Source organism: Rattus norvegicus, chromosome 4 (genome assembly GCF_036323735.1).
Source record: "Rattus norvegicus strain BN/NHsdMcwi chromosome 4, GRCr8, whole genome shotgun sequence".
NCBI classification, from domain to species: domain Eukaryota; kingdom Metazoa; phylum Chordata; class Mammalia; order Rodentia; family Muridae; genus Rattus; species Rattus norvegicus.
Window position 1 is genome coordinate 165252539 of NC_086022.1, and position 261138 is coordinate 165513676.

At 37.6% G+C, this 261138-nt stretch overlaps 3 protein-coding genes, 1 long non-coding RNA gene and 1 pseudogene across 17 annotated transcripts; all 5 read right to left on the reverse strand.

The window, feature by feature from the left end:
- Positions 1-20435: 20435 nt before the first annotated feature.
- On the reverse strand, positions 20436-34036 carry Ly49si1 (immunoreceptor Ly49si1). Of its 4 annotated transcripts, XM_039108030.2 has the most exons (9): positions 33525-34028; positions 32542-32609; positions 31688-31854; positions 29502-29591; positions 28659-28880; positions 27430-27572; positions 23726-23829; positions 20773-20928; positions 20436-20693 (listed from the first exon to the last, which is right to left on the reverse strand). In XM_039108030.2, the coding sequence occupies exons 3-8, from the start codon at positions 31797-31799 to the stop codon at positions 20793-20795; spliced, it is 807 nt and encodes a 268-aa protein (XP_038963958.1). In that variant the 5' UTR covers positions 31800-31854; positions 32542-32609; positions 33525-34028; the 3' UTR covers positions 20436-20693; positions 20773-20792. The 4 variants fall into 4 exon arrangements, with proteins under 4 accessions (XP_038963958.1, XP_063142513.1, XP_063142512.1 ...); NM_001009497.2 differs by lacking the exon at positions 32542-32609 and having other exon boundaries at positions 20481-20693; positions 33525-33638; XM_063286443.1 differs by lacking the exons at positions 20773-20928; positions 32542-32609 and having other exon boundaries at positions 33525-34036.
- Positions 34037-52795: 18759 nt separating this feature from the next.
- On the reverse strand, positions 52796-76592 carry Ly49si3l1 (immunoreceptor Ly49si3 like 1). 5 transcript variants are annotated; one of them, XM_039108860.2, is made up of 8 exons: positions 76470-76592; positions 74631-74797; positions 72467-72556; positions 71635-71853; positions 70409-70551; positions 66477-66580; positions 53131-53286; positions 52796-53053 (listed from the first exon to the last, which is right to left on the reverse strand). In XM_039108860.2, exons 2-7 carry the CDS (start codon positions 74740-74742, stop codon positions 53151-53153), a joined length of 804 nt encoding a protein of 267 aa, XP_038964788.1. In that variant the 5' UTR covers positions 74743-74797; positions 76470-76592; the 3' UTR covers positions 52796-53053; positions 53131-53150. The 5 variants fall into 5 exon arrangements, 4 of the variants coding, with proteins under 4 accessions (XP_038964788.1, XP_063143057.1, XP_063143058.1 ...); XM_063286987.1 differs by lacking the exons at positions 52796-53053; positions 53131-53286 and adding an exon at positions 59675-61384; XM_063286988.1 differs by lacking the exons at positions 52796-53053; positions 53131-53286 and adding an exon at positions 59675-61453.
- Positions 76593-105553: 28961 nt separating this feature from the next.
- Ly49si2 (immunoreceptor Ly49si2) lies at positions 105554-158053 on the reverse strand. 7 transcript variants are annotated; one of them, XR_010065685.1, is made up of 9 exons: positions 146463-146678; positions 144620-144786; positions 142454-142543; positions 141618-141836; positions 140271-140413; positions 136593-136696; positions 123154-123309; positions 110635-110755; positions 105554-105784 (listed from the first exon to the last, which is right to left on the reverse strand). XR_010065685.1 is itself a non-coding variant. In XM_063286444.1 (8 exons), exons 2-7 carry the CDS (start codon positions 144729-144731, stop codon positions 123174-123176), a joined length of 804 nt encoding a protein of 267 aa, XP_063142514.1. In that variant the 5' UTR covers positions 144732-144786; positions 146463-146678; the 3' UTR covers positions 108220-110755; positions 123154-123173. The 7 variants fall into 7 exon arrangements, 6 of the variants coding, with proteins under 6 accessions (XP_063142514.1, XP_017448247.1, XP_017448248.1 ...); XM_063286444.1 differs by lacking the exon at positions 105554-105784 and having other exon boundaries at positions 108220-110755; XM_017592758.3 differs by lacking the exons at positions 105554-105784; positions 110635-110755; positions 146463-146678 and adding exons at positions 122730-123074; positions 157915-158053.
- Ly49si4-ps1 (immunoreceptor Ly49si4, pseudogene 1) lies at positions 157206-217598 on the reverse strand (annotated as a pseudogene).
- Positions 217599-237647: 20049 nt separating this feature from the next.
- On the reverse strand, positions 237648-249863 carry Ly49si1l1 (immunoreceptor Ly49si1 like 1). Its single transcript, XR_010066280.1, has 3 exons — positions 249756-249863; positions 238994-239149; positions 237648-238914 (listed from the first exon to the last, which is right to left on the reverse strand). It is a non-coding gene; the product is annotated as an immunoreceptor Ly49si1 like 1 (long non-coding RNA).
- Positions 249864-261138: the final 11275 nt, after the last annotated feature.

The window sequence follows — 261138 nt, forward strand, 5'->3', positions numbered from 1 at the left end:
CTGGGGAATTCATTCTTGTCAGAACCAAGGGCTCTTCCTCCTATTTGTGCCCAACACGGCCAGCCTCTGCTACATATGCAATTGGATCCATGGGTATGTTCATGTGAATTTTGGATGATGGTTTAGTCTCTGGGAGCTCTGGTTGATTGGTATTGTTGTTCTTATGAGGTTGCAAACCCCTCCAGCTCCTTCAATACTTTTTCTAACTCTTCCCGTGAGGACCCCATTCTCAGTTCAATGGTTGGCTAAAAGCATTCAGCTTTGTATTCTTCTTGCTCTGGAGAGCCTCTCAGGAGACATCTATACCAGGCTCTTGTCAACATGCAATTCTCCTGCACAACCACCATGATCCAAAAGCAAGTTGAGAAGGAAAGTGTTTATTTAGCTTACACTTCTAAGTTGCTGTTCATCACCAAAGAAAGTTATGACTGGAACTGAAGCAAGTCAGGAACAGAAGCTGATGCAGAGGCCATTGAGGGATGTTAGTTACTGACTTGCTTTCTCTGGATCTCTCAGCTTGTTTTCTTATATTACCCATGCCCACTAGCCCAGGGATGGCACCACCCACAATGGGCTGGGCCCAACCCCTTTGATCATGAGTTGAGATCATGCTTTTCAGCTGGATCTCAAGGAGGCATTTCTTCAACTGAGGCTCCTTTCTCTGTGATAATTCCAGCTTGAGTCAAGTTGACACACAAAACCAGTCAGTACACTATGTTGAATACAAATGGCACTCACAGGTTTATTTAGGTATCCCCAGTATAGTGAGTCATATCTAAGGTCACACCCATTGATTCTTGGGTGCTTCTACCTTATTCCCACTCTCTGTCTCATCCTGGGCACTAAACCAGAGAAATGTTGAATTGAATGGTTTATTTCATTGCACATGTTACTAATAGATGTTAAAGGAATATGGGACAAGCATATACTTGAAGGCTCAAAGCAGAAATTAGACACTCTTTTTCAGGCTTGCTCCACTGCTCAATTTTAGCTCTTTTTCTTTCTTATCTTTCTTTACTGTTCTTTTTTTCTTTATGATTTTTTAAAATTTTATTTAATTGTTTTTTTTTCACTCCAGATTTTATACCCATCCCAGTCTACCCTCTGACTGTTCCCATCCCATACCTCTTCTACACCTCCTGTCTCCAAGATGATTTCCCAACCTTCCAAGCCCCTACCCCAGCAAAACTTGAAATCCCCTGGGGCTTCCAGTCTCTTGAAGGTTAGGTGCATCTTCTATGACTGAATCCAGACTCAGCAGTCCTCTGCTGTATATACGTTGGGGGCCTCATATCAGCTGGTCTATGCTGCCTGTTTGGTGGTCCAGTGTCTAAATGATATTCGGGATCCAGTTTATTGAAACTGCTGGTCCTCCTACAAGGTCACCCTGCTCCGCAGCTTCTCCCAGCTTTTACTTAAATCAACCTCAGGGGTCAGCAGCTTCAGCAAATTAGTTGGGTGCAAATATCTGCACCTGACTCTTTCAGCTGCTTGATGGGTTTCTCAGAGTGCATTCATGATTGGTCCATTTTGTGAGTGCTCCATAACCTCAATAATAATGTCAAGCCTTGGGGCCTCCCCTTGAGCTGGATCCTATTTATGGCTTATTTCTGGACCTTGCTTTCCTTAGGCTCCCCTCCATTTCCATCGCTGCATTTCTTTCAAATAGGAAAAATTATTGCACTGTGTTTTGACTGTGGGATGGCAACCCCATCTTTCACTTGCAGCCCTTACTTTGTGCTGGAGGTGAGCTCTACAAGTTCTCTTTTCCCACTGTAGGGCATTTCATCTAAGTTCCCTCCTTTGATTCTTAAGAGTTTCTCACCTCTCAGGTCTCTAGTAAATTCTGTAGGATCTCTCCAACCTAAAGTTGCCTGTTTCCATTTTGTCAGCTGGCCTTCTGGCCTCAGACCTTTCTCCTACCAAATACCACATCATGTTTCCCTCTCCCTCTCCCCATTTCCTTTCCTTCACAGACACGTCCCTCCCCACTTGTGATGGCTTTCTTTGTTTAATAAATTATTTATTTACCCCTCTCTCCACTCCTCATACTCCCACAGTCACATGCCCCTCCCCCATTAAGCCTTCCCATTTCCCTCAAAGAGGGGGGGGGGAGCCTCCATGGGTAATAACCTGCCCCGACACCTGCAATTACAGCAGGTGCATCCTCTGCCTCTAAGGCTAGACAAGGCATTCGTTATTGGGAAAGGTGAGCCAAATGTTATCGACAGAATAGCAGGAGCCTCCATTCCAATTCTTAGGGAATCCATATGTAAACTAAACCATACATCTGTTAAAAATGTGCATGGGTCCTAAGTTCACCCCCTATATGATTCTTGGTTGGTGGTTCAGTATCTGTGAGATCCCATGGTACAGGTTAGTTGATTATGTAGATATCCTTGTAGAATCCTTGACCCTCTGACTCCCTCTATCCTATTCCCCACTCTTTCACAATACTTCCTGAGCCTTGCCTAATATTTCACTGTGGAGATACAACACCGAGTTCTATCAACTGATGGATGAAGACTCTTAGGAGACAGTTATGCAAGGCCCCATTCTAAAAGCATCAGATAATATCATTAATCATGAAAGTGTTTGGCTCTTTCCCAAGGGATGGATCTCAAGTGGGTAGAGTTATTGGTTGGCCATTCCCACAATCTCTGCTCCATCTTTATTCAAGGGTATCTCATAGGCTGAACAAATCTTCAGTCAAGATGTTGTGTGTAGTTTGGTGTCCATTTCCCTCCACTGGATGTGTGAACTATCTGCTAGATGTTGACACTTCAATCTCCATATCCCCAGCTGGTAGGTGTCTCAAATAAGATCATCCCCATAAGGACCCAGATGCCCCACCCCAGGCCTCTGGCTATTCCCAGAAATACCACCCAATGAAATCCTCTTTTCTCTCTAAGTCCTTTTATACACTCCTTCACCGCTCCAGATCCCCAACCGAATTATCTCCTCACTTACTCTTGCACCTAGTTTCCTCCATTCATCTACTTCTTATGTATGTTTTATTTCCCCTTCTGAGTGAAATACAAGCATCTTTACTTGAGTCCTCCTTGTGACTTAGTTTCTTTGACTCTGTGGTTTATAGCAAATATTTCCTGTACTTTATGGCTAATGTCCACTTATCATTGAGTACATACCATGTCTGTTTTTCTAGATCTGAGTTATCCCATTTGGGATGATAATGTATAGTTCCATTAATTTACTGCAAATTTATAGTGTCTTTATCTTTTTAGTAGCTGGATAGCATTCCATTGGTCCCATCTATTAATTGTTGATCTTAGTGCCTGAGCTACGGATATTCTCTTCAGCCTGTTGTCTATTGTACTAATGAAATCAAGTCTATTCCCAACTTCCTCTTCTTTTAAAATTGTATATCTGGTTTTATGATGAACCACTTATACATGAGTATTGTTCAGGGTTATAAACATGGATCTAATTGCTTTCTTCTGAATGCAGACATCCAGTTACACCAGCACAATTTGTTGAAGATGCTCTCCATTTTCATTGTATTATTTTGCCTGCTCTGTTAAAAATCGAGTGTCTGTAGATTTATGGGTTTACTTCGGTGATTTTGATTCAATTACATTGATCAGACTATCAGTTTCTATACAAATCCTTTGCAGGTTTTTTTTCTATTGCTCTATAGTGCTGCTTGAATTCAGGCAAGTGATACTTTCAGATGTTCTTTTATTGTACATGATGATTTTAGCTATGATGTACTTTATGGATTTTTTTTTGTTATCCACATCAAGTTGAGAATTGCTCTTTAGATTTTAGTAATTCACAGTTCTTGATTGTGGCGGTTATTTGATAAAAAAAAGTATGGTACATACCTTATTAATTGAATAATGAAAATACATGAATTAGACAAAAAAATTTGTAAGTAAACAGCAAAAGCAGTTATGTCAGTCATTGTTTTGTAGTAGTGTCTGGCTCCCAAAACTCACCCATGAGCTTCTGGATCCAAAAGACCCATGAATTCATAATTCTCTGCATAGCTAATACTAAGCCAACCATTGCTACACAGTGAGTCCACGTCTTCAAAACCACAACAAACAAACAGTTTTAAACAAGTATATTTAAGCTAAATGAGCAGTCCAGAAAAAGCTGTACCATTAGGAATACAAACATAAGTATAGCTCAAGAGTTTTCTCCAAACCCTGACGTTACACATTATTGGAGTATACACTATAAAAGATTTGTTTAATGGTCATCATTCCTATAAGTGTTCTTGGAAATTCTTATTCTCTGTGCTCAAGGAAAGTGAGTGTGAAACATGTCATGAGAGTCTTCTATGGTTGAGCACAGGTTCTCTGGTTCAGGTAATTGCAAAGGTCAAGTTCAAATCAGAACTAAATGCTAGACATCTGACTTCTGACTGGAGCATGGATGTATACTTGCAACCTTGGCACTCAGAAAGTCAAATCCCTCCTCTTCTCTAGTGTGAGTTTGAAACTAGGTTGGCCTGTGGAATCCTGATCTCATGAAAGCAAAAACAAACAAACAAAATAAAAAACCCAAAACATAAGGTACACATAGTAAGCAAATAAACATGCTTTACATTCATTGTTTTATTTTTCACTGTTTTCACTTTTCACAAAGTGTATGCTCCTCATTAGAATACCCATAAGAAACTAAGATTCATTTAAAAAATAGCAGAATCTACCAATTTAAGAAAAGTCACAAATTTATTAAAGGAAAAATTTAGCCAAATTAACAGATAGAAATACCCAAATTACACTAAGTGAATAAAACTTTCCCAAAAGCCATCTTGCCTGGGAGGCTGGTATTCTAGTCCTCATGGTTCATTGCTACTTAAGAATGTTGGTAGATTTCTCCATCATTACCTTATATGTCATCTTCTGTTACTCCGTACATGAGTCAGCAGAAAGAAAGATTCTGTGTGTTCCAAATTGATTTCTTTGTGTGCAGTCACCAAGGTGTTCAGCAATAACTCTTATAATATTGATGTTGTGAGAGATGAAAGCCAAAGCAATATCCCATGATACTTTTGAGACTTGTGGGATGTTTTTGAACAATGTGTGGCTGTGGTAAATTTTTTATGCCTTGTTGCTACTGCATCAGTCATTACCAACCATCAAATGGTACCTCTTTTCACCTATAACTGAGTGTTTGAGACTGCACATATTTCATTCTGTCAACACTTAGTCTTGTGTAGGGAAACATTTCATTGGACATTAGCCCCTGCTTGGAAACTACTTGCTATTGATAAATGAAGGTCATCTTTGTTTTTTGTGTTTTTTTTGTTTTTTTTTTTTGTTTTTTGTTTTGTTTTGGTTTGGTTTTTTTTTTGTTTTTTGTTTTTTGTTTTTTTTTTTTTTTGTCTTTGCCAGTAACCACAGCTGACTCAATTGATAGTAGTTTTCTACCTATGCTCTTCATGGATGTAGGGATAGACCTAACTGGAGCAGTGAGCAAATGAAGAAAGATGTATGGATGGATGCAGAAAAGCTACTATGATCAGGTGTCCTGTTATCTTTGAAGCAGGAGCCATTTGGGAGTTTTTTGTTTTATTATTATTATTCCTCAATCTTGTTTTTAGAGTCCAGTTTTCATAATACTCCTTATATGCTCTCTGGATGTTCCTCATCCCATATCTCCTCCACCCTCAGTATCCAAGCAGATGGCCCCCTGCCTATCCCAACTCACAAAACTTCCCCACTCCCTGGGCCTCAAGTCTCTTGAGGTTTAGATGCATCTTCTCTCACTGAGGCAAGATAAGTCAGTCTTTGCCATATCTGTGTCTGGAGACACATACCAATTCCTGTACACTGCCTGATTGTGGCTCATTGTCTGAGAGATCTTGGGAGTCCAGAAGAGTTCAGAATGCTGGGTCTTCCTATGTGAGTGATGAATAAATACTTGAAAAATGGTCTGTGTCATTAGTTCTTAGAGAAATGAAAATTTGTGGTCAGTCATAATCTTAAAATTTAAAACATTGATAATATCAAGTATTGGCAAACAATGAGAATCAATGGGAATTTTCCCATACTACAGAGATTTTAAGATGATTTGAAATATTCAAAACTTGCTAGAAGTTAGTTGTGAAATGAAACTGCATTTTACATAGGGATTCTGATATGAGAGTTCTAGATGAAGAAAAAGGAAGCATTAAATATATGTTCATACATTGATTGACAGACAAATTTGCTTGATAATTTCATTCGTGATTGTCAAAACTGATAGACACATCATGTTTTCACATGTGAATGACCAAAGTATTATGAAATAGTTGTGTAATCAAAAAGTACTTTGTAACAACAACAACAAAAAACAACTTATCTATGAAAAAAGATTGAGTTAGTTAAAAAACCAATAACAATAATAATAACAATAGTGAAAGTTGCAGAGATTTGTGGAGCCAACCACAACTTAAAGGGATTGTTTTAAGAAAACTTCCATATAACAGACTCAATGAAGGGAGTCAGGACAGGAACTCAAACCCAGTAGAAATCAGGAGACAGAAGCTAATTTACAAATATTGGAGAAAATATTTATGGACAGCTTATTATTTCTATTAACATCACTATTATTCTTGTGCTTTATGAGACAGAGTATATAGCTCATTCTGTAGCCTCTAGCAGCTTCAAACTTACTGTGTAACTTAGGCTGCACAGAAACTCATATACGTGTAAGGTTTAAAGTTTGAGCAATGGCAACAAGCTGGTCTCAGCAAATATTACTGTATCTATGTAGTTTCAAATTATCAACAAATGAGGGGGGATAAGATATATGATATATGATGGTTGTATGAATTTCTTGAATTGGCCGAGCACCTAGTCACCAAATATGAAACTATATTTTAAATAAATTTAACTTCCTTTTAAAAACAAATTCCTCTACATGAGATAAAAATGAACACTAAGCAACCAACTAACGAATAGACAGAATGCTATCACAGCATCCTAGATTTAATTAGTGATGTCAAAGCGATAGGATATCAAAATGGCATATCCTAGTGTGCCACCTCAGGATGATAAAGTATGTTTGCTATTACCCACGTTCTGACTTTCACTGGAGAACAAAACTGTGATGTCTTGGGGCCTGGAACAATGGGTGTCCATTCTCCTGTCACAACCTGCCATGTTTAGGAGGAAGAAAGATGGCTTCTGCTGTTAAATCAGATTTCAGCACATTTTTCACTTTCTACCTCATCACTCTGTACACCTGATTAATTCATGTGGTTAGGTAGTCACAGCCATCACAAGAATCCAACAAAAAAGTTCTATTTATATTTTTAGTTTGCATTATACACTGATTCAGGAAATCAGTCCATTCTTTTGATGCAGACATATTACAGGGTTCTACTGCCATCAGCAAAATGTAAAACTCTAATTTTGAGAGCAGCACAACCCCAACTTGTCTATGATGACTTTATTGCTGCAAAATCACTATAAACCAAAACATATAATGAGTGGTAATTCAAAATTGAAGCTTCTATTGATGTGAGCCATGATGTTAAAAACAACTTTATGGACTAAACAGTACCTAGTATACAATTAATCTTAAGTTTATCACTAAGTTCTTGTCAGTGTCTTTCAATTCAAAATTAAATGTCATGGTCCAGAAACATTGTTCACTGGATAGAAGACACTGTCAACAAAACTAACAATATGAATTTGGAACTCTTATACAATACCATAGCAGGAGAGAAGTGAATCCATCAGCTGTCCACTAACTACAGATGTGCTTTGGATAAAAACCCATGTGCAAACACTTACACAAAGATGAATGAATGTAATAAATATAAAGAATGTTGTATAGATCAAATTCACAACTCCTTATTTGTTCCACAGTCATTTTTCATCAAGGAAAATTTATCTTCAGTATCATAAAGGTGATTTACCATGATGCTTTCTAGATTGAATTCATTAAAAAAAGAAAAATGAATGTATACAGCAAACAAATTAAGGTCTCCTGTTCCGGGGAAAAGTTGCAAGTAAGCAGGCATGGTAAGGAACTGTGTCAAAAAGATGAAACAGGAAATGAAATCCACCAAACTCCAGTGGCAGAGATATGACAGGGATAAACCTTCTACCAAAGATCATATCTGAACCCAGGATTTAAGCCAGGTAGAAATAGAGTATTTGAATTTACTATAGTAACACTAAAGGAAGAGAAATGAAATAAGTGGTCTCTGGATCATAGATAGAACACATAAGGTACAATAGGACTGAGTGTACATATTAGCCAGATATGAGGTATTAATATGGGTACAACCAACAAAGTTTGTATGTGGAACATGGACAAAGAGGAAGAGGATCAGATGACACTAAATATACACATGACGTACATAGACTGCATCATGAGCTCTCTACTCTACCTCCAAAATGATGCTCACCTAGATCTCTAAACAAGAAGGAGGCTTTAGACTCAATGTTGCTCAAATGTTTTGTTACAACCTGACATTGTGAAAAGGGGGACAGTTTCTATATTTTCTCACTGGAGAAAATTGTTGCGGTGACACCAAGAACTTCCTGATCACCGGAATCCCTACTGTAACCTCTTGTCTTGTCATAAGAAGCACACCAACATCAGGGAACACTTCTTTTGTATAGTCATGGCCCAAAAAGATCTCTTAATCTGAATGGAGGCATTCTCTCCCCTGCTAGCACATTAATAGAAATGGTAGTCCCATCTCTGCCTCTGTTTGATGCTGTAGGCTATAAGCAAATTCATTAACTCATTGGACTGTCAAGGTGGAAAACAGCAGACAGCTTATTGCTTAGAAGACAGAGGCAAGGGGGACAAAGCATGCCTATGTGAAATTACACTTCTTTTACAAAACACAGTTGGTAACAATAATTCTAATTTTTATGATTTTAACATGTGAATACATCTTGTAAGCATGTCTGTTCCCTGGCCAGTTCCGCAAGAACTTGCTTGAAAGTGTGGAAGGAGATTAGAGAGTTATTTGTTTTTCTGCAAATTTGTACCCTAGCTATCCTCACTGGCAGGGGCACATTGAAACAGAATTGAGTGAGACGTCCCATGTTCCCAGGCACTGAAAGATTCCTGAGAAAGCTACTACTTTACCATGCCTTAGATACCTTCTGCTGCCTCTCAGAGGGAACTCAGTGATTAACCCTAAGAAAGTGACATCAGGGGATTAAAGCCAGCAGAAGCATGACCTCTGAAGCAGAAATCTTTACAGAGTAGGATGATTATCTAAAGCATATAAAATAGAATGGTTGATATCTTCATGGAAAAAAAAAAAAAACGAACGGGACAGAATCAAATCTTCCTGGGTTCCCGGCACCTAAGAGATGGAGACATAAGGATCAGGACATTGACACAAACTTGAGTAAATAAATCTTTATCTAAAAGAACAAAATGCAATTAATATTAAAGTGATTTTAAGTGATATAAAAGGCGATTTAAAATATATGTTACTACCAATGCTATTTTAGGAGAACCACATAAATCTAAAGAAGAAATTTCAAACTTTAATGTATTTAAATGCATCATTAAGCAGGAGCAAAATATATAATGGGATATAAAAATAGAGGAGGGAATTAAGAGGACAAATACAATTGTGCATAGGCCTTTACTATGGGGGACCAGAGTCCTTATAGGATCAAGAGTGAATTAAACAAATGAAAGAATGCATAAAATGCTGCATACACTCACTACTTAGTTAGCTAATAGGTGAGAAAGACAATACAGACATGGTGATACTTTAGTGGATTAGGGTTTTGTGCAAATTTCACATTTTAAAGTATATTTCCCTATGACTTAATTTATAGCTGTTGTTTATTTGATTTTCTCTTTCTTGGGAGAGATATAGAACGATGAGGAAGTTAGGTGGATAGGAAGATGTGAAGGTTCTGGGAGGTGTTAGGGGTAGGAAATCTGATCAAAATATATTCTTCAAAAGATACATTAGCTGAAAATATAAAAATATAACATTGAAAAAGAGATAAAATCATAAAAACATGAGCAATTAAATAAAAACAATGTTCAAGGTAGGGTTATCACTAGAGGAATTACTGGTCAGGAAGATCACAGAGGTTTACAACACAGCAAAGGTTATTGCTATTGCCCTGAGTTTCCCACCATTACTACATAGTTGCTATTGCTAGAAACACTACAGACTTTAACATTACCACATAGAGAAAACAGTTGCAAACCAGTCAGAAACATTTTTCATAGTTTGGTTTAAAAAAGATTCCAAGATGCCTTGCAGTCCACTTGGAGAGAAAAGATATCAATTCTCCTAGAGGGCACAGAACCCTAAATACTAAAATGCTGACCTGCTAGGCATGATATGGCAGTGGTACCATTATTTTAGCTAGCTGCTCTCCTTTTAGAGATGAGACGTTATAACATGGGAAAAAGTGTTAATTGTGCTGGTGAGATGACTCAGAGTTTAAGAGCAGTGACTGCCCTTCCAGTGGTCCTCAGTTCAATTCCCTGAATCCAAATAATTCCTGAAAACCGTCTGTAACAAGATCTGATGCCGTTTTCTTGTATGTCTGAATAAAGTGACAATGTATTCATATAAATAAATAAATCTTTTTAAAAAGCAAAAAAAATAAAATTATGTTTAGTATTGTAATCTCAATCAAACACCCAGGATTCGGGAGTCCATAAGCCCTAAAATGAACCTTCTATAGTAACAATGCTAAGTGATTAGGCTGCCAAATTTAGTGTTGACATTCATATTTATGCTGTCAACCTTGGCCAGGGATGATTCTCTTTGCAATAGTAAGTGTACAGTATGAAGTTGCAGAACTGTCAATGTCTTAGAGTGAAGAGAAAATATGTTTGAGTCTATAGGGACATACTGATTAATTCCCTCCCATCCTACAACCCACAGAACTCAGAGAAAAAGAGCAGAAGCAGCAGAAAAAAAGTATGAGCTCTTTGTATTCTAGAATACAAGTTTTGACCTGTGTTCATTACTGGTAGTTAGTTACCTTCTGAACCATTTCTCTTCCTTGGCTATCTTATGCTCGTCTTTCTTACCACTGACCTCTACAGATAACATGCACCAAAGTTAAATTGAGGTAAGTTTAACTATCTGAACAGTCCATAAACTAATAAAAAAAGAAAAGCAGAGTTTAATATACTCCCAATCGAAAAATAAAAATAAAATAAAAGGAAAGCTCAGGGACAGAAGGTGATAATGCAGATTTCTACTAGACATCCAAAGAAGAGCTAATATCAATACTCCTCAAATTATTCCATAAAATATAAACAAAAAGAACACTTCTCATTCATTCTATGAAACTACATTTATATTGATAGTCAAATGACACAAAGACCCAATAAAGAAAGAGAACTTTTTAAATATCTATGCAAAATATTAATAAAATTCTCACAATCTGAATCCAAGAACACATGAACATGATCATTCACAAAGGCCAAATAGGCTTCATTTCCAGGGATGCAGAGATGGTTCAATTTATGTCAATCTAATCTCTAAACAAAGTTAAAGAAAAAATCAAATTATCATTTCACTAGACAAAGAACAAGACTTTGACAAAATTCAAAATCTCTTCATGGTAAAAGCCTTGGAGAGATCAAGAATTCATTGCACATACCTATACACAACAAAAACAATGTATAGCAAACTGACAGCCAACATCAAATAAAGTGGGGAGAAACTTGAAGCAATCCAACTAAAATCAGGGACAAGGCTGCCCCCTCCCTATTAAATACAATATTGGAAGTTCTAGCTACAGCAATTTGACAGTAAAAGATCAAATAGATACAAAATTTCAAGGAAATAGTCAAAGTATCACTATTTGTAGATGATATGATAGTATAAAAATGGACCGCAAAAATTATACCAAAGTTTTTTAGAGGTGAGAAACAACTTCAGCAAATGGCTCAATAAAAAATTAACTCAAAAATTAGTAGCCTTCCATTATTCAAATAATAAAGGAGCTGAGGGAAAAATTAGGGAAACAACACACTTCCCACTATACACAAATAATATAAAATATTTTTCTGTAACTTTAACCAAACAAATGAAAGATCTGTATGACAAGAAATAAAAGTCTCTGAAGGAACAAGACCTCAGAAGATGAAAAGATCTTCCATTGAGTAGAGGAAAGTTGCTGATTTTCTGAGTTAATTTTATATCCAGCTCCTTTGCTGGGTTATCAGGTTCAGGAGTTCTGTGGTGGAATATTTGGGGTCAATTAAGTATACTATCTTATCATCTGCAAGTAGTGATATTTTGACTTTTTCAATTTGTATCTCTTTGGCTTCCTTTGTTTTCTAATTGCTCTGGCAAAACTGCACGTATTATTATGAATCGATATGACTGGGCAGTCTTGTCTAGTCCCTGAATTTAGGGGGATTGCTTAGTTTTTCACCACTTAGTTTGATGCTTTTTACCAATTTGTCAATATTGCTTTTACTATATTTAGATATGGGACTTGCATTCCTGATCTTTCTAAGAATTTTATCATTAAATGGTGTTGAATTCTGTCAAATGCTTACTTAGCAAGGAATGAGATGATTATATATGAGTTTTTTGTTTGAATTTGTCTATACAGTGTATTATGTTGATGGCTTTACTTATATTCTACCATCCCTGCAACCTTGGGATTAAGTCTATTTGTTTGCAACCACATAGGAAGAACAAAAATATCAACCAACCAGACACCCAGAGCTCTCAGTGGCTAAACTTCAAAGTGTACACATGGAATGACCCATGGCTCCACCAGCATATATAAAAGACGATGGTCTTGTCAGGAATCAATGGGAGGAAAGGTTCTTGGTTCTGTGAAAGCTTGATGCCCTAATCTAGGGGAATGCCAGTGTTGGAAGCCTGGAGGGAGTGGGTGGTTGGGTGGGGGAGCATACTCACAGAGGCAAGGGTGGGGATATTGGATAAGGAGTTTCCAAAGAGGAAACTAGGAAGGAGGTTAACATTTGAAATGTAGATAAAGAAAATATCAAGAATATAGAAGGAAAAAAGATAAACTAATTGTTATAAGAAGGGGAAAAACATAGATGCATATTATGCTAGATTAAAAAAAATGCTGTGATTTTGAAAAAGACCCTTAACGTGTGAAGAATGATCATAAGAGACATGTGAAAGGACACTCACAGACAATTGGAGAAATTAGTAAATTTAATCCAAAATAGGCACATACAATATTAAATTCCTAGAAGTGAACACTTAAGGGTGGATAAAAAGGGGTTGGGCAGGGAGGAGGTACAAGATTTGGAACAGTTTGGTGGGTGTAACTGGATGGGAATAAAATCGGGAGTGTAAAAATAAATAATTACAAAAGAAGAATACTATACTCAAAATACTACATGTAAATTTTGAATAAAAATAAATCAATATGTAATAAGTTGAATAAAATGTAAATAATTTTCTAAGGGCAAAAAAAGTTTTCCATGATCATGGATAAATGGATCTAAATGGATCAGTAGGAAAACATAGTGAAGATAGCTATCTTACCAAATCAAATCTTCCAATTCAATACAATTCCCATTAAATTACAACACAATTCTTCACATACATAGATACTTCATATGGAAAAACAAACAAAAACACAATAGAGGAAACAATAATCAATAGTAAAAGAACTTCTGGAGGAATAACTATCCCTGGACTCAAGCTGTATTAAAGAACAATAGAGGAAGAAATTGTAGGGTATTGGTATAGAGACAGAGATGTAGATCAATGAAATAGAATTGAAGACACAGAAGTAAACCCACACACATATGGAAACTTGACGAAGAAGCCTAAACCATATAGTAGACAAAAGATAGCATCTTCAACAAATGATGATAGTTTAACTGGCACTTTGTCTGTAAAAGAATGAATAATGATCATATTTATCAGCTTCTACAAAGCTCTAGTTCATGTGAATCAAGGATCACATCATAAAACTTGATACACTGAATCCAATAGAAGATAAAATGGGAAAGAACCTCAAACACCTCAAAACAGGAAATTTTCCTAAAGTGAACACCAATGGCATAGGCTCTAGGATTAACAACTGACAAATCGTACCTCAGGAAACCAAACACTTCTATAAGGGAAAGGACACTGTCAGTAAGACAAAATGGCAACCTAGAGATTGGGAAAAGATCTTTACCAAACCTACATCTGATAGCGGACTAATATCCAAGATTTACAAAGAACACAAGAAGGTAGACTCCAGAAAACCAAGAACTTAATTAGAAATTGGGGTACAGAGCTAAACAAAGAAATCACAACAGAAGAATTTTGAATAGCCAAGAAGTGCTTAAAGAAATATTTAATGTAGAGGTCATAGCACTGTCACTCTGGAATGTGGTGTCACTTAGGGTGAAGGGGAAGGCCAAGTGCCCAGCTTTTGTGCGGGTCTGTCGGTCTGGCTCCAGGGTATGAAATTAAGCCTCAAAATAAAGGGAAAATCTGAAGCAATTACCTTAGCCTATCACCCAGCCATCCCTCCCCCTAAATTATTGAAATCATTAACCAAATAGCTTCACAATAAATTAAACTACCCACTTCAACTTTTTGTTATAGACTAAATAGTACAACAGGTAAAAATAAAAGTCTCGAGTCTTCTGCAAAAAAAAAAAAAAAAAAAAGAAATATTTAATGCACTTTTTATGAGAAAAATGCAAAATTTAAACAAACTCATTATTCAACTTTATTCTGACTTGAATGTCTACAATCAAAAACTTAAGTGACATACTGGCCCATACTGGCTAGGATGTGGAGAAGTAGGAAAACTACTTCATTGGTAGTGGTATGACAAACTGGTACAACCACTCTAAGAAACAATGTGACAGTTTCTCAGAATTGGAAATAGTTTTACCTGAAGGAACAGCTATAGCCCTCCTGGGCATATGTAAAATATTCTCCAACCTACCATAAAGACACATGCTCAAATATGTTCTTAGCTACTTTTTTTTTGGTAATTGCCAGAAGCTGGAAATACCTATGAAGCCACTCATCTGATAAATAGATACAGAATATGTGATTCATTTATACAATAGAAACTATTCAGATATTAAAAAGAGGACATCTTGAATTTTGCAGGCAAATGGATGGAACCAGAAATATGATCTGAGTAAGGTAACTAAGACAAAATATGACATGCATGGTATGTACTCACTGATAAGTGGAAATTAGCCAAAAATATAAAAGTCCCCTGATATAACTCACACACTTTAGGAGGTTAAACAAGAAGGAAGAGCCAAATAAGGATGCTTGAATTCTATTTAGAAGGGAGAGCAAGGAGTCATAGGAGGCAGAGGGAGTGAGCAGGGAGCTAGTGGGGAGGGAAGAGTTGGGGATAAGGAAGGCAAGATCACATAGTTTGGAGATAGAAGAGAAAGCCAGAGGCCAGGAGAGTGAATGGAAATAGAAAGCTCCCTGGGCATGTGTTGAGTTAGAGCCCTGGGATGTGAGAAGCTCTCAGGTCTCAATGTGGATGACCTTAGCTGAAATGCCCAGTCATATGGAGAGGGAACTTGAAGAGACCATTTCCAGTCAATAGACAGGGCCTCCAGTCCAGAAATGGGCCACAAAACCATCTTTAAAATTTATGACTCAGAATTTTTTCTGTCTAAAAGAAATGCATGGACAAAAATGAAGTAGAGGATGAAGGAAAGGCCATCCAGTGACCAGCCAACTTTGGATCTATTCTATATGCAGGAACTAGACCCAGACACTATTATTGACAATATGTTATGCTTGCACAGAAGCTTTGCCTAGCTGTCTTCAGATAGGGTAAACCAATAGCTGACTGAGATAGATGCCGATACTTATGCCCAAGCATTATGCTGAGATCAGGAATACCTATGAAAGGGTTAGGGAAGGATAGAAGGATCTGAAAGGGATGGCATCCCCATAGGAAGAAGAACCGTATCAACTAATGTGGACTTCTTAAGAGTTTTCAGAGATTGAGTACCAACCAAGGAGCATTCATGGGCTGGTTCAAAGCCCCCCAGGGAACATATGTATCAGAGGACTGCCTTGTGGTAGTATATGTGTCTAATTATGTAGAGAATTGATGCACCAGGGAAGAGGAATGTTGGGGGGTGTGAGGTGGGCATGAGCGGCTTCGTGAATGGAAGCATGCTTTCAGAGGCAAGTAGTAGTGGTATGGTGAAAAACTCTAAGTGGGATACCGGGAACAGAGGCAACATTTGGAGTAAACATTAAATAATTTAATAAGAAAACAAAAATAAAAAAATGAGGAAAGTCATGTAAAATGAGAAAATAGCCTTTGTCCACAATCCTCTCAGCCCCTAGACCAGTCTGAAAGGTTGAGAAAACTCACAGTTAGAATGGGCCATAAACAATGCATTGCCATTTTCCTTTGATAATATAGGATAATGCAATCAAATAACTATTTGTAGAAATTGGGACTGAAATAACTTCTGTAAAGGAAATGAAGCATCTCCTGATAAAATTGCTGTCTTTTTGTGAGAAAGGAAGAACCATAACAGGTCTCATTTATTCCTGTATCTGTTTTCTGCTACCCTGTCCTCCAGCCCTTTACTTCTTCCAAGTTCATGTTTAAGTGATTTACCAGTATTAACTCATTTATGTCAAATCCAATGTCAGTTACATATGTTATTTTATTGAAAACTTCAGGGAGTTAGAGTCCCTGGATTCATGAAATGATTTGTGAATGTGTTTCTTAGACGAGTCTTACTATAGAGCCAAAGAGAGTCTTGAACTCACATTTTCCCAGTTCCAGACTCCTAAATTTACATTGCATTAAATAAATCTAATACTTCATGAAATTATTCAGATGCAAAATTCAGATGACCACAAAAGCTTATGGGTAAGCTTTCCATTCATCCTCAGTGTCCTCTTTTCTGTAGTCCTAAATTGGAAGTGCCAACATATGAATAGGAGAGAGAAGATATTTGGAAATGTTTAATGTGTCTTACATATGAGTGGAATTAGATCAACTAAAATTACTGAATATATTTTAAAATATGATTTAAAATTTGTTTATTGTAGAAAATGGAAAATTATACCATTATGTGACATTAAAATTTATTTTATGCCATAGTATTTCGAACATGTATTAAATTCGCATATAAACTGTGCATCATGTTCTAAATGGAAAAGGATTCAAGCTGATTCTGCAACCATTTCTCTAGGAAAAACACAACCGACATATTTGTAGAGATTTCTTCAGCAATAAATGGAAACCGACATTGTCAGAATGTTGGTCACTTATATTATTTTGAATACTCATTTCTAAATATAAATATATTTTACATAACCTAAGAGTATTATAAAGTATATATTATGGACAAAACCAGTGAAGATCACCATGGGTTAGCTCTTACAAACCATTCACTTCCATGGTTTTCATGTATCTTCCATTTTGCACATGGGCACAGAGGTCAATTTCTTTCCCTATTGCCATCTAATTACTTACTTCTCGGTTATGAAGAGCAATCCCAATACTATGGCCTCTGAGAATGTAGGTGACATGCTAAGAAGATAACTGACTGTTTCAGGATATGCTGTGCCAAGGGTGAATCTTATGGAGGGAAAAAGTATTTCTGTAATGGACTGTATTGCAGATTCCTGAGAAAGTGAGGAGATCACTAAAACATAAGTGTCACTTTAGTGAAAAGTCTCCTATAACAGACCCTGTGTCCTGCCACTAAACCAGAAGAAGGAGGGGTCACTCATGAACAATCTTACTGAACATGTTTGCTCAAATTATAGGAAAACATATACAGCCCTTACTTGTCTGGTTTTATACCGCATTATTTAAATGTTAGAGGTGGAGTCTAAGGATAAAAGAGCAAGTAAGAGCCTATAGTATTATAATAATTAATTAATAATGAATGATAAGCATAGCAATTAAAGTTAAACAGTCATGATGGATGGTAAGAAACGTTCATTGTAATAATTCACATTTTTATCATTTGAGCCTTGTTCACTGCATCACTGACATACTTACACAACTGTGAACACAATATTGAAACTCCCATCTCTGTTCAAGGGAGGATTGTTTTGTAACAAGCAGGCTTCTTCTCTGACACCCAGGCAGAAGGAGACCACACACACACACACACACACACACACACACACACACACACACGCACACACACACACATGCACGCATACATACACATCACGTATGATGGCTGGAAAGATATTCCAAGCAACAAAATAAGAAACAAGCATACCTAGCTACTTTACTATCTGGTCAAATAAAATTCAAATGAAAACTACTAAGACTCACCAGTAAATGTCATTTCCTACTCATTAAAGAAAAATCTCATTAGGATAATATCCAATCTAAACATTCTATGACTTCAAAAAAGAATTTGGAAATGTTTCTCCCTATATGTTCCAATGTTATTGGCAGCTGATGGTTACCTGAGTGAATGTAGATTTTTAATATAAGCCTTTATGATTCCCTGAGTTCCCTCTTGTGCCTGTTATAATGTCTGTCTTTTCATCACTGATTTTGTTAACTTGTATCCTCTCAGTTTACCTTGGTTAATAGAGCCAAAAGTTTGTTAATCTTGTTAATATTTTCAATGAACCATCTCCAGGACATGTCCCACATCCCACAGTAGCTTACAACACAACTTGAATTGATGGGTTTCAAAAAAAAGCAAGAGAAAAGTAAAGAGAGAAGAGAGAGTTGAGTGGGTAGGGAGATAGGAGCAAGGATGTAGTCAGATGAAAGGAAATGAATATGATTGAAATACATGGTATGACATTATTATATAACTATTAAAATATTGTTTTAAAAAGAAGTTGTAGGTTAATGTTAAAATCTGACATAGCAAAAAGAAGGCAAATACTATGCTGTAATAGAAATAAAACTAATTTACAGTGTAAGAGCACTGAGATGGGTAAGAAAGGATTTTGAGAGGAGAAGGAAATTCTCTGTTTGCATTTGATAGAGGATTAGAAGTTTACTTATTGATCAAGAACCATGATTTTCAGCTGGGTATGGTGCATACATGTTTTCAATCCCAGCATATGGGAGGCAAAGGCACATCTCCATGAATTTGAGAACAGCCTTTTCTATATAGCAAGACACAAGGTGTGTGTGTGTGTGTGTGTGTGTGTGTGTGTGTGTGTGTGTGTGTGTGTGTATGTGTGTGTGTGTGGTGTGTGTGTTTGTGTGTGTGTGTGTGTTTTATATATTTCTCATGACCTATAGTTGGTGTATTATTTTACATACCAAGTCTACCCCCAGAATAAAATTTTCAAAATATAAAGGTAAAAAGTTAAAAACCTTATGCACACATTTATCTCAGACTTCATGAGGCAGAGTCAAAGGAATCTCTGAATTCTAAGTCTTCCTGTTGAGAGAGAGAGAGAGAGAGAGAGAGAGAGAGAGAGAGAGAGAGAGAGAGAGAGAGACTCAGGGTAGCCCACAGAGGAACTCTCTCCGAACAAACAAAAGAAAAACCCAAACAAACAAACAAACAATAATCACCACCAAATATTAAACATCTGAAAACATAAAAAATATTAAGGACAGTGGAACACTAAAATGATACCATCACTCAATGAACAGGATCATGAACATTGATAAAATGCCTAGAGTGATATTATCCAGTCTGCGGATAGGTACACACATCCTAGATTAGAACAAGTTACTCTTACTAATCCTGAGATTAGTCATTTGTGTGTACTTACATAATACAAAGTGTTGCCCTGGAAAATATTGAGGGACATGCATGTCTTGATTTTATTTGGTTTGTTTGGTTCTATGGTATAAGCTCTCACTTTATTTTTCAGCAATTACTTCATAGCTTCTTAATTGCCAAAGTCACAGTGTAAGCCACTACATCTCACCGAATTCAATTATTACCATCATTTCTTCAAGGCCACAACTCGTGATATATGGATTAAAGTAGGTGGGTGGAAAACGGATGCCTTAGAAAAAAATATTCAGCAGTTCCTTGAACTATGCTTTTAAATGTTCACCAAACTTAAAATTATATTTTATCTCCAAAACAAATGATTATAACTACTAGAAAAACTTCTAGATGAAAAAAATTCAAATCCAAACAAAATAGTATCAACTAACATATAAAAAACCAAAACCTACAACCACATTCTATGTCATAATTATACTGTATTTTTAAATTTACTTATTTACTTTATAGATCCCAATATCAGCATGTCCTCTATGCCCAGAAACTCCTCACAAAGAACCTTCCCCCATTCCATTCTCTACTTTGCTTCTCAGATCCCCTCCTTACCCTTTGCACAAAAGTCAAAGGTGGGTTTCTTAAATGAACATTGACAATTATACCAAGAAGAATTTCAGTTTTTTGTTGGTTTGTTTGTTTGAGGGAGTGGGGTCAGGAAATTTTTTTGTTTTTCTTTTTCTGTTTTGTTTTCAAACAGGGTCTCATGTAATCTGAACTGTCCTCAAATTCAGGGTGTAGCTATAGATGACCCTTAACTCTTGATCCACCAGGCCCAATTTCAATTAACAGGATTTATTCTAATCATAATGAAATACTCAGGTTGGTTATTGGGATTTGATTTTATTCTATAAGAGTTTAAGAAATCAGAAAGAGCAGAGTCCTGGAGACTTTGAAGCAAACCATGTCCGTGCACCAGAGAAAATGTGTCCTGTCTTCACCAGGATGGAAGAAGCCTCTGCTCTGCCACATCAGATTCCAGAGAACATTCCCACACTCTTCCAGCTCATCTCGCTGTTTGCACAGCAGACTAAATCCTGTGAACAAAACACCTGTGTGAAAGCGGTCACACCATATTAGAGGAAACAAATGAGGATCAGCACATTCCATGTTTACCTTTAACTCTTGTTGGAGAGTCAATGAGGGAATTTATCCAGTCTCTTCTGACAAATACATGGGAAGGGGTTCATGCACTTAGCATTTTCTAGTCTCATTTTAGATAAGAACATACATTCTCCATCCTTTACATTGTATTTCTTTAGGTTCAAGGAACTAAAGAATAAAAACAATTGGCAACTGTTTAATTTTGAAAATTCCCTGAAATAAGTCATGGTTTTAAAATTCTATTTGCAAAAGTATATGGAATAAAGAACTATTAATCAAAAATTCACCACATAAATGTCTTTTCTCTAAGCTCATAAAAGCAAATGGTCTCCTAATCACGCAAAATGTTTCCATCTTATTTCAGACTCCCAGTTTTTTGGTAAGCAGGTAAAATTTATTTATTACCAAAGAATTATTTTATGCTAAACTTCCTTTCACATTAATATTTTAATCAATAAAAATTCTAGAAGAATAGTAAAACAGATGTGCTTGTCACATAGAACAAGAACTTATATATTTATGTTTTAAAGTGAAAGGGGAGATTTGACATACAATCACATATGATGGCTTGTATCTTTTGTATGAAACTGTTTCCCTTTCTTCCTGCTGACCTCATAATTAATGAAGCTGAGACTTCATGGAAACATGGTAATCTAATGAACTGCCTGTATGCAACAGAACTCTGATTTCTGCAGGATGGTATATCAGAGACCACAACTACCCTTCTGTTTAAAAAATGCAGCTAAATAAAATAATATTTTAGAAGACAGAGATAGCTACCACTAAAACAGGACTATGAGTTCTGGAACAGCTTGGGCTATGTAGCAAAACAAGAAATAAAATTCAATTATTTAATAATTAGTTATTAGTATTCTCTAGTATAAACTAATGGAAATGAGATTTATACTCCACCTGATTTGTTAGCAGGAAAACTTAGATGGTCAGGGCAGCACTGAAGCTAGAGTTTCCCCTAAGAAACCTAGAGGTAACTAAGTAAAGAATGCACTCAAAACTGAGATTCTTAACATTTAAGTCCAGCCAGGTCTACTGGGAAACAATTGTAATTTCAGTATATGAAAGATGAAAGTGGAGGATTTAAGATTCAAAGAAAGCCTTTCATAGGGAGTTGAGCTTAGTAAGGGTTATAGAGTCTCGGTCATAGAAGGAGAGACAGAACATGAAACCCACTGATATTATGAAAAAAACCTTCATATGAATCTAACCAGGTAAGTGAAACATTTGTATGACAAGTACTTCAAGTATCTGAAGAAAATAATTGAAGAATTCCTCAGACGATAGAACAGTCTCCCATGCTGTTGCATCAGCAGGGTTAACATAATAAAAATGGCCACCTTCCAAAAGATATCTAAAACCAAAACATTCAGTGCAATCCTCATCAAAATTCCAATACAATTCTTCACAGAGGTATAATGAGAAATTCTCAAATTCATTTGGAATTTTTAAAAAAGGTAGCAAAAATTATTCCCAATAATTAAAGAAGTTCTGGGGGAATCACCATTTCAGACCTCAAGCTGTTCTACAGAGCAATAGTGAATAAAAAAAAAACCTAAATGGCATGGTATTTGTGCAGAGAAATGCACATAGATCAATGGAATAGAATTAAAGACCCAGAAATAAACCACAGCCTATGTTCACTTCAACGTTGACATAGAAGTTAAAACAATTCAATGGAAAAAGGTAGCATTTTCAACGAATAGTGCTGGGTTAACTGGAGGGTCACCATGTAGAAGAATTCATATTGATTCATTCTATTCTCCTTTTCCAAAGATCAAGTCCAAGTTGATCAAGGTCTTCTACATAAAAAACAAAAAAACAAAAAAAAAAAAAAACGCTAAATCTAGTATAAGAGAAAGTATACAAGAGCCTGAAATACTTGGGCAGTGAACAAATTTTCCTGAAAAGAACAACAATGACTCATGTTATAAGAAGAACAATCAACAAATGGGAACTTATAAAGTTGAAATGCTTCTCTAAGGCAGAGAACCTTCTTTACATAGCAGGCTATAGTCCATGCAGAGTGGCAGAGTTTATCACAGTGCATAGGAGAAGTGTATATGTGCTGAGCCCTTAAGGAGACACCTGCATCAACTTCTTTGCCTCCACACAACCAGCAAATTTCAGAGGAGAGTAGAGAAGAGGACATAGAAAAACATATAAGAGCAAGACAAGGGGAAAAGCTCTGTGAAATTCAAGCTTCTGAACAAGAAGAAATTTCTGCAAAGTTATTTCTTCCCAAGAATGCACTATTCTTAGGTGACAGCTGCAGGCAAAGAAAGAGATAATTCTTTATTGAGTGGTTGGCAACCGGTATGTTTCCTTGTTCCAGTGGAGTGCATACAACTATGCACTTATAGATAGTTATGAAGACATAAGTTGGTATGATGCATGTTTGAGCTTTTAGAGGGGGTAGGGTTTGATATGTTCATATATTTTTGGTTGTAAATATGATATTCAATAAAAATGCATATTACTAACAAAGAAAATCATGGAAGAATTTTCTAGCAAAGTATAAATAATCAAACTACTCAGGATTTTTGAAGCACCTTATGTGAATGACATATATATATATATATATATATATATATATATATATATGCTGAAAACAAAAAGAAATGTCACATGAATGTCTGAATGACTCAGGTACAATGTATCTGTCATGATCATTTGGTCACTCCACACTATCTTAAGTTATTGACTTTCTAGAGCCTTTCTTATATTACAAGAGACAGTTTTGAGATGTATGCAGTTTTAAGCCACTTTTGGTCAGTTCCATGAACATACAACTTGCCTCTGTAACACTTTCTCAGAGACTGCCTTATGCTACATGTCCTTAACTATAAGCTCATAGAAAATGAGGAAAGGCATGTGAAATGAGAAAAAAGCCTTTGCACACAAACCTCCCAGTACCCACACTAGTGTTAGTTTTAAGAGTTTAGAAACTCACAATTCAGATTGGCCATTATCAATCCATGACCATTTCTTTTCTCTTTTATTATATGACAATCCAATCCAGTACTGGTCTGAAAGAACCTGGAACCGAAGGAACTTCTGTAAAAGAAAGAACACGCCCTATGATGAGTTTTCTGTAGGTTTGATGAAAGAAAGAGGAAGAAAATTTCCCACCATTCCAGTATCATTCTGTGCTGTCCTGTTCTCTCATTCATCAGTCCCACCATGTTCATTTTGGAAAGGGCTTCCTACAATAGCACATTTAAATCAAAACTAAGTCAGTTCTATAAGCTATTTAAAATAAAACCTTCAAGTGTCCTGAGATATTAAGATCATGACATGCTGTGTGAGTATGTTTCTTAGACCACATCTCACCAAGTAACCATGACTGGACTAAAAGTCACAATCTTCCTATTTAAGGCTAATTTAATGCTATTTTTTTGATTTAGCATATTTGGACTGATGTCTGAATTTCTTCCAGTGCTTTATCTATGCCTGAGCTAAATAGAAAATTCTTAATGTAGGAATCTTGAATGGTCATGAAGCACATAAATGTATATTCAATGTCTTCAGCAACCAGAGAAATGCAAATCAGAACAACTCTGAAATCTCACTTTATACCTGGAGGCATGGTTAATATTAAAAACTCAAGTGATAGCACATGCTAAGAAGGTTATGGAGTAAGGAGAGCACTCCTCCAGTGTTGGCGGGAGTGGAAACTTGCACAATGTCTTTAGAAATAAATTTGGAGGTTTACCAGAAATGTCGTAATAGTTCTAATTCAAGAACAAGCTATACCACTCCTAGACATGTACCCAAAAGGTTCTCAATCATTCCACAAAGACACTTGCTCAATTATGTTCATAGCAGTTTTATCCATAATATCCAGAAACTGAAAAATTCTTAGATGTCCCTCAATTGAAGAATTAATAAATTCTTTGTAACATCTGCACAATGGAATAGTAGTCATCTATGAATTACAAAGACAGCCATTTTACAGACTAATGGATGGAACTTGAGAATATCATCCTGAGGTTGCCAAGTCCCACAAAGACTGTTTTGTTATGTTTTAACTTATGAGTGGACATTAGTCATAAAAAAGAGAATGTCTATGCTACATACTACAGACCCAAGTGGTCTGGACAGAAAGAGGGGCACAGGCAAGAATTCTTGAGTCTCACTTGGAAGGGGGAATGGAATGGTTATGGAAGGCAAATGGAGACAGGGAACTGAGCAGGAGAGGGGTTCATGAGGGGAGTGGAGTTGCAGCTTCATGTGTGGGGAAACATGGGGTTATGGCCTGATTGTCATGAGAAACAATGGAATTCTGCAATTGCTGAGGAGGTCAGTAGGGACCATCCTTTGGAACGTGGCGATCAGTGATAGGAGAGGCACACAGTAATCAGTAGGGGTGTCCTTAGCTGAGACACTTATGTAGACTGGTGAGACAGCCTCCTGTGGCCAGGAAAGAATCCCTTGGGAGCAATAGCAATATCAATAAACTGACAAAACTTTTGAAAGAAACTCAACCTGTCTTATGAAATGCAGGATCTGGAAATGGAGTAAGACTGAGGGAGCAGGAAACAAATAACTGGCTCAAATTGATACCCATCCTGTGGAAAAGCATCAATCCATGATCCCATTAATGATACTCAGTTATGCTTGCAGACAGGAGTCTAGCATGCTGACCTCTGTGAGCCTCTACCAAGCAGCTTAGTCATACATGCACAGTAACCCAAAGCCAAACCTTGATTGAAGTTTGGTGACCCTTATGGAAGAATAGCAGGATTGATTGTGATCCCTTAAGGGGATAGGAGCTCCACATGAAGACCAAGAGTAACACTAACTTGGACCCTTGGCGATCTCAGAGACAGACCACTAAACAAAGAACATATGTAGGGCTGGACCTTTGCTTCCCAGCATATATGCAGATTTGTCTTCTTTTGGTATCTGAACAATTGCAGCAGACCAAAGTTCTTGCCTGTATATGAGTTATATTCTAACTGAGCTCCCTTGTCTGGCCTCAGTGGAAGAGGATGTAGCTAGCCTCATGTAGTTGAGGGGCTACTGGTGCCTGGGGTCCTCACAGAGATCTATTGCCTGGCTATGTTCATGGGTTTGGACCAAGAAGGGAGAGAACTCAGGTTTGGGGAGGGAACAGCTTTCGCCACCCCGTCTGCCAGTCGTTCTCCTTTGTGATGCTCAGGTCAGGGTGATCCAGTAGGGGATTGACTAGCTCGAGAAGGATGCAGGAGGGCTCTGGTGGCAATTTTGGGAGAGCAAATCTCTTCCCCAAGAGGCATTGTTACAGCTCTTATGACAGAAGCTCTCAAACTATAGAATAATTCCTGCACACTTTTAATCCTTAACATGATTCTTAAATACAGTTTTTGTATGTGTCAGTGTGTGACAGCAGGTACTTCCTATTGGTTTCTCCTGAGAGTTTTGGAAGACCTCGACTACATATTCAGGGACATGTTACTATTTCTATGACTGATCTGTCTTGAACGTATGCGACCTGTGGTCATGTCCTTACCTATGGAGTAGGGGCTTGGAGCATTGCCCTATGTGAGTGGTCGATCTCAAATCTCTCTATAGGGGTCAGTGGGGGACTGCAGCTAGTGAGGCCTTGATCTGGGAGACTGGGAATTTGCCTGCTGTTCCATTTAGACTTTCCAAGGATTTGATCTATCTCAAACAGAAATCAGGGTACCTTTCATAGCCCGCTGCCCAACATGCTGTCTCGATGTGACAGGGTTTGAAAAAACAAGGGGGGCAAAATATTTTTGCTCCTTCTCCTGTTCCTCTCCTGCTGCTGCTGCTGCTGCTGCTGCTACTGTTGCTGCTACTGTAGCTACACTACTACTATTACTACTACTACTACTACTACTATTACCTACTACTACTACTAGTACTAGTATTACTACTACTAGTAGCAGTACTATTCCTACTGAAAAATAATAAAAATTTTAAATAAATGTTTACAGTTAAGTGTATCAAATGGATTTAAACATACTTTTATGTTATTATTTGAATATGTATTAAATTGATATATAAATATAATATTGTGTCATAAATAACAATGATTTCAAGGTGAGTCTGCCAGTATTTCTCTAGAACAATATAGTCTTCAATGAGATTTCATTAGTAATGATTAAAACAGGGAATATCAGATATGGGAATTATAAAACATAAGAATACTGTTCAGTAATGGAAGGGACAGTCTCAGTGAAAATCACCATGGACCTAAGTGGTCAACTACTTAATTACACATTTTTCATATCATCTCATATTATAGACTGGCAGAGAGGTTAGTTATTTTCCCTGTTGTAATCTGATTTCTCATCTCAGGAAGTCTCACTTCCATTTCCAAAGAGCAAACATTAGACAGAGGGAGTTTATTTAGAACTCTATGAAGAAAAATAACTCTCAGCCAGAGGATGTGCTGTACCAAAGGTTTAAACTTAATCATGAAAAGGCATGCTTTCTGAGGGACTCTCTTATAGGCTTCTGAGAAAGGGAGTAGACTGAAAGACACAAGTGTATCTGTAGTAATGAGTCTCCCCTAACAGACACTTGTTTCAAAGTTTTGTTTATATTACAGAAAAAGCATATACATATAAAATATGGATTTAATATCTAATTATTCAGGGCTAGAGACAAAATCAAACAGAATAAAGGGGCAAGTGTCTACCGTACCAGTTCGTCCTCATCATCTATCTTCAGAAGGGATAAACTGGAATCCTGGCAGGTCTGTTTACATCCATTCCATGCCTTTGTGTCCAGGATGAAATAATAACATTTTATACCATAACAGAACCAGTATATTTCAACATTTTTGCCTGTGAAAGTGAAGTTAAATGGCTAAATTTATTATTTTCTTGTGTTGTGTTATCAGAACACAATATAAATTAATGTTGTGTTGAAAGAAAGAAAGATAGAGGGGGTGGGGTAAAATCTCCTAGGTCTCAGAAAATGAGATTCTATAATGCCCAGAGACCCCTGGACATTCATGAGTAATGCAACATTGTTAATAACACTAGAGATATAGAAACATTTCCTGTGTCAATCATGTATGAGTCAGTAGAGAAAAGAATACTATTAATTCTTTGAAGGGAAATGCATTGGCTGGTCATGATAACATGCCTATAACCTGAGTACTCCAAAGAGATAGGTACAGGAAGATAACTATTAGTTTGGGGTCATCCTAGGTTAAGTAATGACTTCCAGGCCAACATTGGATACACTTTGAGTTCCAAGTCAACCTTGACTACACAATGATGTCATGTCTCACATGAAAGCTAAGAGAGAGATGCTGGCCTATGTGACAAACATGGTTGAATTTGAAGATGGTGAATAAGGAGAAACACAGTATGTTCTAGGACCATAATTACGATTCTAACCAGATTAGGTTTTTAAATCAGCCCAGTTCTATGAAACAGAGACTTATAAGTTAACAGGAGCTGGAGGGCAGGAAATGAGCACTTGCTGTTCAGAGCCAGTTAAACTGATGAAAGAATTCTAGATCTGCTATAATGTATTGTGTCCACACTGGTCCACTCAGTACTGTGAACTTAGCATTGTGCCATGTCATTGTTAAATTCTCTTACCTTGAGAGAAATGAAAGACATACAAGGGAGGTTTTGATGTTGATAGTCTGTTCTCATGATTATGTTGATAATTGGTAATTCCATGCCCAGGGGGCAATAGAAGTTTCAATGATACTCTGACTTGGAGAAACTCTAAGACTATGCTAACTCAAACAAAGATTTCTGAGTTGCTGGTGCCTACATGAAATAAGAAACCCTCAAATGATTAACCAAGGCATCACCAGCATCTTAAGCTGGAGGTTAGACATCAAAGCTTCCGTGAAAGAAACAATAGATGATAATACACTTCTGTATTCATGGTCCTCCCTTGCTACATACCTGTGTGCTGAGAGGAAGGTAAAACAGTCTTAGTTTCACGGTACCATCTTGTCTGTACTCTGTTTAGAGATTGCAGGAAATCATTGCCTTGACTACAGTTTATAGACATATTTCTTAGCATTTCTTCCTTTAAATCGATGTCACTTTGCATGGTGCTGCAGTTATTGATAAGGCTTGGAGTTTCCTCTGGCAGTTCATATTTTTCATGAGTATACTGAAAAACTAGATTAGTCACAAATAAATGTCTAAGTAAAGTATTCTACTATTTCTTAACCCACCATGAAAATTTGAATTAAAAAAAAAACTATTAGGATGTGGGACAACTGTTATAAGATCATATGGAATCCAAAATATCATCATATAACCTTATGTTTTAGCACAGGATGGAAGTTATTTTTTCTGTAAATGTGAAGGATTGCAATAAATTTTAAACTTGCTGTCTCTGTACAGATGAAGTCTTTTTACTTACCCATGACATCAATATGCATTAAAGAAAAAAGGAAAAGAATGCCATAAGTTCTTTGCAAAGCTGTATCTTATTATACTTTTATGTAACATTAACAATCCCCTGAGCTCAGAATGTACACTACCACCAAGTCCTCAAAAGGAGCATGACCATGAGTGAGAAAGAGCAGGTCAACTCCTAAGAGCCCCAGAGCTAACAGATTAGTATGAATAAGGACAGAACACTGCAGAGTGTCAGGAAAGGTTATTAAAGTCCATAGATTCTGATTTATCTCCTGATTATAGGCGACAAAATGGACAGAGTATTTAACTGCATCATCCCTTTCTAAAACTATGTTTTAGGTAGAAGTTCAAATAATATGTATCTCAATTACTCACTGTTTGTCACGAAAATTGCAACAGCTACCAGCCGAAGGGAACAGAGGATTACAAGAGCTACCACAATGAGCTGCCAAGGGACTGACCTCTCTTAAATCAACAAAACAAAACAAGAAAAACAACACCATGAAAACAGCACATCTCAATACTAATAAAATTTTGTATAGCATAGAAACATGGGGAAATTATGTACAAGTTGATGATACAGAGTGAAAGTGCCCTGAAAATTGTAGAATGCTACCTAAAATACTCCCAATGAAGAAATCTTTCATGTGTGAAGTTCAAAAAATTCTGAACTCATTTCTGCTTTAGCCTTGTATTGTGAATAGTCTGTTCTCAGACTAGAAGTAGTTGGATGACAGGCATGTGTCCTCACACAATTCTGTAGGACCAAAAGTGCATTCAAGAGACGGCATTGGTGGCATAGGTACATTGCAAGTACAAGATAACAAACTAGAGCATAGGGTCCACCAAGAAAGATAACTGAAGATGGAGAGGAATGAAAGATGGATGGATGTTCTTGGGAACTGTTACGGAACCACAGCCGGTCTGGAACTGATCTGTATAAATCCTGGAAAGGGCCTATACTTAAACTATTTCTTTTTCCCTGTAAGTTTGATTTTGCTCTATATTATACTAAATATTCTTCAATATCTAAGGTATTTGGAATCTGAATCTTATGCTTCTGATTATTACTACATCAAAGAAGAACCCAATCTTGGCTTGGAACACAGCCATGACAGTATGTATAGAACAACTAAAAAAGAAATAGAGAAGAAAATAAAAGGTGATACTTCTTCATTTTCATTAATAAATGATTCTTTGACATTTTCAGGAACTCATAATAGGGTGTAGTTATTTCCACACCCCCTAATCCTCTCATCCCCTCTTCCTTCATCTGCAATTTTATTTCCATTTGGAGACTTCATCTGATGGACAACTTTTGGTGCCTGTTACATTAGATGTTTTAGATATTTATAACAATTAAAACACTTTCCTAGAGAATGAAAATGTTATTTATAATGCATAAGCTTCATTTCTGTAGGATTCTGTTTCTCTACAGAATAGTCTTTTATCAGACTCTGGCTTGTGAGTTTAAAAGTTTTCAGTATTTTTCTTGACCTGACCAAATAAAAAACCAAAAATGTCCTTATGGTTTATTACATCTTTTTTAATTTTAATTTTTATTGGCGATTTTATGTATTTTCATTTCAGATGTTATCCTCTTTCCAGGTTCCCTCTCTCTCATTCCCCCTTCCCCTTCTATGTGGATGCTTTTCCTCCCAACCACCCATTCCAACCTCATCACCCTGGCATTGCACTACTCTGGAGAAATGTGCCTTCACAGTACCAAGGGCTTCTCCCCCTCTTGATGCCAGACAATGTCAGCCTCTGCTACATATACAGCTAAAGCAATGGGTCCCTCCCTGTGTACTCTTGGGACTTTAGTCCCTGGAAGATCTGAGGTGGTTGATATTGTTGTTTTTCCTATTGGGTTACAAACCCATTCAACTCCTTCAGTCCTTTTTCTACTTCCTCCATTGGGGTTCCCATGCTCAGTTTGATGATTAGCTGCAAGCATCCTGGTCTCTATCATTAAGGCTCTGGCAGGCCCTGTAGGAAACATCCACATCAGGCTCCTCTCAACAAGCACTTCATGGCATCAGCAATATTGACTGGGTTTGGTAGTTGCATATGGGACTTTTCCCATGTAGTGCAATCTCTCAATGTCCTTTCCTTTGGGCTCTGCCTCACTCTTTTTCGTTGTATTTCCTCCTGTGTGTATTTTGTTCTGCCTTTTAAGAAGGACTGAAACATGTAAATTTCAGTCTTTCTTCTCACTTCTTGATTCTCAAGATTTCTTTCCCTACATTTTCCCATTGTGCTATTCTCCCCATCTGATTTATTCAGTAACCGAATAAAAGCTAAATAGTAGAAGTAGTTTATCATTCTTCCTTTTTTAGTTTTAAAACTTGATTGCTTTATTTTTTAAATTTTGTTTTAAACAATTTTGTACTTAATTATCCTCCAACTAATACTCCCAGTTCCCTTCTAGTCTTGTGTAAAACCAACCCCAGATAAAATGGAACATGGTAGTTTTCAAGAGAATACAGTAAGGTATTTTTAAACTGTTGAAAGTTTAAAATGCATAAAAGCAGTTGATTTTAAACACTAAAATATCTTACCTCTGTGGCCAGCTGCTCTGGCCCTTTGAGTCTCCTCAGGTCTCACTTGGTTCTGCAAACCTGAACATTTTTTAAATCTCACATTTGAGTAAGACACCTCCTGCTCACTCATTTTTGGAGTGATTTATGAAGTTTGTTTTCAGTTAAAGTTGGGCCTTCAATGATTTCTAGAAAAAATGTTGAAATACACATTTTAGGAAAGTACCTAGATCTGATAATACAGAGGACTAAGAAAGGTTAGGGTCTGATTGATTTACTTAATGATCCAAACACCCTGACATGGAATGACCCTTATTTCCATTACAGGTATTAACCCTTTGCAGATTTCTGTTAAATTAGTTTATTTCTAGTGGCCCCAGCAAATTTTGTTAAGAAATATATAAAGAATTAAAAATTTACTAACTCATTATACTATTGGCACAGCAATGGTTCTAAATATTCAGCCTATAAACATGTTAGGTAAAATAGGCTTAACTGAAAATCATTAAAAATTAAAAAACAAAGTGTCAAAGTAGACAGGACTCAAATCATTAGGATTAAATGAAAATGTTGCTTTAAAATTATTTACACGTTTCTATAAACACATGAATAGTAAATGTTCTTTCAGTATTTTTATTGATACATGGATCTCAGAGTTTCTCAGGCACTACCTTCAAAATAATATTTGAAAGTTAATACTGCACATAATACAAGATATATAGATATTTCTTGGATTGAATCCTCAGTCAACTGAGATGTACATCTTCCCCATCTAGCCACAATCTGCATATTCTTCTCTATGCTTGAACCTGGTTAATCAATTCAACCAGAAAGGTTTCTACTGAGAGTAATAATCCAGATCCAGAAAGACAAACCTAAATATTGTGTCTCCTCTGAGGCTCCTAGCTCAAAGTCTTCCGAAATCCTATGTTACCTTTAGTAACTGCAGCAACAAGAAAAGTAAAAAGGAGACATCACTGAATGGGATGTGGGAGCAAAAGAGAGAGGTAAAAGGGAAACAATTTGAAGTTTTAATTTCAAATCATTCCACGTGCACACCCATCTCACATGTAATATACTCACACATGGTATGATATTGTAAGAGGAAGCTATATGAAAATAAATTTTGTTACTATGTAGCATACATGAAATAATACCCATGAAGAAAACAATCTAATAATAGACATCAATGTACTAGTAAATAGTAAGTATTGGTAACTGATCTTACCTTACATTAATAACTGAGATGTGAGCCAGCAGATAATAAGACCACATGCTGCACATAATACAACATTCTTAAATTGTTTATAATTTGGGAAGTTTTCCCAGGCTATCTACCTTTATTCCTTATTTATGGTAAAAAAATAATCCTTTCATTAAACAATTCAAAATTGTTGTTTATTATTGTGGAGCTGGTTGAACCAAGGTTCATCTGTCCAGAAGACAACTTTACAAAATTAGTTCTCTCACTCCAACTGCATGTGAGTTCCAAGGATCAAACGCAGGTATTAGATCAGGGTTATATTGCAAGTACCTTTAAAAACTGATCTATCTTACCTGGTTCCTCTTGTGATGTTTGCCAGATTGATAATATATAAACATTTGATGCATCTGAAGAGTGAAGTCCTCCATAGATCCCTCTACCTTAATTTCTTAGCACACAACAAAATTCACTGCATTCAGTGAAAGAAAATAACCAGTGCAGAATAACAGTTTTCACATGCTGCCAGAATTAACCTGTTCTAACACAACCAACAGGGCTTCCCCATCAATCCCCATTTCATGTCAAGTCATGTGAAATTCTCAATTAAACATTTGATAATATGATAGAAAAACATTAAAAGCAGGCATTTTTTACCTCTGTATCTACACTGAAATGATTCTGTTACAGGGAATTGATCTCCCAGTTGGAGGAAGAGTTGACCTTTCTTCGTCTCTATCCCCAAGAGGCTCCAAGAAGAAAGGCAAAACTAACTTTCCTCAAGTGATACTCAACCTCATGACTTTATGCCACTCCTCTTGACCAAAGCGAAAAGAGGAAATTGCTTAATGAAAGCTGACTCTGAGAGCAAAGGAAAGAAGCAACTTACTGTGCTAGATGCTGCAAAATAAATGTCTTTAATTTACATTCGAAGACTGAGAAGATGTAAACTGCAGAGAAATAAAAACCAGTGTCCTTAGCAAAACAATTAGGAAAAAAGGAACTGAAGCTGTTCTGTGCCTAGATTTCAAATGGGCCGTTGTGAGTTTTGTCTTACATTACTACTTTTAAAGTTACTTCTTCCTTTTGAATTATGCTAATATCAGCTTAAAGTATAGATTAGGAGTGCCATTAAAGCTCTCATGTTTCCACTGGTAATGACTTTCTATACACTCTTCTAGCTTTTTGCACATTGATATTTACTGTGAACATTGTCATTACACATGTTATGATTTAACTGCTGATATCTTCATGGTGATGGGAAATCTAAGATAATGAGCATGCTCATTATATACTCTTTACCTGAGATACAATTTGTTCTTGTAGGCTTTTTTTTTGTTGGATATTTTGTTGTTATTTTGATATACTTGCCATATCTTACTATGTACACAGGCTGATCTCATATTCATAGACCTCTGTTCTCACTCTTTATTCTCTTAGAATTATAGCAGTGTACCACTACACCAATTTATGCCATGTTTGTGTTAGATATTTCCTAATAAATAATAAGCAGTTCCGCATTTTATAAATATTGATCTCAAGTACCCAATCAATTATATACAGTATAAATTAAAAAGATAATCCTCAGATGCTGAGCATCCTAATCGTTTTATAGTGTTTTTTGCTGTTTAATTTAATAATTTCATGGGGTATACTTTAGAATATAATAAAAAAGCCATTTTATGCATGAAGTCATAGAATTTTAGATAATACACCTTTATGAAACTCTAATATCTATCATCCAGTTAATTTATAGTCTATGACTTCGCATGAACAAATTCACAATTGATTTTTTTAGATATGAGATTAGGTAACTTTTCCTTGTATGAGTTTTGGTCATGAATTGTGATGAGAATTCTTGGAAACAAGCTGTTTCAGTAAAGACTCATTTAAACAATAGAGATGTAGCAACTGGGTAATGGTGTATGTCTAGCCTTTAGACTTCAGAAGCTTATCTAAGACACAAAAGCAGTTAAATTTTCTACCTTGTCATACCCCAAAGTGCAGGTGTTTAAAGGTCAGGACAAGGAAGGTATATGAGCAAAAGTGAGAAGCTGTCACATCTACATCCCTGAGCAGTTCCTGTTTTAGAAAACCCACATCACCCCCGTCAATTCTAAAAGGTTTATGGCCTAGTGACCAAAGAAGTCATAATGGCACCAAGACCTTCTTGCTCTCTTATCTCTGCTGAGGGGGTGCTGTTCTTAACATGAGGCTAAATACATGCAGAGGGCAAACTAATTTTGTTCTCTCTACATTGCGTACCTCATCTAAATTCATGCAAAATACCATGGGAAAGAACCGAAGAACTGTTTGTTCATTACTGTGACCAAAGTATAAACAGGAAATGGGCTACCTACCAGTGCACTCGATGAAGGAAGAAGGTTGTTAACAGAAACTGAACACAGGGTGGGAAGATTTTGCTTTTTGTTTGTTTGTTTGTATGTCAGAGACAGGAGGATGCCCATAACTGTAAAGGCAAAGAACAGCAGCTTCCTCTAAGCTCTCTATAGTTGAGCTCTCAATTTATAGAAGAATGTAAAGTGTTAAGGGGCACAATTAGCATTGAAGATATAGGGAATGCAGAAGGAATGGAACTGCCTGACACTCCCGTATTGTTTCTTTAATCAAGGTTCACCATGAAGTAGGAAGTACATAACTTCACGTGACCAGAGAAGGGAAAAACTTGAAGAAATCTTTGTTTTATTGAGTTTTATCTTCTAAATTATATTTGTGGAAAAAACAACAACAGTACCAGCAGTACACACACACACACACACACACACACACACACACACACACACCTCTTTCTAAGTGTTTTTTACTTTGTGTGTGTGTCTGTGTGTGTGTGTGTATGTGTGTGTGTGTGTGTGTGTGTGTGTCTGGTTGTGTGTGTGAATTCATGGATGATTTGCTGTAAAAGCCTTTAGTTGTGAAACCACAACTGTCCACACCTTTATGTTGAGACAGACGCAATCCTAGCCCCACATTCAATCCTTCCAGTCAGAAACTTAGACCTCAGTGTCATCATTGCACAGCTGTAAGCTGCTTATACTGTCCCATGCTAAGGTGAGAGACACTTGGAATAGTCACCAGCCTGAGGAAAGGATGGACTGATCACTTGCAACATTGGGAGGACTAGCTTCTCCTGGCCAGTGTCTCTCCACTTAGTGCTGTCTTTCAAGGTGGAACTTTTACCACATGAAATATAGTAAACTTCACAGACCTTTTTTGTTTTTTTTTATTAACTTGAGTATTTCTTATAAACATTTCGAGTGTTATTCCTTTCCCGGTTTCCGGGCAAACATCCCCCTCCCCTCTCCCCTTCTTTATGGGTGTTCCCCTCCCCATCCTCCCCCCATTGCCGCCCTCCCCCCAACAGTCTAGTTCACTGGGGGTTCAGTCTTAGCAGGACCAAGGGCTTCCCCTTCCACTGGTGCTCTTACTAGGATATTCATTGCTACCTATGAGGTCAGAGTCCAGGGTCAGTCCGTGTATAGTCTTTAGGTAGTGGCTTAGTCCCTGGAAGCTCTGGTTCCTTGGCATTGTTGTTCATATGGGGTCTTGAGCCCCTTCAAGCTCTTCCAGTTCTTTCTCTGTTTCCTTCAACGGGGGTCCTATTCTCAGTTCAGTGGTTTGCTGCTGGCATTCGCCTCTGTATTTGCGGTATTCTGGCTGTGTCTCTCAGGAGCGATCTACATCCGTCTCCTGTCTGCCTGCACTTCTTTGCTTCATCCATCTTGTCTAATTGGATGGCTGTATATGTATGGGCCACATGTGGGGCAGGCTCTGAATGGGTGTTCCTTCTGTGTCTGTTTTAATCTTTGCCTCTCTATTCCCTGCCATGGATATTCTTGTTCCTCTTTTAAAGAAGGAGTGAAGCATTCACATTTTGACCATCCGTCTTGAGTTTCATTTGTTCTAGGCATCTAGGGTAATTCAAGCATTTGGGCTAAAAGCCACTTATCAATGAGTGCATACCATGTGTGTTTTTCTGTGATTGGGTTACCTCACTCAGGATGATATTTTCCAGTTCCAACCATTTGCCTACGAGTTTCATAAAGTCATTGTTTTTGATAGCTGAGTAATATTCCATTGTGTAGATGTACCACATTTTCTGTATCCATTCCTCTGTTGAAGGGCATCTGGGTTCTTTCCAGCTTCTGGCTATTATAAATATGGCTGCTAGGAGCATAGTGGGGCACGTGTCTTTTTTATATGTTGGGGCATCTTTTGGTTATATGCCCAAGAGAGGTATAGCTGGATCCTCAGGCAGTTCAATGTCCAATTTTATGAGGAACCTCCAGACTGATTTCCAGAATGGTTTTACCAGTCTGCAATCCCACCAACAATGGAGGAGTGTTCCTCTTTCTCCGTATCCTCGCCAGCATTTGCTGTCACCTGAGTTTTTGATCTTAGCCATTCTCATTGGTGTGAGGTGAAATCTCAGGGTTGTTTTGATTTGCATTTCCCATATGACTAAAGATGTTGAACATTTCTTTAGGTGTTTCTCAGCCATTTGGCATTCCTCAGTTGTGAATTCTTTGTTTAGCTCTGAACCCCATTTTTTAATAGGGTTATTTGTCTCCCTGCGGTCTAACTTCTTGAGTTCTTTGTATGTTTTGGATATAAGGCCTCTATCTGTTGTAGGATTGGTAAAGATCTTTTCCCAATCTGTTGGTTGCTGTTTTGTCCTAACCACAGTTTCGTTTGCCTTACAGAAGCTTTGCAGTTTTATGAGATCCCATTTATTGATTCTTGATCTTAGAGCATAAGCCATTGGTGTTTTGTTCAGGAAATTTTTTCCAGTGCCCGTGTGTTCGAGATGCTGCCCTAGTTTTTTTTCTAGTAGTTTCCGTGTATCTGGTTTGATGTGGAGGTCCTTGATCCACTTGGACTTAAGCTTTGTACAGGGTGATAAGCATGGATCGATCTGCATTCTTCTACATGTTGACCTCCAGTTGAAACCAGCACCATTTGCTGAAAATGCTATCTTTTGTCCATTGGATGGTTTTGGCTCCTTTGCCAAAAATCAAGTGTCCATAGGTGTGTGCGTTCATTTCTGGGTCTTCAATTCTGTCCCATTGGTCTATCTGTCTGTCTCTGTACCAATACCATGCAGTTTTTATTACTATTGCTCTGTAATACGGCTTGAGTTCAGGGATAGTGATTCCCCCTGAAGTCCTTTTATTGTTGAGAATGTGAACAACTCCCTTAGAGAAACACAGGAAAACATTAATAAACAAGTAGAAGCCTACAGACAGGAATAGCAAAAATCCCTGAAAGAATTCCAGGAAAACACAATCAAACAGTTGAAGGAATTAAAAATGGAAATAGAAGCAATCATCATGTCTTTCTTTAAGTCCTCCAGCATCATGATCAAATATGATTTTGAAACTAGATCTTGCTTTTCTGGTGTGTTTGGATATTCCGTGTTTGCTTTGGTGGGAGAATTGGGCTCCGATGATGCCAAGTAGTATTGGTTTCTCTTGCTTGGATTCCTGCGTTTGCCATCTTGACATCAGATTATCTCTAGTGTTACTTTATTCTTCTGTTTCTGACAGTGGCTTGACTGTCCTATAAACCTGTGTGTCAGGGGTGCTGTAGACTTGTTTTCCTGTTTTCTTTCAGCCAGTAATGGGAACAGAGTGTTCTGCTTTTGGGCGTGTAGTTTTTCCTATCTACAGGTTTTCAGCTGTTCCTGTGGGCCTGTCTCCTGAGTTCACTAGGCAGCTCGCTTGGAGTAGGAAGGTTTGTCTTACCTGTGGTCCAGAGGCTCAAGTTTGCTCGTGGGTTGTTGCTTATGAGCTCTCTGTGGGGGCAGCAACCAGGAAGATCTGTGCCGCCCTTTCCGGGAGCTTCCGTGTACCAGGGTTCCAGATGGCATTTGGTGTTTTCCTCTGGAATCAGTAATGTGGGCAGAGTGCAGTCTCTTCTGGTTTCCCAGGCCTGTCTGCCGCTCTGAAGGTTTAACTATCACTCCCACGGGATTTGGGTGCAGAGAACTGTTTAGCTGGTCGGTCCCTTCAGGTTCAGGGGGTGTCTCAGATGCAGGGGACCTGCTGCTGTTGTGCCCTTACCCAAGGGAACCCCCTTTCTTCTTTTCTTCCTTCCTTTCTTACTTTTTGTCTAAGGACATTTTTAATACTCTATTTCACTTCAAGTCACTGTACATTGGAATAAGCTGATGTTAGAGCAAGCATTTCAACCTGCTTCCATCATAGGTAAAGAAATAGCTGCTCTCCAGAATACTAAAGGTTTTTCTACCTAGGGATCCAGCTTTGTGGACTCAAAAAAAAAAAAAAAAAAAAAAAAAAAAAAAAAAAAAACACTGGATCAACAGGAGCCTAACTATGAGGCCAATATTGTGAAGGACACTCAGCGACAATTGGAGAAACTAGTAAATTTAATCCAAATTAAGTACACACGATATTAAAATCCTAGAAGTGAACACTTAACGGTGGATACAAAGGGGTTGGGCAGGGGGGAGATACAAGTATGGAACAGTTAGAGGGTGTACCAGGACAGGAATACAGTCAGGAGTGTAAAAATAAATAATTACAAAAGAATACTATAATCAAAATGCTGCATGCAAATTTTGAATAAAAATAAATCAATTTAAATAAGTAGAATAAAATGCAAATAATTTTCTAAGGGCAAAAAGTTTTCCATGATCATTTATAAATGGATCTAAATGGATCAGTAGGATTAACATAATGAAGATGTCTATCTTACCTAATCAAATCTACAAATTCTGTAAAATCCCCATTAAATTCCAACACAGATATTGACATTTCATGTCAAAAAGCAAAAATAAACAAGATAGTGAGAACAATAATCAATAATAAAACAAATTCTGGAGGAATAACCATCCCTGGACTCAAGCTGTTCTACAGAACAATAGAGAAAGAAATTGCATGGTATTGGTAGAGAGACAAAGAGGTAGACCATTGAAATAGAATTGAAGACACAGAAATAAACCCACACACATATGGAAACTTGACCTTAGACAAAGAAGCCTAAACCATATAGTAGACAAAAGAGAGCATCTTCAACAAATGATGATAGTTTACCTGGCACTTTGTATTTAAAAGTATGAAAATTGATCCATATTTATCAGCTTCTACAAAGCTCTAGTCCATGTGAATCAAGGATCACCTCATAAAACTAGATACACTGAATCCAATAGAAGATAAAATGGGAAAGAACCTCAAACCCCTCGAAACATGAAAATTTCCTGAAGAGAACACAAATGGCAAAGGGTCTATGATTAACAACTGAAAATCGTACCTCATGAAACGAAACACTTCTTTTTTTTATTTTTTTATTTTTTTATTAACTTCAGTATTTCTTATATAAATTTCGAGTGTTATTCCCTTTCCCGGTTTCCGGGCAAACATCCCCCTCCCCCCTCCCCTTCCTTATGGGTATTCCCCTCCCAACCCTCCCCCCATTGCCGCCCTCCCCCCAACAGTCTAGTTCACTGGGGGTTCAGTCTTAGCAGGACCCAGGGCTTCCCCTTCCACTGGTGCTCTTACTAGGATATTCATTGCTACCTATGAGGTCAGAGTCCAGGGTCAGTCCATGTATAGTCTTTAGGAAGTGGCTTAGTCCCTAGAAGCTCTGGTTGCTTGGCATTGTTGTTCATATGGGGTCTCGAGCCCCTTGAAGCTCTTCCAGTTCTTTCTCTGATTCCTTCAACGGGGGTCCTTTCTCAGTTAAGTGGTTTGCTGCTGGCATTCGCCTCTGTATTTGATGTATTCTGGCTGTGTCTCTCAGGAGCGATCTACATCCGGCTCCTGTCGGCCTGCACTCCTTTGCTTCATCCATCTTGTCTAATTGGATGGCTGTTTATGTATGGGCCACATGTGGGGCAGGCTCTGAATGGGTGTTACTTCAGTCTCTGTTTTAATCTTTGCCTCTCTCTTCCCTGCCAAGGGTATTCTTGTTCCCCTTTTAAAGAAGGCGTGAAACATTCACATTTTGATCATCCGTCTTGAGTTTCATTTGTTCTAGGCATCTAGGGTAATTCAAGCATTTGGGCTAATAGCCACTTATCAATGAGTGCATACCATGTATGTCTTTCTGTGATTGGGTTAGCTCACTCAGAATGATATTTTCCAGTTCCAACCATTTGCCTACGAATTTCATAAAGTCGTTGTTTTTGATAGCTGAGTAATATTGCATTGTGTAGATGTACCACATTTTCTGTATCCATTCCTCTGTTGAAGGGCATCTGGGTTCTTTGCAGTTTCTGGCTATTATAAATAAGGTTGTGATGAACATAGTGGAGCACGTGTCTTTTTTATATGTTGGGGCATCTTGAGGGTATATGCCCAAGAGAGGTATAGCTGGATCCTCAGACAGTTCAATGTCCAATTTTCTGAGGAACCTCCAGACTGATTTCCAGAATGGTTGTACCATTCTGCAATCCCACCAACAGTGGAGGAGTGTTCCTCTTCCTCCACATCCTTGCCAGCATCTGCTGTCACCTGAGTTTTTGATCTTAGCCATTCTCACTGGTGTGAGGTGAAATCTCAGGGTTGTTTTAATTTGCATTCCCCTTATGACTAAAGATGTTGAAAATTTCTTTAGGTGTTTCTCAGCCATTTGGCATTCCTCAGCTGTGAATTGTTTGTTTAGCTCTGATCCCCATTTTTTAATAGGGTTATTTGTCTCCCTGCGGTCTAACTTCTTGAGTTCTTTGTATATTTTGGATATAAGGCCTCTATCTGTTGTAGGATTGGTAAAGATCTTTTCCCAATCTGTTGGTTGCCGTTTTGTCCTAACCACAGTGTCCTTTGCCTTACAGAAGCTTTGCAGTTTTATGAGATCCCATTTGTCGATTCTTGATCTTAGAGCATAAGCCATGGGTGTTTTGTTCAGGAAATTTTTTCCAGTGCCCATGTGTTCCAGACGCTTCCCTAGTTTTTCTTCTATTAGTTTGAGTGTGTCTGGTTTGATGTGGAGGTCCTTGAACCACTTGGACTTAAGCTTTGTACAGGTTGATAAGCATGGATCGATCTGCATTCTTCTACTTGTTGACCTCCAGTTGAACCAGCACCATTTGCTGAAAATGCTATCTTTTTTCAATTGGATGGTTTTGGCTCCTTTGTCAAAAATCAAGTGACCATAGGTGTGTGGGTTCATTTCTGGGTCTTCAATTCTATTCCATTGTTCTATCTGTCTCTCTCTGTACGAATACAATGCAGTTTTTATCACTATTGCTCTGTAATACTGCTTGAGTTCAGGGATAGTGATTCCCCCTGAAGTTCTTTTATTGTTGAGGATAGTTTTAGCTATCCTGGGTTTTTTGTTATTCCAGATGAATTTGCAAATTGTTCTGTCTAACTCTTTGAAGAATTGGATTGGTATTTTGATGGGGATTGCATTGAATCTGTAGATCGCTTTTGGTAAAATGGCCATTTTTACTATATTAATCCTGCCAATCCATGAGCATGGGAGATCTTTCCATCTTCTGAGGTCTTCTTCAATTTCTTTCTTCAGTGTCTTGAAGTTCTCATTGTACAGATCTTTTACTTGCTTGATTAAAGTCACACCAAGGTACTTTATATTATTTGGGTCTATTATGAAGGGTGTCCTTTCCCTAATTTCTTTCTCGGCTTGTTTCTCTTTTGTGTACAGGAAGGCTACTGATTTATTTGAGTTAATTTTATACCCAACCACTTTGCCGAATTTGTTCATAAGCTTTAGTAGTTCTCTGGTGGAACTTTTGGGATCACTTAAATAAACTATCATATCATCTGCAAATAGTGATATTTTGACTTCTTCTTTTCCGATCTGTATCCCCTTGACCTCCTTTTGTTGTCTGATTGCTCTGGCTAGAACTTCAAGAACTATATTGAATAAGTAGGGAGAGAGTGGGCAGCCTCGTCTAGTCCCTGATTTTAGTGGGATTGCTTCAAGTTTCTCTCCATTTAGTTTAATGTTAGCAACTGGTTTGCTGTATATGGCTTTTACTATGTTTAGGTATGGGCCTTGAATTCCTATTCTTTCCAGGAATTTTATCATGAAGGGGTGTTGAATTTTGTCAAATGCTTTCTCAGCATCTAATGAAATGATCATGTGGTTTTGTTCTTTCAGTTTGTTTACATAATGGATCATGTTGATGGTTTTCCGTATATTAAACCATCCCTGCATGCCTGGGATGACGCCTCCTTGATCATGGTGGATGATTGTTTTGATGTGCTCTTGGATTCGGTTTGCCAGAATTTTATTGAGTATTTTTTGCGTCGATATTCATAAGGGAATTTGGTCTGAAGTTCTCTTTCTTTGTTGGCTCTTTATGTGGTTTAGGTATAAGAGTAATTGTGGCTTCATAGAAGGAATTCAGTAGTGCTCCATCTGTTTCAATTTTGTGGAATAGTTTGGATAATATTGGTATGAGGTCTTCTATGAAGGTCTGATAGAATTCTGCACTAAACCTGTCTGGACCTGGGCTCTTTTGGGTTGGGAGACCTTTAATGACTGCTTCTATTTCCTTAGGAGTTATGGGGTTGTTTAACTGGTTTACCTGTTCCTGATTTAACTTCGGTACCTGGTATCTGTCTAGGAAATTGTCCATTTCCTGCAGATTTTCAAGTTTTGTTGAATATAGGCTTTTATAGTAAGATCTGATGATTTTTTGAATTTCGTCTGAATCTGTATTTATGTCTCCCTTTTCATTTCTGATTTTGTTAATTTGGACACACTCTCTGTATCCTCTCGTTAGACTGGCTAATGTTTTATCTATCTTGTTGATTTTCTCAAAGAACCAACTTTTGGTTCTGCTGATTCTTTCTATGGTCCTTTTTGTTTTTACTTGGTTAATTTCAGCTCTGAGTTTGATTATTTCCTGCCTTCTACTCCTCCTGGGTGTATTTGCTTCTTTTTGTTTTAGAGCTTTTAGGTGTGCTGTCAAGCTGCTGACATATGCTCTTTCCTGTTTCTTTCTGCAGGCACTCAGCGCTATGAATTTTCCTCTTAGCACAGCTTTCATTGTGTCCCATAAGTTTGGGTATGTTGTATCTTCATTTTCATTAAATTCTAAAAAGTCTTTAATTTCTTTCTTTATTTCTTCCTTGACCAGTTTATCATTGAGTAGAGCATTGTTCAATTTCCACGTATATGTGGGCATTCTTTCCTTATTTTTATTGAAGACCAGTTTTAGTCCATGGTGGTCCGATTGCACGCATGGGATTATTTCTATCTTTCTGTACCTGTTGAGGCCCGTTTTTTGACCAACTATATGGTCAGTTTTGGAGAAAGTACCATGAGGAGCTGAGAAGAAGGTATATCCTTTTGCTTTAGGATAGAATGTTCTATAATTATCCGTTAAGTCCATTTGGCTCATGACTTCTCTTAGTCTGTCTACGTCTCTGTTTAATTTCTGTTTCCATGATCTGTCCATTGATGAGAGTGGGGTGTTGAAATCTCCTACTATTATTGTGTGAGGTGCAATGTGTTTTGAGCTTTAGTAAGATTTCTTTTACGTATGTAGGTGCCCTTGTATTTGGGGCATAGATATTTAGGATTGAGAGTTCATCTTGGTGGATTTTTCTTTTGATGAATATGAAGTGTCCTTCCTTATCTTTTTTGATGACTTTTAGTTGAAAATTGATTTTATCTGATATTAGAATGGCTACTCCAGCTTGCTTCTTCTGACCATTTGCTTGGAAAGTTGTTTTCCAGCCTTTTACTCTGAGGTAGTGAATGTCTTTGTCTCTGAGTTGTATTTCCTGTAGGCAGCAGAATGCAGGGTCCTCGTTGCGTATCCAGTTTGTTAATCTATGTCTTTTTATTGGGGAGTTGAGGTCATTGATGTTGAGAGATATTAAGGAATAGTGATTATTGCTTCCTGTTATATTCATATTTGGATGTGAGGTTATGTTTGTGTGCTTTTCTTCTCTTTCTTTTGTTGCCAAGACGATTAGTTTCTTGCTTCTTCTAGGGTATAGCTTGCCTCCTTATGTTGGACTTTACCATTTATTATCCTTTGTAGTGCTGGATTTGTAGAAAGATATTGTGTAAATTTGGTTTTGTCATGGAATATCTTGGTTTCTCCATCTATGTTAATTGAGAGTTTTGCAGGATACAGTAACCTGGGCTGGCATTTGTGTTCTCTTAGGGTCTGTATGACATCAGTCCAGGATCTTCTGGCCTTCATAGTTTCTGGTGAAAAGTCTGGTGTGATTCTGATAGGTCTGCCTTTATATGTTACTTGACCTTTTTCCCTTACTGCTTTTAATATTCTTTCTTTATGTTGTGCGTTTGGTGTTTTGACTATTATGTGACGGGAGGTGTTTCTTTTCTGGTCCAATCTATTTGGAGTTCTGTAGGCTTCTTGTATGCCTATGGGTATCTCTTTTTTTAGGTTAGGGAAGTTTTCTTCTATGATTTTGTTGAAGACATTTACTGGTCCTTTGAGCTGGGAGTCTTCACTCTCTTCTATACCTATTATCCTTAGGTTTGATCTTCTCATTGAGTCCTGGATTTCCTGTATGTTTTGGACCAGTAGCTTTTTCCGCTTTACATTATCTTTGACAGTTGAGTCAATGATTTCTATGGAATCTTCTGCTCCTGAGATTCTCTCTTCCATCTCCTGTATTCTGTTGGTGAAGCTCGTATCTACAGCTCCTTGTCTCTTCTTTTGGTTTTCTATATCCAGGGTTGTTTCCATGTGTTCTTTCTTGATTGCTTCTATTTCCATTTTTAATTCCTTCAACTGTTTGATTGTGTTTTCCTGGATTTCTTTTAGGGATTTTCGTGATTCCTCTCTATGGGCTTCTACTTGTTTATTTATGATTTCCTGGAATTCTTTCAGGGATTTTTGTGACTCCTCTCTATGGGCTTCTACTTGTTTAATTATGTTTTCCTGGAATTCTTTCAGGCATTTTTGTGATTCCTCTCTGTAGGCTTCTACTTGTTCTCTAAGGGAGTTCTTCACGTCTTTCTTGAAGTCCTCCAGCATCATGATCAAATATGATTTTGAAACTAGATCTTGCTTTCCTGGTGTGTTTGGATATTCCATGTTTGTTTTGGTGGGAGAATTGGGCTCCGATGGTGCCATGTAGTCTTGGTTTCTGTTGCTTGGGTTCCTGCGCTTGCCTCTCGCCATCAGATTATCTCTAGTGTTACTTTGTTCTGCTATTTCTGACAGTGGCTAGACTGCCCTATAAGCCTGTGTGTCAGGAGTTCTGTAGACCTGTTTTCCTGTTTTCTTTCAGCCTGTTATGGTGACAGAGTGTTCTGCTTTCGGGCGTGTAGTTTTCCCTCTCTACAGGTCTTCAGCTGTTCCTGTGGGCCTGTGTCTTGAGTTCACCAGACAGGTCACTTGCAGCAGAAAATTTGGCCTTACCTGTGGTCCCGAGGCTCAAGTTCGCTCGTGGGGTGCTGCCATCGAGCTCTCTGCGGCTGCAGCAACCAGGAAGATCTGCGCTGCTGTTTCCGGGAGCTTCAGTGCACCAGGGTTCCAGATGGCGTCTGGTGTTTTCCTCTGGCGTCTGAGATGTGTGTGCAGAGTGCAATCTCTTCTGGTTTCCCAGGCGTGTCTGCCTCTCTGAGGGTTTATCTCTCCCTCCCACGGGATTTGGGTGCAGAGAACTGTTTATCTGGTCTGTTTCCTTCAGGTTCCGGCGGTGTCTCAGACGCAGCGGTCCTGCCGCTTCTGGGCCCACCCCACGGGAACCCAGAGGCCTTATACAGTTTCCTCTTGGGCCTGGGATGTGGGCAGGGGTGGGCAGTGTTGGTGGTCTCTTCCGCTCTGCAGCCTCAGGAGTGCCCACCTGACCAGGCTGTGGGGTCTCTCCCACGGTGTCTGGGAGCAGAGTGCTGCTGCAGGCTGGGATCCGCAGGTGTGGGACTCCCGGTAAACACAGGAGGTGCCCGGTCCTAGAGGAATTCTGCCTCTGTGTGTCCCGAGATCACCAGGCAGGTCTCTTTCAGCAGAAAAGTTGGTCTTACCTGTGGTCCCGAGGCTCAAGTGTGCTCGCGGGGTGCTGCCCAAGAGCTCTCTGCGGTGGCAGCTACCAGGACGGAAAACAAACACTTCTATAAGGCAAAAGCCACTGTCAATAGGACAAAAGGGCAACCTAGAGATTGGGAAAATATCTTTACCAAACCTACATCTGATAGAGTGCTAATATCCAAAATTTACAAAGAACACAAGAAGGTAGAATCCAGATAATCAAAAACTCAGTTAGAAATTGTGGTGCAGAGCTGAACAAAGCATTCACAACAGAAGAATTTTGAATGGCCAAAAAGTGATTAAAAATATTTAAAGCCTTTTTCATCAGAGAAATGCAAATTTAAACAACCCTGAGATTCAACCTTATTCCAATTAGAATGGCTAAGATCAAAAACTTCAGTGACATACTGCCATATACCGGCTAGGGTGTGGAACACTCCATCATTGCTAGTGGTATGACAAACTGGTACAACCACTCTGAAAAACAGTGTGACAGTTTCTCAGAATTGGAAATAGTTTTACCTGAAGAAACAGCTATAGCCCTCCTGAACATATGCAAAATATTCTCCAACATACCATCGACATATGCTCAAATATGTCCATAGCAGCTTTATTGGTAATAGCCAGAACCTGGGAACAACCCAGAAGTCACTCAACTGACAAATAGATACAAAATATGTGGTTCATTTACACAATAGAAATTATTCAGATATTAAAAAGAGGATATCCTGAAATTTGCAGGCAAATGTATGGAACTAGAAATATCATCTGAGTAAAGTAACTAAGACAAAAAATGATGCATGGTATGTACTCACTGATAAGTGGATATTAGCCAAAAATACAAAAGTCCCCTGATATAACTCACAGACCATAGCAGGATAAACAAGAAGGAAGACCCAAGAAAGGATGCTTGAATTCTATTTAGAAGGGAGAGCAAGGTGTCATGGGACACAGAGGAAGTGAGGAGGGAGCTGGTGGGGAGGGAAGTGTTTGGGATAACAAAGACAAGATCACAAAGTTTGGAAACAGAAGAGAAAGCCAGAGGCCAGGCAATAGAATGGAAATATGAACCTCCCTGGGCGTGTTTTGAGTTACAGCCCTGGAATGTGAGAGGCTCTCAGGACTCAATGTGGATGACCTTAGCTGAAATGCCCAACCATATGGAGAGGGAACTTGAAGAGACCATTTCCAGTCAATAGACAGGGCCTCCAGTCCAGAAATGGGCCACAAAACTATCTTTAAAATTTCTTACTCAGAATTTTTTCTGTCTACAAGAAATGCATGGACAAAAAATAAGTAGAGACTGAAGGAAAGGACATCCAGTGACCACACAACATTTGATCTATTCTATATGCAGGAAACAAACCCAGACACTATTACTGACAATATGTTATACTTGCACAGAAGACTAGCCTAACTGCCTCAGAGAGGCTCAACCAATAGCTGACTGAGATAGATGCAGATACTTATACCCAAGCATTGGACTGAGATCAGAGACCCCAAAGGAAGAGGTAGGGAAGGATAGAAGGATCTGAAAGGGATGGCATCCAAAATGAGGAACAACAGCATCAACTTACTTGGACTTCTTAGAGTTTCCAGAGATTGAGTCACCAACAAAGGAGCATACATGGGCTGGTTCATATCCTCTAGGGAACATATGTATCAGAGGACTACCTTGTTTAGCATCTGTGGGAGTATATGTGTCCAATTATGTAGACCCTTGATGCACCAGGGCCTCTGGTAGGGGCTGTGAGATGGGCATGTGGGTTTTCGTGAAGGGGAGCATGGTCTCAGAGGCAAGTAGCAGTGGTATGGTGAAAAACTCTGAGTGGGAGACTCAGCACAGAGGCAACATTTGGAATATAAATAAAATAAAATAAAAACTGAGGAAAGCCATGTAAAATGAGAAAATAGACTATGTCCACAAGTGTCACAACCCCTGCACCAGTGGGAAAGGTTGAGGAAACCCACAGTTAGAATGGGTCATAGCCAATGCATTACCATTCCCCTTTGACAATATAGGATAATGCAATCAAATAAGTGTTTGTAGAAACCGGGGCTGAAGAAACTTCTGTAAAAGAAATAAAGCCTCGCATGATAAAAATTGTTGTCTTTTTGTAGGAAAGGAAGAACCAAAACAGTTTTCATTTATTCCTGCGTCTGTTTTTTGCTGCCCTGTCCTCCAGCCCTTCATTTCTTCCACGTTCATGTTTAAGTGATTTCCCAGTAGTAGCCCATTTATGTCAAATCCAATGCTAGTTTCATAAGTTATTTTAATGAAAACTTTAGGGATCTAGAGTCTCTGGATTCACGAAATGATTTGTGAATGTATTTCTTAGATAAGCCTTAATATAGAGCCAAAGATGGTACCTAAGTGACCTCTTTTCTGTAGTTCTAAACTGGAAGTGCCAGAACTTGCATATAAGAGAGAGGATATTTGGAAATGTTTAATGTGTCTTACATATGATGTCACAGTGGAATGAGCTCTACTAAAATTACTGCATGTATTTTAAAATACAGGTTTAAACTTTGTTTATTGTAGAAACTGGAGAATTATACCATTATGTGACATTAAAATTTATTTTATGCTATAGTATTTCAAACATGTATTAAATTGGCATATAAACTGTGCGTCATGTTCTAAATGGAAAAGGTTTCAATCTGATTCTGCAACCATTTCTCTAAGAAATACACAAACTACATATGAGGACAGATTTCATTAGCAACAAATGGAATTTGGACATTTTCAGAATTTTGGCCACTTATATTCTTTTGAATACTCATTTCTAAATATAAATATCTTTATAGAACATAATAATATTATGAAGTATATTTTATGGACAAAACAGGTGAAGATCACCATGGGTTAACTCTTACAAACCATTCATTTCCATGGTTTAAATGTATCTTTCATTTTGCACACAGAAGTCAATTACTTTCCCTATTGCTATCCAATTACTCATCTCAGGCAGCCTCACTTCTTGGTTAAAGAGCAAGCCCAATACTATGGCTTCTGAGAATGTAAGTGACATTCTAAGAAGATAATTGTCAGTTACAGGATGTGCTGTTCCAAAATGTGAATCTTTTCATGGAAAATGAGTTTCTGTAATGGACTGTCTTTCACATTCCTGAGAAAGTGATAAGATTACTAAGACATAAGTGTCCCTTCAGTGACATGCCTCCTATAATATTCTCTGTGTCATGCCATTAAACCAGAAGCAGGAGGGACACCCCAGGACACTCTTACTGTACACTTTTGCTCAAAATATAGGAAAACATATACAGCCCTTACCTGCCTGCATTTATACCACATTATCTAAATATTAGAGATGGAGTCTAAGGATAAAGGAGCAAGTTAGAGCCTATGATATTATAATATATAATTAATACTGAGTGATAAGCATATCAACTTAAGTTAAACAGTCCAGATGTATGGTAAGACAGGTTATTTGAAATAATTCATTTTTTTATCATTAGAGTCTTCTTCACTGCAAAACTGATATATTTACACAGTTGTGAACACCATATTGAAGCTTCCATCACTGCTCAAGGGCAGATTCTTATATAATCAGTGGGCCTCTTCTCTGACACCCAGGCAGGAGGAGACCACACACACACACAAACACACACACGCACACACACACACACACACACACACACACACACACACACACACACATCACATCACATATGATGAAAGGACAGAAAGAGATTCCAAGCAAAAAAACTAAGAAACAAGCATACCTAGCTACTTTACTATCTGGTCAAATAAAATTTAAACCAAACCTACTGAAAATCACCAGTAAATGTAATTTTCCTATTCATTAAATAAAAATTTCATTAGGAGAATATCCAATCTAAACAGTCTCTGATTCAAAAAAGAATTTGGAAGTGATTCTCCCTATGTTTTCCGATGTTCATTGCAGCTGATGGTCACTTGAGTGAATGTAGATTTTTAATATGCCTTTATGATTTCCTGAGTTCCCTCTTGTGCCTATTATAATGTCTGTCTTTTCATCACTGATTTTGGTAACTTGTATCCTCTCAGTTTACTTTGGTTAATATAGCCAAAAATTTGTTAATCTTGTTAATGTTTTAAATGAACCATCTCTAGGACATGCCCCACATCCCACAGTATCTTACAACACGACTTGAATTGATGAGTTTAAAAAAAAAGCAAGAGAAAAGTAAATAGAGAAGAGAGACTTGAGTTGGTAGGGATATAGGAGCAAGTACGTAGTCAGATGAAAGGAAATGAATATGACTGAAATACATGGTATCAGATTATCAAATAACTATTAAAATATTGTTTTAAAAAGGAGTTGTAGGTTGATGTTAAAGTATGATTTAGCCAAAAGAAGGCTGATACTATGCTGTAATAGAAATAGAACTAATTAACAGTATAAGAGCACAGAGAGGGGTAAGAAAGGATTTTGAGAGGAGAAGGAAATTCTCTGTTTGGATTTGATAGAGGATAAGAAGTTTACTTATTGATCAAGGACCATGTTTTTCAGCTGGGTATGGTGCCACATGTTTTCAGTCCCAGCATATGAGAGGCAAAGGCACATCTCCGTGAGTTTGAGAACAGCCTTGTCTATATAGCAAGATCCAAGGGGTGTGTGTGTGTGTGTGTGTGTGTGTGTGTGTGTGTGTGTGTTTGTGTGTGTGTGCGTGTGTGGTGTGTGTCCTACACATTTCTCATGACCTATAGTTGGTGTATTATTTTACATACACAGTCTGCTTCCAAACATAATTTTCAAAATATAAAGGTAAAAAGTTCAAAACCATATGCATGCATTTATCTCAGCCTTCATGAGGCAGAGGCAAAGGAATCTCTGAGATCTAAGTCTTCCTGGAGAGAGAGAGAGAGAGAGAGAGAGAGAGAGAGAGAGAGAGAGACTCAGCGTCGCCCACTGAGAAGCTCTCTCTGAACAAACAAAAGAAAAACCCAAACAAACAATAATCACCACCAAAAATTAAACACCTGAAAACATAAAAAATATTAAGGACAGTGGAACACTAAAATGATACCATCACTCAATGAACAGGATCATGAATATGGATAAAATACCTAGAGTGACATTATCCAGTCTGTGGATAGGTACACACATCCTAGATTAGAACAAATTTCTCTTACTAATCCTGAGATTAGTCATTTGTGTGTACTTACATAATACAAAGTGTTGCCCTGGAAAATATTGAGGAACATGCAAGTCTTGATTTTATTTGATTTGTTTGGTTCTATGGTGTAAGCTCTCCCTTTATTTATTTTTCAGCAATTACTTCATAGTTTCTTAATTGCCAAAGTCACAGTGTAAGCCACTACATCTCACCAACTTCAATTATTACCATCATTTCTACAAGGCCACAACTCATGATAGATGGATTAAAGTAGGTGGATGGAATAACTGATGCCTTAGATAAAATATATTCAGCAGATAGCAGATGATTACAGATGTTCACCAAATGTAAAATTATATTTTATCTCCAAAAGCAATGTTCATAACAACTAGAAAAAATTCTAGATGAAAAAATTCAAACAAAATAGTACCATCTAACATATAAAAAACCAAAACCTACAACTATATTCAACTCATAATTATACTGTATTTTTAAATTTATTACTTTATTCACTTTACAAATCCCAATGTCAGCACCTCCTCTATGCCCAGAAACTCCTCACAAAGATCCTTCCCGCATTCCATTCTCTCCTTCACTTCTCAGATCTCCTCCTCACCCTTTACACAAAAGTCAAAAGTGGGATTCTTAAATGAAAATTGACAATTATACCAAGAAGATTTTCAGTTTCTTGTTGGTTTGCTTGTTTGGGGGAGTGGGGTCAGGCAATTTTTTGTTTTAATTTTTATGTTTTGTTTTCAAACAGGGTCTCATGTAATCTGAACTGTACTCAAATTCAGGGTGTAGCTATAAATGACCCTTAACTCTTGATCCACCAGGCCAATTTCAAGTAACAGGATTTATTCTAATCATAATGAAATATACAGGTTGGTTATTGGGATTTGATTTAATTGTATAAGAGTTTAAGAAATCAGAAAGAGCAGAGTCCTGGAGACTTTGAAGCAAACCATGTCCATGAACCAGAGAAAATGTGTCCTGTCTTCACCAGGATGGAAGAAGCCTCTGCTCTGCCACATCAGATTCCAGAGAACATTCCCACACTCTTCCAGCTCATCTCGCTGTTTGCACAGCAGACTAAATCCTGTGAACAAAACACCTGTTTGAAAGCAGTCACACATTATTAGAGGAAACAAAAGGATCAGCACATTCCATTTTTACCTTTAACTCTTGTTGGAGAGTCAATGAGGGAACTTATCCAGTCTCTTCTGACAAATACATGGGTAGGGGTTGGAGCACATAGCATTTTCTAGTCTTGTTTTAGATAAGAACATACAGTCTCCATCCTTTACATTGTATTTCTTTAGGTTCAAGGATCTAAAGAACAAAATCAATTGGCAACTGTTTAATTTTGAAAATTCCCTGAAATAAGTCATGTTTTTTAAAATTCTATTTGCAAAAGTATATGGAATATAGAACTACTAATCATAAGTTCACCACATAAATGTCTTTTCTCTAAGCTCATAAAAGGAAATGGTCTCCTAATCACGCAAAATGTTTCCATCTAATTTCAGACTCCCAATTTTTTGGTAAGCAGGTAAAATTTATTTATTACCAAAGAATTATTTTATGCTAAACTTTCATTCACATTAATATTTTAATCAATAAAAATTCTAGAATAATAGTAAAACAGATGTGGTTGTCACGTAGAATAAGAACTTATATATTTATGTTTAAAAGTGAAAGGGGAGATTTGACATACCATCACATATGATGACTTGTATGTTTTGTGTGAAATTGTTTCCCTTTCTTCCTGCTGACCTCATAATTAATGAAGCTGAGACTTCATGGAAACATGGTAATCTAATGAACTGCCTGTATGCAACACAACTCTGATTTCTGCAGGATGGTATATCAGAGACCACAACTACCCTTCTTTTTAAAAAATGCAGGTACATAAAATAATATTTTAGAAAACAGAGATAACTACCCCTAAAACAGAAGGACTATGAGTTCTGGAACAGCTTGGGCTATGTGAGAAAACAAGAATTACTTAATAATTAATTATTCGTATTCTCTATTATAAACTAATGGAAATCAGATTTAACCCACCTGAGTTGTTAGCAGGACAACTTAGATGGTCAGGGCAGCACTGAAGCCAGTGTTTCTCCTAAGAAACCTACAAGTTACTAAGTAAAGAATGCACTCAAAACTGAGATTCATAACACTTAAGTCCAGCCAGGTCTACTAAGAAACAATTGTAGTTTCAGTATTTGGAAGATGAAAGTGGAGGATTTAAGATTCAAAGAAAGCCTTTCATACATAGGGAGTTGAGCTTAGTAAGGGTTATAGTGTCTTGGTCATAGAAGGGGAGACAGAACATGAAACCCACTGAAACTACATGGGCTGAGATTTCATTTTTATTTCCTTTTTAATTTTTTCCTTTTATTCTTTCTTTTATTGGATATTTTCTATATTTACATTACAAATACTAATCCCCCTTTCTGGTTTCCCCTCTGGAAACTCCCTATCCAGTCCTTCCAAACCCTCCCTCCATAAGGGTGCCTCTTCACCCACACAACCACTCTCTCCTGCAGACCAGCACTGATATTCACTTGTACTGGAGCATCAAGAGTTCATAGGATCAAGGGCGTCTCCTCCCATTGGTGCTCAAAATATGCAGCTGGAGATATAGGTTGCTCCATGTGTACCCTTTGGTTGGTAGTATGTGCCTGGGAGCTCTGGAATGTTATGCTACATGATATTGTTGTTCTTCCTATTTGGTTGCAACCTGCTTTGTCTTCCTCATTCTTTTCTTTAACTCCTCCATTGGGAAAGCTGTTCTCAGTCCAATAGTTGGCTGTGAGCATCTGCCTCTGTATATATCCAGCTCTGGCAGAGTCTCTCAAGAGAAAACTATATCAGACTCTTATTAGCATCCACCACTTGGCATCCCCAATAGTGACTGGTTTTGGTGACTGTCATCAGGGAAATGTGAATCAAAAAAATCCTGAGGAACCACCAAAAGAAAATCAATCAAAAAACGGGATCTAGAACTAAACTGATAATTCATAGCACAGAAATCTTAAATTGCTGAAAGGACCTAAAGAAATGCTCAAATTCCTTAGTTATCACTGAAATGCAAATCAACATGACCGTGACGTTCCATCTTATAGTAGTCAGAATGGATAAGATCAAAACATCAGGGGACAATACATGTTGGCTAGGATGTCGAGAAATAGAAACTCTCCTCCATTCCTAGTAGGATTACAAACTGGTACACCGACTCTGGAAGTCAATTTAGAGATTCCTCAGAAAACTAGAAATAGACCTACAGAAAGAGCAAGAAATAACACTCTTGGGGATCTACCCAAAAGATTTCCCACTATGCCACATGGCACACGTTCCACTATGTTCATAGCAGCCCTATTTGTATTAGCAAGAATCTGGAAACAACCCAGATGTCCCAGGGCAGAAGAATGGATACAGAAAATATGCTACATTTACACAATGGAATACTACTGAGATATTTAGAATAAGGACATCCTGAGAACTGTAGGCAAATGGAACTAGAAAATATCATCCTGAGTGAAGTAACTCAGACCCAAAGAACATGCATGGTATGTTCTCACTGATAACAGTATATTAGCCAAAAATACACAAACACAGTTAATAAAACTCAAAAATGTTAACAAAATGAAGGGCCCAAGTGAGGAAAACTCAGTCACACTTCAGAGAGGACTACAAGAGGAGAAGAGAGGGAGGGACAGGGGATGTATAAGGACATGGGGTTGGGGGAAAGAAGAACATGATGTGGTATTGCGTGGGAGAAAAGGACTGAAGCCCTGAGGGCCAGCAGAACGAATGATAACTGGAAAACTCAGGTGGAGGGAGGTTGGGAGAAACTTGTAGAATATTCCAGAGAGCTGGAAAGTGAGAGACTATCAGGACTCAAGGGTTACCATTGATAAAAGGCTCCACAGTGTGGAAGGGGGCTTACAGCACTAACCTGCAACAGAGAGACAAAGTATCAAGTGAGACATAGGGTTGCCAGCCCAGAATCAAAGCTCTGACCCTGTCTGTAAGAAATTCAGGCATGGAAATGGAGCAGAGCTTGAGGAAATGAAGGTCCAAATTAACCAAATCAGAAATGAAAAGGGAGAAATAACAACAGAGCCAGAGGAAATTCAAAAAATCATCAGATCTTACTATAAAAACCTATATTCAACAAAACTTGAAAATCTTCAGGAAATGGACAATTTCCTAGACAGATACCAGGTACCCAAGTTAAATCAGGAACAAGTAAACCAGTTAAACAACCCCATAACTCCTAAAAAAATAGAAGCACCCATTAAAAGTTTCCTAATAAAAAAGAGCCCAGTTCTAGATGGGTTCAGTGCAGAATTCTATCAGACCTTCATAGAAGAACTCCTACCAATACTATCCTAACTATTCCATGAAATTGAAACAGATCGAGTGCTACCGAATTCCTTCTATGAAGCCACTATTACTCTTATACCTAAACCACACAAAGACCCAACAAAGAAAGAGAACTTCAGAATAATTTCTCTTATGAATATAGATGCAAAGATACTCAATAAAATTCTTGCAAACCGAATCCAAGAGCACATCAAAACAATCATCCAACATGATTAAGTAGGCTTCATTCCAGGGATGGAGGGATGGTTTAATATACGGAAAAGCATCAACGTAATCCACTATATAACCAAACTGAAAGGTAAAAAAACACATGCTCATTTTATTAGATGCTGAGAAAGCATTTGAAAAAATTCAACAACCCTTCATGATAAAAGTCCTGGAACAGGGATTCAAGGCCCATACCTGAACACAGTAAAAGCCATATACACAAACCAGTAGCTAATATTAAACTAAATGGAGAGAAACTTTAAGCAAACCCACTAAAATCAGGGACTAGACAAGGCTGCGCACTCTTTCCCTACTTATTCAATATAGATATCCAAGTCCTAGCCAGAGCAATCAGACAACTAAAGGAGATAAAAGGGATACACATTGGAAAAGAAGAAGTCAAAATATCAGTATTTGCAGATGATATGATTGTATTCTTAAGTGATCCCAAAAGTTCCTCCAGAGAACTACTAAACCTGATAAACACCTTCAGCAAAGTGGCTGGGTATAAATTTAACTCAAATAAATCAGTAGCCTTCCTCTACACAAAAGAGAAACAAGCCGAAAAAGAAATTAAGGAAACGACACCCGTCAAAATAGTCCCAAATGATATGAAATAATTTGGTGTGACTTTAACCAATCAAGTGAAAGATCTGTATGATAAGAACGTCAAGTCTCTGAGGAAAGAAATTGAAGAAGATCTCTGAAAATGGAAAGATATCCCATTCTCATGGATTGGCAGGACAAATACAGTACCAATGGCCATTTTACCAAAAGCAATCTATAGATTCAGTGCAATCACCATCAAAATTCCAACTGAAATCTTCATAGAGTTAGACAGAACAATATGCAAATTCATCTGGAATAACAAAAAACCCATGATACCTAAAACTATCCTCAACAATAAAAGGCCTTTAGGGGGAATCACTATCTCTGAACTCAAACAATAGTACAAAGCAATAGTGATAAAAACTGCATGGTATTTGTGCAGAGACAGACAGATAGACAAGTAGAGTAGAAGTGAAGACCCAGAAATGAACCCACACACCTATGGTCACTTGATTTTTGTCAAAGGAGCCACAATCATCCAATGGAAAAAAGGTAACATTTTCAACAAATGGTGCTGGTTCTACTGGAAGTCAGCATGTAGAAGAAAGCAGATCGATCAATTCTTATCACCCTGTACAAAGATTAAGTCTAAGTGGATCAAGGATCTCCACATCAAACCAGATACACTCAAACTAATAGAAGAAAAGTGTGGAAGAATCTCAAACACATGAGGACTGGAGAAAATTTCTTGAATGAACACCCATTGCTTATGCTCTAAGTTCAAGAATCGACAAATGGGATTTCATAAAACTGCAAAGTTTCTTTAAGGCAAAGGACACTGTTTTTAGACAAAATGTCAACCAATAAATTGGGAAAAGATCTTTACCAATCCTACAACTGATAGAGGAATTATATCCAAAATATACAATGAATTCAAGAAGTTAGACTGCAGGGGACAAATAACCCTATCAAAAAATGTGATTCAGAGCTAAACAAAGAATTCACAGCTGACGAATGCTGAATGGCTGAGAAACACCTAAAGAAATGTTCAACATTTTAGTAATAAGGAAAATGCAAATCTAAACAACCCTGAGATTGAACATCACACCTGTGAGAATAGCTAAGATCAAAAACTCAGGTGACAGCAAATGCTGGCAAGGATGTGGTGAAAGAGGAACATTCCTCCATTGTTGGTTGGATTGCAGACTGGTATAGCCATTCTGGAAATCAGTCTGGAGCTTCCTCAGAAAATTTGACATTGAACTACCTGAGGACCCAGCTATACCTCTCTTGGGCATATACCCCAAGGTGCCCCAACATATAACAAAGACACGTGCTCCACTATGTTCAAAGCAGCCTTATTTATAATAGCCGTAAGATGGAAAGAACTCAACAGAGGAATGGATACAGAAAATGTGGTACATCTACAGAATGGAATATTACTCAGCTATCAAAAACAACGACTTTACGAAATTCATAGACAAATGAAAGGAACTGGAGAATGTCATCCTGAGTGAGATAACCCCATCACAGACAGACACACATGGTATGCACTCATTGATAAGTGGATATTATCCCAAATGCTCAAATTACCCTTGATGCAAAGAACACATGAAACTCGAGAAGGATGACTAAAATGAGAATGTTTCACTCCTTCTTTAAAAGGGGAACAATTATAACCATGGGAGGGAATAGGGAGGCAAAGAGTAGAACAGAGGCAAAAGGAACACACATTCAAAGCCTGCCACACATGTGGCCCATAGATATAAAACCACCAAACTAGATAAGATGGATGAAGCAAAGAATTGCAGGCTGTCAGGAATTGGATCTAGATCTCTCCTGAGAGACACAGCCAGAATACAGCAAATTCATAGGCGAATACCAGCAGCAAACCTCTGAACTGAGAATGGGACCCTGGTTGAAGGAATCAGAGAAAGGACTGAAAGAGCTTGAAGGGGCTCGAGACCCCATATGAACAACAATGCCAACCAACCAGAGCTTCTAGGGATTAAGCCACTACCCAAAGACTATACATGGACTGACCCTGGGCTCCTACTGCACAGGTAGCAATGAATAGCCTAGTAAGAGCACCAGTTGAAGGGGAAGCCCTTGGTCCTGCCAAGACTGAACCCTCAGTGTATGTGATTGTTGGGGGGAGAGTGGGAATGGGGGGAGGATGGGTAGGGGAACAGCCACAAACAAGGGGAGGAGTAGGAGTTAGGGGTATGTTGGATATATCCAATTTAATAAAAGTGGAGGGAAAAAAATAAAAAGACCTGTGGTTAAAACATTTGGTCCCTATATAGTCCCAAATCATTACAGGAAATTAACAAGTATAACAAAATATTCCACTGTTATCTTTCCTTCCCTTCTCTTAGAAATTCTGAGAAAAGCAATACTCTCTTTGCACAGATATGGAGTGGTTTTACCACAGTCATCATTATCTATATTTGTGACACTGAAAATACACAGCCTCTTAGATAATAATTCCATTACAGATAAATCAATAGTAGACAAAAAGTGAAATGGGCAGTTATTTAAGTTTAAAGCATATTGATTTAAGCCAAGGTTTTTGAAAACAAGGTTTATTATCCAAAGTGTACACAATACAGACTTAATAAAAAGTTCATCAATAAAACTGTTAATTTTCACTGAACTCATAAAAAAATTCTTGGGCCAGTAACATTGCCCACACAAACCAACAGCCTGAGTTCATACTTCACACCCCACAAAGTAGGAGAAAAATAACTTAAACGGTGTATTAGGTGGCACAACTACATTCTTAGGATAACATACTTTCAAATGTAGACTAAAATATATAACCTTGTTATGACGCTATGAAAAGTGAGGCAGGCCACTCACTTTATCATTTGGGTGGCTAAATTAGGAGGATTTAAACCCAAGTTACACATGGCTATAGAAAAAGGTCCTAATCAAATATTAACTAATAATTAAAACCACACTTGATGCACAGTCAGGAGCATCAACACAACAGGCTTAGGCTTCAGCAGAGCTGTCACTTCAGAGGATCAGCAGAGGCTGATCAAAAGTGAGAAAGACGTGCCACGTGCCCAGGCACTGAACAATAGTTTCCTAAGAAAACAATCAGTCTAGATGCCATGCCTCAGACTGTTTCTAGAGCTATTTGCAAAGAAATCCAGAAAAATGTCCTAAAGAAAATGACATCATGAACAGAAGACAACAGAAATAGAACATTAAATCCACAAGAGTAGAGGCAGTAGAATTATCATTAGCACGTGTAAAATAAGTATAACTGACATCTTTCAAGAGATTGAAGATAGGCTAGGCATGCCTGCCTTTATTCCCAATACCTGACAGAGCTAAGAGGATCACGAGTTAAAGGAATGCCTGAATCTTGAGATGATTCCTTATCTAAATAATATGAACAAAATAACAAAAATTCCATTTATTTTATATTATATAGAAAGCTATTTAACATATATCTACATAAAAAACTTATTAAAGAATAAATAATAATGAGGTGATTTCTGAAAATTTGTATTTCTAAAAAAAATCAGCAACCAGAAAAAATGATAAATATATAATTTGAAGGCAGAAGGTAGAGGATTCAAGTACAAAGTTGAATGAGGATTGAAAGATAAGGGGCATGAGAGAATAAAGGATAGATTAACCAAAACTAAGGATATGTAAAGGTCCCTATAAATACAAGATAGTAAGTTCATAGATGATCAACACAAAACAAACTCCATTATTCCTTGATTCCTTCGTGGTTTGGAGTGGTGTGTGTGTGTGTGTGTGTGTGTGTGTGTGTGTGTGTGTGTGTGTGTGTGTGTGTGTGTGTGTTGTTTGTGTAGTTGTTTTGGTTTTGGGGAGGGGAAACATTTTTTTTGTGATTTTTGTGTATTTTGATCACCTGATTGATTTTATTTCCACTTTTTTGTTGTTTGGAGGAGAAAGAAATAGTAGGACCTTGGGTGAGTAGGAAGGTGGGGAGGAACAGGGAGCACTCAGTGAGGAGAGAACCCATTCAAAATAAGATATGAGTTTTTAAAAGGAACCCAAGTGCAAGGCAAAGGACTCTTCAAGAGGAATTACTTACTGGTCTGGGACATGACAAGTGTCTCCTACACAGCACAGGTTGCTGCTCCTCCCCTTGGGTATCCATCATAAACACATGGAAAGCCCTATTGCTGAAGATACTTCCCACTTTGACACCAACACATAGAGAAGTCAATCCCAATCAATATGGAAATATCTTCCCCTGGTCTGGCTTTCAAAGGGCTAGAAACAGTTTTTGCTGGTTGCAGAGGAGAAAAGATATGAGTAGACCAATTCAGCACTGGAACCTGCATGCTACAATGCTGACCTGTTAAGCAAGATATATTGTAGGTTAAATTGATGCTTTCTTATTGGAACTAGGTCCTTTACGATAAGAGGGAACCATGTCGGATGGTGTAATCCAACTCCAAAGCCTGAGATTGAAGGTGGTCAGAGGCCACTTGGGCCAATTGTCCTGCTATGTAGTCAGTGGGTAAAATGTGTTCCTAGTATTTATAGCTACGGCCTAGACCTGTGCTGCTCTCAACTCCATCAAAGATGAATCTTTTTCTCTCTTTTTTTGTGATGTTATGCATTTACATTTCAAATGATATCCTGTGTCATTGTTACCGCACCACAATCCCACATCCCATCTGCTATAACATCCTTACTTTCACCTACAGGAGGGTGCTCCTCCACCCACTTACCAATCCCAGTCTCACCTCTCTAGCATCTCCCTATGCTGGGGCATCAAGCCTCCACAGGACCAAAGACCTCCCCTCCCTCTGATATCACATAAGATCATCCTCTGATGCCTATGTATCTGGAATAATGGATCCTTCCATGTATACTCTCTGGTGGGTGGTTAGTCTCTGGGAGTTCTAGATGCTCCATGTAGTTGATATTGATCTTTTTATGGAGTTATAATCACCTTCAGTTCCTACAGTCTTCCCCTAGCTCTTCCATTGAAGTCCATGGGCTCAGTACAATGGTTGGCTATGAATAACTGTATCTGTGTTGGTCATGTGATAGTAGAACCTCTCAGGGAATAGTCATACCCGGTTCCACTTAGCAAGCACTTCTTGACATCAGCAATAGTATCAAGTTTTGGTGTCTACAAATGGGGATGGATCCTTAGGTGGGATAGTCTCTGGATGGCCTTTCATTTAGTCTCCTTCCAACTTTTGAACCTGTCTTTCCTTTGTAAAGGAACATTCTGGGTTAAAAAAAAAAACTTTGAGACCAGTTGGTGGCCCCATACCTCAACTAAGGGCCATGCCTATCTATTGGATGTGGTTGTTACAAGTTCTATGTCCACTTTGCTACATATTTCATCTATAGTCATCCCCATTGGGTCCTGGGTACCTCTTGCATTCCTGGCATCTGAGACTTTCTAGTCATTACCTGTACTTCCCATCCCTCACTGCTACATATTTATATTCAATTTCCTGACATTCTTCACATCTCTCTTGTTTCTAACAGTACTTGATCCTACCTCCATTTGATGTCCCCTTTCTCTCTTCCTCCCAGGTCCCTCCTTCACTCTACTTCCTATGATTATTTTGTGCCTATTCTATGTAGGATTGAAGCATCCACACCTTGGTCTTATCTCTTTTTTTGTTATTATTGGCTACCTTTTCTTTAAATTTCAAATTTCATTTCCCTTCCTAGTTTCCCATCAATAAACCCCCTATCCTATTTCCCTCCACTTATTCTTTAAGGGTGTTCACCCTCCAAAACCAACACCATTCCTACTCCTCTTCCTGACATTCCCCTACACTGGGGAGTCCAGCCTGGCAAAACCAAGGGCTTCTCCTCCCCTTGGTGCCCAACAAGGCCATCCTCTGCTACATATGCAGGTGGAGCCATGGCTCTGTCCACGTGTAGTCTTTGGGTAGTGGTTTAATCCTTAGAAATTCTGGTTGGTTAGAATTGTTGTTCTTATGGGGTTGCAAGCTTCTTCAGTTCCTCTACTCTATTCTCTAATTCCTCCAACAGGGACCTCATTGTCACTTTAGTAGTTTTCTGGTAGCATTTTCCTCTGTATTTGTCATGCTCTGGATGAGTCACTCATTAGACAGCTATATCAGTCTCCTTTCAGCATGCACTTATAGGCTTCATCAATATTGTCTAGTTTTAGTGGTTATATGTATATGTATATATATATACATATATACACACACATATATATATACATATATAAATATATATATATATATATATATATATATATATATATATATATATATATATATATATATGTATACATGCTGAATTCCCCAGTGAGGCTGTCTCGGGAATAGCCAAATATAGCCAAATAGCCATTTCTTGAGACTTTGCTCCAACGTTTGTCTCTATGTATAGTCCTATGTATATTTTTGTCCTCCCTTTTTTGAAGGAGTGAAGCATCCACAATTTGGTCATCTTTTTTCTTGTGCTTCATGTGGACTATGGATTGTATCTTGGATAATTTGAGCTTTTAGCTAGTACCTACTTATCTTATTTGGAAACCATGTGTATTTTTTTTTCTTTTTTCATTTTTTTTTTTTTTTTTGTGATTGGGTCACCGCACTCGCGATGATATTTTCTAGTTCCATCCATTTACCTATGAATTTTATGAAGTCATTGTTTTTGGTAGTGGAGTAGTACTCAATTATATAAATGAACCATATTTTCAGTATCCATATTTCTTTTAAGGGACAACTGGATTATTTTGAGCTTCTGGTGATTATAAATAAGCCTGCTAAAAACATGGTGGAGCAACTTATATTTTGGAACAACTTTTGGGTGTATGTCCAGGAGTGCTATAGCTGGGTCTTCAGTTAGAACTTTTTCCAGTTTTCTGAGGAACTGCAACCTTGATTTGCCAAGGGGTTTTACCAGCCTGCAGTCCTACTAGAAATGGAGGACTGTTCCACTTTCTGCACATCCTCATCAGCATCTGCTGTCAAATTTGTTTTTGATCTTAGCCATTGTAATTGGTATGAGGTGGAAACTCAGGATAATTTGATTTGCTGTCCCCAGTGACTAAGGATGTTGAACATTTTTAGGTTCTTCCTGATTATGCAAGATTCCTTACATGAGAATTCTTTGTTTAGCTCTGAGTCCCATTTCCATATGGTTATTAGGCTCTCTGCTGTCTAACTTTTGAGGTTTCTGTAAATTTTAGATATTAGCCCTCTATCTATTCTAGGCTTGGTAAAGATATTTTACAATCTATAAGTTGTGATTTTGTCAAAATTATAGTATTCCAACTTCTAGCCAGAGCAATTAGACCACAAAGTAAATCAAGGAAATAAAAATTGAAAAGGAGGAAGTCAAAATATCACTCTTTGCAGATATTATGATAGTTTACATAAGAGACCACAAAAATGCTACCAAAGAACTCCTACAATTGTTGAAGAACTTCTGCAAAGTGCCTGGATATAAATTGACTCTAACAAATGAGCCTTCCCCTACTGAAAGAATAAATGGGCAGACAATGAAATTATGGAAGCAACATCTTTCACAATAGTCACTAATTATATAAAATAAATTCTATCAAATTAATAGGTTTCCTAAACTGAAAGAATATATAGACTGTGAAAAATATGAAAACAAGACCCTACACAATAGTTTCAGATATTATGAAAAAACTTTGGTATGAATCTAACCAGGTAAGCGAAAGATTTGTATGACAAGTACTTCAATTCTCTGAAGAAAGGAATTGAAGAATTCCTCAGAAGATAGAACAGTCTCCCATGCTGATGCATCAGCAGGTTTGACATAATAAAAATAGCCACCTTACCAAAGAAGTCTAAAACCAAAATATTCAGTGAAATCCTCATCAAAATTCCAATACAATTCTTCACAGAGGTATAATGAGAAATTCACAAATTCATTTGGAATTAAAAAAAAGGTAGCAAAAATTATTCCCAATAATCAAAGAAGTCCTGGGGTGATCACCATTTCAGACCTCAAGCTGTTCTACAGAACAATAGTGATAAAAAAAGCTAAATGGCATAGTATTTGTGCAGAGAAATGCACATAGATCAATGGAATAGAATTAAAGAACCAGAAATAAACCACAGCGTATGGTCACTTCAATGTTCACAAAGAAGTTAAAACCATTCTGTGGAAAAAGGTAGCATTTTCAACAAATGGTGCTGGGTTAACTGGAGGGTCACCATGTAGAAGAATTCAAATTGATTCATTCTATTTTCCTTTTCCAAAGATCAAGTCCACGTTGATCAAGGTCTTCTACGTAAAAAGAGATATGCTAAATCTAGTAGAAGAGAAAGTAGACAAGAGCCTGAAACACATGGGAAGAGTGAAAATTTTCCTGAAAAGGACACCAATGACTCATGCTATATGATGAACAATCAACAAATGGGAACTCATAAAGCTGAAATGCTTCTCTAAGGCAGAGAACCTTCTTTACACAGCGGGCTATAGTCCAGGCAGAGTGGAAGAATTTATCATAGTGCATAAGAGATGTGTATATGTGCTGAGCCCTAAAGGAGACATCTGCGTCAACTTCTTTGCCTCCACACAACCAGCAAATTTCAGAGGAGAGCAGAGAAGAGGACATAGAAAAAATATAAGAGCAAGACAAGGGGAAAATGTCTGTGAAATTCAAGCTTCTGTGCAGAAGAAATTTCTGCAAATTTATTTCTTCTCAAGAATCCACTATTCTTAGGTGACAGCTGTAGGAAAAGAAAGAGATAATGCTTTATTGAGTGGTTGGCCACCGGTATGTTTCATTGTTCCAGTGGATTGCATACAACTATGCACTTATAGACAGTTATGAAGACATAAGTTAGTATAATGCATGTTTGAGCTTTTAGAGGGGGGAGGGTTTGATATGTTCATATATTTTTGGATATAAATATGATATTCAATAAAAATGCATATTACTAACAAAGATAATCATGGAAGAGTTTTCTAGCAAATTATAAATAATCAAACTACTTAGGATTTTCAAAACACCTTAAGTGAATGGCAGGCATATATATATATATGAAGCTGAAAACAAAAAGAATGTCACATGAATGTCTGAATGACTCAGGCACAATGTATCTGTCATGATCATTTGGTCACTCTGCACTACTTTAAGTTATTGACTTTCTAGAGCCTTTCTTATATTATAAGAAACCATTCTGAGATGTATGCAGTTTTAAGCCACTTTTGGTCAGTTCAATGAACATACAATTTGCCGGTGTAACACTTTCTCAGGGACTACCTTATGTTACTTGTCCTTAACTAGAAGCTCATAGAAAATGAGGAAAGTCATGTGAAATGAGAAAAAAGCCTTTGCACACAAACCTCCCAGTACCCACACCAGTGTTAGTCTTAAGAGTTTAGAAACTCACAATTCAGATTGGCCATTATCAATCCATGACCATTCCTGTTTTGCTTTATTGTATGACAATCCAATCCAGTACTGGTCTGAAAGAACCTGGAGCCGAAGGAACTTCTGGAAAAGAAACAATGCACACTGTGATGAATTTTCTGTAGGTTTGATGAAAGAACAAGCAAGAAAATTTCCCACCATTCCAGTATCATTCTGTGCTGTCCTGTTCTCTCATTCATCAATTCCACCATGTTCATTTTGGAAAGGACTTAAATCAAAACTAAGTCAGTTCTATAAGTTATTTAAAATAAAACCTTCAAGTGTCCTGAGATATTAAGATCATGACATGCTGTGTGAGTATGTTTCTTAGACCACATCTCACTAAGTAACCATGACGGGACTTGAATTCACAATCTTCTTATTTAACGCAGATTTAATGATAATATTTTTAGATTCAGCATTTTTTGACTGATGTAACAATTTCTTCTAATGCTTTATCTATGCCTGAGCTAACTAGAAAATTCTTAATGTAGGAATCTTGAATCGTCATGAAGCACATAAATGTATGTTTAATGTCTTCAGCAACCAGAGAAATGCAAGTCAGAACAACTCTGAGACCTCACTTTACACCAGTATGCATGGTTAATATTAAAATCCCAAGTGATATCACATGCTAAGAAGGTTATTGAGTAAGGAGAACACTCCTCCAGTGTTGGCGGGAGTGGAAACTTGAACAATGTCTTTAGAAATAATTTGGAGGTTTACCAGAAAAGTGATAATAGTTCTAATTCAAGAACAAGCTGGCTGGGGATTTAGCTCAGTGGTAGAGCGCTTACCTAGGAAGCGCAAGGCCCTGGGTTCGGTCCCCAGCTCCGAAAAAAAGAACAAAAAAAAAAAAAAAAGAACAAGCTATACCACTCCTAGGCATATACCCAAAATGTGCTCCATCATTCCACAAAGACACTTGCTCAATTACGTTCATAGCAGTTTTATTCATAATATCCAGAAAATGAAAACTTCTTAGATGTCCCTCAGTTGAAGAATTAATAAAATTTTTGGAACATCTGCACAATGGAATAGTAGTCATCTATGAAATACAAAGACACCAGTTTTACAGACAAATGGATGGAACTTTAGAATATCATCCTGAGGTGGCAAAGTCCCACAAAGGCATTTTTGATATGTTTCAACTTATGAGTGGACATTAGTCATAAAAAAGAAAATGTTTGTGCTACATACCACAGACCCAAGTAGTCTGGACAGAAAGAGGGGCACAAGCAAGAATTCTTGGGTCTCACTTGGAAGGGAGATTGGAATGGTTATGGAAGGCAAATGGAGACAGGGAACTGAGCAGAAGAGGGGTTTATGAGGGGAGTCGAGTTGCAGCTTCATGTGTGGGGAAGCATGGGAGTATGGCCTGATGGTCATGAGAATCAATGGAATTCTGCAACTGCTGAGGAAGTCGGTAGGGAACATTTTCTGGAACATGGTGATCAGTGATAGGAGAGGCACACAATAATCAGTAGGGGTGTCCTTAGCTGAGAAATTTATGTAGACTGGTGAGACAGCATCCTGTGGCCAGGAAAGAATCCCTGGGGTGCAATACCAACATCAACAAACTGAAAAAACTTTTGAAAAAAACTCAACCTGTCCATAAGAAATGCAAGATTTGGAAATGGAGTAAGACTGAGGGAAGCAGGAAACAAATAACTGGCTCAAATTGAGATCCATCCTGTGAAAAAGCATTAATTCATGACCCCATTTATGATATTCAGTTATGCTTGCACACAGGAGTCTAGCGTCCTGACCTCTGTGAGCCTCTACCAAGCAGCTTAGTCATACATGCACAGGAACCCAAAGCCAAACCATGGATGGAGCTTAGGGACCCTTATGGAAAAATAGGAGGATTGATTGTTGTCCCTTAAAGGGATAGGAACTCCAAATGAAGACCAAGAGCAACAACTAACCTGGAACCTTGGCGATCTCAGAGACAGACCACTAAACAAAGAACATATGTTGGGCTGGACCTTGGCTTCCCAGAATATATGCAGATTTGTTTTCTTTTGGTATCTGAGCAACTGCAGCAGACAAAAGCTGTTGCCTGTATATGAGATATATTCTAATTGAGCTGCCTTGTCTGATCTCAGTGGAAGAGGATGCACCTAGTTTCATGGAGTTAGGGGGTTCTGGGCACCTGGGGCTCCCCACGATGGACTCTCCACTGGCCTATGTTCATGGGTTTGATCCAAGCATGGAGAGAACTCATGTAGGGGAGAGAACAGCTTTCACCACCCCCTCTGCCAGTCCTTCTCCTTTTTGCTGCTACCACTTTGGTTGCTCAGGTCAGGCTGAGCCAGCAGGAAACTGACTAGCTGGCAAAGGATGCAGGAGGGCTTCTGGTGGCAATTTCTGGAGAACAGATCTCTTCTGCAAGAGGCATTGTTACAGCTCTTATAACAGAAGCTCACAAACAACGGAATAATTCCTGCACACTTTTAATCCTTAACATGATTTATTTATTTATTTATTTATTTATTTATTTATTTATTTATTTATTCATTTCTGGAGCTGAGAACCAAACCCAGGGCCTTGAGCTTGCTAGGTAAGTGCACTACCACTGAGCTAAATCCCCAAACCTAACATGATTCTTAAATACAGTTTTTGGATGGGTCAGTGTGTGACAGCATGTACTTCCTATTGGTTTCTCCTGAGAGTTTGGGAAGACCTTGTCTATGTATTCAGAGACATGGTCCTATTTCTATGACTGATTGGTCTTGAACCTACATGACCTGTGGTCATGACCTTACCTATGGAATAGGGGCTTGGAGCATTGCCCTATGTGAGCAGTCTGTCTCAAATGTCTCTATAGAGGTCATTGGGGGGCTGCAGCTAGTGAGGCCTTGATCTGGGAGACTGGTAATTTGCCTGATGCTTCATTTAGTCTTTCCAGGCATTTGATTTTATTGAACAGGAATCAGTGTACCTTTCATAGCCTGCCGTCTCGATGTGCCACGGTTTGAAAAAAAGAAGGAAGCAAAATAGATTTCCTCCTGCTCCTGCTCCTGCTCCTCTTGCTGCTGCTACACTACTACCACTACTACTACTACTACTACTACTACTACTACTACTACTACTACTATTACTACTACTGCTGCTGCTGCTGCTACTACTGCTACTGCTGCTGCTGCTGCTACTACTACTGCTATTACTACCCAAAAATAATAAAAATTATAAAAAATGGTTACAGTGAAGTGTATCAAATGGAAACTTACTTTATTATTTTAAACACACTTTTATGTTATTATTTGAATATGCATTAAATTGATATATAAATAAAATACATTGTTATAAATAACAATGTTTTCAAGGTGAGCCTAGAATCATTTCTCTAGAAAAATACAGGTTTCAATGAGATTTCATTATTAATAACCAAAAGAAAAAATGTCATCTATGGGTATTATAAAACATGTTCAGTAGTGGTAGGGACAGTTTCAGTGAAAATAACCATGAGCCTAACTGGTCAGCCACTGAATTGCACATTTTTCATATCATCTCATATTACAGACAGGCACAGAAATATGTAACTTTCCCTTTTGGCATCTGATTTCTCATCTCAGGAAGAATCACTTCCAGTTCCAAATAGCAAACATTAGACAGAGGGAGCTTATAAGTAACTCTCAGCTAGAGGATATGCTGTACCAAAGGTTTAAACTTAATCAGGAAAAGGCATGCTTTCTGAGAGACTCTCTTATAGTCTCGTGAGAAAGGGAGTAGACTGAAAGACACAAGAGTATCTGTAATAATGAGTCTCCTCTAACAGACCCTTGTCCCAAAATTTTGTTCATATTACAAGAAAATCATATATAAATGAAAAAAATATGTATTTAGTGTCTCATTATTCAGGGCAAGAGACAAAATCAAACAAAATAAAGGGGAAAGTGTCTACAATACCAGTTCTTCCTCTTCATCTATCTTCAGAAGGGATAATCTGGATTTCTGGCATGCTTGTTTACATCCGATCCAGGTTTTTTTGTCCAGAATGAAATAATAACATTTTATTCCATAGCAGAACCAGTGTATTTCAACATTTTTGCCTGTGAAAGTGAAGTTAAGTGGTTAAATTTATTATTTTCTGGTATTATGTTATCAGAACACAATATTGATTGAGGTTGTGTTGAAAGAGAAAGAAAGAGAAGGTGGGGTAAAATCCCCCAGGTCTCAGAAAATAAGATTCTATAATGCCCAGATACCCAGGCACATCCATGAGTTATGCAACATTGTTGATAACACTATAAATATAGAAACATTTCCTGGGTCAGTCATGTAGAATCAATAGAGAAAAGAATACTATTAATCCTTTAAAGCAAAATGCATTGGCTGGGCATGATAATTTATGCCTGTAACCTGAGTACTCTGAACAGAGAGGCAGAAAGATAACTATCAGTTTGGGGTCATCCTAGACTAAGTAATGACTTCCAGGCCAACCTTGGATATGATTTGAGTTCCAAGTCAACCTGGACTACACAATGATATCATGTCTCACATGAAACCCAAGAGAGAGATGCTGACCTATGTGACAAACATGGACAAAGTTGAAGATGGTGAATAAAGAGAAACACACTAGGTCTAGGACCAAACTTTATGATTCTGATCAGATTAGGTTTCTAAATCAGCCCAGTTCTATGAAACAGAGGCTGAATACCAGGAGGCAGAGGGCAGCAAGTGAACACTTGCTATTCAGAGGCAGTTAAACTGATGGCAGAATTCTAGATCTGCAGTATTGCATTGTGTCCACACTGGTCCTTACAGTACTGTGAACTTAGTTAGCATTGTGCAATGTTGTTGTTAAATTCTCTTACCTTGAGAGAAATGAGAGACATACAAGGGAGGTTTTGATGTTGATAGTCTGTTCTCCTGATTATGTTGATGATTGGTAATTCCATGCACAGCAGGCAGTAGAAGTGTCAAAGATACACTGACTTCTAGAAACTATAACATTCTGCTAACTCAAACAGGGATTTCTGAGTTGCCAGTCCCTACATGAAATAAGGAACCCTTAATTGATTAACCAATGCATCACTAGCATCTTAAGCTGAAGGTTAGAATTCAAAGCTTCCATGAAAGAAACAATAGATGATCATGGACTTCTGTATTCATGTTCCTCCCCTGCTACATACCTGTGTGCTGAGAGGAAGGTATAACAGTCTTAGTTTCACTGTACCATCTTTTCTGTTCTCTGATTAGAGATTGCAGAAGATCATTGCCTCGACTGCAATTTTTAGAAATATTCCTTAGCATTTCTTCTTTTAAATCGATGTCATTTTGCATGGTGCTGTAGTTATACTTGTGGCTTAGAATTTCATGCACTCCATGTTTTTCATGAGCATACTGAAAAACTAAATTATTCACAAATAAATATCTAAGTAAAATATTCTAATAATTCTTAACCCACGATGAAAATTTGAACTAAAAAAAATTTTAAGAAATGGGACAACTGTTATAAGAGCATATGGAATCCAAAATATCAACATACAAACATGTTTTAGCACAGCCTGTAAGTTATATTTTCTGTAAATCTGAAGGAATGCAATAAATTTTAAATTTAATGTCTCTGTACAGATGAAGTCTTTTTACTTAACCATGACCTCAATATGCATTAGAAAAAGGAAGAGAATGCCATAAGTTCTTGGCACAGCTATTTCTTACAATATTTTTATGTAACATTAACAATCCCCTGAACTCAGAATGTACACTTCCACCAAGTCCTCAAAAGGAACATGGCCAAGAGTCAGAAAGAACAGGGGAACTCCTAAGAGCCCCAGAACTAACAGATTAGTATGAATAAGGACAGAACACGGCAGAGTGTAAGGAAATGTTATTAAAGTCCTTAGATTCTGACTTATCTCCTGATTATAGGCTACAAAATGGACATAGTTTATAACTGCATCATCCCTTTCCAAAGCTATGTTTTAGTTAGAATTTCAAATAAGATGTCTCTCAATTACTCACTGTTTGTCAGGATCATTCCAACAGCTACCAGCCGAAGGGAACAGAGGATTACAAGAGCTACCACAATGAGCTGCCAGGGGACTGACCTCTCTTAAATCAACACAAAGCAAGAAAATCAACACCATGAAAAGAGAACATCTCAATATTAATACAATTTTGTATAGCAGAGAATCATGGGGAAATTATGTACAAGTTGATGATACAAACAGCCTGAACAGTGTCCTGAAAATTGTAGATTTCTACCTAAAATATACCCATGGAAGAAATCCTACATGTGTGAAGATTCCCAAAGTTCTTAACTTATTTCAGCTTTATCCTTGTAATGTGAATAGTCTGATCTCAGACTATTATTAATTGTATGACAGGTATGTGTCCTCACTCAGTTCTATAGGAACAAAAGTGCATTCTAGAGAAGACATTGGTGGCATAGGTACAATGCAAGTACAAGATAACAAACTAGAGCATAGGGTTACCAAGAAAGATAACTGAAGATAAAGAGGAATGAAAGATGGATGGATGTTACTGAGAACTGGTAGGGAACCACAGCAGGTCTGGACTTGATGTGTATAAATCCTCATCCTTGAAAGGGCCTATAGTTAAACTATTTCTTTTTCCCTGTAATTTTGATTTTGCTTTATATAATACTAAATTTTTTCTGTATCTAAGGTATTTGGAATCTGAAACTTATGCTTCTCATTACTATGACATCAAAGAAGAAATTGACCTCTGCTTGGAACAGAGCCATGACAGTGTGTATAGAACAACTAAAAAAGAAACAGAGAAAAAAGAAAATGCCATACTTCTTCATTTTCATTAATAAATGATTCTTTGACATTTTCAGGAACTCATAATAGGGTGTAGTTATTCCCACATCCCCTAATCCTCTCATCCCCTCTTCCTTCATCTGCAAAATTATTTCCATTTAGAGACTTCATCTTCTGATGGCCAACTGTTGTTGCCTGTTTCATTAGATATTGGGATATTACAATAATTAAAACACTTTCCTTGAGAATGAAAATATTATTTATAATGCATGAGAGTTTTTTGTGTAGGATTCTGTTTCTCTAGAAAACAGTCTTTTATCAGACTCTGGCTTGTTAGTTTTAAAGTTTTCACAATTTCTGTTGACCTGACTAAATAAAACCCGAAAATCTCCTTACAGTTTATCACATCTTTTTTAATTTTAATTTTTATTGGCTGTTTTGTTTTGTATTTTCATTTCAAATGTTATCCTCTTTCCAGGTTCCCTCTCTCTCATCCCCCCTTCCTTTCTATGTGGATGCTTTTCCTCCCACCCAGCACTACTCTAGGGAAATGTGCCTCACAGTACCAAGGACTTCTCCTCCTATTGATGACAGAAAATGCCATCCTCTGCTACATATGCAGCTAAAGCCGTAGGTCCCTCCATGTGTACTCTTGGTTTGTGTTTTATTCCCTGGAAGATCTGAGGTGGTTGATATTGTTTTTTTTTTCCTATGTGGTTACAAACCCCTTCAACTCCTTCAGTCCTTCCTCTAGCTCCTCCATTGGGGTCCCCATGCTCAGTTTGATGATTAGCTGCAAGTATTCTCATCTGTATCATTAAGGCTCTGGCACGCCCTCTCAGGAAACATCCATATTAGTCTCCTCTCAACAAGCACTTCATGGCATCAGCAATATTGACTGGGTTTGGTGGTTGCATATAGGATGGTTCCCCATGTATGGCAATCTCTCAGTGTCCTTTCCTTTGGGCTCTGCTTCACTCTTTTTCAGTGTATTTCCTCCTGTGAGTAATTTGTTCGCCCTTCGAAGAAGAACTGAAACATGCACATTTCAGTCTTTCTTCTCACTTCTTGATTCTCAAAAATTTTTCCCTACATTTTCCCATTGTTCTACTCTCCTCATCTGATTTATTCATTAAGTGAGTAAGAGCTAAAGAGTAAAAGTAGTTTTCATTCTTCCATTTTAATTTTAAAATTTGATTGCTTTTCTTTTAATTTTGTTTTTAACAATTTTGTTCTTAACTACCCTCAAACTAATACTCCCAGTTCCCTTCTTGTGCAAAACCAACCCCAGATAAAATGGAACATGATAGTTTTCAATAGAAGCCAGTAAGGTATTTTTAAACTGTTGAAAGTTTAAAATGCATAAAAAGCAACTGAGTTTAGACACTAAATACTCTTACCTGTGTGGCCAGCTTCTCTGGCCGTTTGAGTCTCTTCAGGCCTCACTTGGTTCTGCCGCCCTGAAGACTTTTTAAATCTCACAGTTGAGTAAGAGACCTCCTGCTCACTCATTTTGGAAATGGTACATGAAGTTTGTTTTCAGTGAAAGTTGGGCCTTCAATGATTTCTAGATATAATGTTGAAATGCATATCTTAGGATGGTATCTGTATCTGATGATACAGAGGGCTGATAAAGGGTAGGGTCTGATTGATTTACTTAATGATCCAAACACCCTGACATGGAATGACCCTTATTTCCATTACAGGTGAGAACCCTTTGCAGATTTCTGTTAAATTTGTTTATTTCTAGTGGCTCCAGCCAATTTTGTTAAGAAATATGTAATGAATTAAAAATTTACTAACTCATTATAATATTGACACAGCAATGGTTCTAAATATTCGGCATATAAACATGTTAGGTAAAATAGGCCCTTTGAGTCTCCTCACCACTGAAAATCCTTAATTTTTTTTTAAACAAAGTGTCCAAATAGACGTGAGTCAAATCATTAGGATTAAATAAAAATGTTGCTTCAAAATTATTTACACGTTTCTATAAACACATGAATAGTAAATGTATTTTTATTGATACATGGATCTAAGAGTTTCCCAGGCACTACCTTCAAGAAATATTTGAAAGGCAATACTGCACATAATACAAGATATATAAATATCTCTTGGATTGAAGCCTCAATTAGCTGAGATGTACAATTTCTCCATGTAGCCACAATCTGCATATTGTTCTCTATACTTGAACCTGGTTAATCAATTCAACCAGAAAGGTTTCTACTGAGTATAATAATCCAGACCCAGAAAGACAAAACTATTGTGTCTCCTCTGAGGCTCCTAGCTCAAAGTCTTCAGAAATCCTGTTACCTTTAGTAACTGCAGCAACAAGAAAAGTAAAAAGGAGATATTACTGAATAGAATGTGGGAGCAACAGATAGAGGCAAAGAGGAAGCAATATGAAATTTTAATCTCAAATCATTCCATGTACACACCCATCTCACATATAATATACTCATACATGATATGATATTGCAGGAAGTTATATGTAGATAAATTTTGTTACGTTGTAGCATATATGAAATAATGCCCATGAATAATACACTCTGATAATAGACATCAATGTAATGTAAATAGTAAGTACTGGTAACTGACCTTATCCTTAAATTATTAACTGAGCTATGACCCAGCAGATAATAAAGACAACATGCTGCACATAATACAATATTCTTCTCTTGTTTTTAATTTGTGAAGTTTTCCCAGGTTATTTACCTTTATTCCTTATTTATGACAAAAAATAATCATTTCATTAAACAATTCTCATTCAAAATTGTTTTTTTATTATTGTGGAGTTGAATGAGCCAAGGTCATCTGTGCAGAAGACAACTTTACAAAGTTAGTTCTCTCACGCCACCTACATGTGAGCTCCAAGGATCAAACACAGGTATTAGATCAGGGTTATATAGCAAATACCTTTACAAACTGATCTATCTTACCTGGTTCCTATTGTGATATTTGTCAGATGGATAAGATATGAACATTTGATGCATTTAAAGAGTAAAGTCCTCCATAGATCCCTCTACCTTAATTTCTTAGCACACAGCAAAATTCACTGCATTCAGTGAAAGAAAATTACCAGTGCAGAATAAGAGTTTTCACATGCAGCCAGAGTTAACCTGATCTAACACAACCAACAGTGCTTCCCCATCAATCCCGCTTTCATGTCAAGTCATGTGAAATTCTCAATTAAATATTTGATCATTTGATAGAAAAACAATAAAAGCAGACATTGTTACCTCTGTCTCTACACTGAATTGATTCTGTTAAAGGGAATTGCTTCATCTGTATCCCCCAGAGGCTCCGAGATTAAAGGCAAAACTAACTTTCCTCTGAGTGATACTCAACCTCATGACTTTCTGCCCCTCCTATTGACCAAAGTGAAAAGAGGAAATTCTTTAATGAAGGCTGACTCTGAGACCAAAGGAAAGAAACAACTTACTGTGCTAGATCCTGCAAAATAAATGTCCAAAATTTACATTTGAAGACTTAGAAAATGTAAACTGCAGAGTGATAAAAACCAGTGTCTTTTGCACAACAATTAGGAAAAAAGGAAACTGAAGCTGTTCTGTGCCTAGATTTCAAATGGGCTGTTGTGAGTTTTGTCTTGTGTTACTACTTTTAAAGTTTCTTCTTCATTTTGAATTATGCTAATAGCAGCTTAAAGTATAGATTAGGAGTGCCATTAAAGCTTTCATGTTTCCACTAGTATTGACTTTCTTTACACTCTTCTAGCTTTTTAAACATAGATATTTACTGTGAACATTGTCATTCCACATGGAATGATTTAACTGCTGATATGTTCATGGTGATGGGAAATCAAATCTAAGACAATGAGCATGATCATGATACACACTTTTCCTGAGCTATAGTTTGTTCTTGTAGGGTTTTTTATTGCTTTGTTTATTGTTGTAATTTTGATATACTTGCCATACCTTACTATGTAGCACAGGCTGATCATACACATAGATCTCTGTACTCACTCTTTTATTCTGTTAGAATTATAGCTGTATACCACTACACCAATTTATTCTATGTTTGTGATAGATATTTTCTAATAAATAATAAGCAATTCTACACTTTACAAATATTGATCTCAAGTATCCCATCAATTATATACAGTATAAATTAAATAGATAATCCTCGGATGCTGAACATACTAATTGTTTTATAGAATTTTTTGCTGTTAATTTAAGGACTTCATGGGGTATACTTTAGAATATAATAAAAAAGCCATTTTATGCATGAAGTCATAGAATTTTAGATAGTACAACTTTATGAAACTCTAATATCTATCATCTCCTGACATCCAGTTAATTTACAGTCTATCAGTCCACATGAACAAATTCACAATTGATTTTTTTAGATATAGATTAGGTGACTTTTCCTTGTATGAGTTTTGCTGATGGGTTGTGATGAGAATTCTTGGAAACAAGATGTTTCAGTAAAGACTCATGTAAACAACAGAAAAGTAGGAACTGTTTAATGGTGTGTGTCTAGCCGTTAGACTCCAGAAGCTTATCTAAGACACAAAAGCAGCTAAATTTTCTACCTTGTAATACCCAAAAGTGCAGGTGTTTAAAGGTCAGGACACGGATGGTACATGAGCAAAAGGGAGAAGCTGTCACATCTGCAACTGTGAGCCATGGCTGCTCTAGAAAACCCACATAACCCCATCAATTCTGAAAGGTTTATGGCATAGTGCCTGAAGAATTAGTAATGGCACCAAGACCTTGCATTCTTATCTCTGCTGAGAGGGTGCTGTTTTTAACATGAGGCTAAATACATGCACAGGACACACTAGTTTTTGTTCTCTCTATATTGTGTGCCTCATCTAAATTCATGCAAAAACCATGGGAAAGAACTGAAGAACTGTTTGTTCATTACTGTGACCAAAGTATGAAGAGGAGATGGGGAACCTACCAGTGCACTTGATGAAGGAAGAGGGTCGTTAACAGAAACTGAACACAGGGTGGGAGGGTTTTGGTTTTTGTTTCTTTGTATGTCAGAGACAGGAGGATGCCCATAACTGTAAAGCCAAAGAGTAGCAGCTCTTGGCTGCTCTGTATAGTTGAGCTCTCAATTTATAGAAGAATGCAAACTGTTAAGGGGCACAATTAGCCTTGAAGATATAGGGACTGCAGAAGGAATGGAACTGACTGACATCCCCATACTGTTTCTTTGACCAAGGTTCACCATAAAACAGGAAGTACATAACTTCACATGACCAAGTAATAAAAGTGAGAAGTGAAAACATGAAGAAATTTTTGTTTTCTTGAGTTTTATCTTCTAAATTATTTTTGTGGAAAAAACAATAACAGTACACAGACACACACACTTAGAGAGAGGTGTGTGTGTCTGTGTGTGTATGTGTGTGTGAGTGTGTGTGTGTGTGTGTGTGTGTGTGTTGTGTAAGTGAGTGAATTCATGGATGATTTGCTGTAAAAAGCCTTTAGTTGTGAAACCACAACTGTCCACACCTTTATGTTGAGAAAGACACAAATCTAGTCCCACATTCAAACCTTCCAGTCAGAACCTTAGACCTCAGTGCCATCATTGCACAGCTGCAAGCTGCTATTCCTGTCCCAGCATAAGGTGAGAGACACCTGGAATAGTCATCAGCCTGAGAAGGATGGGCTGATCACTTGCATCATTGGGAGGACTGCTTACCCTGGCCAGTGTCTCTTCACTCAGTGCTGTCTTTCAAGGTGGAACTTTTACCACATGAAATATGGTAAACTTCACAGGTCTTAAGAAAACCCCCCAAAGCTCTATTTTGAGATTTCCTGTGCTTATGTCCACCCTGTGCAATTATTATGGCAGTTATTTTAGCACTCTGCCTTCTCTGCCTACCCACATAGTCCTAGATGGGCTCAAGCAGTGAGAGGAAATGAGGAAGATTATTCAGGAATGTTCTAAGCATGATAGAGTGTCTCAGATAGATTTTATTGTGTATAACTGAGCTCTTCAAAAGGCACAGATGCAACTGACTCTTGGAGAAGAGAGTTAGGCAACAATGTATAAGACCTTTGCCTCTTCACTCCCTGTTTTCTCACTGTGTCATATTTCAGAGTAAACACTCTAATCTAGTTTTGCTGCATCCTCTGTGCAGTATTCAGGCTCAGGCCATCTTCCTTAAAGCACTCATTCTTTTAAGTTTATTTCTATTTCATTGTGTGTAGTCTCATATAGTTCAGGATGGCTCAGAATTACTATGCATGTGCACAGCTCTGAAACTACATCTAACGGGTGTGATCTGAATGTGCAGTGTGATCTGCCATATCCAGCCTTTGTGTCACACTTTTACTTTTGATTCTGTAATTATATTTCTCATTTTGATGAGAAGTATTATCCAATAAGCCCAGGGATCTCAGGATTAAAACAGGTCAAACTATTGTGGATCAAGTTATAGCTTAGCCCTTTGTAAGAGACAGCTCCCTCTCATTTTAAGTAAATATGTAGGTGTGTAATAGGAAAAGTTTCAAATAATCCAAGCTATCACCTATAATCCCGACAATAATGTGGAATAGCCATATTGATAATGGTTAGACTTCAACAGAAACAAGTCCTGATTCAGAGAATCCACTTTTAACATCTCAGTGATTTTCTTCTCTCTCTCTCTCTCTCTCTCTCTCTCTCTCTCTCTCTCTCTCTCTCTCTCTCTTTCTTTTTGTCTATGGAAATTTTTTAATAGTCTATTCACTTCAACTATCCACACATTAGAATAAGCTGATGTTACAGCTAGCATTTCTAGATAGCTTCCATCATAGGTAAAGAAATAGCTGCTTTCCAGAATACTAAAGGTTTTTCTACCTAGGGATCCAGCTTTGTGGACTGAAAAAAAAAAAAAAAACCAAAAAAACCAAAAAAACTAAAAAAACAAAAACAAAAACAAACAAACAAACAAACAAAAAAAAAACCACTGGATTATCAGCTCCCCAACTATGAGGCCAACATTGTGAAACTATACAAACTGTTCAGAAAGCAGCAGGGTGAACAAACAAATGAGTGGGTGTTTCACTCTCCATTGTGACTCAGCGGTTGTTAAGTGTATAGCAAAGGAAGGACTAAAAAGTCCGTATATATGTTAGTTTAGGGTTACTATTATGTGTCTTAGTCAAGGTTATTTTTTTGCATTTTTCAAAATTAACATTTCAAATGTTATCCCTTTTCCTGGTTTCCCATCCATAAGTCCCCTATCAAATTCCCCCTTCTTCTATGAGGTTGTTCCCCTATCCAAACACCCACCTCTTCTCCACTCCATTCCTCAATGTTCCCCTACACTGGGGGGTCCAGTTTTGGCAGAACCAGGGGCTTTTCCTCCTATTTGTGCCCAACAAGGCCAGCCTCTGCTACATTTGCAACATGGGTCTGTCCATGTGTACTTTTGGATAGAGGTTTAGTCCCTGGGAGCTCTGGTTGATTGGTATTGTTCTTATGGGATTGCAAACTCCTCCAGATCTTTCAATCCTTTCTCTAACCCCTCCAGTGAGGACCCCATTCTCAGTTCAATGGTTGGCTATTTGAGATAATGCCTTACAGCTCAATGATCTCAAGGAGACATTTCTTCAAATGAGGCTCCTTTCTATGTGATAATTCCAGCTTGAGTCAAACTGACACACAAAACCAGCCAGCATACAATGTTGAATACAATTGGCACTCACAGGCTTATTTAGGTATCACCAAGGTAGTGAGTCATAGCTAAGGTCACACCATTGATTCTTGGGTGTTTCTAACTTATCCCCACTCTCTGTCTCATGCTAGACACTGAACCAAACAAACCTTGAAGGGAATGGTTTAATTCATTGCACATGTTACTACTAGATATTAAAGGAATATGGAACAAGCATATACTTGGCTCAGAGCAGAAATTACACATCCTTTTTCAGGCTTGCTCCATGGCTCAAATTTAGCTCTTTTTTCTTTCTTTTCACTTCTTTTTTTTCTTTTTTGATTTTTGATTTCTTTAAAATTTTATTTAATTTGCTTTTTTACATTCTAGATTTTATTCCTCTCCCAGCCCACCCTCTGACTTTTTCCCATTCCATACCTCCTCTGTACCCTCCTGTCTCCAAGATTATTTCCCTACTCTCCAAGCCCCTACCCCAGCACAATTGAAACTTCCTGGGGCTTCCAGTCACTTGCAGGTTAAGTGCATCTTCTATGACTGAATCCAGACTCAGCAGTTCTCTGCTGTATATGTGTTAGGGTTCTCGTATCAGTGGTGTATGCTGCCTGGTTGGTGGTCCAGTGTCTAAGAGATCGTTGGGGTCCAGGTTTATTGAGACTGCTGGTCCTCTTGCAGGACACCCTCCTCACCTTCTCCTAGCTTATACCTAATTCAACCTCAGGGGTCAGCAGCTTCTGCCAATTAGTTGGGTGCAAATATCTGCACCTGACTCTTTCAGCTGCTTGATGGGTCTTTCGGAAGGCAGTCATGATTGGTCCATTTTGTGAGCACTCCACAGCCTCAATAATAGTGTCAAGCTTTGGGGCTTCCCCTTGAACTGGATCCTACTGTGGGCTTGTTTCTGAACTTCGTTTTTCTCAGGCTCCTGCATTTCTTTCAAACAGGAAGAATTATTGGACTGTGTTTTGACTGTGGGATGTCAACCCCATCTTTCACTTGTAGCTCTGACTTTCTGCTAGAGGTGAGCTGTACAAATTCCCTTTTCCCATTGTAGGGCATTTCATTTAAGTTCTATCCCATTGATTCTTGAGAGTCTCTCACCTCTCAAGTCTCTGATACATTCTGTGGGATCTCCTCAACCTACTACGTCCTGAGGTTGCTTGTTTCTATTCTGTCTGCTGGCCTTCTGGATTCAGACCTTTCTCCTACCTAATACCACATCGTGTTTCCCACTCTGTCTCCCCATTCCCTTTCCTTCCCAGACCCCTCCCTCCCTCCTCACTTGTGATGGTTTCTTAGTTCAATAATTTATGTATTTGCCCCTCTCACCACTCCTCATACACCCACATGCCCCTCCCCCATTAACCCTTCCCATTTTCCTCAAAGAAGAGGAAAACTTTCATGGCTAAGAACCTTCCCTGGCACCTGCAATTACAGTAGCCGCATCCTAGGGCTCTAAAGCTAGACAAGGCAGTTCTTATTGTGAAAGGTGAACCACATGTTATCAACAGAACAGCAGGAGCCTCTATTCCAATTCTTAGGGGAACCATATGTAAACTAAGCCATACGTCTCTTAAAAATGTGCAGGGTCATAAGTCCAGCCCTTATATGATTCTTCTTTGGTGGTTCAGTATCTCTGGGACCCCAGGCATACAGGTTAGTTGACTACGTTAGTTATTCTTATGACATCCTTGACATTCAAACTCCCTCTATCCTATTCCCCACTTTTTCACAATGCTTCTTGAGCCTTGCCTAATATTTGACTGTGGAGACACTACACCAAGTTCCATCATCTAATACCACATCATGAAAACAGTTATGCTAGGCACCTGACTAAAAGCATAAGAGAATATCATTAATCATGTCAGGATTTGGCTCTTTCCCAAGGAATGGATCTCAAGTGGATAGAGTCATTGTTTGGCCATTCCCACAATCTATGCTACATGTTTTTTCAAGTGTATCTCATAGGCTGGATAAATGTTGAGTCAAAGGTGCTGTGTGTAGGTTGGTGTCCATTTCCCTACACTGGATGTCTGAATTATCTGCTAGATGTTGCCACTTCAGTCTCCATATCCCCACCTGGTAGGAGTCTCAACTAGGGTCAACCCCATAAGGACCCAGATGCTTCCCTTAGCCCAGGTGTCAGGCTATTCCCAGAGATATCACCCAGTGGAGTCCTCTTTTTCTCTCTAAGTCCTTTTGTACACTCCCTCACCATACCAGATCCCCAACTCAATTATCCTCCTCACCGACTTTCCCACCTAGTTTCCTCCATTCATCTACTTCTGATGTATATTTTATTTCCCCTTCTGAATGAAATACAAGCATCTTCACTTGAGTCCTCCTTATGACTTAGTTTCTTTGACTCTGCGGTTTGTAGCATATATTTCTTATAGTTTATGGCTAATGTCCACTTATCATTGCGTACATACCATGTGTGTTTTCCTAGATCTGAGTTACCTCATTTGGGATGATAATTTCTAGTTCCATTAATTTACTGCAAATTTCATGATGTCTATTTTTTTAATAGTTGAATTGCATCCCATTGTGTAGATGCACCACATTTTCTTCATCCATTCTTAAGCTGATGAACATCTAGGTTGTTTCACATTTTTGGCTATCATGAATAAAGCTGCTGTGAAAATAGTTGTGATGTGGTGGAGCTTAAGTATAGACCTGTGAGTGGTATAACTGGGTTTTCTAATAGAACTATTCCAAATACCTGTGACGTTACCCATTTAATTTGTACAAATCTGCATTACCTCCACTGATGGAGCAGTGTTCCTCCTGCTCTATATCTTTGGCAGCATGTGGTCACATTTAAGTGCTTTTAGCCTAGCCATTCTGATGTGTGTAAAAAGTCATTTTTCAGATGACTAAGCATGTTGATCATGTCTTTAAATGTTATTCAGACATTTGATATTCCTATTTAGAAGTCTCTGTTTATCACTGTACTCTAATTTAAATTGGGTTATTTGCATGAAGTCTGTCTAACTTATCTATTTATTTATATATTTTAGATATTAGACCTCTGACAGATGTAAGGTTGGTTAAGATTTACCCAATATGTAGGCAATTCTTTTGTGATATTGACAGTGTCCTTGGCCTGACAGAGTATTCAGTTTCATGAGGTCTCATTTACTAATTGTTGATCTTAGTTCCTGAGTTATGGGTGTTCTCTTCAGCCTGTTGTCTATTGTACTAATGAATTCAAGGCTATTCCCAACTTCATCTTCTTTTAAAATTGTCTATCTGGTTTTGTGATGATCCACTTAAACTTGAGTATTGTGCAGGGTGATAAACATGGATCTGTTTGCTTTCTTTTACATACAGACATCCAGTTTCACCAGCACAATTTGTTGAAGTTGCTCTCTCATTTCCATTGTATTATTTTGCCTTCTTTATTAAAAATCAAGTGTCTATAGGTATATGGGTTAACTTCTATGTCTTTGATTAGGTTATATTGATCAGTCTGTTTCCATAAAAATACTTTGCACTTTTTATTGCTATTGTTCTATAGTGCTGCTTGAATTCAGGCAAGTGATACTTTCAGATGTTCTTTTATTGTACATGATAATTTTAGCTATCCTGTACTTTATAGATTTTTTGTTGGTCCACATGAATTTGAGAATTGTTCTTTAGATTTTAGAAATTCACTGTTCTTGATTGTGGCTGCGGTTTGATGAAAATTATGGTACACACCTAATTAATTGAGTAATGAAGGTTCATGAACTAGAAAAATATATGTAAATAAACCCTAAAGGCAGTTATGTCAGTCTTTGTTATGTCGTAGAGTGTGGCTCCCAAAACTTACCCATGGGCTTCTGGATCCAAAAGACCCAGCATTCACAATTTTCTGCACAGCAAATAATAAGCTAACCATTGCTACACTGTGAGTCCATATCTCTAAAACCACACAAACAAATAGTTATAAATAAGTACATTTAAGTTGAATGAGCAGTCCAGAAAAAGCTGTACCACTAGGAACACACAGGTAAATATAGCTCAAAAGTTTTTTTCCAAACTCTGATGTTATAAATATTAGATTATACTCTACAAAAGATTTCTTCAAGGCCCATCATTCCTATAAGGGTTCTTAGAAATTCTTACTCTCTCTCTCCTCAAGGAAAGTTAGTGTGAAACATGTCATGAGAGCCTTTGTGGATGAGCTCAGGTTCTCTGGTTCACTTAATGGCAAGGTTCAAGTCCAAATCAGAACTAAATGCTACATATTTGACTTCTAGCTGGAACTTGGATATATCCCTGCAACCTTGGAACTCAGAAAAATTCATTGATGGGGTATCAGCAAGTCAAATCCCTCCTCTTCTGTAGTGTGAGTTTGAAACTAGGTTAGCCTATGGAATCCTGATTTCACAAAAGCAAAAAAAAAAAAAAAGGAAAAAAAAGTAAGGTCCACACAGTAAGCAAACCAACATGCTTTACTTTCATTGTTTTGTTTTTCACTGTTTTCACTTTTCACAAAGTGTATGCTCTTCATTAGGATACCCATAAGAAACTAACATGCATTTAAAAAATGGCAGAATCTACCGATTTAAGAAAAGTCACAAATTTATTAAAGGAAAAAAATTAGCCAAATTAAAAGATAGAAATACCTAAGTTGCATTAAGTCTAATATATATATATATATATATATATATATATATATATATATAATCTTTATATATATATATATAATCTCTCTCTCTCTCTCTCTCTATATATATATATATATATGTATATATATATATATATATATATATATATATAATCTTTCCAAAAGCCATCTTGCCTGGGAGGCTGGTGTTCTAGCCCTCATGGTTCATAGCTGCCTAAGAATGTTGGTAGATTTCTCCCTCATTACCTTATATGTCATCTTCCTTTTCTCTGTACATGAGTCAGCAGCAAAAAAGATTCTATGTGTGTTCCAAATTGATTTCTCTATATGCAGTCACCAAGGTGTTCAGCAATAAGGTCTTATAATATTGAGCTGGTGAGAACCAAAAGCCAAAGCAATATCCCATGTTGTTTTTGAGATCTGTGTGAAGTGTGGCTGTGGTAAATTCTTTTGATGGCTTGTTGTTTCTGCAACAGTCATTACCAACCATCAAATGTTACCTCTATTCACCTATAACTGTCAGTACTGAGACTGCACTAATTTCATTCTGTCAACACTTAGTATTGAGTAGGGAAAAGTTTCGTGGCACATGAGCCCCTGCTTGGAAACTACTGGCTATGGATAAATGCAGGTCATCAATGTTTTCTTTTGAGTCCTTACCAGTAACCAAAACAGACTCAATTGATAATAGTTATCCACCTATGCTCTGCATGGATGCAGGGATAGACCTAACTGGAGCAGTGAGCAAATGAAAAGAGATGTATGGATGGATGCAGAAAAGCTACTATGGTCAGATGTCCTGTTATCTTTGAAACAGGAGCCATTTGGTCTTCTTTGTTTTACTATTATTATTCCTTAACCTTATTTTTAGAGCCCAGTCTTTATACTCCCCCTTGTATGCTCCCCTTGTATGTTCCTCATCCCATATCTCCTCCACCCTCCAGTAACCAAGCATATGCCCCCCTGCCTATCCTTACTCCACAAGACTTCCCTATTCCCTGGGCCTCAAGTCTCTCAAGGTTTACAGCATCTTCTCTCATTGAAGCAAGATCAGTCAGTCTTATGACGTATCTGTGTCAGGAGACACATACCCATTCTTGTACACAGCTTGATTGGTGGCTCATTGTTTGAGCGATCTTGGGAGTCCAGAAGAATTCAGAATGCTGGGTTTTCCTATGTGAGTGATGAATAAGTACTTGAAAAAATGGTCTGTATCATTAGTTCTTAGAGACATGAAAATTCTTTGATCAGTCATAATCACAAAATTAAAACATTGATAATATCAAGTATTCCAAAAAATGAGAATCAAAGGGAATTTTCCCATACTACAGAGAATATTAAGTGATATAAAATATTCAAGACTTGCCAGAATTTCCTTGTGAAAGGAAACTGCATTTTACATAGGGATTCTTATATGAGATCTAGATGTTGACTGAAGAAGTATTAAATATATGTTCACACAGAGACTGACACAAAATTGGAATTAGAATTTTATTCAATAATTGTCAAAACTGAAAGACACATCATGTGTTCACATGTGAATGACAAAATATTATGAAATATTTGTGTAATAAGAAAGTACTTTTTAACAAAAAAAAAACAGTTGGTCTGTCAAAAAAGCTTGAGTTAGCTAAAAGGCAATAATGATAATAATAACAATAGTGAAATGTGTAGAGATTGGAGGAGCCAACCACAGCTTTGTACATAATATATGACACAAGACAGAGACATACTAATTCCCAGTTCACATAGCTTGTGTCTGCTCATGTGAGGCAAGTTGGGGAGGGAAAGAGGCTTAAAAGAATTTTAGGTGGTAAAAGAATTGCAGTGTGAGTGTTTGATGTTCCTCTTACTTACGGTTTCTAATGAGAAACACTAGGACCAAAAGAGTTTTGGAGGAAAGGGATTGTTTTACTTATACTTTCACATAACAGACTCAATGAAGAAATTCAGGACAGGAACTCAAACACAGTAGAAATCAGGAGACAGAAGCTAATTTACAGATCTTAGAGAAAATATTTATGGAAAGCTTATTACTTCTATTAACTTCACTATTATTCTTGTGCTTTATGAGACAGAGTCTCATTCTGTAGCCTCTAGTAGCTTCAAACTTACTGTGTAAATTAGGCTGCATGGAAACTCCTGTACCTGGAAGATTTAAAGGCTAAGCACTAGCAGCAAGCTGGTCTCAGCAAATATTACTGTATCTATGAAGTTGCAAATTATCAGCAAATGAGGGGGATAAGATATATGATATATGGATGGTTGTATGAATTTCTTGAATTGGCCTGACACCTAGTCACCAAATATGAAACTATATTTTAAATAAATTTAAATTCCTATTAAAAATAAATTCTTCTACATGAGAGAAAAAAATGAACACTAAGCAACCAACTAACGAATAGACAGAGCCCTATTACACATCCTAGTTTTAGGTAGCAATATCAAAGCAATAGGATATCAAAATGCCATATCCTAGTGTGCCACCTCAGGGTGATAAAGTATGTTTGCTATTACCCAGGTGCTGTGTTGCACTGAAGAACGAAACAGTGATTTCTTGGGGCCTGGAACAATTGGTGTCCATTCTCCTGTCACAACCTGCAATATTTAGGAGGAAGGATGCTTTCTTCTGCTCTGTTAAATCAGATTTCAGCACATTTTTCACTTTCTTCCTCATCACTCTGTACAGCTGATTGGGTCACGTGGTTTGGTAGTCACAGTCATCACAAGAATCCAATAAAAGCCTTCAATTTATATTTATACTTTGCATTATACACTGATTCAGGAAATCAGTCCATTCTTTTGACACAGACATATGACAGGGTTCTACTGCCATCAGCACAATGTAAACCTCTAAGTTTGAAAGCACCACAAACTCAAATTGTCTGTGATGACTTTATTGCTGCAAACTCATTATAAAGCAAAACATGTAATGGGTAGTAATTTAAATTTGAAGCTTATATTGATGTGGGCCATGATTTTAAAAACAACTTTATGGACTAAACAGTACAGAGTATACAATTAGTGTTAAGTTTATCACTAAGTCCTTTTCAGTATATCCCAATTCAACATTAAATGTTGTGGGCCAGAAACATTGTTTACTGGATAGAAGAAATTGTCAGCAAAACTAACAACCTGAATTAGGTACTCTTATACTATACTGTAGCAGGGGAGAAGTGAATCCATCAGCTGTCCCCTAACTACACATGTACTGTGACATAAAAACACATGTGTAAACACTTAAACAAAGATAAATGAATGTAATAAATATAAAGAATGATCTATAGATCACAATTCACAATTCCTTATTTATTCCTGTCATTTTTCGTCAAGTAAAATTTATCTTCAGTATCACAAAGGTGATTAACCATGATGATTTCTGGATTGAATTCATTTTGAAAACAAGAAAAATGAATATATGCAGCAAACAAATTAAGGTCTCATGTTCTGGGGAAAAGTTGCAAGTAAGCAGGCATGGTAAGGAACTGTGTCAAAAAGATGAAACAGGAAATGAAATCCACCAAACTCCATTGACAGAGATATGACAGGGATAAACCTTCTACCAAAGATATCATATCTGAGCCCTGGATTTAAGCCAGGTAGAAATAGAGAATTGGACTTTACTATAGTAACACTAAAGGAAGTCAAATGATTTAAGTGGTCTCTGAATCATAGAAAGAACCCATAAGGTACAATAGGACTGAGTATACACATAGCCAGACATGAGGTATTAATATGGGTACAACCAATAAAGGATGTACGTTGAACATGGGCAAAGAGGAAGAGGATCAGAAGACACTAATATACACATGACATACATACTCTGCATCATGAGCTCTCAACACTTCCTGCCAAATGATGCTCACCTAGATCTCTACACAAGAAAGAGGCTTTAGATTCATAGTTACTCAAATGTTTTGTTACAACCTGACATTCTAGCAGTGGGACATTTTATATATTTTTTTAAGGGAGAAAATACTTATAGTAACACCAAGAACTTTCTGATCAACAGAATCCCTACTGGAGCCTCAGGTCTGGTCATAACAAGCACACCAACATCAGGGAACACTTCTGTTGTATAGTCATGGCCCACAAAGATCTCTTAATCTGAATACAGGCATTCTCTCCCCTGTAAGCACAGTAATAGAAGAGTACTACCATCTCTGCCTCTGTTTGATGCTGTAGGTTATAAGCAAATTCATTAACTCATTGGACTGTCAAGGTGGAAAACAGCAGCCATCTTATTGCTTAGAAGACAGAGGCAAGGGGCACAAAGCAAGCCTATGTGAAATTATCCCTCATTTACAGAACAAAATTCATAACAAAAATTCTAATTTTTATGATTTAAAAATGTGAACACATCTAGTAAGCATGTCTGTTACTTGGCCAGTTCTGTAAGAACTTGCTTGAGAGTGTGGTAGGAGGTCAGAGAGGAAGTTGTTTTTCTGCAGATTTGTACCCTAGCTATCCTTACTGTCAGGGCCACATTGAAAAAGAATTGAGTGAGACTTGCCATATTCCCAGGCACTAAAAGATTCCTGAGAAAGCTATTACTTTACCATGCCTCAGATACTTTCTGTGCCTCTCAGAGGCAAGTCAGTGATTACCCCTAAGAATGTGACATCAGCAGCTAAAGCCAGCAGAAACATTATCGCTGAAGCATAAATCTTTACACACTAGGATGTTGAGCTAAAGCACATAAAATAAAATGGTTGATATCTTCATGGACAAAATGAACAGGACAGAGTCAAATCTTCCAGTATTCCCAGCACCTTAGAGATGGAGACACAAGGATCAGGACTTCAATACAAGCCTGAGTAAGTAAATCTTTATCTAAAAAGAACAAAATGCAATGAATACTAAAGTGATTTTAAGTGATAAAAAGGCGATTTAAAATATATGTTACTATCAATGATATTTTAGGAGAACCGCATAAATCTAAAGAAGAAATTTCAATCTTTTTTGCATTTAAAAGCATCATTAAGCAGGAGGCAAAATATATAATGGGATATAAAAATAGAGGAGGGAATTAGGAGGACTATAAACAATTGTGCATAGGACTTTACTGTGGGGGACCAGATTGCTTATTGGATCAAGAGTGAATTAAACAAATGAAAGGATGCAGAAAAGGCTGAATGTACACTCTCTACTTACTAAGTTCATAGGTGGGAGAGACAATATAGACACTGTGATACCTTAGTGGTTTACGGTTTTGTGTAAATTGGAGATTTTAAGTATATTTCTCTATGATTTGATTTATAGCTGTTGTTTTTTAATTTTCCTTTTCTAGGGAGAGTTAGAGAAAGATGAGGAAGTTAGGTGGATAAGAAGATGTGGAGGCTCTGGAAGGTGTTATGGGTGGACAATCTGATCAAAATATATTCTTCAAAAGATATGTTAGCTAAAAAAATAAAAATATAACATTGAAAAGGAGATAAAACCACAGAAACATGAGAAATTAAATTAAAACAATGTGAAAGTTATGGTTATCACCAGAGATATTACTGGTCAGGAATTTCACAGAAGTTTACAATACAGAAAAGTTTATTGCCATTGCCCTGAGTTTCCCTCCATAACTACATAGTAAGAACCTATTGCTAGAAACACTACAGATTTTAACATTACCACAAAGAGAAATTAGTCACAAACCAATCTGAAACATTTTCCTAGGCTGACTTAAAAAAGATTCCAAGGTGCCCTGCAGCCTACTGGGAGAGAAAAGATATCAGTTCTCTTAGAGGGCAGAGAACCCTAAACAATGTCATGACCTGCTTGCCATTATTGTAGCTAGCTGCCCTCCTTTTAGAGTTGAGGCTTTATAACATGGGAAAAAGTGTTAGTTGTGCTGGTGAGAGGGCTCAGAGGTTAAGAGCAATGACTGCCCTTCCAGTGGTCTTCAGTTCAATTCCCAGAATCCAAATAGTGGCTGAAAACCATCTGTAACAGGATCTGATATCCTCTTTTGTTATGTCTGAAGAAAGTGACAATGTACTTATATAAATAAATAAATCTTTTTAAAAAACAAAAAATAAAATTATGTTTGGTATTTTAATCCCAATCATACACCCAGGGTTAGGGAGGTCATAAACCCTAAAAGGAACCTTTTTATAGTTACAAGGCCAAGTGAATAGCCTGCCAAATTTAGTGTTGATATTCATATTTATGCTGTCAACATTGGCCAGGGAAGATTCTCTTTGCAGTAATACGTGTACAGTATGAAGCTGCAGAACTGTCAAACTTGAAGAAAAGAGAAGATATGATTGAGTCTATAGGGACATCTTGATTAAATCCCTCCCTCCTACCACCCACAGAACTCAGAGAGAAACAGCAGAAGAAGCAGAAAGAATATATGAGCTCTTTGTATTCTAGAGCAAAAAGTTTTGACCTGTGTTCATTACTAGCAGTTAGTTATCTTTTGAACCTTTCCTCTTCCTTGGTGATCTTATGTACATTTTTCTTACCACTGACATCCACAGATAACATGCACCAAAGTTAAATCAAGGTAAACTATGATCAGGTAAACTATCTAAACAGTCCCTAAACTAATAAGAAAATAGAAGCAGACTTTAAAACACTCCCAATCAAAAAATAAAAAAATAAAAAAAAGAAAGTTCTAGGCCAGGAGGTGATAATTCAGAATTCTACTAGAAGTTCAAAGAACAGCTAATATCAATACTCCTCAAGTTATTCCACAAAATATAAACAAAAAGAACACTTCTAATTCATTCTATGAAGCTATTTATACTGAGAGCCAAACGACATATAGACCCAACAGAGAAAGAGAACTTCATAGTAGTTTCACTTTTAAATATCTATGCAAAAATATTAAATAAAATTCTCAAAAACTGAATCCGAGAACACATCAAGATAATCATTCACAAAGGTCAAGTAGGCTTCGTTTCCAGGAATGCAAAGAAAGTTCAATTTATAGTCAACATAATCTCTAAACAAATTCAAAGAAAACTCAAATGATCATCTCACAAGATACAGAACAAGACTTGACAAAATCCATTATCTTTTCATGGTAAAAGCCTTTGAGAGAACAAGAATTCATTCTATATACCTATACACAATAAAAACAATATATAGAAAACTAACAGCCAACATCAAATAACATGGGAAGAAACTTGAAACAATCCAATGAAAATCAGGGACAATCAAGGCTTCCATCTCTCTCTCCCTATTTAATACAGTAATTGAAGATGTAGCTGTAGCAATTTGACAACAAAAGATCATATAGATACAAATTTTCAAGCAAGTAGTCAAAATATCAGTATTTGCAGATGATATGATAGCATAAAAAATGACCTCAGAAATTCTACCAGAGTTTTCCAGAGTTGTGAAATAACTTCAGCAAATGGCTCAATAAAAAATTAACTCAAAAAATTAGTAGCCTTCCATTATTCAAATGATAAAGGAGCTGAGAAAGAAATTAGGGAAACAACACACTTTCCACTATCCACAAATAATATAAAATATCTTGCTGTAACTATAACTAAACAAATGGAAGGTCTGTATGACAAGAATTTCAATTCTCTGAAATAAAAAGACTTAAGAAGATGAAAAGATCTTCCATTGAGTAGAGGAAGGCTGCTAATTTTTTTGAATTAATTTTATATCCAGCCCCTTTTTTGGGTTATCAGGGTTAGGAATTCTCTGGTGGAATATTTGGGATCAATTAAGTATCATCTGGAAATAGTGATATTTTGACTTCTTTCCAATTTGTATCCCTTTGACTTCCTTTTCTTGTCTAATTTTTCTGGCTAAGACTGCATATTATTATGTATTGATATGTAGAGAGTGGGCAGTCTTGTCTAGTCCCTGAATTTAGTGGGATTGCTTAGTTTTTCATCACTTAGTTTCATGGTTTTTACCAATTCGCTGTACATTGCATTTACTATATTTAGATATGTGCCTTGCATTCCTGATCTTTCCAGGACTTTTACCATTAAGTGGTTTTGAATACTGTCAAATGATTTCTCAGCAATGAATGAGATGTTCATATGGTTTTTTCGTTGAATTTGTTTATATAGTATATTATGTTGATCGATTTGCTTATATTGTACCATCCCTGAAACTTTGGGATTAAGCCTACTTGTTTGCAACCACATAGGAAGAACAAAAATATCAACCAACCAGACACCCAGAGCTCTCAGTGACTAAACTTCAATCAAAGTGTACACATGGAGTAACCCATGACTCCACTGGCATATATAAGAGAGGATGGCCTTGTCAAGCATCAAAGGGAGGAAAGGCTCTTGGTTCTATGAAAGCTTGTAGCCCTAGTCTAGGGGAATGCCAGGGTTGGTAGCCTGGAGGGAGTGGGTGGTTTGTCAGGGGAACATCCTCACAGAGGCAAGGGTGGGGATATGGGATTAGGAGTTTCCAGAGGAGAAACTAGGAAGGAGGATATCATTTGAAATGTAGGTAAGAAAATATCAAGAATAAAGAAGGAAAAAAAGATAAACTCATTGTGTTAAGAAGGGGGACCATAGAAGAATATTATACTATATTAAAAAATTGCTTTGAATTAAAAGAAGAGTCTTAACATGTGGAAGATGATCATAAAAGCATGTGAAAGGATACTCACAAACAATTGGAGAAACTAGTAATTTAATCCAAATTAGGTACACATAATATTAAATTCCTAGAAGTGAACACTTAAGGGTGGATACAAAGGGGTTGGGCAGGGAGGAAGAACAACATTTGGAACAGTTGATGGGTGTACCAGGATGGGAATAAAATCAGGAGTGTAAAAATAAATAATTTCAAAAGAAGAATACTGTAATCAAAATACTGCATGTAAATTTTGAATAAAAAGAAATCAATATATAATAAGTAGAATAAAATATAAATAATTTTCTAAGGGGAAAAAGGTTTCCATGATTTTGTATAAATAGATCTAAATGGATCAGTTGGATTAACATGGTGAAGATGGCTATCTTACCATATTGAATCTATAAATTCAGTACAATTCCCATTAAATGACAACACACTTCTTCACATATATGGACAATTCACATGGTAAAACAAACAACAACAAGATAGAGAAAACAATAATCAATAATAAAAGAACTTCTGGAAGAATAACCATCCCTGGACTCAAGCTGTAGTACAAAACAATAGAGAAAGAAATTGCGTGGTATCGGTACAGAGACAGAGAGGTAGATCTATGAATTAGAATTGAAGACACAGAGAAAACACCCACACACATATGGAAACTTGACCTTAGACAAAGAAGCCTAAACCAGATAGTAGACAAAGAGAGCATCTTCAACAAATGATGATAGTTTAACTGGCACTTTGTATGTAAAAAGAATGAAAATTGATCCATATTTATCAGCTTCTACAAAGCTCCAGTCCATGTGAATCAAGGATCACCTCATAAAACTAGATACACTGAATCCAATAGAAGATAAAATGGGAAAGAACCTCAAACACCTCGAAACAGGAAGAGAACACCAATGGCATAGGCGCTATGATTAACAACTTGCAAATGGTACCTCATGAAACCAAACACTTCTATATGGCAAAGGCCACTGTCAATAGGACAAAATGGCAACCTAGACATTGGGAAAAGATTTTTACCAAACCTATGTCTGATAGAGGGCTAATATCCAAAATTTACAAAGAACGCAAGAAGGTAGACTCCAGAAAACCAAAAACTCAATTAGAAATTGGGGTGCAGAGTTAAACAAAGAATTCACAACAGAAGAATTTTGAATGGCCAAAAAGTTCTTAAAGAAATATTTAAAGCCTTTTTCATCAGAGAAATGCAAATTTAAATAACCCCGAGATTCAACCTTATCCCAAACTAGAATGGCTAAGATCAAAAAGTTAAGTGACATACTGGCACATACTGGTTAGCACTGCATCATTGCTAGTGTTAAGACAAACTGGAACAACCACTCTGAAAAACAATGTGACAGTTTCTCAGAATTGGAAATAGTTTTACCTGAAGAAACAGCTATAGCCCTCTTGGGCATGTGCAAAATATGTTTAAGTGATTTCCCAGTAATAACTCATTTATGTCAAATCCAATGTCAGTTACATAAGTTATTTTAATGAAAACTTCAGGGAGCTAGAGGCCTTGGATTCATGAAATGATTTGTGAATGTATTTCTTAGACAAGTATTAATATGGAGCCAAAGATGGTCTTGAACTCACATTTTCCCAGCTCCAGACTACTCAAATTACATTTCATTAAATAAGTCTAACACTTCATGGAATTATTCAAAGACAAAATTCAGAAGACCAAAAAATCCTACGTGACTGCTTTTCTGTAGTTCTAACCTGGAAGTGCAAGAACTTGCATATGAGAGAGAGGATAATTGGATATGTTTAATGTGTCTTACATATGATGTCAGAGTGGAGTGAGTTCTACTAAAATTACTGCATGTATTTTAAAATGCTGTTTTAAACTTCCTTTATGGGAGAAACTGGAAAATTTTACTGTTATGTGACATTAAAAGTTATTTCATGCTGTAGTATTTCAAACATATATTAAATTGGCATATAAACTGTGCATCATGTTCTAAATGGAAAAGTGTTCAAGCTCATTCTGCAACCATTCCTCTAGGAAAAACACAACCTACGTATTAGGGTAGATTTCTTCAGCAACAAATGGAACTTGGACATTGTCAGAATCTTGGCCACTGATATTCTTTTGAATACTAATTTCTAAATGTAAATATCTTTATAGAACATAAGAATATTATGAAGTATATATTATGGACAAAACCATTGAAGATCACCATGGGTTAGCTCTAACAAACCATTCACTTCCACGGTTTTCATGTATCTTCCATTTTGCACACAGGCACAGAGGTCAATTACTTTCCCTACTGCCATCCAATTACTAAGATCAGGCAGCCTCACTTCTCACTTATCAAGATCAAGCCCAATACTATGGCTTCTGAGAATGTAGGTGACATTCTAAGGAGATAACTGTCAGTTTCAGGGTGTGCTTTGCCAAAGGGTGAATCTTATTTAGGCAAAATGAGTTTCTGTAATGGACTGTCTTTCAGATTCCTGAGAAAGTGATGAGATTACTAAGACATAAGTGTCACTTTAGTGACAAGACTCTTATAACAGACCCTGTGTCGTGCCACTAAACCAGAAGCAGGACGGGGCACCCTTGACACTCTTACTGCACACTTTTAGTCAAATTATAGGAAAACATACACAGCCCTTACTTGCCTGGATTTATACCACATTATCTAAATGTTAGAGATGGAGTCTAAGGATAAAGGAGCAAGTTAGCGCTTATGGTACTATAATAAATAATTAATAATAAATGATAAGCATACCAATTAAATTTAAAGAGTCCAGATGAATGGTAAGAAATGTTCCTTGTAATAATTTATATTTTTATCATTTGAGTCGTGTTCACTGCATAACTGACATATTTACGCAAGTGTGAACACCATATTGAAGCTCCCATCTCTGCTCAAGGGAGGATTCTTTTGTAACCAGTGGGACTCTTCTCTGACACCCAGGCAGGAGACACACACACACACACACACACACACACACACACACACACACACACACGATGAAAGGATGGAAAGAGATTCCAAGTAACAAAACTAAAGAACAAGCATAACTAGCTACTTTACTATCTGGTCAAAAAAAATTCAAACCAATACTACTGAAAATCACCAGTAAATGTCATTTCATATTCATTAAAGAAAAATTTCATTGGGATGATAACCAATCTATACACTCTCTGACTTCATAAAAAGAACTTGGAAGTGGTTCTCCCTATGTGTTCCAATGTTCGTGGCAGCTGATGATCACCTGAGTGAGTGTAGATTTTTTTTTTATATTAACTTGAGTATTTCTTATATACATTTCGAGTGTTATTCCCTTTCCCGGTTTCTGGGCAAACATCCCCCTCCCCCCTCCCCTTCCTTATGGGTGTTCCCCTCCCAACCCTCCCACCATTGCCGCCCTCCCCCCATAGACTAGTTCACTGGGGGTTCAGTCTTAGCAGGACCCAGGGCTTCCCCTTCCACTGGTGCTCTTACTAGGATATTCATTGCTACCTATGGGGTCAGAGTCCAGGGTCAGTCCATGTATAGTCTTTAGGTAGTGGCTTAGTCCCTGGAAGCTCTGGTTGCTTGGCATTGTTGTACTTTTGGGGTCTCGAGCCCCTTCAAGCTCTTCCAGTTCTTTCTCTGATTCCTTCAATAGGGGACCTATTCTCAGTTCAGTGGTTTGCTGCTGGCATTCGCCTCTGTATTTGCTGTATTCTGGCTGTGTCTCTCAGGAGCGATCTACATCCGGCTCCTGTCGGTCTGCACTTCTTTGCTTCATCCATCTAGTCCAATTGGGTGGCTGTATATGTATGGGCCAACTGTGGGACAGGCTCTGAATGGGTGTTCCTTCAGTCTCTGTTTGAATCTTTGCCTCTCCCTTCCCTGCCAAGGGTATTCTTTTTCCTCATTTAAAGAAGGAGTGAAGCATTCACATTTTGATCATCTGTCTTGAGTTTCGTTTGTTCTAGGGATCTAGGGTAATTCAAGCATTTGGGCTAATAGCCACTTATCAATGAGTGCATACCATGTATGTCTTTCTGTGATTGGGTTAGCTCACTCACGATGATATTTTCCAGTTCCAACCATTTGCCTACGAATTTCATAAACTCGTTGTTTTTGATAGCTGAGTAATATTCCATTGTGTAGATGTACCACATTTTCTGTATCCATTCCTCTGTTGAAGGGCATCTGGGTTCTTTCCATTTTCTGGCTATTATAAATAAGGCTGCGATGAACATAGTGGAGCAAGTGTCTCTTTTATATGTTGAGGCATCTTTTGGGTATATGCCCAAGAGAGGTATAGCTGGATCCTCAGGCAGTTCAATGTCCAATTTTCTGAGGAACCTCCAGACTGATTTCCAGAATGGTTTTACCAGTCTGCAATCCCACCAACAATGGAGGAGTGTTCCTCTTTCTCCACATCCTCGCCAGCATCTGCTGTCACCTGAGTTTTTGATCTTAGCCAATCGCACTGGTGTGAGGTGAAATCTCAGGGTTGTTTTGATTTGCATTTCCCTTATGACTAAAGATGTTGAACATTTCTTTAGGTGTTTCTCAGCCATTCGGCATTCCTCAGCTGTGAATTCGTTGTTTAGCTCTGAACCCCATTTTTTAATAGGGTTATTTGTTTCCCTGCGGTCTAACTTCTTGAGTTCTTTGTATATTTTGGATATAAGGCCTGTATCTGTTGTAGGATTGGTAAAGATCTTTTCCCAATCTGTTGGTTGCCGTTTTGTCCTAACCACAGTGTCCTTTGCCTTACAGAAGCTTTGCAGTTTTATGAGATCCCATTTGTCGATTCTTGATCTTAGAGCATAAGCCATTGGTGTTTTGTTCAGGAAATTTTTTCCAGTGCCCATGTGTTCCAGATGCTTCCCTAGTTTTTCTTCTATTAGTTTGAGTGTGTCTGGTTTGATGTGGAGGTCCTTGATCCACTTGGACTTAAGCTGTGTACAGGGTGATAAGCATGGATCGATCTGCATTCTTCTACATGTTGCCCTCCAGTTGAACCAGCACCATTTGCTGAAAATGCTATCTTTTTTCCATTGGATGGTTTTGGCTCCTTTGTCAAAAATCAAGTGACCATAGGTGTGTGGGTTCATTTCTGGGTCTTCAATTCTATTCCATTGGTCTATCTGTCTGTCTCTGTACCAATACCATGCAGTTTTTATCACTATTGCTCTGTAATACTGCTTGAGTTCAGGGATAGTGATTCCCCCTGAAGTCCTTTTATTGTTGAGGATAGCTTTAGCTATCCTGGGTTTTTTGTTATTCCAGATGAATTTGCAAATTGTTCTGTCTAACTCTTTGAAAAATTGGATTGGTATTTTGATGGGGATTGCATTGAATCTGTAGATTGCTTTTGGTAAAATGGCCATTTTTACTATATTAGTCCTGCCAATCCATGAGCATGGGAGATCTTTCCATCTTCTGAGGTCTTCTTCAATTTCTTTCCTCAGTGTCTTGAAGTTCTTATTGTACAGATCTTTTACTTGCTTGGTTAAAGTCACACCGAGGTACTTTATATTATTTGGGTCTATTATGAAGGGTGTCGTTTCCCTAATTTCTTTCTCGGCTTGTTTCTCTTTTGTATAGAGGAAGGCAACTGATTTATTTGAGTTAATTTTATACCCAGCCACTTTGCTGAAGTTGTTTATCAGCTTTAGTAGTTCTCTGGTGGAACTTTTGGGATCACTTAAATATACTATCATGTCATCTGCAAATAGTGATATTTTGACCTCTTATTTTCTGATCTGTATCCCTTTGATCTCCTTTTTTTGTCTGATTGCTCTGGCTAGAACTTCAAGAACTATATTGAATAAGTAGGGAGAGAGTGGGCAGCCTTGTCTAGTCCCTGATTTTAGTGGGATTGCTTCAAGTTTCTCTCCATTTTGTTTAATGTTAGCAACTGGTTTGCTGTATATGGCTTTTACTATGTTTAGGTATGGGCCTTGAATTCCTATTCTTTCCAGGACTTTTATCATGAAGGGGTGTTGAATTTTGTCAAATGCTTTCTCAGCATCTAATGAAATGATCATGTGGTTCTGTTCTTTCAGTTTGTTTATATAATGGATCACGTTGATGGTTTTCCGTATATTAAACCATCCCTGCATGCCTGGGATGAAGCCTACTTGATCATGGTGGATGATTGTTCTGATGTGCTCTTGAATTCGGTTTGCCAGAATTTTGTTGAGTATTTTTGCGTCGATATTCATAAGGGAAATTGGTCTGAAGTACTCTTTCTTTGTTGTGTCTTTGTGTGGTTTAGGTATAAGAGTAATTGTAGCTTCGTAGAAGGAATTCGGTAGGGCTCCATCTGTTTCAATTTTGTGGAAGAGTTTGGATAATATTGGTATGAGGTCTTCTATGAAGGTTTGATAGAATTCTGCACTAAACCCGTCTGGACCTGGGCTCTTTTTGGTTGGGAGACCTTTAATGACTGCTTCTATTTCCTTAGGAGTTATGGGGTTGTTTAACTGGTTTATCTGTTCCTGATTTAACTTTGATACCTGGTATCTGTCTAGGAAATTGTCCATTTCCTGAAGATTTTCAAATTTTGTTGATTATAGGTTTTTATAGTAAGATCTGATGATTTTTTGAATTTCCTCTGAATCTGTAGTTATGTCTCCCTTTTCATTTCTGATTTTGTTAATTTGGACGCACTCTCTGTGTCCTCTCGTTAGTCTGGCTAAGGGTTTATCTATCTTGTTGATTTCCTCAAAGAACCAACTTTTGGTCCTGTTGATTCTTTCTATGGTCCTTTTTGTTTCTACTTGGTTGATTTCAGCTCTGAGTTTGATTATTTCCTGCCTTCTACTCCTCCTGGGTGTATTTGCTTCTTTTTGTTCTAGAGCTTTTAGGTGTGCTGTCAAGCTGCTGACATATGCTCTTTCCTGTTTCTTTCTGCAGGCACTCAGCGCTATGAGTTTTCCTCTTAGCACAGCTTTCATTGTGTCCCATAAGTTTGAATATGTATCTTCATTTTCATTAAATTCTAAAAAGTTTTTAATTTCTTTCTTTATTTCTTCCTTGATCAGGTTATCATTGAGTAGAGCATTGCTCAATTTCCACGTATATGTGGGCATTCTTCCCTTATTGTTATTGAAGACCAGTTTTAGGCCGTGGTGGTCCGATAGCACGCATGGGATTATTTCTATCTTTTTGTACCTGTTGAGGCCCGTTTTTTGACCAATTATATGGTCAATTTTGGAGAAAGTACCATGAGGAGCTGAGAAGAAGGTATATCCTTTTGCTTTAGGATAGAATGTTCTATAAATATCCGTTAAGTCCATTTGGCTCATGACTTCTCTTAGTCTGTCGACATCACTGTTTAATTTCTGTTTCCATGATCTGTCCATTGATGAGAGTGGGGTGTTAAAATCTCCCACTATTATTGTGTGAGGTGCAATGTGTGTTTTGAGCTTTAGTAAGGTTTCTTTTACGTATGTAGGTGCCCTTGTATTTGGGGCATAGATATTTAGGATTGAGAGTTCATCTTGGTGGATTTTTCCTTTGATGAATATGAAGTGTCCTTCCTTATCTTTTTTGATGACTTTTAGTTGGAAATTGATTTTATTTGATATTAGAATGGCTACTCCAGCTTGCTTCTTCTGACCATTTGCTTGGAAAGTTGTTTTCCAGCCTTTCACTCTGAGGTAGTGTCTGTCTTTGTCTCTGAGGTGTGTTTCCTGTAGGCAGCAGAATGCAGGGTCCTCGTTGCGTATCCAGTTTGTTAATCTATGTCTTTTTATTGGGGAGTTGAGGCCATTGATATTGAGAGATATTAAGGAATAGTGATTATTGTTTCCCTTTATATTCATATTTGGATGTGAGGTTATGTTTGTGTGCTTTCATTCTCTTTGTTTTGTTGCCAAGACGATTAGTTTCTTGCTTCTTCTAGGGTATAGCTTGCCTCCTTATGTTGGGCTTTACCATTTATTATCCTTTGTAGTGCTGGATTTGTAGAAAGATATTGTGTAAATTTGGTTTTGTCATGGAATATCTTGGTTTCTCCATCAATGTTAATTGAGAGTTTTGCTGGATACAGTAACCTGGGCTGGCATTTGTGTTCTCTTAGGGTCTGTATGACATCAGTCCAGGATCTTCTGGCCTTCATAGTTTCTGGCGAGAAGTCTGGTGTGATTCTGATAGGTCTCCCTTTATATGTTACTTGACCTTTTTCCCTTACTGCTTTTAATATTCTTTCTTTATTTTGTGCGTTTGGTGTTTTGACAATTATGTGACGGGAGGTGTTTCTTTTCTGGTCCAATCTATTTGGAGTTCTGTAGGCTTCTTGTATGCCTATGGGTATCTCTTTTTTTAGGTTAGGGAAGTTTTCTTCTATGATTTTGTTGAAGATATTTACTGGTCCTTTGAGCTGGGAGTCTTCACTCTCTTCTATACCTATTATCCTTAGGTTTGATCTTCTCATTGAGTCCTGGATTTCCTGTATGTTTTGGACCAGTAGCTTTTTCCGCTTTACATTATCTTTGACAGTTGAGTCAATGATTTCTATGGAATCTTCTGCTCCTGAGATTCTCTCTTCCATCTCTTGTATTCTGTTGGTAAAGCTTGTATCTACAGCTCCTTGTCTCTTCTTTTGGTTTTCTATATCCAGGGTTGTTTCCATGTGTTCTTTCTTGATTGCTTCCATTTCCATTTTTAATTCCTTCAACTGTTTGATTGTGTTTTCCTGGAATTCTTTCAGGGATTTTTGCCATTCCTCTCTGTAGGCTTCTACTTGTTTATTAATGATTTCCTGTGTTTCCCTAAGTGTGTTCATGTCTTTCTTGAAGTCCTCCAGCATCATGATCAAATATGATTTTGAAACTAGATCTTGCTTTTCTGGTGTGTTTGGATATTCCATGTTTGTTTTGGTGGGAGAATTGGGCTCCGATGATGGCATGCAGTCTTGGTTTCTGTTGCTTGGGTTCCTGCGCTTGCCTCTCGCCATCAGATTATCTCTAGTGTTACTTTGTTCTGCTATTTCTGACAGTGGCTAGACTGACCTATAAGCCTGTGTGTCAGGAGTGCTGTAGACCTGTTTTCCTCTCTTTCAGTCAGTTATGGGGACAGTGTGTTCTGCTTTCGGGCGTGTAGTTTTTCCTCTCTACAGGTCTTCAGCTGTTCCTGTGGGCCTGTGTCTTGAGTTCACCAGGCAGCTTTCTTGCAGCAGAAAATTTGGTCTTACCTGTGGTCCCGAGGCTCAGGTTCGCTCGTGGGGTGCTGCCCAGGGGCTCTCTGCAGCGGCAGCAACCAGGAAGACCTGTGCCGCCCCTTCCGGGAGCTTCAGTGCACCAGGGTTCCAGATGGTCTTTGGCTTTTTCCTCTGGCGTCCGAGATGTGTGTGCAGGGAGCAGTCTCTTCTGGTTTCCCAGGCTTGTCTGCCTCTCTGAAGGTTTAGCTCTCCCTCCCACGGGATTTGGGTGCAGAGAGTGTAGATTTTTAATATATGCCTTTATGATTCCCTGAGTTTCCTCTTATGCCTGTTTTAATGTCTGTATTTTTATCTCTGATTTTGTTAACTTGGATCTTCTCAGTTTATTATTTGGTTAATATAGCTGAAAGTTTGTTAATCTTGTTAATATTTTCAATGAACAGTCTCCAGGACATGCCCCTCCTCCAGCAGTAGCTAGACAACACAACATGAATCAACGGGTTTTATAAAAGAAGAAAGAAAGTGAAAAGTAAACATAGAAGGGAGAATTGAGCAGGTAGGGAGATAGGAGTATGAACATAGTCAGATGAAGGGAAATGAATATGATTGAAATACCTGGTATGAAATTATTGAAAATCTATTATAGTATTATTGTTTTAAAAAGAAGTTGTAGGTTAATGTCAAAATCTGGCTTAGGAAAAAGAAGTCAGATACAATGCTGTAATCAAAACAGAAGTAATTTACAGTGCAAGAGCACAGAGAGGAGTAAGAAAGGATTTCTAGAAGAGAAGGAAATGCTCTGTTTGAATTTGATAGACGATTAGAAGTTTACTTATTGATCAAGGCCCATGTTTTTCAACTGGGTATAGTGCCACGTGTTTTAATCCCAACAAATAGGAGGCAAAGGTAAATATCTATGAGTTTGATGACAGCCTTGTCTATACAGCAAGATCCAAGCTGAGTGTGTGTGCGTGTGTGTGTTATATACATTTATATACATTTCTTATGACCTATAGTGGCTATATTTTTTTTACGTACACAGTCCCTAGAAGATGATTTTCAAAATATCAAGGTAAAAATATCAATATCATATGCACACATTTATTTCTGCACTCAGGAGGCAGAGGCAAATGAATCTCTGAGTTCCAAGTCAGCCTGTGTGTGTGTGTGTGTGTGTGTGTGTGTGTGTGTGTGTGTGTGTGAGAGAGAGAGAGAGAGAGAGAGAGAGAGAGAGAGAGAGAGAGAGAGAGAGAGAGAGATTCTGGACAACTAGTGTAGCACACAGAGAAACTGTCTCTGAAGAAACAAAAGAAAATCCCAAACAAGCAAGCAAACAAAAATCACCACCAAAAATGAAACAATAGAAAACATAAAAAAAAATACTCAGGACAAAAGAACACTAAGATGACACCATTGGTGAGTGAACAGGAGGATCCTGAACATGGAGAAAATACCTACAGTAAAAGTATCCAATCATTGGATAGGTACACAGATTCTAGATTAGAACAAGTTACTGTATCAAACTTAAGTGTTCTGAGATTGGTCATTTGTGCGTGGTTGTATAATACAAAGTGTTGTCCCTGGAAAATATTGAGAAACACGAATATCTTGATTTTATTTGATTTGTTTGGTTCTATGACGTAGGCTCTTGCTTTATTTATTTTTCAGCAACCACGTCATAACCTCCTAATTGCCAAGGTCACAGTGTAAGCCACTACATCTCACCAACTTAAGTTATTACCATCATTTCTACAAGGCCACAATTCTTGATGGATTAAAGTGGGTGTGTGGGACAACTGATACCTTAGATGAAAGATATTCAGTAGTTCCTTGAATTATGCTTACAAATGTTAACCAAACTTGAAATTATATTTCATGAGCAAAAGAAATGTTTGTAACAACTAGAAAATTTTCTAGATAAAAAAATTCAAATCCAAGCAAATAGTATCAACTAATATATAAAAAACCAAAACCTACAACTATATTCTATCTTGTAATTGAACTATCTTTTTAAAATAAATTAATTCATTTATTCACTTTACACATTCCAATATCAGCACCTACTCTACTACCAGAAACTCTCACACAGATCCTTCCCACATTCCTTTCTCTCCTACCCTTCTCAGAGCGCCTCCTCACGCCTTGCGAAAAGTCACATGTAGCTTTCTTAAATGAACATTGTCAATTATGCCAAGAAGGTGTTCAGGTTTTGTGTATTCAGGGAAGTGGTTTGAAGGGATCTTTTGTTTTCATTTTTATGTTTTGTTTTGAAACAGGGTCTCATGTAATCTGAACTGCCCTCAAATTTGGTGTATAGCTGAAGATGACCCTTAACTCTTGATCCACCTGGTCCACTTTCAATTAAGAGAATTTATTCAAATCTTAATGAAATAATCAGGCTGTTTATTGGGATTTATTTAGTTCTATAAGAGTTTAAAAAATCAGAAAGAGCAAAGTCCTGGAGGCTTTGAAACAAACCATGTCCATGCACCAGAGGAAATGTCTCCTGTCTTCAACAGGAAGGAACAAACCTCTGCTATGCCATATCAGATTCCAGAGAATATTCCAAAACTCTTCCAGTTCATCTCTCTGTTTGTACAACAGGCTAAGTCCTATGAAGAAAACACTTGTTTGAAAGCAGTCACACATTATTACAGGAAACAAATGAGGATCAGCATATTTCAATTTTACGTTTAACTCTCATTGGAGAGACAATCAGGGAACATATCCAGTTCCTTCTTACAAATACATGGGTAGAATTTTTTGCACACAGCATTTTCTAGTCTTGTTTTGGATAAGAACATACATCCTCCATGCTTTTGATCGTATTTCATTAGGTTCAAGGGACTAAAGAACAAAATCACCAATTGGCAACTGTTTAATTTTGAACATTCCCTGCAATAAGTCATGTTTTTAAATTTCTGTTCGCCAAAGTATATGGAATGTAGATAAATTAGTCATAAGTTCACCACCAAAATGTATTTTCTTTAAGCTCATAAAAGGAAATTGTCTCATGATGACATGAAAAGTTTCTATCTTTTTTCACACTCACAATTTTTGGGCAGCAGGTAAAATGGATTTTCAATATTTCCAAAGAATTATTTCATGCTAAACTTGTTTCACTTTAATATTTTGGTCAATAAAAATGCTAGGATAATAGTAAAACAGATGAGTTTGGCACAAAGAACAAAAACATATATTTATGTTTTAAAGTGAAAGGGGAGATTTGACATACAATCACATATTAGGGCATGTATCTTATGTATGGGACTCTTTTCCTTTCTTCCTGCTGACCTCATAATTAATGAAGCTTCATGTAAACATGGTAATCTAATGAACTGCCTGTATGCATGCAACACAACTCTGATTTCTGCAGATTGGTTTATGAGAGACCACAAATACCCTTCTGTTTAAAAAAAATGCAGCTAAATAAAATAATATGTTAGATAACAGAGATAACTACCAATAAAACAAAAGGACTGTGAGTTCTGGGACAGCTTGGGCTATGTGGTAAACAAGAATTAAAAATGAATTATTTAATAATTAATCATTATTTTTCCCTTGTATAAAGTAATGGAAATCAGATTTCTACTCAACCTGAGTTGTTAGCAGGAATTGGAAGAAACTTAGATGGTCAGGGCAGCACTGAAGCTAGTGTTTCCCCATAGAGGTAACTAAATAAAGAATGCACTCAAAACTGAGATTCATAACACTAAGTGCAGCCAGATCTGCTGGGAAACAACTGTAGTTCCAGTATTTGGAAGATGAAAGTGGAGGATTTAAGATACAAGGAAAGTCTTTCATACATAGAGAGCTTGAGCTTAGTAAGGGTTACTGAGTCTCGGTCAAAGAAAGGAGAAAGAGCATGAAACCCACTCAAACTACTTGGGCTGAGATTTCATTTTTTATGTACTTTTTTTTCATTTTTTCTTTCTTTTACTGGATATTTTCTATATTTCTGTTATAAATATTAATCCCCCTTCCTGGTTTCCCATCTGGAAACTCACTATCCAATCCCTCCACCCTGCAATCTCCATAAGGTTACACCTTCATCCACAAAACCACTCCCTCCTGCTGACTATCCCTGGCATTCCCCTGTACTGGAGAATCGAGGCTTCATAGGATCAAGGGTCTCTCCTCCCATTGATGTGCGACAAGTCTATGCTCTGCTACATATGGAGCTGGAGCTGTGGGTCGCTCCATGTGTACACTTTAGTGGGTAGTATAGTGCCTGGGAGCTCTGTGGGGTCATTTAGTTGATATTGTTCTTCCTATTGGGTTGAATCCCATCTCCTCTACCTCACTCCTTTCTTTAACTTATACTTTGGGATACCTGTTCTCATTCCAATCATTGACTGTGAGGTTCTGCCTCTGTATTTATCCAGCTCTGGCAGAGCCTTTCATGACAAAGCTGTATCAGTCTCCTATTAGCCTGCACCTCTTGGCATCCCCAATAATGACTGGGTTTGGTGATGGTCATCAGGGAAACGTGAATCAAAACATCCCTGAATAACCACCAAAAAAAAAAATCAATCAAAGTGGGATATACACCTAAACTGATAATTCACATCAGGGGAATCTGAAATTACTAAGAAGAACCTAAAGAAATGTTCAAATTACTTAGTTATCACTGAAATGCAAATCAATATGACCCTGAGATTCTACCTTATACTAGTCAGAATGGATAAGATCAAAACATCAGGGGACAAAACATGTTGGCCAGGATGTGGAGAAATAGGAACACTCTGCCATTGCTAGTGGGATTGCAAACTGGTACACCCACTCTGGAAATCAATTTGGAGGTTACTCAGAAAATTGGAGATAGACCTACGCAAAGACCAAGAAATAGCACTCTTTGGGAAGTACCCAAAAGATGCCCCACTATGCCACAGGCCACATGTTTTACTGTGCTCATAGTGGCCTTATTCGTATTAGCAAAGATCTGGAAACAACCCAGATGTCCCAGGACAGAAGAATGGATACAGAAAATATTTTTCATTTACACAATGGAATACTACTCAGCTATTAAGAAAAGGCCATCCTGAGACTTGTAGACAAATGGATGGAACTAGAAAATATCCTGAGGGAGGTAACTCAGACCCAAATAACATGCATGGTATGTTCTCACTAATAACTGGATATTAGCCAAAAATAATACCCAAGATACAGTTTACAGAACTCAAAAATATTAACAAGGTGAAGGGCCCAAATGAGGACAACTCGTCCCACTTAGGAGGGAGAAGAAAACAACAATAAGAGGGGGAGAGAGTGAGGGACAGGAGATGTATACGTCATGGGGTAAGGGAAGAGGGGAACATGATCTGGTATTGGGTGGGGGAAAAGGACTGAAGCCCCGAAGGCCAGCAGAAAGAATGAAAACTGGAAACCTCAGGGAGGGAGGTTGGGAAAATCCTGTAGAATATACCAGAGATCTGGGAGGTGAGAGCTCTCAGGACTCAAAGGGGGTACCCTTGATAAAATGCCCTACAGTGGGGGACAGAACTATTTGCGCCAAACTACCACAGAGAGAAAGGGCATCAAGTGAGGGATGGGGCTGCTATCCCACATTCAAAGATCTGTTCCTGTATATAAGATGAAGGGATCGAAATGAAGCAGAGCTTGATGGAAAGAAGATCCAGCAACAGGCCTCAAGTGGCATCAGGCTCAAGGAGAGGCCCCAAGACCTGACACCATTACCAAGGCTCTGGGGCATTCACAAAAGGAAAACTATAATGGTTGCCCTCTAAAAAACCCAAGGAGCTGCTGAAAGAGTCAGATGCAGATATGTGCATTCAACCAATGTACTTCAAAGCTGCTTTGTAAAAGAGGAAGAAAAATGGCCTTTACCATTTTAAGTCAAATTTCAAAAGAACATTTCTTCCCTTTCTAGTCCATCACCCTATTTACATGGTAGCCTGAGACCTGAGGTTAAATCATTTGGTCACTAAGTAGTCACAAATCATTACAGGAAATCAACAAATATAGCAAAATATTCCACTTTTATCTTTCCTTCCCTTCTCACACCAAATCTGGAAATAGATGTACTGTCTTTGAACAGATATGGAGTGGCTTTACCACAGTCATCATTATCTGTATCTGTGACACTGAAAGATACATAGTCTCTCTCTTAGATAATGATTTCATTACAGATAAATCATTAGAAAACAAAAATATAAAATGGGCAGTTGTTTAAGTTTAAAGCATATTGATTTAGGCCAAGGTTTTTGAAAACAAGGTTTATTAACCAAAGTGTACACAATATGAACTTAATCAGAAGTGCATAAATAAAACTGTTAAATTTCTCTGAAGTCATAAAAAGCTTCTTGGGCCAGTAACATGACTCACACAAAATGACAACCTGATTTCACACTTCATACCCCACAAAGTAGGTGAGAAATAACTTAGACGTTGTATTAAGTGGCACAACAATATTCTTAGGAAAACATACTTTAATGTAGACCAAAATACATAACACTGTTATGAGACTATGAAAGGTGAGGCAGGTCAATAACCTCATAATTTGGGTGGCTGAATTAGTAGGATATTAACCCTGGTTAGATATAGAACAAGGTCCTAATCAAATATTAAGTAATAATTAAAAGACCACTTGATGTACAGTCAGGAAGCAGATCCCTACAGGCTAAAGCTTCAGTAGAGCTGACACTTGATAGTATCAGCAGAACCTGGCAGGGAAAGAAGAATAGAGGAACTGTGTGAAATGATCATTTAAATTCTAAGAAAACCATTGCATGGAGGTCAGGAGTTCAAGACTTGTTGGTAAAATACAGTGAATGTGAACTAGAATATCCTAGGAAAAAAATCTATGTCAGAAATATCAGAAAGAGAAAGCCATTTCCCAAGCTTTTTGGGAAAAAAAATGGCAAAGGAGGGGTTGGGGATTTAGCTCAGTGGTAGAGCGCTTGCCTAACAAGCACAAGGCCCTGGGTTCGGTCCCCAGCTCCGAAAAAAAGAAAAAAAAAAAAAAAGAAAAAAGAAAATGGCAAAGGGATAAATCATTAACATATGATCACCTTTCTTTAACCTTGGATTTAATCCAGGGAGAAAGAGAATATTTATATTTACTGTAGGCACAGAAAAAAAAGGATAAATGAATCCAAGGTGGCCATAAACAACAGAGAGAGTTATTAGATACAGTAGAAGTGAATACATCTTGTAAGCATGTCTGTTCCCTGGCCAGTTCTGCAAGAACTTGCTTGAGAGTGTGGACGGCAATTAGAGAGTTATTTGTTTTTCTGCAAATTTGTACCCTAGCTATCCTCACTGGCAGGGGCACATTGAAACAGAATTGAGTGAGATGTCCCATGTTCCCAGGCACTGAAAGATTCCTGAGAAAGCTACTACTTTACCATGGCTTAGATACTTTCTGCTGCCTCTCAGAGGGAACTCAGTGATTAACCCTAAGAAAGTGACATCAGGTGATTAAAGCCAGCAGAAACATTACCTCTGAAGCAGAAATCTTTACAGAGTAGGATGATTATCTAAAGCATATAAAATAGAATGGTTGATATCTTCATGGAAAAAAACGAACGGGACAGAATCAAATCTTCCTGGGTTCCCGGCACCTAAGAGATGGAGACATAAGGATCAGGACCTCGACACAAGTTGAGTAAATAAATCTTTATCTAAAAAGAACAAAATGCAATTAATATTAAAGTGATTTTTAAGTGATATAAAAGGCGATTTAAAATATATGTTACTACCAATGTTATTTTAGGAGAACCACAAAAATCTAAAGAAGAAAATTCAACCTTTAATGTATATAAATGCACCATTAAGCAGGACGTAAAATATATAATGGGATATAAAAATAGAGGAGGGAATTAAGAGGACAAAAAACAATTGTGCATAGGACTTTACTATGGGGGACCAGAGTCCTTATGTGATCAAGAGTGAATTAAACAAATGAAAGAATGCATAAAATGCTGCACATACAATCACTACTTACTAAGTTCATAGGTGAGAAAGACAATATAGACACAGTGATTCTTTAGTGAATTAGGGTTTTGTGTAAATTTGACATTTTTTAAGTATATTAATCTATGATTTAATTTATAGCTGTTGTTTATTTGATTTTCTGTTTCTTGGGAGAGATAGAGGAAGTTAGGTGGATAGGAAGATGTGGAGGTTCTGGGAGGTGTTAGGGGTAGGAAATCTGATCAAAATATATTCTTCAAAAGATACATTAGCTGAAAATATAAAAATATAACACTGAAAAGAAGATAAAATCATAAAAACATGAGCAATTAAATAAAAACAATGTTCAAGATAGGGTTATCACTAAAGGAATGACTGGTCAGGAAGATCACAGAGGTTTACAGCATAGCAAAGTTTATTGCTATTGCCCTGAGTTTCCCACCATAACTAATCGTTGCTATTGCTAGAAACACTACAGACTTTAACATTACCACATAGAGAAAACAGTCACAAACCAATCAGAAACATTTTTCATAGTTTGGTTTAAAAAGATTCCAAGATGCCTTGCAGCCTACTGGGAGAGAAAAGATATCTATTCTCCTAGAGGGCACAGAACCCTAAATACTGTAATGCTGACCTGCTAGGCATGATATGGCAGTGGTACCATTATTTTAGCTAGCTGCCATCCTTTTAGAGATGAGACTTTATAACATGGGAAAAAGTGTTATTTGTGCTGGTGAGATGACTCAGAGTTTAAAAGCAGTGACTGCCCTTCCAGTGGTCCTCAGTTCAATTCCCTGAATCCAAATAATTCCTGAAAACCATCTGTAACAGAATCTGATGCCCTTTTCTGGTATTTCTGAATAAAGTGACAATGTACTCATATAAATAAATAAATCTTTTTAAAAAGCAAAAAAATAAAATTATATTTGGTATTGTAATCTCAATCAAACTACCAGGATTAGGGAGTTCAGAAGCCCTAAAAGGCACCTTCTATAGTAACAATGCTAAGTGATTAGGCTGCCAAATTTAGTGTTGACATTCATATTTATGCTGTCAACCTTGGCCAGGGATGATTCTCTTTGCAATAGTAAGTGTACAGTATCAAGTGGCAGAACTGTCAAAGTCTTAGAGTGAAGAGAAAATGTTTTTTAGTCTATAGAGACATATTGATTCCCTCCCATCCTACAGCCCACAGAACTCAGAGAAAAAAGAGCAGAAGCAGCAGAAAGAATGTACGACCTGTGTTCATTACTAGAAGTTAGTTACCTTCTGAACCATTTCTCTTCTTTGGCTATCTTATGCTCGTCTTTCTTACCACTGACCTCTACATAAAACATGCACCAAAGTTAAATCGAGATAAGTTTAACTATCTGAACAGTCCATAAACTAATAAAAAAAGAAAAGCAGAGTTTAATACACCCCCAATCGAAAAATAAAAATAAAAAAAAGAAGGAAAGCTCAGGGTCAGAAGTTCATAATGCGGAATTCTACTAGACATCTAAAGAAGAGCTAATATCAATTCTCCTCAAGTTATTCCATAAAATATAAACAAAAAGAACATTTCTCATTCATTCTATGAAGCTACATTTATATTGATAGTCAACTGACACAAAGACCTAACAAAGAAAGAGAACTTCAGAGTAGTTTCACTTTTAAATATCTATGCAAAATATTAATAAAATTCTGAATCCAAGAACACATCAACATGATCATTCACAAAGGCCAAATAGGCTCCATTTCCAGGGATGCAGAGATGGTTCAATTTATGTCAACCTAATCTCTAAACAAAGTTAAAGAAAAAATCAAATGATCATTTCACTAGACACAGAACAAGACTTTGACAAAATCCAATATCTCTTCATGTTAAAAGCCTTGGAGAGATCAAGAATTCATTTCACATATCTATACACAATAAAAACAATGTATAGCAAACTGACAGCCAACATCAAATAAATTGGGGAGAAACTTGAAGCAATCCAACTAAAATCAGGGACAACGCTGCCCTCCTCCCTATTAAGTACAATAATGGAAGTTCTAACTACAGCAATTTGAAAACAAAAGATAAAATAGATACAAAATTTCAAGGAAATAGTCAAAATATCACTATTTGCAGATGATATGATAGTATAAAAATGGACCGCAAATATTCCACCAAAATTTTTTAGAGGTGAGAAACAACTTCAGCAAATGGGTCAATAAAATATAAACTCAAAAAAAATAGTAGCCTTCCATTATTCAAATAATAAAGGAGCTGAGGGAAAAATTAGGGAAACAACACACTTCCCACTATACACAAATAATATAAAATATTTTTCTGTAACTTTAACCAAACAAATGAAAGATCTGTATGACAAGAAATAAAAGTCTCTGAAGGAACAAGACCTCAGAAGATGAAAAGATTTTCCATTGAGTAGAGGAAAGCTGCTGATTTTCTGGGTTAATTTTATATCCAGCCCCTTTGCTGGTTTATCAGGTTCAGGAACTCTGTGGTGGAATATTTGGGGTCAATTAAGTATACTATCTTATCATCTGCAAATAGTGATATTTTGACTTCTTTTCAATTTGTATCTCTTTGACTTCCTTTATTGTCTAATTGCTCTGGCAAAACTTCACGTATTATTACGAATCGATATGGAGTGACTGGGCAGTCTTGTCTAGTCCCTGAATTTAGTGGAATTGCTTAGTTAGTTTTTCACCACTTAGTTTGATGCTTTTTACCAATTCGTCATACGTTGCTTTTACTATATTTAGATATGGGACTTGCATTCCTGATCTTTCTAAGAATTTTAGCATTAAGTGGTATTGAATTCTGTCAAATGCTTTCTTAGCAAGGAATGAGATGATCATGTATGGGTTTTTTTCATTGAATTTGTCTATACAGTGTATTATGTTGATGGTTTTACTTATATAGTATCATCTCTGCAACCTTGGGATTAAGCCTATTTGTTTGCAACCACATAGGAAGAACAAAAATATCAACCAACCAGACACCCAGAGCTCTCAGTGACTAAACTTCAAAGTGTACACATGGAATGACCCATGGCTCCACCAGCATATGTAAGAGATGATGGTCTTGTCAGGCATCAATGGGAGGAAAGGTTCTTGTTTCTGTGAAAGCTTGATGCCCTAATCTAGGGGAATGCCGGGTTGGAAGCCTGGAGGGAGTGGGTGGTTGGGTGGGGGAGCATACTCACAGAGGCAAGGGTGGGGATATTGAATAAGGAGTTTCCAGAGGGGAAACTAGGAAGGAGGTTAACATTTGAAATGTAGATAAAGAAAATATAAAGAATAAAGAAGGAAAAAAAGATAAACTCATTGTTATAAGAAGGGGGAAAACATAGTAGCATATTATGCTAGATTAAAAAAATGCTGTGATTTTAAAAAAGACCCTTAATGTGTGAAGAATGATCATAAGAGACATGTGAAAGGACACTCACAGACAATTGGAGAAACTAGTAAATTTAATCCAAATTAGGTACGTACAATATTAAATTCCTAGCCTTGAACACTTAAGGGTGGATAAAAAGGGGTTGGGCAGGGAGGAGGTACAAGATTTGGAACAGTTTGGTGGGTGTAAGAGGACGGTAATAAAATTGGGAGTGTAAAAATAAATAATTACAAAAGAAGAATACTATAATCAAAATACTGCATGTAAATTTTGAATAGAAAATAAATCAATATGTAATAAGTAGAATAAAATGTAAATAACTTTCTAAGGGCAAAAAAGTTTTCTATGATCATTGATAAATTGATCTAAATGGATCAATAGGATTAACTTAGTGAAGATAGCTATCTTACCAAATCAAATCTCCAAATTCAGTACAATTCCCATTAAATTACAACACAATTATTCACATATATAGATACTTCATATGGAAAAACAAACAAAAACATGATAGAGGAAACAATAATCAATATTAAAAGAACTTCTGGAGGAATTACCATTCCTGGACTCAAGCTGTATTAAAGAACAATAGAGAAAGAAATTGTACGGCATTGGTATAGAGACAGAGATGTAGATCAATGAAATAGAATTGAAGACACAGAAATAAACCCATACACTTATGGAAACTTGACAAAGAAGCCTAAATCATATAGTAGACAAAAGAGAGCATCTTCAACAAATGACGATAGCTTAACTGGCACTTTGTCTGTAAAAGAATAAATATTGATCCATATTTATCAGCTTCTACAAAGCTCTAGTTCATGTGAATCCAGGATCACCTCATAAAACTTGATACACTGAATCCAATAGAAGATAAAATGGGAAAGAACCTCAAACACCTCAAAACAGGAAATTTTCCTAAAGAGAACACCAATGGCATAGGCTCTAGGATTAACAACTGACAAATCGTATCTCAGGAAACCAAACACTTCTATAAGGCACAGGACACTGTCAGTAAGACAAAATGGCAACCTAGAGATTGGGAAAAGATTTTTAACAAACCTACATCTGATAGAAGGCTAATATCCAAAATTTACAAAGAACACAAGAAGGCAGACTCCAGAAAACCAAAAACTTAATTAGAAATTGGGGTACAGAGTTAAACAAAGAATTCACAACAGAAGAATTTTGAATGGCCAAGAAGTGCTTAAAGAAATATTTAAAGCACTTTTTATGAGAAAAATGCAAAATTTAAACAAACTCGTTATTCAACTTTATCCCAACTTGAATGTCTACGATCAAAAACTTAAGTGACATACTGGCACATACTGTTTAGGGAGTGGAGAAGTAGGAAAACTATGTCATTGCTAGTGGTATGACAAACTGGTAAAACCACTCTGAGAAACAATGTGACAGTTTCTCAGAATCGGAAATAGTTTTACCTGAAGGAACAGCTATAGCCCTCCTGGGCATATGTAAAATATTCTCCAAACTACCATAAAGACACATGCTCAAATATGTTCTTAGCTACTTTTTTTGGTAATTGCCAGAAGCTGGAAACAACTATGACGCCACTCATCTGATAAATAGATACAGAATATGTGATTCATTTACACAATAGAAAGTATTCAGTTATTAAAAAGAGGACATATTGAATTTTGCAGGCAAATGGATGGAACCAGAAATATGTTCTGAATAAGGTAACTAAGACAAAATATGACATGCATGGTATGTACTCACTGATAAGTGGAAATTAGTCAAAAATATAAAAGTCCCCTGATATAACTCACACACTTTAGGAGGTTAAAGAAGAAGGAAGATCCAAGTATGGGTGCTTGAATTCTACTTAGAAGGGAGAGCAAGGAGTCGTAGGAGGCAGAGGGAGTGATCAGGGAGCTAGTGGGGAGGGAAGAGTCAGGGATAAGGAAGGCAAGATCACATAGTTTGGAGACAGAAGAGAAAGCCAGAGGCCAGGAGAGTGAATGGATATATGAAGCTCCCTGGGCATGATTTGAGTTAGAGCCCTGGGATGTGAGAGGCTCTCAGGACTCAATGTGGATGACCTTAGCTGAAATGCCCAACCATATGGAGAGGGAACTTGAAGAGACCATTTCCAGTCAATAGACAGGGCCTCCAGTCCAGAAATGGGCCACAAAACCATCTTTAAAATTTATGACTCAGAATTTTGTCTGTCTAAAAGGAATGCATGGACAAAAATGAAGTAGAAGATGAAGGAAAGGCCATCCAGTGACCAGCCAACTTTGGATCTATTCTATATGCAGGAACTAAACCCAGACACTATTACTGACAATATGTTATGCTTGCACAGAAGCTTTGCCTAGCTGTCTTCAGAGAGGCTCAACCAATAGCTGACTGAGATAGATGCAGATACTTAATGCCTAAGTATTAGGCTGAGATCAGGAACACCTGTGGAAGAGTTAGGGAAAGACAGAAGGATCTGAAAGGGATGGCATCCCAATAGGAAGAAGAACAGTATTAACTAACTTGGACTTCTTAGAGTTTTCAGAGATTGAGTACCAACCAAGGAGCATTCATGGGCTGATTCAAAGCCCCCCAGGGAACATTTGTATCAGAGGACTGCCTTGTCTAGCCTCAGTGGTAGTATATGTGTCTAATTATGTAGAGACTTGATGCACCAGGGAAGAGGAATGTTGGAGGGTTGTGAGGTGGACATGAGGGGCTTTGTGAATGGGAGCATGCTTTCAGAGGTAAGTTGCAGTGGTATGGTGAAAAACTCTGAGTCAGGGGCTGGGAACACAGGCAACATTTGGAGTATAAATAAAATAATTTAATAAGAAAACAGAAATAAAAATCGAGGAAAGCCATGTAAAATGAGAAAATAGCCTTTGTCCACAATCCTCTTAGCCCCTGCACCAGTGTGAAAGGTTGAGGAAACTCACAGTTAGAATGGGCCATAAACAATGGACATTTTCCTTTGGTAATATAGGATAATGCAATCAAATAAGTGTTTGTAGAAATTTGGGCTGAAGTAACTTCTGTAAAGAAAATGAAACATCTCATGATGAATTTGCTGTCTTTTGTGGGAAAGGAAGAACCATAACAGGTCTCATTTATTCGTGTATCTGTTTTCTCTTCTACTGTTCTCCAGCCCTTTACTTCTTCCAAGTTCATGTTTAAGTGATTTCCCAGTATTAACTCATTTATGTCAAATCCAATGTCAGTTATATAAGTTATTTTATTGAAAACTTCAGGGAGTTAGAGTCCCTGAATTCATGAAATAATTTGTGAACGTGTTTCTTAGACGAGTCTTACTCTAGAGCCAAAGAAAGTCTTCAACTTACATTTTCCCAGCTCCAGACTCCTAAATTTACATTGCATTAAATAAATCTAACACTTCATGAAATTATTCAGATGCAAAGTTCAGATGACCACAAAAGCTTATGGGTAATATTCATCCTCAGTGTCCTCTTTTCTGTAGTCCTAAATTGGAAGTGCCAACATTTGAATAGGAGAGAGAAGATATTTGGAAAGGTTTAATGTGTCTTACATATGAGTGGAATGAGATCAACTACAATTACGGAATATATTTTAAAATATGATTTAAAATTTGTTTATTGTAGAAACTGGAAAATTATACCATTATGTGACATTAAAATTTATTTTATGCTGTAGTATTTCAAACATGTATTAAATTCGCATATAAACTGTGCATCATGTTCTAAATGGAAAAGGATTCAAGCTGATTCTGAAACCATTTCTCTAGGAAAAACACAACCTACATATTAGGAGAAATTTCTTCAGCAACAAATGGAAACAGACTGTCAGAATCTTAACCACTTATATTCTTTTGAATACTCATTTCTAAATATAAATATCTTTTACATAACATAAGAATATTATAAAATATATATTATGGACAAAACCAGTGAAGATCATCACCATGGGTTAGCTCTTACAAACCATTCACTTCCATGGTCTTCATGTATCTTCCATTTTGCACACAGGCACGGAGGTCAATTTCTTTCCCTATTGCCATCCAATTACTCAGATCAGGCAGCCTCACTTCTTGGTTATGAAGAGCAAGCCCAATACTATGGCCTCTGAGAATGTAGGTGACATGGTAAGAAGATAACTGACCATTTCAGGATATGCTGTGCCAAGGGTTAATCTTATGCAGGGAAAATGTGTTTCTGTAATGGACTGTATTGCAGATTCCTGAGAAAGTGATGAGATTGCTAAGACATAAATGTCACTTTAGTGAAAAGTCTCCTATAATAGACCCTGTGTCCTGCCACTAAACTAGAAGCAGGAGGGGTCACTGTTGAACACTCTTACTGCACATGTTTGCTAAAATTATAGGAAAACATATATAGCCCTTACTTGTCTGGAATTATAGCGCATTATTTAAATGTTAGAGGTGGAGTCTAAGGATAAAGGAGCAAGTAAGAGCCTATAGTATTATAAAAATTAATTAATAATGGATGATAAGCATAACAATTAAAGTTAAACAGTCCAGATGAATGGTAAGAAACGTTCATTGTAATAATTCACATTTTTATCATTTGAGTCTTGTTCACTGCATCACTGACATACTTACACAACTGTGAACACAATATTGAAACTCCCATCTCTGTTCAAGGAAAGATTCTTTTGTAACAAGTGGGCCTCTTCTCTGACACCCAGGCAGAAGGAGACCACACACACATGCACACACACACACACACACACACACACATATGGACGCATACATACACATCACATATGATGAAAGGATGGAAAGATATTCCAAGCAACAAAATAAGAAACTAGCATAACTAGGTACTTTACTATCTGGTCAAATAAAATTCAAACCAAAACTACTAAGAATCACCAGTAAATTTCATTTCCTACTCATTAAAGAAAAATTTCATTAGGATGATATCCAATCTAAACATTCTCTGACTTCAAAAAAGAATTTGGAAATGTTTGTCCCTATGTGTTCCAATGTTAGTGGCAGCTGATGGTCACCTGAGTGAATGTAGATTTTTAATATAAGCCTTTATGACTCCCTGAGTTCCCTCTTGTGCCTGTTATAATGTCTGTCTTTTCATCACTGATTTTGTTAACTTGTATCCTCTCAGTTTACTTTGGTTAATATAGCCAAAATTTTGTTAATCTTGTTAATGTTTTCAATGAAACATCTCCAGGACATGTCCCACATCCCACAGTAGCTTACAATACAGCTTGAATTGATGGGTTTCAAAAAAAGCAAGAGAAAAGTAAATAGAGAAGAGAGACTTGAGTGGGTAGGGAAAAAGGAGCAAGGACGTAGTCAGATGAAAGGAAATGAATATGATTGAAATACATGGTATGACATTATTACATAACTATTGAAATATTGTTTTAAAAAGAAGTTGTAGGTTAATGTTAAAATATGACTTAGCAAAAAGAAGGCAGATACTATGCTGTCATAGAAATAGAACTAATTTACAGTGTAAGAGCACAGAGAGGGGTAAGAAAGGATTTTGAGAGGAGAAGGAAATTCTCTGTTTGGATTTGATAGAGGATAAGAAGTTTACTTATTGATCAAGGACCATGTTTTTCAGCTGGGTATGGTGCCACATTTTTTTAATGCCAGCATAAGGGAGGCAAAGGCACATCTCCATGAATTTGAGAAAAGCCTTGCCTATATAGCAAGATCCAAGGTGTGTGTGTGTGAGTGTGTGTGTGTGTGTGTGTGTGTGTGTGTGTGTGTGTGTGTTCTATACATTTCTCATGACCTGTAGTTGGTTTATTATGTTACATGCACAGTCTGACTCCAGAACATAATTTTCAAAATATAAAGGTAAAAATTTTAAAACCATATGCACGCATTTATCTCAGCCTTCTTGAGGCAGAGGCAAAGGAATCTCTGAGTTCTAAGTCTTCCTGTTGAGAGGGAGAGGGAGAAAAAGAGAGAGAGAGAGAGAGAGAGAGAGAGAGAGAGAGAGAGAGAGAGAGAGAGAGAGAGAGAGAGACTCAGGGTAGCCCACAGAGAAGCTCTCTCTGAACAAACAAAAGAAAAACCCAAAGTGTTGCCCTGGAAAATATTGAGGAACATGCATGTCTTGATTTTATTTGGTTTGTTTGGTACTATGTTGTAAACTCTCCCTTTATTTATTTTTCAGCAATCACTTCATAGCTTCATAAATGCCAAGGTCACAGTGTAAGCCACTACATCTCACCAACTTCAATTATTACCATCATTTCTACAAGGCCACAACTCATGATAGATGGATTAAATTAGGTGGGTGGAACAACTGATGCCTTAGATAAAATATATTCAGCAATTCCTTGAACTATGCTTGCAGATGTTCACCAAACTTCAAATTATATTTTATCTCCAAAAGAAATGTTTATAACAACTAGAAAGACTTCTAGATGAAAAAATTCAAATCCAAACCAAATAGTATCATGTAACATATAAAAAACCAAAACCTACAACTACATTCTATCTCTCAATTATACTGTATTTTTAAATTTATTTATTTATTCACGTTATAAATCCCAATATCAGCATGTCCTCTATGCCCAGAAACTCCTCACAATGAAGCTTCCCCCATTCCATTCTCTCCTTTACTTCTCAGAGCCCCTCCTCACCATTTGCAGAAAAGTCAAAGGTAGGTTTCTTAAATGAACATTGACAATTATACCAAGAAGATTTTCAGTTTTTTGTTGGTTTGTTTGTTTGAGGGAGTGGGGTCAGGAAAAATTTTTTTCTTTTTATGTTTTGTTTTCTTTTTTTTTTTTTGTTTTTTTTTTTTTTTTTTTTTATTAACTTGAGTATTTCTTATATACATTTCGAGTGTTATTCCCTTTCCCGGTTTCCGGGCAAACATCCCCCTCCCCCCTCCCCTTCCTTATGGGTGTTCCCCTCCCAACCCTCCCACCATTGCCGCCCTCCCCCCATAGACTAGTTCACTGGGGGTTCAGTCTTAGCAGGACCCAGGGCTTCCCCTTCCACTGGTGCTCTTACTAGTATATTCATTGCTACCTATGGGGTCAGAGTCCAGGGTCAGTCCATGTATAGTCTTTAGGTAGTGGCTTAGTCCCTGGAAGCTCTGGTTGCTTGGCATTGTTGTACTTTTGGGGTCTCGAGCCCCTTCAAGCTCTTCCAGTTCTTTCTCTGATTCCTTCAATAGGGGACCTATTCTCAGTTCAGTGGTTTGGTGCTGGCATTCGCCTCTGTATTTGCTGTATTCTGGCTGTGTCTCTCAGGAGCGATCTACATCCGGCTCCTGTCGGTCTGCACTTCTTTGCTTCATCCATCTAGTCCAATTGGGTGGCTGTATATGTATGGGCCAAATGTGGGACAGGCTCTGAATGGGTGTTCCTTCAGTCTCTGTTTTAATCTTTGCCTCTCCCTTCCCTGCCAAGGGTATTCTTTTTCCTCATTTAAAGAAGGAGTGAAGCATTCACATTTTGATCATCCGTCTTGAGTTTCGTTTGTTCTAGGGATCTAGGGTAATTCAAGCATTTGGGCTAATAGCCACTTATCAATGAGTGCATACCATGTATGTCTTTCTGTGATTGGGTTAGTTCACTCAGGATGATATTTTCCAGTTCCAACCATTTGCCTACGAATTTCATAAACTCGTTGTTTTTGATAGCTGAGTAATATTCCATTGTGTAGATGTACCACATTTTCTGTATCCATTCCTCTGTTGAAGGGCATCTGGGTTCTTTCCATTTTCTGGCTATTATAAATAAGGCTGCGATGAACATAGTGGAGCACGTGTCTCTTTTATATGTTGAGGCATCTTTTGGGTATATGCCCAAGAGAGGTATAGCTGGATCCTCAGGCAGTTCAATGTCTAATTTTCTGAGGAACCTCCAGACTGATTTCCAGAATGGTTTTACCAGTCTGCAATCCCACCAACAATGGAGGAGTGTTCCTCTTTCTCCACATCCTCGCCAGCATCTGCTGTCACCTGAGTTTTTGATCTTAGCCAATCGCACTGGTGTGAGGTGAAATCTCAGGGTTGTTTTGATTTGCATTTCCCTTATGACTAAAGATGTTGAACATTTCTTTAGGTGTTTCTCAGCCATTCGGCATTCCTCAGCTGTGAATTCTTTGTTTAGCTCTGAACCCCATTTTTTAATAGGGTTATTTGTTTCCCTGCGGTCTAACTTCTTGAGTTCTTTGTATATTTTGGATATAAGGCCTCTATCTGTTGTAGGGTTGGTAAAGATCTTTTCCCAATCTGTTGGTTGCCGTTTTGTCCTAACCACAGTTCAAACAGGGTCTCATGTAATCTGAACTGCCCTCACATTCAGTGTGTAGCTATAGATGATCCTTAACTTTTGATCCACCAGGCCAGTTTCAATTAACAGGATGTATTCTAATCATAATGAAATACTCAAGTTGGTTATTGGGATTTAATTTAATTCTATAAGAGTTTAAGAAATCAGAAAGAGCAGAGTCCTGGAGACTTTGAAGCAAACCATGTCCATGCACCCGAGAAAATGTGTCCTGTCTTCACCAGGATGGAAGAAGCCTCTGCTCTGCCATATCAGATTCCAGAGAACATTCCCACACTCTTCCAGCTCATCTCGCTGTTTGCACAGCAGACTAAATCCTGTGAACAAAACACCTGTGTGAAAGCAGTCACACATTATTAGAGGAAACAAATGAGGATCAGCACATTCCATTTTTACCTTTAACTCTTGCTGGAGAGTCAATCAGGGAATTTCTCAAGTCTCTTCTGACAAATACATGGGTAACGGTTCATGCACATAGCATTTTCTAGTCTTGTTTGAGATAAGAACATACATCCTCCATACTTTTCATTGTATTTTTTTAGGTTCAAGGAACTAAAGAACAAAAACAACAATTGGCAACTCTTTAATTTTGAAAATTCCCTGAAATAAGTCATGTTTTCAAAATCATATTTACAAAAGTATATGGAATATAGAATTATTAATCATAAGTTCACCACCAAAATATCTTTCTCTAAGCTCATAAAAGGAAATTGTCTCCTAATCACACAAAAATTTCCATCTTGTTTTAGACGCCCAATTTTTTGGTAAACAGGTAAAATTTATTTATTATTAAAGAATTTTTTATGCTAAACTTCCTTTCACATTAATATTTTTATCAATAAAAATTCTAGAATAATAGTAAAACAGACGTGCTTGGCACATAGAAGAAGAACTTATATGTTTATGTTTTAAAGTGAAAGGGGAGGTTTGACATACAATTACATAAGAGGAATTGTTTCTTATGTTTGGGACCGTTTTCCTTTCTTCCTGCTGACCTCATAATTAATGATGGAAACATGGTAATCTAATGAACTCCCTGTATGCAACACAACTCTCATTTCTGCAGGATGGTATATCAGAGACCACAACTACCCTTTTATTTAAAAAATGCATCTAAATAAAATAATATCATAGAAAACAGAGATAACTACAGTAAAACAGAAGGACTATGAGTTCTGGAACAGTTTGGCCTATGTAGCAAAACAAGAATTAAAAATGAATTATTTAATAATAAATCATTAGCATTCTCTTGTGGAAACTAAAGGAAATCAGATTTATACTCCACCTGAGTTGTTAGCAGGAAAACTTAGATGGTCAGGGCAGCACTGAAGCTAGTGTTTCCCCTAAGAAACCTAGAGGTGACTAACTAAAGAATGCACTCAAAACTGAGATCCTTAATATTTAAGTCCCTCCAGGTCTACAGAGTCTCTCTCTTTTTTTTTTTTTTTTGGTTCTTTTTTTCAGGGCTGGGGACCGAACCCAGGGCCTTGCGCTTCCTAGGCAAGCGCTCTAACACTGAGCTAAATCCCCAGTCCCCTGGCAGAATCTCTTAAGAGAAAACTATATCAGACTTCTATTAGCATCCACCTCTTGGCATCCCCAGTAGTGACTGGGTTTGGTGACTGTCATCAGGGAAATGTGAATCAAAACAATCCTGAGGTACCACCCAAAGAAAATCAATCAAAAAACGGGATATAGAACTAAACTGATAATGCACAGCAGAGAAATCTCAAATTGCTGAAAGGACCTAAAGAAATGTTCAAAATCCTTAGTGATCACTGAAATGCAAATCAAAATGACCGTGAGATTCCATCTTATAATAGTCAGAATGGATAAGATCAAAACATCAGGGGACAATACATGTTGGCTAGGATGTGGAGAAATAGAAACTCTCCTCCATTCCTAGTAGGATTACAAACTGGTACACCAACTCTGGAAGTCAATTTAGAGATTCCTCAGAAAATTGGAAATAGACCTACACAAAGACCAAGAAATAACTCTCTTGTGGATGTACCCAAAAGATTCCCCACTATACCATGTTCCACTACATTCTTAGCAGACTTATTTGTATTAGTAAGAATCTGGAAACAACCCAGATGTCCCAGGACAGAAGAATGGATACAGAAACTATGCTACATTTACACAATGGAATACTACTGAGATATTTAGAATAAGGATATCCTGAGAACTGTAGGCAAATGGAACTAGAAAATATCATCCTGAGTGAAGTAACTCAGACCCAAAGAACATGCACGGTATGTTCTCACTGATAACTGGATATTAGCCAAAAATACACAAACACAGTTCACAAAACTAAAAAATGTTAACAAACTGAAGGGCCCAAGTGAGGAAAACTCAGTCCCACTTCAGAGAGAAAAGAACACAACTACAAGAGGAGGAGAGAGGGAGGGACAGGGGTTGTATAAGGACATGGGGTTGGGGGAGAGAAGAACATGATGTGGTATTGGGTGGGAGAAAAGGACTGAAGCCCTGAGGGCCAGCAGAAGAAAGATAACTGGAAAACTCAGGTGTAGAGAGGTTGGGAGAAACTTGTAGAATATTCCAGAGAGCTGGAAAGTGAGAGACTCTCAGGACACAAGGGTTTACCCTTGATAAAATGCTCTACAGTGTGGAAGGGAACTTATAGTGCTAACGTACCACAGAGAGACAAAGTATCAAGTGAGGCATAGGGTTGCTATCACAAATTCAAAGCTCTGACATTGTCTATAAGTAATTCAGGAATGGAAATGGAGCATGATGAAATGAATGTCCAGCATCAGGTCGTAAGTGGCATCCAGCTCAAAGGGAGACGCTAAGACCTGGCACAATTACCTAGGCTATGGGGTGTTCACAAAAGGTGAATTATTATGACTGCCCTCTAAAAGACCAAAGAAGCTGCTGAAAGAGTCAGATGCAGATATGTGCACCCAACCAATGAACTTCAAAGCTGTTTGGAATAACAGGAAGAAAAATGGCCTTTGCCATTTTAAGTCAGATTTCAAAAGAACATTTTTCCCTTTCCAGTCAATCAACCTATTTGCATGGTGGCCTAAGACCTATGGTTAAAAACTCATGGGACACAATGAAAGCTGTGCTAAGAGGAAAACTCATAGCTCTGAGTGCCTGAAGAAAGAAACATGAGAGAGCATAAATCCCCAGCTTGACAGCACTCCTAAAATCTCTAGAACAAAAAGAAGCAAACACACCCAGGAGGAGTAGAAGGCAGGACACAATCAAACTCAGAGCTAAAATAAACCAAGTAGAAACAAAAAAACTATACAAAAAGTGAACAGACCCAAAAGCTGGTTCTTTGAGAAAGTCAACAAGATAGATCAACCCTTATCCAGACTAACCGGAGGATACAGAGAGTGTCCAAATTAACAAAATCAGAAATGAAAAGGGAGACATAACAACAGAGCCAGAGGAAATTCAAAAAATCATCAGATCCTACTACAAAAGCCTATATTCAACAAAACTTGAAAATCTGGAGGAAATGGACAATTTCCTAGACAGATACCAGGTACCCAAGTTAAATCAGGAACAAATAAACCATTTAAACAACACCATAACTCCTAAAGAAATAGAAGCACTCATTAAAAGTATCCTAACCAAAAAGAGCCCAGGTCAGTGCAGAATTCTATTAGACCTTCATAGAAGACCTCATTCCAACACTATCCAAACTATTCCATGAAATTGGAACAGATGGAGTGCTACCAAATTTCTTCTATGAAGCCACAATTACTCTTATACCTAAACCACACAAAGACCCAACAAAGAAAGAGATCTTCAGACCAATTTCCCTTATGAATATCGATACAAAGATACTCCATAAAAATTGTGCAAACCGAATCCAACAGCACATCAAAACAATCATCCAACATGATTAAGTAGGCTTCATTCCAGGGATGCAGGGATGGTTTAATATACGGAAAACCATCAACGTAATCCACTATATAAACAAACTGAAAGATAAAAAACATGTGATCATTTCATTAGATGCTGAGAAAGCATTTGAAAAAATTCAACATCCCTTCATGATAAAAGTCCTGGAACAGGGATTCAAGGCCCATACCAAACATAGTAAAAGCCATATACGCAGACCAGTATCTAATATTAGACTATTGAGAGAAACTTGAAGCAAACCAACTAAATTCAGGGACTAGATAAGGCTGCGCACTCTTTCCCTACTTATTCAATATAGATATCCAGGTCCTAGCAAGGACAACAGAGCAAGCAGACAACAAAAGAAGATCAAAGGAATACAGATAGGAAAGGAAGAAGTCAAAATATCACTATTTACAGATGATATGATTGTATACTTAAGTGATCCCAAAAGTTCTTCCAGAGAACTACTGAACCTGATAAACACCTTCAGTAAAGTGAATGGGTATAAAATCAACTCAAATAAATCAGTAGCCTTCCTCTACACAAAAGAAAAACAAGCCGAGAATGAAATTAGGGAAACGACACCCTTCATAATAGTCCCAAATGATGTACAATAATTTGGTGTGACTTTAACCAATCAAGTGTAAGATCTATATTATAAGAACTTCAAGTCTCTGAAGAAAGAAATTGAAGAAGATACTCCTGGGTTGGCAGGATAAATATAGTACCAATGGCCATTTTACCAAAAGCGATCTATAGATTCAATGCAATCCCCATCAAAATACCAACCCACTTCTTCATAGAGTTAGACAGAACAATATGCAAATTCATCTGGAATAACATAAAACCTAGGATACCTAAAACTATCCTCAACAATAAAAGGACTTCTGGGGGAATCACTATCCCTGAACTCAAGCAATATTACAAAGCACTAATGATAAAAACTGCATGGTATTTGTACAGAGACAGACAGATAGACCAGTAGAATAGAATTGAAGACCCAGAAATGAACCCACACCCATATGGGCACTTGCTTTTTGATCAAGGGGCCAAAACCATCCAATGGAAAAAAGATAGCATTTTCAGCAAATAGTGCTGGTTCAACTGGAGGTCAGCATGAAGAAGAATGCAGATAGGTCCACGCTTATAGCCCTGTACAAAGCTTAAGTCCAAGTGAATCAAGGACCTCCACTTCAAACCAGGTACACTCAAACTAATAGAAGAAAAAGTGGGGAAGAATCTCAAACACATGGGGACTGGAGAAAATTTCCTGAACGAACACCAATGGCTTATGCTCTAAGACCAAGAATCGACAAATGGGATTTCATAAAAGTACAAGGTTTCTGTAAGGTAAAGGACACTGTTGTTAGACACAATGGCAACCTATAGATTGGGAAAAGATCTTTACCAATCCTACAATGGATAGAGGGCTTATATCCAAAATGTACAAAGAACTCAAGAAATTAGACTGCAGGGAGACAAATAACCCTATCAAAAATGGGGTTCAGAGCTAAACAAAGAATTCAGAGCTGTGGAATGCCACATGACTGAGAAACACCTAAAGAAATGTTTAATATCTTTAGTAATAAAGGAAATGCAAATCTAAACAACCCTGAGATTCCATCTCGCACCAGTGAGAATGGCTAAGATCAAAAACTCAGGTGACAGCAGATGCTGGCAAGGATGTGGAGAAAGAGGAACACTCCTCCATTGTTGGTTGGATTGCAGACTGGCACAACCATTCTGGAAATCAGTCTGGAGGTTCCTCAGAAAATTGGACATTGAACTACCTGAAGACCCAGCTATACCTCTTTTGGGCATATACCCAAAAGATACCCCAACATATAACAAAGACACATGGTCCACTATGTTCATAGCAGCCTTATTTATTATAGCCAGAAGATGGAAAAAACCCAGATGCCCTTCAACAGAGGAATGGATACAGAAAATGTGGTACATCTACAGAATGGAATGCTACTCAGCTATCAAAAACAATGAATTTATGAAATTCCTAGGCAAATGGATGGAACTGGAAAATATCATCCTGAGTGAGGTAACTCAATCACAGAAAAACACCCATGGTATGTACTCATTGATAAGTGGATATTATCCAAAATCCACAAATTACCCTATATGCAAAGAGCACATGAAACTCAAGAAGGATGACCAAAATGAGAGTTTCACTCTTTCTTTAAAAGGGAACAAGAATAACCATGGGAGGGAATAGGGAGGCAAAGTGTACAACAGAGGCAGAAGGAACACCCATTCAGAGCCTGCCACACATGTGGCCCATAGATATAAAGCCACCAAACTAGATAAGATGGATGAAGCAAAGAAGTGCAGACTGACAGGAAGTGGATGTATATCTCTCCTGAGAGACACAGCCAGAATACTGCAAATACATAGGCGAGCGAATACCAGCAGCAAACCTCTGAACTGAGAACGGGACCCAGTTTGAAGGAATCAGAGAAAGGACTAAAAGAGCTTGAAGGGGCTCGAGACCCCATATGAACAACAATGCCATCCAACCAGAGCTTCTAGGGACTAAGCCACTACCCAAACAGCGAACATGGACTGACTCTGGGCTCCTACCGCATAGGTAGCAATGAATAGCGTAGTAAGAGCAACAGTTGAAGGGGAAGCCCTTGGTCCTGACACGATTGAACCCTCAGTGTACGTGATTGTTGGGGGAGGGCGGTAATGGGGAGAGGATGGGGAGGGGAAGAGTCATATAGAAGGAGAGGGGTAGGAGTTAGGGGTATGTTGGACCAGAAACTGGAAAGGGAATGAAAATCGAAATGAAATAAGAAATATCCAAATTAATAAAGGTCTAGTAAAAAAATAAAAAGACCTGTGGTTAAAACATTTGGTCACTATGTAGTCCCAAATCATTACAGGAAATTAACAAGTATAACAAAAGGTTCCACTTTTATCTTTCCTTCCCTTCTCACAGAAATTCTGAGAAAAGCAATACTCTCTTTGCACAGATATGGAGTGGCTTTACCACAGTCATCATTATCTATATTTGTGACACTGAAAAATACACAGCCTCTTAGATAATAATTCCATTACAGATAAATCAATAGTAGACAAAAAGTAAAATGGGCAGTTATTTAAGTTTAAAGCATATTGATTTAAGCCAAGGTTTTTGAAAATAAGGTTTATTATCCAAAGTGTACAAATTATGGACTTAATCAAAAGTTCATCAATAAAACTGTTAATTTTCTCTGAGCTCATAAAAAAATTCTTGGGCCAGTAACATTGCTAATACAAACCAACAGCCTGACTTCATACTTCATACCCCACAAAGTAGGAGAAAAATAATTTAGACAGTGTATTAAGTGGCACAACTACATTCTTAGTATAACTTACTTTCAAATGTACACTAAAATATATAAAATTGTTATGACAGTATGGAAAGTGAGGCAGGTCACTAACCTTATCATTTGGGTGGCTAAATTAGGAGGATTTAAACCCAGGTTAGACATGGCTATAGAAAATGGTCATAATCAAATATTAATTAATAATTAAAACCCCACTTGATGCACAGTCAGGAGCACCAAGCCAACAGGCTTAGGCTTCAGCAGAGCTGTCACTTCAAAGGATCAGCAGAGGCTGATCAAAAATGAGAAATACCTGCCACATGCCCACGCACTGAATTATAGTTTCCTAAGAAAATAATCAGTCTAGATGCCATGCCTCAGACTGTTTCTAGAGCAATTTGCAAAGAAATCCAGTAAATGCCCCTAAGAAAATGACATAATGAACAGAAGACAACAGAAATAGAACATTAAATCCATAAGATTAGAGACACTAGAATTATCACTAGCACGTGTAAAATAAGAATAACTGACATCTTTCAAGAAATTAAAGATAGGCTAGGCATGCATGCCTGTATTCCCAATACCTGACAGAACTAAGAGGATCACGAGTTCAAGGAATGCCTGAATCTTGAGATGATTCCTTATTTCAAAATATGAACAAAATAACAAAAATTCCATCTATTTTATATTCTATAGAAAGCAAATTAAAATATATCTACATAGAAAAATTAGTAAAGAATAAATAATATTGAGGTGATTTCTGAAAATTTGTATTTCTAAAAAAATCAGCAACCAGAAAAAATTATATATATATATATATATATATATATATATATATATATATATAAATTGAAAGCAGAAGGTATATTTTGAGGATTCAAGTACAAAGGTGAATGAGGATTGAAAAATAAGGCACATGAGAGAATAAAGGATAGATTAACCAAAACTAAGGATATGTAAATGTCCCTATAAAAACTCACAAGATAGTAAGTTCATAGATGGTCAACAGAAAACAAACTCCATTATTCCTTGGTTCTTTGGAGTGGTGTGTGTGTGTGTGTGTGTGTGTGTGTGTGTGTGTGTGTGTGTGTGTGTGTGTGTGTGTGTGTTGTTTGTGTAATTGTTTTGGTTTTGGGGAGGGGAAATGTTTTTGTCTTTTTGTGATTTTTGTGTATTTTGATCGCGTGATTGATTTTATTTCCCCCTTTTTTGTTGTTTAGAGGAGAAAGAAATAGTATGACTTTGGGTGGGTAGTAAGTTTGGGAGGAAAGGGAGCACTTACTGAAGAGAGAATCCATTCAAAAGAAGATATGAGTTTTTAAAAGGAACCCAGTTGCAAGGCAAAGGACTCTTCAAGAGGAATTACTTACTGGTCTGGGAGATGACAAGGGTGTTCTACACAGCACAGGATACTGCTCCTCCCCTTGGGTATCTATCATAACCACATGGAAAAACCTATTGCTGAAGACACTTCCCATTTTGACACCAACACATAGAGAAGTCAATCCCAATCAATATGGAAATATCTTCCCCTCGTTTGGCTTTCAAAGGGCTAGAAACTGGTTTTGCTGGTTGCAGAGAAGAAAAGATATGAGTAGACCTATTCAGCACTGGACCCTGCATGCTACAATGCTGACCTGTTAAGCAAGATATGTTGCAGGATAAATTGATGCTTTCTTACTGGAACTAGGTCCTTTACGATAAGAGGGAACCATGTCTGATGCTGTAATCTAACTCCAAAGCCTGAGATTGAAGGTGGTCAGAGGCCACTTGTGCCAATTGTCCTGCTATGTAGTCAGTGGGTAAAATGCGCTCCTAGAATTTATCGCTATGGCCTAGACTTGTGCTGCTCTCAACTCGATCAAAGATGAATCTTTTTTTCCCTTTTTTTTTTGCGATGTCATTCATTTACATTTCAAATGATATCCTGCCTCATTGTTACCCCACCACAATCCCGCATCCCATCTACTATAACACCCTTAATTTCACCTACAGGACTGTGCTCCTCCACCCACTTACCAATGCCAGTCTCACCTCTCTAGTATCTCCCTATGCTGGGGCATCAAGCCTCCACAGGAACAAAGACCTCCCCTCCCTCTGATGTCAGATAAAGTCATCCTCTGATACCTATGTATCTGGAACCCTGGATCCTTCCATGTATACTCTCTGGATGGTTGTTAGTCTCTGGGAGTTCTAGATCCTCCACTTAGTTGATATTGATCTTTTTATGGGGTTATAATTACCTTCAGCTCCTACAGTCTTCCCCTAGCTCTTCCATTGACGTCCATGGGCTCAGGAAGATGGTTGGCTATGAATAACTGTATCTGTGTTGGTCATGTGATAGTAGAACCTCTCAGAGAATAGTCATACCAGGCTCTGCTTAGCAAGCACTTCTTGGCATCAGCAATAGTATCAAGTTTTGGTGTCTACAAATGGGGATGGATCCTTAGGTGGGATAGTCTGTGGATGGTCTTTCTTTAGTCTCCTTCCAACTTTTGAACCTGCCTTTCCTTTGTAAAGGAACATTCTGGGTAAAAAACATTGAGACTGCTTGGTGGCCCCATACCTCAACTAAGGGTCACGCCTATCCCTGGATGTGGTTGTCACAAATTATTTGTCCACTTTCCTACATATTTCATCTATAGTCATCCCCACTGGGACCTGGGTACCTCTTGCATCCCTGGTATCTGAGACTTTCTAGTCATTACCTGTACTTCCCCATCACTCACTACTACATATTTATATTCAATTTCCTGACATTCTTTACATGCTTCTTGTACTTGATCCTACCTCCGTTTGATGTCCCCTTTCTCTCTTCCTCCCAGGTTCCTCCTTCACTCTACTTGCTACGATTATTTTGTACCCTATTCTATGTAGGATTGAAGATTCCACATCTTGGTTTTATCACTTTTTTGTTATTATTGGCTACCTTTTATTTACATTTCAAATTTTATTCCCCTTCCTAGTTTCCCATAAATAAACACCCTCTCCTATTCCCCTCCCCTTCTTCTTTAAGGGTGTTCACCCTTGATAACCAACACCATTCCTACTCTTCTACCTGACATTCCCTTACACTTGGGAGTCCAGCCTTGGCAAAACTAAGGGCTTCTCCTCCCCTTGGTGCCCAACAAGTCCATCCTCTGTTACATATGCAGCTGGATCCATGGCTCTGTCCATGTGTAGTCTTTGGGCAGTGGTTTAACATTAGTAACTCTGGTTGGTTAGTATTGTTGTTGTTATGGGGTTGCAAGCCCCTTCAGTTTCTTTACTCCTTTCTCTAATTCCTCCAACGGGGATGTCATTCTCACTTTAGTAGTCTTCTGGTAGCATTTGCCTCTTTATTTGTCATGCTCTGGATTAGTCAACCTGTAGACACCTATATCAGTCTCCTTTCAGCATGCCCTTATAGGCTTCATCAATATTGTCTAGTTTTAGTGGTTATGTGTATATATATATATATATATATATATATATATATATATATATGCATATATATATGCGTATATGTGTATATATGCTGAATTCCCAGGTGTGGCTGTCTCAGGAATAGCCAAATATAGCCAAATAGCCATTTCTTGACCTTTGCTCCAAAGTCTGTCTCCATTTATACTCCTATGTATATTTTTGTCCTCCCTTTTTTAGAAGGAGTGAAGCATTCACACTTTGGTCATCTTTTTCTTTGTGCTTCATGTGGTCTATGGATTGTATCTTGCATAATTTGACCTTATAGCTAATACCTACTTATCTTTGTGTGCAAACCATGTGTATTTTCTTATGATTAGGTCACCTCACTTGGGATGATATTTTGTAGTTCCATCCATTTACCTATGAATTTTATGAATCATTGTTTTTGGTAGTGGAGTAGTACTCGATTATATAATTGAACTATATTTTCAGAATCCATATTTCTTTTAAGGGACAACTGGATTATTTTGAGCTTCTGGTGATTATAAATAAGGCTGCTAAAAACATGGTGGAGCCTCTGTCCTTATATTTTGAAATAACTTTTGGGTGTATGTCCAGGAGTGCTATAACTGAGTCTTCAGTTAGAACTATTTCCAGTTTTCTGAGGAATTGCCAGCTTGATTTGCAAAGGGGTTTTACCAGCCTGAAGTCCTACTAGAAATGGAGGAGTGTTCCACTTCCTCCACATCCTCATCAACATCTGCTGTCAAATTTGTTTTTGATCTTTGCCATTGTGATTGGTATGAGGTGGGAACTCAGGATAATTTGATTTGCTGTCCCCAATAACTAAGGATGTTGAACATTTTTTAGGTACTACCTGGTTATGCAAGATTTTTTACTTGAGAATTCTTTGTTTAGCTGTGAGTCCCATTTCCATAGGGTTATTAGGCTCTCTGCAGTCTAACTTTTGAGGTTTCTGTAAATTATAGATATCAGCCCTCTATCTATTTTAGGGCTGGTAAAGATAGTTTACAATATATAAGTTGTGATTTTGTCAAAATTATACTATTCCAACTTCTAGCCAGAGCAATTAGACAACAAAGTAAATCAAGGAAATAAAAATTGAACAGGAGGAAGTCAAAATATCACTCTTTGCAGATAATATGATAATTTACATAAGAGACCCCACAAATTCAACCAAAGAACTGCTACAGTTGCTGACCAACTTCTGCAAAGTGCCTGGATATAAATTGACTCTAACAGATCAGCCTTCCCCTACTGAAAGGATAAATGGGCAGACAATGAAATTATGGAAGCAACATCTTTCACGATAGTCACTAATTATATAAAATAAATTCTATCAAATTAATAGGCTTCCTATATTGAAAGGATATCCAGACTGTGAAAAATATGGAAACAACACCCTACACAATAGTTTCAGGTATTATGAAAAAAACCTTGGTATGAATCTAAACAGGTAAGTGAAAGATTTATATGACAAGTACTTCAAGTGTCTGAAGAAAAGAATTCAAGAATTCCTCAGAAGATAGAACAGTCTCCCATGCTGATGCATCAGCAGGGTTAACATAATAAAAATGGCCACCTTACCAAAAGAAATCTAAAACCAAAATATTCAGTGCAATCCTCATCAAAATTCCAATACAATTCTTCACAGTTATAATGAGAAATTCTCAAATTCATTTGGAATTTTTAAAAAAAAGTAGCAAAATTATTCCCAATAATTAATGAAGTTCTGCAGGGATCACCATTTCACACCTGAAGCTGTTCTACAGAGCAATAGTGATAAAAAAATACTAAATGACCTGGCATTTGTGCAGAGAAATGCACATAGATCAATGGAATAGAATTGAAGACCCAGAAATAAACCACAGCCTATGGTCACTTCAACGTTGACAAAAAAGTTAAAACCATTCTGTGGAAAAAGGTAGCAGTTTCAACAAATGGTGCTGGGTTAACTGGAGGGTGACCATGTAGAAGAATTCAAATTGGTTCATATTCTCCATTTCCAAAGATCAAGTCCAAGTACATCAAGGTCTTCTACATAAAAAGAGATATGCTAAGTCTACTAGAAGAGAAAGTAGACAAGATCCTGAAACACATGGAAAGAGTGCAAATTTTCCTGAAAACAATATCAATGACTCATGCTATAAGATGAACAGTCAACAAACGAGAACTCATAAAGTTGAAATGCTTCTCTAAGGCAGAGAACCTTCTTTACAAAGTGGGCTATCGTACATGTAGAGTGGTAGAATTTGTCACAGTGCATAGGAGAAGTGTATATGTGCTGAGTCCTAAAGGAGATATCTGCATCAAATTCCTTGCCTGTATAACAACAGCAAATTTCTGGAGAGGGCACAGAACAGGACATAGAATAAAATATAAGAACCAGACGAGGCAGAAAGCTCTATGTATTTCAGGATTCTTAACAAGATGATATATCTTTAAATTTATATCTTCTTAAGAAATCACTATTCTTAGGTGAAAGCTGCAGGAAAAGAGAAAGATAATTCTTTATGGAGTGTTTGGGTACTGTGTGTTACTTGTTCCAATAGATTGCATACAACGATGAACCTCTAGACAGTTAACTTGAAGACATGAATTAGTATGATTCCTGTTTGAGTTTTGAGGAGGTTAGGGTTTTGTATGCTCATATATTATTTGATGTTTTATGATACTCAATAAAAATGCATATTACTAATAAAGATAATCTTGGAAGAGTTTTCTAGCAGATTATAAATAAGCAAACACCTTGGGATTTTCAAAAGAGCTTAAATGGATGGCTGGGCTACATATGTATGTTTATATAAACATGACCCTGTGTTTATATATGACCAATATTTATATAAGCTGAAAACAAAAAGAAATGTCACATGAACGTCTGAATGACTCAGGTTAAATTCATATGTCATGATCATTTGGTCACTCCACACCATTTATGTTGTTGACATTGTAGTGCCTGCCTTTCTTATGTTACAAGAAACAGTCCTGAGATGTATGCAGTTTTAAGCCACTTTTGGTCAGTTTCAGGAACATACAACTTGCCTCTGTAACACTTTCTCAGAGACTTCCTTATGCAACTTGTCCTTGACTATGAGCTCATAGAAAATGAGGAAAGGCATGAGAAATGAGAAAAAAAAAGCCTCTGCACACAAACCTCCCAGTTCCCACACCACTGTTAGTCTTAAGAGTTTAGAAACTCACAATTCAGATTGGCCATTATCAATCCATGACCATTCCTCTTTTGCTTTATTGTATGACAATCCAATCCAGTACTGGTCTGAAAGAACCTGGAGCTGAAGGAACTTCTGTAAAAGAAATAACACACCCTACGATGAATTTTCTGTAGATTTGATGAAAGAACAAACAAGAAAATTTCCCACCATTCCAGTATCATTCTGTGCTGTCCTGTTCTCTCATTCATCAGTCCCACCATGTTCATTCTGGATAGGACTTCCTACAATAGCACATTTAAATCAAAACTAAGTCAGTTCTGTAAGTCATTTAAAATAAAACTTTCAAGTGTCTTGAGATATTAAGATCATGGCATGCTGTCTGAGTATGTTTCTTAGACCAAGTCTCACTAAGCAGCCATGAATGGACTAGAAGTCACAATGTTCCTATTGAAGGCAGATTTAATGCTATTTTTTTGATTTAGCATTTTTTGGACTGATTTATCAATTTCTTCCAGTGCTTTATCTCTGCCTGAGCTAAATAGAAAATTCTTAATGTAGGAATCTTGAATCGTCATGAAGCACATAAATGTATGTTCAATGTCTTCAGCAACCAGAGAAATGCAATTCAGAACAACTCTGAGACCTCACCTTACACCAGTAGGCATGGGTAATATTAAAACTCAAGTGATAGCATAGGCTAAGAAGGTTATGGAGTAAGGGGAACACTCCTCCAGTATTGGAGGGAGTGGGAACTTGCACAATGTCTTTAGAAATAAATTTGGAGGTTTACCAGAAAAGTGGTAATAGTTCTAATTCAAGAACAAGCCATACCACTCCTAGACATATACCCAAAAAGTGCTCAATCATTTCACAAAGACACTTGCTCAATTATGTTCATAGCAGTTTTATTCATAATATCCAGAAACTAAAATCTTCTTAGATGTCCCTCAATTGAAGAATTGAAAAAAGTATTTGGAATATCTGCACGATGGAATAGTATTCATCTATGAATTACAAAGACACCTGTTATACCGACAAATGGATGGAACTTGAGAATATCATCCTGAGGTTGCCAAGTCCCACAAAGACAGTTTTGGTATGTTTCAACTTATGAGTGGATATTAGTCATAAAGAAGAGAATTTTTGTGCTACATACCACAGACCCAAGTAGTCTGGACAGAAAGAGGGGCACAAGCAAGAATTCTTGGGTCTCACTTGGAAGGGAGATTGGAATGGTTATGGAAGGCAAATGGAGACAGGGAACTGAGCAGGAGAGGGGTTCATGAGGGGAGTGGAATTGCAGTTTCATGTGTGGGGAAGCATGGGAGTATGGCCTGATGGTCATGAGAATCAGTGGAATTCTGCAACTGCTGAGGAAGTCGGTAGGGAACATCTTCTGGAATGTGGTGACCAGTGATAAGAGAGGCACACAATAATCAGTAGGGGTGTCCTTAGCTGAGAAACTTATGTAGACTGGTGAGACAGCCTCCTGTCGCCAGGAAAGAATCCCTGGGGACCAATAGCAATATCAATAAACTGACAAAACTTTTGAAACAAACTCACCCTGTCTATAAGAAATACAGGATTTGTAAATGGAGTAAGACTGAGGGAGAGGGCAACAAATAACTGGCTCAAATTGAGACCCATCCTGTGGAAAAGCATCAATCCATGACCCTATTAATGATACTCAGTTATGCTTGCAGACAGGAGTCTAGGATGCTGACCTCTGTGAGCCTATACCAATCAGCTTAGTCATACATGCACAGTAACCCCAAGCCAAACCTTGGATGGAGCGTGGGGACTCTTATGGAAGACTAGGAGGATGGATTGTGATCTCTTAAGTGGATAAGAGCTCCACATGAAGACCAAGAGTAACACTAACCTGGACCCTTGGGGATCTCAGAGACAGACCACTAAACAAAGTACCTATGTAGGGCTGGACCTTGGCTTCCCAGCATATATGCAGATTTATCTTCTTTTGGTATCTGAACAATTGCAGCAGACAAAAGTTGTTGCCTGCATATAACTGAGCTGCCTTGTCTGGCCTCAGTGGAAGAGGATGCACCTAGCCTCATGGAGTTGAGGGGCTATTGGTGCCTGGGGCTCCTCACAGAGATCTATTGCCTGGCTGTGTTCATGGGTTTGGACCAAGAAGGGAGAGAACTCAGGTTGGGGGAGGGAACAGCTTTCATCACCCCCTCTGCCAGTCCTTCTCCTTTTTGATGCTGCCACTTTGGTTGCTCAGGTCAGGCTGAGTCAGGAGGGGACTGACTAGCTCAAGAAGGATACAGGAGGGCTTTGGTGGCAATTTTGGGAGAGCAGATCTCTTCCCAAGAGGCATTGTTACAGCTCTTATGACAGAAGCTCTCAAACAATAGAATAATTCCTGCACACTTTTATTCCTTAACATGATTCTTAAATACAATTTTTGGATGGGTCAGTGTGTGACAGCAGGTACTTCCTATTGGATTCTCATGTGAGTTTTGGAAGACCTCGTCTACATATTCAGGGACTTGACTATTTCTTTGACTGATCTGTCTTGAACCTATGTGACCTGTGGTCATGTCCTTACCTATGGAGTAGGGGCTTGGAGCATTGCCCTATGTGAGTGGTCTATCTCAAATCTCTCTATAGGGGTCAGTGGGGGACTGCAGCTAGTGAGGCCTTGATCTGGGAGACTGGGAATTTGCCTGCTGTTCCATTTAGGCTTTCCAAGGATTTGATCTATCTCAAACAGAAATCAGGGTACCTTTCACAGCCTGCTGCCCAACATGCTGTCTTGATGTGCCAGGGTTTGAAAAAACAAGGGGGGCAAAATATTTTTGCTCCTGCTCCTGCTCCTCTCCTGCTGCTGCTGCTGCTGCTGTAGCTACACTACTACTACTACTACTACTACTACTACTACTACTACTACTACTACTACTACTACTAGTATTACTATTACTACCGAAAAATAATAAAAATTTTAAATAAATGTTTACAGTTAAGTGTTTCAAATGGATACTTACTCTATTATTTGTAATTAAACATACTTTTATGTTGTTATTTGAACATGTATTAAATTGATATATAAATATAATACTGTGTTATAAATAACAATGTTTTCATGGTGAATCTGCCACTATTTCTCTAGAAAAATATAGTCTTCAATGAGATTTCATTAGTAATGATTAAAACAGGAAATGTCAGATATGGGAATTATAAAGCATAAGAATACTGTTCAGTAATGATAGGGACAGTCTCATTGAAAATCACCATGGACCTAACTGGTCAACCACTTTATTACACATTTTTCATATTGTCTCATATTATAGGCAGGCAGAGAGGTTAGTTACTTTCCCTGTTGTCATCTGATTTCTCATCTCAGGAAGTCTCACATTAGAGCAAACATTAGACAGGGGGAGTTTATTTAGAACTCTATGAAGAAAAATAACTCTCAGCCAGAGGATGTGCTGTACCAAAGTTTTAAACTTAATCAGGAAAAGGCATGCTTTCTAAGGGACTCTCTTATAGGCTCCTGAGAAAGGGAGTAGACTGAAAGACACAAGTGTATCTGTAGTAATGAGTCTCCGGTAACGGACATTTGTCTCAAAGTTTTGTTCATATTACAGAAAAATAATATACATATAAAATATGGATTTAATATCTCATTATTCAGGGCTAGAGACAAAATTGAACAGAATAAAGGGGCAAGTGTCTACAGTACCAGCTCATCCTCATCATCTATCTTCAGAAGGGATAATCTGGATTTCTGGCAGGCTTGTTGACATCTGATCCAGGTTTTTTTGTCCAGGATGAAATAATAACATTTTATACCATAGCAGAACCAGTATATTTCAACATTTTTGCCTGTGAAAGTGAAGTTAAATGGTTAAATTCGTTGTTTTCTGGTATTGTGTTATCAGAACACAATATTAATTAATGTTGTGTTGAAAGAAAGAAAGAGGGGATGGGGTAAAATCTCCCAGGTTTCAGAAAATGAGATTCTATAATGCCCAGAGAACCCTGCACATTCAAGAGCAATGCAACATTGTTGATAACACTAGAGATATAGAACCATTTCCTGTGTCAATCATGTATGAGTCAGTAGAGAAAAGAATACTATTAATCCTTTCAAGAGAAATGAATTGGCTGGTCATGATAACATGCCTATAACCTGAGTACTCCAAAGAGAGAGACACACGAAGATAACTATTAGCTTGGGGTCATCCTAGGTTAAGTAATGACTTCCAGGCCAACATTGGATACACTTTGAGTTCCAAGTCAACCTGGACTACACAATGATGTCATGTCTCACATCAAACCCAAGAGAGAGATGCTGGCCTATGTGACAAACATGGTTGAACTTGAAGATGGTGAATAAGGAGAAACACACTATGGTCTAGGACCATAACTTATGTTTCTAACCAGATTAGGTTTTTAAATCAGCCCAGTTCTATGAAACTTAAGCTTATAAGATACCAGGGGGGTTGCGGATTTAGCTCAGCGGTAGAGCACTTGCCTAGCAAGCGCAAGGCCCTGGGTTCGGTCCCCAGCTCCGAAAAAAAAAAAAAAACAAAAAAAAAAACAAAAAAAAAAAGATACCAGGAACAGGAGGGCAGGAAATGAGCACGTGTTGTTCAGAGCCAGTTAAAGTGATGAAAGAATTCTAGATCTGCTATAATGCATTGTGTCCACACTGGTCCACTCTGTACTGTGAACTTAGCATTGTGCCATGTCATTGTTAAATTCTCTTACCTTGAGAGAAATGAAAGACATACAAGGGAGGTTTTGATGTTGATAGTCTGTTCTCATGATCATGTTGATAACTGGTAATTCCTTGCCCAGGGGGCAGTAGAAGTTTCAATGATACTCTGACTTGTAGAAACTAAGACTATGCTAACTCAAACAAAGATTTCTGAGTTGCCAGTGCCTACATGAAATAAGAACCCCTCAAATGATTAACCATGGCATCACCAGCATCTCAAGCTGAAGGTTAGACCTCAAAGCTTCCATGAAAGAAACAATATATGATAATGCACTTCTGTATTCCTGGTCTTCCCCTGGTACATACCTGTGTGCTGAAAGGAAGGTATAACAGTCTTAGTTTCACGGTACCATCTTGTCTGTTCTCTCTTTAGTGATAGCAGAAGATCATTGCCTCGACTACAATTTATAAACATATTTCTTAGCATTTCTTCCTTTAAGTCAATGTCATTCGGCATGGATGTGCAATTATACTTGTGGCTTAGAGTCTCATGCAGTTCATGTTTTTCATGAGTATACTGAAAAACTACATTAGTCACAAATAAATATCTAAGTAAAATATTCTACTAATTCTTAACCCACCATGAAAATTTGAATTTAAAAAACTATTAGGATGTGGGACAACTGTTATTAGATCATATGGAATACAAAATATCATCATATAACCTTATGTTTTAGCACAGCCTGGATGTTATTTTTTCTGTAAATGTGAAGGAATGCAATAAACTTTAAACTTACTGTCTCTGTACAGATGAAGTCTTTTTACTTAACCATGACCTCAATATGCATTAAAGAAAAAGGAAAAGAATGCCATAAGTTCTTTGCAAAGCTGTATCTTACAATACTTTTATGTAATATTAACAATCCCCTGAACTCAGAATGTACACTTCCACCAAGTCGTCAAAAGGAACATTACCATGAGTGAGAAAGAGCAGGGCAATTCCTAAGAGCCCCAGAGCTAACAGATTAGTATGAATAAGGACAGAACACTGCAGAGTATAAGGAAAAGTTATTAAAGTCCATAAGTTCTGATTTATTTCCTAATTATAGGCTACATAATGGACAGAGTATTTAACTGCATCATCCCTTTCCAAAACTATGTTTTAGGTAGAAGTTCAAATAATATGTATCTCAATTACTCACTGTTTGTCACGAACATTACAACAGCTACCAGCCGAAGGGAACAGAGGATTACAAGAGCTACCACAATGAGCTGCCAGGGGACTGACCTCTCTAAAGTCAACAAAACAAAACAAGAAAAACAACACCATGAAAACAGCACATCTCAATACTAATAAAATTTTGTATAGCAGAGAAACATGGGGAAATTATGTACAAGTTGATGGTACAGAGTGAAAAGTGCCCTGAAAATTGTAGAATGCTACCTAAAATACTGCCAATGAAGAAATCCTTCATGTGTGAAGTTTCACAAAATTCTGAACTCATTTCTGCTTTAGCCTTGTATTGTGAATAGTCTGATCTCAGACTAGAAGTAGTTGGATGACAGGCATGTGTCCTCACCCATTTCTGTAGAACCAAAAGTGCATTCAAGAGATGGCATTGGTGGCATAGGTACATTGCAAGTACAAGATAACAAACTAGACCATAGGATCCACCAAGAAAGATAACTGAAGATGGAGAGGAATGAAAGATGGATGGATGTTCTTGAGAACTGTTACAGAACCACAGCCAGTATGGAATTGATCTGCATAAATCCTGGAAAGGGCCTATACTTGAACTATTTCTTTTTCCATGTAAGTTTGATTTTGCTCTATATAATACTAAATATTCTTCAGTATCTAAGGTATTTGGAATCTGAAACTTATGCTTCTACGATCTCGGCTTGGAACACAGCCATGACAGTATGTATACAACAACTAAAAAAGAAATAGAGAAGAAAAGAAAAAGTGATACTTCTTCATTTTATTAATCCATGATTCTTTGACATTTTCAGGAACTCATAATAGGGTGTAATTATTCCCACACCCCCTAATCCTCTCATCCCCTCTTCCTTCATCTGCAATTTTATTTCCGTTTGGAGACTTCATCCTCTGATGGACAACTGTTGGTGCCTGTTACATTAGATGTTGGGGATATTTATAACAATTAAAACACTTTCCTAGAGGATGAAACTATTATTTATAATGCATAAGGTTCATTTCTGTAGGATTCTGTTTCTCTACAAAGTAGTCTTTTATCAGACTCTGGCTTGTTAGTTTTAAATTTTTCAGTATTTTTCTTTACCTGACCAAATGAAAAACCAAAAATGTCCATATGGTTTATCACATCTTTTTTAATTTTAATTTTTATTGGCGATTTTATGTATTTTCATTTCAGATGTTATCCTCTTTCCAGGTTCCCTCTCTCTCATTCCACATTCCCATTCTATGTGGATACTTTTCCTCCCAACCACCCATTCCAACCTCATCACCCTGGCCATTGCATTACTCTGGAGAAATGTGCCTTCACAGTACCAAGGGCTTCTACTCCTCTTGATGCCAGACAATTCCAGCCTCTCCTACATATACAGCTAAAGCCATGGGTCTCTCCCTGTGTACTCTTGGTTTGTGTTTTAGTCCCTGGAAGATCTGAGGTGGTTGATATTGTTGTTTTTCCTATGGGGTTACAAACCCATTCAACTCCTTCAGTCCTTTCTCTACTTCCTCCATTGGGGTCCCCATGCTCAGTTTGATGATTAGCTGCAAACAGCCTTATCTCCATCATTAAGGCTCTGGCAGGCCCTGTAGGAAACATCCACATCAAGCTCCTCTCAACAAGCTCTTCATGGCATCAGCAATATTGACTGGGTTTGGTAGTTGCATATGGGATTTTTTCCCATGTAGTGTAATCACTCAATGTCCTTTCCTTTGGGCTCTGCTTCACTCTTTTTCGCTTTATTTCCTCCTGTGTGTATTTTGTTCCCCCTTCTAAGAAGGACTGAAACATGCAAATTTCACTCTTTTTCTCACTTCTTGATGCTCAAGATTTCTTTCCCTACATTTTCCCATTGTGGTACTCTCCTCATCTGATTTATTCAGTAACTGACTAAAAGCTAAAGAGTAGAAGTAGTTTGTCATTCTTCCTTTTTTAGTTTTAAAACTTGATTATTTATTTTTTAAATTTTGTTTTAAACAATTTTGTACTTAATTATCCTCCAAAATACTCCCAATTCCCTTCTAGTCTTGTGCAAACCAACCCCAGATAAAGTGGAGCATGATAGTTTTCAATAGAATACAGTAAGGGATTTTTAAACTGTTGAAGGTTTAAAATGCATAAAAGCAATTGATTTTAGACACTAAAATATCTTACCTCTGTGGCCAGCTGCTCTGGCCCTTTGGGTCTCCTCAGGTCTCACTTGGTTCTGCAAATCTGAACATTTTTGAAATCTCACATTTGAGTAAGACACCTCCTGTTCACTCATTTTTGGAGTGATGTATGAAGTTTGTTTTCAGTTAAAGTTGGGCCTTCAATGATTTCTAGAAAAAATGTTGAAATACACATTTTAGGAAAGTACCTAGATCTGGTGGTACAGAGGACTAAGAAAGGGTAGGGTCTGATTGATTTACTTAATGATCCAAACACCATGACATGGAATGACCCTTATTTCCATTACAGGTGATAACTATTTGCAGATTTCTGTTAAATTAGTTTATTTCTAATGGCCCCAACAAATTTTGTTAAGAAATATATAAAGAATTAAAAATTTACTAACTCATTATACTATTGGCACAGCAATGGTTCTAAATATTTAGCCTACAAACATGTTAGGTAAAATAGGCTCCACTGAAAATCATTAAATTTTTTTTAAACAAAGTGTCCAAGTAGACGGGACTCAAGTCATTAGGATTAAATAAAAATGTTGCTTTAAAATTATTTACACATTTCTATAAACACATGAATAGTAAATGTTCTTTCAGTATTTTTATTGATCCATGGATCTTACAGTTTCTCAGTCACTACGTTCAAAATAATATTTGAAAGTTAATACTGCACATAATACAAGATATATAAATATCTTTTGGATTGAATTCTCAATTAACTGAGATGTACATCTTCCCCATCTAGCCACAATCTGCATATTCTTCTCTATGCTTGAACCTGCTTAAAATTCAACCAGAAAGGTTTCTACTGAGAGTAATAATCCAGATCCTGAAAGACAAAACTAAATATTGTGTCTCCTCTGAGGCTCCTAGCTCAAAGTCTTCAGAAATCCTATGCTGCCTTTAGTAACCGCAGGAACAAGAAAAGTAGAAAGGAGATATCACTGAATGGGATGTGGGAGCAAAAGAGAGAGGTAAAGGGGAAACAATTTTAAGTTGTAATTTCAAATCATTCCATGTGCACACCCATCTCACATGTAATATACTCACACATGGTATGATATTGCAAGAGGAAGCTAAATGAAAATAAATTTTGTTACAATGTAGAATACATGAAATAATACCCATGAAGAATACAATCTGATAATAGATATCAATGTACTAGTAAATAGTAAGTATTGGTAACTGACCTTACCTTACATTAATAACTGAGATGTGAGCCAGCAGATAATAAAGACAACATGCTGCACATAATACAACATTCTTCACTTGTTTTTAATTTGCAAAGTTTTCCCAGGTTTTCTACCTTTATTTCTTATTTATGATTAAGAAATAATCATTTCATTAAACAATTCTCTTTCAAAATTGTTGTTTATTATTGTGGAGCTGATTGAACCAAGGTTCATCTGTCCAGAAGACAACTTTACAAAGTTAGTTCTCTCACTCCAACTACATGTGAGTTCCAAGGATCAAACGCAGGTATTAGATCAGGGTTATATAGCAAGTAACTTCACAAACTGATCTATCTTACCTGATTCCTATTGTGATGTTTTTCAGATGGATAAAATATAAACATTTGATGCATTTAAAGAGTAAAGTCCTCCATAGATCTCTCTACCTCTAATTCCTTAGCACACAACAAAATTCACTGCATTCAGTAAAAGAAAATAACCAGTGCAGAATAACAGTTTTCACATGCTGCTAGAGTTAACCTGATCTAACACAACGAACAGGGCTTCCCCATCAATCTCCATTTCATGTCAAGTCATGTGAAATTCTCAATTAAACATTTGATCATTTGATAGAAAAACAATAAAAGCAGGCATTGTTACCTCTGTATCTATACTGAAATGATTCTGTTAAAGGGAACTGATCTCCCAATTGGAGGAAGAGTTGACCTTTCTTCGTCTCTATCCCCAAGAGGCTCCGAGAAGAAAGGCAAAACTAACTTTCCTCAAGTGATACTCAACCTCATGCCTTTATGCCACTCCTCTTGACCAAAGCGAAAAGAGGAAATTGCTTAATGAAAGCTGACTCTGAGAGCAAAGGAAAGAAGCAACTTACTGTGCTAGATGCTGCAAAATAAATGTCTTTAATTTACATTCGAAGACTGAGAAGATGTAAACTGCAGAGAAAGAAAAACCAGTGTCCTTAGCAAAACAATTAGGAAAAAAGGAACTGAAGCTGTTCTGTGCCTAGATTTCAAATGGGCTGTTTTGTCTTATGCTACTACTTTTAAAGTTACTTCTTCATTTTGAATTTTGCTAATAGCAGCTTAAAGTATAGATTAGGAGTGCCATTAAAACTCTCATGTTTCCACTGGTAATGACTTTCTTTACACTCTTCTAGCTTTTTAAACATAGAAATTTACTGTGAACATTGTCATTCCACATGGAATGATTTAACTGCTGATATGTTCATGGTGATGGGAAATCAAATCTAAGACAATGAGCATGCTCATTATGTACTCTTTTCCTGAAATACAATTTGTTCTTGTAGGCTTTTTTTGTTGGATTTTTTATTGTTGTTATTTTGATATACTTGCTATATCTTACTATGTACACAGGCTAATCTCATACTCATAGACCTCTGTTCTCACTCTTTTTTCTCTTAGAATTATAGCAGTATACCACTACACCAATTTATGCCATGTTTTTGTTAGATATTTTCTAATAAATAATAAGCAGTTCTGCATTTTATAAATATTGCTCCCAATCAATTATATACACTATAAACTAAATAGGTAATCCATGGATGCTGAACATCCTAATTGTTTTATAGTGTTTTTTGCTGTTAATTTATGAATTTCATGGGATATACTTTAGAATATAATTAAAAAAGTCATTTTATGCATGAAGCTATAGAATTTTAGATAATACACCTTTATGAAACTCTAATATCTATCATCCACTTAATTTATAGTCTATGACTTTGCATGAACAAATTCACAATTAATTTTTTTTAGGTATGAGATTAGGTAACTTTTCCTTGTTCGAGTTTTGCTCATGGGTTGTGATGAGAATTCTTGGAAACAAGCTGTTTCAGTAAAGACTTTTTTAAACAACAGAGATGTAGGGACTGGGTAATGGTGTGTGTCTAGCCTTTAGACTCCAGAAGCTTCTCTAAGACACAAAAGCAGTTAAATTTTCTACCTTGTAATACCCCAAAGTGCAGGTGTTTAAAGGTCAGGACAAGGAAGGTATATGAGCAAAAGTGAGAAGCTGTCACATCTACATCCCTGAGCCATTGCTGCTCTAGAAAACCCACATCACCCCGTCAATTCTGAAAGGTTTATGGCATACTGCCCAAAGAATTCGTATTGGCACTAAGACCTTATTGCTTTCTCTTTTTTTTTTTTTTTTTTTTTTTTGGTTCTTTTTTTTGGAGCTGGGGACCGAACCCAGGGCCTTGCGCTTCCTAGGTAAGCGCTCTACCACTGAGCTAAATCCCCAGCCCCATTGCTTTCTTATCTCTGCTGAGGAGGTGCTGTTTTTAACATGAGGCTAAATACATACACAGGGCATACTACTTTTTGTTCTCTCTACATTGCGTACCTCATCTAAATTCATACAAAATACCATGGGAAAGAACCAAAGAACTGTTTGTTCATTACTGTGACCAAAGTATAAACAGGAAATGGGGTACCTACCAGTGCACTCGATGAAAGGAAGAAGGTTGTTAACAGAAACTGAACACAGGGTGGGAAGATTTTGGTTTTTGTTTGCTTGTTTGTATGTCAGAGTCAGGAGGATGCCCATAACTGTAAAGCAAAAGAGCAGCCGCTTCCTCTAAGTTCTGTATAGTTGAGCTCTCAATTTATAGAAGAATGTAAACTGTTAAGGGACACAATTAGCATTGAAGATATAGGACAGCAGAAGGAATGGAACTGACTGACACTCCCGTATTGTTTCTTTGATCAAGGTTCACCATAAAATAGGAAGTACATAACTTCACATGAGCAAGTAATAAAACAGAGAAGTGAAAAAACATGAAGAAATTTTTGTTTTCTTGAGTTTTACTTTCTAAATTATTTTTGTGGAAAAAACAACAACAGTACCAACAGTACACACACACACACACACACACACACACACACACAAACACAAACACACTTAGAGAGGTGTGTGTTTGTGTGTGTGTGTGTGTGTGTGTGTGTGTGAATTCATGGATGATTTGCTGTAAAAGCCTTTAGTTGTGAAACCACAACTGTCCATACCTTTAGGTTGAGACAGACAAAATCCTAGTCCCACATTCAAACCTTCCAGTCAGAACCTTAGACCTCAGTGCCATCATTGCACAGCTGCAAGCTGCTAATCCTGTCCCATGCTAAGGTAAGAGACACTTGGAATAGTCACCAGCCAGAGGAAAGGATGGGCTGATCACTGCAACATTGGGAGGACTAGCTTATCCTGGCCAGTGTCTCTCCACTTCATGCTGTCTTTCAAAGTGGAACTTTTACCACATGAAATATGGTAAACTTCACAGGTCTTAAGAAAACCCCCAAAAGCTCTATTTTGAGATTTCCTGTGCGTATGTTCAACCTGTGCATTTATAATGGCAGTTATTTTACCACTCTGCCTCCTCTGCCTACCCACATAGTCCTAGTTGGGCTCAAGCACTGAGAGGAAATGAAGAAGATTATTCAGGAATGGAGTAAGCATGATAAAGGGTCCAGATAGATTTTATTGTGTATAACTGAGCTGTTCAATACAAAGGGACGCAATTGACTCTTGGAGAAGAGAGTTAGGCAACAATGTATAAGACCTTTGCCTCTTCAGTCCCTGTTTTCTCACTGTGTCATATTTCAGAGTAAGCACTCTAATCTAGTTTCACTGCATCCTCTGTGGAGTCTTCAGGCTCAGTTCATGTTCCTTAAAGCACTCATTCTTTTAAGTTTTTTTTTTTTTTCTATTTCGTGGTGTGTAGTCTCATACAGTTCAGGATGGCTCAGATTTACTATGTATGTGACACAGCTCTGAAACTATATGTATCTGTGTGATCTGGATTTACAATGTGATCTGCCATATCCAGCCTTTTTATCATTTTTTTTTTACTTTTGATTCTGTAATTTTTTTCTTATTTTGATGAGAAGTATTATCTAATAAGCCCAGGGATCTTACGATTAAAACAGGCAAAACTATCTGTGGATCCATTTATAGCTTAGCCCTTTGTAAGAGACAGTTGCCTCTCACTTTAAGTAATATGTAGGTGTGTAATAGGAAAAGTTTCAAATAATCTCAGCTATCACACATAATCCTGACAATAATGTGGAGTAGCCATATTGATAATGGTTAGACTTCTACAGAAACAAGTTCCGATTCAGAGACTCCACATTTAACATCTCAGTGATTTTCTTTTCTTTTCTTTCTTTTCTTTCTTTCTTTCTTTCTTTCTTTCTTTCTTTCTTTCTTTCTTCCTTCCTTCCTTCCTTTCTTTCTTTCTTTCTTTCTTTCTAGCTTGCTTGCTTGCTTGCTTGCTTTTTGTCTAAGGACATTTTTTAATAGTCTATTTCACTTCAATTCACCACACATTGGAATAAGCTGATGTTAGAGCTAGCATTTCTAGCTAGCTTCCATCATAGGTAAAGAAATAGCTGCTCTCCAGAATACTAGAGGTTTTTCTACCTAGGGATCCAGCTTTTTGGACTGAAAAAAAACCACTGGATTATCAGCATCCCAAATATGAGGATAACATTGTGAGAGACACTCACAGACAATTAGAGAAACTAGTAAATTTAATCCAAATTAAGTACACATGATATTAAAATCCTAGAAGTGAACACTTAAGGGTGGATACAAAGGGGTTGGGCAGGGGGGAGGTACAAGATTTGGAACAGTTAGAGGGTGTACCAGGAGGGGAATAATGTAAGGAGTGTAAAAATAAATAATTACAAAAGAATACTATAATCAAAATGCTGCATGTAAATTTAGAATAAAAATAAATCAATATATAATAAGTAGAAAAAAATGCAAATAATTTTCTAAGGGCAAAAAGTTTTCCATGATCATGTATAAATGGATCTAAATGGATCAGTAGGATTAACATTATGAAAATATCTATCTTATCTAATAGAATCTACAATTTCTGTACAGTCCCCATTAAATTCCAACACAGATATGGACATTTTATTTGGAAAAACAAAACGAAACCAGATAGAGAAAACAATAATCAATAATAAAACAAATTCTGAAGGAATAAGCTTACCCGGACTCAAGCTGTTCTACAGAACAATAGAGAAAGAAATTGCATGGTATTGGTACAGAGACAGAGAGGTAGATCAATAAAATAGAATTGAAGACACAGAAATAAACCCACACACATATGGAAACTTGACCTTAGACAAAGAAGCTTAAACCATAGAGTAGACAAAAGAGAGCATCTTCAACAAATGATGATAGTTTAACTGGCACTTTGTATTTAAAAGAATGAAAATTGATCCATATTTATCAGCTTCTACAAAGCTCTAGTTCATGTGAATCAAGGATCACCTCATAAAACTAGATACACTAAATCCAATAGAAGATAAAATGGGAAAGAACCTCAAACACCTCGAAACAGGAATATTTCTTGAAGAGAACACCGATGGCATAGGCTCTATGATTAACAACTGGCAAATGGTACCTCAGGAAACCAAACACTTCTATAAGGCAAAGGCCACTGTCAATAGGACAAAATGGCAACCTAGCGATTGGGAAAAGATCTTCACCAAACCTACTTCTGATAGAGGGCTAATATCCAAAATTTACAAAGAACACAAGAAGGTATACTCCAGAAAACCAAAAACTCAATTAGAAATTGGGGTACAGAGCTAAACAAAGCATTCACAACAGAAGAATTTTGAATGGCCAAAAAGTGCTTAAAGAAATATTTAAAGCCTTTTTCATCAGAGAAATGCAAATTTAAACAACCCTGACATTCAACCTTATTCCAACTAGAATGGCTAAGATCAAAAACTTCAGTGACATACTGGCATATACTGTTTAGGGTGTGGAACACTCCATCATTGCTAGTGGTATGACAAACTGGTACTACCACTCTGAAAAACAGTGTGACAGTTTCTCAGAATTGGAAATAGTTTTACCTGAAGAAACAGTTATAGCCCTCCTGGACATATGCAAAATATTCTCCAACCTACCATAAAGACACATGCTCAAATATGTTCATAGCAGCTTTATTGGTAATAGCCAGAACCTGGAAACAACCCAGAAGTCACTCAACTGACAAATAGATACAAAATATGTGGTTCATTTACATAATAGAAATTATTCAGCTATTAAAAAGAGGACATCCTGAAATTTGCAGGCAAATGAATGGAACTAGAAATGTCATCTGAGTAAAGTAACTAAGACAAAAAATGACATGCATGGTATGTACTCACTGATAAGTGGATATTAGCCAAAAATACAAAAGTCCCGTGATATAACTCACAGACCATAGCAGGATAAACAAGAAGGAAGACCCAAGTAAAGATGCTTGAATTCTATTTAGAAGGGAGAGCAAGGAGTCATAGGAGGCAGAGGGAGTGAGGAGGGAGTTGATGGGGAGGGAAGAGTTTGGGATAATGAAGGCAATATCACAAAGTTTGGAGACAGAAGAGAAAGTCAGAGGCCAGGAGATTGAATGGAAAAATGAACCACCCTGGGCATGTTTTGAGTTAGAGCCCTGGGATGTGAGAGGCTCTCAGGACTCAATGTGGATGACCTTAGCTGAAATGCCCAACCATATGTATAGGGAACTTGAAGAGACCATTTCCAGTCAATAGACAGGGCCTCCAGTCCAGAAATGGGCCACAAAACTATCTTTAAATTTTCTTACTCAGCTCTTGCTCTTACTCTTGTCCCCTCTTCTCTGTCCCTTTTCTCCCCACCCCCCTTTTCCGCCAACATGCCTGTGGTCAGCCTTTCCTCTCTTCATCTACTCTTCTCTCATTAAACGTTTCCACGTGGGAAAAAAAAAAAGGAAAAAATTTTCTTACTCAGATTTTTTCTGTCTAAAAGGAATGCATGGACAAAAATGAAGTAGAATATGAAGGAAAGGACATCCAGTGACCACCCAACTTTTGATCTATTCTATATGCAGGAAAAAAACCCAGACACTATTACTGATAATATGTTATTGTCACAGAAGCCTAGCCTAACTGTCCTCAGAGAGGCTCAACCAATAGCTGACTGAGATAGATGCAGATACTTATACCCCAGCATTGGACTGAGATCAAAGACCCCTAAGGAAGAGTTAGGGAAGGATAGAAGGATCTGAAAGGGATGGCATCCCAAAGGAAGAACAACAGTATCAACTAACTTGGACTTCTTAGAGTTTCCAGAGATTGAGTCACCAACAAAGGAGCATACATGGGCTGGTTCATAGCCTCCAGGGAACATACGTATCAGAGGACTGCCTTGTCTAGCCTCCGTGGGAGTATATGTGTCTAATTATGAAGAGAATTGATGCACCAGGGAAGAGGAATGTTTGGGGGTGTGAAGTGGGCATGTGGGTTTTCGTGAAGCGGAGCATGCTCTCAGAGGCAAGTAGCAGTGGTATGGTGAAAAACTCTGAGTGGTGGATTCAGAACAGAGGCAACATTTGGAGTATAAATAAAATAATTTAATAAGAAAACAAATAAAAAAATGAGGAAAGCCATGTAAAATGAGAAAATAGACTTTGTCCACAAGTTTCACAACCCCTGCACCAGTGTGAAAGGTTGAGGAAACCCACAGTTAGATTGGGTCATAGCCAATGCATTATCATTCCCCTTTGATAATATAGGATAATGCAATCAAATAAGTGTTTGGAAAAACCGAGGCTGAAGAAACTTCTGTAAAGGAAATAAAGCATCTCATGATAAAAAATTGTTGTCTTTTTGTAGGAAAGGAAGAACCAAAACAGGTCTCATTTATTCCTGTGTCTGTTTTCTGCTTCCCTGTCCTCCAGCCTTTCATTTCTTCCATGTTCAAGTTTAAGTGATTTCCCGGTAGTAACTCATTTATGTCAAATCCAATGTAAGTTTCATAAGTTATTTTAATGAAAACTTCATAGTCCCTGGATTCATGAAACGATTTGTGAATGTGTTTCTTAGACAAGCCTTAATATAGAGCCAAAGATGGTCTTGAACTCACATTTCCCCAGCCCCAGACTCCTCAATTTACATTGATTAAATAAGTCTAACACTTCATGGAATAATCAAAGGCAATTCAGAATACCACAAAATCCTAAGTGATCTCTTTTCTGTACTTATAAACTGGAAGTGCCAGAACTTGCATATGAGAGAGAGGATATTTGGAAATGTGTAATGTGTCTTACATATGATGTCAGAGTGGGAGCTCTACTAAAATTAGTGCATGTATTTTAAAATACAGGTTTAAACATTGTTTATTGTAGAAACTCAAAAATTATACCATTATGTGACATTAAAATGTATTTTAAGCTATAGTATTTCAAACATGTATTAAATTGGCATATAAACTGTGCATCATGCTCTAAATGGAAAAGGGTTCAAGCTGATTCTGCAACCATTTCTCTAGGAAAAACACAAACTACATATTAGGAGAGATTTCTTCAGCAACAAATAGAATTTGGACATTATCAGAATCTTGGCCACTTATATTCTTTTGAATACTCATTTCTAAATATAAATATCTTTATAGAACATAAGAATTTTATGAAGTATATATTATGGACAAAACCAGTGAAGATCACCATGGGTTAGCTCTAACAAACCATTCACTTCCACGGCTTTCATGTATCTTCCATTTTGCACACAGGCACAGAGGTCAATTGCTTTCCCTATTGCCATCCAATTACTCAGCTCAGGCAGCATCACTTCTTGGTGATCAAGAGCAAGCACAACACTATGGCATCTGAGAATGTAAGTGACATTCTAAGAAGATAACTGTCAGTTACAGGATGTGCTGTTCCAAAGGCTGAATCTTTTCATGGAAAATGAGTTTCTGTAATGGACTGTCATTCAGATTCTTGAGAAAATGATAAGATTACTAAGACATAAGTGTCACTTTAGTGACAAGTCTTGTATAATATTCCCTGTGTCATGCCATTAAACCAGAAGCAGGAGGGACACTCTTACTGCACACTTTTGCTCAAAATATAGGAAAACATACACAGCCCTTACTTGCCTGTGACATTTTAATGTCACATAATGGTATAATTTTTGAATTTCTACAATAAACAATGTTTAAACCTGTATTTTAAAATACATGCACTAATTTTAGTAGAGCTCCCACTCTGACATCATATGTAAGACACATTAAACATTTCCAAATATCCTCTCTCTCATTTACATTATCTAAATGTTAGAGATGGAGTCTAAGTATAAAGGAGCAAGTTAGAGCCTATGGTATTATAATAAATAATTAATACTGAGTGATAAGCATATCAATTAAAGTTAAACAGTCCAGATGAATGGTAAGACAGGTTCCTTGTAATAATTCATATTTTTATCATTAGAGTCTTGTTCACTGCATAACTGATATATTTACACAGTTGTGAACACCATATTGAAGCTTCCATCACTGCTCAAGCGCAGATTCTTTTATAACCAGCAGGTCTCTTCTCTGACACCCAGGCAGGAGGAGACCACACATACACACAAACACAAACACACACACACACACACACACACACACACACACACACACACACACACACACACACACAGACATCACATATGATGAAAGGATGGAAAGAGATTCCAAGCAACAAAACCAAGAAACAAGCATACCTAGCTACTTTACTATCTGGTCAAATAAAATTCAAACCAAAACTACTGAGAATCACCAGTAAATGTCATTTCCTACTCATTAAAGAAAAATTTCATTAGGAGAATATCCAATCTAAACATTCTCTGATTCAAAAAAGAATTTGGAAGTGATTCTCCCTATGTGTTTCAATGTTCGTGGCAGCTGATGGTCATTTGAGTGAATGTAGATTTTTAATATATGCCTTTATGATTTCCTGAGTTCCCTCTTGTGCCTGTTATAATGTCTGTCTTTTCATCACTGATTTTGTAAACTTGTATCCTCTCAGTTTCCTTTGGTTACTATAGCCAAAATTTTGTTAATCTTGTTAATATTTTCAATGAGCCATCTCTAGGACATGTCCCACATCTACAGTAGCTTACAACACAACTTGAATTGATAGGTTTCAAAAAAAAGCAAGAGAAAAGTAGACAGAGAAGAGAGACTTGAGTGTGTAGGGAGATAGGAACAAGTATGTAGTCAGATGAAAGGAAATGAATATGATTGAAATACATGGTATGACATTATTAAATAACTATTAAAAAAATTGTTTTAAAAAGAAGTTCTAGGTTAATGTTAAAATCTGACTTAGCAAAAGAAGGCAGATACTATGCTGTCATAGAAATAGAACTAATTTACAGTGTAAGAGCACAGAGAGGGGTAAGAAAGGATTTTGAGAGGAGAAGGAAATTCTCTGTTTGGATTTGATACAGGATAAGAAGTTTACTTATTGATCAAGGACCATGTTTTTCAGCTGGGTATGGTGCCATATTTTTTTTATCCCAGCATAAGGGAGGCAAAGGCACATCTCCATGAGTTTGAGAACAGCCTTGCCTATATAGCAAGATCCAAGGTGTGTGTGTGTGTGTGTGTGTGTGTGTGTGTGTGTGTGTGTGTGTGTGTTCTATACATTTCTCATGACCTGAAGTTGGTTTATTATGTTACATACACAGTCTGCCTCCAGAACATAATTTTCAAAATATAAAAGTAAAAAGTTTAAAACCATATGCACGCATTTATCTCAGCCTTCTTGAGGCAGAGGCAAAGGAATCTCTGAGTTCTAAGTCTTCCTGTTGAGAGAGAGAGAGAGAAAGAGAGAGAGAGAGACAGACAGACAGACAGACAGACTCAGGGTAGCCCACAGGGAAGCTCTCTTCGAACAAACAAAAGAAAAACAAACAAACAAACAAGAATCACCACCAAAAATTAAACACCTAGAAACATAAAATATATTAACGACAGTGGGACACTAAAATGATACCATTACTCAATGAGCAAGATCATGAACATGGATAAAATACCTAGAGTGACATTATCCAGTCTGTGGATAGGTACACACATCCTAGATTAGAACAAGATACTCTTACTAATCCTGAGATTAGTCATTTGTGTGTACTTATATAATACAAAGTGTTGCCCTGGAAAATATTGAGGAACATGCATGTCTTGATTTTATTTGGTTTGTTTGGTACTATGGTGTAAGTTCTCCCTTTATTTATTTTTCAGCAATCACTTCATAGCTTCATAAATGCCAAGGTCACAGTGTAAGCCACTACATCTCACCAACTTCAATTATTACCATCATTTCTACAAGGCCACAACTCATGATAGATGGATTAAAGTAGGTGGGTGGAACAACTGATGCCTTAGATAAAATATATTCAGCAGTTCCTTGAACCATGCTTGCAGATGTTCACCAAACTTCAAATTATATTTTATCTCCAAAAGAAATGTTTATAACAACTAGAAAGACTTCTAGATGAAAAAATTCAAATCCAAACCAAATAGTATCAACTAACATATAAAAAACCAAAACCTACAACCACATTCTATGTCATAATTATACTGTATTTTTAAATTTATTTATTTACTTTATAGATCCCAATATCAGCATGTCCTCTATGCCCAGAAACTCCTCACAAAGAACCTTCCCCCATTCCATTCTCTCCTTTTCTTCTCAGATCCCCTCCTTATCCTTTGCACAAAAGTCAAAGGTGGGTTTCTTAAATGAACATTGACAATTATACCAAGAAGATTTTCAGTTTTTTGTTGGTTTGTTTGTTTGAGGGAGTGGGGTCAAGAAATTTTTTGTTTTTATTTTTATGTTTTGTTTTCCAACAGGGTCTCATGTAATCTGAACTGTCCTCAAATTCAGCGTGTAGCTGTAGATGACCCTTTACTCTTGATACACCAGGCCAATTTCAATTAACAGGATTTATTCTAATCATAATGAAATACTCAGGTTGGTTTTTGGGATTTGATCTAATTCTGTTTGAGTTTAAGAAATCAGAAAGAGCAGAGTCCTGGAGACTTTGAAGCAAACCATGTCCGTGCACCAGAGAAAATGTGTCCTGTCTTCACCAGGATGGAAGAAGCCTCTGCTCTGCCATATCAGATTCCAGAGAACATTCCCACACTCTTCCAGCTCATCTCGCTGTTTGCACAGCAGACTAAATCCTGTGAACAAAACACCTGTCTGAAAGCAGTCACACATTATTAGAGGAAACAAATGAGGATCAGCACATTCCATGTTTACCTTTAACTCTTGTTGGAGAGTCAATGAGGGAACTTATCCAGTCTCTTCTGACAAATACATGGGTAACGGTTCATGCACATAGTATTTTCTAGTCTTGTTTGAGATAAGAACATACATCCTCCATACTTTTCATTGTATTTTTTTAGGTTCAAGGAACTAAAGAACAAAAACAACAATTGGCAACTCTTTAATTTTGAAAATTCCCTGAAATAAGTCATGTTTTCAAAATCATATTTGCAAAAGCATATGGAATATAGAATTATTAATAATAAGTTCACCACCAAAATATCTTTTCTCTAAGCTCATAAAAGGAAATTGTCTCCTAATCACACAAAAATTTCCAACTTATTTTAGACACCCAATTTTTTGGTAAACAGGTAAAATTTATTTATTACCAAAGAATTTTTTTATGCTAAACTTCCTTTCACATTAATATTTTTATCAATAAAAATTCTAGAATAATAGTAAAACAGACGTGCTTGACACATAGAAGAAGAACTTATATGTTTATGTTTTAAAGTGCAAGGGGAGGTTTGACATACAATCACATATGAGGGCTTGTATCTTATGTATGGGACCGTTTTCCTTTCTTCCTGCTGACCTCATAATTAATGAAGCTTCATGGAAACATGGTAATCTAATGAACTCCCTGTATGCAACACAACTCTAATTCCTGCAGGATGGTATATTAGAGATCACAACTACCCTTCTATTTAAAAAAATGCAGCTAATAAAATAATATCATAGAAAACAGACATAACTACCAGTAAAACAGAAGGACTATGAGTTCTGGAACAACTTGGCCCATGTAGCAAAACAAGAAATAAAAATGAATTATTTAATAATAAATCATTAGCATTCTCTTGTGTAAACTAAAGGAAATCAGATTGATACTCCACCTGAGTTGTTAGCAGGAAAACTTAGATGGTCAGGGCAGCATTGAAGCTAGTGTTTCCCCTAAGAAACCTAGAGGTGACTAACTAAAGAATGCACTCAAAACTGAGATCCTTAATATTTAAGTCCCTCCAGGTCTACAGGGAAACAATTGTAGTTCCAGTATTTGGAAGATGAAAGTGGAGGATTTAAGATTCAAAGAAAGCCTTTCATACATAGGGAGTTTAGCTTAGTAAGGGTTATAGAGTCTCGTTCAAAGAAGGGGAGAAAGAACATGAAACCCACTGAAACTACATGGGCTGAGATTTCATTTTTATTTCCTTTTTAATTTTTGTCTTTTTTCTTTCTTTTATTGGATATTTTCTATATTTACATTACAAATACTAATCCCTCATTCTGGTTTCCCCTCTGGAAAGTCCCTATCCAATCCTTCCATCCCCTACCTCCATAAGGGTGCCTCTCTACCCACACAACCACTCCCTCCTGCAGACCAGCCCTGGTATTCCTTTGCACTGGAGCATCAAGCCTTCATAGGATCAAGGGCCTCTCCTCCCATTGATGCCCAAAATACGCAGCTGGAGCTATGGGTTGCTCCATGTGTAGCCTTTGGTTGGTAGTATATGCCTGGGAGCTCTGGGATGTCATGCTACTTGAAATTGTTGTTCTTCCTATTGGGTTGCAACCTGCCTTGTCTACCTCATTCTTTTCTTTAACTCCTCCATTGGGAAACCTGTTCGCAGTCCAATGGTTGGCTGTGAGCATCTGCCTCTGTATTTATCTAGCTCTGGCAGAGTCTCTCTCTTTTTTTTTTTTTTTTTTTTTTTTCGGAGCTGGGGACCGAACACAGGGCCTTGCGCTTCCTAGGCAAGCGCTCTAACACTGAGCTAAATCCCCAGCCCCCTGGAAGAGTCTCTTAAGAGAAAACTATATCAGACTCCTTTTAGCATCCACCTCTTGGCATCCCCAGTAGTGACTGGGTTTGGTGAATGTCATCAGGTAAATGTGAATCAAAACAATCCTGAGGTACCACCAAAAGAAAATCAATTAAAAAACGGGATATAGAACTAAACTGATAATGTACAGCAGAGAAATCTCAAATTGCTGAAAGGACCTAAAGAAATGTTCAAAATCCTTAGTGATCACTGAAATGCAAATCAAAATGACCGTGAGATTCCATTTTATATTAGTCAGAATGGATAAGATCAAAACATCAGGGGACAATACATGTTGACTAGGCTGTGGATAAATAGAAACACACCTCCATTCCTAGTAGGATTATAAACTGATACACAAACTCTGGAAGTCAATTTAGAGATTCCTCAGAAAATTGGAAATAGACCTACACAAAGACCAAGAAATAACACTCTTGTGTATGTACACAAAAGATTCCCCACTATACCATGTTCCACTATGTTCATAGCAGCCCTATTTGTATTAGCAAGAATCTGGAAACAACCCAGATGTCCCAGGACAGAAGAATGGATACAGAAACTATGCTACATTTACACAATGGAATACTACTCAGATATTTAGAATAAGGACATCCTGAGAACTGTAGGCAAATGGAACTAGAAAATATCATCCTGAGTGAAGTGACTCAGACCCAAAGAACATGCATGGTATGTTCTCACTGATAAGTGGATATTATCCAAAAATACCCAAACACAGTTCATAAAACTCAAAAATGTTAACAAACTGAAGGGCCCAAGTGAGGACAACTCAGTCCCACTTCAGAGAGAAAAGAACACAACTACAAGAGGAGGAGAGAGGGAGGGACAGGGGATGTATAAGGACGTGGGGTTGGGGGAGAGAAGAACATGATGTGGTATTGGGTGAGAGAAAAGTACTGAAGCGCTGAGGGCCAGCAGAAGAAAGATAACTGGAAAACTCAGGTGTAGAGAGGTTGGGAGAAACTTGTAGAATATTCCAGAGAGCTGGAAAGTGAGAGACTCTCAGGACTCAAGGGGTTACCCTTGATAAAATGCTCTACAGTGTGGAAGGGAACCTATAGTGTTAACCTACCACAGAGAGACAAAGTATCAAGTGAGGCATAAGGTTGCTATACCAAATTCAAAGCTCTGACACTGTCTATAAGAAATTCAGGAATGGAAATGGAGCAGAGCTTGATGAAGTGAAGGTCCAGCATCAGGTCCTAAGTGGCATCCAGCTCAAAGGGAGACCCTAAGACTTGGCACAATTACCTAGGCTATGGGGCGTTCACAAAAGGTGAATTATCATGCCTGCCCTCTAAAAGACCAAAGAAGCTGCTGAAAGACTCAGATGCAGATATGTGCACCCAACCAATGAACTTCAAAGCTGTTTGGTATAACAGGAAGAAAAATGGCCTTTGCCATTTTAAGTCAGATTTCAAAAGAACATTTTTTCCCTTTCCAGTCCATCAACCTATTTGCATGGTGGCCTAAGACCTATGGTTAAAAACTCATGGGACACAATGGAAGTTGTACTAAATGGAAAACTCATAGCTCTGAGTGCCTGCAGAAAGAAACACGAGAGAGCATAAATCCCCAGCTTGACAGCACTCCTAAAATCTCTAGAACAAAAAGAAGCAAACATGCCCAGGAGGAGTAGAAGGCAGGAAATAATCAAACTCAGAGCTGAAATCAACCAAGTAGAAACAAAAAGGACTATACAAAAAATGAACAGACCCAAAAGCTGGTTCTTTGAGAAAATCAACAAGATAGATCAACCCTTATCCAGACTAACCAGAGGATACAGAAAGTGTCTAAATTAACAAAGTCAGAAATGAAAAGGGAGACAGAACAACAGAGCCAGAGGAAATTCAAAAAATCATCAGATCGTACTACAGAAGCCTATATTCAACAAAACTTGAAAATCTGGAGGAAATGGACAATTTCCTAGACAGATACCAGGTACCCAAGTTAAATCAGGAACAAATAAACCATTTAAACAACCCTATAACTCCTAAAGAAATAGAAGCACTCATTAAAAGTATCCTAACCAAAAGGAGTCCAGGTCTAGATGGGTTCAGTGCAGAATTCTATTAGACCTTCATAGAAGACCTCATTCCAACACTATCCAAACTATTCCATGAAATTGAAACAAATGAAGTGCTACCAAATTTCTTCTATGAAGCCACAATTACTCTTATACCTAAACCACACAAAGACCCAACAGAGAAAGGAACTTCAGACCAATTTCCCTTATGAATATTGATGCAAAGATACTCCATAAATTTTTTGCAAACCGAATCCAAGAGCACATCAAAACAAACATCGAACATGATCAAGTAGGCTTCATTCCAGGGATGCAGGGATGGTTTAATATACGGAAAACCATCAACGTAATCCACTATATAAACAAACTGAAAGATAAAAAACGTGATCATTCTATTTGATGCTGAGAAAGCATTTGAAAAAATTCAACACCCCTTCATGATAAAAGTCCTAGAATAGGGATTCCAGGCCCATACCTAAATATAGTAAAAGCCATATACACAAACCAGTAGCCAATATTAAACTAAATGAAGAGAAACTTGAAGCAAACCCACTAAAATCAGGGCTAGACAAGGCTGCACACTCTTTCCCTACTTATTCAATATAGATATCCAAGCCCTGCCAGAGCAATCAGACAACAAATGGAGATCAAAGGGTTACAATTAGGAAAGGAAGAAGTCAAAATATCGCTATTTGCAGATGATATGATTGTACACTTAAGTGATCCCAAAAGTTCCTCCAGAGAACTACTAAACCTGAAAAACATCTTCAGCAAAGTGGCTGGGTATAAAATCATCTTAAAGAAATCAGTAGCCTGGAAAAAATTTCCTGAACAAAACACCAATGGCTTATGCTCTAAGATCAAGAATCGACAAATGGGATCTCATAAAACTGCAAAGCTTCTGTAAGGCAAAGGACACTGTGGTTAGGAGAAAATGGCAACCAACAGATTGGGAAAAGATCTTTACCAATCCTACAACAGATAGAGGCCTTATATCCAAAATATACAAAGAACTCAAGAAGTTAGACCACAGGGAGACAAATAACCGTATTAAAAAATGGGGTTCAGAGCTAAACAAAGAATTCACAGCTGAGGAATGCCGAATGGCCGAGAAACACCTAAAGAAATGTTCAACATCTTTAGTCATAAGGGAAATGCAAATCAAAACAACCCTGAGATTTCACCTCACACAAGTGAGAATGGCTAAGATCAAAAACTCAGGTGACAGCAGATGTTGGCGAGGATGCGGAGAAAGAGGAACACTCCTCCATTGTTGGTGGGATTGCAGACTGGTACAACCATTCTGAAAATCAGTCTGGAGGTTCCTCAGAAAATTGGACATTGAACTGCCTGAGGATCCAGCTATACTTCTCTTGGGCATATACCCAAAAGATGCCCCAACATATAAAAAAGACACGTGCTCCACTCTGTTCATCACAGCCTTATTTATAATAGCCAGAAGCTGGAAAGAACCCAGATGCCCTTCAACAGAGGAATGAATACAGAAAATTGGTACATCTACACAATGGAATATTACTCAGCTATCAAAAACAATGACTTTACGAAATTCCTAGGCAAATGGTCGGAACTGGAAAATATCATCCTGAGTGAGGTAACCCAATCACAGAAAAACACACATGGTATGCACTCATTGATAAGTGGCTCTTAGCCCAAATGCTTGAATTACCCTAGATGCCTAGAACAAACGAAACTCAAGACGGATGATCAAAATGTGAATGCTTCACTCCTTCTTTAAAAGGGGAACAAGAATACCCTTGGCAAGGAATAGAGAGGCAAAGATTAAAACAGACACAGAAGGAACATCCATTCAGAGCCTGCTCAACATGTGGCCCATGCATATACAGCCATTCAATTAGACAAGATGGATGAAGCAAAGAAGTGCAGGCCGACAGGAGTTGGATGTAGATCTCTCCCGAGAGACACAGCCAGAATGTAGCAAACACAGAGGCGTATGCCAGCAGCAAACCACTGAATTGAGAATAGGACCCCCATTGAAGGAATCAAAGAAAGAACAGGAAGAGCTTGAAGTGGCTCGAGACCCCATATGTACAAAAATGCCAAGCAACCAGAGCTTCCAGGGACTAAGCCACTACCTAAAGACTATACATGGACTGACCCTGGACTCTGACCTCATAGGTAGCAATGAATATCCTAGTAAGAGCACCAGTGGAAGGGGAAGCCCTGGGTCCTGGTAAGACTGAACCCCCAGTGAAATAGATTGTTGGGGGGAGGGCGGCAAGGGGGGGAGGATGGGGAGGGGAACACGCATAAAGAAGGGGAGGGGGAAGGGGGATGTTTGCCCGGAAACCGGTAAAGGGAATAACACTCGAAATGTATATAAGAAATACTCAAGTTAATAAAAAAAAAAAAAGAAAGAAAGAAATCAGTAGCCTTCCTCTACGCAAAAGAGAAACAAGCCAAGAAAAATTAGGGAAATGACACCCTTCATAATAGTCCCAAATGATGCAAAATAATTTGGTGTGACTTTAACCAATCAAGTGAAAGATCTATATTAGAAGAACTTCAAGTCTCTGTAGAAGGAAATTGAAGATCTCAGAAAATGGAAAGTTCTCCCATACTCATGGCTTGGCAGGATAAATATAGTACCAGTGGCCATTTTACCAAAATCGATCTATAGATTCAATGCAATCCCCATCAAAAGTCCAACCAAAATCTTCATAGAGTTAGACAGAACAATATGCATATTCATCTGGAATAACACAAAACCCAGGATACCTAAAACTATCCTCAACAATAAAAGGACTTCTGGGGGAATCACTATCCCTGAACTCAAGCAATATTACAAAGCAATAATGATAAAAACTGCATAGTATTTGTATAGAGACAGACAGATAGACCAGTAGAATAGAATTGAAGACCCAGAAATGAACCCACACCCCTATGGGCACTAGAATTTTGATCAAGGGGCCAAAACCATCAAATGGAAAAAAAGATAGCATTTTCAGCAAATAGTGCTGGTTCAACTGGAGGTCAGCATGTAGAAGAATGCAGATGGGTCCACGCTTATCGCCCTGTACAAAGCTTAAGTCCAAGTGGATCAAGGATCTCCACTTCATACCAGGTACACTCAAACTAGTAGAAGAAAAAGTGGGGAAGAATCTCGAACACATGGGGACTGGAGAAAATTTCCTGAACGAACACCAATGGCCTATGCTCTAAGACCAAGAATCGACAAATGGGATTTCATAAAACTACAAAGCTTCTGCAAGGCAAATTACACTGTTGTTAGACACAATGGCAACCAATAGATTGGGAAAAGATCTTTACCAATCGTACAATGGATAGAGGGCTTATATCCAAAATGTACAAAGAACTCAAGAAATTAGACTGCAGGGAGACAAATAACCCTATCAAAAATGGGGTTCAGAGCTAAACAAAGAATTCAGAGCTGTGGAATGACAAATGGCTGAGAAACACCTAAAGAAATGTTCAATATCTTTAGTAATGAAGGAAATGCAAATCTAAATAACCCTGAGATTCCACCTCGCACCAGTGAGAATGGCTAAGAACAAAAACTCAGGTGACAGCAGATGCTGGCAAGGATTTGGAGAAAGAGGAACACTCCTCCATTGTTGGTTGGATTGCAGACTGATACAACCATTCCGGAAATCAGTCTGGAGGTTCCTCAGAAAATTGGACATTGAACTGCCTGAGGACCCAGCTATACCTCTCTTGGGCATATACCCCAAAGATACCCCAACATATAACAAAGACACGTGCTCCACTATGTTCATCGCAGCCTTATTTATAATAGCCAGAAGATGGAAAGAACCCAGATGCCATTCAACAGAGAAATGGATACAGAAAATGTGGTACATCTACACAATGGAATATTACTCAGCTATCAAAATCAATGAATTCATGATATTCCTAGGCAAATGGATGGAACTGGAAAATATCATCCTGAGTGAGGTAACCCAATCACAGAAAAACACACATAGTATGCACTCATTGATAAGTGGATATTATCCCAAATGCTTGAATTACCCTAGATGCAAAGAGCACATGAAACTCAAGAAGGATGACCAAAATGAGAATGTTTCACTCCTTCTTTAAAAGGGGAACAAGAATACCCATGGGAGGGAATACGGAGGCAAAGTGTAGAAAAGAGGCAGAAGGAACACCCATTCAGGGCCTGCCACACATGTGGCCCATAGATATAAAGCCACCAATCTAGATAAGATGGATGAAACAAAGAAGTGCAGGTTGACAGGAACTGGATGTAGATCTCTCCTGAGACAAAGCCAGAATATAGCAAATTCATAGGCGATTACCAGTAGCAAACCTCTGAACTGAGAGCAGGACCCAGGTTGCAGAAATCAGAGAAAAGAATGAAAATGCTTGAAGTGGCTCAAGACCCCATATGAACAACAATGCCAACCAACCAGAGCTTCCAGGGACTAAGCCACTACCAAAGACCATACATGGACTGACCCTGGGCTCCTACAGCATAGGTAGCAATGAATAGCGAAGTAAGAGCACCAGTTGAAGGGGAAGCCCTTGGTCCTGCCAAGATTGAACCCTCAGTGTATGTGATTGTTGGGGGAAGGGCGGTAATGGGGAGAGCATGTGGAGGGGAACAGCCATCTAGAAGGGGAGGGGTAGGAGTTAGGGGTATGTTGGACCAGAAACCGTGAAAGGGAATAAAAATCGAAATGTAAATAAGAAATATCCAAATTAATAAAGGTCTAGGAATAAAATAAAAAGACCTGTGATTAAAACTTTAGGTCACTATGTAGTCCCAAATCATTACAGGAAATTAACAAGAATAACAAAATGTTCCACTTTTATCTTTCCTTCCCTTCTCACACCTATTCCGAGAAAAGTGATTCTCTCTTTGCACAGATATGGAGTGGCTTACCACAGTCATCTTGATCTATATTTGTGACACTGAAAAATACACAGCCTCTTAGATAATAATTCCATTACAGATAAATCAATAGTAGACAAAAATTAAAATGGGCAGTTATTTAAGTTTAAAGCAAATTGATTTAAGCAAAGGTTTTTGAAAATAAGGTTTATTTTCCAAAGTGTACACAATATGGACTTAATCAAAAGTTCATCAATAAAACTGTTAATTTTCACTGAACTCATAAAAAAAAATTTGGGCCTGTAACATTGCCCACAAAAACCGATAGCCTGAGTTCATACTTCACACCCCACAAAGTAGGAGAAAAATAACTTAGACGGTGTATTAAGTTTCACAACTACATTCTTAGGATAACATACTTTCAAATGTAGACTAAAATATATAACCTTGTTATGACACTATGAAAAGTGAGGCACGTCACTCACCTTATCATTTGGGTGGCTAAATTAGGAGGATTTAAACCCAGGTTAGACATGGCTATAGAAAAAGGTCATAATCAAATATTAACTAATAATTAAAACCCCACTTGATGCACAGTCAGGAGCATCAAGCCAACAGGCTTAGGCTTCAGCAGAGCTGTCACTTCAGAGGATCAGCAGAGGCTTATCAAAAGTGAGAAAGACCTGCCACGTGCCCAGGCACTGAATTATAGTTTCCTAAGAAAATAATCAGTCTAGATGCCATGCCTCAGACTGTTTCTAGAGATATTTGCAAAGAAATCCAGTAAATGCCCCAAAGAAAATGGCATCATGAACAGAAGACAACAGAAATAGAGCATTAAATCCACAAGATTGGAGACACTAGAATTATTATTAGCACTTGTAAATAAAGTATAACTGACATCTTTCAAGAAATTAAAGATAGGCTAGGCATGCATGCCTGTATTCCCAATACCTGACAGAACTAAGAGGACCACGAGTTCAAGGAATGCCTGAATCTTGAGATGATTCCTTATTTCAAAATATGAACAAAAATAACAAAAAATTCCATTTATTTTATGTTATATAGAAAGCTACTTAACATATATCTACATAGAAAAATTCGTAAAGAATAAATAATATTGAGGTGATTTCTGAAAATTTGTACTTCTAAAAAATCAGCAACCAGAAAAAATGATAAATATATAATTTGAAGGCTGAAGGCAGATTTTGATGATTCAAGTACAAAGGTGAATGAGGATTGAAAAATAAGAGGCATGAGAGAATAAAGGATAAATTAACGAAGACTAAGGATATGTAAATGTCCCTATAAAAACTCACAAGATAGTAAGTTCATAGATGATCAACACAAAACAAACTCCATTATTCCTTGGTGGTTTGGAGTGGTGTGTGTATGTGTGTGTGTGTGTGTGTGTGTGTGTGTGTGTGTGTGTGTGTGTGTGTGTGTGTGTTGTTTGTGAAGTTGTTTTGGTTTTGGGGAGGGGAATGTTTTTGTCTTATTGTCATTTTGTGTATTTTGATAGCCTGATTGATTTTATTTCCCCTTTTTTTGTTGTTTGTAGGAGAAAGAAATAGCATGACTTTGGGTGGGTAGTAAGTTGGAGAGCAACAGGGAGCACTCAGTGAGGAGAGAACCCATTCAAAAGAAGATACGAGTTTTTAAAAGAAACCCAATTGCAAGGCAAAGGACAATTCAAGAGGAATTACTTACTGGTCTGGGAGATGACAAGGGTCTCCTACACAGCACAGGATGCTGCTCCTCCCCTTGGGTATCCATCATAACCACATGGAAAACCCTATTGCTGAAGATACTTCCCACTTTGACACCAACACATAGAGAAGTCAATCCCAATCAATATGGACATATCTTCCCCTCGTTTGGCTTTCAAAGGGCTAGAAACTGGTTTTGCTGATTGCAGAGAAGAAAAGATATGAGTAGACCTATTCAGCACTGGACCCTGCATGCTACAATGCTGACCTGTTAAGCAAGATATGTTGTAGGATAAATTGATGCTTTCTTACTGGAACTAGGTGCTTTACGATAAGAGGGAACCATGTCTGATGCTGTAATCCAACTCCAAAGCCTGAGATTGAAGGTGGTCAGAGGCCACTTGTGCCAATTGTCCTGCTACGTAGTCAGTGGGTAAAATGCATTCCTAGAATTTATCGCTATGGCCTAGACTTGTGCTGCTCTCAACTTCATCAAAGATGAATCTTTTTTCCCCTTTTTTGCGATGTCATTCATTTACATTTCAAATGATATCCTGCCTCATTGTTACCCCACCACAATCCCCCATACCATCTACTATAACACCCTTACTTTCAGCTACAGGAGGGTTCTCCTCCACCCAATTACTAATCCCAGTCTCACCTCTCTAGTATCTTCGTATGCTGGGGCATCAAGCCTCCACAGGACCAAAGACCTTCCCTCCCTCTGATGTCAGATAAAGTCATCCTCTGATACCTATATATCTGGAACTGTGGATCCTTCCATGTATACTATTTGGATGGTTGTTAGTGTCTGGGAGTTCTAGATGCTCCACTTAGTTGATATTGATCTTTTTATGGGGTTATAATTACCTTCAGCTCCTACAGTCTTCCCCTAGCTCGTCCATTGAAGTCCATGGGCTCAGTACGATGTGTTGCTATGAATAACTGTATCTGTGTTGGTCATGTGATAGTAGAAACTCTCAGAGAATAGTCATACCAGGCTCCGCTTAGCAAGCACTTCTTGGCATCAGCAATAGTATCAAGTTTTGGTGTCTACAAATGGGGATGGATCCTTAGGTGGGATAGTCTCTGAATGGCTTTTCATTTAGTCTCCTTCCAACTTTTGAACCTGCCTTTTCTTTGTAAAGGAACACTCTGGGTAAAAAATATTGAGAATGCTTGGTGGCCCCATACCTCAACTAAGGGTCATGCCTATCCCTGGATGTGGTTGTCACAAGTTCTATGTCCACTCTGCTACCTATTTCATCTATAGTCATCCCCATTGGGACCTGTGTACCTCTTGCATCCCTGGTATCTGAGACTTTCTAGTCATTACCTATACTTCCCCATCACTCACTACTACATATTTATATTCAATTACCTGACATCGTTTACATCATTCTTCTTTCTTCCAGTACTTGATCCTCCCTCTGTTTGATGGCCCCTTTCTCCCTTCCTCCCAGGTTCCTCCTTCACTCTACTTCGTACGATTATTTTGTACCCTATTCTATGTAGGACTGAAGCATCCACACCTTGGTTTTATCACTTTTTTGTTATTATTGGCTACATTTTATTTACATTTCAAATTTTATTCCCCTTCCTAGTTTCCTATCAATAAACACCCTCTCCTATTCCCCTCCCCTTCTTCTTTAAGGGTGTTCACCCTTGGTAACCAACACCATTCCTACTCATCTCCCTGACATTCCCTTACACTTGGGAGTCCAGCCTTGGCAAAACTAATGGCTTCTCCTCCCCTTGGTGCCCAACAAGGCCATCCTCTGCTACATATGCAGCTGGAGCCATGGCTCTGTCCATGTGTAGTCAATGGGCAGTGGTTTAATCGTTAGTAACTTTGGTTGGTTAGTATTGTTGTTCTTATGGGGTTGCAAGCCCCTTCAGTTCCTTTACTCCTTTCTCTAATTCCTCCAATGGGGACCTCATTCTCACTTTAGTAGTCTTCTGGTAGCACTTGCCTCTTTATTTGTCATGCTCTGGATAAGTCACCCTGTAGACACCTATATCAGTCTCCTTTCAGCATGCCCTTATAGGCTTCATCAATATTGTCTAGTTTTAGTGGTTATGTGCATATGTGTATGTGTGTGTGTGTGTGTGTGTGTGTGTGTGTGTGTGTGTGTATGTGCATATATGCTGAATCCCCAGGTGTGGCTGTCTCAGGAATAGTCAAATACAGTCAAATAGCCATTTCTTGAGCCTTTGCTCCAAAGTCTGTCTCCATATATACCCCTATGTATATTTTTGTCCCCCTTTTTTTAGAAGGAGTGAAGTATCCACACTTTGGTCATCTTTTTTCTTGTGCTTCATGTGGTCTATGGATTTTATCTTGGATAATTTGACCTTATAGCTAATACCTTCTTATTTTTGTGTGCAAACCATGTGTATTTTCTTTTGATTGGGTCACCTCACTTGGAATGATATTTTCTAGTTCCATCCATTTACCTATGAATTTTATGAATCATTGTTTTTGGTAGTGGAGTAGTACTTGATTATATAAATGAACCATATTTTCAGGATCCATATTTCTTTTAAGGGACAACTGGATCATTTTGAGTTTCTGGTGATTACAAATAAGGCTGCTAAAACATGGTGGAGCCTGTGTCCTTCTTATATTTTGGAGCAACTTTTGGGTGTATATCCAGGAGTGCTATAACTGGGTCTTCAGTTAGAACTATTTCCAGTTTTCTGAGGAACTGCCAGCTTGATTTGCAAAGGGGTTTTACCAGCCTGCAGTCCTACTAGAAATGGAGGAGTGTTCCACTTTCTCCACATCCTCATCAGCATCTGCTGTCAAATTTGTTTTTGATCTTTGCCATTGTGATTGGTATGAGGTGGAAACTCAGGATAATTTGATTTGCTGTCCCCAATAACTAATGATTTGAACATTTTTTAGGTACTTCCTGGTTATGCAAGATTTTTTACTTGAGAATTCTTTGTTTACCTGTGAGTCCCATTTCCATAGGGTTATTAGACTCTCTGCAGTCTAACTTTTGAGGTTTCTGTAAATTTTAGATATCAGCCCTCTATCTATTGTAGGGCTGGTAAAGATATTTACAATATATAAGTTGTGATTTTGTCAAAATTATAGTATTCCAACTTCTAGCTAGAGCAATATAAAACAAAGTAAATCAAGGCATTAAAAATTGAACAGGAGGAAGTCAAAATATCACTCTTTGCAGATAATATGAAAATTTACATAAGAGACCCCACAAATACATCCAAAGAACTGCTACAGTTGCTGAACAACTTCTGCAAAGTGCCTGGATATAAATTGACTCTAACAAATCAGCCTTCCCCTACTGAAAGGATAAATGGGCAGACAATGAAATTATGGAAGCAACATCTTTCACAATAGTCACTAATTATATAAAATAAATTCAATCAAATTAATAGGCTTCCTATACTGAAAGGATATCCAGACTGTGAAAAATATGGAAACAACACCCTACACAATAGTTTCAGATATTATGAAAAAACCTTGGTATGAATTTAACCGGGTAAGTGAAATATTTGTATAACAAGTACTTCAAGTGTCTGAAGAAAAGAATTCAAGAATTCCTCAGAAGATAGAACAGTCTCCCATGCTGATGCATCAGCAGGGTTAACATAATAAAAATGGCCACCTTACCAAAAGAAATCTAAAACCAAAATATTCAGTGCAATCCTCATCAAATTTCCAATACAATTCTTCACAGAGTTATAATGAAAAATTCTCAAATTCATTTGGAATTTTAAGAAAAGGTAGCAGAATTATTTCCAATAATTAATGAAGTTCTGCAGGGATCACCATTTCACACCTCAATCTGTTCTACAGAGCAATAGTGATAAAAAAAAACCTAAATGGCCTGGTAGTTGTGCAGAGAAATGCACATAGATCAATGGAATAGAATTGGAGACCCAGAAATAAACCACAGCCTATGGTCACTTCAACGTTGACAAAGAAGTTAAAACCATTCTGTGGAGAAAGGTAGCACTTTCAACAAGTGGTGCTGGGTTAACTGGAGGGTGACCATATAGAAGAATTCAAATTGGTTCATATTCTCCATTTCCAAAGATCAAGTCCAAGTACATCAAGGTCTTCTACATAAAAAGATATATGCTAAGTCTAGTAGAAGAGAAAGTAGACAAGAGCCTGAAACACATGGGAAGAGTGCAAATTTTCCTGAAAACAATAGCAATGACTCATGCTATAAGATGAACAATCAACAAACGAGAACTCATAAAGTTGAAATGCTTCTCTAAGGCAGAGAACCTTCTTTACAAAGTGGGCTATCATCGATGTAGAGTGGTAGAATTTGTCACAGTGCATAGGAGAAGTGTATATGTGCTGAGTCCTAAAGGAGATATCTTCATCAAATTCCTTGCCTCTATAACACCAGCAAATTTCTGGAGAGAGCACAGAACAGGGCATAGAATAAAATATAAGAACCAGACGAGGCAAAAAGCTCTATGTATTTCAGGATTCTTAACAAGATGATATATCTTTAAATTTATATCTTCTCAAGAAATCACTATTCTTAGGTGAAAGCTGCAGGAAAAGAGAAAGATAACTCTTTATGGAGTATTTGGGTACTGTGTGTTACTTGTTCCAATAGATTGCATACAACAATGAACCTATAGTCAGTTATAAAGACATAAGTTAGTATAATGCATGTTTGAGCTTTTAGAAGGGGTAGGGTTTGATATGTTCATATATTTTTGGATGTAAATATGATATTCAATAAAATGCATATTACTAATAATGATAATCATGGAAGAGTTTTCTAGCAAATTATAAATAATCAAACTCCTCAGGATTTTCAAAACACCTTAAGTGAATGGCAGGCATATATATATATATATATATATATATATATATATATATATATATATTAAGCTGAAAACAAAAAGGAATGTCACATGAATGTCTGAATGACTCAGGTGCAATGTATCTGTCATGATCATTTGGTCACTCTGCACTACTTTAAGTTATTTACTTTCTAGAGCCTTACTTATATTACCAGAAACAGTTCTGAGATGTATGCAGTTTGAAGCCACTTTTGGTCAGTCCCATGAACATACAATTTGCCACTGTAACACTTTCTCAGAGATTACCTCATGCTACGTGTCCTTAACTATAAGCTCATAGAAAATGAGGAAAGGCATGTGAAATGAGAAAAAAGCCTTTGCACACAAACCTCCCAGTACCCTCACCAGTGTTAGTCTTAAGAGTTTAGAAACTCACAATTCAGATTGGCCATTATCAATCCATGACCATTCCTCTTTTGCTTTATTGTATGACAATCCAATCCAGTACTGGTCTGAAAGATCCTGGAGTCGAAGGAACTTCTGTAAAAGAAACAATGCACCCTATGATGAATTTTCTGTAGGTTTGCTGAAAGAACAAGCAAGAAAATTTCCCACCATTCCAGTATCATTCTGTGCTGTCCTGTTCTCTCATTCATCAGTCCCACCATGTTCATTTTGGAAAGGACTTCCTACAATAGCACATTTAAATCAAAACTAAGTCAGTTCTAGAAGTTAGTTAAAATAAAACCTTCAAGTGTCTTGAGATATTAAGATCATGACATGCTGTGTGAGTATGTTTCTTAGACCACATCTCACTAAGTAACCATGACGGGACGTGAATTCACAATCTCCTTATTTAACGCAGATTTAATGAAATATTTTTAGATTCAGCATTTTTTGACTGATGTAACAATTTCTTCTAATGCTTTATCTATGCCTGAGCTAACTATAAAATTCTTAATGTAGGAATCTTGAATCATCATGAAGCACATAAATGCATGTTCAATGTCTTCAGCAACCGGAGAAATGCAAGTCAGAACAACTCTGAGACCTCACTTTACACCAGTAGGCATGGTTCATATTAAAAACTCAAGTGATAGCATATGCTAAGAAGATTATGGAGTAAGGAGAACACTCCTCCAGTGTTGGCGGGAGTGGAAACTTGCAAAATGTCTTTAGAAATAAATTTGGTGGTTTACCAGAAAAGTGGTAATAGTCCTAATTCAAGAACAGGCTATACCACTCCTAGGCATATACCCAAAAAGTGCTCCATCATTCCGCAAAGACACTTGCTCAATTGCCTTCATAGCAGGTTTATTCATAATATCTAGAAAATGAAAACTTCTTAGATGTCCCTCAATTGAAGAATTAATAAAATCTTTGTAACATCTGCACAATGGAATAGTAGTCATCTATGAATTACAAAGACACCCGTTTTACAGACAAATGGATGGAAATTGAGAATATCATCCTGAGGTTGCCAAGTCCCACAAAGACAGTTTTGGTATGTTTTAACTTATGAGTGGATATTAATCATAAAAAAGAGAATGTTTGTGCTACATACCACAGACCAAAGTAGTCTGGACAGAAAGAGGGGCACAAGCAAGAATTCTTGGGTCTCACTTGGAAGGGAGATTGGAATGGTTATGGAAGGCAAATGGAGACAGGGAACTGAGCAGGAGAGGGGTTCACAAGGGGAGTGGAGTTGCAGTTTCATGTGTGGGGAAGCAAGGGTGTATGGCCTGATGGTCATGAGAATCAATGGAATTCTGCAACTGCTGAGGAAGTCGGTAGGGAACATCTTATGGAATGTGGTGACCAGTGATAGGAGAGGCACACAATAATCAGTAGGGGTGTCCTTAGCTGAGAAACTTATGTAGACTGGTGAGACAGCCTCCTGTGGCCAGGAAAGAATCCCTGGGGACCAATAGCAATATCAATAAACTGACTAAACTTTTGAAACAAACTCACCCTGTCTATAAGAAATACAGGATTTGTGAATGGAGTAAGAATGAGGGAGCAGGCAACAAATAACTGGCTCAAATTGAGACCCATCCTGTGGAAAAGCATCAATCCATGACCCTATTAATGATACTCAGTTATGCTTGCAGACAGGAGTCTAGCATGCTGACCTCTGTTAGCCTCTACAAAGCAGCTTAGTTATACATAAACAGGAAAAACCATGGATCGAGCTTGGGAACCCTTATGGAAGAATAGGAGGATGAATTATGGTCCCTGAAGGGGATAGGAGCCCCACATGAAGACAAAGAGTAACAATTAACCTGGAACCTTGGGGATCTCCAAGACACACCACTAGACAAAGAACATATGTAGGGCTAGACCTTGGCTTCCTGGCATATATGCAGATTTGTCTTCTTTTGGTATGTGAACAATTGCAGCAGACAAAATTTGCTGCCTTTATAAGAGTTATATTCTAACAGCTTCTTGTCTGACCTCAGTGGAAGAGGATGCACCTAGCTTCATGAAGTTGAGGGGCTCTAGGTGCCTGGGGCTCCTCCAGGAGATCTATTGCCTGGCTATGTTCATGGGTTTGGACCAGGAAGAGAGAGAACTCAGGTAGGGAGAGGGAAGAGCTTTCGCCACGCCCTCTGCCAGTCCTCTATTTTGCTGCTGCCAATTCAGACCAGGCTGAGCCAGCAGCAGACTGACTAGCTGGCTAAGGATGCAAGAGGGCTTCTGGTTGTAATTTGGGAGAGCAGATCTCTTCCCCAAGATACAGTGTTACAGTTCTTATGACAGAAACTCTCAGACAATGGAATAATCCCTGCACACTTTTAATCCTTAACATGATTCTTAAATATAGTTTTGGGATGGGTCAATGTCTGACAGCAGGTACTTCCTATTGGTTTCTCCTGAGAGTTTGGGAAGACCTCATCTTCAAATCCAGGGGCATGGACCTATTTGTATGACTGATCTGTCTTGAGCCCATGTGACCTGTGGTCATGTCCTCACATATGGATTAGGAGTTTGGAGCATTGCCCTATGTGAAAGGTCTGTCTCAAATCTCTCTATAGGGGTTGATGGGGGCTGCAGCTAGAGGCCTTGGTCTGGGAGACTGGGAATTTGCCTGAAGTTCCATTTAGGCTTTCCAGGGATTTGATCTATCTTGAACAGGAATCAGGGTACCTTTCACAGCATGCCGCCTAACCTGCAGTCTTGATGTGCAGGGTTTGAAAAAACTAGGGGGTAAAATAATTTTATTCCTTCTCCTGCTCCTTCTCTTGCTACTACACCTGCTTCTGCTTCGCAACAGTGACAACAACAACAACAACAACTACTACTACTAATACTACTACTGCTGCTGCTACTACTACTACTACTACTACTACTACTACTACTACTACTGCTGCTGCTGCTGCTGCTGCTGCTACTAATATTACTACTACCGAAAAATAATAAAAATTTAAAAAATTGATTACAGTTGGTGTTCCAAGTGGATACTTAATCTATTATTTGTAGTTAAAAATACTTTTATGTTATTATTTGAACATGTATTCAATTGATATATAAATACCATACTGTGTTATAAATAACAATGTATTCAAGGTGAGCCTGCCATCATTTCTCTAGAAAAATACAGACTTAAATGAGATTTCAGTAGTAATAATTAAAACAGGAAATGCCAGATATTGGGATTATAAAACATGAGAATACTGTTCAGTAAAGGTAGGGACAGTTTCAGTGAAAATCACCATGGACCTAACTGGTCAACCACTTAATTACACATTTTTCCTATCATCTCATATTTCAGACAGGAACAGAGGTCAGTTACTTTCCCTTTTGGCATCTGATTTCTCATCTCAGGAAGTCTCACTTCCAGTTCCAAAGGGCAAACATTAGACAAAGGGAGTTTACTTAGAACTCTATGGGAAAAATAACTCTCAGCCAGAGGATGAGCTCTACCAAAGGTTTAAACTTTATCAGGAAAAGGAATGCTTTCTGAGGGACTCTCTGGTAGGCTCCTGAGAAAGAGAGTATACTGAAAGACACAAGTTTATCCATAGTAATAAGTCTCCCCCCAACAGACCCTTGTCCCAAAATTTTGTTCATATTACAGGAAAATCATATGCAAATGAAAAAGTATGCATTTAATATCTCATTATTTAGGGCTAGACACAAAATCGAACAGAATAAAGGGGCAAGTGTCTACAGTACCAGTTCATCCTCATAATCTATCTTCAGAAGGGATAATCTGGATTTCTGGCAGGCTTGTTGACATCCGATCCAGGTTTTTTTGTCCAGGATGAAATAATAACATTTTATACCATAGCAGAACCAGTATATTTCAGCATTTTTGCCTGTGAAAGTGAAGTTAAATGGTTAAATTTATTGTTTTTTAGTATTGTGTTATCAGAACACAATATTAATTAATGTTGTGTTGAAAGAAAGAAAGAGGGGATGGGGTACAATCTCCGAGGTTTCAGAAAATGAGATACTACAATGCCCAGAGACCACCGCACACCCATGAGTTATGCAACATTGTTGATAACACTAGAGATATAGAAACATTTCCTGTGTCAATCATGTATGAATCAGTAGAGAAAAGAATACTATTAATCCTTTAAAGGGAACTGCATTGGCTGGGCATTATAACATGCCTATATCCTGAGTACTCCAAAGAGAGAGACAGGGAGGGGTCATCTTAGGTTAAGTAATAACTTCCAGGCCAACCTTGGATACACTTTGATTTCCAAGTCAACCTGGACTACACAATGATATCCTGTCTCACATGAAACCCAAGAGAGAGATGCTGACCTATGTGACAAACATGGATGAACTTGAAGATGGTGAATAAAGAGAAACACACCAGGTCTAGGACCATACTTTAAGATTGTAATCAGATTAGGTTTCTAAATCAGGCCAGTTCTATGAAACAGAGACTCATAAGATACCAGGATGCAGAGGGCAGGAAATGAGAACTTGCTATTCAGAGGAAGTTAAACTGATGACAGAATTCTAGATCTGCTGTAATGCATTGTGTCCACACTGTTCCAAAAGTACTGTGAACTTAGCATTGTGCCATGTTTTTGTTAAATTCTCTTACCTTGAGAGAAATGAGAGGCATACAAGGGAGGTTTTGATGTTGATAGTCTGTTCTCATGATTATGTTGATGATTGGCAATTCCATGCCCAGCAGGCAGTAGAAGTGTCAATGATATACTGACTTCAAGAAACTATAAGATTCTGCTAACTCAAACAGGGATTTCTGTGTTGCCAGTCCCTACATGAAATAAGGAACCCTGAAATGATTTACCAAGGCATCACCAGCATCTTAAGCTGGAGGTTAGACATCAAAGCTTCCGTGAAAGAAACAATAGATGATAATGTACTTCTGTATTCATGGTCCTCCCTCGCTACATACCTGTGTGCTGAGAGGAAGGTATAACAGTCTTAGTTTCACTGTACCATCTTGTCTGTTCTCTGTTTAGAGATTGCAGAAGATCATTGCCTTGACTACAGTTTATAGACATATTTCTTAGCATTTCTTCCATTAAATTGATGTCACATTGCATGGTGCTGCAGTTATTGTTGCAGCTTAGAGTTTCCTCCGCTGGTTCATGTTTTTCGTGAGTATACTGAAAAACTAGATTAGTCACAGGAGAAACATCAAAAATGCCCATAAGCAATACATATTAAACTTTAAGATTAGAGAAAAACTTTATGTTGACAGCCAACACATATTATTCTTTTCATGGGTCCATAACATTTCAAAATTAGCCTTTCTATTGACTCACTATTGAAACATATACATCAATTTTGCTCTATAGTTAAAGTGACTATATAATAAATAATAGAGGTGAAAAAAATTATGGTGGGAGTAACATTCAATCACTTCAGTTTTTAGGAGAAATTTACAAATAAATACCTAAGAAAAATAATCAGCTACTTCTTAATCCACCATGAAAATTTGAACTAAAAAAAACTTTAATAAATGGGACACCTGTTTTAGGAGCATATGGAATGCAAAATATACACATGTTTTAACACAGTCTGGAAGTGATTTTCTCTGTCAATGAGGATTATCTTTTAATATCTCTGTACTGATGAAGACTTTTTACTTAACCACAACCTCAATATACATTAAAGAAAATGAAAAGAATGTCATAAGTCCTTTGCACAACTGTGTCTTACAATATTTTTACATAACATTAATGTCACCAGAGTGCAGAAGGTAGACTATTACCAAGTCCTCAAAAGAATTATGAACAAGAGTGAGAAAGAGTAGGACAGCTCCTAACAGCCTCAGAGGTGACAGATTAGGTATGAAAGAGAACAGAGCACTACGGAGTGTCAGAAAAAAGTTATTAAAGTTCATAGGTTCTGAGTCATCCCCTAATTGTAGGCAGGACAATGGACAGAGTGTATAACTGCATCATCCCTGTCCAAAGCTATATTTTAGGCAGAAGTTCAACAAATATGTACTTCAACTACTCACTGTTGGTCAACAATACTGCAACAGTTACCAGCAGAAGGGAACAGAGGATTCCAAGAGCTATCACAATGAGCTGCCAGGGGACTGAACTCTCTTAAACCAACAAAACAAAGCAAGAAAATCAACACCATTAATAGTGCACATCTAAATATTAATTATAGCTTTGTACAACATGAAAACAAGGGGAAATTATGCTCAAGTCGATGATACAAACAGGCTGTACATATGCTCTCAAAATTGTAGATTTCTACCTAAAATACACCCACTGAAGAAATACTAAATGTTTGAGGTTTCACAAAATTCTGAACTCATTTCTGCTTTAGCCTTGTATGGTAAATTCTCCCAACTCAAACTAGAATTAGCTACATGACACACATTTGCCCTTACCCAGTTCGCCAGGATCAAAAGTGCATTCTAGAGAAGGCATTGGAGGCATAGATACAATCGCAGTACAAGATAACAAACTGGAGCATAGAGTCCACCAAGAAAGATAACTGAGGGTGGAGAGGAATGAAAGATGGATGGATGTTCCTGAGAACTGGTAGGGAACCACAGCTGTTCTGGACCTCATCTTTATACATCCCCATCCTTGAAAGGGGGTATAAGTCAACTATCTCTTTTTCTGTATAAATTTGATTTTGCTCTATAAAATACTAAACATTTTGTTGAATCTAAGGTACTCGGAATCTGAAAGTCATGCTTCTGGTTACTACTACATCAAAATATAAAACAATCTCAGCATGGAACCGAGATGTAACAGTATAAAAAAACTAAAAAAAAGTGATGTTTCTGCTTTTTCATTAATAATTGAAATTATTCTATGATTTCTTTGACATTTCAGGAACTCACGGGGTTTAGTCATTCCCACAGCCACTAATCCTCTCATTCATTCTCCCTTCATCTGCAACTTTATTTCCATTTGGGGATTTCCTCAGCTGACAGACAAATTTTGTATTAGATGCTGGGGTTATTTATAATTAAAACACCTTCCTCAAGAATTAAAGCATTCTTTCTATTGCAAAAGCTTCATTTCTGTAGCATTTTCTTTCACTAGAAACTTTACTTTTTTTCAGATTCTAGTTTGTCTGTTAGTTTTTAAGTTTTCAGAATTTTTCTTGACTATACTAAATAAACAAAAACAAAAATCCCCTAATGGTTTCTCACATTTTATTATTTTTATTTTTATTGGATATTTTATTTCAAATGCTATGCCCTTTCCCACCCCTCCCTTCCATCTGTCTTCCCCTGGTTCTGTGAGGATGCTCTCCCTCCCACTCACACACTCCCACCTCAGTACCCTGGCATTCCCCTCCTCTGGGGAAATGTGACTTCACAGTAACAAGGACTTCTCCTCCTATTGATGCCCAGACAATGCTGTCCTCTGCTACACATGCAGCTAAAGACATAGGTCTCTCCATTTGTCCTCTTGGTTGGTGGTTTAGTCCCTGGGAGCTTGGGGGTGGTTTGATTGGTTGATATTCTTGTTTTTACTATTGGGTTGCAAACTGCTTCAGCTCTTCAGTCATTTTTCTAACTCTACCAATGGGTTTCCAGTACTCAGTCTGATGGTTAGCAGTAAGCATCCTCATCTGTATCAGTAAGTCCATGGCAGACCCTCTCAGCAGACATCCATATCAGACTCCTGTCAGCAACCACTACTTGGGATCAGCAAAATTACTGGTTTTGGTGGCTGCATATGGCATCGTTCTCCACATGGGGCAGTCTCTGGGCCTCCTTTCCTTCAGTCTCCACTCCACACTTTATCCCTATATTTCCTCCTGTGAGTATTTTGTTCCCCCTTTTAAGAAGGACTGAAACATCCACGTTTTGTACTTCTTTCTTCTCACTTTTTGTTTCTACGGATTTTTTTTTTCTTACAGATTCCCATTGTTCTATTCTCCTTAACTGATTTATTTTGTAACTGGCTAACAACTAAAGGGTAGAAGTAATGTATAATTCTTTCTTTTTTTAATTTTAAAACTTGATTGCTTTATACTTTAAACTTAGTTTTGAACAATTTTGTACTTGATTACCTTCCAACTAATACTTCCGATTCCCTTCTACCCTTGTGCATAATCAAGCCCAGATGTTATCGAAAATTATGAATTTCAATAGAAACCAGTAGGATATTTTTAAATTGTTAAAATTTTAAAATGCATAAAAATCAAGTAATTTTAGACACTTAAAACACTTACCTCTGTAGACAGCTTCTCTGGTCCTTTGAGGCTCCTTAGGCCTCACTTGGTTCTGTACTTCTGAAGATATTTTAAATCTCACAGTTGAGTAAGTGATCTCCTCCTCACTCATCTTGGGAGTGATGTATAAAGTAGGTTTTAAGTTAAAATGGAGACCTTGAGAGATTTCCTAAAAAGAAGTTGAAATAATTCATTTTTGGTATGGTACCTGGATTTGATGAAACAGATTGCTTGCAAAGAGTGGGGTCTAATTCACTTAATGATCCAAACATGCTGTCATGGAATGACGCCGATTACAAATTAGAATTCTTTGCAAATTTCTGTTAAATTTGTTTTTACTTCTTATGTTCACAGCAATTTTTGTTAAGAAACATTATAAAGAATTAGAAATTTACTAAGTAATTATAATATTGAGGCAGCCACTTTGTTCTAAATATTCAGCACATAAAATGTTAGGTAAAAATGGTACCACTGAAAATCTTTAAAAATCTTGTAAACAAACTATTAAAAAAATGAGTCAAAGCATTAGGAATAAATAAAAAATGTTGCTTTGTTACAAACACATAAACATTAAATATTTTTACAGTCTTTTTATTTATACATGTCTCTCAGAGTTTCCTAGACAATACTTTCCAAGGAATATTTGAAAGTTAATAGTTCAGGTGATCCAAGGCATATAAATATCTCTTGGATTGAATCCCCAAAGAGCTGAGATGTACAACTTCTCCATCTAACCATAATCTACATATTCTTCTCTATGCTTGGAGCTGGATTCAACCAGAAAAGATCCTACTGAGTGGGATAATCCAGACTGAGAAAGACAAAACTAAATAATGTGTCTCATCTGAGGATCCGGGCTCAAAGCCTTCAGAAATCCTATGTAGTCTTTAGTAACTGCAGCAACAAGAAAAGTAAAATGGGGAAATAGCTGGGTGGGTATGAGAGCAACAGAGAGAAGCATAGAGGATACAATATGAGGTTTAATCTCAAAGCATTCTATGTCCACAACCATCTCACATAGAATATGTGAGATACATACATGAGGTGGCAAGAGGAGGACATACGAAATAAATTTTGTTACTATGCAGCATACATGAGCTAATGCCCATGAAAAATACAATCTGATAATAGATATCAATGTATTAGTAAATAGTAAGTATTGGTAACCGACTTTACCTTTACATTAATAACTTAGATGTGAGCCAGCAGATAATAAAGATAACACACTGCACATATTATAACATTCTTCCCTTGTTTTTAATTTATGAAGTTTTCTGGGGTGGTTTACCTGTTCCCTTACTTTTTTGACAAGGAACAAAAACCTTTCAGTAAACAATTCTCTTTCCAAATTGTTATTTTTTATTATTGTCTCTAGGGTGGAGCTGGCTGAGGCAAGGTTCATCTGTCCAGAAGCCAACGTTACAAAGTGAGTTCTCTCACTCCAACTTAATGCTAGTCCAAGGATTAAATTCAAGTATTTGATCAAGGTTGTTTAGCAAGTACCTTTACAAACTGATCCATCTCACCTTGGTCCTATCTTGACATTTGTCAGATGGATAATATATACACATTTGACACGGTTAAAGAGAAAAGAACTCCATAGATCCCTCTATCTTAACTTCTTAGCACACAATAAAGTTCACATCATACCGTGAAAGAAAATAACCAGTGCAGAAAAACAATTTTCACATGCTGCCAGAGTTAACCTGATCTAACAGAAACAGCAGGGTTTCTTCAACAATCCTATTTTCATGTTAGACCATGGGAAATTCTCTAAAAGATATTTGATCATTGTTAGGAAAACAATAAAAGCAGATATTTTTACCTGTGTCTCTATACCGAAGTGATTCTGTTGGAAGGTATTGGTCTCCCAATTGGAAGCAGAGTTGACCTTTCCTGGTCTATATCCACAAAGAGGCTCCCACATGAAAGGCAAAACTAACTTTCCTCTCAGTGATACTCAACTTCATGAATTTCTGCCCCTCCTCTTGACCAAAGCGAAAAGAGGAAATTGTTTAATGAAAGCCAACTCTGAGAGTAAAGCAAAGAAGCAACATATTGTGCTGTTGCAAAATAAATGTCAATAATTAGCATTGGAAGACTGAGAAGATGTAAACTGCAGAGAGAGCAAAACCAGTGTCCTTAGCAAAACAATAGGAAAAAGGGGGACTGAAGCTGCTCTGTGCTTAGATTTCAAATGCACTGTCAGAAATTTTGTCTTATGTTAATACTTTTAAACTTACTTCTTGATTTTGTATTATACTAATAGCATCTTAAAATATGGATTAGAAGCATCATTAAAGCACTCATGTTTCCACTGGTAATGACGTTTTTACCCTCTTCTCACTTTTTAAACATAGATATTTGATGTTAACATTGTCATTTCACATGAACTCATTTAAATGCTGATATGTTCACAGTGTTGGGAAATCAAACCTAAGACAATTAACATGTTCAGTATATACTCATTCCCTTAGTTATATTTTATTCTGGTGTTTTGGTTTTAGTTTGTATGTTGATATTATTTTTTTTCTTTTTTCTTTTATTTTGGAGCTTGGAACCGAACCCAGGGCCTTGTGCTTGCTAGGCAAGTACTCTACCACTGAGCTAAATCCCCAACCCCTTTTTGATATTATTTTAATATACTTATTGTATCTTACTGTGTAGCACAGCTGACTCCACATTCACAGACCTCTGTGCTCACTAATTTTTCTCTTAGAATTATAGCTGTATACCACTACCCCAATTTATGCCGTTTGTGATAGATATTTTCTAATAAATAAAAAGAAGTTCTACATTTTATAAATATTGGTCTCAAGATTTTTGAAGCCATATGTAATTACTAATCAATTATATATTGCATGAATTAAATTGGTAATCCTCACATACTGAACATCCTACTTGTTTTATAGAATTTTCTTATTGTTAATTGAAGAACTACAAGGGGCATACTTTAGAGCATACTGAAAAAGTCATTTTATGTATGAAGTCGTGGAATTAGGGCAGATTCACATATAAGAAACTCTAACATCGATCAGTACTTGATATCTAGTTAATTTATAGCCTGTCATTTGGCATGAACAAATTCACAATTGATTTTTTTAAAAATAAGGTGAATTTTTATTCTATGAGATTTGCTCATAGAATTCTTATGAGAAGTCCTGAATAGAAGCTCCTTCAAAAGAGACAGACTTAAACTACAGGGAAGAGGGAACTGTGTAATGGTGTGTGTCTAGTCTATGACAAAAAAGAAAAGGCCTAGATTCACTACCTGATTATTTCCAAGAGTGCAGGTGTTTGGAAGTTCAAGAAAAGGAGGGTATTTGAGCAAAAGTGAGAGGCTGTCACATCTACGGCCCTGAGCCATTGCTGCTCTAGAAAACCCACACCACTCCCTCAAATCTGGGAGGTTTATGTCATATGACCCACAGAAGTAATAATGGTGATGAAACCTTCTTGCATTTTTATCTCTACTGAGAGGTTGTCATCCTAACCACGGAGGCTAATTGCATGCACAGGGGACAGATCTTTCCGTTCTCTGCATTTTGTTTGCCTCCTCTAACAGCATGCAACAACTGTGTGAAGGAACCCAAGAGCTTGTTGTTCATTACTGTGACCAAAGTATGAACAGGACATGGGGTACCTACCAGTGTGCTTGATGAAGGAAGAGGGTAGTTAACAGAAACTGAACACAGAGTAGGTAGGGTTTGGTTTTTGTTTCTTTGTTTGTATTTCAGAGACAGGAGGCTGCATATAACTGTAAAGCCAAAGAGCAACAGCTTCCTCTAAGCTCTGTAGAGTTGAATTCTGAATTTATGGAAGACTGTAAACTGTTAAGGGGCACAATCAGCATAGAAGACATAGTGACTGCAGAACAAATGGAACTGACTGACACTCATATTTTGTTTCTTTTCCAAGGTTCTCCATAAAAGAGGAAGTACTAAACTTCACATGACCAAGTAAGTAATAAAACAGAGAAGTGAAGAACATGAAGAAATTTTGTTTTCTTAAGTTTCATCTTCCAAAATTTTTGTGAAAAAACAAAAATAACGTATACATACATACACATTACACACACACATTACACACACACACACATACACACACACACACACATTCATTTCTGTTTTACTGTAAAAACCTTATTTGTGAAACTACAACTGCCCTCTTCTTTATGCTGAGAGAGACACAATCTAAATCCTACATTCAAACCTTCCAGTCACACCCTAAAACCTAAGCACAATCTTTGCTCAGCTGTGAGCTCTTTTTCCTCTCCCTGGCTGAGATGAGGGACACCTGAAGTAGCCACCAGTCCACAGGAAATGATGGTCTGATCACTTGCTTCACTGGGAGAACTGGCTTATCCTGGTTAGTGTCTCACCAATTGGTGCTGTCTTTTAAGGTGGAATTTTTAACTACCATGAAATGTGGTAAACTTCACAGGTCTTAAGGAAACCCCAAACAGCGCTATTTTGAGATTTCCTGTGTGTGTGTCCACCCTGTGCATTTATAATGACAGTTATTTTAACACTCTGCCTTTCCTGCCTACCCACATTGTCCTAAAGGGGCTCAAGCACTGAGAGAATATAAGAACATGATTCAGGAATGTATTCAGAATGATAAAAGGGGCCCAGACAGGGTTTGTTGCAGATAACTGGGCTCTTCAATACCCAGGGATACAAGTCACTCTTGGAGAAGACAATTAAGAAACAATCTATGAGACCTTTGTTTCTTCAGTTTCTTTTTTCTCATTATGTCATACTTCAGAGCAGACCCTCTGATCCAGTTCAGCTGCATCCTCTATGGAGTCTGCAGGTTCAGCCCATTACCGTAAGGCAATCATTCTTTTAAAGTTATTTCCTTTTCATGGTGTGTGGTCTCATATAGTTCAGGATGGCCCAGAATTACTATGTATGTGACACAGCTCTGAAACTCCTTCAAACATGTTTGATCTGGATTTTCACAGTGATCTATCATATCCAGCATTTGAATCATTCATTAACTTTTTATTGTGTAATTATTTTTTTTATTTTGATGGGAAGTATTATCCAATAAACCTAGGGATCCAACTATTGAAACAGGGAAACCTCTCTGTAGTTCAACTTATAGCTTAGCCCTTTTTAAGAAAGAGCTCTCTCTCATTTTAAGTAAATATATAGGAGTGCAATAGGGAAATTCCAAATAACCTCAGCTATCATTCATAGTCCTGACAACAATGTGGAGTAGACATATCGATAATGGTTAGTCTTCCACAGAAACCAGTATTTATTCACAGAATCCACATGTAACATCTCAGAGAATTTTTTGGACTAAAGGCATTTTGTGGTCTGTTTCAACTCACCACAGTATAGAATCAGCGAGTGTTAGAGCCAGCATTTCCAAGCTTCCATCTTGGACTAAGAAATAGCAGCTCTCCAGAATCCTAAATGTTTTCCCTGCCACAGAGGGACTAAGGGACCCAGCTTTGTGTACTAAACAATCACGGGGTTGTCAGCTCCCCAACTCAGAGGCAAATATTGTGCAACTACTCCAAGTGTCAAGACAACAGCTAGGAGGACCAAGAAATCAAGAGCATTTACCACTCTCCATTGTGATTCAGCTGTTGTTAATTTTATAGCAAGTGCAGAACTAATAAGTCATTTCATGTGTTACCTTAGGGTTACTGTGTGTCTTACTCAGGCTTTCTATTCTTGCACAAACATGAACAAAAAGCAAGTTGGGGAGGAAAATGTTTCTTCGGATTAATCAGTTTATTCCATATTACTGTTCATCACCAAAGGAAGTCAGGGCTGGAAGTCAAACAGGTCAGGAAGGAGGTGCTGATGCAGAGGACATTCAGGGATGTTACTTACTGGCTTGCTTCACTTGGTTTGCTCAGCTTGCTTTCTAATAGTACCCAAGACTACTAGCCCAGGGATGGCACCAGCCACAATGAGCTGGGACCTTCCCCCTTGTTCACTACTTGAGACAATGCCTTAGAGCTGGATCTCATGGAGGCATTTCCTCAACTGAGGCTCCTTCTCTGTTTTAACTCCAGCTTTTGTCAAGCTGACACAGAAAACCGGCCAGTACACTATGTTGAATACAAATGGCACTCATAGACTTTATTGGGTATTCCTAAGGTCACACCCACTGATTCTTGGGTGCACCTATCTCATTCACAGTCTCTGTCTTATCCTGGACACTGAACCAAACAAACTTTGAATGGAATGGTTCAGGTCATTGCACATGTTACTACTAGATGTTAAAGGAATATGGAACAAGCATATACTTGAAGGCTCAAAGCAAATATTATAGAAAAACTATGTTTCAGGCTAGCTCCATAGCTCAAGTTTAGCTCCTTTTCTTTTTCTCTTGTTGTTGTTTTTGTTGTTGTTGTTGTTGTTGTTGTTTTTGTTCTTCTTCTTCTTCTTCTTCTTCTTCTTCTTCTTCTTCTTCTTCTTCTTCTTCTTCTTCTTCTTCTTCTTCTTCTTCTTCTCCTCCTCCTCCTCCTCCTCCTCCTCCTCCTCCTCCTTCTCCTCCTCCTCCTCCATCTTCTTCTTAATTATTTAAAAATTGTCTTTATTTTTTTACACTCCAGATTTTATTCCCCTCTCAGTCTACCCTCTGACTGTTCCCCATCCCATACCTCCTCCTCACCCTCCTGACTCCAAGATGATTTCCCCACCCCTAAACCCCCTACCCCAGCACAACTTGAAACTCACTGGGGGCTCTATTCTCTTGAAGGTTAGGAGAAGTTTAGGTGCATCTTCTGTGACTGAATCCAGACTCAGCACTACTCTGCTGAATATGTGTTGGGGGCCTCATATCAGCTGGGGTATGCTCCCTGGTTGGTGGTCCAGTGTCTGAGAGATCTTCAGAGTCCAGTTTAATTGAGATTGCTCATCCTCTTATAGGTCTCCCTCCTCCTCAACTTCTCGGAGCTTTCCCCTAATTCAACCACAGGGGTCAGCAGATTCTGTTAATTGTTTGGGTGTAAATATTTGCATCTGACTCTTTCAAAGGGCAGTCATGACAGGTCCATTTTGTGAGTGCTCCATAGCCTCAGTAATAGCATCAGGCCTTGGGGCCTCCCTTTGACCTGGATCCTACTTTGGGCCTGTTGTTGGACCTCCTTTGCCTCAGTCTCCTCTTCATTTCTATCCCTTCATATCTTTCAGACAACATATATGGGTCAGCATTTTGACTGTGGAATGGCAACCCCATCCCTCACTTGATGCCCTGTCTTTCTGCTGGAGATGTACTCTAAAAGTTCCCTCTCCAAAATGTAGGGCATTTCATCTAAGGTGTCTTCCTTTGAATCTTAAGAGTCTCTTGCTTCACAGGTCACTGGTACATTCTAGAGGATCCTCCCAACCTCCTACCTCCTGAGGTTGCCTGTTTCCATTCTTTCAGCTGGTCCTTTCCCCCATCTAATGATATATCAATGTTCCCTCTCCTCCCCAACCTCCAATTGCCTTTCTCTCCCAGAGCCCTCCATTCCTGCTTGTGATTGCTTCCTTTTATTCAATGGTTTATATATTCACCACTCTCTCCATTACTCATACATCCACAGTCACTTGACAATTCCCATTAACCCTTCCCCTTTTCCTCAAAGAAAAGGAAACACTCCATGGCTAAGAACCTGCCCTGGCATCTGCAATTAGAGCAGGAATAGCCTCTACCTCTAAGGCTAGACAAGACCATCCTTATTGGGGAAGATGATCCAAAGTTAAGCAACAGATTGAAAGCAGCCTCCACTCCATACTTAGAGGACTCATGTGAAAACTAAGTCATACAAAGAATAAAAATATATAAGGGTCCTTGTTTTAGCTGAAGCATGGTTTTTGGTTTGTTGTTCTTTCTCTGTGAGACCACATAGGTCCGGGTTAGTTGACAATGTAGGTCTTCTTGTGATATCATTGATCTTCAGATGCCTTCTATCCTATCCCTCACTCTTTCACAATAGTTCCTGAGCCTTTCCTAATATTTGAATGTGGAGATACTAACCCTGCATTCATCAACTGATAGATGAAGACTCTCAGGAGACAGTTATACTAGGTCCCAATCTGAACACATTAGACAATATCATTAACCATGTCAGTGTTTGGCTCTTTCTCAAGGAATGGATCTCATGTTGGTGTAGTCATTTGTTGGCCATTTCCACCATTTCTGGTCCATCTTTATTCAAGTATATTTCGTAGGCTGGAAAAATGTTCAGTCAAAGTTGTTGGATGTAGGTTGGTGTCCATTTCCTTCTTGGAAGTCCTATCTGTCTGAGAGTTGTTACCACTTCAGTCTCCATATACCCAGTTAGTAGATGTGTCAACTAGGGTCATTCCCATAAAAACTCAGAAGTTTCCCCCACCCAGGTCTCAGGCTATGCCCAGAAATGTCCCATAAATGGGTTCACTTTTCTCTCAAAATCCTTTTCTACTTTCCTGCACCACACTAGATCCCATCCCCATTAGTTTCCTCACCCACTCTCCCCATTCATACACCTCTGATATATATTTTATTTCCCCTTCTAAGTGAAATATAAGCATCTTCACTTGAGTCCTCCTTATGACTTAGTTCCTTTAAATCTAGGACATGTAGCATGTATCTCCTGTACTTTAAGGATAATGTCCACTTATAACTGAGTACATAGCATATATGTCTTTCTAGATATGAATTACATAACTTGGGACCATAATTTCTAGCTCAATTAATTTACTGCAAATTTCATGATATCCTTGTTTTTTGCTATTGTTGTTTTCTTCATGTTATTACTGTTTTATTCTAAATATGGAAAAGTTACATTTTTATTGGATACTTGTATTTATATTTCACATGTTATTCTTTTGCTAGGCTTTGAGTCTATAAGCACCGTATAGTAGCTCCCCCCCCACTTCTTCTGTAAGGGTGTTCCCAGTAACCAAACACACCCCCTCTTCCCACCTCCCCACCCTGATATTCCATTAAATAGGTAGGTCCAGCCTTGGCAAGACCAAGGAAAAAGATTCTCATTGGAGGCCAAGCAGGCCATCCTTTGCTACATATGCAGCTAGATCCATGGGCTTATCCATGTTTAGTCTTTGAGTAGTGGTCTAGGACCCGGGAGCTACGGTTTGTGGGTTCTGTTGTTCTTCTAGGGTTGCAAGCCCCTTCAACTTCTTCAATACTTTCTCTAATTCCTCCGGTGGGGACCCTGTTCTCAGTTCGATTGTTTACTGCTAGCATTTGACTCTGTATTTGTCATGTTCTGGCTGAGTCACTCAGATGACAACAATATCAGGCTCCTTTCAGTGACACACACACACACACACACACACACACACACACACACACACATATATATATATATATATATATATATATATGCCCTGAATGGTCATTCCTTCAGTCTCTACTCCAAACTTTATCAACAAATCCCCTCCTTTAAATATTTTTGTTCCCCTTTTAAAGAAGGCCTGAAGAGTCTTCGCTTTGGTCAACCATCTTCTTGAGCTTCCTGTGGTCTGTGAATTGAATCTCTGGTAATTCAAACTTTGGGGCTAATATCCACTTATAAGTGAGTGTGTACCATGTGTGGTTTTCTTTTTGTGATTTGGTCACCAAATAAAGGTTGATATTTTCTAGCTCCATTCTTTTGCCTGTGAATTTCATGAAGGCATTGTTTTTGAAAGCTGAGAAATATTTAATGTGTAGGTATACCACATTTTCGGTATCCATTCCTCTGTTGAATTGCAACTAAGTTCTTTCCAGCTTCTGGCTATTATAAATATGGCTGCTGTGAACATAATGGAGCATGTGTCTTTGTTTTATGTTGGAGAATCATTTGGGCATATACACAGGAATGGTGTAGCTGGGTCCTCAGATAGTACCATGTCAATTTTTTTTAAAGAAATGTCCAGACAGATTTCCAGAGTAAGTGTAACATCTTGCAATCTCACCAACAATAGAGAAGTGTTCCTTTTTCTTCACAGCCTCACAAGCATCTGTTGTCATCTAGTTTTTTTCTTAGTCATTCTGACTGCTGTGAGGTGGAATAACAAGGTGGTTTGATTTGCATTTCCCTGATGACTAGGATGACGAATATTTATGTAGGTACTTCTCAACCATTCGATATCCCTCAGCTGAACATTCTTTGTTTAGCTCGGTACGCCATTTTTTAATTGGGTTATTTGGCTCTCTGAAGTGTAACTTGTTGTGTTCTTTGTGTATTTTGAATATTTGCCCTGTATCAGATGTAGAATTGGTCAATATCTTTTCCCAATCTGTTGGTTGCCATTTTGTCCTAATAATAGTTTCCTTTGCCTTACAGAAACTCTGCAGTTTACTGAGATCTCATTTGCTGATTCTTGATCTTAGAGCATAAGACATTGATGTTTTGTTCAGGAAATAAGAAATGCCCATGTGTTTGAGACTCTTCCCCACTTTTTTTCCTATTACTTTGAGTGTCCCTGGATTTATGTGGTAGTCCTTGATCCACTTCGACTGAACCTTAGTATAGAGCCATAAAAATGGTACAATTTGCATTATTCTACATGCTGACCTCCAGTTGAACCAGCACCATTGGTTGAAAATGGTATCTTTTTTTACTACTGGATGGTTTTAGCTCCTCTGTCAAAGATCAAGTGACCAGGTGTGTGTGGGTTCAGTTCAGGGTTCATATTCTATTCCACTGATCTACTTGCCTGTCTCTGTAAAAATACCATACATTTTTTATCACTATTAGTCTGTAATACAGCTTGATATCAAGGATGTTGATTCTCCCAGAATTTCATTACCTGTTGAAGATAATTTTTGCAATCCTGGGTTTTTTGTTATTTGAAATGAATTTGCAAATTGCTCCTTCTGACTTTATGAAGAATTGAGTTGGAAATTTGACGGGGATTGCATTGAATCTGAAGATTAATTTTGGCAAAATGGACATTTTTATTATATCCTGCCAATCCATTAACATTGGAGGTCATCCCAACTTCTGAAATCTTCTTCAGTTTCTTTCATCAGAGAGTTGAAATTCTTGTCATAAAGATCGTTTGCTTGCTTGGTTGGAGTCACAGTGAAGTATGTTATGTTATTTGTGACTATTGTGAAGGGTGTCGTTTCCTTAATTATTTTCTCAGCCTGTTTGCCTTAAGTAGAGGAAGACTACTGATTTGTTTGAGTTGACTTTACAATTAGCCACTTTGCTGAAGTTGTTTATCAAGCATAGTAATTCTCTGGTGTGTCTTTAGGAGTCACATAATTATACTATCATACCATCTGCAAATAGTGATATTTTGACTGTTTTTTGTCCAAAAGGGGTATCCCGTTGACCTCCTTTTGTTATATGATTGCTCTGAGTAGGACTTCAAAACTATATTGAATAAGTAGGGAGATAGTGGGCAGCCTTCTCCAGTCCCTGATTTTATAGGGTTTGCTTCATGTGTCCCTTCATTTTGTTTAATGTTGGGACTGTTTTCCTGTATATTGCTTTTACTATGTTCAGGTATGGACTTTGAATTCCTGATGTTTCCAAGACTTTGAACATGAAGGGATGTTGAATTTTGCCAAGTGATTTCTCAGCATCTAATGAGATGATCAGGTGATTTCTTTTCTTTGAGTTTGTTTACATAGTGAATTTTGTTGATGGATTTCCACATATTGAACCATCCCTGCATCCCTGGAATGAAGCATACTTGAACATGTAGTATGATCATTTTGATGTGGTCCTGGCTTCTGTTTGCAAGAATTTTATTGAGTATTTTTGCATCGACATTTATAAGGAAAGTTGGTCTGACGTTTTCTTTCTTTGTGTTGTTTACGTATGAGCATAACTGTGGCTTCATAGAAGAAATTGGGTAATTCTCCTTCTGTTTCTATTTTGTGGAATAGTTTGGACAGTGTTGGTATGAGGTCTTCTATGAATGTCAGTTAGAATTCTTCACTAATCCCATCTTGTCCTGGTTTTTTTGTGGTTGGGAGACTCTTAATAACTGCTCATATTTCTTTAAGAGTATGGAACACTTTAGGTGGTTTATTTGATCATTTTTTAACTTTAGCACCTGGTATATGTCTTGAAAATTTGCTCCATATTTTCTAGCTTTGTTGAATATAGACTTTTATGGTGGGATCTGATGATTTTTTAATTTCCTCAGATTCTATTGTTGTGTCTCCTTTTTCATTTCTGATTTTGTTAATTTGAATTCACTCTTTTGCCCTCTAGTTAGTCTGGCTGAAGTTTATCTGTCTTGTTGATTTTCTGAAAGGACTAGCTCCTGGTTTTGTTGATTCTTTTTATAATTCTTTTTGTTTCTACCTGCTTGATTTCAGGCATGAGTTTCATTATTTCCTGAAGTCTATTCCTCTTGTGTGTACTTGCTTCTTATTGTTCTAGAGCGTTTAGGTACCCTGTAACATGGTATTTTATGTTTTTTCCTATTGACAAAACATTTTCCTTGCAGAGTATAGAGTTTAATGAGGTCCCCATGTTGATCTTAGTGTCTGAGTTATGGGTGTTCCCTTTATCATATTGTCTATTGTACTAATTAATTTAAGGCTATTTCCAAATTTCTCTTCTTTTAAAATTTGTGTATCTGGTTTTATGATGATCTACTTAGACTTGATTTTGTGCAGGGTGGTAAACATGGATCTATTTGCTTTCTTCTATACACAGACATCCAATTAAACCAGCACAATTTGTTGAAGATGCTTTAACCTTTTCATTGTATTATTTAGCCCTCTTTGTCAAAATATCAAGGGTCTGTAGTTTTATTGGTTTACTTCTGTGACTTTTATTCAAATCTATTGATCAGTCTATGTGTTTCTATAAAAGTTCTATGCAGTTTTTATTTCTGTTGCTCTATATGGAAGCTTGAATCCAGGGAGGTGATACCTTCAGATATTAATTTATTATATAGGAAAATTTTAGCTATCCTGTACTTTATGAATTTTTGTTTCTCCAAATGAAGTTGAGAATTATATTTAGACTTTAGAAATTCAAAGTTCTTGTTTGTGGCTGCTATTTGATTAAAGGTATATTACACACATTCTTAAATGATGAAGGAAATTGCTTGATCTAGAAATTTTTTTTCTGACCAGGCCAGAAAATGCTGCACCACTGGCAACACATAGTTAGGTATTGCTCAAAATTTTTCTTTAAAGCCTGATGTTACCTATTATTGGATTGTAGTCTACAAAAGATTTCTTCAAAGCCCACCATTCCTATGAGTGTTCTTGAGCATTCCTACTCTCTGTCCTCAAGGGAAATAAGTGTGAAAGACATCATCAGAATCTTCTGTGAATGATCACAGGTTCTTTGGTTCAAGTAATTGAAATGGTCTAGTCCAAATCAGAACTAACATCTACACATCTGATTTCCACATGGAGTATAGATACACATTTGTAATGGTGGCACTCATAAAATCATTGAAGGTGTATCAGCAAGTCTAATGTATCCTCTTCTGTAGATTGAGTTTCAAACTAGGTTGGCCTATGGAATCCTGATCTCACAAAAGGAAAAACAAACAAACAAACAAACAAACAAAGCAAATGTAAGCCCCATACAGTAAGCAAATATGCACTGTTTTTCTTTCATTCACAAAGTGCATGTGTTTCACTTGAATAACTGGAAGGAACTAACACAAATTTAAAAAGTAGTAGAAACCTAACAATTTAAGAAAAGGCACAAATATATTAAAATGCAAATTTAGCCAAATTAACATATAGAAATATTTATACCTTTTCTAAAAGTCAACTTGACAGGGAGGCTGGTATTCTAGCCCTCGTAGCTCATAGCTGCAAAAAATTTTGGTAGATTTTTTTCCTCCTTAGCCTTCATGTCACTTTCTTTCTCAATGTACACAAGCCTGCAGCAAGAAAACTTTTAGGTGTGATCCAAATTGACTGAATTGTTTTCGCTATATTCAGTAACCAAGATGTTCAGTAATAGGCTCTTATAATGTTGATCTGGTGAGAAACTAAAAGCAAAAGCAATAACCCATGTCGCTTTGGGGATTTCTGGGATGTTTCTGACCCACATCTGGCTGTCTTTTTTTTATTAATGGCTTGTGGCTTCTTGAACAGTCATTATCAACCATACCTCTAGTCATCTATAACTATCAATGCTGAGATTGCACAAGTTTCATTCTATCAACACTTTGTCTTCTATAGGGAAAAGTTTCATGGAACATTAGCCCCTGTTTGGAAACTATTGGCATTGATAAATGCAGCTCATTATTGTTTTCATTTGCATTCCAACCAGTAACCACAGCATACACAATTGATAATAATTCTCCACCTATGCTATGCATGGATGCAGTGTTGACCTAACTGGGGCAATGAGCAAATTAAGACAGATATATGGATTGATACATAAAAGCTAATACAATCAGATAGTTTGGTGTCTCTGAAACAGGAACCATTTGGGATTATTATTATTATTATTATTATTATTATTATTGTTATTATTATTACCTAATTCTTTTTTGTTGTTTTTCAGTCTTTATCCCCCTCCTGGCCCTCTAGATGTTCCTCATCCCATACCTCCCCTATCCCTGGTCTTCAAGGTGATGTCCCCACCATCTTCCACCCCACTAGACCTCCCACTCCCTGGGACCTCAATTCTCTTGAGCATCAGGTGCATCATCTCTCACTGAGGTAAGTCCAGGCAGTCTTATGCTCTATCTGTGTCAGGTACTTCATATCAGCTCTTGTATACTGCCTGGTTGGTGGCTTATTGTCTGAGAGACCTTGAGAGTCCAATAATTCAGACTGGTTGGTCTACTTATAGGGTAGCCTTACTTCTCAGCTCCTTCAAGCTTCTAACTACTTAAGCCACAGTGGTCCCTGACTGCTTTTCATTGGTGTCTGCATCTGACTCTTTCAGCTGATTGTTGAACCTCTTAACGGGCAACCATGGCTGGGCTCCTATTTGTAAGCAAACCATAGGATCAATAGTGTCAGTCCTTGGATGTTCCACTTGAGATTGATCTCATTTTGGGCCCGTCACTGGATAACCTTTCCCTTGGGCTCTTTTCCATTTTTCTTCCTGCAGTTCTTTTAGAGAAGAAAAATTCTGGGTCAGTGTTATTGACTGTGGGATGGCAAATTCACCCACTCCACTTGATTCCCTGTCTTTCATCTGAGGGTGAAACCTACAAGTTCCCTCTTCTCACTGTAGGATATTTCATCTAAGTTCACTCCCGTTGAGTCCTGAGAGTCTCCTACATTCCCAGTCTCTGGTACATTCTGCAACAACCAACCTCATTCCCTACTTCTCAAGGTTCCCATTTCCATTCTTCCTGCTGGCCCTTGGGTCTTCAGTCCTATTCTTCCCAATACCTTGTCATATCCCCTTTTCCTCTCCCTTTACTCCCTCCTACACAGGTCAAACCCTCCTTTTGTCCCCCCATGCATGTTTGCTTTCTTCACCCTCCCACGTTTTATTGCGTCTTCTTCATTTTAGCCCTTCAGCTTCTTAAGGTTCTTGAATTCTATGGATAGTATCCTGGGTATTCTGTACTCTTTTTTTGCTCATATCCCCTTATTAGTGAGTACATGCCATTCTTGCCCTTTGAGTCTGAGTTACCTTACTCAGGATAGTATATTCTAGATTTAAGTATGTGCCTGCAAAATTCCTTAATATTTGAGTAGTATTCCATTGAATGAATGTACCACATTTCTCTGCAATTTTTCCTATGCTGTGGAACATCTGGGTTGTTTCTGGCTATGACAAATAAAGTTTCTATAAATATAGTGGATCACATCTGGTGGGACATATTTTGGGTGTATGCCCAAGTGAGGTATAACTGGGTCTTCAGGTAAATCTATTTCCAACTTTCTGAGGAACCTCCGAATTGATTTCCAGAGTGATTGTACCAGTTTGCAATTCCACCAGAAATGGAGAAGCATTCGTCTTTCTCTACATCCTCATATTGACATGTGCTATCATTTGAGTTTTTGATCTTAGCCATTCTGATTGGTGTAAGTTGGAATTTCAGGGTTGTTTCATTTGCATTTCCCTGATCACAAAGAACTTTGAACATTTCTCTAAGTGCTTCGCTGCCATTACAGGTATCTCTACTATGAATTCTCACTTTTTGTCTACATCCTATTTTTTGATTGGGTTGCTTCTTCTTTTTTGTGGTTAGCTTCTTAAGTTCTTATATATTTTGCATATTAGCCTTCTATCTAATGCGGGGTTAGTGAAAATTTTTTACCAATCTGTAGGTTGCTGATTTGTTCTATGGACCATGTCCTTTGCATTAAAGATTCTTTCTAGTTTCATGAGGTTCCATTTATTAATAATTCTTGATCTTAGAAACTTGCCATTGGAGATTTGTTTAGGATCACACACACACACACACACACACACACACACACACACACACACACAAAGACCTATACATACACACACACACACAAAGACATATACATACACACACACACATACACACACACACACACACACACACACACACACACACACACGACAATGAGTTCAAGGCTTTTTCCCACAATCTCTTATTTTATATTCAGTGTATATGGGTTTATGTTGAGGTCCTTGATCCACTTGAAGAGTAGACTTCAGGGAGTAAACATCATTATGGAAATTAAACAAAGAGAAACAAAGTGAAACATAAAGATTGTACAAAATCAAAAGCTGGTTCTTCAAGAAAATCAATAAAATAGATAAGCCCCTAGACAAACTAAATAAATGGCACAGAAATAGTATCCAAATTAAGCAATCACATTAAAGTCAGGGAGAAGATAAGGCTGACCACTCTCTCCCTGCCTATTCAATATAGCTCCCGAGGTGTTGTCCAGGACAATTAGAAAACAAAAGGAGATCAAAGGGATAAATATTGGGAAGAAAAAAGTCAAGATATCACTATTTGCAGATCATATGACAGTATACATTACCAACCCCCAAAATTCTACCAGAGAGCTCCTATACTTGATAAACAACTTCTACAAAGTTGCTGGATTTAAATTAACTCTACCCTAAGTATAAATTTGCAGAGTAAAAATTTTGAGAAACAACACCCTTCACAATAGCGAAAAATAACATATCTTGGTGTGACTCTGCCAAGAAAGTAAATGATATGTATGACAAGAACTTCAAATCACTGAAGAAAGAAATTGAGGAAGACCTCAGAAGTTCGAAAGATCTCCCACACTTATGGATTGGCAGGATCGATATAGTAAAAATGGCCATCTTACCAAAAGCAATGTATAGGTTCAATGGTTTCTCATAGAGTTAGAAAGAGTAATTCTCAAATTCATTTGAATAATGACAAACCCAGAACAGGAAAACGATTCTTAACAATGAAAGCACTTCTGGAGGAATGCACATCCTTGACTGCAAGTTATATCCTAGACCAATAGTGATATAAACCATGTGGTTTTGTTACAAAAACAGGAATATAGATCAGTGGAATACATTGAAGGTCTAGAAATGAACCCACAACCCCATGGTCACTTGATCTTTGATAAAGAACCTTAAATCATCCAGTGGTTCAACTGGCAATCTGCTTACGCTTTAAGATCAACAGTTGACAAATGAGACCTGATAAAATTGAAAAGCTTTCATAAGGCAAAGAACACTATCAACAGGACAAAAGAGCAACCCACAGATTGGAAAAATATCTTTACCAATCCTGTATCCAATATAGGGCTAACATCCAAAACATATAAAGGACTCAAGACTTTAAGACACCAAAAAACCAAATAACCCTATTAAAAAGTGAATTACAGAGCTAACTAGAACTCTCAACTGAGCAATCTCAAATGGGTGAGAAGCACTTAAAGAAATGTTCAACAACCTTACTCATCAGAGAAATGGAAACCCAATTGACCCTGAGATTCAATCTCAAACCAATCATAATGGATAAGATCATAAATGCAGGTGACAGCAAATGTCGGCAAAAATGTGGAGAAAGGGGGGAACACTTCTCCATTGCCAGTGGAATTTGCAAGCTTATAAAACAATTTTTGAAAACAATCTGTCTGTTCCTTGGAAAATTGGAAATATCTCTATCTGAAGACACAACAATACCATTACTGTGCGTATACCCAAAATATTTCCCAACATATTACAAGGACACATGCTCCACTATGTTCATAAAAGCCTCATTTATAATAGCCCAAAGCTGGAAACCCAGAAGTCCCTCAACAGAAGAACTGATACAGAAAATGTGGTACATTTACATAATGGATTACTACTCAGGGCTTAAACACAATGATTTCATGAAATTCCCAGGCAAATAGATGGAACTAGAAAATGTAATTCTGAGTGAGATAACACAGACAGAAAAGTGCATACATGGTATGTACTCACTGCTGTGTGAAAATTAACTCAGAATCTCACAATGCCAATTTTCAACTCACAGACCATATCAAACTTAGGAGGAAGGAAAAACAAGGTGTAGATGATTCAGTCTTGCTTGAGGGGAAAACAGGATAATTGAGGGAGGTGGAGGGAGAGGGGGATCTGAGAGGGAGACAGGAGATGGAGAAAATAAGGGTGCTCTAATAGGTACTGGTGTAGATGGGAGAGAGGTACAGATGGTCAGGAAATCAAATAAAAATATGTTGCTAGTGGGTAGAGGGGAGACGAGGAACTGGGGATAGCCATTGGATGATTCCCAGACAAAAAGAAAACAGGCTCCCAGGACCCACCTGGGATGACTAAAGCCAAAATGCTCAGAGGCTCAGAATGTAGATCTTATAGAGACCATCTCCAACAGATAAGCGCAGTCCTCTCTTGAGGAATGGGCCAACATACCCATCTCAAAATATTTAACCCAGAAATGGTCCTGTCCAAAGGAAGAACTGGGACAAAAATGGAGCAGAGACTGAAGGGAGGGTCATCTACGGACTGCCCCACCTGGGGATCCCTCCTCTCTGCAAACACCAAACCCTACACTGTTGCTGAGGTCAAGAGGCACTTACTGACAGGAACATGTTGTGGCTGCTTCTTGGGAGGTTTGGCCAGCAACTGACCAAGGAAGATGTGAATGTATGGAGCTAACCATCAGACTGAGCTCAGGAACCCAGGTGGAAGAGCTGATAGAAGGACTGGAGGAGCAGAGGGAAATTTCAATCCCATAGGGAAAACAATATCAACAACATCAGCTAGCAGCATGACTCAGTGCTCCCAGAGACTAGACCGCCAAGCATAGAGTGTACAGGGAGGGATCCAGGGTTTTGTATATATATGTAGCAGAAGATAGCCTTACCTGACAACATTGGGAGGGGAGGTCTTGAGTCCTGTGGTGGTTTGATGCTCCAGTGTAGAGGGATGATGGAGCAGTGGGGAAGGAGAGGTTGGGTGGGCAGGATAGTACCCTCATTGAGTCAAAGGGGAGGAAGGGGTAGGTGCATATGGCAAGGGGGGCTGTTGTGGAGGGATAACCCGGAAGTGGGATTTCATTCGAGAATTAAATGAATAGAATGATTAACAAAAAAGAAAAATGAAAACATGAACATGGAGAAAATGTTGATTTAGTTAGCAATTACAGCCAGAATACAGCAAACACATAGGCGAATGCCAGCAGCAAAATACCAAACTGAGAACGGTACCCCCGTTGAAGGAATCAGAGAAAGGACTGGAAGAGTTTGAAGGGGCTTAAGACCCCATGTGAACAACAATGCCAAGCAACCAGAGCTTCCAGTGAGTAAGCCACTACCCAAAGACTATACATGTACTGACCCTGGGCTCCAACCTCATAGGCAGCAATGAATAGCCTAGTAAGAGCACCAGTGGAAGAGGAAGCCCTTGGTCCTGCCAAGACTGAACTCCCAGTAAATGTGATTGTTGGGAGGAAGGCAGTAATGGGGGGAGGATGGGGAGGGGAACACCCATACAGAAGGGGAGTTGGAGGGGTAGGGGGATGTTGGCTTGGAAACCCGGAAAGGGAATAACAATCAAAATGTAAATAAGAAATACTCAAGTTAATAAAGATTGAAAAAATGTAAATAATACTCAAGTTAATAAAGATAAAAAACAAACACAGACACACAGACACACAGACACACAGACACACAGACACACAGACACACAGACACACACACACACACACACACACACACAAAACAGCACAAGCCAGATCCCCCACATAGACTCTGATTACAGTTGCAATTAATACTGGCAGGCTTTTAAGAAACGTATTGCTTTTATTGATTCTTTAAATTTTTCATTTTTAAAATTTTGAAACGGTGTCAATAAAATCTACTTTGAATAGCTAAAAAAAACCCAAAACAACCCCCCCCAAAAACCAAACAAACAATGGTTTGTGAATACAATTTTGTTGTTTTCATTTGACTTCCCCAACTCAGAACTAACAGGTCTTTGAAACATGGTTTCTGAGTGACTTCCCTGTATTCAATTCAGCTGCAATCTTTGCTGCTTGGTACATTTGGTACCACAGCTTTCTTACTGTGAAAAGTAATTTTAAAAGTTTAATAGTAAATAGAACAAAGAAGGTGTGATACATACCTATAAACTCAGCATTTGGGAGTAAAATGCCAGGTGATAAGATTTTGGAATTCTGAATGACTAGGATTACAAACCAGGTCAAAATTGGCTTTGGAACTAGAACCTCATGAAATGTTAACCAATAATTTAAAATTTAATGAATATATTTGTGAAAGATAATGATGCAGAATTCTACATAGGCTAGGGTTAAGTAGAGGTGAGATTTCCAAAGGATTAGTGAGTGTGGCTGCCAATCCAAGCAGGAAAAGGGAGGATGGATTAGGGGGCTTCAAGAGGAGAAACCAGGAAAGGGATTACATTTCAAAAGTAAGTAAATAAATCATCTAATGAAAAAGTTGGGGAGGATCTCCTAATTGTGGTGGTGGATGTCCTGAGGAAAATAAATTCTATGAAAAACCTATAACTTCATGATCAAAGTAGAGCTGTGTGGTGGTGATGCACATCTTTTTTCCCAGCATTTGTTGGCAAAGGCTGGTAGATCTCTGAATGTGAGGTTAGCCTGGTATATTGAGTAAGGTACAACAGAGTCTGAAATATACAGAGAAACTCTGATTTCAAAAACCTAATATATATGAAGAATTAAAGTACAGATTTATAAGATACTAAATGAATATTGAAGTGCAAATCAGGGGATATTTCCAAGAAATTATTGGTCATGAAGGCAAAGAGGTTTCCAACACACCACCTTCACTTTCTTTTTTACCAAAACTACATGGTAAAACCTTATTGCTGAAGATACTACACACTGTGACAGAAAGACATAGAGATTTAATGTCAAATCAATCAGGAAACATTTTCCTTTGGCTACATATCAGAGGGTCAAATGTACATTGCAGTCTGATTGGAGGACAAAAGATATCAATGGCTCATAATTAATACCCTGCCTTGTTAGTAATTGTTTGAATTCTGCCACAATTACTTGCCCAGTATATACATCCCTGTCACAATCTGCTCAGGGTCATCTCCCCTTAAAAGGGAGGACGAGGAAGTGCTGTAATTAATCTCCTCTTGCTATTGTATCAATCACTGTCTCCATGTGTCTCATTCAAGAGGTCCTGGAAAAGATTCAATTCAGACCTCACACAACAAACTCCTTTCTCCCTTTTAACAGCTTACCTCACCTCACAGCTTCTTGTTCCAAAATTTGGAATCCACTCATGATTTTCTGAGTTCCTCCAAAAGGCTTGGATTACTTCTCCAGTTCTGCCCTGTGTAGCATTCTAGATTTTGGTTGACTCCACTCCACTGCTGCTGCTGTTTTTAATGGTCATCTTATGATGCTGAAATATCCCATATGCTGGGGTCTTCGACTGCAACTAGGCCTCACCAATACCCTCTCATATTCACTCTTTATGGTGCCAATTCTCAATTTCTTTGTATGACCCCCTCAGTCCTAGGACATCAACTGCAACTGAGCTGCCCCTTTACCAATGATCTTCCCTTAACCTATTTTTTCCTCCATGACCCCTTCATATCTTCAAAACCAGTATGACTTATGTGACTCTTAAACCTTATCAAGGCCATCAGAAGCAAGAGGAACAGCCTTATCTCTTCTTATCACTTTGTGCTCTCAGAAAACACCACTCAGCAATTTTCACCAAAATAATTCTGATCTCTGCTTAATCATCCCTAATTCATGAGGTTGAGCTAAAAAGCATTAATTGCCTCAATAGTTCCTTTTTTTTTTACTCTAGATCAAGATTCCTATGGATGAAGCTGCCAAGTTCTACTACTTGCTAGGGCTGGAGGAGGTCCCACCACTTTACTTATCAGCTTTCTGTTTCCTAACTCCCTCACTGCCTAATGTTGGCTCTCCTGAAACTTGTTCTGTAGATTGACAAGAATTCAGAGATCTGCATGACTCTTCCTCCTAAATGCTAGAATTAAAGGTGTGTTCCCCCATGCCTGGAATTAAGCTTTTCTATACCTAGATATCCCTCTGTCCCAGGCTGGCATTGAACACCAAGGTCTGCTTGCCTTTATCTCCTGAGATTAAAGATTTTATCACCATGTCTGGGTCTAAGCTGTTCACAGCTCCTCAAAATCTGGAATAAAATTGTTAGAGGAAGTTCATAGCACTAAGTCCCTCCATAAAGAAACTAAATTTGCTTTCCATCAGCTTTTAAGTACACCTGAAAGGTTTGGAAGAAAAAAAAGCAAACACAACAAAGAGTAATAGAAGGCAAGAAATAATAAAAAAAATCAAGATATAGAGAAGTAAATCTCAAATAAATATGGAAATATATTCCCCTGGGATGGCTTTCAAAAGCTTAATAGGTATTTTGCAGTTCGAATGGGAAAAAAGATAAAATAGTCCTTTCCTGCATTTGAACCTGCATGCTAAAATACTAATCTGCTAGGCAATATATGTTTTATGATAAATAGATGCTTTCTTATTGGAACTAAGACCTTTACTAAATGAGGAAATAATGTTTGGTGTTGTAATGTAAATCAAGAGTCCAAGTTTGGTGAAGTCACAGGTTCTATGTTGGAGCTTGCTACAATTGTTCTGACAAATGGTCAGTGGCCAATTAGATAGACCCCCCCCCCCGAGCTCGCAGGGACTAAATCACCAACAAAAGTGTATAAATGGAGCCACACATTATTGGGAGCGATTTCCTTGAAGCCCTCCATTGTTGATGTTATTATTATGGTTAGAATTAAGTATGACTGAGTTCATGGAAAATCCCCAGCTAGCTGCAGAAGACTAATACAAATCTGGTGGTCAAAATGAATAATAATATGATACGTCAAGACACCCAATGTGATGACCTGCAACTTTTCTGAAAAACCAACATCCTGTTGACTAATAGATATGACAAACCTGTGACCTTTCTGACATTCTGTCAACATCACCCTATTCCCTGACCACACAAATATTGTGTCCTGGGACTGTGTAAATGTTTCTTACTTCCCCTCTCCCTCTGATACCCCTATTATGGTATAAATTCAACCTTGGAGAAAAATAAAATTGTTGCCTTGATCAGACTCTTGTCTTGGCGTCCTTCATGTCTCTTGTTCCCCATTCTCTTCCAGGTACCTTCAGCTGCCTTCGTGGACAAATGGCGCCCAGTGTGGACCTTTTAGAGGTCTCCTGGAGAACATCATCCCCCCTGATTAGGCAGACCTGTCTTCCTTTTTTTTTTTTTTTTTTTTTTTTTTTTGGTTCTTTTTTTTCGGAGCTGTGGACGGAACCCAGGGCCTTGTGCTTCCTAGGTAAGCGCTCTACCACTGAGCTAAGTCCCCAGCCCCTCAGACCTGTCTTCCTTATTTGTTGGAGCCTTTGCTCATCCTCAGAGCTTTGATACCCCCTCGGAGACTTTGCTCTCCCACTTCTGGCAACCATGAACTGCCCAACCAAGGTTCAGTGGCTTGGTGTGTGTTTGTCCCCAGATGACACAGATCTCAGTGGTGAGTGATGGGACAAGCATTCTATAGTCACCTTTTATGACAGGACTCAGGGAGTCACTCAGGACACAAAGAATAGGGTTAAGAAAAAAATTAAAGAAATTCTTCGATTTTGTAGGAAATATTTGTCCATATCTCCCCCAGGAGGGAACAATTGATACAAAGGATGGTGCAGAGTTAGTGATTGTTTAATGGATCAGCTAACCTTGTTGCTGAAGTTTGCCCTCTGTAATGAATAAAAGTTGTACGTTTTTTTGGGTTTGAGGTTGCGTCTCCCTGCATGGATGAGCAACCCTGCATACATGGATTAAAAACCTTATACTCTCCTATTACTGCAGCGGTCACTTTGTCACTCTATGCTCTGTGGATGGTGCTCCTGAGGTAAGGTCACTATGGGGTCTTAAAACATTTTGGTGCATCAACCCCAGACCACAATTGGCGAGGAGATCAGAGGCAAGCTCGAGCAAATCTGTGCTTTGTGTTCTGTGTTACTTTCTGTTTTATCTCTGTGTCATGTCTTGTCTTTGTTTCATGTTGTTTTGTGTTGTCTGTGTCTGCTGTCTGAAAGGTTTGAGTTCCCCCTGGAGAGGGGTTAGAGTCCCATTGGTGGTTGCTGTGGATCCTATGAGGGTCTTACGGCTGTGACAGGCAGACATGCTAGTTGTCACATGCCACAGGCCCTAAAGGATGCTCTAGGAGGAGAAAGTAATCTAGAGGACACTCTGGTATCCCATTGGGAGGTGGGATCAGATGGTCCTCCTCATTCAGGAAGCAGCTAAGGTTAAGCTTCAATTTGGGCCAGGTACTGAAGGTATCAGGCATCCGTGGAAATAGCTTATAGGACGCTTTGTCTTGGTCTTGTTTGTCTAGTTTGTTTTCTGTGTTATTGTCGAGTATCTTTTTGGCTTTTGTTTTGTTTTTGAACTTGGACTGACGACTGTGTTTGAAATCAAGGAACTGTTTGTTTTGTTTGTCAAAGAGTTTTACTTGGTCCTCTTTGTGCTTAACTTGAAAATAATTTGCTTGAGAGAAATTGTTTTCTGCCAGGGAATTTTGTCTTTGTCTCTTTAGCCTCCTTCCCAAGGAGAGATGCCTCTCCCTTTGTTCCCCTTGTCCAGTCTAGCTACTGTTAATAGTTCATCACACATGGACTCCAGGTTAGCCAGTGACCCTGTCTGAAGCAGGAATTAACAAGAACCTGAAAGCTTTGCCTTGGATCCTGAAGGAAGGAATAATTAGGGGGTAAAATGCTATTGCTCCTGCTGCTGCTGCTGTTGCTGCTGCACTACTATTACTACACCAAAAATAATAAAAGGTTTAAAAACTGGTTATATTTAATGTATCAAGTGGATACTAGCTATATTATTTGTAATTAAATATTCTTTTATGTTGTTATTTGAACACGTATAAAATTGATATATAAATAACATACTATGTCATAAATAACAATGTTTTCAAAGTGAACCTGCAATCATTTCTCCATGAAAATACAGTCTTCAATGAGATGTCATTAGTAATAATTAAAACAGGAAATGTCAGATATTGAAATTAAAAAAACATAAGAATACTGTACAGTAAAGGTAGGGTTAGATTCAGTGAAAATCACGATGGTCCTAACAGATCAACCACTTAATTACACATTTTTCATATCATCTCATATTACAAACAGGCACAGAGGTCAGTTACTTTCCCTTTTGGCATCTGATTTCTCATCTCTGGAAGTCTCATTTCCAGTTGCAAAGAGCAAATATTAGACAGAAGGAGTTTGTTTAGAATTATATGTAGAAAATAACTCTCAGCCAAAGGATGTGTTGTACGAAAGATTTAAACTTAATCAGTAAAAGGCATGCTTTCTGAGGGACTCTCTTTTAGGCTCCTGAGAAAGTGAGTAGACTGAAAGACCTAAGGGTATCTGTAGTAATGAGTCTCCCCCTAACGAACACTTGTCCCACAGTTTTGTTCATATTACAGGAAAATCACATACACATGAAAAATATGGATTTAGGATCTCATTATTCAGGGTTAGAGAAAAAATCGAACAGAATGAAGGGGCAAGTGTCTACAATACCAGTTTGTCCTCATCTTCTTTCTTCAGAAGGGATAAGCTGGAATCCTGGCAGGTCTGTTTACATCCATTCCATGCTTTTTTGTCCAGGATTAAATAATAACATTTTATACCATAGCAGAACCAGTGTATTTCAACATTTTTGCCTGTGGAACCGAAGTTAAATGATTAAATTTATTATTTTCTTATATTGTATTATCAAACACAATATTGATTGAGGTTGTATTGAAAGAGAGAAAGAAAGAAGGGTTGGGGTAAAATCCCCCAGGTCTCAGAAAATGAGATTCTATAATGCCCAGAGACACCTGCACAACCATGAGTTATGGAACATTGCTGATAACATTAGAGATATAGAAACATTTCTTGTGTCAATCATTTTTCAATCAGTAGAGAAAAGAATACTATTAATCTTTTAAAGGGAAATGAATTCGCTGGACATGATAACTTATTCCTATAACCTGAGTACTCCAAAGAGAGAGACAGGAAGATAACTATTAGTTTGGACTCATCCTAGCCTAAGTAATGACTTCCAGGCCAACCTTGGATACTCTTTGAGTTCCAAGTCAACTTGGACTACACAATGATGCCATGTCTCACATGAAACCAAAGAGAAAGATGCTGAACTCTGTGGCAACCATGGATGAACTTGAAGATGGTGAATAAAGAGAAACACAACAGGTCTAGGACCATACATTATGATTCTAATCAGATTAGGTTTTTAAATTAGCCCAGTTCTATGAAACAGAGGCTTTATGAAACCAGGAGCTGGGGGTAGGAAATGAGTACTTGCTATTCAGAGGAACTTAAACTGATGACAGAATTCTAGATCTGCTATAATGCACTGTGTCCACACTGGTCCACACAGTAATGTGAACTTAGCCTTGGGCCATGTCTTTGTTAAATTCTCCTACCTTGAGAGAAACGAGAGACTTATAAGGGAGGTTTTGATGTTGATAGTCTGTTCTCATGATTATGTTGATGATTGGTAATATCATGCACAGCAGGCAGTAGAAGTGCCAAAGATACACTGACTTCTAGAAACTATAAGATTCTACTAACTCAAACAGGGGTTTCTGAGTTGCTGGTAGCTACATGAAATAAGGAACCCTCAAATGATTAACAAAGGCATCACCAGCATCTTAAGCTGAAGGTTAGACCTCAAAGCTTCCATGAAAGAAACGATAAAAATGAACTTCTGTATTCATGTCCTCCCTTGCTACATACCTGTGTGCTGAGAGGAAGGTATAACAGACTTAGTTTCACTGTACCATCTTTTCTGTTCTCTGTTTAGATATTGCAGAAGGTCATTGCCTTGTCAGCAATCTATAGACATATTTCTTAGCATTTCTTCCATTAAATCGATGTCATTTTGCATGGTTGTGCAGTTATACTTGCAGCTTAGAGTTTCATGCAGCCCATGCTTTTCGTGAGCATACTGAAAAACTAAATTAGTCACAAATAAATGTCTAAGTAAAATATTCTGCTAATTCTTAACCCCCCATGAAAGTTTGAACTAAAAAAAAAACTTTAAGAAATGGAACAACTGTTAAAAGAACATTTGTAATCCAAAAGATCAACATATGAACTTATGTTTTAGCACAGCCTGGAAGTTATTTTTTCTGTAAATGTGAAGGAATGCAATAAATTTTAAACTTAATGTCTCTGTACAGATGAAGTCTTTTTTTTCTTAACCATGACCTCAATATGCATTACAGAAAAGGAAAAGAATGCCCTAAGTTCTTTGCAAAGCTGTTTCTTACAATATTTTTATGTAATATTCACAGTCCCCTGAGCTCAGAATGTACACTACCACCAAGTCCTCAAAAGGAGCATGACCACGAGTGAGAAAGAGCAGGTCAACTCCTAAGAGCCCCAGAGCTAACAGATTAGTATGAATAAGGACAGAACACTGCAGAGTGTCAGGAAAGGTTATTATACTCCATAGATTCTGACTTATCTCCTAATTATAGGCTACAAAATGTACACAGTATACAACCGCATCATCCCTTTCCAAAGCTATGTCTTAGGTAGAAGTTCAAATAATATCTCTCTCAATTACTCACTGTTTGTCATGAACATTACAACAGCTACCAGCCAAAGGGAACAAGGGATTACAAGAGCTACCGCAATGAGCTGCCAGGGGACTGTACTCCATTAAATCAACAAAACAAAGCAAGAAAATCAACACCATGAAAAGAGAACATCTCAATACTAATAAAAATTTTTATAGCAGAATCATGGGGAAATTGTGTACAAGTTGATAATACAAACAGACTGATCAGTGCCCTGAAAATTGTACATTTCTACCTAAAATACACCTGTTGTAAAAATATAAAAAGTAATAAGTATAGTTGTCTTTTACTCTGCAAGGTCCACATGGAATTGCCCCAAGATATCTGCTAGATATCTTGCATTATGACATACCAACCCCCTGGCAGCCCATTGTCTCCTGCTGCTGCACATGTTCCTACACTCAAACCGTCACATAAAAGAGCACACAACACAATAATCTTTGACCCATTTGATGAGATATAATTGCCCACTTAAACATCCCCTCTTCCTTCATCTACAATTTTATTTCCATTTGGAGAATTCATCTTCTGTTGGACAGCTGTTGGTGCCTGTTATATTAGATGTTGGTGATATTTATAACAATTAAAACACTTTCCTTGAGAATGAAAATATTATTTCTAATGCAAAAGCTTCATTTATGTATGATACTGTTTCTATAGAAAAGTCTTTTATCAGACTCTGGCTTGTTAGTTTTAAAGTTTTCAGAATTTTTATTGACCTGATCAAATAAAAAAACAAAAATCTCCTTATGGTTTATCATATCTTTTTATTTTTAATTTTTATTGGATATTTTATGTATTTTCATTGCAAATGTTATCCTCTTTCCAGGTTCCCTCTCTCTCATCCCCCCTTCCCCTTCTATGTTGATGCTTTTCCTCCCACCTACCCACTTCTACCTCAACACCCTGGCATTCCACTACTCTGGAGAATTGTGCCTTCAAAGTACCAAGGGCTTCTTCTCCTATTGATGACAGACAATGCCATCCTCTGCTACATATGCAGCAAAAGCCATGGGTCCCTCTCTGTGTACTCTTGGTTGGTGTTTTAGTCCCTGGAAGATTTGAGTTGATTTATATTGTTGTTTTTCCTATGGGGTTACAAACCCTTTCAAATCCTTCAGTCCTTTCTCTAGATCCTCCACTGGGGACCCCAATGCTCAGTTTGATGATTAGCTGCAAGCATCCTCATCTGTATAATTAAAACTATGGCAGGCCCTCTCAGGAAACGTCCACTTCAGGCTCCTCTCAACATGCACTTCATGGCATCAGCAATATTAACTGGGTTTGGTGGTTGCATATGGGATTGTTCCCCATGTAGGTCAATCTATCAATGTCCTTTTCTTTGGGCTCTGCTTCAGTCTTTATCACTGTATTTGCTCCTGTGAGTATTTTGTTCCCCCTTCTATGAAGGATGGAAACATGCACATTTCAGTCTTTCTTCTCCCTTCTGGATTCTCAAGATTTTTTTCCCCTGCATTTTCCCATTGTTCTTCTCTCCTTATCTGATTTATTCGGTAACTGACTAAAAGCTAAAGAGTAGAAGTAGTTTATCATGCTTCCTTTTATAATTTTAAAACTTGATTGTTTTATTTTTTAAATTATGTTTTGAACAATTTTGTACTTAATTGCCATCAATATAATCAGTTAATACTCACGGTTCCCTTCTACTCTTGTGCATAACTATGTGCAGATAAAATGGAACATGATAGTTTTCAATAGAAGCCAGTAAGGTATTTTTAAACTGTTGAAAGTTTAAAATGCATAAAAAGCAACTGATATTAGACACTAAAAACTCTTACTTCTGTGGCCAGCTTTTTGGCCCCTTGAGTCTCCTCAGACCTCACTTGGTTCTGTAAGCCTGAAGACTTTTTAAATCTCACAGTTGAGTATGAGACCTGCTCACTCATTTTGGGAGTGGTACATGAAGTTGGTTTTCAGTTAAAAGTTGGGCTTTCAATGATTTCTAGAAAAAAATGTCGAAATACACATTTTAGTAAGGTACCTGGATCAGATGATACAGAGGGCTGATAAAGGGTAGGGTCTGATTGATTTATTTAATGATCCAAACACCCTGACATGGAATGACCCTTATTTCCATTACAGGTGAGAACCCTTTGCAGATTTCTGTTAAATTTATTTCTAGTGGCCACAGTAAATTTTGTTAAGAAATATATAAAGAAGTAAAAATTTACTAACTCATTATACTATAGACACAGCAATGGTTCTAAATATTCAGCATAAAAACATGTTAAGCAAAATAGGCACCACTAAAAATCATTAATTTTTTTTAAACAAAGTGTCCAAACAGACATGAGTCAAATAATTAGGATTAAATAAAAGTGTTGCTTTAATGTGTTATTTACACCTTTCTATAAACACATGAATAGTAAATGTTATTTCAGTATTTTTATTGATACATGGTTCTCAGAGTTTCCCAGACACTACCTTCAAAAGAATATTTGAAAGTCAACACTAGCCCACAGTTCCCTGCTCTCAAACACTTTCAGAGAGAAAGCTCACTGCCTGGACCAGTGGGCACTTCTGAGACTGCAGAGCATGAGAGACCTCCAATACTGCCCACCCCTGCCCACATCCCTGCTCCAAGAGGAAATTGTATAGGGCCTCTAGGAACATGCAGGTAGGGGCACTCAAGCAGCAGATCCCCTGCGGTCCAGATACCTCCTAGATCTCAAGGGACGGGATCAAAAGTTCCCTGCACCAAAATCCTGTGATAGGGAGAGCTAAGCCTTCAGAGGGGCAGACACGCCTGGGAAGCCAGAAGAGACTACACTGTGCCCACATTTCTGACTCCAGAGGAAAACACCTAATGACATCTGGGACCCTGGTGCACGGGGGCCCAGGGAAAAGGTGGCACAGACCCTCCTAGTCACCGCACTCACAGAGAGCTCAAAAGCAACCCCCCATGAGCAACTTCATCGCAGGACCACAGGTAATACCAACTTTTCTGCTCAAAGTGACCTGCCTGCTGGACTCAGGGCACAGGCCTACGGGAATAGCTGAAGAGCAGTAGGCAGGAAAGACTACACTCCCGAAAGCAGAACACTCTGTTCCCATAACTAGCTGAAAGAAAACAGGAAAACAGGTCTAGAGCACTCCTGACACACAGGCCTATAGGATGGTGTAGCCACTGTCAGAAATAGCAGAACAAGGTAATATCAGAGACAACCTGATGGTGAGAGGCAAGCACAGGAACCCAAGTAACGGAAACCAAGACTACATGGCATTATCGGAGCCCAATTCTCCCACCAAAGCAAACACTGAATATCCAAACACACCAGAAAGGCAAGATCTAGTTTTAAATCACATTTGATCATCATGATGCAGGAGTTCAAGAAAGTCATAAAGAACTTCGTTAGAGAAACAGAGGAAAACATAAATAAACAAGTAGAAGCCTGTAGAGAAGAATAACAAAAATCCCTGAAAGAATTCCAGGAAATCACAATCAAACAGGTGAAGGAACTAAATATGGAAAAGAGAAGTAAAAAGAAAGAACAAAGGGAGACAACCCTGGATATAGAAAACCAAAGGAAGAGGCAAGGAGCCATAGATACAAGCATCACCAACAGAATACAAGAGATATAGAGAGAATCTCAGGAGCAGAAGATTCCATAGAAGTCATAGACACAATGGTCAAAGGTAATGTAAAATGGAAAAAGCTACTGGTCCAAAACATAGGAAATCCAGGACTCAATGAGAAGATCAAACCTAAGGATAATAGGTATAGAAGAGAGTGAAGACTCCCAGCACAAAAGACCAGTAAATATCTTCAAAAAAATCATAGAAGACTTCCCTAACTTAAAAAAAAAGATGCCCATAAACATAAAAGAAGCCTACAGAACTCCAAATAGATTGGACAAGAAAAGAAATTCCTCCTGTCACATAAAAATCAGAACACCAAATGCACAAAATAAAGAAAGAACATTAAAAGCAGTAAGAGAAAAAGGTCAAGTAACATATAAAGGCAGACCTATCAGAATCACACCAAACTTCTCACCAGAGACTATGAAAGCCAGAAGATCCTGGACAGATGTCATACAGACCCTAAGAGAACACAAATGCAAGCCCACGTTATTGTATCCAGCAAAATTCTCAATTAACATAGATGGAGAAACCAAGATATTCCATGACAAAACCAAATTTACATAATATCTTTCTACAAATCCAGCCCTACAAAGGATAATAAATGGTAAAGCCCAACATAAGGAGGCAAGCTACACCCTAGAAAAAGCAAGATAATAATCATCTTGGCAACAAAACAAAGACAAGAAAAGGACACAAACATAATGTCACATCCAAATACAAATATAACCGGAAGCAACAATCACTATTCCTTAATATCTCTCAACATCAATGGACTCAACTCCCCAATAAAAAGACATAGATTAACAAACTGGATACGCAACGAGGACCCTGCATTCTGCTGCGTATAGGAAACACACTTCAGAGACAAAGACAAACATTACCTCAGAGTGAAAGGCTGGAAAACAACTTTCCAAGCAAATGGTCTGAAGAAGCAAGCTGGAGTAGCCATTCTAATATCGAATAAAATCGATTTTCAACTAAAAGTCATCAAAAAAGATAAGGAAGGATGCTTCATATTCATCAAAGGGAAAATCCACCACGATGAAATCTCAATCCTAAATATCTATTCTCCAAATAAAAGGGCACCTACATACATAAAAGAAACCTTACAAAAGCTCAAAACACACATTGCACCTCACACAATAATAGTAGGAGGTTTCAACACCCCACTCTCATCAATGGACAGATTATGGAAACAGAAATTAAACAGAGACATAGACAAAGAGAAGTCATGAACCAAATGAACTTAACAGATATTTATAGAACATTCTATCCTAAAACAAAAGGGTATACCTTCTTCTCACTACCTCATGGTACTTTCTCCAAAATTGACCATATAATTGGTCATAAAACAGGCCTCAATAGATACAGAAAGCTAGAAATAATCCCATGCGTCCTATCAGACCACCACGGGCTAAAGCTGGTCTTCAATAACAATAAGGGGAGAATGCCTACATGTACGTGGAAGTTGAACAATGCTCTACTCGATGATAACTTGGTCAAGGAAGAAATGAAGAAAGAAATTAAAGACTTCTCATAATTTAATGAAAATGAAGGTACAACATACCCAAACTTATGGGATACAATGAAAGCTGTACTAAGAGGAAAACTCATAGCTCTGAGTGCCTGCAGAAAGAAACAGGAGAGAGCAAAATCAGCAGCTTGACAGCACACCTAAAAGCTCTAGAACAAAAAGAAGCAAATACACCCAGGAGGAGTAGAAGCCAGTATCTCATTGATGACTACAGAGACCATCTCTTGCTTGGTGGGGAAAGCTTCTATCTATTCCTAAAAAGTATCTATAAGCACTCCTTGTTTTATCTCAGTGATGTTAACTTTGACTTCCCACTGAACTCCCTAGGTCTCTTTGCCCTGTTTGCTAATGTCTGGGGCTTCTTATCCTCTACTTTTAAAGTCAATATCATGGAAGTGGGAGTACCCCACTTTACTTCAGGTCCGGTCTGAGTAAATGGAATCTGTGCCTTCAACTTTGTCTTTTAATTTCCTAATGATTGTTTTAGGACTGAATACTCTGCTCCGGTATCCACTAGAAAGTCTATAGGGGTCCCCTCCATGTTTAGGGTTACCATAGGCTTGGGGAAGGGGTCTGAGCCCTGTCTCCGCTAGTCATGTTTTTCAAGAGACCGGACCTTAGGGGACCTTTCTTCTTTGGGCAATCTTGGGTTCAATGTTCTTTTTCTTTGCAATACTGATCTTTCTCCAGTGGCTGTCTCTGCATCTCTCTGCTCCCATTTGGTCTTGGTCTTCTATTGCCCAGGTTCTCTGTCTGTCTAGAACCTGCCCTCTCTCTATCTCTGTCTCCCACTACTGTATCCAATATTCTAGTCAAGTTTCTCTCTTGCTTACGATCTGCCTTTCCTCTCTTGTCTTTCCCTTTCTCTTTTCTTTCCTGCTTCTCTTTCTCAGTCTCTCTGACTTCACTTTCTCTACAACTTACACTAACTCTCTCAGTGATATAGCATACCCCTTCATGTTCCTGCAACTTTCTCTTCATATATTTTCTTACCTTAGAAAATGGTGGGGCATTATCCAGCCCCTCAGAGACCCACCATTGGAGCCTGGCTGTATACCAGGCCCTCCCTACTGTCAGACGTATTGAAGTCAACAGGCAGAAGTGAGGGCCTTCCATCCATATAACAGCCACTAACAAGCATCTAAAGTGGGGTGGTGAGAAAAAAGAAGAGAGTCTAGAAAATAGAGATCTGACAAAGAGGACAAACAGTATTCAGTCACACAGAAAGACAATCAAAAGAGACAAAAACAGAAGTGCACACAAAAACAAAAAACAAGCGGCCGCTGAGAGATCACCACAAAACTGAATGATTCAGACAGGAGCTTCTGTGAGCTCACTACTGACAGTTGAAGGGGGGAACAGATTCCACATCACTCCTCCTTCCCAACAGGAGCAGATCAAAAATAATGGTTAAGTCAAAGGTGCCCTCTGGAGGCTAGCCGACATCAAACACAGGCCGCTCTGAGAAGCAAAATGTCTGCCAAGGTCCGTTTTTAATCTCAACTGACAAGTTGTGTGCTCTAGCCCTAACTACAGTCCAACGGTCTAAAGCCAAACTAAGGAGTCTTCACGGTCTGTCTCATCATCAGAGTCACAAGTAACACAAGACAGAGACCTAAGATACACAGACAAATACTAACATTTTGCTTCGTCAGTCCAGAACTACAATGTCTTCACCAGCACCCAGACAGCTGGGAGGGCAGGTCTTTTGTCCAACTCCAGGAGAATCACTGAATCATCACCAGCACCCAGACAGGAATCTCCCAGGCATCCCTGGAGTCTGTACAGACCTCCTGGGATGTCTCTCGGGGCAGCACAGTTGGTGAGCCCCTGGCACATCTACCAATACTCACACACCTCTGGTTCTATGCGAGACATGAGCAACTGCAAAACCAGAACTCGAGAGCAAATACAGACCCAGAGTTCAGCTGGTACAGAAACACAAAGACACAGACAGTATCTCACCTCCAAGTGGATCTCTGGAGAAAAGGGTGGTCGCCGATCCAGGACAAGCCCCCAAATGAAAGACCCCCAGAGTAGGTCTCGGGATGACATGATCCCCCCAAAATCTCATGAGAGAGAGATCTTGATGCAATCAACCAGAGGTTTGTTGATAGGGATGACAGAAACCAGTGCACTGGGGTCAAGACTCGTATTTCATGCAGGGGTAGAGGAGTTCGACCTCGAATGGTTGGGAGAAGGGGTATTTAAAGGAAAAACCATACTGAATCACAAGGAAGAACCTCCTGCTTCTCATGATTGTTACAGAATCACAAGGAAGAACCTCCTGCTTCTCATGATTGTACTTCAAGATTTTAATCTAACTTTATGGTTAACCAGTTTCAGCTATTATGGTCAGCTGCTGCTATGGTCAGCTCTTGTTATGATTAGCTAGTTCCTGGAACAACGTGGCTGAACCAGCTGGTGCAATTACTCTTTCTGTGATCAGCTAGTTCCTGGAACAGGCAGTTCCCGGGCCTGCTTTTGGATTTAACTTTTGTCTAGGGGACAATTTTAAACTTTTTCCTTTCACTCTGAAACTATGCCTAACTTGTGTGGTCTGCATGTACAGTGTGATCTGCCATATCCAGCCTTTGTATCTTTCTTTTACTTTGGTTCTGTAATTATTTTTTGATGAGAATTATTATCCAATAAACCCAGGGATCTCATGATTAAAACAGGCATAACTATCTGTGGATCAACGTATAGCTTAGCTCTTTGTAAGAGACAGCTCTCTCTCATTTTAAGTATATGGGTAGGAGTGTACTAGGAAAAGTTTCAAATAACCCCAGCTATCACTCATAATCCTGACAATAATGTGGAGTAGCCATATTGATAATGGTTAGACTTCTACAGAAACAAGTTCTGATTCAGAGAAGCCACATTTAACGTCTCAGAGATTTTCTTTTCTCTCTTACTCTTTGTTTGTCTGTTTGTTTGTTTCATTCTTCCTTCCTTTCTTTCTTTCTTTCTTTCCTTCTTTCTTTCTTCTTTTCTTTTTTTGTCTAAGGACATTTTTTAGTGGTCTGTTTCATTTCAACTCACCACACATTAGAATAAGCTGATGTTAGAGCTATCATTTCTAGGAAGCTTCCATTATAGGTAAAGAAACAGCTGCTCTCCAAAATACTAAAGGTTTTTCCACCTAGGAGTCCAACTTTGTAGACTGAAAAACCATTGGACTATCAGCTCCCCAGGATGAGGCCAACATTGTGAAACTATACCAAGTGTGTTGAGAAAGCAGCCAGTATGTCCAATCAAATGAGTGTGTATTCCACTCTCCATTGTGATTCAGCTATTGTTAACTGTATAGCAGGTGAAGAACTAAAAGTTCTTATATATATATATATATATATATATATATGTATATATATATATATGTATATATATATATATATATATATATATATTAGTTTAGGGTTATTATTATGTGTAACCCTCAGTCAAGGTTATTTCTTTATTTTTTTAAATTAACATTTCAAATGTTATCCCCTCTCCTGGTTTCCCGTCCATAAACCCACTATCAAATTCCCCCTGCTTCTATGAGGGTGTTCCCCCACCCAAGCAACCACCTCTTCCCCATTCCATGCCCTGATGTTCCCCTACACTGGGGAATTCATTCTTGTCAGAACCAATGGCTTTTCCTCCTATTTGTGCCCAACAAGGCCAGCCTCTGCTACATATGCAATTGGATCCATGGGTATGTTCATGTGAATTTTGGATGATGGTTTAGTCTCAGGGAGCTCTGGTTGATTGGTTTTGTTGTTCTTATGAGGTTGCAAACCCCTCCAGCTCCTTCAATACTTTTTCTAACTCTTCCAGTGAGGACCCCATTATCAGTTCAATGGTTGGCTAAAAGCATTCAGCTTTGTATTCTTCTGGCTCTGGAGAGCCTCTCAGGAGACATCTATACCAGGCTCTTGTCAGCATGCAATTCTCCTGCACAACCACCATGATCCAAAAGCAAGTTGAGAAGGAAAGTGTTTATTTGGCTTATACTTCTAAGTTGCTGTTCATCACCAAAGAAAGTTATGACTGGAACTGAAGCAAGTCAGGAACAGAAGCTGATGCAGAGGCCATTGAGGGATGTTAGTTACTGACTTGCTTTCTCTGGATCTCTCAGCTTGTTTTCTTATATTACCCATGCCCACTTGCCCAGGGATGGCACCACCCACAATGGGCTGGGCCCAACCCCTTTGATCATGAGTTGAGATCATGCTTTTCAGCTGGATCTCAAGGAGGCATTTCTTCAACTGAGGCTCCTTTCTCTGTGATAATTCCAGCTTGAGTCAAGTTGACACACCAAACCAGTCAGTACACTATGTTGAATACAAATGGCACTCACAGGTTTATTTAGGTATCCCCAGTATAGTGAGTCATATCTAAGTTCACACCCATTGATTCTTGGGTGCTTCTACCTTATTCCCACTCTCTGTCTCATCCTGGGCACTAAACCAAAGAAATGTTGAATTGAATGGTTTATTTCATTGCACATGTTACTAATAGATGTTAAAGGAATATGGGACAAGCATATACTTGAAGGCTCAAAGCAAATTAGACACTCTTTTTCAGGCTTGCTCCACTGCTCAATTTTAGCTCTTTTTCTTTCTTATCTTTCTTTACTGTTCTTTTTTTCTTTTATGATTTTTTAAAATTTTATTTAATTGTTTTTTTTTCCACTCCAGATTTTATACCCATCCCAGTCTACCCTCTGACTGTTCCCATCCCATACCTCTTCTACACCTCCTGTCTCCAAGATGATTTCCCAACCTTCCAAGCCCCTACCCCAGCAAAACTTGAAATTCCCTGGGGCTTCCAGTCTCTTGAAGGTTAGGTGCATCTTCTATGACTGAATCCAGACTCAGCAGACCTCTGCTGTATATACGTTGGGGGCCTCATATCAGCTGGTCTATGATGCCTGTTTGGTGGTCCAGTGTCTAAATGATATTCGGGATCCAGTTTATTGAAACTGCTGGTCCTCCTACAAGGTCACCCTGCTCCGCAGCTTCTCCAAGCTTTTACTTAAATCAACCTCAGGAGTCAGCAGCTTCAGCAAATTAGTTGGGTGCAAATATCTGCACCTGACTCTTTCAGCTGCTTGATGGGTTTCTCAGAGTGCATTCATGATTGGTCCATTTTGTGAGTGCTCCATAACCTCAATAATAATGTCAAGCCTTGGGGCCTCCCCTTGAGCTGAATCCTATTTATGGCTTATTTCTGGACCTTGCTTTCCTTAGGCTCCCCTCCATTTCCATCGCTGCATTTCTTTCAAACAGGAAGAATTATTGCACTGTGTTTTGACTGTGGGATGGCAACCCCATCTTTCACTTGCAGCCCTGACTTTGTGCTGGAAGTGAGCTCTACAAGTTCTCTTTTCCCATTGTAGGGCATTTCATCTAAGTTCCCTCCTTTGATTCTTAAGAGTTTCTCACCTCTCAGGTCTCTAGTAAATTCTGTAGGATCTCTCCAACCTAAAGTTGCCTGTTTCCATTTTGTCAGCTGGCCTTCTGGCCTCAGACCTTTCTCCTACCAAATACCACATCATGTTTCCCTCTCCCTCTCCCCATTTCCTTTCCTTCACAGACACCTCCCTCCCCACTTGTGATGGCTTTCTTTGTTTAATAAATTATTTATTTACCCCTCTCTCCACTCCTCATACTCCCACAGTCACATGCCCCTCCCCCATTAAGCCTTCCCATTTCCCTCAAAGGGGGGGGGGGCTCCATGGCTAATAACCTGCCCCGACACCTGCAATTACAGCAGGTGCATCCTCTACCTCTAAGGCTAGACAAGGCATTCGTTATTGGGAAAGGTGAGCCAAATGTTATCGACAGAATAGCAGGAGCCTCCATTCCATTCTTAGGGAATCCATATGTAAACTAAACCATACATCTGTTAAAAATGTGCATGGGTCCTAAGTTCACCCCCTATATGATTCTTGGTTGGTGGTTCAGTATCTGTGAGATCCCATGGTACAGGTTAGTTGATTATGTAGATATCCTTATAGAATCCTTGACCCTCTGACTCCCTCTATCCTATTCCCCACTCTTTCACAATACTTCCTGAGCCTTCCCTAATATTTCACTGTGGAGATACAACACCGAGTTCCATCAACTGATGGATGAAGACTCTTAGGAGACAGTTATGCAAGGCCCCATTCTAAAAGCATCAGATAATATCATTAATCATGAAAGTGTTTGGCTCTTTCCCAAGGGATGGATCTCAAGTGGGTAGAGTTATTGGTTGGCCATTCCCACAATCTCTGCTCCATCTTTATTCAAGGGTATCTCATAGGCTGAACAAATCTTCAGTCAAAGGTGTTGTGTGTAGTTTGGTGTCCATTTCCCTCGACTGGATGTGTGAACTATCTGCTAGATGTTGACACTTCAATCTCCATATCCCCAGCTGGTAGGTGTCTCAAATAAGATCATCCCCATAAGGACCCAGATGCCCCACCCCAGGCCTCAGGCTATTCCCAGAAATACCACCCAATGGAGTCCTCTTTTCTCTCTAAGTCCTTTTATACACTCCTTCACCACTCCAGATCCCCAACCAAATTATCTCCTCACTTACTCTTGCACCTAGTTTCCTCCATTCATCTACTTCTGATGTATATTTTATTTCCCCTTCTGAGTGAAATACAAGCATCTTTACTTGAGTCCTCCTTGTGACTTAGTTTCTTTGACTCTGTGGTTTATAGCAAATATTTCCTGTACTTTACGGCTAATGTCCACTTATCATTGAGTACATACCATATGTGTTTTTCTAGATCTGAATTACCCCATTTGGGATGATAATGTATAGTTCCATTAATTTACTGCAAATTTATAGTGTCTTTATCTTTTTAGTAGCTGAATAGCATTCCATTGGTCCCATCTATTAATTGTTGATCTTAGTGCCTGAGCTACGGATATTCTCTTCAGCCTGTTGTCTATTGTACTAATGAAATCAAGTCTATTCCCAACTTCCTCTTCTTTAAAATTGTATATCTGGTTTTATGATGAACCACTTATACTTGAGTATTGTTCAGGGTTATAAACATGGATCTAATTGCTTTCTTCTGAATGCAGACATCCAGTTACACCAGCACAATTTGTTGAAGATGCTCTCCCTTTTCATTGTATTATTTTGCCTGCTTTGTTAAAAATCGAGTGTCTGTAGATTTATGGGTTTACTTCGGTGATTTTGATTCAATTACATTGATCAGACTATCAGTTTCTATACAAATCCTTTGCAGATTTTATTTCTATTGCTCTATAGTGCTGCTTGAATTCAGGCAAGTGATACTTTCAGATGTTCTTTTATTGTACATGATGATTTTAGCTATCCTGTACTTTATGGATTTTTTTTTTGTTATCCACATCAAGTTGAGAATTGCTCTTTAGATTTTAGTAATTCACTGTTCTTGATTGTGGCGGTTATTTGATAAAAAAAAAAGTATGGTACATACCTTATTAATTGAATAATGAAAATACATGAATTAGAAAAAAATATTTGTAAGTAAACACCAAAAGCAGTTATGTCAGTCATTGTTTTGTAGTAGTGTCTGGCTCCCAAAACTCACCCATGAGCTTCTGGATCCAAAAGACCCATGAATTCATAATTCTCTGCATAGCTAATACTAAGCCAACCATTGCTACACAGTGAGTCCACGTCTTCAAAACCACAACAAACAAACAGTTATAAACAAGTATATTTAAGCTGAATGAGCAGTCCAGAAAAAGCTGTACCATTAGGAATACAAACATAAGTATAGCTCAAGAGTTTTCTCCAAACCCTGATGTTACACATTATTGGAGTATACACTATAAAAGATTTTTTTAATGGTCATCATTCCTATAATTGTTCTTGGAAATTCTTATTCTCTGTGCTCAAGGAAAGTGAGTGTGAAACATGTCATGAGAGTCTTCTATGGTTGAGCACAGGTTCTCTGGTTCAGGTAATTGCAAAGGTCAAGTTCAAATCAGAACTAAATGCTAGACATCTGACTTCTGACTGGAGCATGGATGTATACTTGCAACCTTGGCACTCAGAAAGTCAAATCCCTCCTCTTCTGTAGTGTGAGTTTGAAACTAGGTTGGCCTGTGGAATCCTGATCTCATGAAAGCAAAAACAAACAAACAAACAAAAAAACCCAAAACAAAAGGTACACATAGTAAGCAAATAAACATGCTTTACATTCATTGTTTTATTTTTCAGTTTTCACTTTTCAAAAAGTGTATGCTCCTCATTAGAATACCCATAAGAAACTAAAATTCATTTAAAAAATAGCAGAATCTACCAATTTAAGAAAAGTCACAAATTTATTAAAGGAAAAATTTAGCCAAATTAACAGATAGAAATACCCAAATTACACTAAGTGAATAAAACTTTCCCAAAAGCCATCTTGCCTGGGAGGCTGGTATTCTAGTCCTCATGGTTCATTGCTACTTAAGAATATTGGTAGATTTCTCCATCATTACCTTATATGTCATCTTCTGTTACTCCGTACATGAGTCAGCAGAAAGAAAGATTCTGTGTGTTCCAAATTGATTTCTTTGTGTGCAGTCACCAAGGTGTTCAGCAATAACTCTTATAATATTGATGTTGTGAGAGATGAAAGCCAAAGCAATATCCCATGATACTTTTGAGACTTGTGGGATGTTTTTGAACAATGTGTGGCTGTGGTAAATTTTTTATGCCTTGTTGCTACTGCATCAGTCATTACCAACCATCAAATGGTACCTCTTTTCACCTATAACTGTGAGTTTGAGACTGCACATATTTCATTCTGTCAACACTTAGTCTTGTGTAGGGAAACATTTCATTGGACATTAGCCCCTGCTTGGAAACTACTTGCTATTGATAAATGAAGGTCATCTTTGTTTTTTGTTTTTTGGTTTTTTTTTTGTTTTGTTTTTTGTTTTGTTTTGTTTTGTTTTTTTGTGTGTGTTTTTTTTTTCTTTGCCAGTAACCACAGCTGACTCAATTGATAGTAGTTTTCTACCTATGCTCTTCATGGATGTAGGGATAGACCTAACTGGAGCAGTGAGCAAATGAAGAAAGATGTATGGATGGATGCAGAAAAGCTACTATGATCAGGTGTTCTGTTATCTTTGAAGCAGGAGCCATTTGGGAGTTTTTTGTTTTATTATTATTATTCCTCAATCTTGTTTTTAGAGTCCAGTTTTCATTATACTCCTTATATGCTCTCTGGATGTTCCTCATCCCATATCTCCTCCACCCCCAGTATCCAAGCAGATGGCCCCTTGCCTATCCCAACTCACAAAACTTCCACACTCCCTGGGCCTCAAGTCTCTTGAGGTTTAGATGCATCTTCGCTCACTGAGGCAAGATAAGTCAGTCTTTGCCATATCTGTGTCTGGAGACACATACCAATTCCTGTACACTGCCTGATTGTGGCTCATTGTCTGAGAGATCTTGGGAGTCCAGAAGAGTTCAGAATGCTGGGTCTTCCTAGTGAGTGATGAATAAATACTTGAAAAACGGTCTGTGTCATTAGTTCTTAGAGAAATGAAAATTTGTGGTCAGTCATAATCTTAAAATTTAAAACATTGATAATATCAAGTATTGGCAAACAATGAGAATCAATGGGAATTTTCCCATACTACAGAGATTTTAAGATGATTTGAAATATTCAAAACTTGCTAGAAATTAGTTGTGAAATGAAACTGCATTTTACATAGGGATTCTGATGAAGAAATGATGAGATTCTGATGAGAGTTCTAGATGAAGAAAAAGGAAGCATTAAATATATGTTCATACATTGATTGACAGACAAATTTGCTTGAAAATTTCATTCGTGATTGTCAAAACTGATAGACACATCATGTTTTCACATGTGAATGACCAAAGTATTATGAAATAGTTGTGTAATCAAAAAGTACTTTGTAACAACAACAATAACAAAAAACAACTTATCTATGAAAAAAGATTGAGTTAGTTAAAAAACCAATAACAATAATAATAACAATAGTGAAAGGTGCAGGGATTTGTGGAGCCAACCACAACTTAAAGGGATTGTTTTAAGAAAACTTCCATATAACAGACTCAATGAAGGGAGTCAGGACAGGAATTCAAACCCAGTAGAAATCAGGAGACAGAAGCTAATTTACAAATATTGGAGAAAATATTTATGGACAGCTTATTATTTCTATTAACATCACTATTATTCTTGTGCTTTATGAGACAGAGTATATAGCTCATTCTGTAGCCTCTAGAAGCTTCAAACTTACTGTGTAACTTAGGCTGCACAGAAACTCATATACGTGTAAGGTTTAAAGTTTGAGCAATGGCAACAAGCTGGTCTCAGCAAATATTACTGTATCTATGTAGTTTCAAATTATCAACAAATGAGGGGGGATAAGATATATGATATATGATGGTTGTATGAATTTCTTGAATTGGCTGAGCACCTAGTCACCAAACATGAAACTATATTTTAAATAAATTTAACTTCCTTTTAAAAACAAATTCCTCTACATGAGATAAAAATGAACACTAAGCAACCAACTAACGAATAAACAGAATGCTATCACAGCATCCTAGATTTAATTAGTGATGTCAAAGCAATAGGATATCAAAATGGCATATCCTACTGTGCCACCTCAGAATGATAAAGTATGTTTGCTATTACCCACGTTCTGACTTTCACTGAAGAACAAAACTGTGATGTCTTGGGGCCTGGAACAATGGGTGTCCATTCTCCTGTCACAACCTGCCATGTTTAGGAGGAAGAAAGATGGCTTCTGCTGTTAAATCAGATTTCAGCACATTTTTCACTTTCTACCTCATCACTCTGTACACCTGATTAATTCATGTGGTTAGGTAGTCACAGCCATCACAAGAATCCAACAAAAAAGTTCTATTTATGTTTTTAGTTGGCATTATACACTGATTCCGGAAATCAGTCCATTCTTTTGATGCAGACATATTACAGGGTTCAACTGCCATCAGCAAAATGTAAAACTCTAATTTTGAGAGCAGCACAACCCCAACTTGTCTATGATGAATTTATTGCTGCAAAATCACTATAAACCAAAACATATAATGAGTGGTAATTTAAAATTGAAGCTTCTGTTGATGTGAGCCATGATGTTAAAAACAACTTTATGGACTAAACAGTACCTAGTATACAATTAATCTTAAGTTTATCACTAAGTTCTTGTCAGTGTCTTTCAATTCAAAATTAAATGTCATGGTCCAGAAACATTGTTCACTGGATAGAAGACACTGTCAACAAAACTAACAATATGAATTTGGAACTCTTATACAATACCATAGCAGGAGAGAAGTGAATCCATCAGCTGTCCACTAACTACAGATGTGCTTTGGCATAAAAACCCATGTGCAAACACTTACACAAAGATGAACGAATGTAATAAATATAAAGAATGTTGTATAGATCAAATTCACAACTCCTTATTTGTTCCACAGTCATTTTTCATCAAGGAAAATTTATCTTCAGTATCATAAAGGTGATTTACCATGATGCTTTCTAGATTGAATTCATTAAAAAAAGAAAAAAAATGAATATATACAGCAAACAAATTAAGGTCTCATGTTCTGGGGAAAAGTTGCAAGTAAGCAGGCATGGTAAGGAACTGTGTCAAAAAGATGAAACAGGAAATGAAAACCACCAAATTCCAGTGGCAGAGATATCACAGGGATAAACCTTCTACCAAAGATATCATATCTGAACCCAGGATTTAAGCCAGGTAGAAATAGAGTATTTGAATTTACTATAGTAACACTAAAGGAAGAGAAATGAAATAAGTGGACTCCGGATCATAAATAGAACACATAAGGTACAATAGGACTGAGTGTACATATTAGCCAGATATGAGGTATTAATATGGGTACAACCAACAAAGTTTGTATGTGGAACATGTACAAAGAGGAAGAGGATCAGATGACACTAAATATATACATGACGTACATAGACTGCATCATGAGCTCTCTACTCTACCTCCCAAATGATGCTCACCTAGATCTCTAAACAAGAAGGAGGCTTTAGACTCAATGTTGCTCAAATGTTTTGTTACAACCTGACATTGTGAGAAAGTGGACAGTTTCTATATTTTCTCACTGGAGAAAATCATTGAAGGGACACCAAGAACTTCCTGATCACCGAAATCCCTACTGTAACCTCTTGTCTTGTCATAAGAAGCACACCAACATCAGGGAACACTTCTTTTGTATAGTCATGGCCCACAAAGATCTCTTAATCTGAATGCAGGCATTCTCTCCCCTGCTAGCACATTAATAGAAATGGTAGTCCCATCTCTGCCTCTGTTTGATGCTGTAGGCTATAAGCAAATTCATTAACTCATTGGACTGTCAAGGTGGAAAACAGCAGACAGCTTATTGCTTAGAAGACAGAGGCAAGGGGGACAAAGCAAGCCTATGTGAAATTACACTTCTTTTACAAAACACAGTTGGTAACAATAATTCTAATTTTTATGATTTTAACATGTGAATACATCTTGTAAGCATGTCTGTTCCCTGGCCAGTTCTGCAAGAACTTGCTTGAGAGTGTGGAAGGAGATTAGAGTTATTTGTTTTTCTGCAAATTTGTACCCTAGCTATCCTCACTGGCAGGGGCACATTGAAACAGAATTGAGTGAGATGTCCCATGTTCCCAGGCACTGAAAGATTCCTGAGAAAGCTACTACTTTACCACGCCTTAGATACCTTCTGCTGCCTCTCAGAGGGAACTCAGTGATTAACCCTAAGAAAGTGACATCAGGTGATTAAAGCCATCAGAAGCATTACCTCTGAAGCATAAATCTTTACACACTAGGATGATTATCTAAAGCATATAAAATAGAATGGTTGATATCTTCATGGAAAAAACGAACGGGACAGAATCAAATCTTCCTGGGTTCCCGGCACCTAAGAGATGGAGACATAAGGATCAGGACCTTGACACAAGCTTGAGTAAATAAATCTTTATCTAAAAGGAACAAAGTGCAATGAATATTAAAGTGATTTTAAGTGATATAAAAGGCGATTTAAAATATATGTTACTACCAATGCTATTTTAGGAGAACCACATAAATCTAAAGAAGAAATTTCAATCTTTAATGTATTTAAATGCATCATTAAGCAGGAGGCAAAATATATAATGGGATATAAAAATAGAGGAGGGAATTAAGAGGACAAATACAATTGTGCATAGGCCTTTACTATGGGCGACCAGAGTCCTTATAGGATCAAGAGTGAATTAAACAAATGAAAGAATGCATAAAATGCTGCATACACTCACTACTTAGTTAGTTCATAGGTGAGAAAGACAATACAGACATGGTGATACTTTAGTGGATTAGGGTTTTGTGCAAATTTCACATTTTAAAGTATATTTCTCTGTGACTTAATTTATAGCTGTTGTTTATTTGATTTTCTCTTTCTTGGGAGAGATATAGAACGATGAGGAAGTTAGGTGGATAGGAAGATGTGAAGGTTCTGGGAGGTGTTAGGGGTAGGAAATCTGATCAAAATATATTCTTCAAAAGATACATTAGCTGAAAATATAAAAATATAACATTGAAAAAGAGATAAAATCATAAAAACATGAGCAATTAAATAAAAACAATGTTCAAGGTAGGGTTATCACTAGAGGAATTACTGGTCAGGAAGATCACAGAGGTTTACAACACAGCAAAGGTTATTGCTATTGCCCTGAGTTTCCCACCATTACTACATAGTTGCTATTGCTAGAAACACTACAGACTTTAACATTACCACATAGAGAAAACAGTTGCAAACCAGTCAGAAACATTTTTCATAGTTTGTTTTAAAAAGATTCTAAGATGCCTTGCAGTCTACTTGGAGAGAAAAGATATCAATTCTCCTAGAGGGCACAGAACCCTAAATACTAAAATGCTGACCTGCTAGGCATGATATGGCAGTGGTACCACTATTTTAGCTAGCTGTTCTCCTTTTAGAGATGAGACGTTATAACATGGGAAAAAGTGTTAGTTGTGCTGGTTAGATGACTCAGAGTTTAAGAGCCGTGACTGCCCTTCCAGTGGTCCTCAGTTCAATTCCCTGAATCCAAATAATTCCTGAAAACCGTCTGTAACAAGATCTGATGCCGTTTTCTTGTATGTCTGAATAAAGTGACAATGTATTCATATAAATAAATAAATCTTTTTAAAAAGCAAAAAAATAAAATTATGTTTAGTATTGTAATCTCAATCAAACACCCAGGATTCAGGAGTCCATAAGCCCTAAAATGAACCTTCTATAGTAACAATGCTAAGTGATTAGGCTGCCAAATTTAGTGTTGACATTCATATTTATGCTGTCAACCTTGGCCAGGGATGATTCTCTTTGCAATAGTAAGTGTACAGTATGAAGTTGCAGAACTGTCAATGTCTTAGAGTGAAGAGAAAATATGTTTGAGTCTATAGAGACATACTGATTAATTCCCTCCCATCCTACAACCCACAGAACTCAGAGAAAAAGAGCAGAAGCAGCAGAAAAAATGTATGAGCTCTTTGTATTCTAGAATACAAGTTTTGACCTGTGTTCATTACTGGTAGTTAGTTACCTTCTGAACCCTTTCTCTTCCTTGGCTATCTTATGCTCGTCTTTCTTACCACTGACCTCTACAGATAACATGCACCAAAGTTAAATTGAGGTAAGTTTAACTATCTGAACAGTCCATAAACTAATAAAAAAAGAAAAGCAGAGTTTAATATACTCCCAATCGAAAAATAAAAATAAAAAAAAGGAAAGCTCAGGGACAGAAGGTGATAATGCAGATTTCTACTAGACATCCGAAGAAGAGCTAATATCAATACTCCTCAAATTATTCCATAAAATATAAACAAAAAGAACACTTCTCATTCATTCTATGAAACTACATTTATATTGATAGTCAAATGACACTAAGACCCAACAAAGAAAGAGAACTTCAGAGTAGTTTCACTTTTAAATATCTATGCAAAATATTAATAAAATTCTCACAATCTGAATCCAAGAACACATGAACATGATCATTCACAAAGGCCAAATAGGCTTCATTTTCAGGGATGCAGAGATGGTTCAATTTATGTCAATCTAAACTCTAAACAAAGTTAAAGAAAAAATCAAATGATCATTTCACTAGAAAAAGAACAAGACTTTGACAAAATCCAAAATCTCTTCATGGTAAAAGCCTTGGAGAGATCAAGAATTCATTGCACATACCTATACACAATAAAAACAATGTATAGCACACTGACAGCCAACATCAAATAAAGTGGGGAGAAACTTGAAGCAATCCAACTAAAATCAGGGACAAGGCTGCCCCTCCCTATTAAATACAATATTGGAAGTTCTAGCTACAGCAATTTGACAGTAAAAGATCAAATAGATACAAAATTTCAAGGAAATAGTCAAAATATCACTATTTGTAGATGATATGATAGTATAAAAATGGACCGCAAAAATTATACCAAAGTTTTTTAGAGGTGAGAAACAACTTCAGCAAATGGCTCAATAAAAAATTAACTCAAAAATTAGTAGCCTTCCATTATTCAAATAATAAAGGAGCTGAGGGAAAAATTAGGGAAACAACACACTTCCCACTATACACAAATAATATAAAATATTTTTCTGTAACTTTAACCAAACAAATGAAAGATCTGTATGACAAGAAATAAAAGTCTCTGAAGGAACAAGACCTCAGAAGATGAAAAGATCTTCCATTGAGTAGAGGAAAGTTGCTGATTTTCTGAGTTAATTTTATATCCAGCCCCTTTGCTGGGTTATCAGGTTCAGGAGTTCTGTGGTGGAATATTTGGGGCCAATTAAGTATACTATCTTATCATCGGCAAGTAGTGATATTTTGACTTTTTCAATTTGTATCTCTTTGGCTTCCTTTGTTTTCTAATTGTTCTGGCAAAACTGCACGTATTATTATGAATCGATATGACTGGGCAGTCTTGTCTTGTCCCTGAATTTAGGGGGATTGCTTATTTTTTCACCACTTAGTTTGATGCTTTTTACCAATTTGTCAATATTGCTTTTACTATATTTAGATATGGGACTTGCATTCCTGATCTTTCTAAGAATTTTATCATTAAATGGTGTTGAATCCTGTCAAATGCTTACATAGCAAGGAATGAGATGATTATATATGGGTTTTTTTGTTTGAATTTGTCTATACAGTGTATTATGTTGATGGCTTTACTTATATTCTACCATCCCTGCAACCTTGGGATTAAGCCTATTTGTTTGCAACCACATAGGAAGAACAAAAATATCAACCAACCAGACACCCAGAGCTCTCAGTGACTAAACTTCAAAGTGTACACATGGAATGACCCATGGCTCCACCAGCATATATAAAAGACGATGGTCTTGTCAGGAATCAATGGGAGGAAAGGTTCTTGGTTCTGTGAAAGCTTGATGCCCTAATCTAGGGGAATGCCAGGGTTGGAAGCCTGGAGGGAGTGGGTGGTTGGGTGGGGGAGCATACTCACAGAGGCAAGGGTGGGGATATTGGATAAGGAGTTTCCAGAGAGGAAACTAGGAAGGAGGTTAACATTTGAAATGTAGATAAAGAAAATATCAAGAATATAGAAGGAAAAAAAAATAAACTAATTGTTATAAGAAGGGGAAAAACATAGATGCATATTATGCTAGATTAAAAAAAATGCTGTGATTTTGAAAAAGACCCTTAACGTGTGAAGAATGATCATAAGAGACATGTGAAAGGACACTCACAGACAATTGGAGAAACTAGTAAATTTAATCCAAATTAGGTACGTACAATATTACATTCCTAGCAGTGATAAAAAGGGGTGGATAAAAAAGGGTTGGGCAGGGAGGAGGTACAAGATTTGGAACAGTTTGGTGGGTGTAAGAGGATGGTAAAAAATTGGGAGTGTAAAAATAAATAATTACAAAAGAAGAATACTATACTCAAAATACTACATGTAAATTTTGAATAAAAATAAATCAATATGTAATAAGTAGAATAAAATGTAAATAATTTTCTAAGGGCAAAAAAAGTTTTCCATGATCATGGATAAATGGATCTAAATGGATCAGTAGGAAAACATAGTGAAGATAGCTATCTTACCAAATCAAATCTTCCAATTCAATACAATTCCCATTAAATTACAACACAATTCTTCACATACATAGATACTTCATATGGAAAAACAAACAAAAACACGATAGAGGAAACAATAATCAATAGTAAAAGAACTTCTGGAGGAATAACCATCCCTGGACTCAAGCTGTATTAAAGAACAATAGAGGAAGAAATTGTAGGGTATTGGTATAGAGACAGAGATGTAGATCAATGAAATAGAATTGAAGACACAGAAGTAAACCCACACACATATGGAAACTTGACGAAGAAGCCTAAACCATATAGTAGACAAAAGATAGCATCTTCAACAAATGATGATAGTTTAACTGGCACTTTGTCTGTAAAAGAATGAATATTGGTCATATTTATCAGCTTCTACAAAGCTCTAGTTCATGTGAATCAAGGATCACATCATAAAACTTGATACACTGAATCCAATAGAAGATAAAATGGGAAAGAACCTCAAACACCTCAAAACAGGAAATTTTCCTAAAGTGAACACCAATGGCATAGGCTCTAGGATTAACAACTGACAAATCGTACCTCAGGAAACCAAACACTTCTATAAGGCAAAGGACACTGTAAGTAAGACAAAATGGCAACCTAGAGATTGGGAAAAGATCTTTACCAAACCTACATCTGATAGCAGGCTAATATCCAAGATTTACAAAGAACACAAGAAGGCAGACTCCAGAAAACCAAGAACTTAATTAGAAATTGGGGTACAGAGCTAAACAAAGAATTCACAACAGAAGAATTTTGAATAGCCAAGAAGTGCTTAAAGAAATATTTAATGCACTTTTTATGAGAAAAATGCAAAATTTAAACAAACTCATTATTCAACTTTATTCCGACTTGAATGTCTACAATCAAAAACTTAAGTGACATACTGGCCCATAATGGCTAGGATGTGGAGAAGTAGGAAAACTACTTCATTGGTAGTGGTATGACAAACTGGTACAACCACTCTGAGAAACAATGTGACAGGTTCTCAGAATTGGAAATAGTTTTACCTGAAGGAACAGCTATAGCCCTCCTGGGCATATGTAAAATATTCTCCAACCTACCATAAAGACACATGCTCAAATATGTTCTTAGCTACTTTTTTTGGTAATTGCCAGAAGCTGGAAATACCTATGAAGCCACTCATCTGATAAATAGATACAGAATATGTGATTCATTTACACAATAGAAAGTATTCAGTTATTAAAAAGAGGACATCTTGAATTTTGCAGGCAAATGGATGGAACCAGAAATATCATCTGAGTAAGGTAACTAAGACAAAATATGACATGCATGGTATGTACTTACTGCTAAGTGGAAATTAGCCAAAAATATAAAAAGTCCCCTGATATAACTCACAGACCATAGGAGGTTAAACAAGAAGGAAGAGCCAAATAAGGATGCTTGAATTCTATTTAGAAGGGAGAGCAAGGAGTCATAGGAGGCAGAGGGAGTGAGCAGGGAGCTAGTGGGGAGGGAAGAGTTGGGGATAAGGAAGGCAAGATCACATTGTTTGGAGATAGAAGAGAAAGCCAGAGGCCAGGAGAGTGAATGGAAATAGAAAGCTCCCTGGGCATGTGTTGAGTTAGAGCCCTGGGATGTGAGAAGCTCTCAGATCTCAATGTGGATGACCTTAGCTGAAATGCCCAACCATATGGAGAGGGAACTTGAAGAGACCATTTCCAGTCAATAGACAGGGCCTCCAGTCCAGAAATGGGCCACAAAACCATCTTTAAAATTTATGACTCAGAATTTTTTCTGTCTAAAAGAAATGCATGGACAAAAATGAAGTAGAGGATGAAGGAAAGGCCATCCAGTGACCAGCCAACTTTGGATCTATTCTATATGCAGGAACTAAACCCAGACACTATTACTGACAATATGTTATGCTTGCACAGAAGCTTTGCCTAGCTGTCCTCAGAGAGGCTCAACCAATAGCTGACTGAGATAGATGCCGATACTTATGCCCAAGCATTATGCTGAGATCAGGAATACCTATGGAAGAGTTAGGGAAGGATAGAAGGATCTGAAAGGGATGGCATCCCCATAGGAAGAAGAACCGTATCAACTAATGTGGACTTCTTAGAGTTTTCAGAGATTGAGTACCAACCAAGGAGCATTCATGGGCTGGTTCAAAGCCCCCCAGGGAACATATGTATCAGAGGACTGCCTTGTGGTAGTATATGTGTCTAATTATGTAGAGAATTGATGCACCAGTAAAGAGGAATGTTGGGGGGTGTGAGGTGGGCATGAGGGACTTCGTGAATGGAAGCATGCTTTCAGAGGCAAGTAGCAGTGGTATGGTGAAAAACTCTAAGTGGGATACTGGGAACAGAGGCAAAATTTGGAGTAAACATTAAATAATTTAATAAGAAAACAAAAAAAATGAGGAAAGTCATGTAAAATGAGAAAATAGCCTTTGTTCACAATCCTCTCAGCCCCTAGACCAGTCTGAAAGGTTGAGAAAACTCACAGTTGGAATGGGCCATAAACAATGCATTGCCATTTTCCTTTGATAATATAGGATAATGCAATCAAATAACTATTTGTAGAAATTGGGAGTGAAATAACTTCTGTAAAGGAAATGAAGCATCTCCTGATAAAATTGCTGTCTTTTTGTGGGAAAGGAAGAACCATAACAGGTCTCATTTATTCCTGTATCTGTTTTCTGCTACCCTGTCCTCCAGCCCTTTACTTCTTCCAAGTTCATGTTTTAGTGATTTACCAGTATTAACTCATTTATGTCAAATCCAATGTCAGTTACATATGTTATTTTATTGAAAACTTCAGGGAGTTAGAATCCCTGGATTCATGAAATGATTTGTGAATATGTTCCTTAGACAAGTCTTGCTATAGAGCCAAAGAGAGTCTTGAACTCACATTTTCCCAGTTCCAGACTCCTAAATTTACATTGCATTAAATAAATCTAACACTTCATGAAATTATTCAGATGCAAAATTCAGATGACCACAAAAGCTTATGGGTAAGCTTTCTATTCATCCTCAGTGTCCTCTTTTCTGTAGTCCTAAATTGGAAGTGCCAACATATGAATAGGAGAGAGAAGATATTTGGAAATGTTTAATGTGTCTTACATATGAGTGGAATTAGATCAACTAAAATTACTGAATATATTTTAAAATATGATTTAAAATTTGTTTATTGTAGAAAATGGAAAATTATACCATTATGTGACATTAAAATTTATTTTATGCCATAGTATTTCGAACATGTATTAAATTCGCATATAAACTGTGCATCATGTTCTAAATGGAAAAGGATTCAAGCTGATTCTGCAACCATTTCTCTAGGAAAAACACAACCGACATATTTGTAGAGATTTCTTCAGCAATAAATGGAAACCGACATTGTCAGAATGTTGGTCACTTATATTATTTTGAATACTCATTTCTAAATATAAATATATTTTACCTAACCTAAGAGTATTATAAAGTATATAATATGGACAAAACCAGTGAAGATCACCATCGGTTAGCTCTTACAAACCATTCACTTCCATGGTTTTCATGTATCTTCCATTTTGCACATGGGCATAGAGGTCAATTTCTTTCCCTATTGCCATCTAATTACTCAGCTCAGGCAGCCTTACTTCTCGGTTATGAAGAGCAATCCCAATACTATGGCCTCTGAGAATGTAGGTGACATGCTAAGAAGATAACTGACTGTTTCAGGATATGCTGTGCCAAGGGTGAATCTTATGGAAGGAAAAAGTATTTCTGTAATGGACTGTATTGCAGATTCCTGAGAAAGTGATGAGATTATTAAGACATAAGTGTCACTTTAGTGAAAAGTCTCCTATAACAGACACTGTGTCCTGCCACTAAACCAGAAGCAGGAGGGGTCACTCTTGAACAATCTTACTGAACATGTTTGCTCAAATTATAGGAAAACATATACAGCCCTTACTTGTCTGGTTTTATACCACATTATTTAAATGTTAGAGGTGGAGTCTAAGGATAAAAGAGCAAGTAAGAGCCTATAGTATTATAATAATTAATTAATAATGAATGATAAGCATAGCAATTAAAGTTAAACAGTCATGATGGATGGTAAGAAACGTTCACTGTAATAATTCACATTTTTATCATTTGAGCCTTGTTCACTGCATCACTGACATACTTACACAACTGTGAACACAATATTGAAACTCCCATCTCTGTTCAAGGGAGGATTCTTTTGTAACAAGCAGGCTTCTTCTCTGACACCCAGGCAGAAGGAGACCACCACACACACACACACACACACACACACACACACACACACACACACACACACGCACACACACACGCACACACACACACATGTACGCATATATACACATCACGTATGATGAAAGGATGGAAAGATATTCCAAGCAACAAAATAAGAAACAAGCATATCTAGCTACTTTACTATCTGGTCAAATAAAATTCAAATGAAAACTACTAAGAATCACCAGTATATGTCATTTCCTACTCATTAAAGAAAAATCTCATTAGGATAATATCCAATATAAACATTCTATGACTTCAAAAAAGAATTTGGAAATGTTTCTCCCTATATGTTCCAATGTTAGTGGCAGCTGATGGTCACCTGAGTGAATGTAGATTTTTAATATAAGCCTTTATGATTCCCTGAGTTCCCTCTTGTGCCTGTTATAATGTCTGTCTTTTCATCACTGATTTTGTTAACTTGTATCCTCTCAGTTTACTTTGGTTAATATAGCCAAAAGTTTGTTAATCTTGTTAATATTTTCAATGAACCATCTCCAGGACATGTCCCACATCCCACAGTAGCTTACAACACAACTTGAATTGATGGGTTTCAAAAAAAGCAAGAGAAAAGTAAAGAGAGAAGAGAGAGTTGAGTGGATAGGGAGATAGGAGCAAGGATGTAGTCAGATGAAAGGAAATGAATATGATTGAAATACATGGTATGACATTATTATATATCTATTAAAATATTGTTTTAAAAAGAAATTGTAGGTTAATGTTAAAATCTGACATAGCAAAAAGAAGGCAAATACTATGCTGTAATAGAAATAAAACTAATTTACAGTGTAAGATCACTGAGATGGGTAAGAAAGGATTTTGAGAGGAGAAGGAAATTCTCTGTTTGGATTTGATAGAGGATTAGAAGTTTACTTATTGATCAAGAACCATGATTTTCAGCTGGGTATGGTGCAAACATGTTTTGAATCCCAGCATATGGGAGGCAAAGGCACATCTCCATGAATTTGAGAACAGCCTTTTCTATATAGCAAGACACAAGGTGTGTGTGTGTGTGTGTGTGTGTGTGTGTGTGTGTGTGTGTGGTGAATGTTTGTGTGTGTGTGTGTGTTTTTTATACATTTCTCATGAAATATAGTTGGTGTATTATTTTACATACCAAGTCTACCCCCAGAATAAAATTTTCAAAATATAAAGGTAAAAAGTTAAAAACCTTATGCACGCATTTATCTCAGACTTCATGAGGCAGAGGCAAAGGAATCTCTGAATTCTAAGTCTTCCTGTTCAGAGAGAGAGAGAGAGAGAGAGAGAGAGAGAGAGAGAGAGAGACTGACTGACTCAGGGTAGCCCACAGAGGAACTCTCTCCGAACAAACAAAAGAAAAACCCAAACAAACAAACAATAATCACCACCAAATATTAAACATCTGAAAACATAAAAAAATATTAAGGACAGTGGAACACTAAAATGATACCATCACTCAATGAACAGGATCATGAACATTGATAAAATGCCTAGAGTGATATTATCCAGCAGCGGATAGGTACACACATCCTAGATTAGAACAATTTACTCTTACTAATCCTGAGATTAGTCATTTGTGTGTACTTATATAATACAAAGTGTTGCCCTGGAAAATATTGAGGGACATACATGTCTTGATTTTATTTGGTTTGTTTGGTTCTATGGTGTAAGCTCTCCCTTTATTTATTTTTCAGCGATCACTTCATAGCTTCTTAACTGCCAAAGTCACAGTGTAAGCCACTACATCTCACCAACTTCAATTATTACCATCATTTCTACAAGGCCACAACTCATGAGAGATGGATTAAAGTAGGTGGGTGGAATAACTGATGCCTTAGATAAAATATATTCAGCAGTTCCTTGAAATATGTTTGCAAATGTTCAACAAATTTAAAATTATATTTTATCTCCAAAAGCAATGTTCATAACAACTAGAAAAAAATCTAGATGAAAAATTCAAATCCAAACAAAATAGTATCATCTAACATATAAAAAACCAAAACCTACATCTACATTCTATCTCATAATTATACTGTATTTTTAAATTTATTTATTTATTCACTTTACAAATCCCAATGTCAGCACCTCCTGTATGCCCAGAAACTCCTCACAAAGATCCTTCCCGCATTCCATTCTCTCCTTCACTTCTCAGATCCCCTCCTTATCCTTTACACAAAAGTCAAAGGTGGGTTTCTTAAATGAAAATTGACAATTATACCAAGAGGATTTTCAGTTTCTTGTTGGTTTGCTTGTTTGGGGGAGTGGGGTCAGGAAATTTTTTGTTTATTTTTTATGTTTTGTTTTCAAACAGGGTCTCATGTAATCTGAACTGTACTCAAATTCAGGGTGTAGCTATAAATGACCCTTAACTCTTGATCCACCAGGCCAATTTCAAGTAACAGGATTTATTCTAATCATAATGAAATATACAGGTTGGTTATTGGGATTTGATTTAATTGTATAAGAGTTTAAGAAATCAGAAAGTGCAGAGTCCTGGAGACTTTGAAGCAAACCATGTCCGTGCACCAGAGAAAATGTGTCCTGTCTTCACCAGGATGGAAGAAGCCTCTGCTCTGCCATATCAGATTCCAGAGAACATTCCCACACTCTTCCAGCTCATCTCTCTGTTTGCACAGCAGAGTAAATCCTGTGAACAAAACACCTGTTTGAAAGCAGTCACACATTATTAGAGGAAACAAATGAGGATCAGCACATTCCATGTTTACCTTTAACTCTTGTTGGAGAGTCAATGAGGGAACTTATCCAGTCTCTTCTGACAAATACATGGGTAGGGGCTGGAGCACATAGCATTTTCTAGTCTTGTTTTAGACAAGAACATACAGTCTCCATCCTTTACATTGTATTTCTTTAGGTTCAAGGATCTAAAGAACAAAATCAATTGGCAACTGTTTAATTTTGAAAATTCCCTGAAATAAGTCATGTTTTTTAAAATTCTATTTGCAAAAGTATATGGAATATAGAACAACTAATCAAAAGTTCACCACATAAATGTCTTTTCTCTAAGCTCATAAAAGCAAATGGTCTCCTAATCACGCAAAATGTTTCCATCTTATTTCAGACTCCCAATTTTTTGGTAAGCAGGTAAAATTTATTTATTACCAAAGAATTATTTTATGCTAAACTTTCATTCACATTAATATTTTAATCAATAAAAATTCTAGAATAATAGTAAAACAGATGTGGTTGTCACGTAGAATAAGAACTTATATATTTATGTTTAAAAGTGAAAGGGGAGATTTGACATACCATCACATATGATGACTTGTATGTTTTGTGTGAAATTGTTTCCCTTTCTTCCTGCTGACCTCATAATTAATGAAGCTGAGACTTCATGGAAACATGGTAATCTAATGAACTGCCTGTATGCAACACAACTCTGATTTCTGCAGGATGGTACATCAGAGACCACAACTACCCTTCTTTTTAAAAAAATGCAGGTACATAAAATAATATTTTAAAAAACAGAGATAACTACCCCTAAAACAGAAGGACTATGAGTTCTGGAACAGCTTGGGCTATGTGAGAAAACAAGAATTACTTAATAATTAATTATTCGTATTCTCTATTATAAACTAATGGAAATCAGATTTAACCCACCTGAGTTGTTAGCAGGACAACTTAGATGGTCAGGGCAGCACTGAAGCCAGTGCTTCTCCTAAGAAACCTACAAGTTACTAAGTAAAGAATGCACTCAAAACTGAGATTCATAACACTTAAGTCCAGCCAGGTCTACTAAGAAACAATTGTAGTTTCAGTATTTGGAAGATGAAAGTGGAGGATTTAAGATTCAAAGAAAGCCTTTCATACATAGGGAGTTGAGCTTAGTAAGGGTTATAGTGTCTTGGTCATAGAAGGGGAGACAGAACATGAAACCCACTGAAACTACATGGGCTGAGATTTCATTTTTATTTCCTTTTTAATTTTTTCCTTTTATTCTTTCTTTTATTGGATATTTTCTATATTTACATTACAAATACTAATCCCCCTTTCTGGTTTCCCCTCTGGAAACTCCCTATCCAGTCCTTCCACCCCCTCCCTCCATAAGGGTGCCTCTTCACCCACGTAACCACTCCCTCCTGCAGACCAGCCCTGATATTCCCTTGTACTGGAGCATCAAGAGTTCATAAGATCAAGGGCCTCTCCTCCCATTGGTGCCCAAAATATGCAGCTGGAGATATAGGTTGCTCCATGTGTACCCTTTGGTTGGTAGTATGTGCCTGGGAGCTCTGGAATGTCATGCTACTAGATATTGTTGTTCTTCCTATTCGGTTGCAACCTGCTTTGTCTACCTCATTCTTTTCTTTAACTCCTCCATTGGGAAACCTGTCCACAGTCTAATAGTTGGCTGTGAGCATCTGCTTCTGTATATATCCAGCTCTGGCAGAGTCTCTCAAGAGAAAACTATATCAGACTCTTATTAGCATCCACCACTTGGCATCCCCAATAGTGACTGGTTTTGGTGACTGTCATCAGGGAAATGTGAATCAAAAAAATCCTGAGGAACCACCAAAAGAAAATCAATCAAAAAACGGGATCTGGAACTAAACTGATAATTCATAGCACAGAAATCTCAAATTGCTGAAAGGACCTAAAGAAATGCTCAAATTCCTTAGTTATCACTGAAATGCAAATCAACATGACCGTGACTTTCCATCTTATAGTAGTCAGAATGGATAAGATCAAAACATCAGGGGACAATACATGTTGGCTAGGATGTCGAGAAATAGAAACTCTCCTCCATTCCTAGTAGAATTACAAACTGGTACACCAACTCTGGAAGTCAATTTAGAGATTCCTCAGAAAATTAGAAATAGACCTACAAAAAGAGAAGAAATAACACTCTTGGGGATTTACCCAAAAGATTTCCCACTATGCCACATGGCACATGTTCGACTATGTTCATAGCAGCCTTATTTGTATTAGCAAGAATCTGGAAACAACCCAGATGTCCCAGGACAGAAGAATGGATACAGAAACTATGCTACATTTACACAATGGAATACTACTGAGGTATTTAGAATAAGGACATCCTGAGAATTGTAGGCAAATGGAACTAGAAAATATCATTCTGAGTGAAGTAACTCAGACCCAAAGAACATGCATGGTATGTTCTCACTGAGAACAGTATATTAACCAAAAATACCCAAACACAGTTAATAAAATTCAAAAATGTTAACAAACTGAAGGGCCCAAGTGAGGACAACTCAGTCCCACTTCAGAGAGAGGACTACTAGAGGAGGAGAGAGGGAGGGACAGGGGATGTATAAGGACATGGGGTTGGGGGAGAGAAGAACATGATGTGGTATTGTGTGGGAGAAAAGGACTGAAGCCCTGAGGGCCAGCAGAACGAATGATAACTGGAAAACTCAGGTGGAGGGAGGTTGGGAGAAACTTGTAGAATATTCCAGAGAGCTGGAAAGTGAGAGACTATCAGGACTCAAGGGTTACCCTTGAGATAGGCTCTACACTGTGGAAGGGAACTTATAGTGCTAACCTATAACAGAGAGACAACGTATCAAGTGAGGCATAGGGTTGCTATCCCAGAGTCAAATCTCTGACCCTGTCTATAAGAAATTCAGGCATGGAAATGGAGCAGAGCTTGATGAAATGAAGGTCCAGCAACAGGTACTAAGTTGCATCCAGCTCAAAGGGAGGCCCTAAGTCATGACATAATTACCTAATCTATGGGGCATTCACATAAGGTGAACTCTCATGACTCCCCTCTAAAACACCGAAGAAGCTGCTGAAAAAGTCAGATGCAGATATGTGTACCCAACCAATGAACCTCAAAGCTGTTTGGTATAAAAGGAAGAAAAATGTCCTTTGCCATTTTAAGTGAGATTTCAAAAGAACATTTCTTCCCTTTCCACTCCATCACGCTATTTGCATGGTGGCATAAGACCTGTGGTTAAAAACTTATGGGACACAATGAAATCTGTTCTAAGGGGAAAACTCATAACTCTGAGGGCCTGCAGAAAGAAACAGGAGAGAGCATATATGAGCAACTTGACAGCATACCTAAAAGCTCTAGAACAAAAAGAAGCAAACACACCCAGGAGGAGTAGAAAGAAGGAAATAATCAAACTCATAGCTGAAATCAACCAAGTAGAAACAAAAAGGAATATACAAAAAATCAACAGAACCAAAAGCTGGTTCTTTGAGAAAATCAACAAGATAGATAAACCCTTAGCCAGCCTAACCAGAGGATTCAGACAGTGAGTCCAAATTAACCAAATCAGAAAGGAAAAGGGAGAAATAACAACAGAGCCAGAGGAAATTCAAAAAATCATCAGATCCAACTACAAAAGCCTATATTCAACAAAACATGAAAATTTGGAGGAAATGGACAATTTCCTAGACAGATACCAGGTACCCAAGTTAAATCAGGAACAAGTAAACCAGTTAAACAACCCCATAACTCCTAAAGAAACAGAAGCACTCATTAAAAGTATCCTAATAAAAAAGAGCCCAGGTCTAGATGGGTTCAGTGCAGAATTCTATCAGACCTTCATAGAAGAACTCCTACCAATACTATCCTAACTATTCCATGAAATTGAAACAGATGGAGTGCTACCGAATTCCTTCTATGAAGCCACAATTACTCTTATACCTAAACCAAAAAAAGACCAAACAAAGAAAGAGAACTTCAGAATAATTTCTCTTATAAATATAGATGCAAAGATACTCAATAAAATTCTTGCAAACTGAATCCAAGAGCACATCAAAACAATCATCCAACATGATTAAGTAGGCTTCATTCCAGGGATGGAGGGATGGTTTAATATACGGAAAATCATCAACGTAATCCACTATATAACCAAACTGAAAGGTAAAAAACACATGATCATTTTATTAGATGCTGAGAAAGCATTTGAAAAAATTCAACAACCCTTCATGATAAAAGTCCTGGAACCGGGATTCAAGGCCCATACCTGAACACAGTAAAAGCCATATACACAGACCAGTAGCTAATATTAAACTAAATGGAGAGAAACTTTAAGCAAACCCACTAAAATCAGGGACTAGACAAGGCTGCGCACTCTTTCCCTACTTATTCAATATAGATATCCAAGTCCTAGCCAGAGCAATCAGACAACTAAAGGAGATCAAAGGGATACACATTGGAAAAGAAGAAGTCAAAATATCAGTATTTGCAGATGATATGATTGTATTCTTAAGTGATCCCAAAAGTTCCTCCAGAGAACTACTAAACCTGATAAACACCTTCAGCAAAGTGGCTGGGTATAAATTTAACTCAAATAAATCAGTAGCCTTCCTCTACACAAAAGAGAAAGAAGCCGAAAAAGAAATTAAGGAAACGACACCCGTCAAAATAGTCCCAAATGATATGAAATAATTTGGTGTGACTTTAACCAATCAAGTGAAAGATCTGTATGATAAGACCGTCAAGTCTCTGAGGAAAGAAATTGAAGAAGATCTCTGAAAATGGAAAGATATCCCATTCTCATGGATTGGCAGGACAAATACAGTACCAATGGCCATTTTACCAAAAGCAATCTATAGATTCAGTGCAATCACCATCAAAATTCCAACTGAAATCTTCATAGAGTTAGACAGAACAATATGCAAATTCATCTGGAATAACAAAAAACCCATGATACCTAAAACTATCCTCAACAATAAAAGGCCTTTAGGGGGAATCACTATCTCTGAACTCAAACAATAGTACAAAGCAATAGTGATAAAAACTGCATGGTATTTGTGCAGAGACAGACAGATAGACAAGTAGAGTAGAAGTGAAGACCCAGAAATGGACCCACACACCTATGGTCACTTGATTTTTGTCAAAGGAGCCACAATCATCCAATGGAAAAAAAGGCAACATTTTCAACAAATGGTGCTGGTTCAACTGGAAGTCAGCATGTAGAAGAATGCAGATCGATCAATTCTTATCACCCTTAGCAATTAAGTCTAAGTGGATCAAGGATCTCCAGATCAAACCAGATAAACTCAAACTAATAGAAGAAAAGTGTGGAAGAATCTCAAACACATGAGAACTGGTGAAATTTCCTGAATGAACACCAATGGCTTATGCTCTAAGATCAAGAATTGACAAATGGGATTTCATAAAACTTCAAAGTTTCTTTAAGGCAAAGGACACTGTTGTTAGAAAAAATGGCAAACAATAAATTGGGAAAAGATCTTTACCAATCCTACAACTGATAGAGGAATTATATCCAAAATATACAATGAATTCAAGAAGTTAGACTGCAGGGAGACAAATAACCCTATCAAAAAATGTGATTCAGAGCTAAACAAAGAATTCACAGCTGAGGAATGCCGAATGGTTGAGAAACACCTAAAAATGTTCAACATTTTAGTAATAAGGAAAATGCAAATCTAAACAACCCTGAGATTGAACATCACACCTGTGAGAATAGCTAAGATCAAAAACTCAGGTGACAGCAAATGCTGGCAAGGATGTTGTGAAAGAGGAACATTCCTCCATTGTTGGTTGGATTGCAGACTGGTATAGCCATCCTGGAAATCAGTCTGGAGGTTCCTCAGAAAATTTGACATTGAACTACCTGAGGACCCAGCTATACCTCTCTTGGGCATATACCCCAAGGTGCCCCAACATATAACAAAGACACGTGCTCCACTATGTTCATAGCAGCCTTATTTATAATAGCCGTAAGATGGAAAGAACTCAACAGAAGAATGGATATAGAAAATGTGGTACATCTACAGAATGGAATGCTACTCAGCTATCAAAAACAACGACTTTACGAAATTCATAGACAAATGCAGGGAACTGGAGAATGTCATCCTGAGTGAGATAACCCCATCACAGACAGACACACATGGTATGCACTCATTGATAAGTGGATATTATCCCAAATGCTCAAATTACCCTTGATGCAAAGAAAACATGAAACTCAAGAAGGATGACTAAAATGAGAATGTTTCACTCCTTCTTTAAAAGGGGAACAATTATAACCATGGGAGGGAATAGGGAGGCAAAGAGTAGAACAGAGGCAAATGGAACACACATTCAAAGCCTGCCACACATGTGGCCCATAGATATAAAACCACCAAACTAGATAAGATGGATGAAGCAAAGAATTGCAGGCTGTCAGGAATTGGATCTAGATCTCTCCTGAGAGACACAGCCAGAATACAGCAAATTCATAGGTGAATACCAGCAGCAAACCTCTGAACTGAGAATGGGACCCTGGTTGAAGGAATCAGAGAAAGGACTGAAAGAGCTTGAAGGGGCTCGAGACCCCATATGAACAACAATGCCAACCAACGAGAGCTTCCAGGGATTAAGCCACTACCCAAAGACTATACATGGACTGACCCTGGGCTCCTACCGCATAGGTAGCAATGAATAGCATAGTAAGAGCACCAGTTGAAGGGGAAGCACTTGTCCTGCCAAGACTGAACCGTCAGTGTATGTGATTGTTGAGGGGAGAGTGGTAATGGGGGGGGGAGGATGGGTAGGTGAACAGCCACAAACAAGGGGAGGAGTAGGAGTTAGGGGTATGTTGGAAATATCCAATTTAATAAAAGTGGAGGGAAAAAAATAAAAAAGACCTGTGGTTAAAATATTCAGTCACTATGTAGTCCCAAATCATTACAGGAAATTAACAAGTTTAACAAAATGTTCCACTTTTATCTTTCCTTCCCTTCTCTTAGAAATTCTGAGAAAAGCAATACTCTCTTTGCACAGATATGGAGTGCTTTTACCACAGTCATCATTATCTATATTTGTGACACTGAAAATATACAGCCTCTTAGATAATAATTCCATTACAGATAAATCAATAGTAGACAAAAAGTAAAATGGGCAGTTATTTAAGTTTAAAGCATATTGATTTAAGCCAAGGTTTTTGAAAACAAGGTTTATTATCCAAAGTATACAAAATATGGACTTAATAAAAAGTTGATCAATAAAACTGTTAATTTTCACTGAACTCATAAAAAAAATTCTTGGGCCAGTAACATTTCCACACAAACCGACAGCCTGAGTTCATACTTCACACCCCACAAAGTAGGAGAAAAATAACTTAAACGGTGTATTAAGTGGCACAACTACATTCTTAGGGTAACATACATTCAAATGTAGACTGAAATATATAACGTTGTTATGACACCCTGAAAAGTGAGGCAGGCCACTCACCTTATCATTTGGGTGGCTAAATTAGGAGGATTTAAGCCCAAGTTACACATGGCTATAGAAAAAGTTCTTAGAAAGTTCTCCTTTCAGCATGCACTTATAGGCTTCATCAATATTGTCTAGTTTTAGTGGTTATATGTACATATATATATATATATATATATATATATATATATCCATACACACACACACACACACATATATATATATGTATATGTATATATATATATATATGTATATGTATATATATATATGCTGAATTCCCCGGTGAGGCTGTCTCGGGAATAACCAAATATAGCCAAATAGACATTTCTTGAGACTTTGCTCCAACATTTGTTTCTATGTATAGTCCTATGTATATTTTTGTACTCCCTTTTTTAGAAGGAGTGAAGCATCCACAATTTGGTCATCTTTTTTCTTTTGCTTCATGTGGACTATGGATTGTATCTTGGATAATTAGAGCTTTTAGCTAATACCTACTTATTTTATTTGGAAACCATGTGTATTTTTTTCTTTTTTTTGTGATTGGGTCACCGCACTCGCGATGATATTTTCTAGTTCCATCCATTTACCTATGCATTTTATGAAGTCATTGTTTTTGGTAGTGGAGTAGTACTCGATTATATATATGAGCCATATTTTCAGTATCCATATTTCTTTTAAGGGACAACTGGATTATTTTGAGCTTCTGGTGTTTATAAATAAGCCTGCTAAAAACATGGTGGAGCAACTTATATTTTGGAACAACTTTTGGGTATATGTCCAGGAGTGCTATAGCTGAGTCTTCAGGTAGAACTTTTTCCATTTTCTGAGGAACTGCAACCTTGATTTGCAAAGGGGTTTTACCAGCCTGCAGTCCTACTAGAAATGGAGGACTTTTCCACTTTCTGCACATCCTCATCAGCATCTGCTGTCAAATTTGTTTTTGATCTTAGCCATTGTAATTGGTATGAGGTGGAAACCCAGGATAATTTGATTTGCTGTCCCCAGTGACTAAGGATGTTGAACATTATTTAGGAACTTTCTGATTATGCAAGATTCCTTACATGAGAATTCTTTGTTTAGCTCCGAGTCCCATTTCCATATGGTTATTAGGCTCCCTGCAGTCTAACTTTTGAGGTTTCTGTAAATTTTAGATATTAGCCCTCTATCTATTCTAGGCTTGGTAAAGATGTTTTACAATCTATAAGTTGTGATTTTGTCAAAATTATGGTATTCCAACTTCTAACCAGAGCAATTAGACAACAAAGAAAATCAAGGAAATAAAAACTGAAAAGGAGGAAGTCAAAATATCACTCTTTGCAGATAATATGATAGTTTACATAAGACACCACAATAATGCTACCAAAGAACTCCTACAGTTGTTGAAGAACTTCTGCAAAGTGCCTAGATATAAATTGACTCTAACAAATCAGCTTCCCCCTACTGAAAGGATAAATGGGCAGACAATAAAATTATGGAAGCAACATCTTTCACAATAGTCACTAATGATATAATATAAATTCTATCAAATTAATAGGCTTCCTAAACTGAAAGAATATATAGACTGTGAAAAATATGAAAACAACACCCTACACAATAATTTCAGATATTATGAAAAAACTTTGCTATGAATCTAACCAGGTAAGTGAAAGAGTTGTATGACAAGTACTTCAAGTCTCTGAAGAAAGGAATTGAAGAATTCCTCAGAAGATAGAACAGTCTCCCATGCTGATGCATCAGCAGGTTTGACATAATAAAAATAGCCACCTTACCAAAAGAAATCTAAAACCAAAATATTCAGTGAAATCCTCATCAAAATTCTAATAAAATTCTTCACAGAGGTATTATGAAAAATTCTCAAATTCATTTGGAATTTTAAAAGAAAGGTAGCAAAAATTATTCCCACTAATCAAAGAAGTTCTGGGGTGATCACCATTTCAGACCTCAAGCTGTTCTACAGAACAATAGTGATAAAAAAAGCTAAATGGCATAGTATTTGTGCAGAGAAATGCACATAGATCAATGGAATAGAATTAAAGAACCAGAAATAAACCACAGCGTATGGTCACTTCAATGTTCACAAAGAAGTTAAAACCATTCAGTGAAAAAGGCAGCATTTTCAACAAATGGTGCTGGGTTAACTGGAGGGTCACCATGTAGAAGAATTCAAATTGATTCATTCTATTTTCCTTTTCCAAAGATCAAGTCCACGTTGATCAAGGTCTTCTACATAATAAAAAGATATGCTAAATATAATAGAAGGAAATGTAGACAAGATCCTGAAACACCTGGGCAGGTAACAAATTTTGCTGAAAAGAACACCAATAACTCATGCTATATGATGAACAATCAACAAATGGGAACCCATAAAGCTAAATGCTTCTCTAAGGCAGAGAACCTTGTCTACATAGCAGGCTATAGTCCATGTAGAGTGGCAGAATTTATCACAGGGCATAGGAGAAGTGTATATGTCCTGAGCCCTAAAGGAGACATCTGTGTCAACTTCTTTGCCTCCACATAACCAGCAAATTTCAGAGGAGAGCAGAGAAGAGGACACAGAAAAAATATAAGAGCAAGACAAGGGGTAAAGCTCTGTGAAATTCAAGCTTCTGAACAAGAAGAAATTTCTGCAAATTTATTTCTTCCCAAGAATCCACTATTCTTAGGTGACAGCTGCAGGCAAAAAAGAGATAATGCTTTATTGAGTGGTTGGCCACCGGTATGTTTCCTTGTTCCAGTGGAGTGCATACAGCTATGCACTTATAGACAGTTATGAAGATATAAGTGAATATAATGCATGTTTGAGCTTTTAGAGGGGGTAGGGTTTGATATGTTCATATATTTTTGGAAGTAAATATGATATTCAATAAAAATACATATTACTAACAAAGATAGTCATGGACGAGTTTTCTAACAAATTATAATTAATCAAACTACTCAGGATTTTCTAAACACCGTAAGTGAATGGCAGGCACATGTATATATAATATAAGCTGAAAACAAAAAGAAATGTTACATGAATGTCTGAATGACTCAGGTGCAATGTATCTGTCATGATCATTTGGTCACTCCACACTATTTTAAGTTATTGACTTTCTAGAGCCTTTCTTATATTACAAGAAACAGTTCTGAGACGTATGCAGTTTTAAGCGACTTTTGGTCAGTTCTGTGAACATACAACTTGCCTCTGCAACACTTTCTCAGAGACTGCCTTATGCTACATGTCCTTAACTATAAGCTCAGAGAATATGAGGAAAGGCATGTGAAATGAGAAAAAAGCCTTTGCACACAAACCTCCCAGTACCTACACCAGTCTTAGTCTTAAGAGTTTAGAAACTCACAATTCAGATTGGCCATTGTCAATCCATGACCATTCCTTTTCTGTTTTATTATATGACAATCCAATCCAGTACTGGTATGAAAGAACCTGGAGCCGAAGGAACTTCTGTAAAAGAAACAACATGCCCTATGATGAGTTTTCTGTAGGTCTGATGAAAGAACAAGGAAGAAAATTTCCCAACATTCCAGTATCATTCTGTGCTGTCCTGTTCTCTCATTCATCAGTCACACCATATTCATTTTGGAAAGGACTTCCTACAATAGCACATTTAAATCAAAACTAAGTCAGTTCCATAAGTTATTTAAAATAAAACCTTCAAGTGTCCTGAGATATTAAGATCATGACATGCTGTGTGAGTATGTTTCTTAGACCACAACTCACTAAGTAACCATGACTGGACTATAAGTCACAATCTTCCTATTTAACACTGATTTAATGCTATTTCTTGATTTAGCATTTTTGGACTGATGTATCAATTTCTTTCAGTGCTTTATCTATGCCTGAGCTAAATAGGAAATTCTTAATGTAGGAATCTTGAGTGGTCATGAAGCACATAAATGTATGTTCAATGTCTTCAGCAACCAGAGAAATCCAAATCAGAACAACTCTGAGACCTGACTTTACACCAGTAGGCATGGTTAATATTAAAATCTCAAGTGATAGCACATGCTAAGAAGGTTATGGAGTAAGGAGAACACTCCTCCAGTGTTGGCAGGAGTGGAAACTTGCAAAATGTCTTTAGAAATAAATTTGGAGGTTTACCAGAAAAGTGGTAATAGTTCTAATTCAATTACAAGCTATACCACTCCTAGACATATACCCAAAAAGTGCTCAATCATTCCACAAAGACACTTGCTCAATTATGTTCATAGCAATTTTTTCATAATATCCAGAATCTGAAAACTTCTTAGATGTCCCTCCATTGAACAATTAATAAAATATTTGGAATATCTGCACAATGGAATAGTAGTCATCTATGAATTGCAAAGACATCTGTTTTACAGACAAATGGATGGAACTGAGGTTGCCAAGTCCCACAAAGACATTTTTGGTATGTTTTAACTTATGAGTGGACATTAGTCATAAAATAGAGACCACAAGACCCCATAACATAGACCCAAGTTGTCTGGATAGAAAGAGGGGCAAAAGCAAGAATTCTTGATTTTCACTTGGAAAGGGGAATGGAATGGTTATGGAAGGCAATTGGAGGCAGGGAACTGAGTAGAAGAGGGTTTCATGAGGGTTGTGGAGTTGCAACTTCACGTGTGGGGTATGACCTGATTGTCATGAGAAACAATGGAATTCTGCAATTGCTGAGGATGTCAGTAGGGACCATCTTCTGGAATGTGGTGATCAGTGATAGGAGAGGCACACAATAATCAGTAGGGGTGTTCTTAGCTGAGACACTTATGTAGACTGGTGAGACAGCCTCCTGTGTCCAGGAAAGAATCCCTTGGGAGCAATAGCAACATCAACAAACTGACAAAACTTTTGAAAGAAACTCAACCTGTCTATATGAAATGCAGGATTTGGAAATGGAGTAAGACTGAGGGAACAGGAAACATAACTGGCTCAAATTGATACCCATCCTGTGGAAAAGCATCAGTCCATGATCCCATTAATGATACTCAGTTATGCTTGCAAACAGGAGTCTAGCATGTTGACCTCTGTGAGCCTCTACCAAGCAGCTTAATCATACATGCACAGTAACCCAAAGCCAAACCTTGATTGGAGTTTGGGGACTCTTATGGAAGAATAGTAGGATGTATTGTGATCCCTTAGGGGATAGGAGCTCCACATGTAGACCAAGAGTAACACTAACTTGGACCCTTGGGGATCTCAGAGACAGACCACTAAACAAAGAACATATGTAGAGCTGGACCTTTGCTTCCCAGCATTTATGCAGATTTGTCTTCCTTTGGTATCTGAACAATTGCAGCAGACAAAAGTTGTTGCCTGTACCTGAGTTATATTCTAACTGAGCTGCCTTGTCTGGCCTCACTGGAAGAGGATGCACCTAGCCTCATGGAATTGAGGGGCTACTGGTGCCTGGGGCTCCTCACAGAGATCTATTGCCTGGCTATGTTCATGGGTTTGGACCAAGAAGGGAGAGAACTCAGGTTTGGGGAGGGAATAGCTTTCGGTACCCCGTCTGCCAGTCGTTCTCCTTTTTGATGCTCAGGTCAGGCTGATCCAGGAGTGGACTGACTAGCTAGAGAAGGATGCAGGAGGGCTCTGGTGGCAATTTTGGGAGAGCAGATCTCTTCCCCAATCGGCATTGTTACAGCTCTTATGACAGAAGCTCTCAAACTATAGAATAATTCCTGCATACTTTTAATCCTTAACATGATTCTTAAATACAGTTTTTGTATGTGTCAGTGTGTGACAGCAGGTACTTCCTATTGGTTTCTCCTGAGAGTTTTGGAAGACCTCGACTACATATTCAGGGACATGGTACTATTTCTATGACTGATCTGTCTTGAACGTATGTGACCTGTGGTCATGTCCTTACCTATGGAGTAGGGGCTTGGAGCATTGCCCTATGTGAGTGGTCTATCTCAAATCTCTCTATAGGGGTCAGTGGGGGAGCTGCAGCTAGTGAGGCCTTGATCTGGTCCATTTAGGCTTTCCAAGGATTTGATCTATCTCGAACAGAAATCAGGGTACCTTTCATAGCCCGCTGCCCAACATGCTGTCTCGATGTGCCAGGGTTTGAAAAAACAAGGGAGCAAAATATTTTTGCTCCCTCTCCTGCTCCTCTCCTGCTGCTGCTGCTGCTGCTGCTGCTGCTGCTGCTGCTGCTGCTGCTGCTGCTACTCCTGCTGCTGCTGTAGCTACACTACTACAACTACTACTACTACTACTACTACTAGTACTAGTACTATTACTACCACTACTAGTAGCAGTACTATTCCTATGGAAAAATAATAAAAATTTTAAATTAATGCTTACAGTTAAGTGTATCAAATGGATTTAAACATACTTCAATGTTATTATTTTAACATGAATTAAATTGATATATAAATATAATATTGTGTCATAAATAACAATGATTTCAAGGTGAGTCTGCCAGTATTTCTCTAGAACAATATAGTCTTCAATGAGACTTCATTAGTAATGATTAAAACAGGAAATGTCAGATATGGGAATTATAAAACATAAGAATACTGTTCAGTAATGGAATGGACAGTCTTAGTGAAAATCACCATGGACCTAAGTGGTAAACCACTTAATTACACATTTTTCATATCATCTCATATTATAGACAGGCAGAGAGGTTAGTTACTTTCCCTGTTGTCATCTGATTTCTCATCTCAGGAAGTCACACTTCCATTTCCAAAGAGCAAACATTAGACAGACGGAGTTTATTTAGAACTCTATGAAGAAAAATAACTCTCAGCCAGATGATGTGCTGTCCCAAAGCTTTAAACTTAATCAGGAAAAGGCATGCTTTCTGAGGGACTCTCTTATAGGCTTCTGAGAAAGGGAGTAGACTGAAGGACACAAGTGTATCTGTAGTAATGAGACTCTCCTAGCAGACACTTGTTTCAAAGTTTTGTTTATATTACAGAAAAATCATATACATATAAAATATGGATTTAATATCTCATTATTCAGGGCTAGAGACAAAATCTAACAGAATAAAGGGGCAAGTGTCTGCAGTACCAGTTCATCCTCATCATCTATCTTCAGAAGGAAAAAGCTGGAATCCTGGCAGGTTTGTTTACATCCATTCCATGCTTTTGTGTCCAGGATGAAATAATAACATTTTATACCATAGCAGAACCAGTATATTTCAAAATTTTGGCCTGTGAAAGTGAAGTTAAAAGGTTAAATTTATTATATTCTTGTGTTGTGTTATCAGAACACAATATAAATTAATGTTGTGTTGAAAGAAAGAAAGAATATAGAAAGAAAGAAAGAAAGAAAGAAAGAAGGAAAGAAGGAAAGAAAGAGAGAAAGAAAAAAAGAAAGAAAGAGGGGGTGGGATAAAATCTCCTAGGTTTCAGAAAATGAGATTCTATAATGCCCAGAGACCCCTGCACATTTATGAGTACTGTAACATTGTTAATAACACTAGAGATATAGAAACATTTCCTGTGTCAATCATGTATGAGTCAGTAGAGAAAAGAATACTAATAATCCTTTAAAGGGAAATGCATTGGCTGGTCATGATAACATGCCTATAACCTGAGTACTCCAAAGAGAGAGGTACAGGAAGATAACTATTAGTTTGGGGTCATCCTAGGTTAAGTAATGACTTCCAGGCGAACATTGGATACACTTTGAGTTCCAAGTCTACCTTGTCTACACAATGATGTCATGTCTCACATGAAACCCACGAGAGAGATGCTGGCCTATGTGACAAAATGGTTGAATTTGAAGATGGTGAATAAGGAGAAACACACTATGGTCTAGGACCATAATTAAGATTCTAACCAGATTAGGTTTTTAAATCAGCCCAGTTCTATGAAACAGAGGCTTATAAGTTAACAGGAGCTGGAGGGCAGGAAATGAGCACTTGCTGTTCAGAGCCAGTTAAACTGATGAAAGAATTCTAGATCTGCTGTAGTGCATTGTGTCCATACTGGTCCACTCAGTAGTGTGAACTTAGCATTGTGCCATGTCATTGTTCAATTCTCTTACCTTGAGAGAAATGAGAGACATACAAGGGAGGTTTTGATGTTGATAGTCTGTTCTCATAATTATGTTGATAAATGGTAATTCCATGCCCAGGGGGCAGTAGAAGTTTCAATGATACTCTGACTTGTAGAAACTATAAAACTATGCTAACTCAAACAAAGATTTCTGGGTTGCTGGTGCCTACATGAAATAAGAAATCCTCAAATGATTAACCAAGGCATCACCAGCATCTTAAGCTGGAGGTTAGACATCAAACCTTCCGTGAAAGAAACAATAGATGATAATAAACTTCTGTATTCATGGTCCTCCCTCACTACATACCTGTGTGCTGAGAGGAAGGTAAAACAGTCTTAGTTTCACTGTACCATCTTGTCTGTTCTCTGTTTAGAGATTGCAGGAGATCATTGCCTTGACTACAGTTTATAGACATATTTCTTAGCATTTCTTCCTTTAAATAGATGTTACTTTGCATGGTGCTGAAGTTATTGATAAGGCTTAGAGTTTCCTCCGGCAGTTCACGTTTTTCATGAGTATACTGAAAAACTAGATTAGTCACAAATAAATTTCTAAGTATTCTACTAATTCTAAACCCACCATGAACATTTGAATTAAAAAAAAACTATTAGGATGTGGGAAAACTGTTATAAGATCATATGGCATCCAAAATATCATCATATAACCTTATGTTTTAGCACAGGATGGAAGTTATTTTTTCTGTAAATGTGAAGGATTGCAATAAATTTTAAACTTACTGTCTCTATACAGATGAAGTCTTTTTACTTAACCATGACCTCAAATGCATTAAAGAAAAAGGAAAAGAATGCCATAAGTTCTTTGCAAAGCTGTATCTTACAATACATTTATGTAATATTCACAGTCCCCTGAGCTCAGAATGTACACTACCACCAAGTCCTCAAAAGGAGCATGACCACGAGTGAGAAAGAGCAGGTCAACTCCTAAGAGCCCCAGAGCTAACAGATTAGCATGAATAAGGACAGAACACTGCAGAGGGTAAGGAAAAGTTATTAAAGTCCATAGTTTCTGATTTATCTCCTGATTATAGGCTACAAAATGGACAGAGTATTTAACTGCATCATCCGTTTCCAAAACTATGTTTTAGGTAGAAGTTCAAATAATATGTATCTCAATTACTCACTCTTTGTCACGAACATTGCAACAGCTACCAGCCGAAGGGAACAGAGGATTACAAGAGCTACCACAGCGATCTGCCAGGGGACTGATCTCTCTTAAATCAACAAAACAAAACAAGAAAAACAACACCATGAAAACAGCACATCTCAATACTAATCAAATTTTGTATAGCAGAGAAACATGGGGAAATCATATATAAGTTGATGGTACAGAGTGAAAAGTGCCTTGAAAATTGGGGAATGCTACCTAAAATACTCCCAATGAAGAAATCCTTCATGTGTGAAGTTTTACAAAATTCTGAACTCATTTCTGCTTTAGCCTTGTATTGTGAATAGTCTGATCTCAGACTAGAAGTAGTTGGATGACAGGCATGTGTCCTCACCCATTTCTGTAGGACCAAAAGTGCATTCAAGAGACGGCATTGGTGGTATAGGTACAATGTAAGTACAAGATAACAAACTAGAGCATAGGGTCCACCAAGAAAGATAACTGAAGATGGAGAAGAATGAAAGATGGATGGATGTTCTTGAGAACTATTAAGGAACCACAGCTGGTCTAGAATTGATCTGTATAAATCCTGGAAAGGGCCTATACTTAAACTACTTCTTTTTCCCTGTAAGTTTGATTTTGCTCTATATTATACTAAATATTCTTCAGTATCTAAGGTATTTGGAATCTGAAACTTATGCTTCCGATTATTACTACATCAAAGAAGAACACAAGCTTGGCTTGGAACACAGCCATGACAGTATGTATAGAACAACTAAAAAGGAAATAGAGAAGAAAAGTAAAGGTGATACTTCTTCATTTTCATTAATAAATGATTCTTTGACATTATCAGGAACTCATAATAGGGTGTAGTTATTCCCACACCCCCTAATCCTCTCATCCCCTCTTCCTTCATCTGCAATTTTATTTCCATTTGGACTTCATCCTCTGATGGACAACTTTTGTTGCCTGTTACATTAGATTTTGGAGATATTTATAACAATTAAAACACTTTCCTAGAGAATGAAAATATTATTTATAATGTATAAGCTTCATTTCTGTAGGATACTGTTTCTCTACAAAATAGTCTTTTATCAGACTCTGGCTTGTGAATTTAAAAGTTTTCAGTATTTTTCTTGACCTGACCAAATAAAAAACCAAAAATGTCCTTATGGTTTATTACATCTTTTTAATTTTAATTTTTATTGGCGATTTCATGTATTTTCATTTCAGATGTTATCCTCTTTCCAGGTTCCTTCTCTCTCATTCCACCTTCCCATTCTATGTGGATGCTTTTCCTCCCAACCACCCATTCCAACCTTATCACCCTGGCATTGCACTACTCTGGAGAAATGTGCCTTCACAGTACCAAGGGCTTCTCCTCCTCTTGATGCCAGACAATGTCAGACTCTGCTATATATACAGCTAAAGCCATGGGTCCCTCCTTGTGTACTGTTGGTTGGTGTTTTAGTCCCTGGAAGATCTGAGGTGGTTGATATTGTTGTTATTCCTATTGGGTTACAAACCCATTCAACTCCTTCAGTCCTTTTTCTACTTCCTCCATTGGGGTTCCCATGCTCAGTTTGATGATTAGCTGCAAGCATCCTGGTCTCTATCATTAAAGCTCTGGCAGGCCCTGTAGGAAACATCCACATCAGGCTCCTCTCAACAAGCACTTCATGGCATCAGCAATATTGACTGGGTTTGGTAGTTGCATATGGGATTTTTCCCCATGTAGTGGAATCTCTCAATGTCCTTTCCTTTGGGCTCTGCCTCACTCTTTTTCGCTGTATTTCCTCATGTGTGAATTTTGTTCTGGCTTCTAAGAAGGACTGAAAATGTAAATTTCAGTCTGTCTTCTCACTTCTTGATTCTCAAGATTTCTTTCCCTACATTTTCCCATTGTTTTATTCTCCCCATCAGATTTATTCAGTAACTGAATAAAAGCTAAAGAGTAGAAGTAGTTTATCATTCTTCCTTTTTTAGTTTTAAAACTTGATTGCTTTATTTTTTACATTTTGTTTTAAACAATTTTGTACTTAATTATCCTCCAACTAATACTCCCAGTTCCCTTCTAGTCTTGTGCAAAACCAACCCCAGATAAAGTGGAACATGGTAGTTTTCAATAGAATCCAGTAAGGTATTTTTAAACTGTTGAAAGTTTAAAATGCATAAAAGCAATTGATTTTAGACACTAAAATATCTTACCTCTGTGGCCAGCTGCTCTGGCCCTTTGAGTCTCCTCAGGCCTCACTTGGTTCTGCAAACCTGAACATTTTTGAAATCTCACATTTGAGTAAGACACCTCCTGCTCACTCATTTTTTGAGTGATGTATGAAGTTTGTTTTCAGTTAAAGTTGGGCCTTCAATGATTTCTAGAAAAAATGTTGAAATACACATTTTAGGAAAGTACCTAGATCTGATGATACAGAGGACTAAGAAAGGGTAGGGTCTGATTGATTTACTTAATGATCCAAACACCCTGACATGGAATGACCCTTATTTCCATTAGAGGTATTAACCCTTTGCAGATTTCTGTTAAATTAGTTTATTTCTAGTGGCTCCAGCAAATTTTGTTAAGAAAAATATAAAGAATTAAAAATTTACTAACTCATTATACTATTGGTACAGCAATGGTTCTAAATATTCAGCCTATAAACATGTTAGGTAAAATAGGCTTCACTGAAAATCATTAAAAATTAAAAAACAAAGTGTCAAAGTAGGCAGGACTCAAATCATTAGGATTAAATAAAAATGTTGCTTTAAAATTATTTACACGTTTCTATAAACACATGAATAGTAAATGTTCTTTCAGTATTTTTATTGATACATGGATCTCAGAGTTTCTCAGGCACAACCTTCAAAATAATATTTGAAAGTTAATACTGCACATAATATAAGATATATAAATATCTCTTGAATTGAATCCTCAATTAACTGAGATGTACATCTTCCCCATCTAACCACAATTTGCATATTCTTCTCTATGCTTGAACCTGGTTAATCAATTCAACCAGAAAGGTTTCTACTGAGAGTAATAATCCAGATCCAGAAAGACATACCTAAATATTGTATCTCCTCTGAGGCTCCTAGCTCAAAGTCTTCAGAAATCCTATGTTACCTTTAGTAACTGCAGCAACAAGAAAAGTAAAAAGGAGACATCACTGAATGGGATGTGGGAGCAAAAGAGAGAGGTAAAGGGGAAACAATTTGAACTTTTAATTTCAAATCATTCCATGTGCACACCCATCTACATGTAATATACTCACACATGGTATGATATTGCAAGATGAAGCTATATGAAAATAAATTTTGTTACTATGCAGCATACATGAAATAGTACCCATGAAGAAAACAATCTAATAATAGATATCAATTTGCTAGTAAATAGTAAGTACTGTTAACTGACCTTACCTTACATTAATAACTGAGATGTGAGCCAGCAGATAATAAAGACCACATGCTGCACATAATACAACACTCTTAAATTGTTTTTAATTTGCGAAGTTTTCCCAGGTTATCTACCTTTATTCCTTATTTATGGTAAAAAAATAATCATTTCATTAAACAATTCAAAATTGTTGTTTATTATTGTAGAGCTGGTTGAACCAAGGTTCATCTGTCCAGAAGACAACTTTACAAAGTTAGTTCTCTCACTCCAACTACACGTGAGTTCCAAGGATCAAACATAGGTATTAGATCAGGGTTATATAGCAAGTACCTTTACAAACTGATCTATCTTACCTGGTTCCTCTTGTGATGTTTGTCAGATTGAAAATATTTAAACATTTGATGCATTTGAAGAGTAAAGTCCTCCAGAGATCCCTCTACCTTAATTTCTTAGCACACAACAAAATTCACTGCATTCAGTGAAAGAAAATAACCAGTGCAGAATAGCAGTTTTCACATGCTTCCAGAGTTAACCTGATCTAACACAACCAACAGGGCTTCCCCATCAATACCCATTTCATGTCAAGTCATGTGAAATTCTAAATTAAACATTTGATGATTTGATAGAAAAACAATAAAAGCAGGCATTTTTACCTCTGTATCTACACTGAAATGATTCTGTTACAGGGAATTGATCTCCCAGTTGGAGGAAGAGTTGACCTTTCTTCATCTGTATCCCCAAGAGGCTCTGAGATGAAAGGCAAAACTAACTTTCCTCAAGTGATACTCAACCTCATGACTTTATGCCACTCCTCTTGACCAAAGCGAAAAGAGGAAATTGCTTAATGAAAGCTGACTCTGAGAGCAAAGGAAAGAAGCAACTTACTGTGCTAGATGCTGCAAAATAAATGTCTTTAATTTACATTCGAAGACTGAGAAGATGTAAACTGCAGAGAAAGAAAAACCAGTGTCCTTAACAAAACAATTAGGAAAAAAGGAACTGAACCTGTTCTGTGCCTAGATTTCAAATGGGCCGTTGTGAGTTTTGTCTTACATTACTACTTTTAAAGTTACTTCTTCCTTTTGAATTATGCTAATATCAGCTTAAAGTATAGATTAGGAGTGCCATTAAAGCTCTCATGTTTCCACTGGTAATGACTTTCTTTACACTCTTCTACCTTTTTAAACATTGATATTTACTGTGAACATTGTCATTCCACATGTTATGATTTAACTGCTGATATGTTCATGGTGATGGGAAATCTAAGTCAATGAGCATGCTCATTATATACTCTTTCCCTGAGATACAATTTGTTCTTGTAGGCTTTTTTTTGTTGGATATTTTGTTGTTATTTTGATATACTTGCCAAATCTTACTATGTACACAGGCTGATCTCATACTCATAGACCTCTGTTCTCACTCTTTATTCTCTTAGAATTATAGCAGTATACCACTACACTAATTTATGCGATGTTTGTGTTAGATATTTCCTAATAAATTATAAGCAGTTCTGCATTTTATAAATATTGATCTCAAGTACCCAATCAATTATATACAGTATAAATTAAAAAAGATAATCCTGAGATGCTGAACATCCTAATTTTTTTGTAGTGTTTTTTGCTGTTTAAGAATTTCATGGGGTATACTTTAGAATATAATAAAAAAGCCATTTTATTCATGAAGTCATAGAATTTCAGATAATACACCTTTGTGAAACTCTAATATCTATCATCCAGTTAATTTATAGTCTATGACTTTGCATGAACAAATTCACAATTGATTTTTTTAGATATGAGATTAGGTAACTTTTCCTTGTACGAGTTTTGGTCATGAATTGTGAAGAGAATTCTTGGAAACAAGCTGTTTCAGTAAAGACTCATTTAAACAATAGAGATGTAGCGACTGGGTAATGGTGTGTGTCTAGCCTTTAGACTCCAGAAGCTTATCTAAGACACAAAAGCAGTTAAATTTTCTACCTTGTCATACCCCAAAGTGCAGGTGTTTAAAGGTCAGGACAAGGAAGGTATATGAGCAAAAGTGAGAAGCTGTCACATCTACATCCCTGAGCAGTTCCTGTTTTAGAAAACCCACATCACCCCGGCAATTCTGAAAGGTTTATTGCCTAGTGACCAAAGAAGTCATAATGGCACCAAGACCTTCTTGCTTTCTTATCTCTGCTGAGGGGGTGCTTTTTTAACATGAGGCTAAA

What these genes read in the sequence shown, in the direction of transcription:
- Ly49si1 (XM_039108030.2), bottom strand. Translation starts at nt 31,799, where the DNA reads ATGAGTGAGCAGGAGGTGTCTTACTCAAATGTGAGATTTAAAAAATGT. An exon ending in TGCAATTTTCGTGACAAACA is followed by an intron (nt 28,881 to 29,501) that starts GTGAGTAATTGA and finishes TGACTAATCTAG; the next exon opens with TTTTTCAGTATACTCATGAA. An exon ending in TAGATGATGAGGACGAACTG is followed by an intron (nt 23,830 to 27,429) that starts GTACGGTAGACA and finishes TTTCTTTTACAG; the next exon opens with AAGTTCCTTCGGTTCCAGGT.
- Ly49si2 (XM_063286444.1), bottom strand. Translation starts at nt 144,731, where the DNA reads ATGAGTGAACAGGAGGTGTCTTACTCAAATGTGAGATTTCAAAAATGT. An exon ending in TAGATGATGAGGATGAGCTG is followed by an intron (nt 136,697 to 140,270) that starts GTACTGTAGACA and finishes TTTCTTTTACAG; the next exon opens with AAGTTCCTTCAGCTCCAGGT. An exon ending in GATAATGGCCAATCTGAATT is followed by an intron (nt 123,310 to 136,592) that starts GTGAGTTTCTAA and finishes TTTGTTCTTTAG; the next exon opens with TTCCTTGAACCTAAAAAAAT.
- Ly49si3l1 (XM_039108860.2), bottom strand. Translation starts at nt 74,742, where the DNA reads ATGAGTGAGCAGGAGGTCTCTTACTCAACTGTGAGATTTAAAAAGTCT. An exon ending in CAGAGAAGCTGGCCACACAG is followed by an intron (nt 72,557 to 74,630) that starts GTAAGAGTATTT and finishes TGTTGATTTAAG; the next exon opens with AGAGGTCAGTCCCCTGGCAG. An exon ending in TGGAATGATCCTGACAAACA is followed by an intron (nt 71,854 to 72,466) that starts GTGAGTAATTGA and finishes TGAATAATTTAG; the next exon opens with TTTTTCAGTATGCTCATGAA.